The sequence below is a fragment of the Crinia signifera genome, chromosome 2 (genome assembly GCF_055691185.1).
Source record: "Crinia signifera chromosome 2, ASM5569118v1, whole genome shotgun sequence".
NCBI lineage: Eukaryota > Metazoa > Chordata > Amphibia > Anura > Myobatrachidae > Crinia > Crinia signifera.
Genome location: NC_139218.1, coordinates 338,105,903 through 338,339,758, shown reverse-complemented (window position 1 = coordinate 338,339,758; position 233,856 = coordinate 338,105,903). Strand labels below are relative to the sequence as shown.

At 44.4% G+C, this 233,856-nt stretch overlaps 2 protein-coding genes across 3 annotated transcripts; one reads left to right on the top strand and one right to left on the bottom strand.

Annotated features, from left to right (window-relative positions):
• Window positions 1–5,719: 5,719 nt before the first annotated feature.
• Window positions 5,720–38,519, bottom strand: LOC146059139 (uncharacterized). The gene is made up of 13 exons (XM_083171257.1): window positions 38,398–38,519; window positions 26,977–27,084; window positions 25,441–25,567; window positions 22,926–22,997; window positions 20,599–20,701; window positions 18,068–18,126; window positions 17,752–17,812; window positions 15,371–15,429; window positions 15,122–15,182; window positions 11,176–11,234; window positions 10,821–10,881; window positions 8,027–8,073; window positions 5,720–5,844 (listed from the first exon to the last, which is right to left on the bottom strand). The coding sequence occupies exons 2-12, from the start codon at window positions 27,067–27,069 to the stop codon at window positions 8,046–8,048; spliced, it is 783 nt and encodes a 260-aa protein (XP_083027383.1). The 5' UTR covers window positions 27,070–27,084; window positions 38,398–38,519; the 3' UTR covers window positions 5,720–5,844; window positions 8,027–8,045.
• A 5,658-nt stretch (window positions 38,520–44,177) lies between these two features.
• Window positions 44,178–232,973, top strand: NCKAP1L (NCK associated protein 1 like). Of its 2 annotated transcripts, XM_083169529.1 has the most exons (31): window positions 44,178–44,484; window positions 64,332–64,442; window positions 65,354–65,446; window positions 75,610–75,666; window positions 77,091–77,233; window positions 81,017–81,107; window positions 84,205–84,342; window positions 85,220–85,268; window positions 87,329–87,485; window positions 89,030–89,086; window positions 93,109–93,205; window positions 93,279–93,388; window positions 95,442–95,574; window positions 96,309–96,390; window positions 98,832–98,890; window positions 101,115–101,260; window positions 104,488–104,620; window positions 108,711–108,830; window positions 116,316–116,455; window positions 117,468–117,599; window positions 119,946–120,164; window positions 122,056–122,192; window positions 134,949–135,046; window positions 157,513–157,606; window positions 159,293–159,375; window positions 163,051–163,131; window positions 179,043–179,136; window positions 181,067–181,183; window positions 186,463–186,572; window positions 201,219–201,308; window positions 231,228–232,973. In XM_083169529.1, the coding sequence occupies exons 1-31, from the start codon at window positions 44,383–44,385 to the stop codon at window positions 231,345–231,347; spliced, it is 3,393 nt and encodes a 1,130-aa protein (XP_083025655.1). In that variant the 5' UTR covers window positions 44,178–44,382; the 3' UTR covers window positions 231,348–232,973. The 2 variants fall into 2 exon arrangements, with proteins under 2 accessions (XP_083025655.1, XP_083025656.1); XM_083169530.1 differs by lacking the exons at window positions 44,178–44,484; window positions 64,332–64,442; window positions 65,354–65,446 and adding an exon at window positions 72,100–73,351.
• The last annotated feature ends 883 nt before the right edge of the window (window positions 232,974–233,856 follow it).

Below are 233,856 nucleotides of genomic sequence, written 5' to 3'. Positions count from 1 at the left end.
TGTATAGCATTCATAGCTGTAAAGATGGGCACACATATACACAATCCCTGTTTTCTTGCGACCGTTCACCCATCGGACCGTCCACAAACAACAGCCGATACGCGCGTACACACCTGTACAATTTTACTTGTCGTCCGATGTACTCCCCTCCAAACAGTCACAAGAAAACGATTGTACCACCGTACACACTCTCCCGATTTGGGCTTTTGACACGAATATATATATATATATATATATATATATAAACATAATTATCATAATGGGATGGGTTAAGGGCATACCAAAACAAAGGGGCGTGATTACAGAACCTAAACAAAAGTGATTTCCTTTTTTACATCAGTGCTGGCTGTGCAGAGAACACGTACGTTCGTTCATTCGTTCCGTTTGTTTTCTACCACTTTCATCATGAGCTTTAGGAAAAGAAAGGCTCGGGCTTTCATTCTTGCTGCTATGGCCACTACATTGCAGTCTCTAACTAAGAAAAAGAGGAGCAAGAATCGAAGCTGCTGGACAAGAGACTGGCTTCTGCGGCGAGACACCTTCTCTCATATGCCGTTGGTACAGGAGATACGGCCGAACAACCCCGATGACTTCCGGAATTATCTACGTATGGATGACCCTACCTTCATGGAGCTGCTGGCACTGGTCACCCCTTTAATCGAAAAACAGGACACCTATTTTAGGCAGCCTATTTCAGCGGAGCAGAGACTGGTGGCAACGCTACGTTTCCTGGCTACTGGGAGGAGCCTTGCGGATCTGAGGTATAGCACCGCTATATCCTCTCAAGCTCTGGGATTAAGAATACCTGAGACCTGTGATGCCATCATCCAAGTTCTACAGGAGCAATACATAAAGGAAAATATATGCTTAGCAGCGGTACACCCGCCCGTGTCCCACTGCACTCCCCCTCCCTCATAGGTACTGTGTGGGCATTTATGTACCTGCACTGTGGGGGCATTTATGTATTTGGCACTGTGTGTGTGTGTGTGTGTGGGGGGGGGGGGGGGTGATTTTTGTATCTGATCCATAGTCACTCTGCCGGCTGACTAAAGTGTGGACGCTTACCATCCGTATCTGACCATAGTCACTAGACACTTACCACCCGTATCTGGCCATAGTCACTCTGCCGGCTGACTAAAGTGTAGTCGCTTATCACTCTGTCAGATTGATTTTATTGATTGAACACCAAATAATTTTTTCAAATTAAAATGTTTTATTATAAACTTAACAAACCTGTAAGCTTTTAGAATATAAATATAAAAACTGTATATTATGGCTAGCACAGCGCTGCAAGGTGACAGGTCATCCTGTCACTTGTTGTTCCACAGTCAAAATTAAACGGGCAGGAAAAACCGAAGAAGGACGTGTCAGCAGTCCAGTCATTTTGCAGACGCTTGGTGCGTATAGTTTTAGTGGGGTGTAGCGTTTGATGGGTGCAGGTGGGGAGATGGTGGGTGGGGTGCTGCCCGTGATGGGTTTGCAACGAGGGCCAGTTTTGGTGAGGTGAAAATGTGTGGGGGCCGACCAGTCAGCCTGACATTCTTTGAATCATTAATCACATCAGAATGGCCCCCCATTCACTGTATGTCCCCCACTCTGCCCCCTCCACTGTATATTCCCCTACCTGACCCCCTACCCCTTTCTCTATGTCCCCCAGCCTGCTCCTCCTTCACTGTATGTCCACCATTCACTCGGTGTTCCCCACTCGGCACCCATTCACTCTGTCCCCCTTCTCTGAATGCCCATCACTGCCTCCATTCACTGTATGTCCCAAGGCCTGACCCTCCATTCACTGTATATCCCAAAGCCGATCACTATAAATTGTCAAGATAACATTTAGATGGCATTGTCTCACTATTTATAGTGATCATGACCCGGAAGTACTGGTTATCTCAAAACTAGTCTCATATAAAAAGAGGCTAACGGCCATCTAAATGTTATCTTGACAAAGGTCCCAGAGGAGAACCGAAATGTAGATGCGGATGCTTTGTACCCTCTGCTCTGCCATGTTGCCTGATTAAAAGTTATTTACTGAGACAAAGACTGGTGAGTGATATCATCTTTTGGAAAAAGTATTTATCATTAGGTCTGCAACATAACCTATGGCTATAGATGTCACCCCAGCAAATCATTATGATCCAGATGTGAGTGCCAGCCTTATGGACTATATATATATATATATATATATATATATATACACACACACACACACACACACACACACACACATACATACATACATACATACACTAAACATCGGCACTCACCTTTCCTAGTTTTGGGGTGCCCTATGGCTTGTGACCACATCATTAATGTGATAGCTATGTGTATTGTAACCATTTTGAGCGATAGTGTTGGGGGCTGCAGGCTTAAATGCATTGATCAATTCATGAACCAAATCTCCACTCATCCTCATCCATACTGTTACTTGTTACCTGCTGGTACCTGGCTGCATTAATTAGCGATGTTTGCATTAGTTAGCAGGTGTTGGTATGCCCCCTGACTCGAGTCACCCTTATGAGCCAAGGCCATGCTCCCTTGTAGTACATGCGCACACTGAAATGCCAAGGTTGCAAAGCCCCCTTTCACACCCCTGTCTCTATCTCCCCAGCCCCACAGGCTGCAGAATAGACGCTGTGAGCATACGCCTATTCTGCAGCCTGAGGGGCTGGGGACATAGCCGGCAGCTCAGAGAGCCACTAGCCATGCCCCCACAGTATGGGGCGTGGCCTTTGTGAAATAGCGCCCCCCCCCCCACACAAAAAAAAAAAAAAAAATGGGCACGCAACAGATCTCCCCAGCCTCATTAGGGCTGCTTTAAGTTATTTCCCGGGCTGGTTTTAATTCCCAATCCACCCCTGGTGTAATGCCAGCAAAAGCTAGTGTCCAGGGCATAGTACATAGAGAGAGTTGGGAGAGAAGTGGAATAAGCAGAGGAGCAAGATGGAAACATCATCTTAATTTATCATGTATGTGAGCCTGTTACACCTAGTAGAGTGTTGTGAATTTTAAGCTTATTGTGCACTTCTCCCTTCTTTCTGTGCGCGCACTAACACACACAAAAACACACACTCCCTCCCTTACACATATATCGGGTGCAAATGTGTTTGTATTTTCCTGCGGGGCCAGTCCTCCATTTGGTGCACGGCCATGGGCAGTGTAACGGCATTAGCATAAAGTTGCAGATGCAACTGCTGCGAAATTTGCAAGAAAGGCTGCAACTTGGAAACCTACCCTATAAGTAGGCATCCTGCCCCCTTTCACAGACCCCACCCCCATTAGGGCTGCTTTCATAAATTTTCTGGGCTGGTTTTCCATCCCAATCCACCCCTGGGTCAGCCTATAAAAAGCACAATATAGGGAGCATCTTTATTGTTCATAATTAAGGCCAAGAATGTAGCTTGCCTTTCCTACCTAACAGAGGAAGGACACTTAATGGCAAAAAATTGTCATTCATTCAATTAAAGAGTACCAAAGTTTAATCTCCTATATCAGGGGTGGGGAACCTCCGGCCTGCGGGATACTTTAAGGTGATAATTTTGGTGAAATCCCGGAAGGATTTCATACATTACCTTTTGTAATGCCCTTCTATGAAGAAAGATTCCCCACCCCTGTCCTATATGAACAAATTGTAGAATAGATTATGTTGATTTCTAGCGCACCCTGTGTTTCTCAGCCTGGGTAAGCACAAAGATGAACCCTTCACCAAAAAGGTTTGTGGAGACAATTGACAACAAATAGATGGTGCAACCCTTGGCGAAAAACACAAAACAATCACACTTACACAATTTAGGTATGTGTATAGGATACTGTAATCGACAAGCAATCACAGTTTCTGGGTCCCTTTCAATGAACCTTGGGATTTAAAAGAAAAAGCAGACCATAGTGCAAGTAAAGTTTTCACACTCTGCACAAATTTAATGGTAATTAGATGCACTCACAAACAAGTGTATTTCATAGGCACATCAACGGTCTTTAATCTTCATAGAAATTCCATAGGGTTCCTGGGAGAATATTCGCAGAGATAAAATCGCATATAACCCACAACGGGGTATCAAGGTCCTCCAAAGGATGGATGTGTAACATCAGGTTCTTTCCCACTTATCCAGTCCCCAGGGGTCCGTTCGGCAGCAGTGGTATGCTTAAGCGCGCTTTCAGGCACAATAGCCCTTCATCAGAAGCATATCCACAGGTGTCGAGCGGGGCCCTTTTTAAACCCCACTAAACATTCAATCCTCACAGCTGTGTGCATTTGCTCACAGCGGAAACTCCAAGACGCTCCGGCGGAAGTGATGTATAATCCGGCTGAGCATTCTGGGAGACGTAGTTCCGAGTGCGTACATCGCGTACCGGAAGTTCATGTACGCTATAGCAGAAACAGTGCTTGGCGGAAATGATGTGTAGTTCCGCTCAGAATCTTGGGGGATGTAGTTCATTAAACATATATCGCGTACCAGGAAGTTCATGTACATTCCGGAATGGGGTAGAGAGTGATTCTACCAAGTATCCTGGTTACTATTGTTCCAATGCTGTCACACATTCTCCCGTCAAAAAAGTTGGTAAAAAAATTGTACAGTGTATATGCACCTTTAGGCTGCTGGAAGTCAGGGTTTGGGTTAGACACTAAGAAGGTACGGTTAAGGGTTAGGCTGCAGGGGGAGAAGGTTATGATACTTATCCACAAAGGCATCTGAAGCCTGAGCTTCAGGATGCAACTGTCTGTCTTCCGGGATTATAGGTGCGCTCCACGGAGCACACCTTCCGGGAGAATGTGTGACAGCATTGGAACAATAGTAACCAGGATACTTGGTAGAATCACTCTCTACCCCATTCCGGAATGTACATGAACTTCCTGGTACGCGATATATGTTTAATGAACTACATCCCCCAAGATTCTGAGCGGAACTACACATCATTTCCGCCAAGCACTGTTTCTGCTATAGCGTACATGAACTTCCGGTACGCGATGTACGCACTCGGAACTACGTCTCCCAGAATGCTCAGCCGGATTATACATCACTTCCGCCGGAGCGTCTTGGAGTTTCCGCTGTGAGCAAATGCACACAGCTGTGAGGATTGAATGTTTAGTGGGGTTTAAAAAGGGCCCCGCTCGACACCTGTGGATATGCTTCTGATGAAGGGCTATTGTGCCTGAAAGCGCGCTTAAGCATACCACTGCTGCCGAACGGACCCCTGGGGACTGGATAAGTGGGAAAGAACCTGATGTTACACATCCATCCTTTGGAGGACCTTGATACCCCGTTGTGGGTTATATGCGATTTTATCTCTGCGAATATTCTCCCAGGAACCCTATGGAATTTCTATGAAGATTAAAGACCGTTGATGTGCCTATGAAATACACTTGTTTGTGAGTGCATCTAATTACCATTAAATTTGTGCAGAGTGTGAAAACTTTACTTGCACTATGGTCTGCTTTTTCTTTTAAATCCCAAGGTTCATTGAAAGGGACCCAGAAACTGTGATTGCTTGTCGATTACAGTATCCTATACACATACCTAAATTGTGTAAGTGTGATTGTTTTGTGTTTTTCGCCAAGGGTTGCACCATCTATTTGTTGTCTATATGAACAAATTGCCAATGGCAAATGTTAACATGTTATGTAATTGCTGGCATTGTAATAGCAAAGTCTTTCTACACTACATTTTTCGTGGAGTTTAAATATAAGATGTATGGTAAAGTGCAAAAAGACCAAACAAAATTATAGTTAAAAAGATTTATTTAAAATTTCCATTCAAATATTTTATCCTTGAGGATACAGCTTAAAAAGTTTAAAATTGTTGCTCGGGTCCACAAAATCAGGTATCACATGTTGAATCAAGAAAGCTAAAAAAAAAAAAAAAAAAAAAAAAAAAAAATTTGAATTACACACAATACATAACAGTAATGCCCAATTATTCCATCTTGAAAACTGGTTCCCGTTGATAGTGTCTAGAGCTACAGATACCCCAAAAGGTAGTGATAGGTAGACAGGGTCAAAATGTCAACATGAAAAAGGTAGACACATGACAAGGTCGACGTTAGTTTCATTTTTTCACAGGCTTGTTCTTACTTCACCATCCACGTCAACAGAGGAAGAATATAATATGCAGAGCAGCAGCGTAAAGGTGGCCATACATCTACAGATCTATTTTCAGATTTGGCTGGTTGGAACAAAAACCTAGTGCTATCTGAATGACCATTTTTGGCAGTTTTCCAGCATTTCAAAGCAAATGTTCAACGGTCATTTGCTCTCATCCATTACCAGGATTTTGTTCCAACCAGCCCAATCTGACAATCAATCTGTAGATGTCTGGCCACCTTAAGGCTAGGCCTTAAGGTGCCCATACACGCACCGATCCCGGCGTGCGTTCGGGGCTAAAATAGCATTGCGTGCATTGTGCATGCGATGCAATGAAAAGCAAGTACAAAAAGTATGTGCAGCACATACTTTTTGTACTGTGAGAGCCGCGGGAGCGCGCACCTCAAAGCACAGATCGCACCGCCAGGATCGGTGCATGTATGGGCACCTTTACACTAGTTGGGGGTCCATGTTGACTATGGCACACAAAAAAAAAGTGAAAAGATAATGTTGACCTTTTCATGTCGTCCTTTTGACCCTGGTTGACTGTTTGAGGTGGACCTATTGACAGTCTAAACATTGTTTAGGAATCAATCACACAAGACTAGTAAATATAGATTAACCACATACTGTATAGACAAATCTGTTATGTCACATTTAAATACGATTGACCGTCATTATCTCAGGATCAGTTTAAGTAACAAACCTTTCCAGTGAGGAAATCTACCTCAGACATTAGTGATACAGCTTATAAAACAATGGTGACAGGTTCAATAAAGTGATAGACTTTCACTGCTAAAGTACTGAAACCAATTTAACTATTAGGTCTGCAATGATTGTTGTGCCTGGAAGGATGCAGCGGACATACCAATGGGTGGAATGGCAACAGTCGAAATACCGAAGCTGGAATCTCAACTGCCGGCATCCCAAAAGTAAATATGCAGGGGAGAGTTAAGGTGCATACACACTGTACAATTTTTTGACCAATTTCGTTGAAAGACATTTCCCTTGAACCCAGTGTTCTAAATGAAATATATTGACGAAAGATCTAGCTACAGTTTATAGGCTCTTTTTGAAAGATATCCAAAGTGAGCTGCATGCACAGTTGATGAACAACCTTGATAAACTGGCGGTATGTGCATCATCATTTGTCGTTTGTCGCAAACGCACTGAAAGATATTTTGACCAATTTCGTTCAGAATGGCCGAAATTGGTCAAAAAAGTTGGTAAAAAAATTGTACAGTGTATATGCACCTTTAGGCTGCTGGAAGTCAGGGTTTGGGTTAGACACTAAGAAGGTACGGTTAAGGGTTAGGCTGCAGGGGGAGAAGGTTATGATACTTATCCACAAAGGCATCTGAAGCCTGAGCTTCAGGATGCAACTGTCTGTCTTCTGAACACCAGCATCCTAAGGGCCAGTGGCCCGAAACCAACCTGTCTAGAATAGGGGTTGACTATCTAGCATTGGTAAGCTGTGGCTCGAGGTATATCACACTTGGGGCCAGATATATCAAGCTTAAAAAAAAATAAAGTGATAAAATGGAGAGTGATAAACAACCAACATCAGCTCCCAACTGCCACATTACAGGATGGGTCTCAAAAATAACAGGTATTGGCTTATTGGAGAGTGTAAACAAGCCATTTTATCACTTTTTGAAGCTTGATACATCTGGCCCTTGACTTTTCCCAAAAAGAAAAACTTCACAAATCTATATTTAACTCTTTGCAGTCCAAGGTTTTTTTTTTGCCATTCCATTCAAACAGTCTGGTTTACATCAATTGTTATTTTATTTTTTTTTAAATGGTCTAAATTGACTCACAATGTCAATGTTTTTATTTTAAATTGGCTCACCATTGGACCTGCTACTAGCGCTAGGGCTGTTGAGTCTGACTATATATCGACCTGAAACGGTTAAGATATTTCAATCTTATAATAAATAATCTTACCTCTCTCCAATGCCCATAATCACTTATTCTGCCTACAATTGTTGAGTCTATATGATAGAAAAAAAAAAAAAAACTAAGTTTATTGATCATGGATTTAAATCAAGTGGTTATTAAAATGGTCATGACTTCACCAAATTACTATAAAAAGAGATTATATTGCAAGAGACAAAAAACTACAGTAACATGGGTTTGATCCTATGCAGTACGGTGTGTCTTAACATAGTTCTAATCCCCTTTGGCTCCGGGTTTTTTAAGGGCCAGATTCATTCATGCAAAAAAGAAGTTATTTTGTCTGGGACTCACAATGGGCCTTATTCTAGTTCACGCTGACAAAATCCTTCTTAGATGGACAAAACCATGTGCACTGCAGGGGGGCAGATATAAAATGTGCAGAGAATTAGATTTGGGTGAGTTATTTTGTTTCTGTGCAGGGTAAATACTGACTGCTTTATTTTTACACTGCAATATAGATCTCACTTTGAAGTAAAACCCCACCCAAATCTAATTCTCTCTGCACAAGTAACATCTGCCCCACCTGCAGTGCACATGGTTTTGTCCATCTAAGAAGGATTTGGTCAGAAAGAGTGAACTAGAATAAGGCCCAATGTTCCTATGCAAGGGGAGCAAATGCATTTATATTGTTTCTATGCAGAGTAAATGTCTGCGTTTGCATGCAACGCACAGATCTTAGACATTTTTATTTTTAACACTGCAATTTAGATTTTGGTTAGACCACACCCCACCCAAATCTAACTCTGCCCCACCTACAGTGCACAATGGTTTTGCCCAGTTTTGTGTTTTTTTCTTTGCCATGATTGCTGAATCAGACGCAAAGTACAGTTTTCCAAATATGGTTTTGAATACTTAAAAAGGACCCCAATGGGGAAATGTTTGAAAGTGAATGAAAGACACTGATGTCACCCATACAGTAGCTATGAAATGTTAGCATTCAGCCTGCAGCACTTTTTAGAATAAGGAATCATAAAATATTATCAGTGGTTTACAATCTAGTCTATATATTAGAAAAAAAATAAGATTATTATTTCATTTCCAATGGGAGTATTTTATATTTAGGATTCTGCTCTGTAAAAAAAGCCTTGAAGTTGTAAACCAGGGATGGGGGAACAGTCGGCCCTCCAGCTGTAGAACTACACAGTCCAGCACGCCCTGCTACAGTTTTGCTTTTTGGTCATGCAAAAACGGTTGCCGGGCAAGCTGGGATGTGTAGTTTAACAACAGCTGGAGGGCCAAAAGGTTCCCCATCCCTGTTGTAAACCCTAATCATGACTTTGGGCCTGATTCCAATCTGCACAGTCGCAGGGATGAGGCTCTGCATTTCCATAGCAGCAAAATGCAGAAGTAGATGCCAACTGCTTGCCTCAGTGAGCAGTGGTACACCTGCAAACCAGATCGCCTGCATCCAACTACACAGAGCCCATCAGGTCTACAAAATAGGGCATTTTGAGGAACCGTGTCGGATGCCACCCGCCCTAGATCCTCGGCCTGTTATTTCTTGCAGCCTCCTTTTAGCTGCAGCATGACTATCTTAAAGCCCATTGTGCACATGCGCAGGACCCCCAAATCTCATTACATTGTTTTTGCTTATGTTGGTGCCATATCAAAAGAAAGGTTAACAAAACGGGGAATTTAACAATTATTTTACACCCGGATGTGCCTGATCCCCAGGGTAAAGTGATGGGAGATAGGAGGCACTGCAGTTTACAGCACTTCTATACCTCAAGATATCAAAGCAGATGTACACTTCAGGCCTTCAGTAAGCCTTTTTATCTCAAACCAACACAAAATAGCTAGTTCCGCCCTGTTCTCTCTAACCAAACAGCTGTGCATGCCTTGGTCCCATGCATGTTTAACACAGTGATCTGAGGACACAGGGAAGTGGATTCTCTTGTGGTACTCTGTCCACCTGAGGTGTTAGTCACAAGCCCAGGTGCCAGGTTGTCTGGGGTGGGGGTTTCACTTTCCACCAAAAAGACTTCTAGGGCGCACCATCTCTGCATAGAACCGAGCTCCAGAGATCGGCAACCCAGGTCCCGATCACAGTCCTCTGGCCGCAGGGTGTCAGGGGGACCATGGAACACACAGAGCTCTGGGTTTTCCCTAGACCCCAAGGAACAAGAATTTGCACAGAACTTTTAAAAATACACTTTATACATGTTTTAGGTCTGGTGCCTTGCACAGGCTTTACCCTACTGCAGCATGGGACCTACAATTCCAGCTCAGTGCTGGACATAACGTTTAAAATAGGTTTCCATATTTAATTGAAAAATAATGCCCAGCTCTCAGCACTGGGCTTCCCTAATCACGCAGCCTGACTGCAGGAGCTCTAACAATCCCCCCCCCCAGAGGTGATCCTGGGCTGCGGAGCATCACTTAGTCTAGCAGCGGGCTTCTCCAGGTGCTCTGCACCCACTATGATCCCTGCAACCCAGGACTGAACCATTCACCACACAGACTCCCATCCATGCTCCAGGGTTGTGGCAGCTAGCTTCTCCTCCAGTACAGCAGGGGTTGAACACAATGGATTGTTACAGCTTCCAGAGATGGCCCTGGGCTGCAGCAAACAAACATTTTAAAACACTATACATTTAGTGCAAGGCGCCTAGCACAGTTAATGCATTAGAATTTAGGCAAATAGCATGGACCTTTCAAAAGAAGAGAACAGGTTGGGTTTTCAGGGTATAAATGGGAAGAAGCAGCATGGGCGGACAAGAACCCCCAAACCACACCCATGCTGATCAGAAGCCAATTGACCATAGTTATAACTGTTCCTTACCTTGGCCACTCTACTTCATATGAAGGGACTGGTTCCTGATTACAGGTTGCTTTAGTTCCACCTTAAAAAAGGATGCCATGTATTATTTAAAGGTCACGTTTAAATCTATTTTGTATACATGCTCTACCAACAGACTAAAAAATAAAGACCACACACAAAAGGGGATTTTAGTATGAACATCCTGTAAGTGGCACACAGCTGGACAAATTAACAAAGAGTAAAGAACTATGATCTCAATTGACAATTTCCTAGTCATGGTATTACTAGTACAATTAATTTACATGTTGGTTCTGCTTTAGTGCAGGCACATATGCACAGGGCTGGCATATACTACAGTAAGTGGAAGGATACTCACTTGTCACTGCAGGCTTCCAAGCAGCAGTGTGTCCTCTTTGATTCTGCCCAGATGTAGATCTAACAAAAAAAAAAATATAAAAATGTATTATGCATTGCAATAAAAACACTGAGTTTACCTAAACACACTCTGCAGGAATAGTTTTACAAAATAGAACATTAAGGGAGTTAGGGGTAGATTTATTAAGCTCGGTGGAGTGATAAACTGTCTGGTTTTTATCACCGGCCAATAAGCTCCTACTTATCATTTTTTATACCAAGCCTGTAACTTCACAAGTAGGAGCTGATTGGCCGGTGATAAAACCCAGACAGTTTATCACTTCACCGAGCTTAATAAATCTGCCCCTTAGTTCTGATAAAACAGAAATATGTTAACATACATATGTATCCAGCAAAACATCAATAAATCTGTTATATTGGTTTACTTATTGTCCTAATACTGCAAAAGACATTGCTTGTTGTACAGGCCTCTCACTCTCATTACGTCTACCATTTGCCACGAGTCGCAGGTGTTTGTGAAACAAAATGGATTCTGCACAAGACACTGGCTAGGCAGAAATTATGTTAAAATGGCATAGGGATTGGAATACTACTGAAAAAGTGAAGTTCTGGTATAGAATGGTTTTAGTTTAAGAATGTAATGAAAGTACAGATGACTGGGACAGACTGAAAGTCTGCACTTTGTTGACAAAAAGAGAACGACCAGATAACAATGGTACCCATGTGTAGACCCCAAGGCCATGAGGCCAAGGATGACAATATTTTTCCCTAGAAACAGGATGTTGGGGATTTGGGTGAATTAGAACAGCATTGTTAATTCAAGGCAGAGCTGTCCAATAAAAAAAATTGACACATATGAGTAATGACTGTGAATAAGGTATAAATATTGGAAACAGAGGGTGAGATTTAATAGGATGAGAGATTCAGAAAGTGAGAGATTTGGTAAGAAATCTCCAGTTTTTTTAAAGTGGCAATCATTTACACTGCAAAACCAGTTTGATTTTGGCGTGTAAATGATTGCCGCTTTAAAAAAACCTGGAGATTTCTCACCAAATCTCACTCTTTCTGAATCTCTCATCCTATTAAATCTCACCCAGAGTGTGGCTAGGCAGTTAAGGAAAAAGGGGCAAACACGTGGAAAGAGGGGTAATGTATGAATGCGATTATCACCGTCCCTGATGGGTTTCCATTTTGATTTGATATAGAATTATTGTTGAAGTATAGGCCAATCAATTTTATGTTGCTTGTGTTAGTCTGCATTTGCAAATACATATAATCAAGTTATTTTAAGTAAAAGCATGGTCATTCATTTTTACAAGTTTGTGTTGGCGTGCAATTATTTCAGCGTTTGCAGTTATATTTAGGAGTTATAAAATACTTATATGTACGTATGCTTTTTCAGTTCAAAGAACTCAGTAATTGAGCTGTACTAGGAAATTCCACTTTGAATCAAAGTTGAGATCATGGCCAAAGCAACTTTTCTTTTGTACTTTTTTTTCCATGAGCAACCCTATTCTAGCAGATTATCTACTGCCTTACAGCCAACTGGGAGACTGGAATTATATACCACCCAGTCAGGCTTTCGGGGACAATTGCATGTTATGTGACTGAATAGAAACACCCATATGAGCAAGCTTAGGTCAGTAGTTCGAGTGAGAGATAACCGAAGTAGCCATACTGATGAAAAAGAAAGCTTGTTTGAATACCAGGGACAAAGTACCAGAGTGAAGAGCTAGCGGGGCGGGGGGGCAAAGATAAGCAGTGTCATGATAAAGTGTCTTGGACACAAGAAATAAGGGAGCGTTTGAGGTAAGTGGACCCGATGAATGGATATGATTTTTAGGTGACGTTAAGGGCAGAGTGTGAGGGGAAGCGGGTGGGGGGTGGAAGAGTATGAAGGTAATAGACATGGTAAGTTTGAAGAACTGAGTAAAGATAAAATGTAGGTTTAGCATACACTCCAAGTGAAGGAAGGCAGAGGAGCAGGATTTCCTTTATTTTATTATTTATTATTAACAGTTTCTTCTATAGCGAATACATATTCCACAGCGCTTTACATTCACATCAGTCCCTGGGCTCCAGCTTACAATCTATATTCCCTACCACATGTACACGCACATTCCAGGGTTAATTTTTTTTGTTGGAAGCCAGTTGACCTACCAGTATATTTTTGGATTGTGGGAGGAAACCCACGCAAATACAGCAAGAATATATAAACTCAGCACAGTTAGGGCCATAATGGATATCGAACCCATGACCTCAGCACTGTGAAGCAGTAATGCTAACCATTACACCATCTGTCTAGTTCAAGAACACTTGTAGGTATCTGATGAATTTCGAATGCAAGGGTTGAGGCATGGACCTGGTAAAGGTGATTGAAGACATAGAAGTAGTTCGTGTGATTTCAATAGCTAGGTCATGACCGGTACAGGTAGCAATGGGGAGAGAAGAGAGTTAAGCAGGGTGGAGAAGGATGTGGGGTTGATCGCCTCAAGATTACACTTGGTGAGAGATCATTATCAACTTTCCTTTCCCTCACAAGGTTACTAAGGGTATGGGAAATTGGTGACATTAGAAAGGTCCCAACAGTGAGTGAAGACCAGATTATGTTCGCACATAATCGTTAGTTTTGTAACACTTTTTAACCTCTAGCTTCAGCTTCCTTCTTATTAAGAGACTAATTAGCCTAGTTTTTCACCTGTTTGCTGCCCTGGGGTAACTGGCTTATGCTGGCTTTTTTGGGGTCCCGCACCCCAGATTCAAACTTAGTATTAGGGACCCACTACAAGGTCACCTTGAAGCTGGTTGGTGCCAAATATTTCTTGGTCAGTATTTTGATTCATCATCATGGGACGAAGTTAGCCCCTACATCAACTTCCTCTAGCAAATAAGGATCAGCTGCCGCAGTATAAGACCTTGCACTTAACCTGCTATCGGCAGAATCTTTGGGACTCCGATCCGCTACAAAAGGCCTCGTCATTTACCTATAACCTCCCCCCCAAGGACCAATCTACTAATTTGACTCACTACGAACTTTGAGTGTGAAACCCCACCCCCCAGACTTTAAACCAGATATTAATTTGTATCCACCCTCAACCATTGCATCGTGAAGACAAGAAATCCTTCATAACTTAATGTTTATAACTGTAAAAGTCTATTTGAACACACTGATGTAATTTACGTTAACTGCACCCTTCCACCTCCCCCCTACCTTCTTACCCCCCCCCCCCCACCCCCCCCCCCGTCTACGTCTGTTTATATACAGTACACTTCGGTTTGTTGGGTCTTACACCAATAAATGTCTCCTTTGCCAGATCCAGAGAACAGTCTATAATACTCCCAACCCTCATTGTTACTAGTATTACAGCTATTCAGGTTTGACGTTTAAGTGAATTGGTTACTGTACCATATATTTTGCATCACTTACATAGTAAGACTATATGTATGCTCCATTTGTCCGTTTTCTGTTTGTTTCAGTGTACTTATTCTTGAAACTTAAAAAAAAAAATACCAAGAACCTCAATTGATTTATAATGTGGAGTGTGCATCTGCACCATGTGTTTTTTCTTTGCATAACTACAAGTCCCAGCATGATAGCACCTCATGTATATAGGGTGTGCATTCTAAGATCCCCACCACAGATTATGTTAGTGCCCATGGATGGATGGATGGATGAGGTGGCCTATTGAGAGACATCAAATGCTGATGAAAAGGAGGAGTTTATAAGCAGAGGGGAAAATCAATAGCAATACTGCAGCCACCTAAGAGGGATGTAGGGTGAGAAGATAGGAATTGCAGGAACCAGGAGGCAAAGCTGTCAAGGACTTTGGAGGTAGCACGCAAGGAACAAACATGATCCTCCAAAGAAGAAAATAACAACTAGGTTTTTAAAGAGAAAATGGACCCCCCCCCCCCATACCACCGCCACGGAAAATCGTTACGCTTACCTTGGCAACTCCACTTTGTATGAAGACACAGGTTCCTGATTACAGGCCACTCTAGTTTCACCTTTAAAAGTTAAACCAGATCATTTAGTACACACACACCAATTGAATGGGAGAATAATGAGACATTAAATACCAATGATCCTCAAATGACAAATCCTTAAACATCTTATTACTAGTACAAACAAGCTACAAGTTCGTTTTGCTATAGCACAGATACATATGTACAGCAAGTGCACAAAGGATGCTCACTTGTCAATGTAGGCTTCCAAGCAGTTGTGTATCCTCCTTGACTCTTACTATTTGTAGCTCTAAAATAGCAAAAAATAAAATGACCCTTCATTAAAGTGATACACACACACACACACTTCGCAGACTCTGCGGAACGGTTCTACAAAACAGTAAAAGTCACATTTGCTGTAGGACAATAAAAAAAAAATAAAAAAAAACCACCGGCTAATCAGCTCCTACCGGTGAAGCTACAGGCTTGGTTTGAAAAATAACAGGTAGGAGCTGATTGGCCGGTGATAAAAACCAGACACTTTATCACTTCACCGAGCTGAATAACACCCCTTTCACATTACAGCTAAAAACACAATATATTGCCGATTAAGGGGTTTAAGAGAGAATTTAATGGTTTGAGAATACCAATTCAAAACAGGTTAAAAGCAGGGTCCTACCCATTTCAGAGCCAATCTTTTTGTAGTTAGAATGGCTCTGAAATGGTATTTACAAGTCATGAGCAGGTCACAGAGAGTGATAGGCTATCTCCCTTGTGATCTCACCAGGTCCAGGCAGGAAGTAAACAAAGGAGTTCAGTCTTGGTGCATATTGTGCAGAAAGAGGAGACTTTTTACACCAGTGCATATGGAATGGGTTTGGTCAACACCATTGGGTACAGGAAGGTCGACAGGGGTCTATGTCAACACATGCGTTAGGTCGACAGTCAAAAGGTCGACCTGTTTTTTTTTATTTTTACCGTTTTTGGACCCGAATGTCAACATGGATAGAATTGTAAGTGTACCGCATCCGCTCACAATGCTTCGGGCACGGTGCCTTGCCGCGCTCGGCACACTATTTTATTCTCCCACCATGCCCTAGTGGATGGTAGGGCAGGAAATACTGCCAGTCAGCACATGACGGCTCAAAAAAAAAAAACAGTCAAAAACCCATGTCGACCTAGACCCATGTCGACTTTCCTGTAGGTCGATCCAGCGGTGTCGACCTAAGGACCATCTTATGGTCGACCGTATCCCATGCACACTGTGCTGAGAGGAGACTTTTTACCTTACTTTATTTTTACCCACCCCCTCCTTTTTATGCTGTAAAAACGTCATATGTGAGCCTGTGTCCCAGAAATGTTCATTTAAAATGACATACACTGTTTTCTATGGGTGAAATGGGTTGAATGTGAATGGTACTGAAATGGTAATATACCAGCATGCAACGTGAAAGGGGTTTAACTGGCTTTAGACCCGTTTTAAGAAACATTTACAAAAACGGGTTGAAAGCAGATTTGCAATGTGAAAGCAGCATTATACCCCTTTCAGACATACGGCGAAATCCAAGAATTTTTTCACGTGCACAATCCCGGGACTAGCGTATGTCTGAAAGGCTCTACCCGGGATTTTAGTCCTCTAAAATCCCGGGTCCTGCGCACCTGCAATGGACCCGGGATTTTTAAAAACATGGGTTTGAACCGGGTCTAAAATCCCGGGTAGTATGTCTGAATGGGGTATCAATCTACCCCCTCATGACATATAATGGGAGTGTAATCTTACTGGTAAAAAGAAAGCAGTTTTTAATGCTAGGGACAAAGATCTAGAAAACAGAAACAATAGGAAAGACAGATGACTTGTGGACAGTAAGTGCATGCAATATTGGTAAGCTTATAACCTAATAAATGCATTAATATTAGCTAGTTGATAATTAACCACAAAGACAATTAAATGCTCTAAACAGGAGAGGAAGGTGATAAAAGTACACACACTAATTACATTTGCAAAATCTAAAAAAGCAAAAAACACACACAAACACATTCCATATTTGTACATGTTTGAGATAAAGTGAGTAAGCAAACCCCCTAAAAGCCTTTTCCTTATTCAAGGGCCAGATGTACTAAGCTTTAAGAGTGATAAAATGGAGAGTGATAAACAGCCAGCCAATCAGCTCCTACCTGCCATATCACAGGCTGTGTTTAAAAAATATCAGGCAGGAGTTCATTGGTTGGCTGTTAATAACTCTCCATTTTATCACTTCTGAAGCTTAGTGAATCTGGCCCTTTGTCCTTAATATTTCCTTCCCCAAAGCTTCAACAGATATCCTGTAAAGGGTCCGCACTCGAAGAGTCGATGATAAAAACACAAATACTAATATTGTTGGTCATACTGGTCAACGTGTCAAGGTCAAGACATATATATGTTGATAAAAAGGGGTGAAACCCTGACGTACCACAATATCAGAATTAGTTTTCAATGGACTCTGTGCCTTAGAAGAAAAAGTTTTTTTTTTTTTTTTTTTTTTTTTAAAGGAGTTCGAGAACATGGAGTGGTATTTTATTTGACAAATAACAATGGTTTTAAAAACCTGAATATTTCATCACATACAAAAGGCTAATCATTTTGCTTCTTTACCTTGGCCACTCAGCTTCGTATGAAGACACAGGGTCCGGATTACAGACTGCTCTAGATTCACCTTTAAAATTGAAGCCATGTAATATTTAGAGGTCATTCGTAATCACTGTATGCAGTTTGCACTCTATTAACAAATAAAAAAATTACCACATAACGGGACAGTAAAAATATTTGAAACAAGTGTGCAAAATAATTGGATAAATTAAGAATAAAAAAAAAAAAAAAAAAATTTAAACTATGCTATTAAGATTTTTGCTAAAATGTGTACACCTTTCTTATTGCAGGTGTACACAATATGCTCACAAAGGATGCTCACTTGTCACTGGAGGCTTCCAAGCAGTTGTGTGTCCCTCATCATACTGCCCATATGTAGTTCTAAAGCAAATAAAAATAAAATATAATATTATTATTATTATTAATAATTATCATTATTATGCATGAAATACAACTCAGGATCTACCCCAACAAACCCTCGTAGGTACAATATACACTGCTCAAAAAAATAAAGGGAACACTTAAGCCCTGCACACACAGGGCGATATATCGCCAAACGATATATCGCTCACGCTGAGAGATATATCGCTCGGTGTTCCGTTTGCATCAGCGACCAGAGATGGTCGTTGATGAAAAAGAAACTGCCGGGGGAGCCCGGCAGTGGAAATCAGCAGGTCGCAGCGATCACTGCCCATAGAGCTCTGGCAGTGCTCCTCCTTGCACAAAGGCGGAGGTAGCAGTCCTGCTGCTGGGTTTTTGCCCTCCTACGGCCTCCTCCACATCTCCTGATGTACTGGCCTGTCTCATGGTAGCGCCTCCATGCTCTGGACACTACGCTGACAGACACAGCAAACCTTCTTACTACAGCTCTCACTGATGTGCCATCCTGGATGAGCTGTACTACCTGAGCCACTTGTGTGGGTTGTAGACTCCGTCTCATGCTACCACTAGTGAAAGTGCCGCCAGCTTTCAAAAAAGTGACCAAAACATCAGCCAGAAAGCATAGGAGCTGAGAAGTGGTCTGTGGTCACCACCTGCAGAACAACTCCTTTATTGGGGGTCTTGCTAATTGCCTATAATTTCAACCTGTTGTCTATTCCATTTGCACAACAGCATGAGAAATTGATTGTCAGTGTTGCTTGGACAGTTTGATTGCACAGAAGTGTGATTGACTGTTAAACAACACAATGTAAGGGTGAGTACACATGGGGGCGATTCTAGCAAATATCGCTGGAAATATGGTTGCTGAGCGACCATATTGCCAGCGATGGGAGTGTGCACCACCCTGTCCTTGGACAGGACACACTCAAAGCAAAGACACCAGCAACCATCAAATGATGTGGGCCTCGCCCCCTAGGCTGCGAATTAACATTTATGCAAAACATCCGTTCGCAGCCATGCGAAGGGAGGGGAGCAGATGCAATCGGCGGGCTTAAAAAAAAGACACTCAGTGCTCCGTGTCAACCAAAATCAGGTCCGATGTACCAGAAGAAAGGCCTATACATGCATATAGCAGAAACTTATTTTGCAGCTGTTTTTCGGGAGGTCCCTGCAGAAGCTATGCACCCCTAGGATTTGATAAGAAGGTTTTGGATACCAGCCTCTGGGCGAGATGTACTAAGCCTTGAAAAGGGATAAAATAGAGAGAGTGATAAACCACCAACCAATCAGCTCCTACCCGTCCTATTTCAAACCCAGCCTGTTACATGGCAGTTAGCAGCTCATTGGCTGCCGCGGTTTATCACTCTCTATTTTATCACTTTTCAAGCTTAGTACATCTGGCCCTCTGTCACTCCATTTCTGACCTCAAAAGACAAGCTGTTAGACTTCTCAACCTCTGGAATATGCCTATGTACTACAGTTATGCATAAGCCATTTTCAGGAATTTAAAGATCTTTACACTGAGTGCATTGAGAATTTTCAACTCCAAGCCATCAATTTGTACATAAAAAGGCCATCATTATTATTATTACTACTACTATCATTCTGCAGTGCCTGACAATACATTGATGAGTGAAAAACAAGACAATAACAAATGACAGTACTATGCAATGACAAAGTACATGGTTCATCATGTACAGTTCCATCAGGGGACAGGACATGGACGCAATTATCAGGGTGGCAAAGATATAGTCTAAGAAAAGCACATAAGGAGAGAGGGCCCTGCTCGTCTGCATGTGAGAGCTTACATTCTAAATTATGAGGCTGGATTGGCCTCCAAGTTTTTGTGAACGCATTTGAACACTTTTTTTGTACAGGATAACTCCTGTTTATCCTCTACATCAGGCATGGGGAACCTTTGGACCTCCAGCTGCTGCAGAACTACACATCCCAGAATTCTTTGTAAGTTTTAGCATGGCCAAAAAGCAAAACTGTAGCAGTGCATGCTGGGATGTGTAGTTCAGCAACGGCTGGAGGGCCAAAGGTTCCCCATCACTGCTCTACGATAATGCACTATTCAACGTAGTTCCCATCCCTTTCCACGCACATGCGCTGACACTTGAGTCGGGCAAATCCGCCAGAGAAGAAAGCTGGTGGTTGTGGTCAACACCAGGATCGACAAGCAGCTTTCTCCTTGTCACCACAGTTGAAATGTTGACCCTTATGGTGCACTTTGGGGACTACGTTGAAAAGTGTCTAGTGCGTTGCATAGAGGATAAACTGAATTATCATGTACAAAAAAAAAAAAAAAAACACCTTTCAATCCAGCCTCATACTTCGAATACTTTCCATTGTAAAGTCAGGCATAAGTAGGCAATTATTTTTCAAAATAGCAAGTTACTATGAAAGGCATATAATATGCTATCAATGGATTGGAGGGGAGAAAAAAAAAAGAAAGGGGAGACTCCTAACCGGGGTGGAGAATTCTTGTAGCCATGGTCATCTGTACTGCTGTAAGGCTGATTGTTCCCAAATTCATTTAAGAAGAATGGAGTTGAATTATGTGAAGAACATTCTATAATATAAAAATAAAAAGTTAAATGTCAGAAAGCCAGCAGAGTCTTACAGCGTGTGTTTTTCCCACATTCTATGTCCGTAACATTTCTGGCAAGGTTTGCCATATTGTGATAAGGGTTATAAAACAATTACAAGGCACTATATTGCTCAGGGCTGCCATCGGGGGTGGGGACAGAGAGTTGGACATGAAGGCGCCTACATGTGATTAGTGAAATAGAATTGGCCCTCAACTCACTGCACTTTAGCGGTACAAGTTATGTCCATGCTGTGCAGCAAGCTTTGACACTGAGGTTTTGGGATTTGTAATATCTGGAAGTGTAGCACTAGGAATACACTTCTACACATAAAATACTTCCCAGTCTCAGATACCCAAAACGCTTGGGCCCAGCAGCATTTCAGATTTTTGGAATACATCCTCACTGATCTAGAAAGGTAGATTAATGCAAGCGCAAAAGGTGCGCAGAGCAGCAGGCCAGGAATCCCGATGGCTGCAGGCATTCAGCAGGAGAATGACCCAGGAACCACAGTGCTTCAGAGTCAGTCAGAGTAGAGTCAGCTGAGAAGCCCCACATCACTCCAGGTGCCAAGTTAGGCGTTAGGGGCTGTGGGAAGGACCTATGGATATACACTGCCCCATATTTCATTAATGTCTTTGATTTAAATCAATATATGTAATAGACTACTTAAAGCTAATATTGCACTATTTAATATGAAAGAGATTAGGGCATCACGGACAGTGTAATGGGTAGCATTATTGCTTCACAGCGCTGAGGTCACGGGTTCGATACCCACCATGGCCGTTGGTATATTCTCCCCGTACTTGCGTGGGTTTACTCCGGTTTCCTCCCACAATCCAAAAATATACTGGTAGGTCAATTGGTTTCCAACAAAAATTAACCCTAGAATGCCTGTGTGTGCATGTGGTAGGGAATATAGATTGTAAGCTCCACTGGGGCAGGGACTGATGTGAATGTTTAACTATACTCTGAAAACAAAAAACAAAATAAAACACTCCTTTATGTACAGGGTATCAGCTATCCCCCAAGTAAAAGTATCGGTACTATACAGTATTAGCGAGATATCTAAAAGTGAATTTGGGCTCAGCGGACACTGGTTTTGTACACTTCTATTCTACAAGATAGGCAATTAACCAGGAATAGGAATTTTTTAATTAGGTTTAAAAAAAGTGCACAGTATTTTATTGTATATAAAATCAAATATAGAATACAGTATATAAGACAATGAATATATAAAGTGCAGATAAGAGATTAAAGATAAAAAAAAATTAAGTAAATACAATAATTGTATATAGAAGCAGTAGAAGACAACCAGGAGGTAGCTTATCTAATGTAGGGTACACACCAGGACGACCTGCTCACGATGCACATTGTGAGCGGGTCGTCAGTGGCTCGTCCGACCCGCTCACGATGACGCGGGGGGGCACGACCCGCTCACGATGTGCACCGTGAGCGGGTCCGATCCGATGCCGACCCGCACCCGGCTGTATGTTCGTAATTGAGATCCTACCTGCAGCAGGTAGGATCTCAATAACGACCGACCCGCGGGACCGCGCATCGGATCGGTATCGTCCACACCAGGTCAGAAAAGGGCCCAATCAGCACACAATCTACATCCAATTGATCGGAATTGGATCTAGATTGTGGGGATCGGGCCCTAGTCGTCCTGGTGTGTACCCAGCATTAGTTGGAGAAGGTTAAGGCAGGGATTGTTTATATATATATATATATATATATATATATATATATATATATATATATATATATATATATATATATATATATATATATATATATATATATATATATATATATATATATATATATATATATACACACCGTATATACTCGAGTATAAGTCGACCCGATTATAAGCCGAGGCACCAAATTTTACAACAAAAAACTGGGAAAACGTATTGACTCAAGTAGGACCCTCACTCGAGTATAAGCCGAGGGGGGCTTTTTCAGCATAAAAAATGTAGGCTTATACTCGAGTATATATGGTATATATATATATATCCTGACAAGAATCAGTAAAAAAGGTATCATCTAAATTAAATTAAGTGGGCAGAAGCAGTGCCGTAACTAGGGTGGTGCTTAACACGTAACGCATTTGCTCTATGGGTGCACCAGCCACATCGCCGGCCACCAAAATGTCTAGTTATAGCACTGGGCAGACGAGTCACACAGTAATGGCTTTCTTACCTTCGTCCCAATTTTCTTCACACGCAGGGCTTTGCCAGGTTGAAAAATTTTCTTTGTAGATTTCTACTTCAACTGCAAGGAAGAAAAACAAAACTTTAACAATGAGATTTATACGTATGTAAATTGTAACAAACTTTCCTATTACCAAAACATAGCAATCAGGATACAACTCAAATACAGAAGGTTACAACCCACACTTTATCAAATGTGAAGTCAAAATGTACTTTTAAAATGTTAGGCAGCTGCCTAGGGCGCCAGGATCTTGGGGGGGGGGGGGGGGGGGGTTATGGGGTTGGTTTTTTGCCTAGGGTGCTGAGAAGCCTTACACCGGCCCCGTATAAGTGCATAGGTAAAGGCAGCAATATTGCTGAGGGAAACACTGATCTTGAAGTTGTAGTGTAGAGATTAGAAAGGAGCAAAATGTAAACTTTCAGATTGATCCAATTAGGGGTCATTTCCTCTTTGTGTAGTAAACAGGTGCATTTCCGGTGTTCTCCCTTGTAGGTTCTCAAGGAGTAAAAGACAGTAGAAACCTGTGCACTTCTAAACATACGTATACAGGGATGTACGAGGCTGGATTGAAAAAGAGTGTCTACCCCAGATTTGAACACTTTTTTTTTTTTACATGATAACTCAGTTTATTCTCTAGGTCAGGGGTAACCAACTCCAGTCCTCGCGAGTTATCAACAGTTAACGTGCTCCACTTGCGGATCTTTTAAAATGTGTCATTCAGTAATAAGTGCACCCGTGTACATGTGAGGTGAGCTGGAAAACGTGAACTGTTGGTAGCTCTGGAGGACTAGAGTTGGCTACCCCTGCTCTATGTAATGCACTATTGACTTTTCAACATAGTCCCCATCCCTTTCTATGCACGTGCACCATGGCTTGATGAGTTGGGCAAACCTGTCGGAGAAGAAAGCTGGTGGTTGTTAACACCAAGACCGAACGGCAGCTTTCACCACGTCAACAGAGTTGAAGGGTTGCCCCTTAAGTCGCCCTTTCGTCTTTGGGAAGAGGTGAAAGCCAGAGGAGGAAGGTTGGGGTTTTACGACAGGTGTGGCACAACCTCCTTGAACTGCATGCACTGCAACCTCTGGTCAGGCTTCCACCTTTCTGCATTGAGCAGCGCTCTGTAGTATGGTCTAAGCACTAGAGCTGGGGTGGCCAACCGGTCAGAGGTAAAGAGCCCAAAAAGATCTGCAGTCAAGCTAAAGAGCTGGAGGTGCGCGCATAAAAAAAAAAGGGGCGTTGTCTATTTGGAAGTATGCCGCACACCATAGTACCAATTACACATGATGCCGCACACCACAGTACCCATTACACATGATGCCGCATGCCATAATACCCATTACACATGATGCCGCACACCATAGTATACATTACACATGATGCCGCACACTATAGTACCCATTACACATGATGCTGCACACCACAGTATACATTACACATGATGCCGCACATCATAGTACCCATTACACATTATGCCACATACCATAATACCCATTACACATGATGCCACACACCACAGTACCCATTACACATGATGCCGCACACCATAGTATACATTACACATAATGCCGCACATCATAGTACCCATTACACATGATGCTGCACACTGAAGCTGCACATCATAATGCCCTTTACACATGATGCTGCACCCCGTAATGCTCCTTACACATGCCACACATTATGCAATACTTAATACCCCCACATACTGCCACTAGTAGTGTCCCTTAATCAATGCCCCCAAAAGTGCCACTTACTGTAAATCTTCATATGGAGGGCCAGCCCAGCCTTCCCTGCTGCTGCAGGTAGAGACGGACAGCGGTGCAGCTGCTTCTATGGGGAGAGGAGCAGAGCACTCTCCTGCTTCCCCCTCCTGGTGTCCCTTCCAGCGGACATTTCAAATATTGTGCGTGCTATTGTTGCGCCATGAATGACGATCCTCGACGTCGGGGGAGCACGCCAGCACTACATGTTTAACGGGGCGGGCTGCTACTCCTGCAGGAGAGGTGGAAGCTGGGAGAAAAACTGGAGGGGAAGCTGCAGGGGTAGCGCTGCCCTGCTACTTGGCTATACCCCAAGCTAAGGACAGCGGCGGCGCAGCTCTGATAGTGCTGCCTTCCAGATATAGCCGCAGCGCTGGGCACATGATCAGGGGGAGAGCCGCATGCAGCTCGAGAGCCGCGGGTTGGCCACCCCTGCACTAGAGCAACCGAGTCTGGTATGCATGTGCAAATCTCTGGGAAAGTGGCGCGGTGGCCATTTTTCTGGTGATTTTCGCATTGCTGCTGGCAGCAGAGCAGCGTTGCGCATGCACAGACCCTCAAAAAAATGGCCACTGCATCATTTTTCCAGTAGAGCTCCTGCCACCACTGGTGGACTCTGGAGGGTAAGTATAAGAAAAATGGGTGCAGTGTGTGTTGTTGGTCCCCTGGGACTCCAGGACCCATGTGCACACTGCACCCATTACAAATATGCCACTGCTCTCAACACAACAGGGTCAAAATTTTACCTGGAAGTGCATCCACTTGACATCTGTTCTCACAGCTTTTCATGTGCAATTCAAGCTCATTTTTGGGCATTCTGTGACGGGCATTAAAAGGACAAGTCGCCAATGTTTTAGCTACTCCTTTATTGTTCTGCAAGAAAGAAAACAATTGCATACCTGACTATTTATAGGTAGAATGGGATAATAAGCAGAACGGCTTAGCAAACGACTGGCTTCTTTCAGAAATACACTAGACCAGTGGTTCCCAAACTGTGTGCATAGGCACCCTGGGGTGCCTCAGGACACTTGCAGGGTTGCCTTGGGTTGGTGGACCAGGATCAATTCATATTATTTATGGTCAATGTACCAGGCAAAACCAGTGCTTGTGGCTGCCAATCATAATATATGTGGACAAACAGAAGCAAATCCTTCTGTTTGTGCAATTTTTTTCTGAATTTTTTTCTGAATTTCTTGATAAGAAACATTTGGCCTAGAGGTGCCTTGAAAATATTTTGATGCTCTAGGGTGCCGCGATTCAAAAAAATTTGGGAACCACTGCACTAGACCCATTTTTATAGCAAGCCAGACCAAATCAACACTTTAGAGTTTAAAAGAAGAGTTAATCCACAACCAGACCCGGGTTCCAGGCTAGTGTGAACCGGTAACCTGGGTCAGGCAATCGGGTAGTGCGGAGGCAGCGTCTGCTCCAAGCAATGCTTACGCTCCGCCCCACCAACTTTATGACATCAGTGACTCATGGAGTACTCACCTCGCAAACGTCAGGTCGCTACCAAGATGGACCAGTGTCCAAATCCCTGTTGCGTATCGGCATTTGCGATGTGGAAGGGTTACTATACACATGGTCGTTCGGTTGACACATAAAAAGTCAACATACATTGGGTCGACCATGCGGTATTTCATGCCCTATCATCCACTAGGGCAGAGATGGGGAACCTTCAGCCCTCCAGCTGTTGTTGATTTACGCATCCCAGCATGCCCTGCAACAGTTTTAGCATGGCCACATACCAAAACTGTAACAAGGCATGCTGGGATGGTAGTTCCACAACAGCTGGAGGGCCGAAAGTTCCCCATCCCTGCACTAGGGCATGAAGGGAGAATAGAATAGTTAGGAGAGCATAGCAAAGCACCATGCCCGAAGCATGGCAAGCGCAGGGAGCCATGCAAGGGGACGAGGTGTAATGATACGGTGTCCATGTTCACATTTGAAAAAAAGAAAGAAAAACCCATGTCAACCGTTTGACTGTCGACCTCCCATCCACGTCAACACAATGACCCATTCTCATTTAGTTGATTATTTTATCATTTGAAAATGTAGACTGATACTACTTTCAGACATACTACCTAGAATTTCACTCCTGGGTTCGATTCAGGGATTCTAGAGACCCTAGTCGATTGCAGGTGCTCGAGAGCCGGGAGTAAAATCCCAGGAAGACTTTCAGACATACGGTGCTGTAGTCCCGGGTTAATTTTTTTTTTAAAAAAATGGGATTTTCGTGTAGGTCTGAAAGGGGTATAAAACACACTAGGAACACATCTTACCTCTCTGCATTTTACAAGATGATACGGGAACCTGCTAGGGCGAATCATGTGGTTTTTGTCATATGGACATTGGAGAAGGCCTTCTGATTCCATGTTACCTGAAAACGGCTAAAAGAAGAGTTGCTTATTAAATTCAGAGGATGGATGAACACTTCTCTTAGACAGATTTTTTAAAATGTAATACATTTTTTAAAAAAGGGTTTCCATCCTTTTTTAGTTTTTAGAATAACCGTTTATCATTCTGCAGCATGGCCCTCGTTAACAAAGTGCTCAGTCATCCGTACATGCATGACATATCTTGAACAACCCACAGGAGCACGCATTGTTGCCGATATTTAGCATAGAGTGGTATGTTAACCGATATTGCTCAGTAGGGCTGGCTAGATGCAGTGATTTCCCGGGTCTGATATCTGAAATGGATACATGTGGCCTATTAGGCAGTTTTTCATAAAATTAGTCAGAAACTACAGTTTATATAGCCTGATGACAAATTTCCTGCAGAAGGCCAACTACCGCAGCAGGTTGCAGTCCCATTATCAACGGGTACTATGATCTATTCTATCCCCCCATGTACCAATACCCCCCCCCCAAAAAAAAAATAGCATCCCCTTTTGGTTATGCTATTCTCGGATGGTAAAAAACGCTTTAACTGGCAAAAACTGGGTACACATGATGTGTATGCCCATCAATATCTATATTGACGTTTTACACCTTGACAATCCTATGAAGATAAATAAACAATTATTGGAAATACATCTCCTGTTTACTTCACCGGATTGGGATCTTGCAAGAGTGCATTGTGGACTTTATTTTGGGCGCCACGCCACTATTAGGTAGAAATATTGGGCTTTGTTCGTTCCCTATCCCTCAGGGAACACAGTGGTGAGGCTTCTCAGGAAGGGATCTTACAATCCAACTTCAGTAAGGATGCTGTGCAGTATTAGATTCTCTGGAGGAGTCTTTTACTAAAGTGAGGCGGGGGTAGCGTTTGGGGTTCGTAACACATAGGGATAGCAGTTATCAGTACTGACACCTTTGCTTTAAACCTTGGGACTGTTAACTCAGAAGCAGGTTGGGCTTGCGGGAACAGATTGCCTCTAGCGGCAATCATTACACTGCAAAACCAGTTTGATTTTGCAGTGTAAACGATTGCGGCTTTAAAAAAAAAAAAAATCTCTCATCCTATTAAATTTCACTATGGGTCTCTTCTCCCATCGCATCGCAGACCATAAGGCATGCGATGCGACGAGATGTCCCCCGATGTCATACAATGTTAAAATTGTATAGCATTGTATATGGCATGCAATGCAATTTTAAATTGTATAAGCACCCTAATGGGGGCTTACAATGTTAAATGCAACCCCACTATGACCGTGAACCCAGAGCGTGGCGAGCGCAGCGAGGGGTGTCGGTGCGCGTCTTATGACCTTTTCATACCCCCACTATCCACGTCGGTGTGGATTTTATATAGTGTGGCGACCGCAGCTAGCCCGAAGCGTGGCGAGCGCACGCGGAATACATGTAAAGCAATATGCACTATATAAAATAAACTCCACGCCAACGTGGATAGTGGGGGTATGAAAAGGTCGGAGGACGCGTACCACCGCCGCTCGCCACGCTTCAGGTTCACGTTCATACTGGGGGTGGCGTGGGGAGTTCATTTAACATTGTAAGCCCCCATTAGGGTGCTTATACAATTAAACATCGTATAGAGGGCTTATACAATTTTAAATCGCATCGCAGTGCATCGGGTGTATGGCATGCGATGCATTTATATGGTGTGCGACCAAATATCGTGGGCGCTGTGCTAGTACACAAGTACCAACTGGTTTTCCATGAAAGGTGCTCACTATAGGTTCTATCAGGATTATACGGTGGGTATGTAAAACCCCTTTTAAACAACTGGTGCTGCTGCGTTATACCTAATAAAGGCCCATACACACTGGAATATTATCTTTCCAATCTGGCTGGTTGGAATGAAAATCTGGAAATTTTGGGGAGCAAGCGACAAGTGACCATTTGCTCCTAAGCATGGAAAACAGACAGGATTGTAATTTGTTTTCCTGAAAATTTCCAGATTTTTATTCCAACCACCCAGATTGGAAAAAGGGATTTTTGTAAGAACTTACCGTTCGAATCCCTTTCTCTGATATGGTCCTGGTGACACAGCTCAACACTGGGATGTAGGAGGGTCCGAAGGAGCCAGGCACCTATCCTAAAGCTTTAGAGGGTAGGCTCCTCCCCTACTGCATCCCTGGACTCTTCAGTTCAATCTTTCAAAGCCACTGAAATACATTAACTCAGTACAAACGCCTGCACATATTATATGCACATTTTATAACAGAAACTGTTAACTTTTAACCATTTTAACATGAACATCATGAACTTCTGGCATACTTACTGAGCGTAAGGGAGGGATCGCTGTGTCACCAGGACCATATCAGAGAAAGGGATTCGAACGGTAAGTTCTTACAAAAATCCCTTTTTCTCTTTCAATGGTCCTGGTGACACAGCTCAACACTGGGACGTTCCAGAGCCGGTCCTTTGGGAGGGTACGCTCAGGTCTGCAGCTCTCAGCACTGCTCGCCCGAATGATGCGTCCTCCGACGCGAACTCATGGAATCTATAGAATTTGGCAAATGTGTGAACAGATGACCAAGTGGCAGCTCTGCAAACCTGCTCAGCTGTGGCCCCATGTCGGACCGCCCAAGAGGTGGCAACTGACCTGGTGGTATGCGCATTTATTCTGGCCGGTACAGGCCTACCCACTTTGGTGTATGCAAAGGCTATCACAGAACGCAACCACCTAGCAATGGTCTGCTTAGATGCAGGCCAACCAATTTTATGTACGTCATACAGTACCAATAAAGTGTCAGTTTTCCTAACACTCTTCACTCTGTCCACATATATGCGTAAGGCACGCACAACATCCAAAGTCTTCAACTTGTCCCTTTTCTTGGAACCCTCTGGGGGTTGAAACACAGGTAGAACTATCTCCTGATTTAAATGGAAGGCAGAGACTACCTTCGGTAAAAATTGCGGCACTGTTCTCAGAACAGCCCTGTCATCGTGAAAAATTAAGAAAGGAGATTTGCATGACAAAGCTCCCAGCTCTGACACCCTTTTAGCAGATGCTACTGCTAACAAAAACACTAGCTTCCACGTGAGAAACTTAAAGTCAGCCGACCTTAAAGGCTCAAAAGGTGCCTTCTGAAGGCAATCCAAAACCAGTGACAGATCCCAAGGTGCTACTGGTTGCTTATAAGGGGGTTTCAGTCTGGATACCCCTTGTAAAAAGGTTTGAATCTCCGGTAAAATGGCAATTCTTTTTTGAAAATAGATGGACAAGGCCGAAATCTGCACCTTCAACGACTGAAGGCTTAGGCCCGAAGAAAATCCATCTTGTAGAAAATCTAACATTTTTGATAATTTGAAGTGAGATGTGTGAGCTTTTTGCCTCTCACACCATCTAATATAAGTCTTCCAGACTCTATAATAATTTGCCGAAGAAACAGCTTTTCTGGCTTTTATCATAGTCTGCACTACTGCATCAGAAAATCCTTTCTTTTTTAAAATGGCGGTTTCAATAACCAAGCCGTCAAAATCAATCGATCGGAATCCAGGTGATTGAATGGGCCTTGTCTTAACAGGTCTGGTCTCAGAGGTAGACGCCATGAATCCACTGATAACCTCTGAAGCCTCGAGTACCAAGACCTCCTTGGCCAATCTGGGGCCACAAGGATCACCGGAACCTTCTGGTCCTGTACCCTTTTCAACAGTCTCGCTAACATTGGAACTGGAGGGAATGCATAAAGAAGGTCTCCCTGCCAATGAGTAGTCATGGCATCCACTGCCTCTGCTAGCGGATCTCTCGTTCTGGCATAGAACCTGGGCACCTGATGGTTGAACCTGGATGCCATTAGGTCCAAATCCGGAGTTCCCCACCTTGCCGTGATCTGGTGAAACACCTGAGGATGTAGGCTCCATTCTCCTTCCTTGAGCTCCTCCCTGCTCAGGAAGTCTGCTTCTATATTCTCCACTCCTGGAATGAATATAGCCGATAAGGCAGGAACATTCTGTTCCGCCCATAGGAAGATTCTGGACACCTCCCACATGGCCAATCTGCTGCGTGTACCTCCCTGATGATTCAGATACGCCACAGCTGTGGCATTGTCGGTCTGAATCCTCAAGGGGAGGTTCCTTAACCTGTCTCCCGCCAAGGAAATCACTTTCCAGACAGCTCTCAGCTCCAAGATGTTGATTGGTAACACTGATTCGTCTGCCGTCCACAGGCCCTGCAGCCTGAGATCCAGGGCTACTGCCCCCCAGCCCCTGAGACTGGCATCGGTAGTTACTACCAACCAGTCCCAGGTCTGTAATGACCGACCCCACTGAAGGGAATCTACCTCTGTCCACCATTTCAAGGAGTCCCGAGTGTCCGCGGACAGCACTATCAACTCCGTCTTCATGGTCAAAGTGTTTCCTGACCAGGCTGACAAAATGTTCCATTGGAATACTCGTGAGTGGAACCTGGCAAATTGAAGCGTTTCGAATGACGCCACCATTTTCCCCAGGAGTTTGAGGCACCTCCACACTGACAAGCTCGGAGCTCTGAGAATCTCCTGAACTAGAGTGACCAGGTCCCTGGCCTTTATCTCCGGGAGAAATACCCGATGGAGATGGGTATCCAGTATGACTCCCAAGAACTGGATCCTCTGTGATGGTACCAACTGAGATTTTTGTAAGTTTAAAATCCAGCCGTGAGCCTGCAAAAAATTGATGGCCTCTTTCAAGTGACTTTGAAGCAGGGTTGCTGACTCTGCCTTGAACAGGAGATCGTCCAAATAGGGTATTACTGTGATTCCCCTGAGCCTCAGCACTGCCGCCATCACTGACATTATCTTTGTAAATACCCTTGGCGCGGTTGCTAGCCCAAAGGGTAACGCCCGGAACTGTAAATGCAGGTCTCCTATGGCAAATCTCAACAGCGTCTGATGTTCCGGGTGAATGGGAACATGCAGATATGCGTCTTGGACATCCATGGACGCCAGAAATTCTCCCTGGTCCAGACTCAGGAGAACAGACCTCAAAGACTCCATTTTGAAATGGTCTACCCATAGGTGAACATTTAAGGACTTCAAATTTAGTATTGGTCTGAAAGACCCGTCTGGTTTGGGCACCAGGAACAGCGTGGAGTAAAATCCTTTCTTCCACTCTGCCCTGGGAACCGGAATTACCACCCCTTTTTCCAAAAGGGAATGAGCCGCTCTCATCAGAGCTGTGCGCAGGAGCGCCTGCTTTGGTATGGGTGTGGGGATGAACCTCTTCGGAGGCCGCCCTCTGAAAGGGATTTTGTAACCCTGGGTAATGATCTCTAAGACCCAGGAATCCTGGTCTAGAGAAGCCCAAGCGTCCCTGAAGTGTGTGAGACGCCCCCCCCACCTTTATCCCTGCCGGGCTTATCCCCAGGCAGTCATGCGGAGGGTTTATCCTCTCCTTTAGAGGCAGGCTTCTTATGGAAAGAGCCAAACTTGGACCTTTGAGATTTGCCCCTGGAGGTCTGAAACTTTCCCCTGAACGATTGTCCCCGAAAGGACGCACCACCTCTAGGGGAGGGCCGAAAGGACGGCCTAAAAGCAGCGAATCTGGATGACTGCTTTGTTGAGGAGGCCGGCAGAAAAGTACTCTTGCCGCCTGTGGCTTGTTTTATAATCTCCTCAAGCTCAGAACCAAAAAGTAACTTTCCTTTGAAAGCTAACAATTCTAGGGCCTTTTTGGACTCATTGTCCGCTTCCCAGGCCTTAAGCCAGAGCACTCTCCTGGCATTAATAGAGACTGTGGACACTCTGGTAGCCATTTTAAGAGCTTCCTCTTCTGCTTCCACCGCATATTCTGCAGCGGCCTTAATCTTTTCTGCTACCAGCAAAGCACCAGGGTCAGCCTGCAGCATGGTGCATAACTCACCAGCCCACTCTATAATGGCCTTAGAGACCCAGGCTGAAGCAATAAGGGGACGCAGGGTAAACCCCACCCCTTCAAAAATAGCTTTGAGGTTTCCCTCGAGCTTTTTATCCACAGAATCCTTAAAAGCTGCACCACCCTGTACAGGCAATACTGTAGCTTTTGATAAACGTGCCACAGAAGCATCCACAACAGGCACCTTTTCCCAGAGTTCAGAATGAGACTCCGGCATTTGGTACAGACTAAGGAATCTCTTAGGCATCTGTAGCCTCTTATCTGGGGTTTTCCAAGCCCCTTCCAATAGTTCCTGTAACCCCTCATCTGAGGGAAAAGTAACAGCCTCCTTCCGCTGTCGCTTAAAAACACCCTTAACAGGGGTCTTATCCTCAACAGACAGTTTTAACGCCTGTTTTACAGCTACAATGAGATCCTCTATACCAGCAGCAGAGGTCTCTTCAAAATCATCACCCTGGTCCCAGGGTGTGTCAGTATACTCTCCTTCCTCCTCCTCTACCACATTAGGCATAGCATAAGACCTTTTAGGGGTCCCTGCAACATCATCCATTTTGTCCAGTATTTCACTGAATCTGTTGATCCCCTTAGCAGTATCCTGCATCACCTGAATAAGCGCAGGATCTGCCTGGGTAAGAGGCAAGGAGCCAGACGACTGCTGAGATGATGGCATAGGTCTCTGTGATTCTACCAGCACATCACTCTGCCTGTCCAGAAGCTGCACCAAAGCGTTTACAGACCTGCCTAGGGCACTGGCCCACGCAGGTTCACTCTGCTCTGCCCTATGGTGTTCACTGCCCATGGGTCTCACATCAGCGCAAGTAATACATAAGCCCCCCTTGGCCATCTGCTCAGGGACAAACTTTTGTGTGCAAACATTGCACGCGCTCAGTGCACTAAGGGCTCCCTCCCCCAAAACCACAGCCTGATGCTCAGACATGATGCAAGTGAAAAATATATATATCTCAATATACACAGTGCAAACAATTGTACAAGCGCTTATACAAAGTCAATGCACCCAGTCACTTAGCTGTCTGTAGGTTTCAACTGCGGGGAAGCGATGCCCAGGAAATCCAAGTCACTCTGCCAGGATCAATTAGCCAGCTCAGCTCCGCTGCAAGCGTTCTGAAAGGCGCCAAAGTCAGAGTGAAGGAAGAGACCAAAAGTCCCTGCTGCTGCGGGGTCCGTGACCTTTTGGCGCCAACCACCCCCAGCTAGCCGCTCCTTAGGTAGGATTTCCTTGTTCCAGTGTCTCCCCCTCAAATGGGGACCACTTGGAACATGCCTGTCACAGCGCTGCTGTCCTCTCAGTCAGGAGCTCAGCGTGTAAGCTCCGCATAAAATGGCCGCCGCCATCACGGAGCGCCTGTCCCCCATGATCCCCACCTAACTGTGGAGCCGGTTTCAGGATGCTCCGGAGCCCAGGCAGCCTCATAAAAGAGGCTAAAAGCGCTGCACAGGGAGGCCAGACAGCGTCTACCCTGTGCACAGAGAGCTGACAGGACGCGCTTCTGTCAGCTCCTGCTGCGCTAGCAGTGTGAGGATTCACTATGAGAATCCTCACACTGTGCCTACCTAGCTAGGGTAATAGTTAATAAAATAATAAAAAATCCCCTAACTACTCTATTTCTTCGGCTGCTCCCGCAGCCCTTTAGAATAGCACCCACTCCAGTGGGCACCTAACACGAACTGGAGAGTCCAGGGATGCAGTAGGGGAGGAGCCTACCCTCTAAAGCTTTAGGATAGGTGCCTGGGATGTAGCCCTCCTACATCCCAGTGTTGAGCTGTGTCACCAGGACCATTGAAAGAGAAAAATAATCTAGTGTGTATGGGCCTTTAGCTGTTCCCACCACCACCTACCAATCAGCTTGTCTCATCTGCACTCAGCATGACCTAACCCTACTGACACCCAGTGACCTGGCAAGGTCTAAATAGACAGTAGCTTTCACTACTGCTTGTTTCAGAATTTTCCTTAGTACATAAAAAGGGAAATTGTTTAAAATTAAAAAAGTCTGGGCTATTCATTGATACACTAGTTACCAGCCCGTCAAAATGAGGTCAGTCAATGTCAGCACACAAAACACTTCCATTCCCCCAAAGAGGTGAGGAGCAGCTTTAGGCTTTTATTATATAGGATAGGCCCCTAAGACTAGAACTATATTTGACACTAAGGGGCCCATTTATCATTGATTGCTTTTACAATGCGATCTGGGCGGAATATTCCCAGGATCACATTCACATCACCCGAATGTATCGGCTGCTAGGCGCAGAGACAGGGCTCCGAAAGGAGCCCATCCCTGCGATGCACAGAGCCGGAAGCTGGGGGGTCTGCGCTGCCCCCCTGACCATACTGCCGCCGGGGCAATGTGGTGTGTAGGCCATAGGCTACAATGGGTTATCGCCATATCAGAATGGCGATAACCCAGGGGTGCGAAGCCGGGCTGCCCGATGTGGATACATCGGGCAGCTTTGCATCCCCCATAGAAACCTATGGGAGATGCGGGCGTTGAAGGGGGAATTGCAGCAGGGATCAGAGATTCCTGCTGCTGTCCCCTGTGATACTTAAATATTTGCGGCTAACCCCCGAAAACACTTCAGGGATTTAGCTGCAAATATTACTTGATAAATGCGGCCCTAAATACATGATTATTAGCATTCACTTACATATTGTGCTATTCAACTTTATGGTCATTTATTACAATGAAAAGAAAAAAAAAAGGAAAAAAAATGAATAGTATTATGTATATTCTTTGAATACACAGAAATGAAAGAAGGAACATCCAAAAATCTGCTTCAGAACACTATCTACATGGACACAGGGCCGGCGCTACCCACTCAGCAGCTCCTGCAAAGCAGGGAGGCGCCATGCTGAAAAGGCGCCGTCTTCCTGCCTGCTCTGCTAAAGCTGCCTCAGCCCTCACTGCCACCTGCATGCCTGTCTGACAGCGGGCGGCAGTATGGAGAGGCTGAGCAGCTCCCTGCACCGCGCACACACTGTCCTTCTCCTGCGACCTGCCCCCTCTTCCTCATGGACACTTGCGCTGAGGCATGTAGCGCTGTCTGTGAATGCCATGTCATGTCCGGATCCGCCCCCTACCCATTGCTCCCTGCGCCTGTCAGCTGTCAATCAAATGACGAACAGGCAGCAGCGCCGCATCCCCTTCCCTCCCTCTTCTCAGTGTGCTTGTGCCAGTGCCAGTCCTCTCCTCCCCTCTTCCTCCATTTCCTCCTCGTCTCCCCTCCTTTCCCCCTCAGTCACGAGTGCTGCACATACAGTACAGTACTTTTTGTACTACTTTCGGATCGCATCGCACACACATTGCATGCATGCCATCTAACCCATAATGTAGGCGATTCTCGCAGCGTGTATGGGCACCTTTAGTGCCTGCAACATTTTGCGGACACAGCACTGAGATGGTGTATGCAAAATGTACAGTACATGTACCCGAGATCCTCCATACAGTAGGATCGCATGTTGCATACACTCCCACAATCGGGCTGCAGCTTGTTGCAATGTGAAAGGGCGCAAAATGTGTGGTTTGCAGGAGGGCGCCGGATAGGGTTACCAACTCATCCCTTTAAACCGGGACACATTAATTACACAGGTTCTGTGGCTGGCTTTCACCTGGTTTTAAACTGCCACACCTCAAGACTCCATTTCACCTGGTTTTAAACTGCCACAGAACCTGTGTAATTAATATGTGTCCCGGATTAAAGGGATGAGTTGGTAACCCTAGCGCCGGACACCCTAGCACCGGCCCTGCATGGACATCTGCTTGGAATAGTAACCTATGGCAGGCGAAGCAAGCCAATACATCGGAAGTTGATCCGCAGGGGGTACTCATTTTATTGTTCTGGACATTGATTTAATGATGTCCTGATCCTGAAGAATTTTAGGGACACTAACCCAGTGGATCCTAGGTTATGAACAATAAAAAAAAAAAAAAACCCATATAATCCGTGCTTAGAACCAGCAATAAAATGCACGCTATTGTGTGTGTTGGTTGTGTCCACGGGGTTAATGGAATATGTACACTTATAACTAGAGACAGGATTATATGCATTTGCATATTTGCATTTGCATATTTATCCCATTCTCACTGGTTATTGCATATTTTACCTAAAATCTAGTGATGGTGCATATTTTAGGCCCTGCCCCCTTTCCACCCACGAGTCACAGCACTGCTTTGCCCTGCTGCTGCTGCTGGCCAGGTAGTGGTAGAGTGTGCAGGCTGGGGCAATATGTGCGCATTGTGGGGAACCTTGGATGTACAATATGTCTGACACTGCTTTAGGCGGCCAATCCATGTTGATAAAAGTCAGTCTGGGCGGATGACATTACGAAGCTCCTGAACCTTTGCCTGCCCCTGGCCTGGGACTTAACACCAAGAGGCAAACTTCTGAAGCAGAGGAGGTGGGCAGAAGGGTTGTGACATCACACGGCACGGAGGAAATGCCGTGTCACAGTGAGTATGCGGCGCAGGGAGGAAGCCTTCCACTGCGCCGCCCTCACACGCTATGCATACATTTGATCCATCGGCGCTGGAGATGAGGGTCTGTGTAGTTGATGCAAGAAGAGCTTTTAACGCTGCAGTCTGCTGTAGCAGCCAGGAAGAAAAAAAATCCTGTGTATAGCGCTAGACATCTGCAGATGCTGTGGGACTATTTTTGAGGTTTATTTGCAACTAATTTTATGATGATTTTTAAATAAATAAGTTAAAAATTACTTTTTTATTGTTTAATGTAGCATATTTTAACACTTTTCATGCATATTTTAAGTATTTTTCATGCATATTTCAAGCTTTTTATGTTGCATATAATCCTGTCTCTACTTATAACAAAGTTCTACAAGGCAGTAGAACAAAGGAGGAGGTGCACTCCTATTTCAATAAATTCGTTCATTTAAGCCATACTCAAGAAGTCTAAAGTCTCTACATAGATTGAGAACCACGTACTTCTTTGTTATGCTCACTTGTGAAGTATAGCAAAAACTTTACTCACACCTTTAAAATTTTTATTTCCTGTTTTTTAGTTTTAAATATCAGCCAGGCGCAGAGTCTGAATGTATAGAAAATCCCCCTATTGCAGGCTTCGAGAACATGGCGTCTCCCCATGTAGGCAACTACACCGTACTACGACAGCACACGGACTGCAGATTCACAGAACAGAGCAGCCAGTAGCGCGACACAGCAAGTAGCCAAGCTTTACAATGGAGGGGGAGGGGGAACAACCAAGAGACAAAACGCTACAATTCTTGTGTAAAATTGTAACATCTGCATGTACACAACAACATTGGAAACGCAGAGCGCGATTTATTATCTTTTAACAACTCCACTTTTTGGAGCGGAACTCCAATACTACAGTGACTACAATGCAAATATTTAACTTAAGACACTCTGCACTTCGCATACAATAATATAAACCCGTGCACAAAAGGACGGCTCTCACCTAGCGTGGTGGACACTGAGCAGGACAAGCAGCGGCTGAGTAGCTGCAGGACACAGCAGCCACACATATATTACCAGCAGGCAGCAGGGGGCTATTTACATACGTTCCTCATTGGCTAATTAAGGTTGTAATTCTTGGACTGACCGCAGACGTTCCATGTAGAGATGCTACCCTCTCTCTCTCTCTGCCTGATCCTCATATTTCCTGCCTAGTACTAGTATTCCTGATGGTACTGGCAGTGTTTTAGTTTCTGCTGATCAGTTTTGTTACACAGATGAATAGCAGGGAGAACTTCATCACAATATTTGTAACAATAGGTCAGATGTAAAAGGAGCCCATACACGCTCCGTTTTGGGCGTCCGTCCTGTACTTAAGTACACATCGTATTGCATCGCATGCCTTGTGCATGCAATGCGATGTAAAGCTAGTACAAAAAGTATGTGCAGCACATACTTTTTGTACTGTACGATGATATGCGCGGGAGCGTGCATCTCATAGTACAGAACGGACGGAGCAGAACAGAGCGTGTATGGGCTCCTTAACATGTTTAAAACTAGAGTAAAGGTGCGTACACATGTACAGATTTTCTGTCTGATCTATATGTGGGAACAAAAACCTGGAAATGTATGGGATCATATGACAATCAAAAATTTCCACCCAAATGCAGGAAAACATTAAAAAATATATGCGTTAATAAATTTGTTATATCAGAATGATTTAAACAATTTGTCTGACTGATCACTGTCTGTTTTCAAGTGTTTGGGATTAGTTTTTTGATTGTCAGTTGCTCCCATACATTTCCAGGTTTTTGTTCCCACCAGATAGATCAGACAGAAAAATCTGTATGTGTGTATGCACCTTTAGATTTGGGTTGGGTGCATGCAAACTAAAATCTAAATTGCAGTGTAAAAATAAAGCAGCCAGTATATACTCTGCACAACTCACCCATATGTAACTCTGACATTATACCACACACTGAAATGTCCATTACACTTTATACCACACACCTTAATGCTCATTACATACCTCCCAGCTTCTGGAACCTAGGAAGCGGGACCCTTTCCGCGGCGAAAAGGGTGTGTGGCCTATGTAAATTAGGAGCGTGTATTCCCACAGGCTCGGGGGACTCCCAACTGCCCCACCCCCACCTGCGCATGTGCGGAAGCAAAAAAAAACGGTCCCCCACACCGATTAAGTTAGAATTACCGCCCCCTAGATGCGGATAGTAGGTTGTATCCAAAATTACTTCACCACCTCTATATATGCAAATGCACCTCTCAACACACACTCACTCAACTCAGCCTACAGTATGCACCCAGCCCATTACACCTATTTAGTCACAAGTGGCTGTCAAGGCACAGGTCTCTGGTGTTCCCGCCTGTGGCAGCAGTGGCCCAATGGTGGATGCTGGGAACTGGAACACAGGAGGCTTTAGGTAAGGACAGTTCATAGGAGTACTACTGGCACTGCCAGGGAGCTTTAATATCAGTAGCAGGTGACAGCAGCAGATTGCACAGGGTTTTGCACAGGGTATCCACAGGAACTCTGGACAGGAACCTGGAGCCTTGGACCGCTGCGAACTGGATATACACATGAATCAGACAAGTTGTTCAAGGCAGGGAAAATGGGCCAGAGGCCTCAGCTATATCCCCCCTGCTGGCCTGTGATTGGCTGCAAGCCGCAGCAGCAATTAAGTCCAGGAAGTACCTGTGCATACCTTTGGTCAATGGGTCAGTGCACAGGTCAGAGTATCAGGGTCACAGGGAAGTCATTGGACAACAGAATCATGTGATTGAAGATGTCATGGCGGCACCCATGTGGCGTGGGCCCGGCCCGTGACCAGCGCGGGACACTGGCAAGAGTTCAGGGTAATGCCACTCAGATCCTGCCATGGGGATCACCCGGGGATGGCAGGATCACACCAGCCGCAAGACACACCAGCGAGCGGGTAAGGAACGCAGGTGAATGCGTAGATGCGAACGCGCACCACATTTCCTGACAGTGGCATGGCAGCTAATATGCCTATTACTCAGAATTGCCAATAGTTGCATGGACTTGGCAAAAAGATGCAAGATCTATCTGCAAAATGGAATTGCTTGAGACTATATGCATGAGAATTTTAATGTATATTAATTATATTCCAGGAGAAATACTAAGTTGGGAGTTCATTTTCACATGGGATGTTGCCAGGGGCGTAACTAGAACTCTGTGGGCCCCATAGCAAAGTTTTGAACGGGGCCCCCCTACTGTCATTACAATGTCATTAAGGTGCCGTGTGCACACAGGACTCAGGTGTAGATTTATTAAGCTAAGTAAAGTGTCTGGTTTTTATCACCGGCCTACCTGTCATTTTTCAAACCAAGCCTGTTTACATTTAAGTGCTTATTAGCCGGTGATAAAAACCAGACACTTTATCACTTCACCGAGCTTAATAAATGCCGCTCAGTTCTGGCGATTTCGACTGAGCCATGTGTGTAACTATCAAGATGTAATTAAGCCATCAGAGGGACGGCTAACTACATCCTTCCAGCCCTGGGAGCCGCAGCCAAATACACAGTGTAGCAAAAATATTCTTGCCTGCACTGTCTATTTGGCCAGGCAATAGCGATGCTGCAGGGCCGCGCATCACTATCGCCCGCTGTGTACACATGGAGCGATTCAGGCAAACCTTCCAACCAATTTTGACAATGTAGTCAAAATCGCTTGGAAGAATCACCCCTTGTGTACACACATTTAGGGTGTAGTGAGGAGCAAGATAGAGAAAGGGAGGTGTGAGAGAGAGATGGCAGGGAGAGCGGGGAACAAGAGATTGACAGGATGTAAGGGGAGACAAGGGACAGAACGTAATGTCGCCTGAGTTCAGCGACTGTGTGGGATGCCAGTCAAACTTTGACTCTTTTTAAAGGGGGTTGAGAGCAAGAGGGGGCAAGTTGAAAAAGAGTGCATGGGACTGAGAAAAATAGAGAAGAGAGGGGGGAGGGTAAAGACACAGGGGAGCTTGAGGTAAGGGAAGATTGAAAGAGGGAGAAAGGGAGACAGAAAGAGGGAGAGGGAGAAGGGGAGGCGGAAAAAGGGAGAGGGAGAAGGGGAGACGGAAAGAGGGAGAAAGGGAGACAGAAAGAGGGAGAGGGAGAAGGGGAGACGGAAAGATAGAGAAAGGGAGACAGAAAGAGGGAGAGTGAGAAGGGGAGGCGGAAAAAGGAAGAGGGGGAAGAAGAGACGGAGAGATACAGTAGTGAGAGAAGGGGAGACGGAGAGACAGAGAGAGAAGGAAGGGGAGACGGAGAGAGAGAGAGACGGGGAGAGAGAGAGAGAAGGGGAGACAGATAAGAGAGAGAGAGAGAGAAGGCGAGACGTAGAGAGAGAAGGGGAGACAGAGAGTGAAGGAAGGGAGCCAGGGGTTTGAAAGGTGACAGTGGCAACAATTTGTATCTCATAATGCCATACCCCCTGTCCCAGTAAGGGAGGGGAAGGGAGTCACTTATACCTTGCTCTGCTCCCTCCCCCTTTCCACATCCCCTTTATTAAAGTTCAGCTACCTCCAGCAGCGCCAGAACTCCAGGGACAGATCTCCCGTCGGATCTCCAGGGCCTTCCCTTCCCGCTGGCTCTCAATGGCCAGGCCTCCCCTCCCGCCGGATCCCTGGGGACGGGCCTCCCGCCAGGTCTCCAAGTGCCAGGCCTCCTGCCAGGGCTCCAGCGGCTAGCTTTCCATGGATGTAGTGGCGCTGGCGTGCCTCAGTGTCATAGCGCTGGCAGCATTTTAGGTTTAGTTTACACGCCGGGGCTGGTCACTAGGTTGTGACGTAGAGCTAGGGTTGCCACCTCTCCAGGATTTCCTGGATTCTCCCTGAATTGGTGGCAACCCTCCAGGACGTTTTTGCAGTCTCCCGGATTCTGGGATTCTACCGGAATCCGGGTGACTTTGAAAGCCTCCACAGCCTCCCAACTGAGTGTGCACACTGTCAGGGGCATAGGAAAGGTGGTTCCAGAGAAGCATGAGCTCCGGGTGCCAGAAAGGCCACAGGGCATGCACAGTGTGTCTCCAGCACTTGCGAGTTGCTGCCCACCCCACAGCTCCCTCTACCTCCAGAAATATTGAAACTGGGCTGCGGGAGAGGAGAGGATGGAGGAGCACTGTGCAGACAACAGCTTAGGATACTGCAGCAGCGCTTCCTCCCAAACTGAGCCTCAGAGGAGAGATAATCCGGCTGCTACTGTGTATCATTTCCAGGGGACCTCTGACGTCTGTGCTGTCAGCTGAGGAATTGGTGAGGCCAGTGTTGAGGGGGGGATTTGTGTGTGTGGACGGTCAGTGTTTGGGGCAGATATGCATGTTAGAGAAGTGAGGGGGTGGGGGAGGTTGCTGTGAAGTTGTTGTCACTGGTGTCAGGGTGAGGGGAGGATGTATGAGGTATCTCTGTGTAGGAGTTGTCAGTAGGGGAAATGTGTTTTTAAATGTAAAATTAGGGACTGCAATACATGTCTGTATTAGAGACCACATCCACTTTTCTGAAGAGGTCGTGCCTATTTTACAAAGCCGCACCCACTTTTCCAGGAGCGCACGCGCACATGAAGGTGTGTGTGTTTGTGTGTGTGTGTGTGTGGGGGGGGTCTCTAGGAATCGAAGATGCCTGAGGTGGCAACCCTACGTAGAGCCCAGGCACCAGCACCACCAGAGAGGGAGTAGGAAAGGGGAGAAGAGAGCCTGGATCAACTGGCACTCCTCCCCCTTCATTGTGCAACCCACCACTGCTGTCCGGGTCAGTAGTACAAATTCAAGAGGGTGGAGGGAATTGCTTGCTGGGTCCTCGGACCCCCAAGCCACCGTGCCCCATAGCAGCTGCACCCTCTATATTTACGCCACTGGATGTTGTTATGAGCAATCAGAATCTGCTTCTCATTTATTTCGCACCTTCTAGAAGATAATAGATAGTATCTGATTGCTTGCCCATAGCAACATCCTGTGTGAAATACGAACTCCCATCATATACCCCATTCACACCAGAAATGCAGGGACAAACCCGGGAATTCAGTTCCTGGGACAAGCAGGGACATTCCCGGGTTTGGACCCATTCACACCAGAAATGTCCCTGCATTTTCTGGTGTGAGAAGGGGGCGGAAAGGAGGCCGGCAGGAGGTGGGGAGGAGGCGGGCAGTCGGCGGGATGGCGGCGGAGGTGGGAAGAATACTCACCCCGGTTGCTGGTAATCCGTGCAGGCCAGGGATCCACACAGGCGGCGGCGCAAATGACGGGACAGGCTGCGGATGAAGATGACGCAGCTCTCCGGCATCCTCACTGCCGCCGGAGAGCTGCGTCATCATCATCCACCGGCTGTCTCGTCATTTGCACCCGCCGCCTGCATGAATTCCCGACGGACAGGACACGGCAACCTGGGTAAGTATACCCTGTACCTTTCACACCAGCCAGGTCCCCGGGTTGAACCCGGGAACAACCCTGGTACCTAGCTGGGTTGAAATTTGCCCGGGATTTTGTCCCGGGAACCTTTCACACCAGCGCTAGTACCGGGTTGTTTCCGGATTCAACCCGGGAATTAAGGCTGGTGTGAATGGGGTATTAGTAAATTTACCCCTGTGCCTAGACACATTTCCTGGATGTTAGGGAAATATGCACATTGCTGTTGTTAGGGGAACTTTGAAACACATACATAAAATGAAACATACTGAAGCAAACACAAAGAGGAAGTGGTATATTTGGGAGGCACTACATCAGCTTATATATTTTGTGTATCCTGAGTATCTGTGGGCGTCTGCTATTGTCTGAGCTCATGTCGGCATCAGTAGTGCAGCATTGCAGAAAGGAAGCAGAAGTTGCCTCACAATTTTGTACTTTTGAGTGATCACTGACATAGTTGTGGACCCTTAGTGAGTCTATAGGTACCACGGACGGGGCTGATAAAGCTATAGTCAGCGGCGGTCAGGTCTCTTGGAGTTGTATAGTGCATTGTAGCTCTATTTTCACAGTATGGCTTTGGGTTCAACTTACCAACACAAGCTGGCTGAAAAGCTCATGATACTAAATGACAGAGGCAAGGGAGTATTGATCCGCATCTATAACATCAAAAAGGTAAGGTAACCTTTTCTAAAGCACGTCCACCGGGCATGTTCTTTGCTTGATAATAGTTCTAATAATAAAATGCAGTAGCTTAAATTGACAACATGATATGATACATCCAATAAGTAAACCAGCCATGTGTACATTTAATACAATCAACTTAATGTTCTGGTTGGAATGTCGATATGGAAGGTCGACTTGCATTAGGTCAACCACTGAACATCGACAGGCCTTAGGTCGAAACACTGAAAAGGTGGAGTACCGGTGCACTGCGTCCCCTCGCATGGCCTGGTGGATGGTAGGGCATGAAATACCGCCTGTCGCCACATATCGGCTAAAAGTAAAGGGAAAACCCCATGTCGACCTTTTGACTGTCGACCTTCCCAATGTTGACCTAATGCTTGTGTTGACCTAATGACCCGGTCAACCTAAATCCACGTCGACCTTTTGAGTGTGTCGACCTTCAGTGGTCGACCTAATGCATTTCGGCCTATTCAGTGTGGACCTAGTGGCCGTACATCTAAATGAGAAAGTACTTATTTTTTAAATTGTAAATATCTTATGCTTTGATGATTAAATAGTAATTTAGCGGATTATACAGTAACTGGCTGCTTTAGTAAGGAATAATCAGAAAATAATGAGTTGTGCAGTTTATAAAAAACAAACAATTCTGTATAAATCTGAATATTGTTTATATAAAGGCAAGCAATAGAACAGGGGTGGGCCCAGGGTTGGCTTGGCCTACGGGGTACATGGGAAACCCCCTATGGGACCCACTTTCTGAAGGCTCAGGGATCAGGTTCTAGACCGTGCACCTGAATTATACCAGGGCCGTAACTAGGGGGGGGGGGCTAGGGGGTCACGCGCACCGGGCGCTGGAGGGGGGGCTGTCAGGTCCGGGAGACAGCCTGCGGGGTAGCGGGGTTCCGGGGACTGATGTAGCCCGTGTCCCGCTGCTGGGCCGACGTATTGTAGCAGGAGGTCAAATAGTGACCTCCTGCCGCCAAGCGATGAAGCGCTTCTCGACGGCGGAGCGGCAGGAGGCCACTATCTGTGACCTCCTGCCGCCAAGTGAGGAACAGCACACAGCAGCACTTGCCTTCCCATCCCCAGCGCTAGAAATCGCGCTTTATTCCTCCCTCCTTCCCTCATGCCTCATGGCATGCCGTCAACGCCGCTGCTCCTCCAAATCATCTCCCTGCATCTGGTAATCAATGTTGAATTTTAAAACTGTGTCTGACTCCAGCCTGCATAGTACCTACTGATGTATAATGGGCATCATGTGTGTGGCATATGTTTAATGACTCATTAAAGTTTAATGAGTCATTAAACATATGCCACACACATGATGTCCATTATACATATGCCCCACACCTTGATGCTCATTAATAAGGAGCATCAAGGTGTGGGGCATATGTATAATGGGCATCATGTGTGTGACATATGTTTAATGGAGCATCACGCTGTGGGGCATATGTATAATGAGCATCCAATTGTGGGGCATATGTATAATGGAGCATCACGGTGCGGATCATATTTATAATGGGCATCACAGTATGCGGCATAGGTATAATGGGCATCACAGTATGCGGCATAGGTATAATGGGCATCATGGACTGCACTTTTGGGGTCATGTGTATCTGGCACTGCACTATTGGGGGCATATGTGTATCACACCTCCATTTTCCATGGCCGCACCCCATGTGGCTACAGCTCTTAGGGAGCTGACCATGCCCTCATAGCGGAAAAAATGGGGGATGTAGCCTCGCAGGAGTACCACGGTAGTAGGTGAACCCTCTAATTTTGGGCGCGTGCCGAAAACATGCGCAGATGTCTCCTCTCCTCTGCCTCCAGTGTTGGGAGGTATGTTTGTGACATATTGGACATTGCAGTGTGTGGCATATTGTGTATCATTCAGGGACAGTGTTCTATCCAGTGGCAGCAGCAATTAACCATTGCTTATAATGTGTACTGGGGGGGCATAACGGTGTGTGCTATAATGTGTACGGTTTGTGGTGTAATGTGCTCTGGGCATTACGGTGTGTGCTGGAATGTGTACTGGGCATAACGGTGTGTGCTGTAATGTGTACTGGGCATTACGGTGTGTGCTATAATGTGAATTGATACTACTATGTGACCACACCACTTCTTCCCCCCCCCCCCCAAAAAAAATGCCCTAAATTTTTAGCGCGCGCCTTCGGCACGCACTGTCCCTATTTATTGTATTATATAATATATTGTCTTGTTTGTTGGTTTAATATCACCCTTCTGCTGTCTGTAAGCACATATATATATATATATATATATATATATATACACATTTTTTTTTGGGGGGGGGGGGGGGGTCACTAAATGAATGTCTTGCCCTGGGCACCAGAAACCCTAGCTGTATTTAATATCTACATATTTGTAAGGGGCCCAAGACCATGCACTCCCCGGTTGGCCCTTCCTGCTCCTGTCCAACACTGGGTGGATCCTAGACAAGAGTTATCACTACTATGGTATCCACTGACTGTCTAGAACTGTAAGATATCAAATTACCATGGTTTTGCACCAGGTGGTTTGCCCAGTGTGGTTTTGCACCAGGCGGTTTGCCCAGTGAGCTTCAACTAAGCTTGAAAGAAGGTAACAGTTTGCACAGGCATAGGAGATCACCCTAATAAATGGTAAGCCCCCCTTTTCGAACCATCTGGCCAGTCATCTTCTGGTAATCCTATATGATCTAGAGAATTCAGCCATAGTTAGCAACTTTTTGCAGCCCAACGATCAGACCTGAATTAGGCCCTATGTCAGATAATATGGGAAAATGCACACTGTATTGGCAGGGACAGAGCTTTCTCAACAGCTCTGTCCCTGCATGCGATAACTGATACATCCATGCTATTTTAATACCATCGCTGGTGAATCATTACTCATCACGAGCGGTAGTGATGGGCTAAAGGTGTGTACACATTAGATGTGGAATTCGATTCGATTTTGAATCGATATGCCGTTCCATTCGATCTGGCATTGGAATCCATTTCGATTAGATTTCTACTATATAGTCTTTTCAATTTCCACTAAATGAACGCGCATCAGGATCACATCTGCATCGAATACTGCTAAAAGCATTCAATGTGCATTCGATTTCCATTTGATTTCTGACTATACAGTCAAAATCTAATGTTATATCTAACCATGTGTGCATGTATAATAGATTATCCCCTACTACTTTCCAACTATTCCCCTACTATTTCCAATACAGCTATACCTTCCAAAATTGTAGCTATCCTTATCACTGCAATTGAAAGCGACAGAATTTGTATCATTATCGCCATTAGTACATAGTTCTAATGATGTTGGATGCTCACTCCCACTATCTATAAATAAAGCTGCTGGCAAATGTATGGTACATGTATACTGTATTTTAAAAATTAAAATGTCAATAATCTGATTTAATTTCATTTATATAGATTAGTCCAGTGGTTCTCATGAGTAACAATATAAATCAAACCGTCCAAGTTTTCATGGTCACTGAGGGGCACAGGTGCTTTACCAACTGTGACATAAGCCCCTTTCACATTACAGGTTTAACACGGCATATTGCCGATTTTTAACTGCTTTAAAACGGTACCAGCTGCAATATGAAAGCTCCACAATCAATTTACCGGTTACAAAATACCGGTATTTTGAAACGTGTTAAAAATGTGATATGCACGGTAGGGTCGGATCTTTATCCGGGGAATGAGGAAGCAACAGTCCAGTGAGATTTAAATAACGAGTATAAATGTATTACTTACTAATCCGCAAAAAGGTAAATGGCACACTCTTGATCTACCATTACGCTACTCCCAACACATTCGGGCGTGAATCAGTGTTTTAAACATACATGGAATTACAATAGATGAGAACTCACACAGTCAAAAAGAATGATTACTCTGGACATCTCCAGGTCAATACTACTTACTCTACTACACCACTTCTTCGCTTACCTATTCTCACTAAACCAGGTATGCTATACCTACACCATGTGACCATAGTACCGGTACCCAATTATTGTTCTGGGCCCCAACCTAGGGCTCGGCCTAGACGCAGGGTTTACTGTACCACTCCCCAAAGGGACGTCTCTAAAAGGCAACCCGGCCTTCCTACGGATCAGTAGCCTGGGCCTCGCCTGTGACAGGCCTTCCTACGGATCAATAGCCTGAGTCAGCACTAAATAGGCTTTCCTACGGATCAGTAGCCAGCGTCAGTAAACTAGGGTTGACCGGGGACAAAGGGTTCTCCCATGCTACTGGATAGGTCGGTAACACGTGTCAACTTTACACCAAGTTGGTGCTATTGAGGTGATAGCCTCCGAGGCCCTGAGTGTCCCTTACAGGTAGTGAATATAATGGGCACTGGTCGCTATTGGGGACCACTGGGGAGTGTCACTACCCCTTGCATGTGTAGCCACTAGGGCTGAACTCACGGTTATCTGGCCGCCGGGTGGGGATTCTGCATCTCCCTCAGTTTGTAGGTGCCGGGTGCATGGGTTGTGCTGCCGCTGTTGCAGCCTCTGCCATGTGCAGCCAAATCCTGTGGTGCCTCTCCTGGCTGCGCTGTTGCACTGCCCTGCCGGGTGAGGGGCAGCACCCACGCTCCTTCTTTTGGAAAGGGACACTGCTGCCAGGGGAGTGGGCGCCAGACTACTCCGTCCGTTACATAGCAGCAGGGGGCAGATATGCGCGTGCCCTGTCTCAGGCGCCGCTGTCACGATCCCCGTCTGCCAGCACCTGCTTCTCTCCCTCGTCACCCCGGGTGCCGCTGACCTCCGTCCACCGCGCCGCCCACAGCATCCCCTCCGGTATTTCCTTCTTCTTCCTCCTTCGGCGCATGCCACATGTCCCACGGCGTTGCGCGACTCCCTTCATTCCAATCCCCACTGGACCTTCCTCCTGTCAATCACCTGGCGGCATCCCGGCGCGGGATGCAGTTACAATCCCGGCGGTCGGGATCCCGGCGTTCAGAATCCCGACCGCCGAAATGCCGACACTTTCTCCCTCCGTGGGTGTCCACGACAACCCTGGAGGGAGAATAAATTAGTGTGCCGAGCGTAGCGAGGCACCGGGCCCGCTGCGTGGCGAGCGCAGCGAGCCCGCAAGGGGGGGCGATCCACGTCCCCCCCTTGTCGGCATTTTGGCTGTCGGGATTCTGAACGCGGGGATCCCGACCGCCGGGATTCAATACTGAATCCCTCCGGCGCACGCAGCAATAGGGCACTCAACCTCCTCTCTGTATGCTTTGGACAGTGGGACCCGCTGCCGGGTGCCACAAAAGCAGGATCCTACACAGGGCTTAAAGTGGTCATGCAGAGGTGGGGGAACTCAATTCTTTATGCCACCTAATTAACCCCCCTCCCCTCCCCCCATTAGGCAGAGACAGGGCCAGTGGTAGGGTTTTTGGCAGCCCGCTGCAAACTAGAATGCTTCTCTGTGAGAATTACTGTGCAGGGCCAATGTGGAGGTTAAAATGTTCCACCTCACCATTAGAGGTGGTGGAACTCAGTTCCACCCCGTTCCCCCTCACTTTAACCCGTGATCCTACATGTTTCTGAGCCGTTTTCCCTGCAGTCTGAACAGCTCAGAATCGGTATTTGCTACAAATGATAACCGCACTTGATCCCTGCCCACAAGCAGGAAAAAAACATTTAAATTGACATTGTGTGGCTTTCTATGGGTGAAACGGGTTGAATCTGAAGGTACAAAAATGGTAATGAAACTGCAATATACCTTTACAACATGAAATATAAAAGGGGTTTAACTGACTTTTGACCCATTTAAAAAAAGGTGTACAAAAATGAGTTGAAAGCAGGTTTTTGCAATGTGAAACCAGCTATAGAGATCTACAGGTGACTTGGAATACATACTGTAAACTGTTTAGGATACTGAGGAGTCAGGACCGAGTTATAGAACCACTGGATTAGTCACTTATTGTTACTACAGTATGACACCTAACAATGGCCCTTATTCAGATCTGATCGCAGTACAAATTTGTTTTGAAAATGGGCAAAACCATGTGCACTGCAGGTGAGGCAGATGTAACATGTGCAGAGAGAGTTAAATTTGGGTGGGGTGTGTTGAAACTGAAATCTAAATTGTAAAAATAATGCAGCCAGTATTTACCCTGCACAGAAACAAAATAACTCACACAACTCTAACTCTCTCTATACATGTTACATCTGCCCCACCTGCAGTGCACATGATTTTGCCCATTTTCCAAACAAATTTGAATCTGAATTGTGTCTACTCCTGCTTTCTAAATGTATCTGTCTATGAGCATCTGCCGAGGCATCATTCTTCTGCACTGCTGAGTTTAGCTATATACTGTATGTGCAATTTTGTATATGGAAATTTATACTAATGAATTATTTGGTCACACTAAATGACTGCCTTTATTTATCAGCACTTGCATTTTGTCAGCATTTGATGGGTGTCTCCTGAAGTACAAACTCTCACTTCCTGTCAGTTGATTCTAATTATGTTTAGGAGGAAGTTAAAAGCCTCACAGTGACAATACAGCCATGGGTTATATAGCAAATATTTGTTAACTTAATGTAAAAATCCATATGGATTTAAATAGCTGGGTTAGCCTGGTTCATGGCTCAGTGTAAAGAGTCCCTGGAAAACAAACCAGGTCCAGTTATACGTGATTCCAGCCCAGGTAGCTACTAGGGTTAGGCCCGGGAAGGACTCGGGTAAGGGTGCAGTGTAGAGTCCATAAATATGGCCAGATCGTATAAGAAATGCTACACAAATGTGAATTAAAAGGGTCTGGAGCAGTTTATCAGAAAAAAACCCTTTTCACATTATGGGCCTGGTTAGAACTGAAGAACAAGGAAGATGAGTTCTTAGGCATCAATTATTATATATAGGTGTTCATATGTCCCAAGACTTGTGTAGCATACATACACGGACATAATGCTTGGATCTAAATATAAGGGCCAGGTCAGGGGCGTAACTAGAAATTCGTAGGCCCCATAGCAAAAGTTTGTAAGGGCCCCCTATTTAGCAACTGATGGTAATAAATGTATTTAAGACCTATTAAGTAGACAGTAAAGATGGACACCCTTCAGCTCTGGGCCCCATAGCAGAACACCCCTTGCAACTATGGTAGTAATGCCCTTGGGCCAGGTGTAGCAAGCTGTAAAAAGGGATACAATGGAGAGTGATAAACAACCAGCCAATCAGCTCATGTCTCACATTTTTAAAACCCAGCCGGTAATAAGCCAGTTAGGAGATGATTGGCTGGCTGTTTATCACTCTCTATTTTATCACTCCTTGAAGCTTAGTGCATCTGGCCCTAAGTGAGACATAAGTAAAAACACATCAAGCAACATAATGGGAGGATCACTTTGGAGATGTACTGTGTTTTTATTTTGAAATAAGGGCCTGATTCTCTTTGGCTTGGTAAGTAGCGAACATTACCGAGCGCTGAGCCACCGCCCCACCGTATGCCTGAGCCACCGCCTCTGAATCCCCTTGGTACCATGCAAAGGGATGTGTTTGCTAACACATCCCCTCGCATGCATCTGCCAGCAGGAGAAATTATTTCCATCAATGTCCGCTGAAGATGTCCTATGACGTCAGCCGTTCACTCCCGGCAGGCTTCGGGCTGCCTGCATTCCCATGGAAATGCCTAAAATACTGTGGGTATAATTATGTGTAAGGGCACAATAACATTGGCATTATTATGTGTAAGGGGCACAATTCTGTGCGCATTATTATGCTGTACTATTGTGTGGCCAGCTCCTTTCTTGTGATAACACATCCCTTTTTTGCGCTGCCTTCTGTTCCTTTAAATGGAAAGGGTGTGGGGGATGGTCAGGGACAATGTTCCCTCTAATTTTACGCAGGCTGTGTGCGGCTAAAGATTTTGGCTGTGCAACTTTGGAAGGAAATTTAAATTTTTAATATTTAACTGGAAAATGACGTCCAGCATTTGTGTTAACTTTACTTCAAAAGGAAAATTAAACATTTAACCCCTTCCCGACAATTGACGTACATTTACGTCATGGTCGGGAAGTACTTCCCGACACATGGCATAAATGTACGTCATGGATGTAAACTGTCACCGCGTCTATAGACGCGGTGACAGTTTGGAGATGTCTGCTGTCCCTGACAGCAGACATCCCCCCTCGCCGCCCGGGGGGGGCAGGGATGCCCCCCCCGGTCGGCGATCGCTGTGATTGGCTGTTCAAATGTGAACAGCCAATCACAGCTATTTCTGTGTTACCGGCGGCTATGCCGCTCGGTAACACAGAAAACGGTGGTGATCGGTGCTGTTAAGTACAGCACCGATCACCACCGATCCGCGGACACCCCCTCCCTCCCACCCGGCAGCACTATGTGCTTACCCGGCACCCGGCAGCCGCTCTCCTCCCTCTGCTATGCGCCGCAGCGCTGCCTCCCCCCTCCCTCCCCCCGCCAGCAGCAGCAGCACTAGGGACAGGGTAAAAATGAAAAAAAAAAAAAATGAAATGATTATATATATATATATATATATATATATATATATATGTGTGTGTATATACACACACACACACACACACATATATATATATATATATATATGTGTGTGTGTATGTGTGTATATACACACACACATATATATATATATATATATATGTGTGTATATACACATATATATATATATATATATATATATATATATATATATATATATATATATATGTGTGTATATACACACATATATATATATATATGTGTGTATATACATATATATATATATATATATATATATATATATATATATATACAGATAGATATTCCCGACCGAAGACGTATATATACGTCATGGTTTTAAACTGTCACCGCGTCCATAGACGCGGTGACAGTTTGGAGATGTCTGCTGTCCCTGAGCCCCGGTCGGCGATCGCTGCGATTGGCTGTTCAAATGTGAACAGCCAATTGCAGCGTTTTCTGTGTTACCGGCGGCTAAGCCGCTCGGTAACACAGTGATCGGTGGTGATCGGTGCTGTTAAGTACAGCACCGATCACCACCGATCGCCAGCCCCCCCCCCTCCCACCCGGCAGTCCCCCCTCCCACCCACCCGGCTGCCGCAGCGCCAGCACCCCTCCCACCCCCCCACCAGCCGCAGCGCCAGACCCCCTCCAAAATCTGGTGAGCAAAATGGGGTCACATGTGGGGGGGTTCCACTGTATTGGTGCTTCCGGGGTCTTGCTAATGCGACATAGCACCCACCATTCATTCCACCACCAAATATCACTCCTTCCCTTCTGAGTCCTGCCATGCACCCAACTGGTATTTTTTGGTCACATGTGAGGCATTGCCATACTCGGGAGAAATTGGGGCACAGATTTTGGCGTGCTTTGTCTCCTTCATTCCTTGTGAAAATGAAAAACTTTGAGCCAGAACTGCATTTTTGTGTAAAAAAGTACATTTTTTTACACAAAAATGCAGATCTGGCTCAAAATTTTTCATTTTCACAAGGAATGAAGGAGACAAAGCACCCCAAAATCTGTGCCCCAATTTCTCCCGAGTATGGCAATGCCTCACATGTGACCAAAAAATACCAGTTGGGTGCATGGCAGGACTCAGAAGGGAAGGAGTGATATTTGGATTTTGCAGCACAGATTCTGGTTGAATGACCCCTGAAGCACCCATACAGTGGAACCCCCCCACAAGTGACCCCATTTTGCAAACTACACCCTTCAGGGAATTCATCTAGGGGTATAGTGTACATTTCAAACCCCCAGGGGTTTCACCAATTTTGATACAACTGAGCTGTGAAAATGAAAAATTAAATTTTTTCATTTGCACAGCCCAGTTGTATCAAAATTGGTGAAACCCCTGGGGGTTTGAAATGTACACTATACCCCTAGATGAATTCCCTGAAGGGTGTAGTTTGCAAAATGGGGTCACTTGTGGGGGAGGTTCCTAACTTTTAGCATCTTATGGTGCCTAGAAACCTACATGGTGCCTAAAAAATAATCTCATAAAAAGGAGGCTCCAAAATCAAGTAGGTGCTCCTTCTATTATGAAGCCTGTGGTTTGGTCACCGTGCACACTAGGGCCACATATAGGACATTTATGAAAACCAAAGAATTGGGGGAATCAATTTTTAGTCACATTTCTCTAGTAAAATCTACTGTGTTCCTTAGAAAAATGTATTAAAATTGAAAATCTGCAAAAAAAATGAAATTTTGAAATTTCACCTACACTTTGTTTTAATTCCTGTGAAACACCTAAAGGGTTAACAAACTTCCAAAATGCTGTTTTGAATACTGTGAGGGGTGCAGTTTTTGAAATGGCATCATTTATGGGGGTGTCTCACATACAAGTCCCTCAAAGTCACATCAGAACTGAACTGGTCCCTAAAAAAATCAGTGTTTGAAATTTTCTTGAAAATTTGAGAATTTGCTATTCATATTTTACGCCTCCTAGTGTCCAAAAAAATGAAAAGGAAGTTGAAATAATGATGGCAACATAAAGTAGACATATGGTCTATGTTAGTTATTAACTATTTTGAGTGGTAAGATTATTTGTCTCACAAGCAGAAAATTTAACATTTTGCAAATTGCTAAATTTTCCATTTTTTTCCGACATTTTGGTATTTTTCACAAAAAAACACAGACTGTATCGACCCAAATTTACCACTAATTTGAAGTACAATGTGTCACGAAAAAACAATCTCAAAATCACTGGGATAAGTAAAAGCAAAAAAAAGTTATCCCCACTTAAGTGATACATGTCAGATTTGAAAAAAAGGGCTCTGTCAGGAACGCAAAAACTGGCTCTGTCAGGAAGGGGTTAAACATTCAAAACACAGCACGCAATGTAGTTAATGGGTGAAACACACATTAATTGAGTCCGCAACTGCAAAAAGGGACCACTGCTGCTTTGTGCGCTTTGTTGTAATGTCTGTGCGCACGCTCCTCAAGGTGTGTGCTCGCGCACGTGTGCACAGCTTAGAGGGCACACTGGTCAGGGAGAATGAGTTCCACCACCTCTCGAGGACCAATTTAAGCCCTACTCCGGACACTGGTAAAATGATCCCCACTGGGCGCTGGTCGAGGTGGATGGTGGCTCCAGCTGTCATATCAGAGGTGAGGCCATCTGCACTGGGTCAGCCATTAAATGGGATGCCTCACCAGCCACTGATCTCACCGCACTTCACTGTTGCATTTCTGATAAAAAAAAACATGGGGATTGGCCGATCACTGTGTTTTTGGGCTGTTGGATTTTTTCCGTCAGTTGGAGGAACGGCCCTAACATTGAATAGGCAAATGCAAATTCAACCTGTTAATGTGGAAAACAGACGATATTTCCACCTCTCATAAACATCCTAGCATCTGATGTGTGTGACCTCTAGCATGTATATACATCACATTTCAAAACTTACAAACTAAACCTGAAATAAAGACTCGGAGACTTAGGTTTGGCAGAAATTGTTAGCTGATTTATTTTAGCACTTTTAAGCTAGATTAATTTATTAATAATTAATTAATTAATGGTGGCCCAGAAAGAACGGCTAATTAACTAAGCTCCACCCACACAATCTGCATACGTAATCAAGCCTACCCTAACAAGCGGTATCCGCTCGACCTACTGCATTGACTACCCACCCATCTGATGGGTTCGCTGCCCCCCGAGCGGGAGATCGAGCGAAGGCCTAAGCCAATGAGAGGCGAGCGCACCGAAAAGCAAACATATACGTAGCATCATCATTTGAATAAGAACTAATTCTATTCACCTGCCGTTCTTTCCCGCCTATCAGCCAACGCGATTAACACCCACCCAACCATAATAACACAAGGGAGGGAGGGCGGGAAAACTTTCAGGAAAGAGAAATACTCCTCCCTTTCCTGCCCTGATATCCCAGCTAACACTGCCCTTCCCTAAGTCCTTATTGGACCACCGAGTCACATGCTTCCCTAGGTCACACAACAGTCTTGGATGTTTAACCCACTCCATGCCTATTGCAGACATTACGTTATTCGAAATATTGACCAATATTGAATAGCCCTCTGAGGGGATTATTCAGACCAGATCTCTGTTGTGCCGATTATTGAATTCGTGTGCGATGCCAAACAGCGACAATATTTAATCACAAGCCAACCGCTTTTTGAGAGGAAGCCAGTGTTTGTGGGTGGTAACCAGCTGGGAGTGGCAGGGAAACACGCAGGCATGCCCAGATGTTTTCAGGGAGGTCGTGTGACGTCAGCACCGGCCCTGATCAGCCAGCTTCTAGCTCAACATTAGAGTAGCTAGCAGCTGATCAAAAACCTGCACAGGACAGGTTTTCAAACTGGCAGGGCAGAGGCTATCGTTCGTAGGTCTCTGCAATTTTGCAGAGCAGCGATAAGGTCTAAATCAGGCCTTAAAAGCCACGTATACATTGAAACAATATCGGCACAATATGTTTCTGGCCAAAACGGAACAACAAATTGGGTATATCGCTCATTGTGAATGCCTGATATGTTGGTGGCCGCAGTCACTAATGACAAACTCTAGTGAAATAGTGTATGCTAATGAAGAAAACAGTGATATGTCGCTTCGTCCTTCATTATATCATGCAAATGTGTGCCATGGTAAAGATATGTCGGATGTGAGTGAGCCATGTAATTGTCCCAGTACACATTGCATCAGTGTGTACCCAGCTCTCCGGCGAGCTCCTGGACCCAGTGCGTTAGCTGTCATTGCTGTCAACTGTCACTGCTGTGGCCACCCCCATTAAGGTGTCCCTACATGGTACAGTACATTTGTGCTATGTGCGTTTTGTAGGCACAACTTGCTGGTTTAATGATGCATTTTAACGGAACTACTTTTAAAAATGTTCTCAGTAAATGGATAAAACAATGGCAGGTATTCAATGCTGTTTGTGAGCGGCGATAGAGAGCAGGGATTCCTGCTCGCTGTCACCACTGACCCTGACAGTATTCAACACACACCTCCTGATACGCCAATTCCCCCTCGCTCCGTTTTTTGAGCGAGGGGTAATTGGCGTATGTGGCCCCAGAAGCAGCGAGACTCGCAGCTAAATACAGCGAGTTTTCTGCATTAGCCACGGGTCTCGCTGTTTTGGGGAATTCTCACCGTCCTGTGACGGCAAAGATTTCCCCATAACGTTGAATAGAGCGAGCGGCCGGCGCGGGGGTTAAACAGCGAGGATCGCTGCTTTTCTGCAATCCTCACTATTTAACCCCCTCGCCGGCTGCTCGCCGCGGCATTGAATACCACTAAATGTGTAAGTAGCAAGTACACAAGTCTCTGGTATTATGTAATTGGTATTGTACCTGGAGATGTTCTGTATTTAGGTTTGATGTAGAGATACTGCTGCTGCTCACGCTTGCCGTGTCTTAGTAGTTATGCTTTTTTCAGATCAATAGGGAGATGCCATGCGCTGGGTGGACAGTTGCTTGGCAGTTGGCAGCTGGGGTAATGCTCTATGATCAGCACATACACACTGAGCGATTTTCACCCGTTTAAGAGATTTTCCTGGGGGTGGACAATTTTCCATTCCTGGACGCTATGGAAAGCCGTGTACCCCAATTGCTTATCTGCTGGATGAGTGGCAGCTGTCAGCAATTATTGCGGGAGCGCGCTTCAACGCTCACCACTGGCCCACAGGGGTGCAATATAATGGCTGTGCCCAGCACAGAGTACCTCTTCATTGTACCGCCACCCATCGGTGCTCAGGGGTCAATTTACTGGCGACCAGATGTAGCTTGGGTCTGAGCAGTTGGGTTTGCAGCGGAAAAGAACGGCAGGTCACCAGTACGGATACAATTGTTTCAGTAGAGGTATGATCCCTTTGTTGACTGGTAGTAGGCGGTACCACCCCAGTGGCGGATAGTATCATCACCCAAGTGGGTGCTTAGTCAGTTTGCAAGATGATGAGTGGTTACCTTTTGTGGCTTACCCAGGTTTTATACCTGATGATTGTGTTGTAGTTGGGCACTGCAGAATGGCTGATTCCTGGCCATCCTTTCTTTGCCACCACACATTCTTTACATTATAAATCTTAATAGTTTGCATTCTAATAAACAGCTAACAGTTTCTCTTCCAAAATCTATGTCCCAGGGTCTTTATCTATTTTAGAGTTTAAGGTTAAGTGATCGGCACCCATGACGCCCCTCATCCGATACTGTGAACAGTGACTGTAGTTTCTGTAGTTCTACAACCAGGCAACAGTCCAATACTTCTTTCACATCGCCCCGACTCTATCTGGGTATACCATTATACAAAGGATGACCCGGGTTTACCTTTCTTCTAAACCCGAGTTGATTGGCCCGGTTTATTCAGTTTAGTGCTTTCACGTTGCATCTCAACCCAGCAACAACCAGGTAATAAACAAGACATTTTTTCCCTCAGCACACTGAGTAGTATTAGTAACCAATCTAGAACACTACATAATAATAGAATTCAGAGATATTGGTTACATATACATATACAGGTGTATGCTAGGCTATACATATACAGGTCTATGCCCCCAAGCCGCGTCAAGGCTTCTCTGTATATTGGGGGTCCCCAGCGCTATATCTAGGTGCAGGGTGCGACACCCCAAAAAACTATCATAAGCTAGGAGGCCCAGCGCGGCACGCCAGTGAGATACTAAGTGTTAATAATTAGTGATAAGAAGCCGAAGCTATATATAGAGAGAGAGATAAATGAAATGTAATTAAAATAAGAGACAGATAGTGTTAGTGAGGGAAAAGTGTTAATAGAATGTAAGGGCATGCCGCACTAAAGCCACCCAGCCCATCCAGTCCAGGAGCACCGCACCCCACACCACCGTTACCCTAAATTGGGTCTACGATTAACCAGCAAAGAGCCACATGATAATGGCTCCTTACTTGATATATCCAAACTAAGAGCTACCTACCTTGGAGCAACCCCAGACTACTCCATGTGGCATATCAGGACCTACATCTCCTCCTAATATGGGCTCCCTTCTGCCTCTAACAACATACATACAGATAGTGGTAGATGCTCAATTAGTTCAGTAATATTACCCAGGTGCATGAGGGAGGGGTTAAATACTGAGTAAGTAGTAAACAATACATTTTTTCCCACACTGAGTAGTATTAGTAAACAATCTAGAACACTACATGATAATAGAAATCAGAGATATTGGTTACATATACCCGCGCAGGTAATAACCTGCATTATAAGTGCAGTGTGAAAGGGGTATATGTTTCCAATACAAGACAAAAATGGTGTATTCTCTTCTTTTAAATGATTGTGCTCTTTTTACTTATGTAAAGTAGGGTCTTCCCTTTCCAGTTAACATACTCCTCTTTTTTGTTTTAATATTTTTTTTTGGTACTTGTGTATTATCACGGCGCCCAAGATGTTGATCGTACTGCAGCGCATCGCATCGCATGCAATATAGCGGCATGCGATGAATGCGATGCTATGCGATCAGATGCGATGTTTAATTGTACAAGCACCCTAATGGGTGCTTACAATGTTAAACGCACCCCCATTGTCAACGCCACCCCCACTATCAATGGCAACCCAAAGCATGGCGAGCGCCGCGAGCCCGCGAGGGGCGGCGGTATGCGTCCTCCGACCTTTTCATGCCCCCACTATCCACGTCGGCGCGGGGTTGATTTTAGATAGTGTGGCGAGCTGTGCTCGCCACGCTTCGGGCATGGAGGCTCGCTGCGCTCGCCACACTATCTAAAATCAACTCCACGCCGACGTGGATAGTGGGGGAATGAAAAGGTCGGAGGACGCGTACCGCCGCCCCTCGTGGGCTCGCTACGCTCGCCACACTTCGGCTTGGCGTTGATAGTGGGGGTTGCGTTGACATGGGGGGGGGGGGCATTTAACATTCTGGGGGCATTTAACATTGTATGCACCCATCAGGGTGCTTGTACAATTAAAAATCGCATTCCATCACATCACATGCCATTTGCTGGCATGCAATGCAATATTTAATTGTACATTCGGGCTTTTTCACACGGAAATCGCATAGCATCGCATACCCAGGGGTGCCGAGAGAGGGGGGGAGCAGGTACAATTTACCTGGGCCCGGGCCTGTCAGGGGGGCCCTGGTCTGGACACACAGGGTTTTTTTATTTGGTGGCAAGTACCCCCCAACATGACCTATTCCATTATGTACAAAATGCTGTGTTCCTGGACTTCCCTGCCATTGGTAGTTACAGAGGTTGGACTCCAGCACAGTCCAAAATTCAAAGAGGGGCAGTCACATCAACTGCCAGTGAGTCCAGGACAGTGATGCTTGGGGTGGCAGTATATATGACCCCCCCTTTTTGAATATTGGACTGTGCTGCAGGCTCACATCTGTAACTAGGGAAGTCCAGAAACAGAGCATTTTTTACCTAATGGAGGGGGTCATGTTGGAGGGTATGTGTAAATCCTTTGCAAAGAGCATGTAACCCATGGTAAATCAGGGCAGACAGGTTAATCCCTGGCAGAGCAGGTTAACTTCTTAATATGCAATGAGCATTACGGTGTGTGGCATAACGTGTAATGAGCATTATGGCATGTGGTATAATATGTAATGGGTGTGTGACATGTGTAATAGGCATTACAGTGTAAATTGTTGTACGTGTATCCACCTTGGAAGCAGTGGCGTAACAACGGGTCCGTAGAGTGTGTACGGGAGCTCCGTACGTGGGGGCCCCAGGAAGTTGTTGTACCGGGGCCCAGGATTTCTCTTGGCGGCCCTGCGCATACCATCACATACCCTATTTAGTGGTATGCGATGCGATGTGCGCCGTGATAATACACAAGTACCTTTTTTATTTTTACTAAAATAGTTTTTAAATAGATTGAAGGACTCTTTCAGGGTAATGCTTCTACTCACTATTAACAAATAATAGGAGTACACTTTTTGAAAGAACAATTTATTATGTAAATACAATGAAGTTGCTGTTTTAGGAGCTATGTGTCTGGGACCCCACATATATATAGGACTCCAGCATTACTAAATGAAAAAATACCACTTTTTGGCCAATTTGCAAAAACGCAATGTTGGTATGTAGGACAGATTTTCTAAATGAAATAAAGGGTTGTAAAGGAGTTCCTGATTATGCAATAGGTCATATACTGTGGTATTTTTCCCATAACACTTTGTGACATCCAGTTATACTGCTGCATGAAATCACATTCCAAGGCACAGTCTGATAAATGTAATAAAGAGGTCATGTATAGGGTTGCCACCTGTCCAGGATTCCACCGCAGAGTTCCGAAAGCCAAAGACCTATTTAGAAAGGCAGTGTTTGGGAAATCACATGGGAATGGCAAGATGATACTGTCAGCATGCCACCCTTCACCTGCCCTGTGGCCCGCCTCCGCTGGTGCTCTGGTTTGATGATGTGGCTGCTCCCATGTCTAAGACCAGCCACCCAAGGGCGTAACTACCATAGGTGTAAGGGGTGCAGCTTCTATGGGGCCCAGAGCTGAGGGGCCCATCTTTACTGTCTAAGTAATATGTTTTACATACATTTATCACCATCAGTTGCTAAATAAGAGGCCCTTACAAACTTTTGCTATGCTATGGGGCCTATGAATATCTAGATACGCCCCTGCATCCACCCAAAGGGTGAGCTGCATCGATGATTCAGGATATCCTAAATACCTCATCCCATCCCCATCACTTTAGAAACAGCTTAACATCTGCCAGGAAGCCTCAGAAGTCATAGTCAATTAGAAACTTCTTCCAAGGTAAATGCCCAGGTCCATTGCCATGTATTTCCTGGTTACCTAACATCTTGACATTTTTTTTTAAATTGAAACCATACTGGAAAAAAATATATAATGCAAATGCATGAGATGCCTCTGCAGCATTTAAATATCGATATAAAGTATTTAAATTTCTCAGATATATCAAGTTTCAAAAAATGTATAACATGGCGAGTGATGAACACCCAGCCAATCAGCTCCTTACTGCCATGTTACAGGCTGGGTTTGAAAAATGACAGGTAGGAGCTGGTTGGCTAGTTGTTTATGACTCTCCACTTTATAATTTTTTGAAGCTTAATACATCTGGCCCCCTAGTGCGTTTGGGGCTTTAGAGTCCCTGTGTTCTTACAGTAGAGATTCAACCCACAGAATACACATTGTAGAATGTGCCAAAATTAACTAGCAACCATCTTACAGTATCTGTACAAACTGTTTCCTGGGCATAACCAGCCCCGGGCTCATTGAGCCGAACCTGGCTCCAAAAATATGGGGGTCAAAAAGCGTAGGGGTCCGCTGTATTTCTGAAACCAGCCTCAGACTCTTGGACCGGTCCTGGTTCCAAAAATACGGGGTACAAAAAAACGGGGAGTCCCCCATATTTTGGAAAAAAAAACACTGGGCTCCAACAGCCCACGGTGTCATGCTACAGCTGGGGAATACTTTTTATGTAAGGTCCCCCGGCCGTACCATGCTCACCGTGACTGGTCAGCTGCATGCATTAACATTTCCAGTGGGGATACGATCGTTGGATCCACCTATATTCGGTCGACATACATTGGACCGACACCCTTAGGTCAACAGGCCATAGGTCGACACCAATAAAAGGTCGACATGGCTTAGGTCGACATGACAAAAAAAATTCATACCCCTACCATCCTCATTACCTCACCTGTGCTCCTGTCCTGTTCTTCCCTTCCTCTACTTCATCTTCAGTCTCCTCGACAATTTCGACACCTACTTCTGAACTGATGCTGATTTTAGTTCTACAAGCTATACCCCTATTTATACTGTATTTTTTAACACACCCTGTACGTTACCTTGTAATTTTTTTTTTGTTTGCTATGTACGGCGCTGCGGACACTTTGCGGCGCCTTATAAATAAACGTTCTACTACTACTACTTGGGTGTAGAGCAAGAAAAAACAGTGGGGCAGATGTATCATAGCAGCGCTTATCGCGCCGCTATGATACTTCCTGCTTCGCCTCAATAGCGAGGCGAAGCAGGAAGGGACATCGACAAGATGTATTAACATCTTGTCTGCCGAAGCGGGGGAGCGTTAACTCCCCCCTCCGACGATGTCCCTTTCTGGAGATAGCATAGCGCCCCTGTCCATTACCGCATCCCGGCACGATCATACATGGGGGAGAAGCGGTATCAGTGCACATAACGTGCGCTGATACCCCTTCTCCCCCATAACGACGGATCATACATCTGCCCCAGTGTGCTCTAAGCTTAGCGAGTGAAGCAAGCCATATGAGGGGACACAGTACACTTATATGGTGTCCATTTTGCCATAAATCAACACAGACACCCAAAAAACACCATGTCAACCTTTTTCATGTTGTCATGTCAACCTCAAGTCCCTGTTGACCTATAGTCCATGATGACCTAAACCATGTTGATCTTTTAAAGATGTCCACCTAAGGGTGTTGACCCAATGACCCATACGCTTCCATTGTTGGGCACAGCCTGTGTCCAACTTATGGAGACTTATGGGGCCTACACACAGGGGGATGTACTAAAGCATTCTGAGTGATTCTAGATCACTCAGAACACTGACCCTGACCGGGGCCACGCATCCTTATTGCTATGGCCCCTACACAAGATGAATGGGTATTTCCTAAGCGATCTAATAAGATTGCTTAGAAAATGCCCTCAAATTGTCCGATGTGTGTGTCCCATCAGATATACAGTTGACAATTCTCCTCTCCAAAATGAACACAGACGCCCTATAATGCTTTCTCACTTCAGAACTCTGCAATATAGATAAGCCAATTTATACATAAATAAAAAGTATTACTTACTGGGATAGAAGGAAAGAGAAAGTAGAAAAGAATCATATATACAGTATGAGAGCAGACCAAAAGTGATTTTTACTGTATAATTCATTATATCTGATTCTGATTCCCATCTTTTTGTAGACATGCTCCGATACCAAGACAAAACCTACCTTTTTCACAGATAAGTCTATGGAATCATCTCTGAAATACATCAACAAGAAGTTCCCAAACATTGATGTTCGAAGCAGCACGGTAATTACCTTAAGATTCTTATAAGTCTTTTTTTCATATTGAGGTGGAGCAATTCTACTTTTGTTTAAGTTCTTTAATGGCAGAACAGCTCTATTAAGTCTGAAAACTAGTACTGTATGCCATCCGGCTGTTGAGCCGTTCCTCAGGCTGACCCCACCGCTTTGCAACCACAGCTGCCAGCACAAGCTTACAATGGTTTGAGTGATGTATGAAGTGATTGCATACCTATCACTGCACACCATCAACAGAGGAATGCTCATAAGTTGAGTGAATGATAAACCATCCCCCAGCAAAAGCTGGCCATTCCCTCCGGAGTGGCGCCCCGGCAGAGAGACTTTAGTGCATACAAAAATTAGCTGAAAACCTGATAACAGGGTTTTACCACATTTTCGCATTAGAGCATCCCACCCTTTATCAGGCCGCCAAAATAGAAAAGAGTCTAGCCATGGGCATTTGCTGACTTCTAAGTGGGTATGGGTCATTGGGTCGACCAAATTAAGCACTACGAATGGCCCTAAAGATAATATAAGGCTATTCCTCCTCTTTTATAGAATTCTGATAAGTTAAAAGAAAGGGTCATCTAAAAATGTACGTTTTAAAAGAAGTTAAATACAAGGGGAGAAATTTACTAAGATGTGTATTCTAACTCACATGTGATGTTGCTATGGCCAACCAATCAGATCCTTTCTACTATCTTCTGATGCTAAATAAATAAGAAGTTGATTCTGATTGGTTGCCCATAGCAACATCACATGTGAAGTAGAATACACATCTTAGTAAATTTCCCCCAATTTCTGTTATAAGAATAATAATAATAATAATACTGGTAATTATAATAATTGTCATGTTTGTGTTTTAAGCATATATAATCCATAACCTAATAAGCTTTTAATTTTCCCCTCTTAAATTAGCAACATCTCGGACCAGTGCACAAAGACAAAACCGAGATTGTAAAAAGTCTTACTAGCTATTACCTGACATTTGTGGATGTAATGGAATTTCGGGTAAGTAGTGGCCGGCTAAGAATGGATAGCTTTATTATATTAGAAAAAGATTTGACTGTGCGCCAAATTTTAAAGTTTTAAAATTTAGAAAGCCCCAATATCTTAACATCAGTCTGACGTGGGACGTGGATACTCATGTACCATGTAAGATAAGACAAATAAATAATAAAGCAGACTGTGCTGGAATTATCAAGTTTCTTTTTATTTTATTTTTATTTTTTCAAGAAACCAAGATTAATAGACTATAACACAGAAAATAATTACATAAATAAAAATGATAGCTGCCTACCCAATTAAATACATTCAATACATATACAATAAAGATTGGCAAAAAGGGGGTAATGATTATTATAATCCACTCCAATGGAATAAACTGGTCTCCTGTGTAGTCCCGATATGTTAGAAGGGTTTAATGAATGTCCCCCAAGAGAGAGAATTTTTTATAATTAAATAATACTACGCAGACTTAATATTTCCAGTTAGTATGCTTGTTAGCCTAAAGTTAGTCATTGGTAAAGTTCATCCTACACAGTACTGGCATTATTAGGATTCAAATGAACTGTTTTGTTAGTGTAATAGTTACCAACTGTATAGAGAGTTTCTTCCTTTTAAACGCTGTCTGCATGCATGCAGTTCCTTGACAATTATCACCTGTATCGCCTCACTTGTGTGGCATCTCCCAGCTGGTTAGCACTCCGCACCTTATCTGGGGGACAAGTGCCAAAATGAATGAGTCTGGTACCAATATGTCTGATTTACGCATTTCACCGCCTCATTCCATCAGCGACTTCCTCAGAGAGTGATTATCCAATACATAAACATATCATTTTAAACTAACTTTGCCATTTTAAATGTAAACATATTTCTCTAATTTGAATCTATATGGCACAGCCTGTATATAAGGGCTTCATTTTGAGAATATTATTGTAAAGATGTAGCAAACAGATGAAACACAGCAAATGTAAACAGAAGAGATACAGTATGTAGCTATAATGAAGAATATGAAACATTGTACTGTATAACATTTATTACAGGGTAGACTTACGCCAGGTACATACTATACAATCATGACTCGGGCCGGTCAATTGCTAATTATATGATAGGCCTGATAATTGTATATAGTGTATGCTGGAGCATTAGCTTTTAAATGGTTTCCAATGCTCCTGTAACAGTAAGCATCTGATAGCCTGCACGGGAATCTCATTCCTGACCTTCCAATCTTGTTGAAGGCATCTGAAGATGTCACACACTGACTCAAATTGTTCAGTGCGACAGGATCTGATAATCGTTATGTCTGGTCAGAGCGGTTATTGGATCTGCATATCTATCCAACCAAGAAAACCCTCAACAACATCCTGTCTACAAAATAAGTAACTGATTCATCGTGTGACCTTATAGAATGAACATGCTCATCCCTGCCAAATTCTTGTTTACGCACCATCATGCTGTATCGGAATTGGCAGTGTGTTACCGTTGTATGGAGGTACGAATTCCATAACTCAAGCCTTAGTTCTTACCTCTTTTCCCCACATTGTTTGGACCCTCTGGCTCCAGTCTCCATGGCCATTGAGTTTTGAAAACAGTTCACCTGCCCCACTGTCCACCACCCTCACTCCCTGAGTCCTGAACAAAATCGATACCTTTACTGTAGATAGGAAACTTCATGGTTCTTGGTAATGCACACACATGTCTCACGCATCAGAACTGGATAATACATTGTGCATAAAAGCGCCTTCTACATGTGATTATTACCATCCTTGAGCTGGTAGATGTTCTCCTCACCAGCAGAGGTCTGCCTTCTAAAATCAGTTCCGGTGCTCTTTCCCTGCTACAGCTGTGGCATACACTGTGCCACTGGCACTGCCATATTATTTCACAGATGGTGGTAAAGAGCACCGGATGCTGGTACTACACTAATTGAGTGGTTATGATGGAAGCTGTTTGGATCCAGTTCCCCTATGTGGTCCACCGCCCATCAATCACAGATGGTACTGGAATATTTATATCATCATATTACACAAATCCACATACATTAAATCAGTATATTATATAGAACTAGTCTTAACCCTTTAAGTGCCAACATCTCTGTGAGAGATGTGTAAAATATCCTCTAAAAATGCCAGCGTCCCTCATATTTGTTATATGCATTCAAATAAAAAATGTTGTTGTAAAAAAAGATTATATTACCTATATACAGTAAACTTGACAGGCCATTATGATGAATAAACTAAGTAAGAGTGATGGACAAAAGATAGAATTGGTGTATTTAAAAGGACGGTGGCTACTTGGCAGCTCAGGCACTCACCGGAGCAAGTCACCTCATAAGCCTGTGACAGACATGGTTATAATATACTACATGTCTGCCCGGGCAACACTGCAGCATTAGCTTTGGTGACTCACGGCCACGGTGCTGCGATTAATAGCAAATTTGAGTCACAACTAGCCCAGTGTCGACATTGCGCTGTCAACTGCTGATACACTCCTGATTAGGACAGACATCTATGTCCACCCAGGCAGCAGATTTGACACGCATTGTCAGGTGAATAGCAGCATATGCACCAGAGCAAGTGTCACTTTAAAGAGCCTGTGACAGACATTGTTACAATACAATACATGTCTGCCCAGGCAAACATTGTAGCACTCAGTACATACAGCCATGGTGCTGAGACCAAAAGTTACTTTGAGTCACAATTAGCCTAGTGTCTATGTGATGGTGTGCCCCGGTGCTGGGACAGCTCCCCTGCTCCCAGCACCGGAGCAGCAGCAGGGACGAGGAGAGGGAGGGCTGGGTCCCCCACGGGACACCACCTCCCCCGGCGCAGGGATCAGCTGTTTGATCCCTGTGCCAATAGTGCAGGCAGCGATGAGGAGGAACAGCGCTGGGATCAATGCACCGATCCCAGCGCTGACAGTGCGGGCGGCGAAGCGCCGCTCGCGTCACTTTAAATCTCCCGCCGTTCGGGAGCCAATCATGGCTCCCGAATCGGCGGCCAATGACAGACGGCCGCGGCGAGCCAATCAGCGCTCGCCGCGCCGTCCTAAAGCCCGCCCCCGGCGTCTGACGTCAGACGCCGCCGGGAGGCGAAGTAAGAGAAAGGTCCCACGCCGGCGGAGCGCAGGAGCGCCCCGGCTGAAGCGAGAAGACGCCGGAGGAGAGAGGACACAGCGGCGACGGATTGAAGAGCTCCGGCGGCCGCTGCAGAGAGAAGACGCCGGGATCAAGAAAGAAGATCTCCGGCGCCTCCTGGAAGAAGAGCGGAAACGACGCCGCCGCTGGCCAGGACAGGCCAGCGGCAGAAGAAGGAAGATGGCTGCCGCGCACGGAGAGGCCAGCGGGGGTGGAAAGCATCAGAGCTGAGGAAGCTCCCCCCCGCGGCCTCTCCCAACCCCAGGTAGGCGGCCCCAGGCCACCTACCCCCTACCCTTGACCACCGGGAATCGGGCACTAGGCCCGTGGGTATTTTCAGGCCCCTCCGGCCTGTGGGATTTGTAGTCGGGCCCTCTTGGCCCGTGGCCACTTGATTGTTGGGCCCTCCTGGCCCTATTGGATTGTGCTGGGCCTACTCCCCGTGGCCCCTGTACAGATAGCCGGGCACTAGGCCCGTTGCACAGTAGCCGGGCGTAAGGCCCGAGGCCCCCATAGTTCGGGGGGCTAATTGAATCAGGCCACTAGGCCTGTGGACCCAGACAGGCACTAGGCCTGAGCCGTCAGGAGCGATTGTGGTAACGAACTGGTACTGATTTAGAGTGAGCATACGCTGGCCAGCTCTAGCCAGGAAGGGAGTACATCTGAATACAGGCAGAGGTTAAAGGAGCAGCTGGTTGGTAAGGTCTTGTACTGTATTGTATGTTGTCCGTGCAGAGCAAAGTTGTTTAGATTTGCGTAGTTGTGTTGCACCACACACACTTAGTCAGTTCTAGGGCTTTGTGTTGTAGTTATGTAGTCGTGCCACGTTTAGGTTTGTTAGGCTCTGCACGGGTCTGGTGTTTGTCTCCTTACAGGGACCTGTGAGGAGAACCGTGGGTTAGAGTACAAGAGTGCGGACGCAGTACAAGAGTGAGGACGGTGAGTGTCGTCTTGTTTGTTTGTGTGTTCCTGCCTATCTCCCTTCCTTCCTTCATCTAGGGCGTACGCGGACCTTGTACCCCGTGCAAGGTCAAGGCCTCACCTAGGTGCGCAAGTGCCAATAGGTGACACTCCGGGCTCTGAGGCAGTGCGCCGATGATGATGTTTCCCGGAGCCCGGAGGGTGCCTCTGTAGAGACGTCGCGGGACGGAGGGCGCATCGGTCTTCATCAAGGAGGAACCGCTCTCACCTACTCTCCTTCCTCCTAGGTGTCCGGGTGCCGGAGAATTCCAGGACCGTGATTTGGCACGGCCTGAAGGTGAGAGGGTGCGGCGCCAGGTAAGTGGTCCGACGACACCTGCACGGCAGCAGGCACCACACCGCACCGCCCTTACACCCATCTCACATTTGGCGTAGTCGGCAGGATACGCACCGCGGACACGATGTGGAACGTCCCCAGGAAGACCCCCCAGCGGATTGCGTCGGAACGAATCCCCGCCCCTGTGGTGGACGACGATGGATGGGCGACTGTGACAGGAGAAGAATTTAGGATGATGGTGGAACGGTCGATACAGAGAGCCAAAGAAGAGCGCCGGGAGAAGGGGCGCAAGAAGGCTGCCGTCACCCCCTGTAGGACGTGCCAACAGGTCGGACACTTTGTCAGTGATTGTCCCTGGAGAGAAACTGCGATAGAAGGAGCCTGCCGGACGCCTCCGAGGAAGACGACCCAGATGGTCCAGGATGTCGTTCCAAGGCGTCGACAGAAGGCCCCGGTGAAGAAACAGCCCCGTTGTAAGCTCTGTGGGGAGTATGGACACAAGGATTTTAGCTGCCCATGGGAGGAGCCGTATAGTGAAGACGACATTGGCCGGTGTGAGTTATGTGAAGATCCGAGACATCTGCGACCGGACTGTCCTTTTGGGGACTGGCCGCCGAAGACCAAGTGGACAGAGAGGCCACAGACTAAACCACGAGGGAAACACGGGGACTCAGACCTGATGGCTGAAGAGTGGATGATCCCCGATGGCGGGGTCCAGAAACGGCAGGAAGAAGCCAGAGAAATGGAGCGGAAGAGCCTGCTTGAAGTGAGTTCGCAGGTGCCCATTTTGTCTGTGCCAGCGCCGAGCAAGAGATACCCTTGTGTGGAAGAGGTGGCCGCTGTGATTCCGGAGAAGACCGCGTCAATGCCCCCCTGTTGGAAATGTCGGCGACAGGGACATTTGGCCCACGAGTGTCCCTGGGAAGACGCCATGGCAATGTTGTGCCCAGAAAAAGAGACCTCTGGAAAAGATTCTTTCCCGTTGAAGGCCGACGTGAATGACCGGGAGGTGAAGCAACCACGCATTGAGGAAGAGCGTGAAGACCCAGTGGCAAAGAAGCCCAGAAGTTCCCGAGGTTGGCAGAGTCCTCCACCTAGACGGTTGGAACAGGAGTGCCCTGGGTATCGTGAAGTGCCAGCGGAAAAGAGGGAGTACGCTGAGGAAGAAAGTCGGCACCTGGCGCCGGGGTCTGTGGAGAAGAATCCAGACTCTGAAGTGTTAGCCATGCCTGAAGAACCAGATTTGCAGGATGTGGAGCAGTGTTCGCAGTCGATCGCCCTCGGGGAAGAGGAAGAGAAGATCCTGGCGCAAGACCCCCTGCTGAAAGGATGGACTTCGATGGAGGAAGGGGAAGGAGAGGATGGTGATGCCATGGGAGGGACCGTTCCCAGAGATATGGAACCGTTGGAAGTGCCCCATGAAGAAGCTTGTCCGATGGTGACGATTGCCCGGGAGGAAAGAGATGCCCCGGAGGAAGTTGCCATAGGTTGGTGGTCAGCTCCACCCCATGGAGCCCGCGATGATGACCCAGACCAGGTGGAGGAAGAAGCATGGGTGAACGCTGCACCCATTGAAGAGGATTCTCCCTGGTGGCCTATGGTGAATGGCCATAACAAGCAGCCGCTTCCCCAGAGGATCCGGAGAGTAGTGTCAGGAGGGACGGAGATTGGTCCGGAGCCAGTGGAAGAAAGTGGGGTCACAGTCGGTCCAGACTGGGCTCCCGAAGGCTACTTCCCTGAGAGGACCTCAGAATGCCCTGACCCCCGGATATTGGTGAGTGAGGACTTTGTAGGGACTACAAAGGAAAAAGGGGGGGGAAATGTGATGGTGTGCCCCGGTGCTGGGACAGCTCCCCTGCTCCCAGCACCGGAGCAGCAGCAGGGACGAGGAGAGGGAGGGCTGGGTCCCCCACGGGACACCACCTCCCCCGGCGCAGGGATCAGCTGTTTGATCCCTGTGCCAATAGTGCAGGCAGCGATGAGGAGGAACAGCGCTGGGATCAATGCACCGATCCCAGCGCTGACAGTGCGGGCGGCGAAGCGCCGCTCGCGTCACTTTAAATCTCCCGCCGTTCGGGAGCCAATCATGGCTCCCGAATCGGCGGCCAATGACAGACGGCCGCGGCGAGCCAATCAGCGCTCGCCGCGCCGTCCTAAAGCCCGCCCCCGGCGTCTGACGTCAGACGCCGCCGGGAGGCGAAGTAAGAGAAAGGTCCCACGCCGGCGGAGCGCAGGAGCGCCCCGGCTGAAGCGAGAAGACGCCGGAGGAGAGAGGACACAGCGGCGACGGATTGAAGAGCTCCGGCGGCCGCTGCAGAGAGAAGACGCCGGGATCAAGAAAGAAGATCTCCGGCGCCTCCTGGAAGAAGAGCGGAAACGACGCCGCCGCTGGCCAGGACAGGCCAGCGGCAGAAGAAGGAAGATGGCTGCCGCGCACGGAGAGGCCAGCGGGGGTGGAAAGCATCAGAGCTGAGGAAGCTCCCCCCCGCGGCCTCTCCCAACCCCAGGTAGGCGGCCCCAGGCCACCTACCCCCTACCCTTGACCACCGGGAATCGGGCACTAGGCCCGTGGGTATTTTCAGGCCCCTCCGGCCTGTGGGATTTGTAGTCGGGCCCTCTTGGCCCGTGGCCACTTGATTGTTGGGCCCTCCTGGCCCTATTGGATTGTGCTGGGCCTACTCCCCGTGGCCCCTGTACAGATAGCCGGGCACTAGGCCCGTTGCACAGTAGCCGGGCGTAAGGCCCGAGGCCCCCATAGTTCGGGGGGCTAATTGAATCAGGCCACTAGGCCTGTGGACCCAGACAGGCACTAGGCCTGAGCCGTCAGGAGCGATTGTGGTAACGAACTGGTACTGATTTAGAGTGAGCATACGCTGGCCAGCTCTAGCCAGGAAGGGAGTACATCTGAATACAGGCAGAGGTTAAAGGAGCAGCTGGTTGGTAAGGTCTTGTACTGTATTGTATGTTGTCCGTGCAGAGCAAAGTTGTTTAGATTTGCGTAGTTGTGTTGCACCACACACACTTAGTCAGTTCTAGGGCTTTGTGTTGTAGTTATGTAGTCGTGCCACGTTTAGGTTTGTTAGGCTCTGCACGGGTCTGGTGTTTGTCTCCTTACAGGGACCTGTGAGGAGAACCGTGGGTTAGAGTACAAGAGTGCGGACGCAGTACAAGAGTGAGGACGGTGAGTGTCGTCTTGTTTGTTTGTGTGTTCCTGCCTATCTCCCTTCCTTCCTTCATCTAGGGCGTACGCGGACCTTGTACCCCGTGCAAGGTCAAGGCCTCACCTAGGTGCGCAAGTGCCAATAGGTGACACTCCGGGCTCTGAGGCAGTGCGCCGATGATGATGTTTCCCGGAGCCCGGAGGGTGCCTCTGTAGAGACGTCGCGGGACGGAGGGCGCATCGGTCTTCATCAAGGAGGAACCGCTCTCACCTACTCTCCTTCCTCCTAGGTGTCCGGGTGCCGGAGAATTCCAGGACCGTGATTTGGCACGGCCTGAAGGTGAGAGGGTGCGGCGCCAGGTAAGTGGTCCGACGACACCTGCACGGCAGCAGGCACCACACCGCACCGCCCTTACACCCATCTCACATCTACACTGATAGATCTACAAAGTGGACACCAAAACTGTAAACTGACAGCACTGTCTGTTTGACTGATTTAATTATTCATTAAAGGTGCACCACATCTGTTTGCCCACCATATGTATACATGATTGCATCAGTACCTCAGACTGTGCCCTACCTTGATTTTTCCTAAATTGTGGAATCATAACCACCATCAGTACTAATACCCCAGACCGTGCTTCATTCTCAATACCTCTTTCGAAATTTGGAATTATAACCACGCATAAATACAGTGAACTCTGCACATATGTCTATAAATGATCTTATGAACCAGGTATTATACTGATGTAAGGATAATTTTAGGGCATACAGACAGTCTTATAACGTGGACATCAGATTTTAAGATCATTGCCATACAGCCATAGTGTTGAGAACATCAGGTGTCTGCTACACATTTGTATTGCACCACATCCGTCCGCGTGCACTGACTTACAATTTCTGGTGACCTGAATCCTTGTAGTCCTGGGACTGCGATAATTAACACTGTTTCCGTGATACTTTATTGACACAGAAATATTAAATACAGCATCCATCCCCATAAGTAGGGGACACAAGACTTACAGTGTAAAGGCAGTTTAACCCACTGTATAGAGAGTTAGGCATTTGCAACCCTCTCTTCAAGCGGTTATAATATTACAACCTGTGACATCATACAATACAGCATAACTGAATTAGAACAGATAAAAGTGCGTTGCCAAGTAGCCACCGTCCTTTTAAATACACCAATTCTATCTTTTGTCCATCACTCTTACTTTGTTTCATGTGTGTTTTATATTTTGCAAGTTTTAAGATTAATAAATAAAGGTTCGATTTTATTGTTTAATTATTCCTGTAACAGGTGCACCACACCAAGGACAATCCTTTTTCTTGTTTCTTTTTGAAATGTTGCGTCCATATATCTTTGTTGTCCAGTGGTAGCACACCTCCCATCTCTGTGTAATAGACATAATATTCTATTGGTTACTCACGGGGGGTCCTACAAGTGTCCCTTAAATAGAAGAGGACAGACCTGTGCGAGTGACAAATACCCCTGTCTCTCTGATGAATAAACTAGTTTGCTTGGCAATTTTCACAACTATTTTGACAAATTCACTTAGCACTCAAAGGGTTAATGCCCCCCCTGTCACTGATCCCCCCCCCCTGTCACTGATCCTCCCCGTCACTGCCCCCGTCGCCGATCCTCTCCATCGCTGCTCAGGGAGGATCAGGGCCGCTCGGTGAAGTTCGGCCGCGCTCGGACGAACGGATGAGCACCCGAACGTCAGAATACTCCCGAGCCCCCCCAAGCGATCCTGAACTTCTCCAAGTGGCCACAAACAGCCGAAGTTAGCAGCAGCAGCCACCGGGAAGGAGTGGTTGCTGCAGAAGGCAGTGGCTGCCCCTTCTGTGGTAAATATTTCGGGGGCAGGACAAACCTGCCCATGCAGTCCATAATCTCCCACTATGTAGAACATTGGAGCAAGGGAGGGAGTCACTGGGGGAGCGGTAGAAGAACCTAGTGTGTAAACATTGGACTTTTTATACACTGAATACTGTCTGGACTACAGTAATAATATTTCTCACTATAGATTGTCTGTCTATAGTATATGCTGTATCAATTTAAATAATATAAATAAGTGGTCAGGAATAAATACACAGACATAATAGAACCAGCACTTTTTAAGCTCACAATCTCCCACCTCATGGTAAGGCTCCTGTCACTTCTTCCTGCTCTTTGGTCCATTGCAAACTTGGTAGAGGCTGTTACCACTGGGCATGTACTGTCAATACACTGCATCATGTTACTGCAGCTCAAGTAATCCTATTTCATACCATTGCAATTGGAGAGGGGTTTCTGGGCAACTGGAACACCCCCCCCCCCCCTGCATTTGCCTATGCCTTCTCAAGAGAGAGCTTTGTCTACAGAATGAAGATGGCTACTGTTGCCTGCTTTCCAGTAAAGCAAACTAACTACCCAGAAGCAATGATGCCTAAGTTTTGCCAAGATTGGGTATCCATACTATCATCTTAGGAGTTTGGAGTTCCCTGACACAGATGGTTAAAAAAAAAGAAAACAGGAAGAGAACAAATATTTTACCACGGCTATGCCCAATCATTCATGGCAATTCATTTTGATTTTGTCAATGCACTAATTCTGTTTTTCTCTTTCCCCACAGGATCATGTATATGAGTTGCTGAACATAATTGATGCTTGCCAGTGTTACTTTGATATTGTAAGATCCATTCTAAAGTTGCCATATTTGTTAAAGTGAGAAGATTTGATCATTGGGGAATGGAGAATTTAAGCTACGGGGAGAGATTAAGCAATTTGAGACTATTTACATTAGAAAAGAGACGTTTAAGGGGGGACATGCTCAACATGTACAAGTATATCAAGGGCCAATATAAGGAACTGTCACACACCCTATTTTCTACTAGAAAGGAATCTAGGACGCGAGGGCATGAGTATAGATTAGAACAAAAAAGATTTCATTCAGCTAGTAGAAAGAATTTCTTTACGGTCAGAACAGTCAAACTCTGGAACTCTCTTCCCAGAGAGGTGGTAACGGCTGGCTCATTAAATGCGTTCAAGGCAAAGTTGGACAAACATTTACTGGAGAAAAACATCCATGGGTACAAATAAGAAATATAAATTGTCTGTAAAATACTAGAACCTACCAAATCAGCAATGGATATCTATACCAGGTTGAACTAGATGGACGCAAGTCTTTTTTCAGCCTTACCTACTATGTAACTATGTATTGCTGGGTTAATGTATCAAACAGTGAAAAGACATTTACCAGTGGAGAAGTTGTGCCTAGCAACCAAACAGTTTTATTGTTACATTCATTAAGTACCTGCTATAAAATATCTGATTGGTTGGGTGTCCGGATGGCTAACAGACAGTGACAATCAATAGGTTGACCCCAAAAGGTCGACATTGCTAAAAGTTCAACATGCACTACAGATGGAGCCGTTCATTCAGCCCGACAACGCGACGGGGTCCACATACTCAGGTGTTGCTATTGACACCATAAAAAACCTGAAAAACTCATATTGATCTTTTCATGTAGGCCGTAGGGAAATTTTGCTTGTGTTGACCTTTTTGCCAATGTCAACCTATTGGTGTCAACCTGATGACTGTCTACCTAGACTTTGTCTGTGAGCTAGTCCACACCCAACTGGTTGCTATAGAAGTCTTGTCTAATTTTCCAGTCTAGTCTCTATTTCATACATTAATCTCTAAATATGTTAACTTAATGTTGGAGATATTGTTTATGACATCCAAATGTTGTATGGCTTTTCTACCCTAGTGCTTAATAGCTAAATTGTATCCAATAATTGAGAGGTAGATGTATGAAGCAGTGATAAGGGAGGAGAAGTGGCTTATGGCAACCAATCAGCAGTGAAATAACATCTATAATTTGCATAATAGAAAACTATACAGAGCAGCTGATTGGTTGCCATGGGACACTTCTCCTCTGGCTCATTCCTCCACCCTTTTCACTGCTTTGTACATCTACCCCTGAGTGTGGAAGTTATGGGGACTAGTCCTAGCAGCATCCATGCTTTAACAGAAGTATTTTGGAGATAAATTGGAGAAAGGTTAAGTACCAACCAATCAGCTTCTAACTGCCATTTGGTATCAATTTTTCAGAATATAAACTACACCTTTACTAAGAATTATCTAGACCTGATAGTGACTTACTTCTCCGTCATTCTGCTGATGTCACGGATTGAAGATAGAAAAACGTTGGTTGCTCTTTACAACTGCGCCCTTGAAATGCTGCAAAGTCAAAGGTAGGTAAAATTAACCAAAGATATTAAACACATATTCGTGGTACCAATAAAGATTCTACAAATTAAAAGTGAAGTCTTTTTTCACAGGACACTTATCGGAGTTCGCGATTGAGAACATGTGGATCCGGGAACTTATCCCGGATTCTGTTTTTTTTTTTCACTCAAATACGGTCCCAAAAAATATAGATTAAAAAATACTCACCCAAAACAGAATTACAGCTATCATTTATTTTTAACCACAAAAACAGTTTGCAGGTAATTAAATTCCCACCTATGTATGAGATAATGATTCCCTGTCCCGACTAAAAACTATAATTATATTAGAAATCAACAAGGAGTTTTTAGGGGTCAAGGGGTCACACAAATTATTGTTCACAATAATTTAAGGTAATGTATTAAACAAGGTTTTTCCATGATCAATGACATCAGAACTTCTTGTTTATAAAAAAATAATGTTTAGCAGTTTCTACATATATTAATTTTAAGTTTTATATTATAAATAAATAGATAAAAAAAACATTACTTTCCAAACTTTGTCCCTCAAGTAGAGTTAAGAGCAAATATGCACTGAGTAAAAACATGTTGCAATGTAATGGGTGCAAATGTAGTTTTTACAGTTTTCATTTTTTTTGCATGCAGTAAAACCAACCCCGGTTTTCACATGTATAAAGGGTGTATACTATGTAAATAGTTATTGTTCTTATGGTTTGCATTACTGCCTTACAGAACTAAGATCACGTGTATGAGGGTTTCCACCATGCATTTGTTCTAGAGATAAGCGGGTTCAGATCCTAGAGATCCGAAACCCCCCCCCAAACTTACCGAATCTGAGGCCGGATCCGAGGAGTTTGACAGGTACCACTTTTTTTCTGAGTCCAAAACGTCATCATCCTGTTTTGGATTCTCGCGAGACTGGATCACTATTTAAGTCCCAGCTCCGGCGCCAATTTCATTCAGCAAGTGAATGTCAGACAGCACGGATGTGTCCATGCTGTCTGCAGAGGGGGAGCACTCATATGGGGCTGCAGGGGGAGGGGACACACACAAACTAAAGGGGGAACTAAACAGGCTATAGGGGCTGCTGGAGTCGGGACAAACTAAAGGGGGAACTACTGAGTGGCCAGGATCAAACTACTAAGGGGGAACTACTGAGCGGCCAGGGAACAACAACTAAGGCAGAACTACTGTGGAATAAACTAAGGGGGCATTACTAAGGGTAATATTCTGTGGCACTACTAGGGGGCTGCTATATGGCACTGCTGTGGGGGACAAGGGGCTCTCTGAAAAAAAAAAGTTTTTTATTTTTACTGCAGGGCTGCCCGGTATCAATCCAGCTGTGCTGCCCAGTGTCCCATATCAGTCCAGCTGTGCTACCCAGTGTCCCGTATCAGTCCAGGGATGCCCGCATGCGTGCCATATAATTCCATGGGTGCCCCCATGTGTGCCGCATAATTCCATGGGTGCCCCATGTGTCCCGTATCAGTCCAGGGGTGCCCGCCTGTGTGCCGTATAATTCCATGTGTGCTGTATCAGGTCAGGGGTGCCGCATGTGTGATGCATAATTCCTGGGTTGAGCCAAGTGTGTCATATCATTCATGGGTTGCTGCCAAGTCTGCTGTATAATTCATGGGGTGCTGCTAAGTGTGCCGTATCAGTTCGGGGCTGATGCTAAGTGTGTCGTATCAGTCCAGGTGTGCCTGCATGTAGGCTGTATAATTCCATGGGTGCCCCCATGTGTCCCGTATCAATTGAGGGGTACCCGCATGTGTGCCGTATAATTCCAGGGGAGAGCCAAGTCTACCGTATAATTCATGGAGTGCTCCCAAGTGTGCTGTCTTAGTCCAAGGGTGCTGCTAATACCCCTTTCACACTGCACTTTTAAAACAATATATTGCCGTTTTTTTTCCATTTTAAAATGTTTAAGGCTGCAGTGTGAAGGTGCCAGAGTTGATTTACCGGTTAAAGTTAACTGGTATTTCAACACGTTTAAAAAGCAGAGTCCTACACGTTTCAAAGCCGTTTTTTAGGCAGTGTGAATGGCTCTATTTCTATGGCTTGAAACGTGTCCCTTGGGGGTTAAACAGGTTGAATGTGTGAATGGTATTAAATGCTTTTTAAAACGGGTTTCACCTGCAATGTGAAAGGTCTTAAGGTTCAGACCCGTTTTAAAGTCCCATTTAAGAATACAGGGTCAATACCCGTTTCTGCAATGTGAAAGCAGTATTAGTGTTCTGTATCAGTCCAGGGGTGATACTAGGTGTGTCATATCAGTCCAGGGGTGTATAATTCATGGGGTGTTGCCAAGTGTGCTGTATTAGTCCAGGGGTGATGCTAAGTGTGTCGTTTCAGTCCAGGGTTGATGCTAAGTGTGCCGTATCAGTCCAGGGGTGAACCAAGTCTGCCAAATAATTCCTGGGGTGAGCCAAGTCTGCCGTATAATTCATGGGATGCTGCCAAGTGTGCTGTATTAGTCCAGTGTTTGTGTCACCCACTGGTGTTGCTTATCAAAGTCATCCAGCTACCTCAGTGCAACCTTTTTGGCCAAAAAACAATATTGTGAGGTGAATAGACTGGAAATGAGTGGAGATTAATGCTATTGAGGTTAATAATAGCGTTTTTTTATGCTTTAAAAAAAAATCAGAACCCTAAACCTTGAGGGGTTGTTTTGGCAAAACCCATTAGAACCCAAAACCTGAAGGTAATCAGAACCTTACAGATCATTAAGATGAATAAAAATGTTTTCTTGGCAATTTTCACACAGATTTTGACAAATTCACTTGGCACTCAAAGGGTTAATACACAACCCTGAGAAGTACCTGTACTAATCCTAATTACTGACGACATCAAACTACCCAATTTTATTTGTTGAGGCCTATTGGTCAAAAAGTTCATAATCCAGTTACATAGGGTTGCCAAAAAACCTAGGTTGCGCAACTTAGTTAATAATGTATTAGGGAGAATTGTGTTAAACGCTGAACTACAGTAATCAATAAAAAGTATTCTAACATAAGTGTTGGACTTATCTAAATGAAAAAGGGAAGAGCGAATCACAGACAACAGAGCATACTCTGTTGACCTTTTTGACTTATAAGCATATTGATTATTACCAAAGCCATCAGGTAACTGGCTTTTAATATGTGCCAGAACAGTCCTCTCAAAACAGTCAAAGCAATTGGTTGGAAGTCATTAAGACTTTCCACTTTATTTATTGTTTTCGGGATGGGAACAGCTAAGGTAGATTTAAACTTATCAGGAACATTAGCACATCTGGACCTGAGATAGGGTTGGTCATTGATGGATAGCAACCATCAATATTTTGTTGGTAATTTGCTATAATTTCACCATAAAGTGAATAGGGACTTTGTTGAACATTGGGGGTAAATATACAGTGGTGGAGAGTTGTTTATACCCAGCTATGAACCATGAAACCATTGATTTTAGAACTATCAGTGGAAAATCCATGACTGGGGCTTTCGCTTATAATTATTGGAACAAACAGTCTTAGATGTGCAAGGCATGTGGGAAGGTCCTAAAGAATCATGCCCCCAATCATAAGCAATAGTCTTTAACTGTGGCTGGTGACTGGTCCTCTCACCCCTCTCCAGTTTGGTGTCATCCATAGCTGTAAGGAGCGGTCCGGAACCGTAAGAATCCATCCTACGTTTAGGTATAGGCAACTTTCAAGAAAAATGCATATAATGCTTTTAATCAGAATGAACTGTTGCTTTTGTCATTTGGTTATTAACTCCCAGGCATTTGTTTCATTCGTTATTTGTACCACAGTGATGCATCGTATGCACGTCTGAGTCAGATGTTACTGGAGTATGACAGCCCATTGAAAAAGTTAAGTGAAGAATTTGGACCTCATACCAAGGTGAGGTATTCTGTATATGTTTTAAATTGGTGAATTAACTTTTCTTACATGTAGATTTCAAGGCAATACTGGAAAACACTGCCTGAGATAATTTATGGTCCCATATTTCATTATCATGAAATTGTGATGGTGCTCAGCATTAGCCCAAGTATAACATCAAGATAAGGGAATAAACAATTCGCAGTAGACCATTTGGTAAATTACCTATTGCTTACACCAGAATGGGCCATTTGGGGATTTTTACCAACTACACCCAAAATTTCAGTTGGTTGTAGAAAATTGTTGCTGTATGTATCCTCAATTGCGAGGAAGTTTATACTGCAGCAATGGATATCTACTTCACCTCCTTCAATTTCGATGTTTGAGGAAAAATTGTTCCAAATATTCAAACTAGAATGGACTGAAACAACTCTCCATAAGGAATCCCAAACAAAACTTTTTTTCGAAGTATGGGAAAGTTATATAGATTCACTACCAACAGAAACTAAACAACAAATACATAAATGTTTCCGCACAACCCTCTAGTATGAAACTAGAGTACTTCTGCAGGACCCCTTATTCACTAATAATTCGGATTGGTCATCTTGGACGTGCATGGACTCCCCCCCCCCTTTTTTTTCTCCCCTTCCCCAGTTCCATTTTCTATAAAAAAAAATTCTTCTTTTTTTTCTTCTTAATTATACTTAAAACAAAATAACATATAATTTATCAGGGATTACATCTCCTTTATCTACACTAAAAATGAAAGACGCTAGGATACTGATAACTATGTTTGTTTATTAATAATTACACATACAAATGTAGCATACATGGAAAACTGGTTGTTTTAATTGATTTGTTTTAATTGATGAATGAATCTTGAATATGTTCAGAATTCTTGTATTATTGTTCTTTTACACTACCTATTATATGACCTTTACATTTGCAAGCATATGTCGATACTAAATATAATAGAGAGCTGAAAATTGAAAATAATTGCAAGATATAATGATGTTTTACAAAATGTTTTGTTACTGTCTTTGATCTTGATAATAAAAACAATTTTGAAAAAAAAAAAGATAAGGGAATAGCAGATATCGTGACATTAATAACATTCACGAACACCGCATGGCCAAGTGGCAAAACTGTGGCAGGGCACGCTGGGATGTGTAGTTGTACAGCAGCTGGAGGGCCGCTTATTGCCCACCCCTGCATAAGAGTAAATGTATTAAAGCTTCTAGACAAAAGATGGTCATACTCTTATAAACCAACCAGATTCTATCATTTTCTACTGTAGAATGTAATGCAGGTTTGATAGCTGAAATATGATTGGTCACTATGAGCAACACCTACATTTTTCAACTTTAGAAGCTTTTGTAAATCTACTCCTAGACCATTCTGCTGTTTGTCTCTGTTTATCTAATCTATTGTAACATGTCCCTCTCTCTCTAATGTCCAGATACTTGCTTTATCATACCTCTCAACAGTCCTGTTTTTGCGGGACCGTCCCGGGTTTTTGGGATAGTCGCGCCCGGGGTCAGCAGTGTCCCGCGGAGGGTGTGTGTGTGTGTGTGTGTGTGTGTGTGTCGCTGTTGGAAGTCCCCCCAGCCTGAAGGAATAGATGCTACTGTATGCGCATGCACACAGCGTCTATTCAGCAACAAAGCGGGCAAAAGGGCATGGCCTGGTGGCGGCATCATTTGTATATGATACACCCCTTATTTGCATATGCCGCACCCCTTTTGGCAGAGCACACGACTACACTGCACAAGGGTCCCGCTTCTGTGCTTCAAGAAGTTGGGAGGTATGCGTTTTTTGTCTCTCTCCAATAACTTCCTCATTTTCAAAATGTCCAGTCTTTCTATTTTGTTGTCAAATTGCATGGTATATTATATACAATATATCATATACCATTATAAATGACAAAATAAGTGTTAAACCAGTAACACATTGATTGTGGTCATTGTTGTACAGTATTAAAGTGTATCTTTTATGCAAGTTAAAAAAATATTGCATTACCAGCCTAGTTATTTAACGTACCATTCTTCACAGTCCATTCACAGACCATTCTTGAGAAAATCAGGTAGAGAAAACATTGAACCCCTTATCCCCCGTGTTATAAGTGTCATGTACCATAGGTCCACCATAAATCAAACACAGTTTTCCAGACATAATCTCTGTGTCATTGTTACAGTAACATTAGCTGCTAGTCTGTTCCATATATAATGCATTTTACCATTAACCACTTGCCTTGCATGGTTACATCAGGTGTGAACTGGTCAGATGGTCAGATGCAACCTGTCCAAAAGCTCAAGATGCACAGCTGCTGGGCAGGGATGCAGGACTACTCACAAAGGGAGTTCTCAGTGGCTGTGGTGCTGTCATTCATTGCTGAAATTTAATAAATGTCCCCTTTAACTTGCTTTTCCCCACCTCTCGAGACATAGCCACGGGGAAAATGTAGGTTCTTAAAGGTTGCAATAGTCATGATGTTACCCGTCATTGATGTACCGATATTTGTTACATTGATGTTTAACAATATATGTTTGTTATATGCTTTTAACCCAATTCAATTATAAAAAACCCTGACAATTTATAAGTGTTTTTTTTTTGGACATTATATATTAAACACTGGTTAAGCATACCTCTCAACATTTTGGTATCTGAAGTCATGTTCCTGAAAAGAGTGTGTGCCCTCAGGAAAGGAGGTATGGCTACATAGGCCATGCCCCTGTTTCACTGCTGTGGGGGCAACACCAGTGAGCTTCTGGCCATGCCCCCTGCCCCTCTCTCCTAGTGAATAGATGCTGTGCGCATGTTTTCAGCATCTATTCAATGCTGATTTGCTAAGCAGAGCAGGGAGTGGCAGCGGGACTCCCAACTGCCCCCTTCTCCCTCACTGCGGGACACTGCTGCCTGCGGGTGGTACAGAGGACAGTCACAAAAAACTGTGACATTTCTGTGAAAATCAGGACAATTGGGAGGTATGGGTGAAATCAAATTAGCATATTAGTGTACCTGTTCATAATTACTGTCCCTGTTTCTAAATTCTGTCTTTCAATGTACAGTATTGTTGAAGTACAGTAAAGTGGTATTAATTTGTTCCGCTGTAACCCAGACAGTAACAGACGCCTTGATGTCCACGCACTTTCTCTTCTGTCGGAGGTCTCATTCAGCAGAACAGTGGAGAGGGGCTCAACTGTTCAGTCTTCTTAGCAATCCTGCAGCAATGATTTCCCCATGTACCTCAGACATGGTAAGAAAAGAAAATGGGTATCATTAGAGAAGGAGTGTACAGTTTAGTCCTGGTCTGGATCTGCTTCCCAGAATGATACTTACTTACATTCCTCCCAACATGGTCCTCTCCAGGTGAGACTAAGGGCCTTATTCTGGTTCACTCTCAGAGGCAAATTCCTTCTCACTTGGACAAAACCATGTGCACTGCAGGTGGGGCAGATATAACATGTGCAGAGAGAATTATATTTGCGTGGGGTTTTTCTTCAAAGTGGGATCTATATTGCAGTGGAGAAATAAAGCAGTCAGTATTTTCCCTGCACAGAAACAAAATAACATCAAATCCCAATCCTAATTCTCTATGTCAGCAGTCCTCACACTATTTTGCTCTGGGACCCCATCAGACAAGTTACTGCAGAAGGACAACACGTCACATGTGTAGTCAGCAGACAGCACATACATGGCAGCATTGTGGAGGCACAACATGATATGAGTCTAAAATAACAGACAATTCAACAGATTCAGACTCTCTCAATCACTGACTGAGATTAGAAAAGGCATCAGCCTGATTGTCAGCAAGAAGGAATCGCGACCCCATGCTGAGAAGGTTGGGACCGACTTTGGGGTCAGGACCCACAGTTTGAGAACCGCTGCTCTATGCACATGTTACATCTGCCCCCCCCCCCCCCCTGCAGTGCACATTGTTTTGTCATATTGGTGCTATGGCTTCTGCTTCTTTGTGAGCTGCAGGTATAGCAACTCCAATCACATCTAAATCAGGCCCATTATTCTCTCTTGAGTAACTGACACCTTATTAGATTATTAGATTATTATATTGTGTACAACAAGTGTAATGTGATTTTCACATCTACTTACTAGCATTCTAATATATTTTTCAGATGCCCTGTGAATATCTATCGTTTGAGACCATGGAAAGATGGATCCTGAGTAAGTTTGATGGAGCCTCATGGAGATGTTGATGCCAGTAACAAGGCAGTATACATTAACATATAAAAATCATTAACATTTTTGTACTCGTTATACAACTAATAAAAATAGAAATAGAAAATGTCTTTACATTATTTATTGTAAACTAAATGAATAATGGAAAAGAAAGAAGTTGAAAAAATGACAGTAGTTTAGCACTTTGGTAATCCACCAATTAGTGTTTCTAAATCAAAATGTTATTTATTATCTAGAACAGGTTACTATTTCTCCAAACACATATCACATCTGCCTCCCCTCTCTTACAAGCCCTACATTGGTTCCCTTTCACCTTCAGAACTCAGTTCCAACTTCTTACACTCTCTTACAAAGCCCTTACCCATTCCTCTCCTATTTACATCTTCGATCTTCATACTCCTATCCACCCACTTCACTCCACAAATGAATGCTGCCTTTCTTCCCAAATGATTACTGCCTCCCATCCCACCTCCAAGATTTCTACTGTCAGATTCTATAAAACTCCAAATGGACTCTCAAGACCCACAGTTTATCAAAGCCCCCCAGCTCTCATACTAACTTACTACCCCATGCTCTGCCCCATGCTTTTAAAATGTAAGCTCTCATAAACAGGGCCATTTTCCCTCATGCGCTTTTCTTTCCCCCAATTACAGATGGAGCCCGGCTCCCTCTTGCTGGCGAATCGCCAGACTGTCACCGCTGGCGATCTGCCAGCAGCCCGGCTCTCCATCTCCATCTCACGCGCATGCGCGTCTCAGTTTACGTGCGGTGGGGCGACGGGAACCTGTCCGTCTCCGCTTCAGGGAGACGGACAGGGTTAGGGGGGGGGGGGGTGCGGGGAGGCGGTGGCGACCCCGGGTGACAGCCTACAAGCCGGCGGGAACCCGGGGGAAGCGCCGTCGGAAGGGGACGCGCGCGCATCTCGTGCGCGCGTGTCCCCTTTCGCAGATACAGATGGCGGGTGACAGGGGATGGAGGCTGGCGTCGCCTGCAAAGACATGCCCGGCTCCATCTGTATATCATAATCTCCTTTCCACTACAATCCTGCTGTTCATTAAGTATTGAGTATTAACCAGCAATTAATAGAAACCATGTCCACTTTTTTGTTCTTTTGTTCATTCATACTGCAGTTTTTTTGTATGTACTTTGTAATGTTTAACTAATCTTCAGATTGGTGACATTGAAAACCTTTCAAAATAATACAGCTCCGTTTCCTCTACAACATATCAAAATAGGTGTATTATTTCTACCTTAAAATAATTAAAATGATCTAAAGCTCTAAGAGGCTGATCTAAGGGACTTTTTTTTCATCAAACTAAAAATATGGTCAATCCTCCAAAAAGGTGGTACAGTAGTGGTGTAAGTGTTAGAAATATCTACTTCAGTAACACTAATAATATCAATGCAGTCTTCATAGCTTTCTATGGGGACTGCCTAAATGGTCAGTTTATGAATATCCAAAATGCTTTCTTCTATGAAGCTTTCCCCCACTAGCTAATCTTAGCCTATGAGCCCATTATGGCCAATAGGCTACATTACCACAAATATTTTCAGTAAGTGCTACAGTCAGGGCCGGTGTAAGGAACACCACCGCCCCAGGCTCCACCGCTCACCTGCTGCTGACCTGCTCCAGGTTCCAGGGGAGGGTGGGGAGTTTCTGGAGCCACTCACCAGGCTCCCCTGAGGGGGGGGGGGGGGGGGGGAGTGACTGCTCCCAGGTGCCGCCCTCAACTGGCCGGTGCCCCAGGCAAATGCCTAATGCTGCCTAGTGGTGGCGCTGGCCCGGGCTACAGTTCTTGTATAAGTACAGCCTGATGGCCACGTATTTGTATGAGTAATACCTCCGCTGGCTCTGAAGCTGGACATAAACTCAGTTTGCAGGGACTGACTTTTTTAGAGCCCTTATCCTGACAAGATAATTTTGGCACACAGAGAATAAAATTAGTGGGGAAAAACTGCAGATTTTCCTAATTCAGAACCATAATGATAATATCAGTTACCCCATATTGACTTTGGACGTAATCAAAGAATTTTTCTCTTCTTAGTTGGATTTCTGCTGTCACACAATGCATTGAATATACACCAGGCAAGCTTAGAGCTTTGGAAACTGGCTCTTCAGGGCACTTACTGTGTCACATTGATCCGGGATGATGTTCTGCTAATACACCGAGTAACTGAAGACTTCTTTGGCAGCTTAAAAGGGTATGTTATACATCATATACGCAAAAACTCCAAACCCAACTTTGGACTCTTCTTATTATAATGATACTTGTCTCACTGGGCCTTATTTTGGTTCATTCTTTCTGACAAAATCCTTCTTAGATGGGCAAAACCATATGCACTGCAGGTGGGGCAGATGTAACATGTGCAGAGAGAATTAGATTTGGGTGGGGTTTTACTTCAAAGTGAGATCTATATTGCAGTGTAAAAATAAAGCAGTCAGTATATTCCCTGCACAGAAACAAAATTACTCACCCAAATCTAATTCTCTCTGCACATGTTACATCTGCCCCTCTGCAGTGCACATGGTTTTGCCCATCTAAGAAGGATTTTGTCAGAAAGAATGAACCAAAATAAGGCCCACTGTGTCTTCTATTCACCATTTACACCAATCATCAGTATATGGAGAAGTTTGTAAGTGTTTGGTACTGAGCTTTAGTATTAAAGGCAGCTAATTAGCTGCGGTGGTTTGTCCAATCATCTTGCAACAAGACTTGCCCAGATTCCAAATACTCCAACCTGCTAATGTTGGTAAGGGCAACAGTGGGAGCTGCCGCAGCTTGTCACCCATGTACAGTACACACCAGTGTGGTATATTTTACTAAATGGCATTTTATAAACTGACAATTTTTTAGTTTTGTTACAGGATCTAAATTGGAATTATTTTATTTTTTTAAAGCTCATACACTTTTGGGGAAAATTGTTAAAAAAAAGGTCAAAATAATTCTTAAATATATTATATTTTGATATTGTTACTTTAAGGAAACACTTTTTTTCAGATCTTCTAATAAAACTGTTCTGATATACAGAGAGCAATAAGAAGATTGAGTTGGTTTATTTACTGCCGCGATCATTCTTAAACACTGTATTGTGTCTCCATGCTTTGCATTTGAATGCCATGGTAAAGGCTATGGTCAGCAAGTCTATGGTCAGCAACACCCGGCACAATACAGTGAGAGCTATGGCCAACCAGAGGGTTTCTTAACCCCTTCAGTGGTGTTTTTTTTTTAAGGTAGCGCTCCCCACTGGGCGAGTTTTTCAGGGGGAGCGCTACCTAAAAAAAAACACCACGCTGTGTGTAGGGTCCGGGCAGCGCTGCTGAACACTATGTCAGCTGCTGCTTGGACCTGTGCCCCGGCGCCCCATCCCCGCATGAGGCAACCCAGTTTGTCATAAGGCTGTAATACAACAGCTGGGGGGCGGGGTGAGGCAGAGGCGTGGCTGCAGAGAGGGAGCCGGGCAGCGATGAAGCCTGCTGAGTTAAGCGATCAACTCACCAGTGCTGCCTGGCACTAAACACTGGCAATCCCGAGAATTTTCCGGGCTTGATAGTCTGGGCATTAAGGCATAGCCCGGAAAATTCTCAGGATTACCAGTGAAGGGGTTAAATAGCCTCCAAGGAAAATTGGTGATTTTACTTATTTAACATGACTTGGGTTCCGATGCCTTCCTCAGTTCATGCCTGATATACAGTAATAGCAGACCATAACATATAATCTCTCCATATCTTTATTCTTTGTGATTAGGTATGGGAAGCGTGTGGCAGACGTGAAGGAATGCAAAGAACATTTCATGATGCACAGGTCAGTTTTCTATCTATATAGTGAGGGCTTGCTACAGTATACAGAACCTCAGGTCCCTCTTTAGCATCACTGCATATTGCTTTTATCTGTAAAGGATGGTGTCCTATAGGAAAGATTGAAGGTAGGGCTGGATTGAGGGCTTAATGGGCCTGGAGTTGAAAATGTTCAAGGACCTATTATGAGAAGTGGAGGAGGTGAGGCCAATGGCATGTAGGAATGTAGAACCCATACACTATAACCACCAGTGTCTCCCTAAATATATTAAATTACAAAAATTGCATAAATGTGTGCAATTTTAACATTTATGATTTTTAACAAACCATAGGGGATAATTTACTAAGGACAAATGGCTACGAATACGTCTATTCGTAGCCATTTCAGCCCATTTATGGCCGTAAATTCTTATTTTTGGAATTTACAATGGCTGATATACTGTATGGGCATTGGTATTCATGGCACATTTGTATTCATGTTTCCGAATACGAATGCATACACCATTAAAAGAATATAAGTAGGAATCACTATTCATTTGGATGGTGAGTCCTAATTTACTAACCAGCCGTATGTAATATAAGGCTGGTAATTGCTGCAAAAATACACCTGGAAAATACAACTAATTTTCCATATCAGTCAGATCCGAGCAGGCTTCCGTATAAGAAAAAAAGAATAAATAAATAAAAACGGCATTTGGTCCCCCCTCCTGGCCATTACCAGCCCTGAGCTGGTCCTGGTTTTAAAAATTCAGATAGTTTTTAAAACCAGCATCAGGCTCAAGTGCTTGTCCTTGTTCACAAAATATTTGCGAACCAGCACCGGGCCCAACCAGCCAGCAAGGTAATGCCACAGCCGGGGGACACTTATTATGTAAGGTCCCGTGGCTGAAGCATTAATGCCCTGGACGGTAAGCCTGGGCAAGGACCCTGGGGGAGTGGGCACCCCCAATGAAGGCTGTTTCCAGTGCCCCAGGGCGGTGGGCATTGGTCTGATTCTAGTGTAAAAAATAAAGGAACTAACTATTGGGTTCTGCTGTGAAACTATGAGTCCCAACAAGTCTCAGCTGCATACTGGGATACGGAGAACCACAAGTCCCAGCATCTTGCACATTATTGGGCATGCTGGGACTCGAAGTTCCACAGCAGAACCCAATAGACCAATAAAAACACACTGACACACCAGAAAAATAAAACTTTATTACACACAAAGCCCACACATACTGATACTTAACTACCCAGACACAAAGAATCGGTCCCCTTCTCCATTAGTGAATCCTGCAGAGGTGAGCAAAGCCTGTCTGAGGGCTAAAATGGCGGTGCACTCATCTCTCACCTGCGTGACTGCTACCTCTGCTGTATATTTTTATCTTATCTTCTGTTGATTACTGTGTATGTTCAGTTCATGGTGTATTTAAATTTAATAGCGCAGTGTTTTCCCTTTATTCTGTCAGTTTATATTTTCAGCCTTGATATTCTCATTTAATGAGAAGCAAGGCTGAATTAATTAATGACTAACACATTTTAAACCTGCAGCTCTATGTACAACTTTTTCTATATCTAATTGACTTTTATTTACCCACTGGTATAAATCTACTAAATTAAATTAGAGCCTGATAATAGAGTGGGGGTTGGACAATATTATCAAGCACTCAATTCCCACAGGATAAAACGAAGGGCAGATGCTACATGAAAGCAGTTACACTATAAAGACACTTCAAACAATGCTTCCAGAGCACAGAATCAGCCATATGATTACTGATGGAAAGCAATACACATGTACTACTGGCGGTGAGGATGCCAGTGGTCAGAATACCGATGCCGTCATCCCAATGGAGGGAATCCTGACTGGGGTTCTGTTAGTATACCAACCTTTTCTCTGTCCTCCCCTAATCTTATCCCTCCCCAGCCTAACCCTCCTGCCTCCCCCTTAGCCTAACTCTATCCCTCAATGCAAGTGCCTAAACCTCTCTCTCACCCACTGGCCTAATTCTAACCGGCAATGAATACTTACAATCGGGATGCCAGTCGGTATTTCAGCGTTTGCATCCACACTCAAATCAGCATTCCAACGGTGGTCTTGCGGCCACTAGTGAGGATGCCGGCATCGGTATTCTGACTGCCGACATAACATTCACTGGAATATTAACTGCATCCATAGGTGTCCAAGGGCCCATGAAAATTGCTGAGCACCCACGGGCCCGAGTCCCGCTGCTGGGCCGCCATATTAACTTGCTAATTTGCAGCTGCAGCACCCACATTGCCGGACCCGCCACCTGGGAAACACTATGCCGGGAAGAGTGTATTCTGTCCATGGAGTAATTGCACTGTGGGGACATTTATATACCTGCACTGTGGGGGCATTTATGTATGTGGAACTCTGTTGCCGTAATTTGAATATTGGAGACAACTGTGCTCCTTAATATAAATTGGTATTATTTTGTGGCCACACCCCTTCCCCATGAAGCCACTCCTCTATATTTTTGGCTTGAGCACCCACCAGCAAAAACATAAATCGGCACCTATGCTGCATCCCGATGGAGATGACTACATCTGCCTTACTTGCAATGGATGTTTCTGACCAATGTCACCTAAGAGAGTACTGAGTGTGCAACCCTCTAACCCCTGACACACTCTCACCACCAGTCTGTCACCCACTCCCAGCCACATGTGGCCTCGCGAGCACACTGGCCCACTGGAGATCTTCCCTGTAGATTGATTTGCCAATCCGCCTCTGGTTCAGCTTGTTCTCTTGCGCCTTGAATGGCGCTGGTGTAAATTCTGATACTAGTGTGATGGCTGCAGCTGTAGACAGTGGGCAGGATAGGCTTCCACATGCACATGCACAGATTGCTAGTATGCAAATCTGCATAAATGCATAAACAGATGTACAGAGAAGTGTCTGTAGATGCATCAGACTCATGGCATTCAAGTGGAGTGCTGCAGGGTTTGGTGCTAGGGCTTCTTTTATTTAACATATTCAAAAAAGATATAGGGGTTGAATTACTCAGCAAAGTTTCCATCTGTACTGATGACAGACAACTGAGTAGGGTAATTAGAGCAACCAAGGATGTATCCATGCTTTAGGGCGATCTAAATAAACTAGAAGAGCTAGAAAAATGGAAAATTAGGTTTAATGTAGATAAAATGCAAGGTTATGGATCTTGGGAGACATAACTAGTGTGCTAGTTATAACCTAAGTGGGGTGGCATTGGGTAAATCAGAATGAAAAGGATCTAGGAGTTCAAATAGACAACAAACTGGGGTTTGGTGCTCAGTGTCATGTAGCTACTAAAAAGGCTAATAGGATACTAGCCTGTATAAGAAGGCGCATGGAGACTAAGGACTCAAATGTAATTATGCCACTCTACAAAGTATTGGTTAGACCACATCTAGAATACGGAGTACAAATCTGGGCCCCACACTAGAACTGGAAAAAGTCCAAAGAAGGGCAACCGAGCTATTAAAAAGGTTGGAGAAATTAAGCTATGAAGACAGATTGGACAATGGAAAAGAGATGTCTTAACTTGTCCAATATAAGGAACTGTCAGGCACCTGAGGAAGGACTCTAGGACACGTGGGCATGCGTTTAAACTAGAGGAAAGAAGATTTCGTACCCTTAGAAGGAAAAACTTTATTACGGACAGGGCAGTTAAATTCTTCCTGGAGAGGTGGTGTCGGCAGACACAATAAATACATTTACCATAAGGTTAAAAAAGCATCTATTGGGTAAAAACATCCATGGATACAATTAATAATCATAATCTGTCTCTAAAATTAAATCAGAATACACATAATATATAAAGGGATGTAGACTGTAGATCATACACTCAAATCAAAGTTTGAACTCGATGGGGGCACGTCTTTATTCAGCCTTAACTACTATGTAACTATGTCATTAATAAATAACTTATAATCAAGCGCCTATGGGCATTTCTGCCTCTATAAACATTAACTGTATTAGTAAAATACTGTACTGTATAAAATGTCATTTATTCTGACTTGTGACAAGTTATTGATTGATTCCCAAAGCGGACAATTTCATCGAGCTAGACGTGCGTTTCTCAGAGGGGCAACAAAGGAGCTGGAAACCATTCTATCAGATGAGCCTGGTCTGCTGGGCCCTAAGGTACACAGATCTACAGAGAAGTCAATTTTATTTATAATTATACTAGATTGATCAATATCATAATCTGTTTCAGGCTCTGTATATATTCATGGCTCTATCCTTCTGCCGCAATGAGATTAACTGGCTGGTTCGACATGCTGAGAACGTCACCAAAACTAAGTCCCCAGAAGACTACATTGATGTGTAAGATAAACATAAGCAACTGCCATTGTACATGGGGTCTATAGACGGATCCAAATATGTAAGAGGATTGAATGAAGTAATTGTTCCCCTTCTAAGAGATATAGGGGGGGGTCCCCAATGTTTTAAAGTAACAATCATTTAAAAACCTGTTTTGCTTTTTAAATGATTGCCACAACATCGGGCAGACTCGCTGGGATGGCTCTGATGTCTGCATCTCGCAGGCGTTTAAATTTCTCCCATGGGCTCTTATTTTAGGAAAATATATATTTTGCTTTGATGATCCTTAGCAGCCTCTTTGATGCTTTCTGCAGTCATCTGCTTATATAAATAGAAAACAGACAGACTTTTACCTGGTGCCAAACTCATGCTTTTCTCACCTTGAGTCTGACATCTCGCTTCTGCTCTAGTTAAAAGGGGATTAGAACATGTTCCCTGCTTAGCCTGTCTGCAAGACCAATACAGATAAATCATGGACCCTGGTAGCTAACAAAGTCACTCTCTTGCCGCATATTCCTTATGATAGTGAAATCATGTCATAAGAGGTGGATTCAACATGAAGCTCAAGTTTCCTGACAGAGTACGGGCCAGTGACCGATTTTACGGGTCTGCGCATGCTTATGTGCAAAAATACACATGTGCAGACCCGCTGTGTGAGTATCACATTTGCCAGGCATTCATACAGGCAGGGGAGGGAAGGGAAGGGGGCAGAGAACAGGCTGGGCATTCCCCTGGGAATGCAGGAGGACCAATATCTGCTTGGGGTGGGTGGCTGGCGTCACATCTCTGGCCCAGATAAAAGTCTGTTCGGGCTGAGTTTTATCTGTGAGTAGTAGAAAAATCATTTGATTGTCAGTGAATAAGAATATCATATAAGGGACAAATTTAGCACAATGTCGGTATGCCTCTAAAAAATCAAATCCCCGATATGGAGCAGGTTAAAATGTGCCGGTACCCTATTAATACACATTTCCATTAACAATTTATTTAATGGGCATTAAACAGGGTCTGACTCTAAGGTAAATAAAGGAGTGCAAGTAGATACCTGTGGATGTTAAAGCCCAAGGCTACGTCCCTTTATCACCCATGTAATTTACTGTGGTTAATTGAATTCTGCACTTAGAGTGTCCAAACTGAAATCTAAATTGCTATGAAAAAATAAATCTGTCCAGCATTTATGGGCTACATAGAAAAAGCAGCCAGTATTTATTCTGTATATAAATAATACCCATTTTACACCGCTGCAAAAACTTTGCCCAGCAGCTTACCTTGGTGCTGGGTTTGCCCCCAGCGCGACGAACGGTGGTCCCGGCGGGGTGATCGGCAGTCCAGGCGCTTGGAGATAATGTCATCTCCAAGCGCCGCCCACGTTTACACTGCAGGTTGGCACCGCAGTGTAAACGGTGCAAATCCCGGATCTGACCTGGTTTGGAACCGTGTTCCAAATACCGGGTCAGATCCAGGATTTGGGTGTAAAAGGGGTATTAATAAACAAATGTATTGCACCCCTTGTATTACAACATGGTTTGTCCAGGTGCAGTTACAGTACGTCCTCTTTTTGCTTTACTCTCACCGGAGGCCCTGTGTATTATACCCCTTTCACACTGCACAAATAACCCTGGACCAACCTGGGTAGTTGCCGGGTCGACCTGGGTCACTGTGTGGTGCGAAAGGGCCCTTTTTGAAAAATCCCAGGTCCTGCAACCTGGCAATCCGATCCGGGTTAAAAGAAGGGTTTTACCTGGGTGGACCCGCGTTGCTGACAGTGTGGGTCTCTTCCCCACTATATGGAGGGGGGCTGCCTCCTCCCCCGCTCCCTGGTGATGCGCCGCTGCTCCACCCCCAATGACATCAGCGACCAGGCTTATTACCGGTCGCTGTGGGGAGCTTCACCTTGCAAATGCTTGGTCGCTCCCGTGATGGACCCATGTCCTGGCATTTGCGATGTGAAAGGGGTATATGTGTGGCTTGGATATGGTGAGAATACAGGCAGTCAAGTAATAGTACATAGATGTGTATATTTATTATCTAATCCTTATGTCTATGTTTATACTAGACACATAGCTGAATTGATGTTTTGTATGGAGCAGCTTCGGGCCCTGGTGAGGAAGCACCAGTCCATCATTCAGAGATATCATCTCCAATACCTGGCCAAATTTGATGCTTTGCTACTTAGTGAGATCATACAGGTAAATGAATTTATTTTCTAGCGTTACTGAAGTAACAGCAGAACACAGCTATTACCATAGACCTCAATGGTGATGATGATGTCATATTTATCAAGAACCAAAACTATTTGTTCTTAGCTCTAATGTATATGTAATGGTTTAGGGCTGTGGAGAGGGGGAGTTAGTTTCAGGTACCTAGAAGGGGGGGTTAGGGTTAAGCTGCTGTATGAAATATTAAATTAAGGCAACAGGGAAAGGGTTAGGTTTAGGCACTAGTGGAGAGAATCAGGGTCAGGCTGAAGGGGGTTAGGGTCAGGCTGTGGGTGAGGGGTGGAGGGTTAGACTGCTGCAAGGGATGGGTAGGGTTAGGGTCCTACAGAGCCGCTGTTGGGATTCTCTTTATTGGGATACAGGGTTTGGTCTTTTCATTGCTGGCATCCTAAACGCCAGGATATCTTATGTATTCCATATAGGTATGGGAGAGAGACATAGGGAAGGGCTCTACAGTCAGGCTGGGGGCTGGGACTGGGAGGAAGGTTCAGAGTCTTGTGTCTGCATCCCCTAAAATGTAGCTGTCTCAGGCCAGGCTCTTGCTTACCGGCTAGTTGGATTGGCCTGCAAGTTGTATATAAAAGTAATGTGTCTTTCCATGCTGAATACACTGAATACTCCCCAACATTTCTGGCACAACTTCCACTGCAGATGCTCTATACGGCTACGGCACACTATCACTATCCCATGTGACTCTCTTACAGAATCTGACTGTTTGTCCAGAGGAGGAATCAGTGATTATGTCCTCTTTTGTGAGCACCCTGTCAGCACTGAATGTAAAGCAAGGTAATAATCTATTCTATAACTATACAGTAGGTACTGATTGTGGAGCAGTCCTATAGAGAGCTGGGTACGTCACACAGGGACAGCGGAAAGTAAAACTCTCCCTCACTACTATGATCATCACTGATCGTTATCTGCTGCTGTAAAGGGATACGGTCATTTGGTCTACAGCATGATGGTTGACAAGCATTAGGTCATTAGGTCGACACAAGCATTAGATCGACAGTGTCTAGGTCATGGGTCTTCAAACTGTGGCCCTCCAGATGTTGTGAAACTACAAATCCCAGCATGCCTTGACACAGTTTTGCTATAAGGGAGTGTTAAAACTGTGGCAAGGCATGCTGGGATTTGTTGTTTCACAACATCTGGAGGGCCACAGTTTGAAGACCCATGGTCTAGGTCGACAGTCAGAAGGTTGACATGGGGTTTTGCACTGTTTTTTTGAGCCGACATGTGCCGACAGGCAGTATTTCATGCCCTACCATCCACCAGGGCGTGGTGGGAAAAGCATTGTGAGCGAAGCGAACGATGCGAGGGGATGCGGTGCACTTGAAACTGTGTCCATGTCAACTGTGTCGACATTCTGGTAAAAAAACAGTGTAAAACCCCATGTCAACCTTTTGACTGTCAACCTAATGCTTGTGTCAAACTAATGACCTGTCAACCTCAAGCCATGTCAACCTAGACCCATGTCAACCTAGACCCATGTCGACCTAGACCCATGTCGACATTGTCCCATGTCGACCTAGACCCATGTCAACCTTTCCCCATGTCAACCTAGAGGTGTCGACCCAATGGTTTGCAAGTTTGTATGTAATTATAATATATCTACACTTATGACCAGTGGTGGCTGCAACACAGACCATGGAGTTCAGGGGGGGGGGGGGGGAGAGGTATCGGTAACCACATATACATCTACATATTATCATGTGGGACTATAATGGGGCATTCTCATGTGATGGATATGTATGTGCGCTCTTAGTACATGAGTGTATCTATAAGGCGCCTACTGAATTATACTGATTGACCTTTAACCTTTACTTAACTTTATAAGGCCTAGAAATAACTCACATGTACACCTTATTCTAAAATAAAGACACAGACACCAACTGCATAAGTTTAAATGGTCAGATATATGTATTTAAAAAATGATATGACCCTTTTACTTCTCTGCTTCCTGGCAATATATTATTTTAGCAATGGGGAATTACATTAAATGCTTAGCTAACAAAGCAGCCCAAAGGCTATAATGTAGTAGGACAGGAGATTAAATACAAATCTTACCACACATTAAAATTTAATAACATTTATTTTTAATGGAGAAACCCATTTATGGATGTGCATAGGATATATCTGCCAGATATACACATATGGAGCAGCCTCACCAGAGAAGTCCTGAGAGTGGGCGGGGAACGGTAATGAGAAAGGAGGGGAGTTCTAGAGATCAATGTTGATTCATGGGGCTAAAAGTAGAAGCCTTCGAGTTGGACAGCCGTGCGGGATACCAGCCTAACTCAGAGGTTTTTTAAAGGGACAATCATTTACAAGGCAAAACCATGCCTTCTAAAATAAATGATTGCTCCTTTAAAAAAAAAATACCTCAGACTTTGGCCGGCATCCTGCACGGTTGCTGAAATTTGGAGGCTATTATATTTTGCCAATGGAGTATTTATATGGCGAGTAGCTGTGTATAGAAGCTGCAGATATACATGCCTCCCAACATCTGTGTCTCGCTAATCGGGACACTCGCACAGCGGAACCAGAAAAGGGGTGTGGCCTATGGAAAGGGGGTGAGGCCTCACAGGATGTCGTGTCCTCAGGCCACTTCCAGGTTTTTCACCCCTTTGCATTGCATCATGCGCACAGCGTCTTTTCCCTCCAGGCTGGGGGGTCTCCCAACTGCCCCCACCACGCGGACACTGGCGGCGCTGGACGGGACGCAAGAATGTCCCCAAAAACCGGGACGTTCCCGCGAAAAGCGTGACAGTTGGGTGGTATGGATATATATCCATGATTACATACTAAGATAATGTTACGCTTCTGATATGTTCATTGTCTTCATGTGTTTTCCAATAACTTCAATTTTGATTAGGTTTCCGAAGTTCACAAAAACATTTACATATCCAAGGTAAACCGCAAACACAATTTATCTCATTGTGAGAATACATCAGCTTTGCAAAGATAAAAAATGAAAGTAAGTTTAATAGACTCTAGCTACATACAGAAGAAAACTGAAAGCAATTACTTTCCACTCCCTATCATTATCTTTCTAGTAACCTTACACACAGTAGCAAATGTAGAAAAAACCCTCATCATTTTGGATTACAATAATTTAAAATAATACTTTGTCTTATTTTTGTCCTTACAAAGTTGAAAATATTGCAATTCTTTCAGTTCCCAGCTTCCAATGTTTAACTATGACATTTTTGTATTGTCTAATGCAGTTGACAACAAGGAGAAATTTGATTTTACAGCTTTGAGGCTCGACTGGTTCCGGCTGCAGGTGAGAACCCACATTGGAACACATCCCTAACACACAGGACAACAAATTGACATTGAGGATCAAGCTTAAAATAGTTTACAATCTTCATAAAACAAAACTAGTTACAAGTGACTTTGGAGATGCCTGTTCTACATTTGAACTGCAATAATTGTAGTGGCCACTAGATGGCACCACAATAAAACACAAGTAACATTTTGCCAAACTCCATAGTTCATTGTGCTCTGCAATGCCGGTTTATAATAGATTTTTTTTTTAACTGTTACTAGAAAATAGAAATAAAAAATGTTCAGCATTTAATGATTCCATAGCAATGTCTGGCATGATCACCATGGTTTTTATTAAAAATGGAACAGGCTGTGTGTTTGTAATGGAAATAGATAAATCAAGGTATACATTAATGACTTTACGACTTCATTCCCCAAGGATTATACCAGTAACACAGTTTTTGCATACTCTTATTGTCTTCCAGTGCTAAATAGATAGTAATGCTCTCATATACTGTTTTTGTTTTTTTGTTTTTTAAACCTGTTGGGTGAAATTTAAAGGCTTGTAAGTTCCTGTTTTGCGGGATTTTGGGGCTAATTCACAACCTGATCGCCCCTTCGCGAATCTGCACGGCGGCAATTACCGAATCGCATGCGTACGGCCCACAGTATACATGTGCGATGACATGCTGTGATGAACCCCAGCTACTTTTTTTATTTGCAAGTCATTTGCAAGGTGATTGACAGGACGTTGGTGTCTGACGATGAAAACCGGACGTTTAGTGGGTATTGTTAAGAAAAAAACAGCTGTGCCTAGGGGAAGGTATGTGACATCAGCTTCAGACAGGATATGCCTTTTTACATCGCACAGCAGAGTAAGAGACTGTCTTCTCTGAGCCTGCAATGACTTGTGCCCAGTGTAAATATCATTAGCTGGTAATCCTGTTGTATTCACTTGGTTACAAATAGATATGAAACATACCTCCCAACTTTACATTCACGGGAGGAGGGACGCTCTCGTTGCCGTAGATGCGTGCCCAAAATTCTGGGGGTGTGGCCTAGCAGAAGGGGCATGGCTTTATAGGCGGTGCTCCTGCGAGGCCATGCCCCAAACGCATTTATTTAGATGCCTAAAGATAGTCAACATAGTCTAGATCAGCGGTTCTGAAACTGTGGGTCCTGACCCCAAAGTGGATCCCGACCTTCTCAGCATGGGGTTGCGAACTTGCGACTCCATGTTGCTGACCATCAGGCTGATGACTTTTCTAATCTCAGTCAGTGATTCAAGGAGTCTGAATAATCTGTTGAATTGTCTGTTACTTCAGACTCCTCCCATCATTTTGTGCCTCCACAATGCTGCCATGTATGTGCTGTCTGCTGACTACACGTATGATGTGATGACCTTCTATAGTAACTTGCTGGGATCCTGTCATTATTTTTATTGTCTGATGGGGTCGCAGAGCAAAATAGTTTGAGGAACCCTGGTCTAGATTGACAAGAACAAAAGTTAGACACAAGCGTTAGGTCGACGGGAATGTGATCGACAGACACAAGGCCGACATGACTTTTTCATGTACTAGGTATTTCCACTAGCAAAACAATACTGATTAACCTTTTTTGACTGTAATCTAACATCACGGTGTGTGCCATAATGTATAATGGGCATCAGTGTGTGGCATAAAGTATAATGGGCATTACAGCGTGTGACGTGTGTATGTGGCATTACCATGTGCAAAATCAAAAATAGATTTGAAGCAAATGTAAAAAAAACAGCAACCATAAGGCAGGTCAAGGGGCGAGGCTGGGGGCGGGTCAATGGGTGGGCTGTGAGTGTGTCAAGGGGCAGGTTACTGTCCAGGAATCGCTCAACACAAAGGTGGTAACCCTAATTAAATAGGTAAAATACAATTACTTCTGATATCAGAAAAAAAAACACTTCTGATATCATCTTGTACAACGGAGAAGTCCTGATGTCATAACTTCAATATTTATTAAGAAGGTGTTTTTAGTATAGGAAATAATGCACCAGCTACTGTAAGGATATGAGAAGTCACCTCAGGTCTCTGTAAACTGTGTAAAACACTCTGCCTCACTGCTCTTGTTTCCATATGATGTATAAGCAGCGCATTAACCTGTATAACTCTTTCTGTTATTCGCTGCAGACAATGTTATGTTGCTTTTTGGCAATCATATTACCTCTGTATTTACTTTTCTGAGTGCGACCTCTCCCTTTCTCTCAGGCATATACCAGTGTATCAAAAGCTCCACTCTCTCTGCGGGACAACCCAGACCTGGGCAAAGTGATGAATCTCATCATGTTTCACACCTGGATGCTGGACTCTGTGGACGAGCTACTTACAGAGACCTCTGACCTCTCCATATTTTGGTTGGTGCTATACCATTTTGATAATTAATTTTTGAACTTAAGGTGCATACACACTGTACAATTTTTTTGATCAATTTGGTTGAAAGACATTCCCATTGAACCCAGTGTCCTGGACGAAAGATGTTGACGAAAGATGTTGACGACAGATGAACGATGAATGATGATGCGCCTACCCGCCAGTTGTTCATCAAGATTGTTTGTCAACTGTGCATGCAGCTCAATTTGGATGTCTTTCAAAAAGAGCCTATAAACAGTAGCTAGATCTTTCGTCTGTCTTCAATATCTTTCATCAGCATCTTTCGACCAGGACACTGGGTTCAATGGAAATGTCTTTCAACAAAATTGGGCAAAAAAATTGTACAGTGTGTATGCACCTTTAGATTGAATGAGTGTGCTCATATGTTAATGAGACTGAAATTTGTGTGTCTCATCATAATAAGATTTGTGTACAGTCAGGGTTATTTTTCAGTAGGCTCCAGCAGGAACTGAGGCCCTTATTCTAGTTCACTCTTTCTGACAAAATATTTCTTAGATGGACAAAACCATGTGCACTGCAGGTGAGGCAGGTGTAAAACCCCACCCAAATCTAATTATCTCTGCACAAGTAACACCTGCCTCACCTGCAGTGCACATGGTTTTGTCCATCTATGAAATATTTTGTCAGAGTGAACTAGAATAAGGGCCTCAGTTCCTACTGGAGCCTGCTGAAAAATATCCCTGTGTACAGTAGACAGTAGAGTAAAACAGGCAATCAAATCAGCATTCCATTCAGTCAGCATTTAAGAGCGTAGAGGCCCTGTGTGCAGTCTCTGTATGGGTCCATCCTTCTGAGGCCCCTCCCTCTCTCACTGGCTCTTCTGCCATGCAAACTCTGTTGCCTTGCATTGTGTTCTCTACTGGTGCTAATTTTCCTGTAATTACAATAGTGATTACAGTGGCATTAGCAGAATAGGACTATAAGTTATGAGTAAAGTGCGGCCTCCTACGGCCCCAGAGTGTACAGCTCCCCCTGATCACATTATTAATATATCCTCGGTCAGCAAGTTGATTGATGAAATGTACACAAATCACTAAATTCTATGCGCTATTTACTTTCTAAACAAATGTATGCTTATGCAATCTACAGATCATTGTGGGTAATAGCGAAAAAGGCTCAATATGTCTCTTTCCCTACATTACTCACAAACGCACAAACCCTAGAACTACTGACATCAATTGTAGAAACAAAAATAAAAATGTTATAAAATTTGCACAAATGGCCAAAAATGTGAATGGCAGCTTGTGATTAATAATAACAACACATTTGTTGGCAAGCTGCTCAATCAGATTGTGATGTCACTCAGGTGCTAAAAGGGAGGTGTAATTCTGGTAAGGAAACAACATTTCGTATCCCAATTGCACACTGAGTGATAAATATGCACATAATAATCAGATAATACAGAGACCTTGGTTGCATATATGTATTATCTGTTTATTATGTAGATATTTCTCACTCAGGCCCTTATTCTGATCGGTGCGGCCGGATCCGATTATGCAGCCAGGACCGTGCGTGCGAAACCCCGCCTTCCATACGGATCGCCAACTCCGTCCGTACGCGGTAAGAAGCTGGCCGAACGGACCGCACGTGTATTTTTCACGAAATACGCCTCCTCCATCTCAGGGAACCTCCCCCATCATTCGATGGTCGCAGAATGCAGGACCGAGTGCTCCACCAGCTCCCGCAACCTCAGACCACACGGACATTTTTCAGTGCAAAAGCAGGGATCTGGGCGGGCAGCTGACATCCGGCGATGTCATATGTCCGCCCCCTACACGTGCGTCACGGCCGCATTACCATACGTACGCCCAGCGTTTGCATGGGAACGCCCATGAAACGCGGGGCGTATGCATATGGTAATGAGCCCAAATAGCCCTTCATGCCCCTCTTCACCCCCTGTTCGGAGTGTTCACATTTCATGCGGGATTTGGCCATACGCCCCACTCGCACATGCGCAGAGACGCCTTTGCACATGCGCAGACACAAAACATCGGCGGCACGAACGCACGCGGATATTACCGCACCGACCAGAATAAGGGCCCCAGTGAGCAATTGGGATACAAAATGTTGATTAATAATAATAACTTTATAAAGCACTTTTCTCCTGTAGTCATGATGGGTAATACCTTCCACTGGTAATATATTCCAAAACAAGACTCTTCCCCTCTCTATAGTCATAATCCGGGTGTGGTATGGGGCTCTGACAGTGGGGATCCCGACAGTCCCTATCCCGAGTGCCGGTGCTCCGACAGGGGGGCGAGAGCAAAGCAGCCCCTTCCGGGCTCGCCACAGGTTCTATTCTCCCTCTATGGGAATCGTGGATCCCCACAAGGGAGAATAGCCCCTGTGAGTCGGGATCCCCCTTGTCGGAGCACCGGCAGTCGGGTTACTGACTGTCAGGATCCCCACTGTCGGAGTGTTATCCGGCACCCCATAATCCAGCATGTAGGGCTGCTGTGTCATTGTATGTACAGTATGTACTTTATCATTTATGCTGCCAGAGTCAGTACAGATAATATTATTATGAAGGAATAATGAGCTACAGGTATATGCAGTCGTCTCTCTCCTCCTCCTCCATGATTGGGAAGCTGGGCCTGGCTAGAGGGAATAGAATGCATCTATGGGGAAAACAAACCTATAACTAACTTTTATCACATTTAGGGCCTCATTCAGACCTTTTTGCTAGGCTGCGAACAGGTAAGTGCCGCCCCACCCGTTCATGTGATGTCAGCTGCCTGCTCCACACAGGCATCAACACACCTGCTTTCCAGGGGAAGGCCCAGTGTTTTATGGGGACTCCCATAAAGCATTCCCCTATTTGCGCACCCTGCCCACATCTTTCCCTCCCCTCACAGTGTGAGTGTGATAGTGTGATGCTTACCGGAGGCGCACGCACAGTGGGTTTGCACATGTGCATATTCGTGCATTTGCATGTGAAGACCCCCCCCCCCCCCCCCCCCTAGAAAATGGGGCAGTATTTAGACTCGACCGTTCGGACCCCTATTTTCTCCTAAATGTCTCATGTAACATTTATATTTCCTGAAATGATCTCATTTATAAGTGTTAGACAGTAAAGATAGATATGTACAGCTATGCAGTTATTTATAATGAGCCACAATATTCTTATCAAATGATATTTGTTTAATACAGCACGGCAGTCACAATGTTTCTTGTTTGTGTTTCCTCGCAGTTTTCATGTGCGCACATTTGAGAAGATGCTGTTATTAACACTGGACGAGCCGTCAGCTCTGCGTTACTCCATTTCCTTCCCGTTGGCTTGTGCTCACTTCTCAAATTGCCCCCATGAGATGTGCCCAGAGGAGGTGAGATGCCGCATTACACTCCTGCCAACAGTAATGTAATAGCCCTGCTGGCCTTAATGTGTGCTCTGTTGTTTATACTACATTGTGTTTATCTTCATTGTGCTGTTACTGGAGACCAGTTATCTTATTAATTATACAATAATCTTTCTGGTTTTAGTAATGGCTGCAGATTAATTTGTGATACAAATACATGTCTTCTCAAAGTGATGCTGTTAAGCTCTTTCACTGATGACCTTTACATTCATTACCTCATGTAGTCCTGTAGTATTTCTATGGTGGATTCTTGTTATATTCCTGTGGTGGATTCCTGTAGTATCCTGTGGCATTCCTGTGGTGGATTCCTGTATTATTCATGTGGTGGATTCCTGTAGTATTCCTGTGGTGGATTCCTGTAGTATTCCTGTGGTGGATTCCTGTAGTATTCCTGTGGTGGATTCCTGTAGTATTCCTGTGGTGGATTCCTGTAGTATTCCTGTGGTGGATTCCTGTAGTATTCCTGTGGTGGATTTCTGTAGTATCCTGTGGCATTCCTGTGGTGGATTCCTGTATTATTCATGTGGTGGATTCCTGTAGTATTTCTGTGGTGGATTCCTGTAGTATTCCTGTGGTGGATTCCTGTAGTATTCCTGTGGTGGATTCCTGTAGTATTCCTGTGGTGGATTCCTGTAGTATTCCTGTGGTGGATTCCTGTAGTATTCCTGTGGTGGATTTCTGTAGTATCCTGTGGCATTCCTGTGGTGGATTCCTGTATTATTCATGTTGTGGATTCCTGTAGTATTCCTGTGGTGGATTCCTGTAGTATTCCTGTGGTGGATTCCTGTAGTATTCCTGTGGTGGATTACTGTAGTATTCCTGTGGTGGATTCCTGTAGTATTCCTGTGGTGGATTTCTGTAGTATCCTGTGGCATTCCTGTGGTGGATTCCTGTATTATTCATGTGGTGGATTCCTGTAGTATTCATGTGGTGGATTCCTGTAGTATTCCTGTGGTGGATTCCTGTAGTATTCCTGTGGTGGATTCCTGTAGTATTCCTGTGGTGGATTCCTGTAGTATTCCTGTGGTGGATTCCTGTAGTATTCCTGTGGTGGATTCCTGTAGTATTCCTGTGGTGGATTACTGTAGTATTCCTGTGGTGGATTCTTGTAGTATTCCTGCTGTATTCCTATAGTGCAGTGGTTCCCAAACTTTTTGAATCACGGCACCCTAAAGTATCAGAATATTTTTCACGGCACCCCTAGGCCAAAAGTTGGTTACTAGTTTCAGGAAAGATATTAAATAAATTGTGATTTAAATGTTTTCCTTAGGTCCACTTATGTGGTGAGAAACACAATTCACTTCTGTTTACCCACATATTCTTAATTGGAAGCCACAAGCACTGTTTTTGCCTATTTTATTGGCCATAAATAACTTGAATTGATTCTGGACCACAAACCTGAGGCACCCCAGGGAGCCTAGGCGCACAGTTTGGGAACCACTGCTATAGTGGATTCCTGTACTTTTCCTTAGGTGGTATTCTATGGCATTTACAGTATGTGATGATTCATTTAGTATTCCTGTGGTAAATTATTTCCTGTAGTATTCCTTTTGTGGATTCCAGTGGTATTCCTGTGGTTTATTCCTGTAGTATTGTGTGGTATTCCTCCAGGATTCCTGTGTCAGATATCTGTAGTATTCCTAATTCCTGTGTTGGATTTCTGTAGTATTTCTGTAGTGGATTCCTGTAGTATTCTGTGATGGATTCCTGTGGTGGATTCCTGTAGTATTCCTGTGGTGAATTCTTGTGGTATTCCTGTAGTCGATTTCTGTAGTATTCCTGTAGAATTCCTGTGGTGGAACCCTGTAGTATTACTGTGGTGGATTCCTGTAGTATTCCTATGGTGGATTACTGCAGTATTTCTAGGCAGATGTCTGCAGTATTCCTGTGGAAGATTCCTGTAGTATTCCTGTGGTGAATTCTTGTAGTATTTCTGTAGTATTCCTGTGGTATTCCTGTGGTTGTTTCCTGTGGTATTCCTGTGGTAGATTCCTGTAGTATTCCTGTGATGGATTACTGTAGTATTCATGTGGCATTCCTGTGGTGGATTCCTGTAGTATTCCTATGATGGATTACGGTATTATTCCTGTGGTGGATTGCTGTAGTATTCCTGTGGTGGATTCCTGTAGTATTACTGTAGTGGATTCCTGCAGTGTTCTTGTGGTATTCTTCTGGTGCATTCCTGTAGTATTCCTGTCGTGGATTCCTATAGTATTCCTGTGGTGGATCAGAGAACACTTATTTGTAATTCGATGACAGTCTAAGCCAGTGGTAGCCAACTCCAGTCCTCTAGAGCTACCAACAGTTCATAATTTACAGACAATCTAGCTGCTGCAAAGGTGCACTCGTTACTCACTGACACATTTTAAAAGATCCACAGGTGGAGCTAATTACTTCACTTGTGATTCTGGGCCTTATTTTAGTTCACTCTTTCTGACAAAATCCTTCATGTGCACTGCAGGTGGGGCAGATGTTACTTGTGCAGAGAGAGTTAGATTAGGGTGGGGCTTTACTTCAAAGTGAGATCTATATTGCAGTGTAAAAATAAAGCAGTCAGTATTTACCCTGCACAGAAACAAAATAACTCCCCCAAATCTAATTCTCTCTGCACATTTTACATCTGCCCCCCTGAAGTGCACTTTGTTTTGTCCAGCTAAGAATGATTTTGTCAGAAAGAGTGAACTAGAATAATGTCCTCTGTGAGGAAATCTGGAAAACATTAACTGTTGGTAGCTCTCAAGGACTGGAATTGGCTACCCCAGGTCTAAAGGTGCCCATACACGTTACAATTATTGTATACAATATTGTATACAATATCGCATCTCATCGCATCTCGATTTTGTGATGAGATGAGATCTAGTACAAAAAGTATGTGCATCTCATCTCATCGCAAAACCGAGATGCAATATTGTATACAATATTGTATACAATAATTGTAACGTGTATGGGCACCTTAAGCCAAGAGGGAACAATAGACAAGAAAAGAGGAAAGGAGCAGTTTTTCTCAGTTACTTTGTCTTTATTCATTTGGATCAACGTTCTGCATGAAAGATTAAACAAAAAATCATATATTAAAACAAATCTTATAGTAGAATGAGAATCTTACATGTACATGTCACTAAAACTTGGCTAAAACATTGGGCTCCTTAGAATAGGTATGTTAGTACAGATTCAGTTGAATGTATATCATTTACACACAGTGAAGCTAGATATAGTTAGTACTGAAATAACAGACATGCCACATATCATTTTAATCTGCAGAAGCTGTTTGTTCATCCTACTCACTTTGCAAAACGCTATTTAAAAAGTCTCAGAAAAGATGCTCAGCACTACAGAGTCACACTATGCACACACATTGGCCCTTATTCAGATCCAATTGCAGTACAAATTTGTTCTCAAAATGGGCAAAACCGTGTGTACTGCAAGAGGGGCAGATGTAACGTGTGCAGAGAGAGTTAGATTTGTGAGCGTTATTTTATTTCTGTGCAGGGTAAATACTGACTGCATTATTTTTACACTGCAATTTAGATTTCAATTTCAACACACCCCACCCATATGTAACTTTCTGCATGTTACACCTGCCCCACCTGCAGTGCACATGGTTTTGCCCATTTTAATAACAAATGTGTACTGCGATCAGATCTGAATAAGGGACACTGGGCCTTATTCTGGTTCACTGATAGAGGCAAATTCCTTCTCAAATGGACAAAACCATGTGCAATGCAGGGGGGGATAGATGTAACATGTGCAGAGAGAATTAGATTTGGGTGAGTTATTTTGTTTCTGTGCAAAGTAAATGCTGGGTGCTTTATTTTTACACTGCACTATAGATCTCACTTTGAAGTAAAACCCCACCCAAATCTAATTCTCTCTGCACCAGTTAAATCTACCCCACCTGCAGTGCACATGGTTTTCTCCATTTGAGAAGGAATTTGCCTCTGCAAGTGAACCAGAATAAGGGCCATTATGTATAATGCGACTTCTATTGCATGGAAGATAAATGTATGTAATTTGTTGAAGTCATTTAAAATGCTAAGACTGTATGTCCTAATTGCAGTACCCTCATCTGAAGAACTGCAGCATAGGACTATGTAACAACTTTCTGGATGAAATCAGTAAGCAGGCCAGCATCTGTATCATGGACATCTGCGCTGAGCAAAGTAACCTCTCTGAGAAGGTATCTCTATGGATTGGACATTGCACTTGTGCATTTCAGTACTCTACATTAACTCCATTTATATGCCAGGGTTGCCGACTTTCAAAAAATCCTCTCCGGGAGAAGCCCGGAGAGGAATCTTTCATTACGAATTTTGGGGACGGGGCTTAACCGTGACGTCATTAAGCCCCGCCCCCACTACGGGAAATAGGCTAAATAACTGATATCCATGGAGGGGGCGGGGCTAAAACGACACGATTGTGCCGTTTTAGCTCCGCCCCCTCCCCTGAGACCCGCGGATTGCGGCATATAAATGCCGCGATCGGGGGGCTCAGTGGGGGTCCCCCTGATTCCGGGAGGGTTGCCCACCCTTCCGGGGGCCGGGAGGAAGGACCCGATTTTCGGGAGACTCCCGCAAATTCCGGGAGGGTCGGCAACCCTGTTATATGCATAAAAAGGAATTGCAGACTCCTATGTATATGGTTATAAAAATATCCACCATTACGATCCATAATCTGATTTTTAAGTTGATGCTTATCCCTGGGATAAAGAAAATCCTTTAAACGGTAGCTACTATTTAACAAAAACAATTACACAGGCTGCTGAGTGATATATAATGCCGGGTATACACTTTAGTGATGTTTTGTAACGACAAATTGTCGCTCGGTGTCTACACTCAGAATGCGTGCTCATGCAGTTAATGGACAGCAGTGTGATATACCGCGCTCCCTTCAGTGTTCCTATCTTGGAGTTGCGCTGCTTTAGCCAAATAGGGTCTCCCAATCCCTTTTTAATATAAGGAAAATGTTATTGTTTGGGTGGGCTAAAGCGCTGCCTATATATGCAGTGAGCTGCTGGTTTGTGCGCAGAAAAAATGAAAGAGAGGGTAGTGTGTATAGAAATACTTTATTGGTTGTGCTATCTGTATGGGCTGAAAAAAGAGTTATTGGAGTAGGAAATTATACTGCTCATGCAGTTGCATGGGCTGCACATCTAACCCTAGCAATATCGCAATACTGTATATTGTTCAGTTGCTAGTAAAATTGTAGTGTGTGTGTGTGCGCTTAGTATAGCTTGTTCATAGCTCAAGGGAAATCGGCAGTCAAGACTGAACAATTGCTGGTCATTCCAGTGTGTACCCAACTGTAGCGATAACCCATCATCCAATCTACTCCTAAATGCCATGCTACAGGCTGTGTTTTAACAATTAAAGAGCTGACTGGTTGGTGGTTTATCCCTCTTAATTTTATCACTTTTCAAGGCATAGTACATCTCGCCCTTGTGTAGCACAGACCTTACAGAAGTCACCACATGTATGTACACATACCAACAAGTAATTTGTTAGATGTTTGCAGATTTCTACTTTCATACATACTGTCCCAGTAAAAGTCATATAGTTCTGGTTCTAGGGTCCCCTTAGATTCTTTCCGCAACAAGGACAGTGCAGGATAGTAGGATTGCACACTTCCACTATGCAATAGACTTCAATTGGAGTTGCGCATGCGCCCGCCTCTTATTCATTTGTAGAGGACTCAGCAGCGAGGCAAATGAACATTGTATACCGCACTGCTTCCACATCTCTGTCTCGTTACAGCACTCTACTATACGCAAGTGGGACACATCTATATTTGGCATTTACCCAGCACTGGGCAAGGCAATGCATGGGTCCCCTACCCAGCCATTCACAGTAACCAATTAAAATAGATGTGCCCATCCTGCAGTCCTGCGCAGTCTTTCCACATGCTTACACACAGTGATTGGCTGTTAGCACTCTAGACTGTTGAATAGCTTCAGTCATTCACCAGTCAGCATGCTGACAGCCATTCACTGTGTGGCTGCAGGTTGTGGTGCAGGTAGAATATGCTGCCTGGCTCCTCTGATTTTGTGACCCCCATACCCCCACCACTGCTTGGAAGCCCCTTGCATTGTAGGACCCTGGGCAGCTGCCCAATGTGTCTATATGATAAGATAATATGGGCGCCTCTTCTTACATCTCTCCCCTCCATGTCTGTAAAATGACAGAAAATATTGGTTAGTACTTTTTATTATTATATTACCAGTTATTTATTTAGCTCACACATAGGCCCTTATTCTGATTGAGTCGGACGGCTGCGTGTTCGGTCAGACGGCGATGTATTGCGTTTGCGCATGTGCAGAGGCGTTTCTGCGCATGTGCGAATGCCTCGCACGTCCGAACACAGCGTGAATTACGTGCAGAAAAGGATTGTATGGGTCCATCCGAGCAGGGGGTGGGGAGGGGCGTGAAGGGCTGTTTGGGCTCATTACCATACGTACGCCCCGCGTTTCATGGGCGTTCCCTTTAAAACGCTGGGCGTACGTATGGTAATCTGGCCGTGACGCACGCATGGGGGGCGGACAGCTGACATAGCCGGGTGTCAGCTGCCCGTCCACATCCCTGCTTTCACACGGAAAAATGTCCGAGTGGTCAGGAGCACTCAGGGCTGCCTGACCGCTCGGTCCATCATTCGATGGTCAGCGACCATCGAAGGATGGGGAGGTTCCCACAGATGGGGGAGGTGTTCACATGAAACATCCACTTGCGGTCCATTCGCTCAGCGCCTTACCGTATTCGGACAGTGTGAGTGATCCGTATAGTAGGCGGGGCTAAGTACACTCGGTGGCCGTCCGAAATATGCATCTGTCCGAGTCAACTAGAATAAGGGCCACAGTGTGCGGCACTTTACAGAGAATATTTGGCCATGCATGAACTAGGATTACTTTTTGTTGTGAGCCAATTAACCTACCAGTGTATGGGCGGGATGCACTAGTCCATTGGTGCAACCCGCCACACATTGCCAGGCTCTGCATTCTTAATAATCGCTTATGCACTAATGGTGTCCAGTACCAGGGTTGACAATGTCTAGATTTACAGTCAGTGGGGGAAATTTACCAATATGAAAAACCTAGTTTTTCGTATTGGTATTTCCCCTACGGTTGCATAGGACTGGTTAAGTCGTATGCAAACTCGTGTTCCGGAGGGTCAGTTACAAAGCAGTCAGATACGACTGCTTTGTAACCCTCCGATGGTGTAACCATCCGTATTAGCGGCCGTATATACGGCTGCTAATACGAATTATTTCTAGCAGTCTGCACGGATCAGTCAGATCCGTGCAGGCTGCAGTGTGTAAAAAAAAATAGAAAAATAAATAAATGAAAAAAAAAACCGGCGTGGGGTCCCCCCCACAGCCGAAACCAGCACCAGGCTGAAGGAGCCGGGGCCGGTAATTAAAAATCAGGGAACCCGACAAATAGGGGATCCCCAATTTTTAACAACCAGCCCCAGGCTCCAGGTCCGGGGCTGGTTCCCAAAATACGGGGGACAAAATGACTAGGGGTCCCCTGTATTTTAAGAACCATTCCCAGGCACAACCAGCCAGCAGGGTAATGCCACAGCCGGGGGGAGACTTTTTATACAAGTCCCCCTGGCCAAAACATTAACCCCCTGACCGGTCAGCCTGGCCAGGGGCCCTGGGGGAGTGGGGACCCCCCCAATGAAGGGGTCCCCCCCCCTCCAGGACTTACCTGACCAGGCTGAAGCCTGGTACTGTCCCTGATGCCCCTGGGCGGTGGGCATAGGGCTGATAAATGGTGTAAAAATAAGGATAAACTATTGTTTTTTACTGTGGCACTACAAGTGCCAGCAAGCCTCCCCAGCAAGCTGGGACTTGGAGAACCACAAGTCCCAGCCTGCTGGGCATTAAAGGGCCCGCTGGCACTTGTAGTTCCACAGTTAAAAAAATAGTGCACAAAACACACTGACACACTTTTAAAATAAAACTTTAATACATCCATTACACACATACTAATACTTACCTATCTTCTTCCCGTAGGTAGCCCTGGTCCTGATGTCCTCCAGTCCTGTGTCGGCGTTCCTCTTCATGTCGACGTCCCTGTCGGCAATGGCGTCCGGTGTCCGGGTCCGACGAAATCCATTTGGGAAGCTGTGGAAGGAAACCATACTCACCTGTCCCAGCGCGACGTAGTCCAGGTAAGGGTCTTGTCAAAAAAACAAACCGAACACCCCGAAACCAGCCGGACACGGAGACGCACGGTGTTTGTTTACATCGTGCGGCTCCGCCTCCCGAATGCCGCTATTGGCCGCCTTGCGGCCTAGCGGCTCCTGATTGGCCGCTAGGCCGCAAGGCGGCCAATAGCGGCATTCGGGAGGCGGAGCCGCACGTTGTAAACACCGTGCGGCTCTCTGTCCGGCTGGATTCGGGGTGTTCGGTTTGTTTTTTTGACAAGACCCTTACCTGGACTACGTCGCGCTGGGACAGGTGAGTATGGTTTCCTTCCACAGCTTCCTCCATGGATTTCGTCGGACCCGGACGCCATCGCCGACAGGGATGTCGACTTCAAGAAGGACGTCGACATGAAGAGGAACGCCGACACAGGACCGGAGGACATCAGGACCAGGGCTACCTACGGGAAGAAGATAGGTAAGTATTAGTATGTGTGTAATGTATGTATTAAAGTTTTATTTTAAAAGTGTGCCAGTGTGTTTTGTGCACTATTTTTTTAACTGTGGAACTACAAGTGCCAGCGGGCCCTTTAATGCCCAGCAGGCTGGGACTTGTGGTTCTCCAAGTCCCAGCTTGCTGGCACTTGTAGTGCCACAGTAAAAAACAATAGTTTATCCTTATTTTTACACCATTTATCAGCCTGATGCCCACCGCCCAGGGGCATCGGGGACAGTACCAGGCTTCAGCCTGGTCAGGTAAGTCCTGGAGGGGGGGGACCCCTTCATTGGGGGGGTCCCCACTCCCCCAGGGCCCCTGGCCAGCTGGTTAATGTTTTGGCCGGGGGGACTTGTATAAAAAGTCTCCCCCCGGCTGTGGCATTACCCTGCTGGCTGGTTGTGCCTGGGACTGGTTCTTAAAATACGGGGGACCCCTAGTCATTTTGTCCCCCGTATTTTGGGAACCAGCCCCGGACCTGGAGCCTGGGGCTAGTTGTTAAAAATCGGGGAACCCCTATTTGTCGGGTTCCCTGATTTTTAATTACCGGCCCCGGCTCCTTCAGCCTGGTGCTGGTTTCGGCTGTGGGGGGGACCCCACGCCGTTTTTTTTTTTTTATTTATTTAATTTTTCTATTTTTTTTACACTGAAGCCTGCACGGATCTGACTGATCCGTAAGGCTAAAACGCAAATAGAACAGGAAAATGGTGTTCTATTTTCCTGTCGTATTTGCGAGGGTGTTTCACACCACTTAGCAGCCGTATTATCCATACGGCTGCTTAGTAAATCAGGAATCACCATTCTTTTTAATGGTGATTTCTGTCGTATCCTATCGATGGTGTAGGACATTCGTATTTGTAAATACAAATACGAATGTTCCATCTTTAGGACTACGAATTGTTGTATTTTTGGGATTGTAAATCCCGAAAATACAAATTCGTAAAAAAAAGGTGTATTTCTCCCTACGAATAGACCTTTTTTCTACGAATCCATTTTGGTAAATGTCCCCCAGTAAGTCAACCATTATTGGTCGACAGTGACAAGGTCAAAACCTAAGAACGGTCGGCATACTATAGGTCGACAGTGACAGAAGGTCGACACAAGCTTAAGTTTATCATGTACATGGTCGACACTCAAATGGTCAACAGTTTTTAGACCGACTTGGTTTATACGTTACCATCCAAGTGGGCACAGAGTTAAATTAAAATAGTGGCTCAAGCACAGTGAGGCATCATGTCTAAAGCATAGTGAGTGCAGCGAGCCATGTGACGCGGTACAACATAGACACAAAAAACATGAAAATTCACGGCGACATTTTGAGTGTCGACCATGTACACGTCGACTTAAACTTGAATGACCTTCTGTCACAGTCAACTTAGGGTATATTGACCATTCTTTGGTGTCGACATGGTCATAGTCGACCTATAGTAGTCGACCTGGACATTGTTGACCCATTATCCCAGAACCTGCACTAACATAGTAACTTAGTAACATAGTAATTAAGGCTGAAAAAAGACGTTAGTCCATCGAGTTCAACCTATCTAACTTGTAACTACTGACTTGCAAATTCAAAAGAAATATCCAAGAGGGATATAGAGAAATCTCCCAGGTGGGGCACAGCCTTCTAGTACAGAATGGTAACTGTTAAAACTGAATTTTATTATTTAAAAAGGGGTCTTTTTAATCAGACCTGAATGACATTGGACAAACACAAAACAACATTAAACATACATAGAGTTCCCACTTATATCAGAATTGATCGTGTGGGGAATAATTACATCACTAATAGTGAGAAAGCCAGGGCCGGCGCCACCACTTGGCAGCTCTAGGCATTTGCCTAGGGCGCCGGCACCTGGAGGGCGGCAGTTCACCCCTCACCCCCAGCGAACTGTGTAAAAAACTTGAGGCCCCGGCGTCCCTGCAGTGCTGTAGCGGGCAGGGGTGTCCGTGCCGTGGGGGAACCTGCGGCGCTGTCATTGTGTATAAAGCTGGCTGCGGCCGGCGGTGTCCCTGCAGTGAATAGAAAATAACTAGTGCTATGTGCGTGGCGGCGCGGGAAGCGCTACTTATTTTCTATTCACTGCAGGGACCCCGCCGGCCGCAGCCAGCTTTATACACAATGACAGCGCCGCAGGTTCCCCCACGGCACGGACACCCCTGCCCGCTACAGCACTGCAGGGACGCCGGGGCCGCAAGTTTTTTACACAGGTACCACCCCCCTCCCCCCCGGCACTGGGGCGCCCCCACCCCGACTCGCCTGGGGCGCTCCGGTGCCTTGCACCGGCCCTGGAGAAAGCAGTGAAATATAAGCTTTCCTTGTTGTCTGAAAATCTGAATAAAGAGAGATATTTACTCAATGAGACTTGTTAGGGTTAATAAACAACATTCATAATGGTGATACAGACAACTTGCCTCAAATTGCTACAAGGTAATCTCACAGGTTTCTGCTGTTGCCAAATTCATTAACAGTAGTTGCTGTAACCACCCCCACCGGCAATGAGTTCCAGAATTTTACTGCTCCTAATGGTGAAGAATCCTCTTCTTAATTCAGTACAGAATTTCTTTTCCTCGAGCCTCAGTACATGCCCGCGTGTCCTAAGTATAGGCCTTTTGGTGAACAAATCATCTCCCAGTTCCATATGATTCTCAATCCTGTATTTGAACATACTAATCATATCACCTCTCAACCTCCGTTTCTCCATAACATATCCAATTATTAACACAAAGGACAGCTCTTCCAATAAGAACTGTCCTTTGCGATGCAGCTCCATTGCTGGACTTCTGGTTCTGTGACCTGGCAGTCCCTCTGTGCATGGAAGAAACTCACGCAAGCATGTAACAGTAACTCGTGAATATTGGGTGACCAATGATTCTGACATTAAAATTGCACGGATTAGGTACAATTCATACTTTCAAAATGAAGTTACATGCGCATTTATAGGTGGAAGTTCAAAATTATGAATTGTTTTGTGCTAAGTCACAGAAATTGGGGAACACTATTTGAAGTATCCTGAATTTAATTTTTTAGTTGCTGCCAAAGCACTGTGCCAAGACCATCAGCAAAGCCAGGAACAAGAGACTGAAAAAGCCTCCGCCCAAGAAAGCAGAACCTGAGAGGGAAAAGCCAGGAGCAGAAAGCCAACGTAAAGACCGCAGCGTGACCACAAAGTGAGAAATAGGTTTCTTATACCCAAAACAAATACATTGTCACTGAGCTGAACCGCCATCTGCTGACCACACTCATTGCTACGGTCTGTTTTCAAACTATGACCTTTTTTCTAGCTACTGAATGCCTCATGCTCGCTGGTTTTTATATTTTTTCCCAAAAATGTCCTAGTGGAAATTAATGAATTTAAAATACAACTATGTTGTTACTAGTTTGTGGAGTTCACTGTATAAATCCTGTAATCATACCTCCCAACATTGAGGAGGTACGAGGAGGGACTTTGTTGCGTGCCGAAGGCGTGCACGAAAACTTTGGGGTGTGACCTAGAGGGAGGGGGCGTGACCTGTACGCACAACACTCCCGCGAAGCCACGCCCCATTTTCGATGCTGTTGGGCCTAAATAGACCCTGTGCGTATGCACACAGAGTGTCTATTCACGGGTGATGGGGAGATGACTCCCAACTGCCCCACCCCACTGCGGGACACTGCCAGACCTGGGCGGGACACGGAAATGTCCCCCAAAAACCAGGACGTTCCCGCAGAAAGCGGGACAATTGGGAGGTATGTGTAGTGCATGTAGACGGTACTCAGAAGCAAAATGTTTCTCTTAATGGACAAAACCATGTTGCACTGCAGGTGGGGCATATGTAACATGTGAGAGATAGATTTGGGTGAGTTATTCAGTTTCTGTGCAGGGTAAATACTGGCTGCTTTATTTTTACACTGCAATTTACATTTCAGTTTGAACACACCCCGCCCAAATGTAACTCTCTCTACACGTTCCATTTGCCCCACCTGCAGCACAACATGGTTTTGCCTTAATAGATTTCGTTTTTGATACCCTTACCGAATAACCTCCAGAATAAAAATATTTTGGATCTGTGGCCTTCTGTGCTAGGATTCCTGGAGTACTCTCTGATATTTAGGAGCATCCCAGACATTTGGGGAGTTTAGAAACTGTAAATGATTTCTAAACATAAATGCATGCATCTAATTGTGTTTTCTTCTTTTCAGCATGGACAAACTACACCTGACTCTCTGTGAACTGGCCATGTCTATAAACCATGTCAGGAGTATTCTGGTGTTTGATCATGTGATTACCCCAGCCGAGTACCTCAGCGCTAACTTAGAGATAAGACTCAGTCGGTATGTTTTTGAAATGTACTATATAATATGTACTAACCTGCTGATTTGTGGGTCTTTTCTTTTTTTAATGCTTAAAGCCATCTATCTTTTTGAATGTATCTCTGCGAATTTTGCATGTGCTGCAGGATGGAACTTGGCCAGATATGCCTGGCCAGAAATAACCTGTGTCCTGTTCCGCAGGTGCTCGACCTGGCAAATGCTCAGGGTTGGACACGGAGCATCCACAGAGTCAGGGGCCATGTAAATGGGTTAGCCAGGTCATCTGACCCGGGGACCCATTTCCACCAATAAGAGAGCCCATACCTCCGAACCCCAGCGTCCTGCGGTCAGTCTGGAGGTTGGGCAGGGTCTGTGTACAGCCTCCGCTGCTGTCTGTGGTGCAGACAGCAGCGGAGGAGGTGAATGGATGCCGGTGTGCGGCATTCATTCACCTCACAGAACAAAGCTGGTGGAGGCTGGGGGCAGCCTAGAAGCTTTACTGGGTCTAGGCTTGCCCCCAGTGTGTTGGTCAGTTTGCGGGGGCCCGGCCCTCGGAGATGATGTCATGTAATGCTGCAGGACGCTGGTGTAAAAGGGAACAACTGCCGGGTCGCATCCGGGTTGGAGCGGAGTCCAAAAACCTGGGTGCAACCCAGCAGTTCTGGTGTAAATGTGGTATAATTGTAACAGAAAAGCATTATAGTTTGCAGGAGAGGTGCCAAAAACCCTACCACTGGCCCTGACTCTACCTATGGGGAGAGGGGAGATGGCAAAGGAAAATGAGCTCCCCCACCTCTCCAGGACAACTCTAATGGTGTGTACACACGGTCGACATGCTGCCGTGCGATGCGAGTCCCGATGCGATCTGATGGCATCTGGACTCGCATCGCACGGCAGCATGTGGACCGTGTGGGAGCATGAAGGAGAGCAGAGGACAGTACCTGTCACCAGGGTGCCAGGCAGGGGCACAGATGTCAGCGTGCTGCGACACCCGGGGCCGCGGCACATCAAACAGCTTCCCCCCCGCCGTGCAGACATCAGGTCACACCCCCCGCTCTCCTCTTTAGGCGGACTTCCAGGTCATCAGCCCTACAGCCCCAGGAGAAGCCCCTCTCCCTCTGGCCGCCGGAGCTATAGTGAGTATTCAGGGAGCGCGCATCGGCAGCGCATCGGGCTCGCAATCCCTGAAAAGTACACAATCGGTATGCGATATGGCTTCCGATGTGCACTATATCGGCAACATCGGAAGCCATATCACACCCGTGTGTACACACCTTAAGCCTTGCTGTTGTATATACTGTATTTTAATGTAATCTTGATACTTAATTCAATGTTGCTCTCTGGTGCAGCTAAACTTATATACCCTGTACTTGTCCTACATTGTCTTGGACTGTCTGTAAGCCACTGTGTTCGTGTTTTGCATATTTGTTTATGTACTCTGTAATTGTGCGCTGCAGATACATTATCGCACCTTATAAAGAAAGGATAATAATAATATAAAGAAGAACCCATATTTCAGAAACAATTGCCTGGCCACCTGTGCTTACTGTATATTGTCTTCTGCATGGAAGACAAATTGTCTGAAGCAGGAATAACTCTCTGTAGACTCTCAGCAGTTCTGTTACTGTATGATAATGATCTAATGATCTGAACTCTATTTAGCTCAGGGATTTTATGCAATGTTACTGTAACTGATTAATGTAAAGATAATCACAGTAATGTTGACTTTTATACAGCCTCCGTAGTAACACATTCAACCAAGAGCTTCCCAGTACACAATTCTCTCTAGTAGGGACACCAGATACAAGCATTCTAAATGCTACTGTATGTACACAAATATGGCTTACCCCCAAAATAAATCTATGATATACAAAATGTATAACCCTTACACATAATGCAAGATTGAAGTGCAACGGAATATGCTGCGCCGGACACGGTAGTCAGAGGAGCGTGGTGCGCTGTTAGGAACTCCCCACCCTGGCAACGAGCATGTAAGTTCCCTTGGCAACGAGCATGTAAGTCCCTTGGCAACGAGCATGTAACTCCCCTAGGCAACAAGCATGCACATACCCTTGGCCACGAGCATGACAACAAGTATATAACTTCTCACTGGCAAAGAACATATAACCCCCCCTGGCAATGAGCATGTAACCCCCACCCTTTGGCAATGAGCATGTAACTCCCCCTAGCAACGAGCATGTAACTGCCTCTAGCAACGAGCATGCAACGGAATATACTGCGCTATATAAAAAACTGTTAATAAATAAATGTAACTTAACTGTGGTTTTTGATAGTAGAGACATTTAGCTAGTCTCTAATCTATGATTTTATGACCTGAAAATGCTTTAACAAACAAATAATTTCCAGGGCTTTGGTGTCATTATTGAACTGGAACCCAACCACACATGAGATCCAGCGCCCATCAGAGGTCCTGAGTGGAATGCGCTCTTACCTTAGCACTCTGCAATCTGTTGCCCATGTAGTAAATATTGATATCACACACTCTATCCGGACCACCTTGCTACAACAGTCACAGCCGACAGATGCGTCAGGAGAGCAAACCATCGCTTCTCTATACAACAACTGGTAAGTGCATGTACACAGCAAACAGGGCAAAACAATTAATCTTTTGCATATGTAGATGGTATACTGTATACTATAGAAATAACATGAGAATACAGGACTGAACAATGTGTAACCGGCATCTGACAAAAACATTACCAGTAAGACAGTGTGTCCATGTGAAGGCAGCATAAATTGTAATGTACTGGGGAAGAGACTGATGTTAACTACAGTATATATTTTCTAATAAGCTCTGTGCAATATGTGTCTACTATATCATTATATAATTGTTCATAACCATAGGTGTGCGCAGGGGGATGCCAGGTGTGCCCAGACATCCCCTAATGCCCAACACACTCGCACCCCATTGGTGCCTCCGCTGAAAGCCCACAGCAGTGTCCGGCTGGACCTCTAGTGTCTCTCTCCTCAAAGGCGGTGGCCATTTTTGGAGGTGCCACCGCCAACAGAATGTGCGAGCGTTCTGCTGTGGGTTGGAGACCGGATGTGGTAGTCAGGGGAGCGCAGCAAGCTGTTATGAACTTCCCACCCTGGAAACAACCATGTAAGTCCCCTTGGCAATGAGCATGTAAGTCCCCTTGGAAACGAGCATGCAACCCCTCCCTCTGACAACAAATATATAACTCTTTCCTGGCAAAGAACATATAACACCCCTCCAGGCGACAAGCATGTAAACCCCATCCACCCCCCTTTGGCAATGAGCATGTAACTCCCTCTAGCAACGAGCATTGCCTCAGTCTGCTTCAACTGTCTTTTATTTACCATGCACCATGTGTCCTAATTTGCATTTGTACTGTAAGTCTTTATTTTCTTGGTTTTTAATTTTTTGCTCAATGATGTATTGTCAGTCGCTATAGAACTCTTGTGGCACCATATAAATAAAGGCTAATAATAATGTAGGTAAGCTTCACTCACTTATGCAGCATAATACCATGGACAGATTGCACTAGTCAAAATCGTTTATCCGAACCTGGTCTGTTTGTGTGGCGATTTTTGGTAACTTTTCCCGAAATCGAATCCCATTAAATGTGCAAATTGTATACTTTTGAATGGGAAAACATTTGGATGCGAATTGAAGTGTCTTGAAAAATCGCCAGTTCAGAATGTGCGAATTTGCGGCAAAAAGTGTGATTTTTTTGGTACTTGTGTTGTTTCACTGAGTCCCCTTGCCGGGTTCGCTTCGCTCGCCCACGCTGCGGGCTCGGTGGCTCGCTACGCTAGCCACACTATTTAAAATCAACTCCATGCCAACATGGATAGTGGAGGTATGAACTATCCATGTTGGCATGGAGTTAAGTTACTTTTTTGGACATATTTCGTGGCAAGCGTACACCCAGAAGTAGACAAGTACCCGGAAACTACACAAGTACCATTTTTTTTTGCGTAATTCGCATCCCATTAAGTTGGTGATTTTGAAAAAATGTGCAAATTCAGCAGTTTTTTTTTACAAAAAAATCACAAAAAAAAACACAAAATCGCATCCCATTAAATATCACCTCACGATATCTAGAACTAAAGATATTTAGAACTGTGATTGTATTAGTATACCTCTCTGAATGTGGCCCCATGTACGGTGTAGTAGTTGCTTACACCTGCTTGATCATATAAGTAAATACATAGTGCATCCCACCGCACATAATAACTTTCCAGAAATGAAGCCGTGCACTACACATGCGCCACTTGGAAAAATCCAGCGGCATCTATCAGCAACCACATTAACCCACTGCGATTAGACAATGCCGCTACATACATGCTTTTCATTTGGGCACACCTTATAGATTAATCATTTGAAAGTATGTTTTGATTGTGAATCGATAACTAAACATATGTATTGTATACACTACCATTTATTTAGTACAACAAACTGAATATATTGTTGATTTTTCTTATCATGAAGGTACTTGGAATGTCTTCTCCGCCAAGCTAGCACAGGGCTAATAGTGTATTCTCCAAGAATGAAATGTTATATGGATCTGCCAGCGGAAATGAGCAAAGAACAAGGCCTAAATGCTGAAGAATACACGGATGTTTCAGGTGGGTCAATTCATTTTTATTTTTAATTTATTTTTATTAATTTCCATGTAAAATATATCCATATAATACAGAAATATTGATGACGTAGAAAATAATTTAATTTTAAACATGCATTACATTGATCACATTACAATAAACAAGATTAGACATAATCAAGACTAATGCTGCCCATACACGCTGCTATGCGTGCTGTCCCGATGTGTGCTTTGAGGTGTACTTAGGTTTCATCACATTGCATCGCATTGCATGCACAACGTGTGCACAGGCAATGCAATGCAATGTGATCTGTGCTAGTACAGCACGGAAAGCACGCCCTCATAGCAGCGTGTATGGGCTGCTTAAGACTAAAGCTGGCCATACATCTACAGATTGGTTGGAACAAAACCCTGGTAATGGATAAGCACAAATGACAGTTGGCCATTTGCTTTGAAATGCTGGAAAACTGCCCAAAACTGTCATTCAGATACTACCATGTTTTTGTCCCAACCAGCCCGTTCTGACAATCAATCTGTAGATGTATGGCCAGCTTAACTTAAAACTAGACATACAGATGTATCTGGTGTCATCCTTGCTGGCGATCCACCAGCAGCATGCGCATCACAGTATCCGGGTGACGGGGCGGCGAGGCGGATGCATTACTGTCCGCCTCCCGCTCGAGGGGGCAGGGGGGGACCCGAGGAGGCTGCGGGGGGTGCGGTCGCCCGGTGTGGGCACCGGGCGACCGAAGGCGTCCCCTTCCGGCATACAGATGGCGGCGGGGCAGGGGATGGCGACAATTTTTCCGAAACTGTATCTTGTCACCAGTTTCCCTTTGAATTTATTCCTATTATTTTCTGCATCCTAATTTGCTTCACTATTCCGGGACTTCTTATCTTGTTGGTCTAGTTTACTGTTTTTTCTGTTTGCCTCAGTAAAGACCACTCAGTTTTTTTTAAATACTTAAAAAAAATTCTGATTGTTGAATTTGTGTTAGTGATTCTATATATGGACCCCGTTTCTTATAGAATTTGCTAACACTGATTTCTGTCACTGGGAAGGAGGAGAATCTATCAAAAGAAAGTCAATTATACACTTCTAATACTGATGGGGAAGTCGAAAATATCCAATGATTTAATATTTCTTTCTTTGCTACTGTTACTAATACTATTAGGAAGGGGGTCAACCCATTTTTTTTGGACAGATAGATCAGATATATCCCTTTGCCATATCTTCGTAATAGATTTATCTACTTCATTTAGTTGTGTTTTTATGAGGTGAGTGTATAACAAACGTGTTTTATAAGTGATTGTTTTTAAAGAAATGAATAATGACTTAACCGTGTCTGACGAGTTCATTGTGTTTGGAAAAATTAATTGTATAGTGCGAACATAGTGTACAAGTTGTTAAAATGGAGGTGTACCGGGCCTAGTTGTGGGCACCCTGCTGTCCTGGTTGCCTCCTGTGTACTAAGACTTCACCTCTAACAGTCACGTTCGAAGGTGGGAGTATTTCCCTCCCAACCTGGTACCGCCAGGTCTTACGGTGACAAAGCTGCAACAGAAGGCAAGGTGCCGCAAGTGGAGGACTGAGAGGATAAGTACACCCTCCGACTAACCGTTTACAGGTGCAACAATGCACAAGGTGTTACCGTGGGAAATTACCCAAATGACAGATCTTTTTAACAATACAGTGTAACAATGCAAGAAAGATGTTACCAAAATACAATAATAAATGACTGACTTCCCCTGCTTATCTGAAGAGATGTGAGATGTAGACCAGTACAGGTGGGAGTGCAGCACATTGACAGAGATGCTGAAGCACAGTCACTGAGACAGGACACTGGGGAAGGACATGACAGGACTGCAGGGGGACGCCAGACTGTCCTCTCCCCGCCCAGCAGCAGCAGCAACAAAGTTGAGTGCTGCTGCTGGGAAATTTGCTCTGTGGGGGCATAGCAGTCTGTGGCACTGTGGGGGCATAACAGTTTGTGGCACTGTGGGGGCATACCAGCTTTCTGGCACCGTAGGGGCATACCTGGCACCGTGTGGGAGGCATATGTGTATCTGGCACTATTGGGGGCATATGTATATATGGCACTGCACTATTGGAGGCATATTTGTATCACACACACCCAAGGGGTCAAAATAGACTACGCCCCTTTTTTTGTCGCTTTCGCCTTCGGCGCGCGCATGATGTCGGCTCTTTAGCTTGACTACCGATATTTTTCGGCTCTTTACCTCTGACCGGTTGGCCACCCCTGGTATAGTGTATGCCATTTTTGGAAACAGGATACATTTTATAATTGCTATACGGCCCATAAGGCATAATGGAAGCTTCATCCATCCATCAATTTGCTTAGAAATTGAGTCGATTTAAAGGTGAATAATTTACTGGGTCAATTTAAAACATATTTTATAAACCATGAATATATTATCGATTTGATCGCAAATATCATAAATGTCAGATTTGATTTACCTCAACTGATAATAAATATGAACACACTGTTAAAGAAGCAGACATCTTTTTCATTTCTTCATGACACACTGTTCATGAATGGCATACAGTCCTAATACAACGAATGCCAGATATAGGGGGTTATTCTAGTTGACACGCAAAGGTGTGAAATTCGCAGCTTTGCATGTTATTTAAACGCCGCCCACATGGCCAGGCACGTGTGCGAATGGATGTTTAGCATAAACAACTATTTGCAGCTTGCATGCGGGGAGGAAATCATTAGATGGTCACTGACCAAGTTCCCAGTGCAGCTGGGAACCTGGTCAGCGAGCGGAATAGGAGGTTGCTTCCACAAATGTGGAGAAGATGCGGGCAAAAAAAACGCATTCGATGCGACCGACGCGATTACCGATTTTACATAGGGAACAATGTTAAATGGCCCAATTGACCCGATTTCACATAGGGAACAATGTTAAATGGCCCACAGATCCCAAATAGCCACCCTGAAGTGTGAAATGGCCCCCCCAATTGTTAACGCCACCCCACGATCAACGTCAGCCCGCAGCGAGCCCCGCGAGGGGACGCGTATAGCTGTGAAGGTATCCGCGTCCCCTTGCGGGGCTCGCTGCACTTGCCACGCTTCGGGCTCGGTGGCTCGCTGCGCTCGCCACACTTTCTATTCTCAACTCCACGCCGACGTGGATAGTGGGGGTATGAAAAGTCGGAGGGCGCGTACCGCCGCCCCTCGCGGGCTTGCTGCGCTCGCCACGCTTCGGGTTGACGTTGATCGTGGGGTGGCGTTAACAATTGGGGGGTCCATTTCACACTTCAGGGTGGCTATTTGGGGTCTGTGGGCCATTTAACATTGTTCCCTATGTGAAATCGGGTCAATTGGGCCATTTAACATGGTTCCCTATGTAAAATCGCGGTAATCGCGTCGGTCGCATCGCATGCGATTTTTTTGGCCGCATGCAATGCGACCGACGCAATTTTTTTACTTGCGATGCCTAAGATCAATATCGTGGGCGCCGTTCTAGGAAACAAGTACCTTATTTTTCCTGTGCAATCTGTATTCCTGTCTCTCAGGTGTAACATCATACCCTCCAACATGACCCATTCCATTAGGTACAAAGGGGCAGATGTATGAACCTGCATTAGTGCAGAAATGCACTTAACGCTGGTTAACTGGGGGGATTACGTGCGCTAGTGCGCTAGTGACAGTCCCCCTGTGGCCAGGGCGATGTATTAGCTGCTTCTCCAGCTCAGGGCAAGCGTTGTCCTATACCCCACTGTGGGGACAACGCTAGCCCTGATTCTGGCTTGGGCTGTGCTGGACATCTCGCAGTTTTAGCGAGATCTTGCGCATGCCCAGAAAGCCGGCCGGGGAAGGGAAGCCACGAGTGCGAATGTGCGGGGCGCCGAGGAAGCCGATAAGGAGAAGCATTCATGCTGGGCATAACGGCTCTCCTTATCGGCTTGGGGGGGGGTTAATACATCTGCCTATAACATTTGCCCGCTTCTCCATGTTATGCTGGAGAAGCGGGACTCGTTATTTAAAAAACGTTACAGGCGGATTGATACATCTGCCCCAAAATGCTCTGTTTCTGGACTTCCCTGCCAGTGGCAGTTACAGAGGTTGGACTCCAGCACAGTCCAAAATTCAAAGAGGGGGGTCACAGCAACTGCCAGTGAGTCCAGGACAGTGATGTTTGGAGTGGCAATAGGTGTGGCTCCCCTTTTTGAATATTGGACTGTGCTGCAGCCCCACCTCTGCAACTGCCATCCGGGGCCACAACATCGGCACTGCTGTGGAGGGTGGGTGGCAGGCAGCGGGGTCTGCCAGCGCGGGGCGGGCAGGGGGTCCCTGCGGTGGATGGGAAGTCAGCAGCGGGGTCCCTGCGGCAGATGGGAACTAGTAGCGCTATGAATCCCAGCTGCCCAGATGTACCACCTGCCTCCGAGGGGGGGGGGGGGCACAGACCTTAATCTGGCCCTGTGTAACATAATTATTAAAAACACTAGGAATTTAAGTTGAGAACAATTGAAGCCTTCAATTCTTTAGTATTTTTCTTTAGGTTAATATCTTTCCTTAAAACATCTGTCCCTAGCTGTAACCCACCCCTCTAATGATAAACAAGCGGAGACAGGCAATAAGGTGGATTTTGCAGGATGCTGCAGTCATGTATGTGAGCAGTGCTGCAGGCCCGAGAGAACGTTGCCATAGTGATGGCTCAGTCCTCATATCTTTACTGAGTTTTAAGTCTTGTCAACAGTTATTAGACTCTCACTTGATATGATGGGAGAGCGGTAATTTCTGTTAATCTATTACAGAGCAGAGAAATCCATTTCAGAGATCACCAAACACTGGGAACCTCCAATACCCTATATCATTAGTGACCTTAGAAATCAATTTGTATATAATGATTTGGAGATATTAGAAGTTTATGTTTCTATTATAGGCTACTGGGAGGTCATTAGTACTAAATAAGAAATTTACTAGGCGTAAAGTTAAAGGACTTCCCAGTAATCCGTTTCCTATTTCAAAGCGTTTAAAAGAGGAAAACAAAGTTGCTATTCTTTTGGAGCTCTGAATGGTACAGATATACAGTAATGTTAGGATGTATATCAGACTGTATTGTTATTAGGGGAGATGTGCATTGCAAAAGGCCTGGAGGCCATGGGCAAATTTGTTGGGGGGGGGGGGGGGGGGGGGGGCGTGGCCACTCCCCTCTTAAATCCATTATGAAAATAGTGAGTGCCGGTGGTTGCACACTCATAAATTGTCATAGAACTCATTTCCCTCTACCACCAAATCCCTCCCATCCCCCCATTAGGCAGTGCCCAGGGATAGGGTTTTGGCACCCTCCTCCAAACTGTAATTCTTTTCTGTTGACATTACTGTGCAGGGCTAAAGTGAAGGTTGAACTAGTTCCACCTCACCATTCGGTGGAGCATAGTTCCGAAAATGTAAATATTTTAAAATACATCTATGAATTACCATTTAGCACAGACAAATGTCTTTCTCCACCCCACTCTTGAGGTTCTCTGTCTCATTAAGGTACAAGGGGTGTGTAATAAATTTTGAGCAGGAGACGGACCGTGGAAGATGAGGAGCGCTGCAGCGGACCTGTATATGTAATCACAGAGGACAATTTTGTTGCCATGTTGGCCATACTTGAGTTGGACACCAGGGTAACTATGGCTTAGTTAGACAAGGATATAGGCATCTCATCAGATCCCATATGTTTTATACTCCACAAAAAGCATGGCCTGAAAAGGTTTCTGCACACGTGGTCCAATCAGTGGACTCGAGAGTAGAGGCCCCGTTGACTTGGTGCTTTGATATACTGGCTACTTTTTGATGGCGGTTGCTCAAACTCTGGGGGATCATAAGTGGCGATAAATCCTGGATCTGGAATTTTGATCACAAGACCAAACACCAGTCATTCTGTGAACTCCAGCTGGAGTTGTAAATTATGACGTAGGCATACTGTAGTGTGGTCAAACAGATGGTGGCTGTTTTTGTGATTAAGATTGGTTATGTTGCTACCGTACCACTTATGTAGCAGAGCACTGCCACTGGGGAACCAATGCCTTTCAGGAACTTATGGCTGTGGTGCCCTTCTCTATCACGACAATGCACCTGCCCACAAATCCAGGTAAATGATTGATTTTCTGGCCCTGAAGATGTGTGGGATTCATTTTCAAGACCATCAATGTCCTCTGCAAGCATGTCTCTGAATAATGAGGGGCGTACCATTACACATTCCCACTATGCCATTGAAGTGAATGTCCCATTAGATTTTAATGGGACACTATATGAATCCTGGTTGTTCTTTTGACTTTTGCTGTTCTTCTGCTCACAGTTGCTCTTTCTGGGGGTTTCATTATATGGTAGTGCTTCCAACATCAATGTTACACCGCCTTGCCCCTAGGTGCAATGGCATGATCTTCTGGAGTTGGGTGCATGCTTATTCTAGGCACATATGCTGCCAGTGAGGAGCAACATAACTTTATATAATACAATAAAAGTGACTATGATATGTTGGGTTTTTCATAATTCAACATCAACATTTTAATTTTTTAGATACGGGGGCCTTAAATTAATATTTATACCTCATTTAAATCCACTGCATATGAATGTCACACATTAATTTTACCTTATTAGCTCATGTTAAGAATGAAAAACAATCTGGTGTTTATAACAGTAATTTAGCAAATCTAAAAATAAGTAACACGAAATGGAAAAATTAATTCAAGAAAATCTAAAGGTCTCTAGACTGAAGGATCATGGGATTTTGGCCAACCCTAAGACCTTGAGAAGAGCTGCAAGTCTCTAGAGCAGACCCTGACATTTCTCCGCTACAGTAATGTACTAGATCGACTGCAGATAAATGAGACCATTACTGCCTTTGAGATGTCTGAACTTATATTTAAAATTTTGTCGCTGCACCATGTTTGACAATATGCAATTTGGATAAAAGAAGCTCAGAGACCACGATCTGGTGCTGCCCTTCCATGTCTTTGCAGAGAAAATTGAAGTAAATGCTATAGCTCTCCCCTTTACTCAGAACATTGTGGCTCAATATTGACCTTGAGACCAAATACTGATTACAGCTGTCACATTATAACCACATGTACTGTGTATAGCAAGTCCTGACAGGAAATGCATTTTCTCTGATTTAATTGTCTTTTGTTTTTCTGTGTCTCTCAATTTAAACTAGATTTTCTATATAACCCATTAAATAAAATACAAGACCAGAATGCTAAACCTTACCCAGAATGCATTAACGCAGAAAATAGTATGACCTAATACAACCTAAAGCTAATTTACTCTAGGGAGCGAATGTGCAAATTTCAATGGGGCCCCAGCCTTCTTGAAAGTTTAAAACAAAAGATGCCATCCCCCGATTATCAGATGATTGGCTGTTTTATGCACAGTTTCATGCGCAATGTACCGTTGCTCAGTAGGTGTTCTGCGTGTGTGTGAATGGGTCTTGCGTCAATAGAAACTGTGAAGAATAAGAGAAAAAGAAGACTCTTTTTTTGTGGGGCTCTCTTGAAAACGTGAAAGCGAATTCTTAGGGTATCTTCTGTAATATCCCAAACTTCCGGACTATAAATGCTGCCGTTATCATAGACTTGTTGGATGAATTTTATTAATTGCTTACTTTAAAAAGTTTTTCGGACAATATAGAAAACCTTGCACCCTCCATTGGGACAGCCAACGGGGCAATTGGAGCCACCATTCCCACCAAACTACAGTGAGGTACTCTAAACGGAAAAACGACTACCACTTAACCAACTGGCATAACAATACGGTACCGTATGAACTACCAAACCAGTCAAAAGTCACCCCTTGATACCCCTTTTCCCCCTCCCCACATATTTTAAAGAAATACTCATATCCGTTTTAAAACCATCTTTTATTGTATATTGTATGGTATAAATTGCATATTAAATATTTTGATTATCGATGTGAGTAGCATACCATCATTAGCGCAGTCACCTCCATATCTTCTTCTGTTTGTCTTTATTGGGGAGTGACACCCCCATATTTTGTACTGCTGCTTGACCACACAGCTCTATCTGTTGCGCCTCCACCTAGATAACCCAGTTATCCTTTTTTTCTTACCTGTTTTTCGGACAATATAGCTTATAATAATTGACCAAAAGTAATTGCCAGTCTTGCAGTGAGCTTTTTAATGTATATGCTATGCGCTGGTGATTTGGTCTCAATTGCAATTCCCAGTTCGGCAGTGAGCTTTTTAGTATATGCTTTGCCACTGGGGTATTGGTTCCAAATCTGGAGACCAATTGATTGTGTGATGTGTGCCTAGTGTGGCCTAAGGCTGGCTTGAACCGTTGGAGAGTGCTAGAGTAGTAGAAAATTGCACAAGTGGCTGTTTTTGAGGTCAGAGGATAGGGGAATTGCTATAAAGTGAGTTTGAGTCTGACCTTCTGCTGTTGTGGAGTCTTGCTCCTGCAGAGGACTCCACAATGAGAGAGGTACCTTCAAAGGGAATGGGATCATTCGTCAGACTGCATTTAGGTCTACAGTAATTAGGTCTACCCCACTAGGTCGACTGGCAGGAAGGTCGACCTGACTTAAGGTCGACATGGGCCAAGGTCGACATGACTTAAGGTCGAATTTGCATAAAGGTCAACATGAGGAAGGTCGACTGGTCATAAGGTCGACATGGGTTTTTCACTGTTTTTTTATCCGAATGTCGACACAGTCGACATGGACACAGTTGGCAATGAGAATCGGAACCTCGCATCGCTCGCTTCGCTCGCTATGCTTCGGGCATGGTGCCTCGCTGCGCTCGGCACACTATTTTATTCTCCCACCACGCCCTAGTGGATGGTAGGGCATGAAATACCGCCTGTCGGCACATGTCGGCTCAAAAAACAGTGAAAAACCCATGTCGACCTTATGACCAGTCGACCTTCCTCATGTCGACCTTTATGCAAATTCGACCTTAAGTCATGTCGACCTTGGCCCATGTCGACCTTAAGTCAGGTCGACCTTCCTGCCAGTCGACCTAGTGGGGTAGACCTAATGACTGTAGACCTAAGTTCATTCTAATAGATGACCGCATCCCCTTTAAAGCACTTGTTCAGGAGAAATTAAAGAAAAAAGGAATTGCCTCTGCTTTCTCTGTTGAATGCTGCTTGCTGCCCTGTTGTGCATAGCCAGTGCAGGGACAGCGCGTGCAAGTCACAGATGAGAGAGTGTGGAGGAGTGCCTACATTTTCTATACCTAACTGACCCCGCAGCCCAGCCAGGATCCTCTCATCCTGAGTCCAAGCACGTTTGCATGACTCAGGAAAGCAGAGATTTCGACCGGATGCCAAAGGGCCAGACTACCGTATTAGGTAGGTACCTTACACCAATAGGACTGCTAAACCGGGCCCATAGCCATCTATTGATTGACTAGCAATTTGACACGTATGCACAGAGATTGAAACAAACTTATCACAATTTGCGCGCTAGAGTGTTGCTACCAGGTTCTCAGACCATTCTACTTTATGAACCAGATTAATCCTCTTTACCTGTGTATTACTAAGCAGATATTGTGTTCATAGCAGAAATGATATCATCTGGCATGTACTGGAAACCCGGCAAAATCCTGAAATATTTTTTTTGGCGCATAACCTAGGGGAATTGTTTGGATTACCAGAACTCCGGTGAAAGATTACTAGCAATACCGCACTTATCATATCTACCTTACTCAGTAACACTTACCTGCAGTCTTCACCATGATAGGGTACTTAACCCTTAATTCTTCAGTATAGAGCAGGGGTGGCCAAACCTGTCCTCAAGATCTACCAACGGTGCATGTTTTCCAGGCAACCTGTGGATCTATAGTAGGAATGAATGCAGCATGTTTTAAAATGTGACAGTTAGTAATGACTACCGCTGTGAGCCAGCTAGGTAACCTGGAAAACGTGGACTGTTGGTAGATCTCAAGGACCGGTTTGGCCACCCCTGGTATAGAAGATTTATCTCTATCTCTATTTTTTGCCTCTACACGAGCCCTAGTTCAAGCCAGCCTTAGGCCACACTAGGCACACATCACACAATCAATTGGTCTCCAGATTTGGAACCAATACCCTAGTGGCAAAGCATATACTAAAAAGCTCACTGCCAAACTGGGAATTGCAATTGAGTCCAAATCACCAGCGCATAGCATATACATTAAAAAGCTCACTGCAAGACTGGCAATTACTTTTGGTCAATTATTATAAGCTATATTGTCCGAAAAACTTTTTAAAGTAAGCAATTAATAAAAGTTATGTTTTATCAATTATTTATACTACACGTTTTTCAAGAAAGCCCCACAAAAAGTCTTCTTTTTCTCTTCTTCTTCATACTTGTATTTGGAGCACCACCGACATATAAAAATTATCCCCCTAGTATTGGGGATTAATAACAGACAGTTGGTACAAGGCTTCACAGACCGAACCCCACCACAAGGTGGGGAGACCTCTCTTGACCCGTGGTGGGCATAACCTAGTGCGGAGCCCAAGAACCACACCCTCTGTCATTAGAAACTGGAAAGCAGCCGATTGTCGGTTATTGACAATAAGCATTCTCTTACTGCCTCCCAGCCTGCAGCCAGATATTGAATGGATGCCAGCATGCTGACAGGTGAATTGTTGGAGCTAACCACCAGTCAGAGTCCAGCATTCTCTTTCTGCCTCCCAGCCTGCAGCCATTCCCTGCATCAAAGCATGTGGAAAGATGGGACTACAGGAGGGCTGTGGTTGTTATGATTTTTTTTTTAACATATTTTTCCCATGAGGTGTGGCCCCAAATGCATTGCTTTTCCCAGGGTTTGCACTTAGCATATTTGCCCATGCGCAAACCATACACCATCGGGCACAAAGTCAAGTTCAGACCCGAACAAACAGGTCTGAATCAGCTCCTAAGTACCACACATGTGCAGGGCAATAGAAATCTTTCTTCCAAGCCCTGGGAATAAAGGGCTGATGTGTGACCACACCCCTTTTTATAAATATGACTTCAGAAATGTGAAACGGTGCCAACCAGAGTCAGATCCATGAAGGCTGATATAACATGTGAAAAGAGATTTATATTTGGGTGATCATTTTTTCTGTGCAGGATAAATACTAGCTGCTTTTGCATGTAGCCCACAAATTAATTTATTTTTACGGTACTAAGTGTGTCTGGTCAACGCGCGTGTCGCCACCAGCTTCATCAGGACCCTGATGAAGCTGGTGGCGACACGCGCATTGACCAGACACACTTAGTGTGTGAAATATCCCCATGTCCCCTTCCCCCATGAAATGTATTTTGATTGATGTATAGGGCGTTACAGTATCCACTCACAGAGGGCGCATCTGATAGGAGCTGTGGGGTCAGAACCTGACCACGGTCTCCCAAGACTCAGATGTGATTACAGCACGCCAGTGCAAATACGGTGCGTCCCTCTGTTAGGCGCAGTGTCAAGTGACGGAGCGCGACGCGGGTCTGCGAGTTGGAGAATCACAGCCTCACCACTGACTGTGATCTCCCCACAGACACAGCCAGGAACAGTGGCATACGTACAAGCCACTTTCCCTGCGGAGAGGAACTAAACAAACGTCGGAGAACACTAACAGCCGATTTGTGTTCCTAATATCAGATCTAACGGGTACACTTTAGATGTGAAATACGGCACGTGTACTACCAGCCGGCCCCGTAGTCTGTTATTATTTAAGACTGTGCTACACACTGCGTAATATCTGTGCAGATACTAGGCGGCAACCCTTTTTTTATGTTTAAAAGGACCTAACAGACATATTTACTTTGCTGTCCTAATTTATCTGCACAGTCCTTGGGAGCAATCTGTGTTATAAACTAATATTAAACAAAAGTAACTTAATTAAGTGAAAATTGTAACAGATTTGTTCATTTCATGAGTGGGTACACACTGTGACATTGGGGTTCAATTTGAGAGGATCTATATCCCCTCTTTTAAAAACACTTTGTTTATTCCTCTTTTCCTCCTTGTCAATTGTTTTTATATGTCGCAAATCTTAAAATAAACAATTAAAGGTTAAATTTTATTAATTTTTCTTGTCCTAACAGTGCGTCACGTACATAACAGTCTTTCTTCTCTTCCCTTGTTGTTACTATTTTTGGGACATACAATCATATCATTGTATACCTAATGTCATGGCATAGCACCCCAGAAAATCGCATGCGATTTTCTGGGGTGCTATGCCATGACATTAGGTATACAATTATATAATTGTATGTCTCAAAAATAGGTTTAACGCACCCCACCACTATCCACGCCACCCTGAAGCGGTGAGGTGCGATGCCATGCGATGAAATGGCCCTGGGGACATAACAGCAGTGAATAAATAAATTTTAAAATCGCATTGCATGTGATTGCATGCGATTTTTATTGCATGCAATGCGATGGCCTGGGGACATGAAAGCAGTGAATAAATAAATTAAAAAATCGCATCGTATGCGATAAAAATCACGTGCTATGTTTTGCAATTTTTCTAACGCAGAATAGCCCTCTGCGCAATTAACGCAGTGGGCACCGTGCTAGGAAACAAGTACCATTTTTACACTGCAATTTAGATTTCAGTTTGAACACACACAACCCACATCCAAGTCTCTGCACAGGTTATATCACCTCCACCTGCAGTGCTACATTGGTTTGCTAAGTTGTGGGATTTTTCTTGCTTTGCTTGTCTTTAACTGGTCTCAATATTATTATATTTCACTAGGATCAACAGTATTTTTGATAGATTATATGTATATGTTCTTTATTTATATGTTTTTCTTATTTGTTCTAGAACTGAAAGCTTTGGCTGAAATGATTGGTCCATTTGGGATGAAGTTTCTGAGTGAAAACCTTATGTGGCATGTAACATCTCAAATTGCAGAGTTAAAGGTATTTAATGTATTTTCAGTTTATAAACATTTCTGCATCAGCAGGCGATACTGAAATAAGTATAAGGGGTGGCATAAAACCGAGGGATTAGATGCCATCAAAGGAAGTATTTAGATAGTTTAAGTAAAAGAAGAAGGGGAAAATGAGGGAAGAGGGCCCTGCTTGTGAGGGGCAGAATAGCAGGCGTGACACAGATGGAGTAGAAGTGAGCATGGGCCAGATGTACTAAGCCTGAAAAGTGATAAAATGGAGAGTAATAAACCACCATACATTGATCTTCTAACTGCCATGTTACAGGCTGGGTTTGAAAAAACATAGGCGCTGATTGGCTTGTGTTTTATCACTTTTCAAGGCTTATTACATCTAGCCCCATGTAACAGTGGGTGAAGATGAGAGTTGGCTGGGTTTGGTGAAGAAGTGGGTCTTGAGAGTCAATTTAAAGTTATGTAGAAAGGTGGAGGGGTTAATATGAAGAGGTAGAGAATTCCAGAGATATTCAGGAGCACGTGAAGAATCTTGGGAGCAGGAATGGGAGGAAGTAATCAGTAGGCAGGAGAGATGGTGTGCATTCGCGGACCAAAAAAAGACGGGCAAGAGTGTAAAGAGAGTTAAAGCAAGAGATGTAAATGGGAGAGGAGTGGGTGAGGGCTTTGTAAGTGAGTTTGAGAAGCCTGGATTCTCACAGGGAAGAGCAGCCAGTGAAGGGCTTGTAAGAAAGGGAGGGGGACGTAAAACGTGTGGTAAGGAATATAAGCCTGGCTGAGGCATTGAGGATAGAATGGAGTGGAGTGAGTTATTTGTCAGGGATGCCACATAGTAGAAGATTACAGTAGTCCAGTCTGGAGATAACCAATGAGTGGATAAGGGTTTTAGTAATATCCTGGGTGAGAAAGGGTTTCATCATGGAAATATTTTTACTTAAAAATAGCAGGTTTGTGAGAAATGCTGAATGTGGGATTTGAAGGAGAGGGAATAATCAAAGTTTACTCCAAGATAGCACACTTGGGGACAAGAAGAGATAGTAGTGCCATCAATAGAAAATTACATTTTGGGAGGTGAGGTAGGTGGGGAGATGATCAGCTTAGTCGACATGTTTATTTTAGGAAAGCACTGGGATATCCAAAAAGAGCTAGCAGAGATTCAGTTGGAGATACAAGTGAGTAAAGCCGGTGAAAGGTCAGGGAGGAGAGGTAGATTTGAGTATCATCAGCATGGAGGTGATATTGAAAGCCGAATGAATGAGCACAACTCAAGAGGATATATAGAGAAAAAAATGGAGAGGACCAAGAACAGACACCTACTGTTAGTGGAAGTGGGGTGGAGGTGGAGTCGTGAGAGGAGACAGAGAATAAATGGTCAGATAAGTAGGAAGACAGCCAGGAGAGGGCAATATCATACAGACCAAAGAAGTGAAGGATTTGCAGAAGTAAAGGTGGGTCCACAGTGTCAAAAGCAGCAGAGAGCAGGGCCGTCTTAACAGCAGTGTGGGCCCCTGGACAAAGCAATGCACTGGGGCCCTTACCCATTCTCTCCTCCTAGGGGTGGGGGGCATAGGCGAATCTAGAATTATGGTAATGAGTGGTCCCAGATCTAGACATAATAACTGGGGGGCCTTTGCACGTCAAAAAGGGGGCGTGGCCTCATGGGAAGGAGGCGTGGCATCACAAAAAGGGGTGTGGTACGTATTACACTTCAGATCATACACAGTAATGCCCATTACACATTTTAGCAAACTCCGTAATACCCATTACACATAAAGCCACACGCCGTAATGCCAATTACACATAAGGCCACACACCATAATGCCCATTACACATTGTGCCACACCTCATGATGCCCATTACATACTATATAACAAACCGTAATGCCCATTACATATTTGCCACATAAGTGCTGCTTACCTACGTGCTCATTGCTAGGGGGTTCTTGCTTGATGGCACCATAGTACCCATTACACATAATGCCGCACACCATAGTACCCATTACACATGATGCCGCACACCATATTACCCATTACACATGATGCCGCACACCATAGTACCCATTACACATGATGCAGCACATCATAGTACCCATTACACATGATGCCGCACACCATAGTACCCAATACACAGGATACCGCGCACCATAGTACCCATTACACATGATGCTGCACACATAATGTCCCTTACACATGATGCTGCACACATAATGCCCTTTACACATGATGCTGCACACATAATGCCCCTTACACATGATGCTGCACACCGTAATGCCCCTTACACATTAAGCCACACATTATGCATAATTCCCCCACATACCGCCACTTGTAGCGTCCCTTAAGCAATGCCCCCAAAAGTGCCACTTACTATAAATTTTTATATGAGCCTTCGCTGCTGCTGCTGCAGGGAGAGATGGAGAGCGGTGCAGCTGCTTCTATGGGGAGAGAAGCAGAGCGCAGCGCAGAGCACGCTCCCACTCCCCTCCTGGTGTCCCCTCTAGCCGAGTGGACATTTGAAATATCGTGCGTGCTGTTGTTTTGTGTGATGTCGGGGGAGCACGCCGGGTGCCGGCACCACATGATTAAAGGGGGGCGGGCTGAGGTGAAAGCGGGGAGAAGAATTGGAGCGGAAGCTGCAGGGGTGACAGTCATTGACAGCTGGGCAGAGAGCAGGGGCTGCCCGGCTGTATTGAGAGCACTGCAGGTCATGGCTGTTTGAAATAATACCCCTTTCACAACAGAAAATGCAGGGATTTACCTGGGAATATGGTCCCAGGATCATGCAGGGACATTCCCAGGCTGACCCCTTATACACCAGCCTAGTCCCTGCATTTTCTGGTGTGAGGGGGAGAGACAACCACTCCCCTCTCCCTATCCCCCTTTAACCAACCAGCTATATCTTCGGAACCAACTGACCCATTTACATGAGACCAGTATCATATTGAAGAACTTTTGAGTTGGCTTCGAATGATTTTTGTCCCGTGAAACTGGGCTTTTTCCAGAGAAATCTGCCCTCAAAGAACATAAACAGTCATGAAATTACATTTAAGAAATGAAAAAAATGGTTTAACCTCAATATCCCTGGAAACAATTAACCCATATGGATCCAGCCTGGTATCAGATTGAAGGCCCAGCGATTTGGGTTCGACTGAAATCAACCTCGAGCTTCAGTGATGCCGAAGGGGGGAACTGGCAGCCGTTGAACTGGGTGGGGGTCGGAATTAGCGGGTCCCATGTTATCCTGTAGAGAAAACGTTCCAGCTTTGCCTGGCAGTATCTCCGGTTCCCAGGGGGCTAGAGACACGGTGCAGGGCTCGTTGGAAAGCCCCATCTCTCAGCTACATGACCACCCCCTAGATTCACCTATGGTGGGGGGTGCTATCAGCAGCAGCTTTGATGTCCCACGGGTGGCAGGGGGTGCTCTATCTTCCATTCAACATGTAGGACCTGGAGCAATAACTTCTGATAATTACTCCTTTACTGCACAGGTGGTGAGAGGGTGAACACTAACGTGTGGAAGGGGGCACTGAGCTGAATGAAGGGTCCCTTGTAAATGACTTCCAGGGAGGTAGGGGGTGTTTTATACGCAGGGGAGGGATGGATAATGGAGTGGGCTTAATATTCGTTATTTTCCCGTGGAAGGGCTGCTTGTTTGACTGCAGATATCGCCATTATCTGGAAATAGATTTCTTAACCTTCAACTTGGTGATCAGAGATCAGGAGCCAGAGCAATGAATTGACAAAAATATAAAACTGTACACCAGACGTTTGGAGCTGGAGCAGGGACCGGCTGGCGGAAGGCTGATATCTCTGGTTCTGGGCATGATAGAGACAAGCCGCTAGTGTTGACAGAAAGGTGAGAGTCCCAGCTTTTGGAATATACTCTGAGAAAAACTCTAAGTCAGAGAGAACCTGAGAAATATGACTGGGAATTGCAATTAACAGGTCAGATGTGTACTGCTGCTTTGAAGTTGGATATCTCCAGTTCCCCATGGCCGATTTTCAAAAGTCTGGTATCCCTGGAAAAAGGGGATCCTCAGCTATCAACATAGGGCCCTTACACACATGGGGCCCCAGGGAAAGTGCCCATTAAGCCCATACAAAAAGACGGCCCTGGCAGAGAGGTCAAGGAGAATAAACAGAGAGTAGTGACCCTTGGATTTAGTAGCAAGGAGGTTATTACAGACTTTAGTGAGGGCTGTTTCAGTGGAGTGGAGACAACAGAAGCCATACTTGAATGGGTCAAGCAGTAAGTGGGAAGAAAGAAAGGCAGTAAGGTGGTTGTAGACAATGCACTCAAGGTTTTTGGAGTGAGATGGGTCGGTATATGCAAAAGGTGTTAGTTTTTTCAGAATTGGGGAGATGAGTGCATGCTCGAAGGCAGAAGGGACAGTGCCTGATGACAGGAAGAGATTGAGGGGTTGGGCAAGATGGTAACAGGCAGAAGAAGAGAAGTAGCGGAGGAGGCGAGAGGGGATAGGTGGTAAGGTGGATGGGGGCGGGGGGGGGGGTGTCAGATGAAGGCCATGACTTCCTCACCAGTTACATGGGAGAAAGATGTCAGAGTAGGTAAGAGGGATGGGGAGGGGTGATAGTGAAGAGCACTTTGCTGGCTGCTGATGCTTTGGAGGCATGTGAGGACCTGACATATTAAACAATTTTGGATGTTAATGGTTTAGAAATGTAGTTTTTAAGAAAGTCAGGGCAGGTACTGAATAATGTACAAGCAATTCTTATAATGTCTTTAGTGTAATTTCTTACTGTGGGTGCACACTAGGCCAACGGATTTTCCATAAGGCTTATCGACCAACCTATCTGCCGATCAGTGCGTGCATACACATTTACCAATGTTGGTCCAATGTGTTGTGTCTGACGTCACATGTGCCCACCCAGTTGTGATGTCAGTCACTGGCAGCCTTTGCAGCAAGTGTAGGAGACCACCCTTACATATAGCGTGATGTGCAGTTATATCGGCAAACAGCTGTTACATAGTTACATAGTAGGTAAGACTGAAAAAAGACTTGCGTCCATCTAGTTCAACGTGGTATAGATATCCATTGCTGATTTGGTAGGTTCTGATATTTTACAGACAGATTATATTTCTTATTTGTACCCATTGATGTTTTTATCCAGTAAATGTTTGTCCAACTTTGCCTTGAACGCATTTAATGAACCAGCCGTTACCACCTCTCTGGGAAGAGAGTTCCAGAGTTTGACTGTTCTGACCGTAAATAAATTCTTTCTACTAGCTGAATGAAATCTTTTTTCTTCTAATCTATACTCATGCCCTCGTGTCCTAGATTCCTTTCTAGTAGAAAAGAGGATGTGTGACAGTTCCTTATATTGGCCCTTGATATACTTGTACATGTTGAGCATGTCCCCCCTTAAACGTCTAATTTCCAATGTAAATAGTCCCAAATTGCTTAATATCTCCCCGTAGCTTAAATTCTCCATTCCCCTAATAAGATTTGTTGCTTGCCTTTGGATTTTTTCTAATTCTATGATGTCCTTTTTATAGTGTGGGGCCCAGAACTGCACTCCGTACTCGAGGTGAGGTCTCACCAATGCTTTATACAGTGGCATAATTACCCTTGAGTCCCTAGTTTCCATTCCCCTCTTAATACATGCCAGAATTTTGTTGGCCTTTTTTGTAGCTACATTACAATGGGCACTACATCCCAGTTTGCTGTCTATTTGGACTCCTAGATCCTTTTCAAGTATGGAATTACCCAGTTCCTCTCCTCTAAGGTTGTAACTTGCACACTGGTTGTGTCTCCCAAGGTGCATAACCTTACATTTATCTACATTGAACCTCATCTTCCATTTTTTTGCCCACTCATCTAGAATTGCAAGATCATTTTTAAGCATGGTGACATCTTCTGATGATTTGATGACTTTGCTAAGTTTTTTATCGTTCGCAAAGATGGATACATTGCTGAGTAACCCTATCCCAATATCGTTAATAAAAATGTTAAAGAGAATGGGCCCCAAAACCGAACCCTGGGGCACTCCACTTAGTACCGGTATCATATCTGATACGGCACCATTCACAACCACTCTTTGTTCTCTATTACTTAGCCAATTCCCTACCCCCTACCCATCTGCAGATATTTTCACTCAATCCTAGGTTCTCCATTTTATTAATCAAACACTTGTGTGGGACAGTATCAAATGCTTTAGCGAAATCTAGGAAAATCACATCTACAGCATTTCCATTATCAAGGTTTTTGCTAACCTCTTCATAGAACCCTAGTAGATTAGTTTGGCATGAACGATTTTTCACGAACCCATGTTGGTTAGTACTGAGTAGACGGTGATGGTCTAAATCAGGCATGTCCAACCTGTGGCCCTCCAGATGTGCTAAAACTACACATCCCAGCATGCATTGCCATCATTCTAGCATTCCCTAATAGCCAAATTGTGGCAAGGCATGCTGGGATGTGTAGTTTTAGCACATCTGGAGGGCCGCAGGTTGGACAAGCCAGGTCTAAATATTCCTGGATACCATCCCTTAAAAATCCTTCAAATAGTTTACCCACAATAGATTCACACAATTGTTCTATGCTATATCGGCGTAGTTCACAAACATGTGAGGAGTAGATACCTGCCAACAGGCTCTCGATATACATCAGACAGTGGGCCTTATTCAGATTCAGTCGCTCGCATGCACAATCACAAGCAGCCTTACAAGATTAATACACACGCACACATCCGGCATAATCATGCCTATTGTTGCAAAATCATTCGCTCGCAAATACAACAAAAGGGGAGTGGACTGACAGTGCACGCACAGTAAACAGTTCGCACGCACATCCCTACACAAATGTGTTTGCCGTGGGTAAGCATTGAGTTGTTGTTGTGAGTTAATTGCCTAACAAATTGAGGGATGTATGGGTGTAGGTGGTGTGCAGGTGAGATTGATTTAGCCATTTATTGCATGTTGATTGGGGTTGGGAATGTTGAGCCAGGAAAAGGATGGGCTGCGAAACTTAAAACCTGCTTTTTCCTTGCGAATGTTTTTGAGGCTGAGGCGTACAAGCGCTTTTGCACAGATGCGAAGCCAAACCCCAGCACTTGTAATCAACGCCCATGTGTACGCCCAGGTATACGCCCAGTTTTGCTCATTATTCTGGACGTGCCCATACAAACGCCCACATCACGACTACTTTCCATACAATCGTTCGCAAGTCTAAAGCTGCACGGTAGGGTGCTTGCGAATAGGCTGGTGGCTCCTTGCACATGCGCATTGCGTATGTTGCGCATGCGCAATGGTTTCATTCTGTGGATAAATGTGAATTTGCATGGAAGCGTGTCAATCGGAATGAGGGCCTGTGTGTCTCCAGCATTAGACTGCTGCTCCATAGCATGCATTCAGCCCATAGCTGTAACATGTTAATAATAAAAATTCCTGGTTGAACGGTCGATTATTCAGCAGCTGAGGTAATCATGATTTTTTTTGGGGGGGGGGGGGTTGTTTTTCTTTTTGTGTGTTGCAAGGCATTCTTCACTTTTAGGTAAATTGAGTTTGGAATTTACAACATATTGTGAACAAGCCAGTTTAACGAAGGACCGTTTCACTGTTGACGCTCATTATTTTCTTTATGTTATGTGTTCATTTTCTTCTATAGAACATCCAGAATAATAAAACAGGATAAAAAAAGCAAAACTTGTCTGCCTCCGAATAGGATGATGTTTTCACAGCAGATCAATAGACTGTAAACATTCCAGGGAATACAATGTGATATCAGTAGGCTGGGTACAATTTCTTGTGATCGCCAGAGCTAGATCAATAAAATGTTTGAAAGTCAGATCAATAAGATGTACCGGTGTTATTTGTAAAGTACTTTTGTTATTTTTAAGTGAAGCAATGTAAAGTTTTTGCAGCAATTGTGTAAAATGATTCTAAAGGTGAGATGAGTCTGTAAGGAAGGATGCATGTTTCTCTCTCTCGTAAGGTCCATACACACACTGGGCGATTATGCCCAGCGTGTATGTACAGCGATGACTGCTGTCATCGCTGGGGGGGGGGGGAAGCCGCTCAGTGCATACACACTGAGCGGCTTTCCCCCTGCCCGGCACTGTCAGTGGGAGGGCGGACGGCTTTGCATAGCGCAGTGCTATGCAAATCCGTCCAGCAGATGAGCGGTTTACCCAGCGATGATGCGGGAGCATGCATCACCGCTCACCGCCGGGCCATACACACTGGGCAGCTTTGAGCTGAAAGCCGCTAAAACTTTGTGTGGTACTTGTTTCCTAGCACGGCCACACCGATCTCCATCGGGGTGGTCGTGTCGGAAAAATCACGTCGGTCGCATCGCATGCGATTTGGTCGCATGCGATGCGACCGACCCAATTTTTTTATTGAATCAAATGTGAATAGGGTCCCTGGGACCCGATTTTACATTGGATTCAATGTAAAAATATTCCCTACACCCCCAATTTTCGACCGTAAACCCCACCCCACGATTGACGTGAACCCGAAGCGTGGCGAGCGTAGCGAGCCTGCGAGGGGCGGTGGTGCGCGTCCTCCGACCTTTTCATTCCCCTACTATCCACGTCGGCGCGGAGTTGAGAATATAAAGTGTGGCGAGCGCAGCGAGCCACCGAGCCCGAAGCGTGGCGAGCATAGCGAGCCCCGCGTGAGGACGCGTATAACTTCACAGGTATACGCGTCCCCTCGTGGGGCTCGCTGCGCTCACCACGCTTCGGGCTCGGTGGCTCGCTGCGCTCGCCACACTTTATATTCTCAACTCCAAGCCGACGTGGATAGTGGGGGAATGAAAAGGTCGGAGGACGCGCACCGGCGCCCCTCGCGGGCTCGCTGCTCTCGCCATGCTTCGGGTTCACGTCAATTGTGGGGTGACGATGGGGACATATAGAATGTGAAATGGGTCATATTGGCCCATTTCACATTTTTTTACTATGTGAGATGGACTTAATCAAGTCCATCTCACCTTGTGCCATTATAATGGCACAAGACCGACGCGATGCTCCCGATTTCAATGTTAAAAAATATTTTAACATTAAAGCCTATGGCAAAATCGCGGGCATGGCGTCGGGGCCAATGTTAATGGTCGCGACCGACGCGATGCCCGCGATTTTCCCTTTGCCGGCAAAATGGACCTGATTTCAAAGGAAATCGGGTCCATCGCGGGCATTGTGTACCTTAACTTAAAGGTATACAATGCCAAAGATTGTGGCTGTGCTAGGAAACAAGTACCCTTTGTTTTTTGAGCAGCTTTCAGCTCAAAGTCGCCCAGTGTGTAAAGGCCTTTACGTGCATGTGTGCTCTGTGTACTGCAGCAATGTCACTGTGGACTGCAGAAGTGTTCCTCTCTGTGTACTGCAGCAGCCTCTCTGTGTATTCCAGCAGTCTCTCTCCAGAGGCCCCTAATAATTAAGTATTCAACTTACTGTGAGCACCAAAAACAATTCGTTATTGCTTTGGCACAGAGACAAGTGATCTGAAGATGACTAGGCAGTGCTACTGCGCACATGATAATAGTGCATTATATCCAACCACATCTAAATAGCATCCTCTGTCTATTGCAGCAGTCTATGGGGTTTATTTACTAAGATGGGAGTTCTATTGAAGATGGGATGCTGCCCATAGCAACTAATCAGATTCTACTTCTTATTAGCAGCTTCTAGAAGATAATAGAAGCACCCATTATAGATATGCCACTGATGCTGGTTCTTACAATGCAACACGCCCAATGCTGTCAGTGCATGCCGAATCATGTAGTTCCACAAAATTAAGAGGAGTGAAGCCCCGTACACACTAAGCACCCTTCCTGGACAGGGGGTAGATGATATTCTGCATCCACACTGAGCGATATAATTAACGCTATTGTTCAGTGATATCACCGGGAATCCACTGAACATGCGAATCGTTGTCTACATAGCCAAAATTGACCTGCATGTTCAGCAGATGGGATGGGAGGTTAATGGCGCGTGCCCCCACAAATTGTTAACGATATTGAGATTGCGCACTACCTTTTTTTAAAAAGATGTCACTCAGAAGGGCCCTTTTAAGAAGTCCTATCATATGTATGGGGTTTTAGTTTGCAGAAATCAGCATGTCCTTTGTAATTTTCATGATGCTAAGTTTTAGCAATAGCAGTGCACCTTTGATGTTTATTAATCAATCAACCCAACTTACCTACTTTAAATTCTCCCCACTGGGAGATAGAACTAGGTAGATGCAATGGGCGCAACACCATAAATAATGTCAGTGACTGTGCATCATGTCATTATCATTCCCCAGTGAAGTGGGTGGGATCTAGGAGGCTGATCTACTCTCCCAGGACGTCTGGAGAACTCCCAGATATTCCGCTAGAGTAACAGCAACTGAAAGATAGAGAACAGTCTTATGACAGTTTGCAGAGAGGGAATAGTCAAGTGCAAGGAACATCTTTTATCTGTATGACAGTACTGCAGTCTGTAAATCTGCAGCAGAACATCCAGTAGTTTTATCTTCATAGCGCAAATTGTTTCTGAAACTTCTGAATGCGTAGGGTTGGGTAATTATGCAGAAGTATTGGAATGCCTCCCACTTTCAGACAGCATGAAAACTGGCAGCTTTAATTCAGCCGCATAAAATGGCAAACACATCTGAAATGTCAGTGAGGTAATCTATTTACACACTGTGCTGAACATAAAAAGCACTATAGCACAGGTAAATGGTTTGTTAGTTTGTTTGGAAGGTTTTCATTCCATTTAATGCTAGGGCAAAACTCAAAAAGTCAGCTTGTAAAACCTAGCCTGGGTCAATTGATTCTAAGCATTAGTATAGAAGCCTGTCCTAAACCAGAAACAGATGCATTTTGTGTTACGTTATTGTCAGGCGTTCATATGGGCATAAATGACAGTCATAATGATGTCTGGTACCTTGTAAATGCTTCTGGGTCACATGGGTTTGTTTATTGCTCCTCCTTGTACCTGTATGCATACTGTACTTTCCTACTTTTGAAAACTAGTTTCAGGGAGATTATAGTTGGTAGTAGAATTTTGCAAAGCGCTCCATTGAGGGGGCGTGCCATGCTCCACCCAAAGGGTGTGTCTAGTTCCATATATGGAGAGATTGTGAAAAGAGATTGTGACCATGGCACCTAGAAGCGTGGGTGTGTACTGCTACATCTGAGAGGAATCTTTTAAAATGACTTATATCCAAATGTAGATGAGCCCCAAAGCAGTTAGTAAGAGCTACTATACTTGTTAAAGTGCTGGGAAATGGTGCTGATGATTCAATGTAAATGTATCTGTCTCTCATCCCCCCCCCCCCCCCCCCCAAAAAAAAAAAAAAAAAAACAGTGTAATGTGGGCTAGGTGACATGGGGGAGATTGCTAGACTAATGAGGGAGAGAGGGAGATTGCTGCTATTTCAGGGAGTCTCCTGCAGAATCCAGGAGGGTAGGCAACTATGCCTGTATGTGACCTGTTTGAGGTCTATTGCTATCTGCTTGCACGTTGCCGTAAGGAGAGAGAGTTTGCCTTGTTAGGGAATCTCTCATGGGTTAATGTTTTCTTCCATAACTGACTGAGATAGCTGTAAGGCTAGTTTATCACATTCTACGAGTCCCCATTGTCTGATGATAGTATACAGTGGGGAGAAGACTGTTCTCTACAAGAAAACCTTATCATACAGGTAGTATAATGTAGGGATTGACATCTTGATACACTACAGGGGCCATTTGTTCAACCCTCTAACCTTAATAAGGGCAGCATTAACCTTAATCTCGGTAGTAAGTGAAAGTAATATATTTAATCACACACAAAATTAAAAAGGCAAAAGAAATGCCACCAAAAGACACAATATTCAGTCACTTGTCCCAAATTGCCCTAGTGCTTATATGCCAAAATTCCTGAACTTGCTCCTGTTTCTAACACTCAATATAGGATATGATGATGGGATTGCTGCTTGTGACAGTCAGAGTATAGGATGTACAGTATAGCAGCAGGATGATGGGAGTGCTGCTTGTGACAGTCAGAGTATAGGATGTACAGTATAGCAGCAGGATGATGGGAGTGCTGCTTGTGACAGTCAGAGTATAGGATGTACAGTATAGTAGCAGGATGATGGGGGTGCTGCTTGTGACAGTCAGAGTATAGGATGTACAGTATAGCAGCAGGATGATGGGAGTGCTGCTTGTGACAGTCAGAGTATAGGATGTACAGTATAGTAGCAGGATGATGGGGGTGCTGCTTGTGACAGCCAGAGTATAGGATGTACAGTATGGTAGCAGGATGATGGGAGTGCTGCTTGTGACAGTCAGAGTATAGGATGTACAGTATAGTAGCAGGATGATGGGAGTGCTGCTTGTGACAGTCAGAGTATAGGATGTACAGTATAGTAGCAGGATGATGGGGGTGCTGCTTGTGACAGCCAGAGTATAGGATGTACAGTATGGTAGCAGGATGATGGGAGTGCTGCTTGTGACAGTCAGAGTATAGGATGTACAGTATAGTAACAGGATGATGGGAGTGCTGCTTGTGACAGTCAGAGTATAGGATGTACAGTATAGCAGCAGGATGATGGGGGTGCTGCTTGTGACAGCCAGAGTATAGGATGTACAGTATGGTAGCAGGATGATGGGAGTGCTGCTTGTGACAGTCAGAGTATAGGATGTACAGTATAGCAGCAGGATGATGGGAGTGCTGCTTGTGACAGCCAGAGTATAGGATGTACAGTATACAGTAGGAGCAAGTTTCATCTTTGCTCCTTTGGCCATGGCTAGCCATGGCTAGCCATGGCTATTCTATTGTTCTCAGCTGCAATACGTATTGTATTGCAGCTGAGAACAATAGAATAGCCATGGCTAGCCATGACCAAAGGAGCAAAGATGAAACTTGCTCCTACTGTAGTAGCAGGATGATGGGAGTGCTGCTTGTGACAGCCAGAGTATAGGATGTACAGTATAGTAGCAGGATGATGGGAGTGCTGCTTGTGACAGCCAGAGTATAGGATGTACAGTATAGTAGCAGGATGATGGGAGTGCTGCTTGTGACAGCCAGAGTATAGGATGTACAGTATAGTAGCAGGATGATGGGAGTGCTGCTTGTGACAGCCAGAGTATAGGATGTACAGTATAGTAGCAGGATGATGGGAGTGCTGCTTGTGACAGTCAGAGTATAGGATGTACAGTATAGTAGCAGGATGATGGGAGTGCTGCTTGTGACAGCCAGAGTATAGGATGTACAGTATAGTAGCAGGATGATGGGAGTGCTGCTTGTGACAGCCAGAGTATAGGATGTACACTATAGTAGCAGGATGATGGGAGTACTGCTTGTGACAGCCAGAGTATAGGATGTACAGTATAGTAGCAGGATGATGGGAGTGCTGCTTGGGACAGTCAGAGTATAGGGATGTACAGTATAGTAGCAGGATGATGGGAGTGCTGCTTGTGACAGTCAGAGTATAGGATGTACAGTATAGCAGCAGGATGATGGGAGTGCTGCTTGTGACAGTCAGAGTATAGGATGTACAGTATAGTAGCAGGATGATGGGAGTGCTGCTTGTGACAGTCAGAGTATAGGATGTACAGTATAGTAGCAGGATGATGGGGGTGCTGCTTGTGACAGTCAGAGTATAGGATGTACAGTATAGCAGCAGGATGATGGGAGTGCTGCTTGTGACAGTCAGAGTATAGGATGTACAGTATAGTAGCAGGATGATGGGGGTGCTGCTTGTGACAGTCAGAGTATAGGATGTACAGTATAGCAGCAGGATGATGGGAGTGCTGCTTGTGACAGTCAGAGTATAGGATGTACAGTATAGTAGCAGGATGATGGGAGTGCTGCTTGTGACAGTCAGAGTATAGGATGTACAGTATAGCAGCAGGATGATGGGAGTGCTGCTTGTGACAGTCAGAGTATAGGATGTACAGTATAGTAGCAGGATGATGGGGGTGCTGCTTGTGACAGCCAGAGTATAGGATGTACAGTATGGTAGCAGGATGATGGGAGTGCTGCTTGTGACAGTCAGAGTATAGGATGTACAGTATAGTAACAGGATGATGGGAGTGCTGCTTGTGACAGTCAGAGTATAGGATGTACAGTATAGCAGCAGGATGATGGGAGTGCTGCTTGTGACAGTCAGAGTATAGGATGTACAGTATAGTAGCAGGATGATGGGGGTGCTGCTTGTGACAGCCAGAGTATAGGATGTACAGTATGGTAGCAGGATGATGGGAGTGCTGCTTGTGACAGTCAGAGTATAGGATGTACAGTATAGCAGCAGGATGATGGGAGTGCTGCTTGTGACAGCCAGAGTATAGGATGTACAGTATAGTATCAGGATGATGGGGGTGCTGCTTGTGACAGCCAGAGTATAGGATGTACAGTATGGTAGCAGGATGATGGGAGTGCTGCTTGTGACAGTCAGAGTATAGGATGTACAGTATAGCAGCAGGATGATGGGAGTGCTGCTTGTGACAGTCAGAGTATAGGATGTACAGTATAGTAACAGGATGATGGGAGTGCTGCTTGTGACAGTCAGAGTATAGGATGTACAGTATAGTAGCAGTATGATGGGAGTGCTGCTTGTGACAGCCAGAGTATAGGATGTACAGTATAGCAGCAGGATGATGGGAGTGCTGCTTGTGATGGCCAGAGTATAGGATGTACAGTATAGTAACAGGATGATGGGAGTGCTGCTTGTGACAGCCAGAGTATAGGATGTACAGTATAGTAGCAGGATGATGGGAGTGCTGCTTATGACGGCCAGAGTATAGGATGTACAGTATAGTAGCAGGATGATGGGAGTGCTGCTTGTGACAGCCAGAGTATAGGATGTACAGTATAGTAGCAGGATGATGGGAGTGCTGCTTGTGACGGCCAGAGTATAGGATGTACAGTATAGTAGCAGGATGATGGGAGTGCTGCTTGTGACAGTCAGAGTATAGGATGTACAGTATAGTAGCAGGATGATAGGAGTGCTGCTTGTGACAGCCAGAGTATAGGATGTACAGTATAGTAGCAGGATGATGGGAGTGCTGCTTGTGACAGCCAGAGTATAGGATGTACAGTATAGTAGCAGGATGATGGGAGTGCTGCCTGTGACAGTCAGAGTATAGGATGTACAGTATACAGTAGGAGCAAGTTTCATCTTTGCTCCTTTGGCCATGGCTAGCCATGGCTAGCCATGGCTATTCTATTGTTCTCAGCTGCAATACGTATTGTATTGCAGCTGAGAACAATAGAATAGCCATGGCTAGCCATGACCAAAGGAGCAAAGATGAAACTTGCTCCTACTGTAGTAGCAGGATGATGGGAGTGCTGCTTGTGACAGCCAGAGTATAGGATGTACAGTATAGTAGCAGGATGATGGGAGTGCTGCTTGTGACAGCCAGAGTATAGGATGTACAGTATAGTAGCAGGATGATGGGAGTGCTGCTTGTGACAGTCAGAGTATAGGATGTACAGTATAGTAGCAGGATGATGGGAGTGCTGCTTGTGACAGCCAGAGTATAGGATGTACAGTATAGTAGCAGGATGATGGGAGTGCTGCTTGTGACAGCCAGAGTATAGGATGTACACTATAGTAGCAGGATGATGGGAGTACTGCTTGTGACAGCCAGAGTATAGGATGTACAGTATAGTAGCAGGATGATGGGAGTACTTCTTGTGACAGCCAGAGTATAGGATGTACCGTATAGTAACAGGATGATGGGAGTGCTGCTTGTGACGGCCAGAGTATAGGATGTACAGTATAGTAGCAGGATGATGGGAGTGCTGCTTGTGACAGTCAGAGTATAGGATGTACAGTATAGTAGCAGGATGATAGGAGTGCTGCTTGTGACAGCCAGAGTATAGGATGTACAGTATAGTAGCAGGATGATGGGAGTGCTGCTTGTGACAGCCAGAGTATAGGATGTACAGTATAGTAGCAGGATGATGGGAGTGCTGCCTGTGACAGTCAGAGTATAGGATGTACAGTATACAGTAGGAGCAAGTTTCATCTTTGCTCCTTTGGCCATGGCTAGCCATGGCTAGCCATGGCTATTCTATTGTTCTCAGCTGCAATACGTATTGTATTGCAGCTGAGAACAATAGAATAGCCATGGCTAGCCATGACCAAAGGAGCAAAGATGAAACTTGCTCCTACTGTAGTAGCAGGATGATGGGAGTGCTGCTTGTGACAGCCAGAGTATAGGATGTACAGTATAGTAGCAGGATGATGGGAGTGCTGCTTGTGACAGCCAGAGTATAGGATGTACAGTATAGTAGCAGGATGATGGGAGTGCTGCTTGTGACAGCCAGAGTATAGGATGTACAGTATAGTAGCAGGATGATGGGAGTGCTGCTTGTGACGGCCAGAGTATAGGATGTACAGTATAGCAGCAGGATGATGGGAGTGCTGCTTGTGACAGTCAGAGTATAGGATGTACAGTATAGTAGAAGGATGATGGGAGTGCTGCTTGTGACAGCCAGAGTATAGGATGTACAGTATAGCAGCAGGATGATGGGAGTGCTGCTTGTGACAGCCAGAGTATAGGATGTACAGTATAGTAGCAGGATGATGGGAGTGCTGCTTGTGACAGCCAGAGTATAGGATGTACAGTATAGTAGCAGGATGATGGGAGTGCTGCTTGTGACAGTCAGAGTATAGGATGTACAGTATAGTAGCAGGATGATGGGAGTGCTGCTTGTGACAGCCAGAGTATAGGATGTACAGTATAGTAGCAGGATGATGGGAGTGCTGCTTGTGACAGTCAGAGTATAGGATGTACAGTATAGTAGCAGGATGATGGGAGTGCTGCTTGTGACAGCCAGAGTATAGGATGTACAGTATAGTAGCAGGATGATGGGAGTGCTGCTTGTGACAGCCAGAGTATAGGATGTACAGTATAGTAGCAGGATGATGGGAGTGCTGCCTGTGACAGTCAGAGTATAGGATGTACAGTATACAGTAGGAGCAAGTTTCATCTTTGCTCCTTTGGCCATGGCTAGCCATGGCTATTCTATTGTTCTCAGCTGCAATACGTATTGTATTGCAGCTGAGAACAATAGAATAGCCATGGCTAGCCATGACCAAAGGAGCAAAGATGAAACTTGCTCCTACTGTAGTAGCAGGATGATGGGAGTGCTGCTTGTGACAGCCAGAGTATAGGATGTACAGTATAGTAGCAGGATGATGGGAGTGCTGCTTGTGACAGCCAGAGTATAGGATGTACAGTATAGTAGCAGGATGATGGGAGTGCTGCTTGTGACAGTCAGAGTATAGGATGTACAGTATAGTAGCAGGATGATGGGAGTGCTGCTTGTGACAGCCAGAGTATAGGATGTACAGTATAGTAGCAGGATGATGGGAGTGCTGCTTGTGACAGCCAGAGTATAGGATGTACACTATAGTAGCAGGATGATGGGAGTACTGCTTGTGACAGCCAGAGTATAGGATGTACAGTATAGTAGCAGGATGATGGGAGTACTTCTTGTGACGGCCAGAGTATAGGATGTACAGTATAGCAGCAGGATGATGGGAGTGCTGCTTGTGACGGCCAGAGTATAGGATGTACAGTATAGCAGCAGGATGATGGGAGTGCTGCTTGTGACAGCCAGAGTATAGGATGTACAGTATAGCAGCAGGATGATGGGAGTGCTGCTTGTGACAGCCAGAGTATAAGATGTACAGCATAGCAACAGGATGATGGGGGTGCTGCTTGTGACGGCCAGAGTATAGGATGTATAGCATAGTAGCAGGATGATGGGAGTGCTGCTTGTGACGGCCAGAGTATAGGATGTACAGCATAGTAGCAGGATGATGGGAATGCTGCTTGTGACGGCCAGAGTATAGGATGTACCGTATAGTAACAGGATGATGGGGGTGCTGCTTGTGACAGTCAGAGTATAGGATGTACAGTATAGTAGCAGGATGATGGGAGTACTGCTTGTGACAGCCAGAGTATAGGATGTACAGTATAGCAGCAGGATGATGGGAGTGCTGCTTGTGACGGCCAGAGTATAGGATGTACAGTATAGCAGCAGGATGATGGGAGTGCTGCTTGTGACAGCCAGAGTATAAGATGTACAGCATAGCAACAGGATGATGGGGGTGCTGCTTGTGACGGCCAGAGTATAGGATGTATAGCATAGTAGCAGGATGATGGGAGTGCTGCTTGTGACGGCCAGAGTATAGGATGTACAGCATAGTAGCAGGATGATGGGAATGCTGCTTGTGACGGCCAGAGTATAGGATGTACAGTATAGTAGCAGGATGATGGGAGTGCTGCTTTTGACAGCCAGAGTATAGGATGTACAGTATAGTAGCAGGATGATGGGAGTGCTGCTTGTGACAGTCAGAGTATAGGATGTACAGTATAGTAGCAGGATGATGGGAGTGCTGCTTGTGACAGCCAGAGTATAGGATGTACAGTATAGTAGCAGGATGATGGGAGTGCTGCTTGTGACAGCCAGAGTATAGGATGTACAGTATAGTAGCAGGATGATGGGAGTGCTGCCTGTGACAGTCAGAGTATAGGATGTACAGTATAGCAGCAGGATGATGGGAGTGCTGCTTGTGACAGTCAGAGTATAGGATGTACAGTATACAGTAGGAGCAAGTTTCATCTTTGCTCCTTTGGCCATGGCTAGCCATGGCTAGCCATGGCTATTCTATTGTTCTCAGCTGCAATACGTATTGTATTGCAGCTGAGAACAATAGAATAGCCATGGCTAGCCATGACCAAAGGAGCAAAGATGAAACTTGCTCCTACTGTAGTAGCAGGATGATGGGAGTGCTGCTTGTGACAGCCAGAGTATAGGATGTACAGTATAGTAGCAGGATGATGGGAGTGCTGCTTGTGACAGCCAGAGTATAGGATGTACAGTATAGTAGCAGGATGATGGGAGTGCTGCTTGTGACAGTCAGAGTATAGGATGTACAGTATAGTAGCAGGATGATGGGAGTGCTGCTTGTGACAGCCAGAGTATAGGATGTACAGTATAGTAGCAGGATGATGGGAGTGCTGCTTGTGACAGCCAGAGTATAGGATGTACACTATAGTAGCAGGATGATGGGAGTACTGCTTGTGACAGCCAGAGTATAGGATGTACAGTATAGTAGCAGGATGATGGGAGTACTTCTTGTGACAGCCAGAGTATAGGATGTACAGTATAGTAGCAGGATGATGGGAGTGCTGCTTGTGACAGCCAGAGTATAGGATGTACAGTATAGTAGCAGGATGATGGGAGTGCTGCTTGTGACAGCCAGAGTATAGGATGTACACTATAGTAGCAGGATGATGGGAGTACTGCTTGTGACAGCCAGAGTATAGGATGTACAGTATAGTAGCAGGATTATGGGATTGCTGCTTGTGACGGTCAGAGTATAGGATTTACAGTACAGCAGCAGGATGATGGGAGTGCTGCTTGTGACAGCCAGAGTATAGGATGTACAGTATAGTAGCAGGATGATGGGAGTGCTGCTTGTGACAGCCAGAGTATAGGATGTACAGTATAGTAGCAGGATGATGGGAGTGCTGCTTGTGACAGCCAGAGTATAGGATGTACAGTATAGTAGCAGGATGATGGGAGTGCTGCTTGTGACAGCCAGAGTATAGGATGTACACTATAGTAGCAGGATGATGGGAGTACTGCTTGTGACAGCCAGAGTATAGGATGTACAGTATAGTAGCAGGATTATGGGATTGCTGCTTGTGACGGTCAGAGTATAGGATTTACAGTACAGCAGCAGGATGATGGGAGTGCTGCTTGTGACAGCCAGAGTATAGGATGTACAGTATAGCAGCAGGATGATGGGAGTGCTGCTTGTGACGGCCAGAGTATAGGATGTACAGTATAGTAGCAGGATTATGGGATTGCTGCTTGTGACAGTCAGAGTATAGGATGTACAGTATAGTAGCAGGATGATGGGAGTGCTGCTTGTGACAGCCAGAGTATAGGATGTACAGTATAGCAGCAGGATGATGGGAGTGCTGCTTGTGACGGCCAGAGTATAGGATGTACAGTATAGCAGCAGGATGATGGGAGTGCTGCTTGTGACAGCCAGAGTATAAAATGTACAGCATAGCAACAGGATGATGGGGGTGCTGCTTGTGACGGCCAGAGTATAGGATGTACAGCATAGTAGCAGGATGATGGGAGTGCTGCTTGTGACGGCCAGAGTATAGGATGTACAGCATAGTAGCAGGATGATGGGAATGCTGCTTGTGACGGCCAGAGTATAGGGATGTACAGTATAGTAGCAGGATGATGGGAGTGCTGCTTGTGACAGTCAGAGTATAGGATGTACAGTATAGTAGCAGGATGATGGGAGTGCTGCTTGTGACAGTCAGAGTATAGGATGTACAGTATAGTAGCAGGATGATGGGAGTGCTGCTTGTGACAGCCAGAGTATAGGATGTACAGTATGGTAGCAGGATGATGGGAGTGCTGCTTGTGACAGCCAGAGTATAGGATGTACAGTATAGTAGCAGGATGATGGGAGTGCTGCTTGTGACAGCCAGAGTATAGGATGTACAGTATAGTAGCAGGATGATGGGAGTGCTGCTTGTGACAGCCAGAGTATAGGATGTACAGTATAGTAGCAGGATGATGGGAGTGCTGCTTGTGACAGCCAGAGTATAGGATGTACACTATAGTAGCAGGATGATGGGAGTACTGCTTGTGACAGCCAGAGTATAGGATGTACAGTATAGTAGCAGGATTATGGGATTGCTGCTTGTGACGGTCAGAGTATAGGATTTACAGTACAGCAGCAGGATGATGGGAGTGCTGCTTGTGACAGCCAGAGTATAGGATGTACAGTATAGCAGCAGGATGATGGGAGTGCTGCTTGTGACGGCCAGAGTATAGGATGTACAGTATAGTAGCAGGATTATGGGAGTGCTGCTTGTGACAGTCAGAGTATAGGATGTACAGTATAGTAGCAGGATGATGGGAGTGCTGCTTGTGACAGCCAGAGTATAGGATGTACAGTATAGCAGCAGGATGATGGGAGTGCTGCTTGTGACGGCCAGAGTATAGGATGTACAGTATAGCAGCAGGATGATGGGAGTGCTGCTTGTGACAGCCAGAGTATAAGATGTACAGCATAGCAACAGGATGATGGGGGTGCTGCTTGTGACGGCCAGAGTATAGGATGTACAGCATAGTAGCAGGATGATGGGAGTGCTGCTTGTGACGGCCAGAGTATAGGATGTACAGCATAGTAGCAGGATGATGGGAGTGCTGCTTGTGACGGCCAGAGTATAGGGATGTACAGTATAGTAGCAGGATGATGGGAGTGCTGCTTTTGACAGCCAGAGTATAGGATGTACAGTATGGTAGCAGGATGATGGGAGTGCTGCTTGTGACAGCCAGAGTATAGGATGTACAGTATAGTAGCAGGATGATGGGGGTGCTGCTTGTGACAGCCAGAGTATAGGATGTACAGTATAGTAGCAGGATGATGGGGGTGCTGCTTGTGACAGCCAGAGTATAGGATGTACAGTATAGTAGCAGGATGATGGGGGTGCTGCTTGTGACAGCCAGAGTATTAGGATGTACATATAGTAGCAGGATGATGGGAGTGCTGCTTGTGACAGCCAGAGTATTAGGATGTACATATAGTAGCAGGATGATGGGAGTGCTGCTTGTGACAGTCAGAGTATAGGATGTACAGTATAGTAGCAGGATGATGGGAGTGCTGCTTGGGACAGTCAGAGTATAGGATGTACAGTATAGTAGCAGGATGATGGGAGTGCTGCTTGTGACAGCCAGAGTATAGGATGTACAGTATAGTAGCAGGATGATGGGAGTGCTGCTTGTGACAACCAGAGTATAGGATGTACAGTATAGTAGCAGGATGATGGGAGTGCTGCTTGTGACAGCCAGAGTATTAGGATGTACATATAGTAGCAGGATGATGGGAGTGCTGCTTGTGACAGTCAGAGTATAGGATGTACAGTATAGTAGCAGGATGATGGGAGTGCTGCTTGTGACAGCCAGAGTATAGGATGTACAGTATAGTAGCAGGATGATGGGGGTGCTGCTTGTGACAGCCAGAGTATTAGGATGTACATATAGTAGCAGGATGATGGGAGTGCTGCTTGTGACAGCCAGAGTATTAGGATGTACATATAGTAGCAGGATGATGGGAGTGCTGCTTTTTATGAGTACAGTTCATGATGATGGCAGTGCTTATCTACTCAGTAGGCAGCGAAAAAATGCTGCTTAGTGAGTGAATCTGAATCGGGCCCTTTGTTTCATATTGCATACTGTAAAATGACCTTCGAGCAGAATGCATAAGGTGTATAGGCAACAATGCATTTAGTGTTTATTCTGGGGTTCTATCCCCAAGATATCTTATTATGGTGTGCAAATTTTCCAAAATACAGAGTAATCCAAAATCCTTCTGTTCCCAGGCATTTCAAATGTAGACTCAATCTGTACATACTGTATAATTACATCTACCACTGGCGATAAGCTGCATCTGAAAGCACGTATCCCGAATGACTAGAGAATATAACTTTTATTTCTCTTCCAGAAACTTGTTGTGGAGAATATGGATGTGTTGGTACAAATCAGATCCAATTTCAGCAATACAGAGCTGATGCCATCTCTTTTAGCCAAACTGAGCTGTAAGTTACTGTTATATTTGGATGTTTGTGCTGGCACGCGACTCAGCTTAGCAGATGTTCCTGTACTGTACATTGCCCTTACTAACAAACAGACGTGCCTTTTCATTTTTTATGGATAGTGTCTCATAATCTATTTCAGAACTGTACACTTGTCTGTTTAAATTAATGTAACAACAGCATATATCTGGTTGCTATGGGTAACAGTTCCATTTATTTATAAAAAAGAAAGACATGTTTAAATGGATGTTTTTTGGAACATATTTGAAGTTGAGCACATTCACTAGGGTGCAGTACAGGTGTGTAAAATGAGCACTGTATGTTGCTCCATTGTTCCTGGATATGAAGAGAAAAACATCTGTACTGCTGCCCACTTTAGTGTTCATTCTAGCACCCGCCATCTTTGAAAACCCATGCAGTTCTTCACCCCTGCCTGGGGTGTCGCTGTCTGCTGTAGTGCTTCTAGCACAGTGTGGTCTGTATATCAGCAGTGATATGCAAACCAGACCTGTTATAGAAACACCACAGCAGACAGCGACACCCTAGGCAGGGAACAGGAACTGCATGGGTTTTCAAAGTTGGAGGGTGCTAGAATGAACAGTACACTTATCTATGTACAGTATGCAGTGGCTCCCAATATTTTTTCAATAACAGTGCCTAGAGTATCAGAATTGTTTTCATGGCGCCCTAAGCCAAAAGTTTTGGGAATTTCCGATTTAAAAAAAAAATGAAATAAGCTGTGCCTATATGTTATCCTTAGGTCCAGTTATGTGGTGAGGAACATGATTCTCTTTTGTTTATCCACACAGGGCCGTAACTAGGGGGGGGCTGGGGGGTCACGAGCACCGGGCGCTGGAGGTGAGGGGCGCTGTGAGGTCCGGTGACAGGTGTGTGGACGCTGTAGCGGCATGTTACTTTGACTCCGTCCATCTCCTACTAGTCCGGCTGCAGGAAGCGCTGATGACTTCGAAAAGACTTGCCGGACGCTGATTGGCAGCATCACTACTAGGGGGGGGGGGCACCAAATGACTGCCTTGCCCCGGGCGCCGGAAACCCTAGTTTCGGCCCTGATCCACATATGCTATAATTGGAAGCCTCAAGCACTGATTTTGCCTAATACATTGACTATAAATAATTTGAACTGGTCTTGGACCACAAACCAAGGGCACCCCTACAGGTACACTGTGCCACCCCAGGGAGCCATGGCGCACATTTTGGATACCATTTGGGTATTCTATTTTATCATCTCTGTCACTTCTCATAGTGGGCCACATATAGAACCAACTTGTAGTCATCACCGCAGTTTGGTGCTTTATGCAATGGAGTCATCATGATGCTGTTTGCAGTGAAATGCGTCACAATGACCTACACCACCATGTAGCATTATTTATGCATATGGAGTCATCATGATGCTGTTTGCAGTGAAACGCGTCACGATGACCTACACCACCTTGCAGCATTATTTATGCATATGGAGTCATCATGATGCTGTTTGCAGTGAAACGCGTCATGATGACCTACACCACCATGCAGCATTATTTATGCATACTGTACATGATTCTCCCTTGTGTACTTTACTCAGGCACTTTGGGTCAGTGGAATTGTCTTTTCACAGAATATTCATGTTTATAATCATATGCTGGGGACTGGTATTTCACCTTATTATTTTCTTGCTTTCTACCGATTCAGCTCCGGAAAGCTTGCTGAAGAGAATGACCATCATTGGAGTGATCTTGTCTTTCCGTTCTCTGGCACTGGAAGGCCTTAGAGAGGTGAATGACAGTGTAATAAATACAGACAAGTACAGGGTGATTCCCAAATCGCAGTATACCCTTTTGTTTCAAAAAATGTGCAGGGAATGGGAAAACTTGGATATTCCAGTAAGGTATGGCTGAGGTCTGCTATCTTTTAATCTGTGTACCGAACATGGATGCCATCTTGAATCAAAGTCAGTTTTCCCATTTCCCGCACAGTTTTTGAAGTAAAAGGGTGTACTGCAACTTTTGAATCACCCTGTAGTAATATATATATAGATTATAGATTGTAAGTTGTTACCCAGTTTGTTTTATTACTGTTTACAATTGTAAAGCGCAACAGAATCTGCTGCAGTATATAAGAAACTGTAAATAAATAATAAAATAAATATATACAAAGTATATACTCAATCTAATATTTTATTTCTTTAAAGTTAGAACTATGTCAATGTAGCCTTCATAATGCCATTTAATCATGATTTTACACCCCCTTCCCCCCCATTACAGCCATTAAACCAGTGTAAATATTATGCCAGAAATATACTAGAAACCTCAGGTAGGGTTATCCATAGAAGTGTCATTGTCTCATATTGATGCTACTTTAGTCACTGTGAGTCCCCCATTATATTACCTATCAAGCGATAGGCCAAGGTACCCAAAGACAATATTATAACCTGGAAAATAGGGTATTGTTCAATCTTTCAACCTAGCAAATTCATAATATCTTTTTTTCAAAGCACTACCTGAATGATTAAACCACAATGAAGAATCGTTGTCACCTGCATTTATTTGTAAGGTGCACAAAATGCCTTACTGCAGCACAGTCAGGATGATAAATCATACTACATATAAAATCCTACATAAGAACAAAACAAATACATTGAAAACAATATGTACCATATAAAAGTATAACCCCGCTCCCCCCACCCTGTTTGCGGCTTCCTGGATAAGTGGGAAAAATTAAAAAGTGCAATTCTAAAAGCAACAGAACTTTGCGTCAAAAGAGTTAGGAAAAACACAAGAAAAAGAAAGCCATTGTGGTTTGCAAAAGAAGTAGCAAGTATTGTGAAAGCAAAAAAGTTGGCCTTTAAGAAATTTAAGCAGACGCAGAAGAATGAGGACAAAGAGGTGTATCTTGTTAGACAGAAGGAGGCTAAAAAGGTAATCAGATGTGCAAAAGCACAGGCTGAAGAGAAAATGGCCCAGTCAGTGGGTAAAGGGGGGAAAACTTTTTTTAGGTATATAAGTGAAAGGAGAAAAACAAAAAGTGGAATAATTAGACTGAAGACAGAGAGTGGAAGTTTTCTTGAGGGGGACAATGTAATAGCAGATAATATTAATAATTATTTCTGCTCAGTATTCACTGCTGAAAGAGAGGGGAAGGGGCCACAGTTAAGTTGCAAGTATAGTCAGAAAACTGAGGGAGAGACAAGTACATTTACAGAGGAGAAAGTCCTCATAGAACTCTCAAAACTGAAAGTGGATAAATCAATGGGGCCAGATGGGATACATCCAAGGATACTAAAAGAGCTTAAAGGGGAGCTGGTAAAACCAATAACAGAATTATTCAACCAGTCACTAGCTACTGGAGTAATCCCAGAGGACTGGAAAACAGCGAATGTAGTCCCACTGCACAAAAGTGGAAGCAAGGAAGATGTAAGCAACTATCGACCAGTGAGCCTTACATCAGTAGTAGGGAAATTGATGGAAACACTCTTAAAACAAAGAGTTGTAGAATATCTCAAAACCAGCAATTTACAGGATCCAAAACAGCATGGGTTTACTGGGGGAAGATCATGTCAAACAAATCTTATTGACTTTTTTGACTGGGTGACTAAAGTAATAGATCAAGGTGGGGCTGTAGATGTAGCTTATCTAGACTTTAGTAAAGCTTTTGACACTGTCACACATCGCAGACTGTTAAATAAACTTGAAAGCTTGGGATTGGATTCTAAGATAGTTGAATGGATAAAAGCGTGGTTGCAGGACAGAAAACAGAGAGTTGTAGTAAACAGAGTACAGTCAAAGGAGGGAAAGGTTACAAGTGGAGTACCCCAGGGATCTGTACTTGGACCGGTGCTTTTTAATATCTTTATTGGTGATATTGCAAATGGAATTGAGGGTAAAATGTGCCTTTTTGCAGATGACACAAAGGTATGCAACAGGGTAGACACACCAGGAGGGGTAAAACAAATGATTGAGGATTTAGGCAGATTAGAGAAATGGTCAAGAGAATGGCAACTACAGTTTAATGCCAAAAAATGCAAAATCATGCACTTGGGTCTCAGAAATCCAAAGACTCAATATAGTATAAATGGCACTATAATGGAAACTACTGAGGAAGAGAGGGATCTAGGTGTCACTATTTCAGGGGACTTAAAAGCAGGTAGGCAATGTAACAAAGCAATGAAGAAGGCAAGTCAGATGCTTGGTTGCATAGGGAGAGGTATCAGCAGTAGAAAGAAAGAAGTAATAATGCCACTGTATAGGTCATTGGTACGACCTCACCTAGAGTATTGTGTTCAGTTCTGGAGGCCATATCTCCAGAAGGATATAAATACATTAGAGACTGTACAAAGAAGAGCAACTAAAATGGTGCATGGCCTACATCACAAAACGTACCAGGAAAGACTAAAAGATCTTAATATGTATACTTTAGAGCAGAGAAGGGAAATGGGGGACATGATAGAAACTTTCAAATATATCAAGGGCTTTAACAAGGTACAGGTGGGAGACATTCTTCACAGGAAGAGGAGCAACAGAACACGAGGACATGCACTGAAACTAGACGGAGGAAGATTCAGGGGAAATGCGAGGAAGAATTTTTTCACAGAAAGAGTAGTAGATAAGTGGAATAGCCTCCCAACAGAGGTGGTAGACGCAAATACAGTAGTAAAATTTAAACATGCTTGGGATAAATAAAGGATCAAATATGGTTTGAGGTAACATGTTTAAAAAAAGGGCAGACTAGATGGGCCAAGTGGTTCTTATCTGCCGTCAAATTCTATGTTTCTATGTTTAGGGTTGCCTACACTCCCGGAATGGCCGGGAGGGTCCTGAAAATCGGGTCCCCCTCCCGGCCCCCCGGGAAGATGGGCAACCCTCCCGGATTCTGGGGGACCGCCGCTCCCCCCCCACCCTGTTTGCGGCTTCCTCCCCACCTGACCGCGGCGTTTAGATAACCTGATTTGACGATCTCTGGGAGGGGCGGGGCTATAGTGTCATAATCGCTTCGTTGAGCCCTGCCCCCCACAGAGATAGGCAAACCGGGTAATTTCTAATTATGGGGGCGGGCTTAATGACGTAACGCTCGAGCCCCACCCCCGAACTTTTGCTGAAAGTCTCCTCTCCGGGCTGCTCCCGGAGAGGAGATAACAAAAGTCGGCAACCCTGAGTTAGTATAATAATAATAATAATAATAATAATAATTATTATTATTATTATTATTATTGTGAGAATTGCACAAAATAAGAGTAATTCTATTTTTGATAGCTATATCATTCAAATATGTATTTTATGTAGTATACCGGCTCCTTAGAGTTTGTTGGTTTTCGAGTCCATGAAGGCAATATCAAAGGTGTAGACGGAGATATTTATCTAAAGGTCATTGGTAAAGTGAGCCTATCAGAATGCATAATTATTTTCTATGTAATTATTTCATTAACAGCTTTGTCTTGTGTGTTATTACTAAAGGTTTTCACCCACCACTGTCCTTACCTGATGGGTCCAATTGAGTATCTAAAGGATTTTGTCACCCCTGACCTTGACATACAGGTATGTTTTATCTTGCTAAATGTTTAGTTTTTCGGGTTTTTTTTGTTCTTGCCCCCCCCCCCCCCCTCCTTTTTTCATACTTACCTCGTCCCCCGATGTCCACGGCGGTCTCCGTCACCAGACCACACACTTGCGCAATGCACCCCTGGGACTGGAGATGCGCGGAAGAGGATCCTGAAGGCCACCATGGACGCCGGAGGACACCGTGGACGTCGGAGGACCATCGGGGCACCAACAGGGGACCAGGTAAGTATGGGAAAAAGAATATTCAAAAAAACCCCAAAAAATCCCTTACCTAAAATGCTCATGGTCCAGGGCATTTCCGATAAGGGATACTTAACCTGTATTACAATATAAGATATAAATACAATTTGTGATTTTACTTTTAATTGGACTGCAGCACAATGGTCACATTACTACATTCTTGAACAGCTCAATATCGTAATAACAAACCCCCACCCCATTGCCTGTTCTGTGTGCCCAATGTTGACTACAGTATATCATCAATGAGGCATGCTAGAAGCAGGGACCGGGTGACATCACTGAGCGATATTGTTAACTGGCAGACAATTAGCCCCCAAGGGCATGAAGGTTAAGGTGAATTTACAATGGAGAATAATGAAAGCAAACAGTACAGTACATGCAGAATACAAATATACAGATTTGCAAAGTGTTTCTAATAATTTCACAAACATGCAAAGAGATCAGTGTATACCGTATACCACAGTATCTACAGTATATGATGTCTACATCATTGAAATTGTATTTGATGCTCTTAATCACAAAGCTACACACACAAAAACATTTTGCACACATGTGGCCCAATTCAGACGTGGTTGAGGTACACAGTTAGGTCATTTCAAACACCATCAGTCAGTTGCGTGACCCATGGGGGCCGGCAGTGGCAAGACCCTCCAAGAGTCCTGGAAATGTCTGTTCTCTGATGGAGATCCTGACCTCATCCCTCCTCTGCAATGGTGGCGATATGCCTCTGTTTTGAGAAATGGAGGTCATCACTGCACTCCCAATGGCAGCATTCTGACACTCACTGACAGTTTGATGCCATAATGTGTCCTATGTCGCATACCTGTACTGCAGTGTGGGTCTTGCGCATGCGATAAGCAAGGAACATCATTACTTTGCAGCATGCGCTGCATTAACAACTGGACCTGAATCAAGCCCATTATTTTTAAACATAGAAAAAAATGTACCATGCTAAGACTTGTAGTGCCGTGCAGGAAAAGAAAATACAGATGCACACTCTAAGCATTAGGAACACTCACAGTAAAAGCAAGTATGGTAAACTGCAAAATGAACATGGAGTATAAATGAGTTTCTTATGATGTGTCCACACGGGCCGATCAGGTGGCTGGCGATATCGATCCGATATCTGCGGCCGTTGGGACCCGGTGTGGTGCCGGCATTTGCTGGCAGGGAGGAAGGGAGGGTGCGACAGTGGTTGCATTGAGCAGCATGGCCTTCATTTGAACATATTAGAAATAGACTGTGCAGCACAGTTTATTTCTACTTTTGATCCCGATAACGCGGGCTGCAAGTCAGGAATGAATTGAGATTGGGTGCTGCATAGCTTCGTGCAAATTGTGCTATGCGCTTTTAACTACATAGTCAAAATTGATAGTGCAAATTGCACTGTGTGGAGTCTGTGGACACACCAATGGCATATATTTGGCCAAACATCCACCACGTCAAGGTGAATCTCAAAGTCTTATCACTGTGATGGGAACAAAATAGCTTTTGATGAAATGATGCTCTCCCATTGTATTTTCAGCATGGTGCCCATACAACAACTCATGCAGCAGAGTTCGGCATAGAGTTTGCATGCATTTTTGACTGACACATTTTGACATTCTGCTTTACATTTATACAAAGGGTGCAAATTTATTTTTGGACTTGCAGAAAGTAGACAGGCAAATAGAAATTTGAATCAGGTCAGGTGGAAGTTCCCTTGATGCGCATATAAAATATGCAGAAGGTGCTCTTACCCATTATCTGATGCTCAAACAATGACGTACAGAATTTGTGACACATGACATGCAGACATTTTTAGTATATTCAGAAAAAATAGATTTTTTTAAATAAATATGTGGATATTGTTAAGAATAGCCCCATGATAAAGCTTTTGTTGGAGATTAAGGGGGAAATTTACTAAAGGAAATTTGTAAAAAATAGGTGTATTTGTATCCAGAAATACACTTATTTTTGACATTTACTATCCCGAAAATACGGCAATTCGTAGTCGTATTGATGTGCTATCAATACAAATACGAATTGTCGTATTTTCGGGATAGTAAATGTCAAAAATAAGTGTATTTCTGGATACAAATACACCTATTTTTTACAAATTTCCTTTAGTAAATTTCCCCGTAAGTAACAAGACGAGTTTACTGTATTTATTTTAAAAACACTGAACATACTTTAATTATACATAAGTGGACTCCAATCAGTTATTTCTGTGACCTCTTAAGATATTATTTAGATCTGCCAAGGGAGAAGGGGTAAATACCCTTGCGGTCAGTTTATTGTTATTATTATTATTATTGGTTTTATCTCTATTCAATGAAGTTACATTTTGAAAATTGTTTTGGTATATGAAGTAAAACAGCGTTTTGTATTACTAATCAGCTTCAAGAATTCCATATTTATTTCATATTGAGGTCAAAGAAAGTTCCAAGTTACTGTGAGGAGCAGTGCTAGATAATTTTATTAGGAGGTTCTGTCAGGGATGCGGTGAATTAGGGGTATCATTTTTAAATATTATTGATTTGATTTTTCGGTACTCTTTACCTAGCATGGCGCCCATCGCGGGCATCGCGGCCATCAAATGCACTAAAAAACGGGTGCAACGCGATGCCCGTGATTTCCCATAGGGAACAATGTTAAAAGTGTGATTGGACGCGATTTTACTGTTCAATGCCTCAATGCCCGCGATTTTTCCATAGAAAACAATGTTAAATGGGCCACAGAGCCCAAATAGTCCCCCTGAAGTGTGAAATGGCCCCCACAATTGTTAACGCCACCCCACGATCAACGTGAAACCGAAGCGTGGCGAGCCCGCGAGGGGCGGCGGTACGCGTCCTCCGACCTTTTCATACCCCCACTATCCACGTCGGCGTGGAGTTGAGAATAGAATAGTGTGGCGAGCGCAGCGAGCCACCGAGCCCGAAGCGTGGCGAGCGCAGCGAGCCCCGCGAGGGGACGCGGATACCTTCACAGGTAAACGCGTCCCTTCGCGGGCTTCACAGGTATCCGTGTCCCCTCGCGGGGCTCGCTGCGCTCGCCACGCTGCGCTCGCCACGCTGCGTTCGCCACACTATTCTATTCTCAACTCCACGCCGACGTGGATAGTGGGGGTATGAAAAGGTCGGAGGACGCGTACCGCCGCCCCTCGCGGGCTCGCTGCGCTCGCCACGCTTCGGGTTCACGTTGATCGTGGGGTGGCGTTTACAATTGTGGGGGCCATTTCAGACTTCAGGGGGACTATTAGGGCTCTGTGGCCCATTTAACATTGTTTCCTATGGAAAAATCGCGGGCATTGAGGCATTGAACAGTAAAATCGCGTCCAATCACACTTTTAACATTGATCCCTATGGGAAATCGCGGGCATCGCGTCGCACCCATTTTTTTAGTGCATGCGATGGCCGCAATGCCCGCGATTTTTTACCCCCGATGACCGCGATGGACATCGTGGGCGCCGTGCTAGGTAAAGAGTACCGATTTTTCTTACTTCAGACATATGTTTATAATTTACTTTGTGGATAATTACTTTGGCAATCGTCCTTCTTTTGTAAGTTCTTTCCTGATTTTCTTCAATTTATTTGTGTCCTCAGTTCCATTGTAATAAAGTTACCTTATGAAAGTATATAGTATATTATAGTGTACATCCTTACACATTGCATTTTATGGTAAGCAGGCTGAATTTCCTTGCTGTTTCCACAAAGTAGACTGGTTGTGATGACCAATTAACCACTGAATGGTGACTTCCCTTTTATTCCTTGCTGAACCTGAATAGCTATTTCCTGTTAACAGAATGGGAATGTTTGTACCATAGGGAATTTACTCCAGTGATCCAGTGAAAGGTTTAGTGGAACATTCGCAACAAGACTGAAGCACGTTGATGTGTCCAATAATCTCGTCCCTACCGGAATTCAGATCTTCCCACAATGCCTCTGGCCTCTTCCAGACAATTTATTTATAATAGAGATTGCAGTTTAGTTTTATGGAATGAGCCACCTGCCGTTGTACATAATAGGTGTTTCCAAACGGGTCTGCTTAATGTACTTTCCATACCGAGATCCATGTGTGAGGCTAACAGTGTCATTGTGGTGCTGATTCTATGTGTTTTATAGTCTACAATGCCGCCTGATTGCCCAATCATCTCTAGACTATGCAGTCTGTGTGAATAATGTCCCGCTATGTGCTAGGGATAATGTTCTTTACTTCATTATGTATCCTGTGATTTTAAGCTTAGTAAAGTATATGCAGTTGTATTATACATTGGCAGCAGGGAGAGTAGTTAGACTCAATGGATTCAGATTTTGTTGTCTGCAGTGCACCATCCAATATTGTTATGTAGTGGTCTGATGGTTGCTGTTTGATTATTACAAAATCTAGAGCTTGGTAGTAGCTGTTGCATAGTGTTAAAGGGTGAAATGCTCCGCAAGCAGGTGTTCCTTCAGCTCTGCATCGCCTCAGTTTTGTCTTGTAATGCCAGGCTGGCAATTCTAAAAAATCAGAAACCTAGGGGCGAATCACTTACTGTAGCCGCAGGGTTGTGCCTGAGTGATTTAAGATTCTCTGCCCCTTATTTTAAGCTCAGAGGGTTGTTTCCTCACAGCCTTGAGTTCGGGGCCAGATTAATAACGGTTTGGAAATAGACCCATCACCATGACAGTATGATGATCACCAGACACCAGCTGGCCACATGGTCGGCCATAAATCATAAGTATTAAAATTGCATACCTTACAACTTTCTGATTACCCAAATCTGGGCCTGTTGTGCCATAGGCCAGTCTGAAAATGAGGTGGAGATATGGCGCGGGTGAACGTGGCCTTGGGTAAAGGGGAGTTGGCTCGTGCCGCAACCCCATGTTTAGTATTTTCACGGGCATGCCTAGCGCTCCCCTAGCGACTAGGCAACCCCCAGCTCGCTCCTTGCCCTCCCTGCACTGCTCATGGCATCTCTTCAGCAATTAGCAGCAGTTATTTTCGGCTCCCCCAACTGCCCCTGCCCGCGGGACATTGCCAGCCGCGCTGGGGACAGCAGGACAGTCTCTAAATAGCGGGACTGTCCTGCTGTAATCAGGACAGTTGGGAGTAATGCTATTTCATACCCTCCCAGGCACTGGGACTTATAGTGTTTGGGTTGTACATGCCGATATATCATTGGCTTCACCACCTCCACTTCTCATAATAGGCCCTTGAATATTTTTCAGCTCCAGGCCCATTAGGCCCTTAATCTGCTCAAGCTGGAGAAATCTATTAGATGTACCATCTGGGACTTACCTGCAGAGTAACCAATAGAGTGCTGCACAAGATTGCAGTTTGAAGATTGTTGCAGGACAGTACAAGTCCAAACTGGGAATACCATTATAATATTATGAGGCAGGATTGATGGGTATCTGGATAGATGATAGACAATGTCTATCTAGGTTGACAGTCAATAGGTCAACACTATATGATCACATATATATGATCGACATGGCTACGGTCAACATATGAAATGGTCAACATGAGTTTTTTGGGACTTTCTTAATTTGTTTTACCTCCTTAATCATTTACGATCCACGTAGAGTCCAACTGGGAACATTAAAGTGTCCCGGAGCATGGAGAGCAAAGCGGTACACTAATTAGGGGGTCCACATGCTCTTGTGTCAACCTTTTTATGTGTCAACCTTTTCCGTGTCAACCTTTTTTCTTGGGTTGACCGTTTTCAAGTTTTGACCTTATGCATGTTGACCTTGACTTTGTTGACCTATTATACTACACCCATTGATGGTCCATATGCATAAATATATGGGACGGGGGTTGATTTGCACTTCAAGATAGTTTCCATAATAGAATCTTCTATATCCTGCTGTTTGGAAGTGGATGGAGCATGAGCACTGTATAAAGTTATTGGTCTGATTTACATAGATGTTTCTGGATTTACAGACATGTAAATGGACATATGTTTTCCAGTGCTCATTAAGTCATACCTCCCAACTTCTGTGCATCGAAGTTCACGACCCAAGAAGTGGCAAAGCTACATTACTGGTGGGCATGGCCTCGGGCAGAGGGGTTGTGACTTAGCGCCATGACCCCCATATTTGTGATTTGTAATTTTTTGGAGCGTACCCCCAGCAGCTGGGCATACCCCAACTCCCTCCCTGCACTTTAGTGATCACTGACTGCCCCCTGCTCGCGGGACTGTCCCACTGTAATCGGGAGGTACGATTAAATCATAAGTAAGGTGTAAGTGCACCAATGTATTGCATTACACAGGATATAATTGTGACCTTTCTCATGTACTGTAAATGGTGTTTGTTCCTTATGTCTAAGGTCTCCCACAATCCCACAACAGTGGAATGTAGGTGAATTTATGATTTTTGTCAAGCAGTAGTTGTAAACACACTGTGCTGTGTAAGTTTTCTGGTTACTAAGCAACCATCTATGCATATGCCGTATAATGTCTTTCAATTAATAATGTTAACTGTTCTTTGACCACTAGGGAGCACTGTGCTCATAGAGATCCATGGAGATCCTGTAGTTAGGACTGGAATTCAACTACCTCTGCCTACTTCATGCCCAGATTCATCAAGCTCAATTAAGACCACTAATGTAATGTAAAACAAGAATGGTCATTATGTTCCCTCCGTATTCACTTAAGTAATTATATACCAAAATAACAACTGTAATTAAGCTCATCAGCGTACTTTCAACGTCATGTTTCTTCAGGGGGGAAAATATATTATATTGTAACTGATTTAATCTCTAGACATAAGTAATGGCATGATTGGCCTGTATGGGTACTGTTATGTCCTCATATCAATACTTGGCTTGTTGGAACTATGACAGACTAATACAGTGTTCTGATTAAGTGGTGTTTTAAGTGATCCTTTAAATCAAAGTATTTAGTGTCTACAAACATATTTAATTAATATGAAGCACCTTACATTGGTGATAAGAAAAAAGGCAAAAAGATCTGTACTGTGGGATCTTCACCACCCATTTTTTTCAGCGCCCACATTTTTTGGATAATTGTTGTTCATTTATTAATTAAATGTTTCTAGTTTTGGCTTTATTCCTTCTCCACTTTATCATCAGAAGTAACATATCATCTTGTCTTACACTAGTAGGGGGTGGGGGGTGTAGCCCACACCTGGGTGTCAGTGACAGGAGGCGGGTGCTGCAGTGTTATATTTTGTGCATCAGTCAGCTTCTGTCACCAATGAAGAGCCCATGCTTGAGATCCTAGCACCATTTTCAAGAAAAACTCTAAAATATGGAAAAAAATAAAAACATTGCAAGTGCTCGCAGATCTAAGACACCTGTACGGGAACCCCTCACACCTTCGCCATGGCTGAATTACAATGGGAACGCCCAGTGTTTTCATGGGAACACCCATGAAACGCTGGGCATTCCCATGGGCGCAGCCCCTCATTGCCGCAAACCTCCTCCCGCGTGGCGCCCCCCCCCCCCCCCCACCCGCACTTCTAGGTGCGAACGGGACAGAGAATAATCAATTTGCCTTACCTGCTTGCACCAAGCAGCTGCACATTTGCATATATGTGTATGTGTATGCGCAGTTGTAAACCATTGATCCCCTGTGCGAATGTGAAGGGGAGCGTATAGACTAGAATAAGGTCCTATATCTCATGAGTCCAGTGGCGTAACTATAGTCCCGCAGCCCCCGCGGTGGCGGGGAGGCGCTAGGCAGGTGTGGGCGCCTGGGGGGTCTGCGGGACAATAGTTACCACCTGGTCCCGGCTCCCGACTCCTGCCCTCCCCCTCCTTACCCCATTGCCGCTGGCGCCGCTGCCTCTAACCCGACACGCAGATCTGTGTCGGGTGACGGGTGGTCCCCGGCTCCGGCTGCAGTGCTAATATAATAAGAGACATAATAATAATAATAATGCTGTATGGGGGCAGCCATTTTCCGAGTGTCTGTTATTATATTAGCACTGCAGCCGGAGCCGGGTACTGCCCGTCACCCGACACAGATCTGCGTGTCAGGTTAGAGGCAGCGGCGCCGGCGGCAATGGGGACGGGTAAGGAGGGGGTTAATATTTCGGGGGGGGGGGGGGGGGGCGCCCGAAATGTACGGCGGGGGGGGCGCAAAAAAAGTAGTTACGCCTCTGCATGAGTCAATATAGAGGAGTTATGCAATTTATTGTAGTAAAAGTAGTCCGTAGTAACAGTTTTTTATATAACATAGCAAACACTGTTGGGCTTTAAATTTAGAAACAACTGTTATTAAACAAACTGGGCAATAACAGACAGTGATAGGGGTAGGAGGGCCCTGCTTGCAAGCTTACAACCCATAGGGAAATAGACATTGATACAAAAGTAAGGTGTTATTTATTGCATAAGGGTCCACCAGATTGTAAAGGTTCTTGATGGGCTGTATGATATGGTCCATGATTTACCATTAAATAATATCTGTCATTTCCATTCCATTGTCTTCTGTTGGTGGTGATGGTTCCTTCACTGTGAGAACAGTTAGTAGAATACTTTGAGCAGGATGCTGGGTGTTTCATCCCCCCACTGAGCCAGCCACACGTTCTGCAAGGGCAGTACCTGGGGCATATCTTGTTGTTGTTGTGCCCCGGGTGGTAGGAACTAATTGCACTGCTTTCACTATGGCCCTGAAAATGCTCCTACCCAAACACTATTCTAAAGGGCTATAAAATATAAACCGCTGCCAGCTGGCATGAAAAACGTGATCTAAATGAAAGAATACAAAACTATTACAGCGAGTAATTTAAACATGTAAATTGATAATGGGAAAAAAACACAGAGGCAACAAGAGAATACAGATTTCTGCAAATTAATCTTGAAGTTTTTTACATGGTCGTGTGACATGAAAGCAATCAAAGTTGTTTCATTTCTCTAGAACTTTGTTGACAAAAAAACAAGACTAATTAAAAATGAGCCAACTGTTATAGTTTATTTTGCTTATCTTCCCAAGCCACTACAGAGGTCGTCATTTGACCTTAAATTCCTTAAGTAGAATTTTGGGCTTTGCAAAGTTGTGAAGGTGCAGTAAAACAATATTTTCCCCTAAATGACAGAACCAAATATTCAACTGCTGTGTTCTGGACCCAGCCTTCCTGGCAGCAAAATCATGCGGATTGTGTCTGCGATGCCTGCATGGTGTGATACCATGCTGAGAGCTGCCTGGTGATGCGTTGCAATGAGAGAGAACTTGACGTGACTAAGAGATAGCAGACACGAGACATGTCTTGTCAGGGGGTAGTTTGAAGGAATACTAAACAGCTTGTCTTGCCTTGTGTAGACTTTCTTTTCCAGGAGAGTTTCCTGGTGGAAGATGTGCACAGGCAGCTTGTTCAGAACTTTATGGGGTGAGTATTAAGTAATAACTGACACCACATATCAACAAGGCATCTTGTGGAGATGAGTGAAGTCACTTGTGGCATATAGTAGTAACCGCTGTATGAATCAATGGACCTGTATAGCAAATCAAAGCCACCCAGTGACAGAGCTGTAGTAAAGCGCAGCTTAACATATGTTATTTGTACATATCAAAGTCAAAAACCAGCAATACAGTGTTCTATGGAAATCTTAGTAGGGACTATTTTATACCAACTATTCTGTCCTCTAGTTTTCATTTTAAAGAATGGAGCATATTTTATACAATACAAGAAAAAGACAACTATGTTTCCCCTCGTTATTTGCAGAAAATGCAGTAATAATAATAATAATAATAATATAGTATCAAAAAAGATATAACAAAAGAAATAAACTGCTTATGATCAAGTCAGACATATTATTTCTTGTATACATTTACAAGTAATTGGTAAGACTTTCCCCCCAATTACAATGTGCTTTTGCTAATGGGGTTACTTCCATAAGCCTTGCAGAAAATTGCAGATTCTACTTAAACTTGAATTGTTGCAATGGGGCGGTGACACATGATGACACAAGGGGGGGATGAATGGCAATGATGGACCTTTGCTTGTGTAGCAATGCAGAGCTTTTGGGGCATGTCTGAACCGTTTGGGTGGATGTCCGCGGTGGCTGCATCACCTTTTGCTTGTGTCAACCTTTTGTCAATGTCAGCCTGGGGCATGTCAACCATTTTAGGTGTCTGTCTAATCAATGTCGACCGATAGTGGTCGTCCTACTGACTGTCTACCTAGACATTGTTGACCATTTATACCACAACCTGCAAAGCAATGTTGAAATTTTTGTACTTCACCAATTAAATAATGGGTACTTGTCTACCAGTGGAATGATGTGGAATCTAAAACTGGTAAAGGAAAAGACACACGCTTCATAAATAAAACTGTACAATTAGTGGTATATAAATGGTGGTAATACAGACTTTACTCCAGGCTCAGCTGTGGGTTATTTGAAAGAGTCCAAACGTGATTTGTGGGAGAAAACAAAAAAGATAGAGTGAAAATGTGCACAATAGTGTAATAGCCAATAACCAAAGGGCATAAAGAGTAGGGTAAATGCAAATAAATACATTCAGGGAAATGTACTAAGATCGAATGGGTACGGATGCACTACATGGATTCTCAGACTGATTATTGAAGTAATTTATAGACTTATGTGTATAATTGACACTATCATATGATATAACCCTTGCTAAGCAGGGTCCAATTTACCCAAGAAGGGAATTTATGGCAACAATAAAATACAACTACAGTGGATATTGATATAATAGCACAAACCCACTCAGTAGTATTGTATGATCTTTAGGCACATCTACATCCCTAATAAAGTGCGGCTGCACATAGGGAATACGATATTAGTGTACCTAGAACCTGTAGTGGGAACACACTGTTGTAGTATAACTCAGTGTGAGGACCTATGACAGGTGACTGAGCATCAGACTGACCTGAAATATTGCCCATTTTTTTTGGCCGTGACTTATAAGAACGCATGTGTCAGATAGAATAATCGACACAGGTCAAAACATGATGCATTTGCCATAAATATGAAAATGATATCATGGTTATAATCTTATTGATTCAATAAAACACTAAGTCTACTATATATGAGGACACCTCAAACAGTTGACACGTACCCCACACTGGAATCCGAAGTGAACACCGATATATAGGATATTGATCCATTTGACGTGATATAAAATAGGTGTCGACGGAGAGTACCTGTTGACAGTGTATCATAAATTGTCACACAGAGCTGAGAGAGTGAGCCGCCGTTTTTTAAACACACCTCATTTATGTCGTCCTTGTCTTGTGTGTTTTTATATTTCGCTAGTCTTTTACCTCAATAATAATAAAAGTTAATTTTTATGTGTGAGAATTACTTAAGGTGCACCACACCGAGACACACCTTTTTCTTTCTTGTTGTGTACATACCCATTTGTACCCTTTTGATCTTAACTACGGCCGTAATCAGCCATTTGGCATATGGGCCTATTCATCATTCTTAAAATGGTCATTCGTTATTTAAGTCTGATAGGACCACCTGATCTTCAGCAAACTGGATTTTGCCTGCGAGAACAAACGCCATCTTTAGAAGATGCTTATTCTCCGAGCCCTGCTCCTTTTTATGGTGAGAAGGTGCTGGGGGTGCAGCGATCCCTACGCCTCTTACTCACTATCAGGGCATGGGTGAGCTTAAGTGACTCATGCACAGAAGCAGTCAGGTAGCAGTGTGATGTGCCAACACGGAGCAATGCTGACATGCTCTGGTGATAAGTATCCCCCAGTGCAACTCGTCCAGCCTTTGATGATAAATAGGCATATGCCCTGTGGATGGAATCAGCCGCATCCACCTGCATCAACTTTGTATGCACTGGCCGCTGTAATGTATAATCAGAGTGGTTAGACAACCGACATCAGCCGTGGCCTCCTTTTCCCCATGGCCTTTGCAGTGCCCAGTAAGTCTAGACTTACTCAGCGCTATGAGCAGGGGGAAATTATTTGATGGTGAGTGATTTCCCCCCTGTGTGCGCGGCTGCGAATGCATTCACAGCCGTGCACTGGGGCGGAGGGAGCTCGGCGGGGCAGCGTTTACCTGCTCGCTTGGATCCGAATACTCACAGTCCAGTGAGCAAGTCTGAATCAGGCCCATAGATCCGCAGAAACTAGAAGTGAAATATCTGATAAATAATTTAGTATTTTTTTCCTAGCACGGTGCCCATCGCATTGTATACCATAAGCCTAAATATGGTATGCAATGCGATCGGCACGCTTCGGGTTGGCGTTGATAGTGGGGGGCCATTTAACATTGTAAGGACCCTTCAGGGTGGTTGTAAAATAAAAAAAAATTGTATAGCATCGTATGCCATACAATGGCATACAATGCGATGGTATACGATTTTTTATTGTACAACCACCCTGAAGGGTCCTTGCAATGTTAAATGGCCCCCCACTATCAATGCCAACCCAAAGCGTGGCGAGCGCAGCAAGCCCGCACGGGGCGGCGGTACGCGTCCTCCGACCTTTTCATACCCCCACTATCCACGTCGGCGTAAAGTTGATTTTAGATAGTGTGCGAGCGCAGCGAGCCACCGAGCCCTCGCGTACCACCGCCCCTAGCCACGCTTCGGGTTGGCGTTAATGTTGGGGGTTGAGTGGGGGTGCATTTAACATTGTAAGCACCCATTAGGGTGCTTATACAATTAAAAATCGTATATGGGGGGGGGGGGCATTTAACATTGTAAGCACCCATTAGGGTGCTTATACAATTAAAAATCGTATATGGGGGGGGGGCATTTAACATTGTAAGCACCCATTAGGGTGCTTATACAATAAAAAATCGCATCGCATCACTGCGATGCATAAGATTCCATAAGATGTAAATGCCGTGGGTGCCGTGCTAGGAAACAAGTACCAATAATTCTTATAAAGGCCCATTTTTACTGTGCAAAAAATTATTGGGAACAACTGAAATCACCCCTTAATGTTCTATTATTTCCCCTACTTTACAATTTTATAAATCTTTGTCTGAATTTCCTTTATATTATACTTTTCTAATACAGCATGTGACCTCTGCAATGCACCCCAGCAACATGCCATCTCTTTCTCTATGAATTATTTAATGTAACCTGTGGATTAAAGTCGCATTTCTCTCTGTGGGGAATGGACGCATTGAATAAATATTATCAAAACTACTGGTGCAGTTCACCCCGTTTGTGTCTCTAAATTGGAACTGTATGCTGAATAATTGCTCAGACACTACTCTGTGGAGAACACATACGCATTTTAACTTAAAATGTATATAGTGAATACAGTACATGGACAAAATGTTGTGTGTGTGTGTGGTGGTGGTGGTGGGTTCCAGTTTGAAGCTGGTCTTCATGGACCAGCAAAAAGAAAAAACCCAAAAAGGGCACCCACTTAGGAAGAAACAAATCCATGCTGATAGCACTAGGACTATTTCCTAATTTGTAGTTGGTGTGGGGTTATTATATATTGTTTAATGGTACACTAAGTGCCGGTACAGAAAGTCCAGTCCATGGAGAGTTGTTGGAATCTTATGCAAACAGAACAAAGCCATATGCGCTATACCAATTCACTGACGTTCTCTGCCATAGCAATGCATTGGATGTTCAGGGCAGTATTCAATGTCCCCAGTTCACTGTTTTTTCCGGCGAGTTTTGCTTTTTTTTTTTGGTGGGAAGGCCAGTTCACCAAAAATGGTCGTTGCCCCATTCAACGCTCCTGATTCACTAAAAATGAACAGCGAGCTTCGACTTGTTTGCCGTTTGGTCCTTGCTGCTGTTTTCTTATGGTACATTTGTGCACCTTGCCGTTTGTGTATTCAATGCTAAAATGGAGAATGCTGCTCGCTTTTATCTTTATTTTTTTGGTATGCCTCTCAGTTTTCCTCTCTGCATCTTTTTTTAGGTGAACTCAACTTATGGATTTATAAAAAAAATATATATTTTCTTTGTTTTTCTGGTGTCTGCAAGTCTATTTTTTAATTATTTTAAGGATATTATTTTTTTTTCTTTAAAAGCTCCACATTAATATATTTTTATTTTTCTCCCCCATGATGCATTTTTCTTCTCACTGTTTATTCTACCCATGATTCACCTCAGTTATTACCCATTATTCACCTCTTCTTCCTCACTCCTTCGTTTGGCCTTTGAGGAGATACACACACCGCATTAGCAGCCTGCAGATTTGGAACCTTTTTTTTTTCAGGCTAATTTGCGTATTTCTGCATTTCTCTGCAATATTTGAACACTTCCTACAAATGGAGCCATTTACTCCTTGTACGCCGCATTGGTCAATGCTCGCCATCAGGGGCGGCAAGCAGCGGATGCATTGAATAGGGTGAGCAGGAGGCATGGCGATGGGTGTAAAAAACGGCACATGCATGGCGAGGGAATGGCATGCGTAGATCGGCGTATGCTGTGCTGCGCTCACCGGCGCATTGAATACTGACTGATATTCTGACTGGCCAGAGCATGACTCTTCCGATGTTTTAAAACACACTTTTTAGTAAATCTAGTGATATCCATCATTTTAATGTGTGAAATTGAGACTTAATTTATGTTCTAAAGTTTGTTTTCTCTCAGAGGTCTTGAGTATAGTAAAATGATAAAATCATGTCAGGATTTCTAGCTTGATTAAGTAAGTTAAGTGAATTCACCCCCTAAGGGGCATATTCAATCAGCATCTCTGTGAGAAAAGGGAATGAACTTTTCAGGGAGAACCCATTGAATAATTTACATGGAATCAGTGAGTTTCCACTCGTTATTTCCTCATTTTCGGTGAATAGAAAAGAATAAATGAGTTGAATAGCCTTTTTAGGTTCGGCATGGTAATTAGCTGAAGGGTAAGCCCAATGTTTAATTAAATATGCCGCTAAGTGTCCATTCCACATCCTTCACTTTAAAGCTGGAAATCCATGCCGTAATTTACATGATAGCCCAATACTTACACCTACAAATTTTGCTGACATAAATGCACCATTAAACCTTGGGTTGAGTCTCAAACTTCCTAGTGTTGGCATTTTGTTTAATAAATGGGAATATCTTGATAATAATGTTGTACAAAAGATGTAATTCAAAAGAAATGCCACATTTACACATTGAGACACATCATAACAAATTAATGTCCTAGTGTTTAGCTTAAGGAGACTGGGAACCCTATTTACAGTTTTAATGAATAGTTGGGCCACCTATGGCTCTTTTACTCTCTTCATTTGAAAGGACCTTTTCAAATAATGTAACAAAATATTATTACATCATTCAGAGCAGAGAATAAAGCCGGAAAAGCCCTTTCATTTTCCACTACATTGCCCTTTTGGCTATTATTCTACATTATCGTTGTGCTAGCAACTTAAAAACATGGTGATATGAAATGAATGGGTAATTGAACGTGCACTGGCAGGTAATAATAACGTACTAATTTTCCTCTAGGCAGAAGGAAAAAAACCCATGCAGCACATTAAGACTGACCAGTTTCCCTTAGTCTGATGTTATTCCAGCCTGTTACATGTTTTAGCAAAAACAATAGCACAGTATGATTTTTCCATCCCCAGCTCTCTACAGCAATTACCAGTGTGTAATTAGTTCACGGCCTCCTGGGGCAATACCTCTTTTTCAGTTGGTGTTTTATTTATTTGTTTTCGACTTTGGAATTATTGTTATCGTTTAATCAAATAGATTGCCAGGTGAAGCATAAAATGTATGGTCTACAACATTATATGGCAATAACATGGTGATTTTCATCTTCTAGGTGACTCTTAGTATATTTGAATTGGCGACCTCGGCAGGTATCCCCTGTGAAGTTGACCCCAGTTTGGTGGTGGCTCTGTCAAACATGAAAACAGGTATTAACTGAACTCCATGAACTGATGAACATTGAAGATAATAAATTATTATCATGTTCCATATTATTTGTACAATATAATATATATTTTGTTAAAGGGAAATACAACCTTAAAAATTACTTTTGGTTATAGGCTGTTTGTTTGCTGATTTTCTTTATTTGGATTAAGGCCCTGATTCACGATCACTCGGAACAGGGCTAATTCGCCCCATTCCAAAGATTGGGGAACTGCGTATGTGTAAGCGCATATTTGCGCATGTGCAGACCGCAGCAATGGATGGCTTTGGTGAGTTACACACTCGCCAGGCCGTTCATTGCGAGGAGAGAGGACCGGGAGCGGAGACAGCACTGGACCATGGGAACTCCCAGAGTTTTATGGGAATCCTCATGAAAACGCTGGGCATTCCCATGGGTATGCAGGTGGGACGATGCCCGCCAGAATGCCACTGGATGCTAGCCACCCACCATAGTGCTCGTAAATAATAATAAAGGTCAATTTTCAATGCAGGAGAAATCATTTGATCAAATGATGGAGGCATGAGAGGGGATGTGTTCTCATACACATCCCTTCACATGGTACCAAGGGGATTCGGGGTGGGTGGGGGGGGGGGGGGGGGTTAGGGGGGTTATTCGGCCAGGCAGCGTCTCAGTAAGCTGCGATGTTTGTAGCTTACCGGGCGAACCTGAATCAGGGCGTCAATGTTTTCCCCTTAAAGTTAAATTTAGGATATATGATGAAATTAAGGTGCTCAGACTGGGTTGAATACATGAGAATGAAATAGCGTTTTAAGAGGATGCGTGGCAAGAGAAGAAAATGTGGCATAATGCTGACATCAGCGAATGGTTGGCAACAATTAGTCTCTAGGCATTATACATCACCTAAATCAGTGGTTCCCAACCCTGGTCCTCAAGTACCCCCAACAGTGCATGTTTTGCAGGTCTCCACACAGAATCACAAGTGCTATAATTAGCTCCTCCTGTGGATCTTTTCAAATGTGCCTGAATAATGGGTGCACCTGCCGGGTGACCTGGAAAACATGCACTGTTGGGGGTACTTGAGGACCAGGGTTGGGAACCACTGGCTCTTTCCCCTTAATCCTGTTGACAAGATGTTAGAGGAATGCTAGGCTCAGGTGTGGAGGAGTCAGGGGCCACACCATGTGGGGGAGTGGCCATTCTACATGGTGATTTCCAGGCTCCTTTATGGCACTGCAGTGATCAAAAGGATTACCGTCATGACATGTTGGGCTGGGGATTTAATGCAAAGTCCACTTTAGGCCACTTCATGGTAATTACAGTATCAAAACAAAGAGACCTAATTGGATTGTATTGCTTGTAACAAATCAGTAATGAATAACGAGGGATTGACCAGTAATAAAAGTTAATACTAAGAAGTCGAGGAAAAAATTCACAGTAGGGCCACGAGCAAGTGGGGAACCTCTAGAAAAAACACTGTACACGTAAACAAATGAAGTTCAAAATTAGATCAAAGTGATGGATAGGGAAAGATGTATCATTTAAATTAGGTTGACGAAGACAACATAGTAACATATCCATAGTAATATAGTAACATAGGGCCTGATTCTGACCCTCTCCCTGCCTAACGAGCGAGTAAACGCCATCTCAGCGAATGTCTGCTCCATACCCCCCCCCCCCCCCCCCCCCCCCCATCGAGCGAATCCCTGCATTTGCATGCGAATGGATGTGGACGCTTATGCAGCCACAGGAAGGAAAAATAATTTGATGATTGCTCACCATCGAATGATGTTTCCTCCGTCCGTAATGAATATACTGTATATGTAGACCAGTAGCACAGAACAGTGTATGTATGTAGATGTGGTTGTATTGGGGATGACATTGAGCACAATGATGTCCAGATGTAGGAGCTCTTTCCTCGGTGTTATACAGTATATGTCTCCATTCCTTCACAGAGAGCTCATCCCTAGAGGAAGAATACAAGGTGGCCTGTCTGCTTCAGGTGTTTCTGGCAGTCTGCCTTCCACAGCTGGCCTCTGACCCCATGTGCTTTTACAATATTGACAATGATGGTAAGACTAATAAGACAAATACATTGCTTCTTCCCGCAAGCTGTTTTAGTGATGTAATGTATAAGATATGATTGGTAAGTGTGATTTGTCAGTGTCTCCTGTGTGTTATGTGAATGTTGTGTGGTGTGCGGTTTTAATCTGGGGTACAGAGCACATGGTGTGCACCTGGCACTGCCCTGCAGCATAGGAGCATAGTGTTTCTACTGTTCTCTCACTTCCCATTTTACATCATCACACAGGTTTTTCACAGAGCAAAGATTTGGGTTTATTACAGTAAATACTTGTCTTTTATTCACCGGTTATTGGCGGTTATTCAGACCTGATCACAGGGCTGCTAATTTGCAGAGCCCATCTACCAGGTAATCGCTGCCCATCAGGAGTGAAATCACACCTTTCATCCAAACACACTCTTGGGCATTTGACACTTAACTACCACATGAATCCCACATTGGGCACAAGACACCTAACTGCCACCCAAATACCACTTTGGGCCTTTCACAGCTACCTGCCATTAAAAATAACAACTTGGGCCTGTGGCACCCCCCTGATGCCCGAATACAATCTTGGGCCTTTCACAGCTACCTGCTGCCCAAATACCAACTTGGGCATGTGACACCTACCTGACTCCTGAATCCCACCTTTGGCCTTTGACCCCTACCTGCCGTTGAAATACCAATTTTGGAATGTGACACCTACCTGCTGCACTGAATCCCACTTAAGGCAATTGACAGCTACCTATGAAAAGTGGGGTTGAAAGATTATACTAATGCGCACCCAGCAGCTAAGAAGGGAAATGTACTGAGACAGTCCTACAATCTCCAAGAAAACATGCAAAGTACAAAAAGGTGACAAAACCCTTCACCAGCGCTTAGGATGAATACTTATAACTTTCCTTCTTAAAGTATCCTTGAAGGTAAGAATGTTCCTCCAGATGTCCACAACAAGGTTCAGTGATATTGAAATCATAAGAGATAAAAAGATAACATAGCGTAATCCAATTTTAATGATGACATCCACAACATCAATGCCAATTCACACAGAGTAAAAGTAAAAACTTCAAAATCTCTTCATAGACAAATAAAGTGCAAAGTGCGGTTTTACCATAAGGTATTGAACTGTAAATAAAAAACAGTTCAAAATAGGCTCGGAATGATGTAAATACCAGGTGGCTTCCCGGGAAGGCTGACTGGTAACCAAGTCCCAATATGGTGATCGCATCCTCTGGCACTCCTTTGTTCTATCCTGTCAACGTGTTTCGACCTCTCTTTAGGTCTTTATCAAGGCATGTCTTGCAGACTTGCAGAATTCATTACTAAAGCTATTGAAAAGCTGAGCAGTACACACCAGGCGATATCTGCCTACTGCCCGAAGCACAACTCAAATCACTGTGTTGGTCCAATAACAGGACCCATACGCTACACAGTGAAAACTATCAGTGTTATTACCTAACTCGTATGGTAATTAAAGACTGCAGTACTTTGTGGCTCATGTTTCACCTTCTGTAAATAAAGTAGTCAAAATAAAGAGACAAACTGACACAATTTCATATTGGATGAGAGTTTACTCACATTGATACTTTGTAACCTAAACAGACATTGCCTACAGACAGGAAGGCCTCAGATTATAAAAATAATTGTGTATAACACGTCCCCCGAGTGTAATTCAGGCGACATAGCTGACACGCAGGGAAGAGACACTATCAATAAATAAAATCTAATGGGAATAAAATTGCTAAGGGACGCCGCATGAGCCCAAGTTTTTAACTTGCACTATTTTTCACTTGTCTTCGTTTCATGTTTCATGTAGTTTGTCATATTTTCGCAGCTTTTTTACCAAGTAAATTATTAAAAGGTATATTTTAAGTCATAAAATTATTCTGTGGTGCACCACTACTGAGACAAATCTGTCTTTTCTCTTCAATTTCTACCTGTTAATCTTGTCCAGTGGTAGCACACCCCCAGGGATTATATACAAATATCCAAAACTATACCCATCGGGGGGCCTCCTTTCCAAACGTTGAAAATACAGATTGCTGTCCTGTGCGACTGACCTACCAAAACTCCATTTACTGCTTTTGATACCTAGCTGCTTCCAAAAATTCCACCTTGGGCCTTTGAAACCTACCTTGTACCCAATCCCACCTTGGGCTATTCACCCTGCCACCCAAATACCACCATGGGTCTTTGATCCCTTCCTTCTGCCCAAATACCGTTATCGGCCTTTGATGCCTTCCTGCCATCTAAATACCACCTTAGGCATGTGACACCTACCTACAGTCCAAATACTACCATGGTTATTTGATACCTTTCTGCTGCCCAAATACCGTTATCGGCCTTTGATGCCTTCCTGCCATCCAAATACCACCTTAGGCATGTGACACCTACCTTCAGTCCAAATACCACCATGGACATGTATTACTACCATCTTCCCAAATACCACTTTAGACCTTTAACACCTAACTTCAGTCCAAATACCACCTTGTTGATGTCACACCTACCTGCCACCTGAATCCAAGCCTTTGACACCAAACTGCCACCTAAAAAATACCTTGGGCCTTTCACAGCTACTTGCTTCACAAATACCACCTTGGACCTTTGGCACTTATCTGCTTCCCGAATCCCACCTTGGCCTTTCTTATCTATCTGCCGCCCAAATCTTGGGTCTTTCAAATGTTCCTGTTGCCCAAAAATCACTTTGGCCTTTTGTACCTAGCTCCCACCCGATAACCACCTTGGGCTTCTAACACCTACCTGCCAGCAAAATACCACCTTGGGCATGGGACACCTACCTGCCACCCAAATAGCATATTAGGCCTTTAACTCCTATCTGCCACCCATGTACCACCTTGGGCTTGTGACACCTACTTTTCGCCTTAATCCCACTCTAGACCTTTGACACATATACTGTATGTCCAAAAAATTTCACCTTGGGCCTTTGGAGCCTACCATCTTCCCATATCTTTTACACCTACCTGCCACCCAAATACCACCTTGGGCCTGTGACACCTACCTGCTGTCCCCCTTATCCTTGGGTCTATGACACCTGTCTGCCACCTGACTCCCACCATGTGCATTTGACACCTTTCTGCCACCCACATCTTACCATGGGCTTATGACACATGCCTGCCACCCACCCCTTACCTTGAGGTAACAACATCTGCCTGTTGCCCTCCTCTCACCTTGGGCCAACGACACCTTCCTCCTACTTGCCTCATACCTTGGGTTAATGACATCTGCCTGCCGCTCTCCTCTTAGCTTGGGCCAATGACACCAATCTGCCACCTGCCTCTCATCTTGGGCCTATGACTCCTGCCTGCTGCAAGCCTCTCATCGTGTGTCTTTCACTAAGTAATTATTTCTAGTTAGACTTTTTAATGTTTTTTTACTAGCTTTTGTGAGTGGAAAATCGATTCTGTTCATTACTGTATAGATTATTAAAAAATGTTGAATAACATTTTCCTACCATCTCATGTTATCTATAGATGTTATTTATAATGGTATTTTAGTTCCCGCTATTGCCATTTACAAATGTGTGAATTAACACCCCATAAAGATATTGGCTGGATCAGAGAGGCAGGAGACATAATAGGCATTTTTTTAACTCACTGTCGTATCCTAAACTTGTAAACAAGTGTGGTTCTAAAATTTAAATGTATAAGGCCAAGCATGCCTTTTCTCTGACGTTCAGAACATACACTCCCCCCCCCCCCCCCCCCCCAGAACATACCCTTCCCCAGCCTCTGGAACATTTTACTCCCCAATCCTCCAGAACATACCCTCCCACTCGGCAAAAGCCTGCTCTAAGCAGTGGCTAACTACGCAAATGCCCAGGAGCATGCATTCCAAATAAGGTAAAGAAGTACTACTTTGTGGTGTAACATGAATAAGGCACACTACAATGTAAATTTACTAAAGCTTCTAAATATGAAAAGAGGGTTTTTTTTAGAAATTATAGACTCTGATTGGTTTCTATGAGCAACATAACCTCTTTTCATGTTAATCAGCTTTAATAAAGTTACCCCTACATGTCATGTAATGGGAATAATGGACATTACTGTGTGACAAAACTTGAATAAGGGACATAATCATGTAAGATAAATAAGGATGCACTACTGAGTGACGTCATTGGGTTTGGTACTATTGCATAATTACACCCATTCCCAGCAAGACCACTCCCATTTCTGTCCCTATATAAAATTGGGTTATTGTTGGCACAGAGTACCAAAAGGTCTAGTTACGGCTTTGTGGATGATGATTACTATGGGTGAGGGGTGATGGGTGCTGCTGTGACCTGTGCTGCTGAGTAATGGGTGCTGTGCTGAGAGAGGGTCGCTGGGTCAGAGATGGAACTTTGGGCCTAATTCAACATGAGCCGCTATTTAGAACTTGCAGTGGTCTGTGAGGAGAAAGCTGCTGCACAGTCTGAAAGAAAAACTGCCCTGTACAAATTTGCGAATCGATTACCGCCATCCGTTCGCAATTCACAGAACATTGACAAGACTTTGCCACCTGTGCAAATGTGAGTAAGTCTGAGGCTTCCACTAATCTGTGACCGAGACGGGCTGGAAGTGGTCATCGCTGACCTCACAAGCCACCCTAAATATGCCTGAGCATGCCTGTGCTTTTCCAAACACACAAACAATGGCTTGTTTCTTCCTCCAATCGCCTGCTTCCTATCAGGCATTTTCAGTTTCTAATTTCCCTCATGCACGCGCAATGCGAGAGCGGTATGCTTGCACAGTTGTTCGATAATGGCTCAACTTGCAAATTCTCTAATTCTCTAATTAGCGATACATGCAGGGACGGTGCTGGGGCACCAGCCACAAACTTGCATAGGGCATCAAATCGGCCTTGTCTATAGTTTTTATTATCAATTTGGGTAACAATACAATATATTAACATTTAGATAATTATCAGTTGGAAATTTGATTATAAATCAATTGGTGGAAACAGACTGATTTGTGTGCATTGTAGTTATACTCAGTAATTCTGTACTGATCATCGACGCTTAAGTCTTTCTGCTCTGTCAGCTTAAAATTGTAAAATGTGTTTGAAGTAATTACTGTGTTTGACAAACTATCTGATTAAAAATGATAGGGTTGTTAAAATGCAATTGTAATGTGTGCCCCTTATTTTGGAGAGGGGGGAAGAACCTTATTTTTCTGTTCTGTTTTGTACAAAGGCATCATTACAGTGAGGCATGTCAATGCTAAACCAAAATACAGGTTCAGCGGATTACAGGTCGGCTGTCAGTATTCATCAGCTGTGTTTACTTTGCAGGTTACCATAACAATAGTCACTGCTTGGCCAAGGCTATCATTCAAGTCTCCGCTGCCTTCTTCACCATATACCGTAAGAACATTGAGACGCACCTCAAGGAATTCTTGCTGGTAAGCAGATGATATGGACTATTTTGCAAATGTCACTTAGGTTTTTTTATTTTACCAAGATGAAAGTTCTTTTGAAGATGGGATGTTGCCCATAGCAACCAATCATATTCTACTTATTTATTTAGAACCTTCTAGAAGATAATAAATAGAATCTGATTGGTTGCCCATAGCAACATCCCATCTTCAATAGAACGCCCATTGTAGTATATATTTATTATTTATTTTTATTTATTTTGTATAGTGCACACATATTCCGCAGCACTTTATAGGGAACATTAGAACATAATAAGTAAACCTCTTAAAATGGAAGCAGAACATTTTTAGTAACACTAAGAGCCCAGTTGTGCAGCTATCCCCTGTTCTTTCAAAGCATTTGACTTCATCTACTGTAAGCAAACAATAGAATGTACTTTGTTTTTTTTGGTATAAACCATGTGCAAAGCTGTAGCCCGTGAAAGGGGTGCTATTGCTGCTATGGGGCCCATAGACTTAGGGGGGCCTGGAGCCAGGTTATAAAGTTGCCTACCAATTTCCCAGATTTGTCCAAATTGTTTTGCAAAGACAAATCTGGGGAATTATCCATTATCCAGTGTGAACTGTGTGACATTAACATTAGAAGAATCTGTGGAGGATGTTATATTTGTAAGGGGACAATGTCATATGGCATAATTTGAACAAGAGGTCACTGTAATGTGGCAAAATATAAAAAGGAGGCACAAAATTGTGGCACAGTATAAGCAGGGGCACTGCAATGTGGCGTAACATAAATTGGGGACATTGTATATCATAATATGAATGACAATACTGTGTGGCAAAAAAATGTGTACTGGCTACTCTACAATGTGACATCTGGAAAACTAGGGAACTAAGATGGTTCATAAAATAATCTAAGGCACTACTACAGGTTATGATGTTAACATAACCCCTACTATGATACATAATATTTACTAAGGTATTACTATGGGGCATAATATTAACTAGGGCACTACTCTGGTTCATTAGGGTACTATTATGTAATTATGGCACTATTAAATTAATATTTAAATGCCTACATAGCTAGGGTTTTCATGCATGATTTTACAGTGTCTACAAATTCTAGCTCAGTTATTCAAATATACATATTGAAAAACACTAACTGGGCCTAATTCATTTTGTTTCTGTGCAGGATAAAAAAATTGGTTGCTTTATTTTTGCATTGCAATTTAGATTTCAGTTTGAACACATTGATGAGATAGAACAATCTGGAGTACAGCATCACAGGGATCAGGATTGTTGGGATCCTGGGATTTAGGCCAATTTTTGCTGAGTTTTGAATCTTGAGTTTAGAGTCTCCACAAAATCCGCATGTGCATTTGATTCTTTTCTGCCGGGCAGCATTGACCACCAGCAGGGCTCGACTCAGTGCAGTGAGGGCTGACAATTACAATAAATGAAGTAAAGCTGTGCACCTGCACACCTTCCAATCCCCTGCGCCACATTTCCCCGCCTCCCTAAGAACTGCTTCACTGCATTTCCCAGTCCCGGGAAACATGGGATTGGGTTTTTCAATCCCAAATCGCGGGGTTGAAAAAAAATTGCTCAGGATTGGCCTCCCTAGTCACCAATGTAACAAGGTTGATAAAAAAAAACCAAGTACTCTAAATTCAAACTTTGTAATGCACAAGTCCACAACCACTTAACTTTTAACAATGATGACGTTGGTGCTCGGTGAAGGTGCACTTGGCGGTAGGGATAAAGTGGAGAAATTGGTCAAAGCATTTAATCAGTTTCAAACTATCATTTATCTATCAAAGAAGATGGTTGGATACTTTGGGCAGCTACAGTACTCCACTTTATTGCTCTCCAAGGTTTGATACATGTTGCCTTCAACCTCATCATGGAAAGCCTTGCTGTTTGTCAAATTTGGCAATGTACGTGGTTTTGAGACAATTTCTTATCTAAATAATGCAGCTGATGACCTCTCACACTTGGTCGATATTCACTCTTGCTCTATGAAACACTGGGCATTCCCATATGTAAATGGCCGGCCCTACAACCCCCGCCCCCCCCCCCACCCACACACTTGGGTGCGTGCGCCCAGTGAACACCCTGTTCGCTATGGCCGCATGCACCCAGCGTATGCATATGTGCAGAAATGACCCTGTGCGTGCGCATACGCCCACCATCGGAGCCCCTGTCAATATTCTGGTCCATGCGAATGGACCAGAAAAAGGCCCATAATCTCAAATATACAAGCAATTGTATAATAAATAACCCATGGAGCTTATATGTGATTTGAATTTATTATCTGGTTTATATCTTCCAATGACATTCCAAAAGATGGAGGCAGTGGCGGAACTATAGGAGAGCTGGTTACTCTCACCATGGGGCTGCTACCCTACACACAGCTCCCTCTTTGGAGCATGCGTTGACCAGGGGCTAGAGAGGGGTTGCCATGCCCGTACCCCAATTTTGACATCATTTTTTTGCCTGATTGGGACCCGTTCCAGCAGCTTCCAACTATCCCTATTCGTCTCCTGTCTTTTGATTTGCAAATAATCTCTAAAATGAATAATAAAAAAAACAATTAAAAACTTGGTCTAAAACCTATTGCACAACATTGGTTTCCTGTAGTGCCACTTGGCGGGCAGTCTAAAAAACAATTTATACAGCTACAATAAACCTGCCAAATACTATAAAACAATGTTACCTGGCTTGTTTCAGAAAATTGCTTTGAGTGATTAGAAAATTGCAACCTCCCAGGACAAAACAACAATACCAAACAGCAGACCTCGAGTGAATGTGAATGCTGGAAATGGAATTACACAAGGAATGCTAAATTAAAATCGGAGCCAGTTGCAAGCCCCTGTATAAACAACTGCACGCAAGGCAGACTAAATGAGCTGGAAGAACACGTACCTGAAAATGAAGGCGCATTACACAGCTCACATCACACACATCAAAGCGTCATTATTTTGTTAAGGAAAATAAATTCCTACAGAAATAATGCGGACAATAGTTTACATGTCTGGTATGGTTGCCATGCATTAACTCTAAGGGAGCACAATGAATGTGAAATAAAGATTAGCCATGCCCCATGTCTACATGATCGGTATAAATGAATACGGACAGGTGATAAAGTCCATCTCTTCCAGGCCTGTAATCCCTGGCTTCGGGCTATGAGATTGAGCAATGTCCTTATGAGGATGGTGTGAGATCTCGTATTCTATTCTAATACGTATGTCAGAAATTCTCAGAGCTGCATAATCATCCAAATTTAGTATATTATTTGGCATAATGGATTAATATTTAAAATTCTGGAGGAAGAGACTGAGGACATTGGCGGAGGAAGAGAGAGAAATGAGAAGCATATCTCTTTGCACCGCTCTGAAATACTATTTTGATAAGCACGCAACGAGACGTGAAACATTAAAGTGTAAGATCCTGGGGGCGATTTGTCACGAGCAAGGTTTTATTTATTCATTGATTTCAAGGCACCCTTTTTTTGTGCTCTGTAACATCCTCTAGTGGTGTCATTAAAATCTACCTGTAACTTCCACACAGTGGAGTCGGACAATTTTGTGGACTGGAACCATTGTGAATGTTCATGAAAATGCCGTTCTTTAACAATCAATTATATAATTTAGGAAGATATCATGTTGACTAAGAGAGAGATTTTTCAAAGTGCAGAGAGTGATAAAGTACAAACCAATCAGTATCAGTCAATTTTTTGTAACAAAGTCGATAAAATGACAGAAGCTGATTAGTTGGCCGGGGGCCCGTGGCCAGGATTATGGGGAGGGTGTTTCCCAGGGATTATAAACTCCAATGAAAAGTTAAATGGGAACGCTGTGCTGGCCGCCTTAACACTCCCACAGCTGTGTAATCACTGTGCTGTCAGCCAGTCAGATGTTGGCTCCAGGAGTGTTGGCTAGAGGGGCACATTAGGGTGCTGCATACTTGCCGACTTCTCTTGTGCATTTTTCGGGAGAGGGCAGCAAATTACAAAAATTAGGGGGCGTGATCGATCGTGACGTAAATGGGGCGGTGCCATAGGCGGAGCTAACCAAATTACATTTTTTTATTCAAATTTTAAATCCTTTTCTTAGCTTACTCCCTCCACGCTGCTGCAGCTTTATAAAAATAATTGTTTCCTTTCCTCCTGCACCCTCATTATTGTTCCTCTCCCCCCTCCCTATTGTTTAAAATATGATATAAGTATGATATAAAGCAGTGGGGAGGGGGGAGAGGATCAATTTTGATGAAGCTGCGCTGCTGCAGCAGCGTGGAGGTCTGAAGGGGGAGGGAGACAGAGCCTGAGGAACTCTAGTAAAGAAAACAGGGGACGCTGAGGAGCTGAGGGAGAGAAGCAGAAGGCAAGCATCGTAGCAGCCACCCTCTAGCTTACTCACCACCTCTTCTGTGGCGCTGCCTTCTGCTGCTTGTCTGCTCTCTCTCCACTGCTACCACTCCCAAGGCTGCCCCGTGCTGTGTTGCTGCTGCAGCCAGCGATACCCCTCTATGTCCCACAGAACCCCCGCCGGCATTATTAGGACAACCACGCGACGTCAGCCATCCTCTACACTTTGTGACGGGAGGATCCTATATATTCCCGGGAGAAAGGACCAAAAAGCGGGAAACTCCCGCTAAATGTGGGAGGGTTGGCAACCCTGGGGTGCTGGATATGCCTGACAAATGTATGAGGGGGCTGGAGCGACGCAAGAGGATACTGGGTAAAAGCATGTAAGGGGTCTCTAGTAGCACATGGGGTGGCTGGAGTGACACAGGAGAGGGTGGCTGGTGTGACACATGAGGGGACTGAAGATTAATGAAAAATGTGAGGGGGGGTTGCTGTAGTGACACAGTGAAGACTGGCTGCAGTGACACATGAGGCTTTAGTAACAAATAGGGGTGACTGGAGTGACATGTGAGTGAGCTAGAGAGGCACAGCAGGGGCCTGGAGACAAGTAACACATGAAGGGGGGCTGGAGTGACACAGATGGGGGCTGGCTGCAGGGGCACATAAGGTAGGCTGTAGTATTATATGGCAGTGGCTAGAGTGTATGGATGGTCCACAATAACTCTCGAACGCTTTAACTAATCGTCTTCAAACTTTGCACACTACCTTATCATCTTAAGGGACGATCTAAGTTTGAAGATGGGTTTCATCAGATAAGCCCTTAAGGGTGCTTTCATAAGGGTCCCTGCTATTTCTGTTGTTTTCATGCATTGTGATATGTCGTTGGAAAGCTTATGACTTTTTGAATACAACATAATAAACAGACTGCCTTAAGTGGACCCTTAAAGGCCTAGAAGGGTCCATTAAATTAAAAACATTTTAACTTTACAAAACATTTGAAAAACTGAAATTAATAATCGACTCATCGGCAGAGTGGTTTGTGAATCGAACACTGTAGATATCGTTGTGAAATCCATGTGAGATCGATCCCCAGTAAGTTATTTTTTCTCTTGATTGTTTACTTATTCATTGAGGGTTTTCAGGATCTTCTGTACTTGCTGCAGCAGCTCCCGGTAGGATGGGCCTTAAGACTAAAAAAGACAAAAAGAAGCAGCGCTGATATCTGACAATTAAATCAATGAAAAATTATTTAATAGTAATAATACACAATAAAATACATGTATATTAAAATACGAAATGATTGATGTTGGACCCAATTAGTATAGTCACCAATTTTGAGGACTAATTGGGACAAATTTTTCTATACTAATTGGGTCCAACACCAATCATTTTGTATTTTCATATATATATGTATTTTATTGTATATTATTGTTATTAAATAATTTTTCATTGATTTAATTGTCAGATATCAGCGCTGCTTCTTTTTGTCTTTTTTATTTTTATTCTTTTAGGGAGCTGGCTACCTTTTATTTTTTGGGCCTTAAGACTAGTATTAGGTACAATACGTCTCTCGTATGTGGATTTAATGATAAGTAAATGTCTCCAAATCCAAGTGATTTTGTATTCCTTTTAATTATCAAAAAATACATCCACAGACAGTAAAAGAAATATACCAAAAAGTCTTTATTTAGACATAAACCCAAACAACATCGCCAAAGGAATAAAAACAATTGTTTTCCCACAACAATATTAAATATTCAGATGTTATTTGTAGAAAGGAAAAAACTATCCATAAAGATTAAAATGTATTAAAAAAGATTTTCTTTTCAAGTCCAGACACCCATATTAAGATCCAATTCATCATGTCATACCCCTGGACAAATAAAATATAGCTGCGCACACTCCTGATTCTGTCAGAGCACTTTGGTCAATCTTCTGAACTTTATCAACCTGATATAGGTTGATAAAGCAGATTGACGGAATGGTTGACAAGGAAAAGGTGGACACATATCTCTTTAACCCTTTCAGGTCCAATTTCTAGTCAGGCTCAACAGCCCTAGCGCTAGTAGCAGATCCAGTGGTGAGCCACTTTAAAATAAGAATATTAACACTAGTCAACATTCAATGTAGACCATTTTTGAATTAAAAAAAAGACAATTGATTTAAACCAGACTTTTTCAATAGCAAAAAAAAATCTGGACTGCAAAGGGTTAAAGAGCATTTTATCATGTGGGCTAGCACTCACTGAGCAATACAGCTTCCTCTGCAGCGGCGTAGGTAGAATTTGTGCGCCCCCCCGCTGATATCGGCAGCGCGGCCCCCCCTCCCAATAGCCCTCCCACCCACCTTCCCAAGTTAAGTTAAAACCCCCCTTACCCCTCCGCGTGCCGCCGCTGCATTCAGGGTCCCGCAGTCGGCTCCGTCTTCTCCTGCAGTTCTATAATGACCATCAGAAAATGGCTGCCCCCTAACAGCAGACAGTTTTTAAGGATGCTAGAGGAGGCCCGCGCCTCCTCTAGCATCCCCAAAAACTGTCTGCTGTTAGGGGGCAGCCATTTTCTCATAGTTGTTTTTCATTAGAAGTACTGCAGGAGGAGACGGAGCCAGGACCAGATCTGCGCTGCGGTCGGGAGTTGGGACCCTGAATGCGGCGGCGCTGGCGGTGGCATGCGGAGGGGTAAGGGGGGGGGTTGTTGAATATAGTTGTAACTATAGCCCCGCAGATCGGCGCCCACAGCCCCTCCCCGCCAACGCGGGGGCTGCGGGGCTATAGTTACACCACTGTTCCTCTGGTGGGGGAGATAAGTAGCTGTACCAATGATTAGTAACACTGCTACTTCAGTAGATCCATCTTTGCATCCCCGGAACTGTTTCCCATAGGAAGGAACAAGGCTCCTAGAACCAGTATTATCTAAAGATGGAACTTGTTCTCACAGACAAACTCTAAAAGCAAAAAAAAAAAGTCTTTGGAGTTTTCTGAAAATTAGGTAGCCCTATTAAACCCCTAATGGCCTGCTGTGACATCCTAGAAGTGCAGAGTCTAAGATGCTGGTGGTATTCACAAGTGACCCAAGGAGGCTTGGACTTGTATAGGGCCATGACCTGCGTATTGGGTCCAGTTATGTCTTTCTCAGGGGAATCTTGACCTTAATGATTAATGCTACAATACAAATCAAGCCAGGTTCAAAATGGGTTTATCCTTTTGAACCAATTTCTCCTCAACGTAACTGAAAGCTTAGGACAAGGCTTCAACGCTGATGTTTTTTAATGCCTGAATGGTAATTGATCACCGACTGTAGCAGTCAAAGAACAGCGACCATGTACATTGACAGTTTAGATAGTGAGCAGTCTTAAGGTAGATCAGGTTATTGTGGTCTGTGTAAACCATCACAGGTAATTTTGCCCCCTCCAACAGGTGTCGCCATTCTTGCAGGCCCAGCTTGAGATCTAACAATTCTTTATCCCCAACTGTGTAGTTTCTCTCTGGAGCCGTGATTTTGCAAAGAAAGGGACCACAAGAGTACCAATTAACCTCATCTTTCTGCAAAATTCTTCTCTAACTCTAAATGTATCCACCACTAGGGAGAAGGTTCGGTCACAGTTGGGTTGTCTCAGAATGGGAGCTAAGATGGAACACTGCTTTAACCGAGAAAACGCTTCCTCGTGGTGGCTTTACTTTTCTTGGTTGAATGCAGTGATAAGGGCTGCAATGGATAAATAGTTTCTGAATAAATGACAGTGAAAGTTACAGAAACCCAGCAATCGTTGAATCGCCTTCAATCCAAACAGACATGGTCAGTTCCATCTGGATACCAGGACCTGGATATTATGTATCCCAGGAACTCTCTGACCCTTTTGCTCTAAGGAGCACTTCTCTAGCTTACAGTAGAGCTGGATATCTTGGTGTAGAGACAGAGCTTCACAGACATGTTTGCAATGACTTGCCAGATCCTTGGAGAATATTAGGAAATCATCAAGATAATGTGAGCCTGGTCTCATTCTTGCTTCTCAGCTCAACCAAACCTATTCCATTAGCTTACGTGGTGAGGGGTTACCTGCGCCATCCATTTTGGGGCCAGTGTAGCCTGTCAGAACTCACAGGTGGATAGTGGATGCTTTCAATTGCATTCTTCAGGATAGCTAAGACTCAGAAGTGAGGAGTCTGATGTATATATATATATATGTGATCCCCGCAAGTTGGTTCGGACTTAGACAGAGGGCTACAACTTGCGTGTGGGGTACTGCTGAATTCCCTTGTACAGGTTCTAGTATACACTGGATTTGAGCTGTACATATTTCATGAAGTGTTCAAGCATAGTCAAAAATCTGGTTTAGAACCAAATGGATGGCAAAGTACCCGAGAGTAGACAGAATCAGGTCACAAGGAAGCCAAGGTCAAAGGAATCACCATATGTAGTACCAAGGGAGCAGGCAGAATCAGGTATCTAGGAATAGAATAAGTTAGTAACAAGTAGTTGATAACACACATTTCAGATAAAGTGCTCCCAGTGACTTAATTTGGAGTTCAAATCTGATGCCAGTGGGAACTGCATATTTTGGCCTGCCTGGCCCATTAAATCCCACACAGTGTGTGGCATTTGTCCCTGTGGTAGCTGCAGCCACCCATGCAATGAATTTATGGGAGTAGAGAACCAGAACAGGAGACGCCAGCATCGGGCGACGTGGACTCATATCCACTGCTCTTCACTGGCCAGGACCCCATTGCTGCCAGTTCCAGTAACTGGGCACTGGGTTCAGCCACACTGTAAAACCCACTACATAAAATACGTGTTGTCTTTCTTCTTTCCCTTCATACTAAATCTGCATCTATCCAAGATACAGTTGTGCTTATAAGTGTACATACCCTCGCAGAATTTGAGATTTTCTGGCCATTTGTCAGATAATATGAATGATAACTCACAAACTTTTGAGCACAACTGTATCTTCCCTAAAATCTCCATTGTGATTTTTTTTTTTAATACTAAGAGCATTAACAAAAGGACATTTTTATGGTTAAATCATACAATGGTCACATTTGTAGACTTCAATATATATCGGAATGAAGTGGACAACTGTCAGAAGTTCTCTATCCCCACAAGGATGTAGACACCTCTATTATGAAAAATCAATAGATTACTGTTGATTGGCATTGGGACTGAAATGATATGATTATATTTTATCTATATTTTATAAATAATAATAATAATACGCACTGGGGAGAATACCAGTAATTCTAAAGAAAATGTAAAATAATTCTGAAAAGTTTGAGGATGTTGCAGACTGAAACTGTCAGTAATAAAGGGTTTTGATGGATTCTTTCTCTATGAAGACACTCTAATAAGACCTGGGAGAGCCGTTATATAACATAACAGCCTTTTTGTATCCCCCGGTGCTGTCATCGAAGACAGTTTTTAAGTAGTTCCCAGCAGCTATATATAAAAAATGTAACAACTAAACTTGTCCACTGAAAGGGCTATTTCACCAGCCAGAACTCACAATATTCCATTAGTAAGAGAGATATTCTACAGATGACCTTTGCCCAGGAAAATGTTCGGACTCGCCACCACCACACACACACACACACACACACACACACACACACACACACACACACACACACACACACACACACACACACACAAAAGATAACAGAGTCATAACAACACTGGTGACTGGTAAAGAGACCAGGAAAGAGAAGGCATCAAAGAAATGTATACATCTAACACTAGCTACCATATGTAGCAGAGCCATGCAGATAGAGTGAATTGTGGGGAAGGACTAGGAGACAGCACATGGAGACTGTCTCATGGGTCTGTGTGCACTGCAGTGTCCAGAATTTATTTAAAAAAAAAAAGTTTAAAAATGTATACCCTCCTTAAACTGACATTAAGGAAGACCTAGCCTAAACCAATGCCGCAACCTTACTGGGTAATGTCTAGTCCACTTGCCTTCTTTCCATAATGCATCCAAGTGCCATCTCTTACCCAGGTAAATGATACACCTGGCCATCATCAGAGGATACTGCTTTCTTCCATAGGGGCAGTTTATTGGCATCCAAACCCATTGAGCCTTCGGGACCATCCCGGGTGGCAGGATCACAAGCGATTCGTCGTATGTGGTCCTTCTGCATGTGACGTATCGCATGTGATCCCTGTTCCCTGCTGCAGAAAGGGGGCCAAGTTGTAGATCATATGTGCAGCAAAATTTAGACAGATTGCATTTCCCATTACAAGTATGATAAATGCGATCTGGCTACTAGAATAATGTGAATTCAAGGGCTTGGAGGAAAACTATGTGAATTCCTTAATTTCCCCATTAGTACATTTCAGTACCAATAATGTGAAAGGAGTGTGAAAACACCCCTTTTCACATTCTTTTACTAAAATTTATATTAGTAAAAAATAGTATTCTAGTAATAAATAATAAAGCCCATTACAGTAAATTGCATTTGTGAACAGCATGACATCTAAGTTCCATGTGGTCCTGGCATAGTGAAGTGACTAAACGTCTACTTGACTGCATTGAGAGGCAATGTACTGCTTGGACAGATCATAGAGGCTTCATGATGGAGCTCAGAAACATCAGCTCTGACCAAAATGAGAGGCTGGGGTAATTTGTAGAGAGCCTTACCCAGTGCTGGGCTCCCGAGGTGATATCATTCGCGGTTAGTATCAGATCCCCATGACTAGTTTCCCTGGCTAGTGCCATCCAGTTCATCTGGTAGTTATGACCTTTTTGGGTAAATCTGTTTTTAAAGAAATAAATGAAAAATATATTCTGTATCTATTACAATGGATATTGTATCTGTGCACTGAGAGAAATGCTGGAAAACATCAAACAGCAGTAATGAAGTGACTAGTAAATGCAAACAATGCCTCCTAATTATTTAATACAATTACCCATTAATCATTGCTGAGATTAATCTACAGCTAATCTCTTGATTCATGTTAATGGTTGACAGATTCTCTACAATATAGCACAAACGGTTCATACTTCTAAAATATTATGGTGACAGTTTAGGATGAAACAATAAATTCACAGTTTATTCCAATCTCTTGTTTAGAACTTATAATTACAGTGAGTGCCATAGTGAGATTTATATATTTAACATAATAATGGATGTAGACCACAGAAGACAATGCCATCTTGGAGGCTTCATTTTGTACACCAAATACCTTGAATGCTGAACAGTTGTTGTTTGCTACCCATTTAAAAAAAAATATATATATATATATATATATATAAAAATTTTTTTTAATATATATATATATATATATATATGTGTGTGTGTGTGTGTGAGAGCTTTAATTTAAATCAGTGTGAGAGCTGAAGTTTAAACTAATGTGAGAGAAGTTGACATATACTATATATAATTCCATACTTTCCAATCTTTCGTCATGATGAAGAGGGATATATCTGTTCTCAGGAGGTGTGGTCTCATGGGAAATGCCATGCTCGGGAGCCACACCCCATTTTTAACATTGTGTGGGTATGCCCAGGACTCTGTCCAGCTACTGGCCATGCCCCCAGTCCTTCTCTCTTTTGAATAAATGCAATACATATGCGCACAGCATCTATTCACTGCTGCCTGCCAATCACCCCCTAATTACGAGACATGGCAGGCCACAGTGTTACAACTGGACAGCACCCAAAGTGATACAGTAGGACTTGCATAAAAATGGGGTTCCTTGACGGGAACTGCAAGTGTAAATGTACTGATCAATTTAGTTACATATAAGTTATTATGGTGAGGAAAAAGCCTTTTATTTAAAGAATGTGGTCACATACCATATTGAACTAATTATTTATCATCAATATATATGTCCAGTGTCCGTTTGTGTGTCTCCGAAACACTGCCATTGGTTGGCAGCGAGTGAAACTACATCTCTTTGTCTCTCACACATGCACAAACACAGAGGCAATCACAAGGTAGCAGATAAATATGTACTAGTACATACATACATATTTGAAAAGTTATAAGGGAAAATGAACCATACTTAATGTATTCATTTCAGTTATCCTTGTGCTCAGGAGAAATCAATGCATACATTTCACCATCATTTGTTTTGATCAGAGCACATAAAAATAATTCTTAAATAGAAATTTCCGTCAAAACGACAATAAACTGAAGGTTTGTCATAGTTCTTCTACAGTCCTTAATTGGGCTAAGAAAATAAAGATGATGGGTCAAATGTAATTTACTGCGGAACATGTAAAAATGAAAAAGATTTTTGCAGTAAACCTCAAGAATTAACGAGGCAAAATCTGCCTGGATTTGTTTGATATTGTACACCTACACTGTTGAAGACATGGTACTTTTCAAATCCTGCCAACTGTTCCATTTGACTCAGTGTTTCAATACTGCTCCCTACTATTTCCAGATCCCATGATGGTCAATTTGGGTATTTGGGAATGTTTAAATTCTGTATTCCCAATTCCCAAGGAAACATAAGTTGGGAACCGCTAACTTGGTATTTTTAAAATGAAAATTTATCCCCATTGGATCGATGTTGATGGCCGCCGATTGGTGGATTGGCGGTGCCAATTTGGTGAGGATATAGGGGAAACAGCAGTAGATGTATGGGGGCCTTAACCTATTATAGAATTTTTTATGACCAACTAAATCCAGTGGTTCTAAAACTGCAAAGGACACTCTGATTTGAGATACAATAGTCCTGCCATTTACACAATCTTACTAAAGTGTTCCTTTATCCACTTATGAAAGTCCATACACCACCTAAACTCAGACTCTACCTCTTTGAAGCACTTAAGTGGGTGATTTAGGTTGGTTTGAAAAAGCAAACTCCTTCTTTAATGGACAAAACCATGTGCACTGCAGGTGGGGCTGATGTAACGTTTAGAGAGAGTTACAATTGGGTGTGTTATTTTGTGTCTGGGCTGAGTAAATGCTGGCTGCTTTTTTCTTACACTGCAATTTAGATTCAGTTTGAACACACCCCACCAAATCTAACTCTCTCTCTGCAAACGTTACATCTACCCCACCTGCAGTGCACATGTTTTTTTCCATTAGAGAGAGATTTTGCTTTTGCCAGCCAATCTGTAAGTTCTTTAACCTGTTCTACCCCCACCTGATACTAACTACTACCTCTACACGCTCTGCCTGCCAGGACCTCTTTTGTCCCAATGGCTGCTAGACTTATATTCTCTTGAGCAGGGGTCCTCTCTACACCCTGTGTCATGGCTGTACTTCATTCGTCTACCTCATATGTACAGTACTGGACCTGATTTTTGTCTAATTTGTATTAGTCTATGAATTTGTACTATTAACTAATGAGTATGGGTGATCAGCACAGCTTGTGAAAAGCATTGGTTTGCTGTTACCCTGCACATTATGTATTTTGCATTTCCATTGACAAGTCATTAAGCATGCCAAACCAGATGTAAAAAAATGTTTCCTGTGTACCATACATCTGAACAATACTGACATCGCCATGTTAAATGAGAATTAGACTTAACTTCATCTAGACACACATTCGTATGGCTTATGTAGTGCCAGGTACAATACATAGGTATACGCTTACATAGCTTCGGTATGTCTATAGTATGCTTTGATCTGCCAACTGTTTGTGTGTGGTTTGTTGGTTCAAGTATCATTTCCGCATGGTCACAATGTCGACATATTTAGTTTAGTTGTGGACCCCCACGAGGGAAAATAGTGGGTGGCCGTCGGGCACCTGTCTGTCGGCGTTTTGACAGTCGGGATCCTGACGTCGGGTAAATGATTGTCGGGATCCCAACTGTCGGGACCGCGTCCGGCACCCGGATTTTCTCACTCTATACTTAACCCTCAATCTCCCCCTAGGGTATTTTTACTGCATTGTGAATTAGATTGGAACTGCCCCAGCTGTAAAGAACACAGTGATGTATATTTTACAGTCCTTTATAATAACACCTTAATTAAATAAGTAATTTTTAGATTTTTGTACAATGTATACTACCTGTTACTGTCTCATTTATGACTTAAATCAATGCTGAGAGTTAAGGGACCTGTCTGTATATTTGAATATTATTGTTACAGTGTTGTTGTATATAGAACTACAAAATCTTACCTCATGAGTACTAACCATGTTTAGCTTGGTCCACACCAACCTACCAATCAACACCTCTGGCACTAGCTGCCATCATGTCATACACAGTCATGTGCTTTACATAAGAATAGGAGCATTTGCATAAAAATTTGAATATTACATCACTAAATAAGCAGTTGTTTGAATATTCTTCAGTTACCCTTGCTGACTGACAGAGTGCTATCTCTGGCCAATTCTCTTGTGTTATCACTTTTTCAGATGGCATCAGGGAGTCTGCTACACCTCGGAGAGGAAACAGACAAACAAAAAGCCAGATACAGAGAGTCTATTATACTTCTGCTTCATCTTGTAAGTATCACGCTGTTATCCTGCACCCTATTGGCAGAAATTGCACTTAATCTGTAATAACATCCTGCGCCAAGACGTCTCACGCAGCTGTCACAGTAAAAAAGCCTCACCAGGAGTTTGTTTACCAGCTCTCAGCCAGCAAGAGAAGGACAAATTAGTTTATTCTCACTTTCACAAGTTCACAAGGGGACAGATTCTTGGGGTTACTAGATTAAGTGAAACAAACAAACCCAAGACAAAGGAGAAAGATATTTTTTCCCGTCTGATGAATTGTCTTGCAAACATCGATTAAAATTGTCAGATAGAATAAAGTTGTCCTTGTTCGAAAATAATATAAAAAACAAAAAAAGGTCTGTTCCGAAGATATTGTGCTTTATCGATAAACAATACCAGTATGTAGTCATTGTGCATAACATGAATGTGTTGCAAGGAACATAACATGTACAGAAATGAGCTTCCTAAAGCTTAACTTAGCTTCAATTACTGTACAGTAGCTTCTGTAATACAAAAATAGCCTACAGATGTGTCCTCGTGCACTCCTGGAGTACTGGAACCAAACAGCCTTCACGGCAAGACAAGTCCCCTTTTTAAATTTGTTACTTGAATGTGCATTATAGGCACACAAATTAAACCATCAGATGTTTAATGAGACTGAACTTGATTTGATCTGCAACAAGAACATCTGTGAGCAAGTCTGAAGCTGTATATGAAGCCCTACAATGCACTGGCTGCAGCTATTTTCCCCACTATGATCTGCGACTTTGCACAGTAAATTAAATTCCAATATGGATAAAGTTGACTCGCAGTCGGTGTCCCTGGTACAGATTGAGTAGTGTTTCGCTGTACTTGAAGGGAAAATGAGATTGAAATTGAAAGAAAAAATCTGCAACGTGCCACGGCTTGGTGCATCTCTCGCTGCATGGCGTATTGCAGCTAGGTGTATGAGGACATAGGGCTTTATTCTGGTCGATGCGTACTTTCCCGAACTCTTTCGGATGGCGTTTTTTAGCCGTCTGCGCATGCATGGGCAACGCTATGCGCATGTGCCACGCAAGGTCTCCGTACTTGTTCTCACTAATACCGTACAGAAATGTGCACCGCATTCAATCGGGAGATATGGGCGTATTAAGGGCGTCAATCGTAAGTACACAGGGGCGTAGTTTCAAAGTGGGCTAAACTGGGCGTACACGAGGGAGTGAACTAATTCTGGTAGGCGTGCATTCGGACAGCACACCGAATACACACGAACAAAAAGGCAGGAAATATGCGGTCTTCATAAGCAAGTATTGCTTTGCGGACACCACTCGGTCATGCGCTAGGCATTCGGAACGCCCAATCAGTACGGGCGCACCTGAACCAATGTCAGCTGAACACAATACAATCCACTCCTTTACTCATTGCTCATTAATTACACTCTTGTCATTGCTTCAATTGGAACCATTGCAGCTTAAATGGACCATTAAAAAACACACAAATATATGCTCAAAGCACGGCTGCATTTGTTACACACATTTACACTGCAAGCAATGGACAGGACTTGCTATCACTAACATATACTGTACATGTCACTTTTACATTCACCAATAACATCGGTGCGTACGGGCAGGTTCCCGTCCGTTCTGACGCGGTAAGACCGTGCAAACGCTGTAAGACCGTGCAGAATATGTGTGTGTCCACCGCACACGCAAGGTTTGGATGTCGTCCGTAAACACGCCCTGTTCTTAAAGTGTGAGTCTGTCCGAATGCGGAGGACCGGTGGGCGTTTCTTCGTACCATGTCCGCACAGCGTGGCATGCGGACCACTCCGAAATAATTCGGAAATTTACGCACCAACCAGAATAACCTTCATAGTTCTGTACAGGCTTTGAGCAGCATATAGTGAATTAGTAGGAAATACCCCTTTCGCATCACAATCTGGTGAAAAAGATGGTGGATATGGACAAGGGTCAATCCATAAGCTGTATTGAAGGCGGTCAGGTGCCGGAACCAACAGCCATAACCAGGAGTGTATTCTGTGCCCGGGAGTCCCCAGCAGATGCCCGAGAGTTGCCAGGGATAATTTGCCTAAGGAAGCACACCATGCGCACCCCATGTGTACCCCACAATACCAGAGCCCATCCTGTGTCTCGTGGTTCTGAGCACACCACAGCTACCTCATCATACACACGCTTCAGCAGAATACATTTTGTATGCTGAAAACTACAAGTCACACTGACTAGCTAATCCTTTTATCGTGCAGCTTAGTCACAGGTGAGATCTCCAGCATCCCTGTATTCCTGTGTAAAGGGTTTCTCTGCTGTATACAAGAGTCACTGTTTAACCCAGCGCCAAAGCATGCCTGGATGATTTAGTTCCACGTAAAACAGCTTATGTTCCAATAATATACTGAGTCTTGACACCTACATTGCGTCTAACTGTAGATGACTTTACTCTTCTGGATGAAAGCCACTTACATGGAGAATCTGGGGATAAAAGTATGTTGGCTACAATTACTATGCTGAGAGACATAAGGTACAGATGGGGCATGGCTCATCTTTGCAGGGGATGGCGATGGCGATGCCAGCCGCCATCGCCCGTCAGCTGCCATCTTTATAGCGAGAAGGGGACGCGCGTGCACACTAGAGGCGCGTGCGTCCCGCTTCCAGCGCTTCCCACGGGTCACCGCCGGCTTGTCGGCGGTCACTTGGGGTCCCCGCCGCCTGCCCGCACCCCCCACCTAACCCTGTAAGTCTCCCTGAAGCGGAGACAGACAGAGTTCCCGTCGCCTCGCCGACGGAGATTGAGACGCACGTGAGACGCACGCGCGTCTCAGTCAGATGGCGAGCCAGGCTGCTGGTGGATTGCCAGCGGTGATGTTCTGGCGATTCGCCAGCAAGGAAGAGCCCGGCCCCATCTGTACATGAATAAAGAAATGATGGTACTCATCTACACAATGGGTTTTGTTATATCTTTGACGCAAACCAGTTTGCCTTAAACACATTGTGATTTATCTCATAACATTATCATAGGAAAACGCAGGGGGGTCTCTGGTTGCCCAGAAAGGAGTTCCACCTCTATCATACCCCTGAACAGTAATTCCAACAGAAAAGCCTGTCCCAACGGCATCTTCCTCTGGCACAATTTATGTGATGTCATGCCATCACTGCTGCTGAAGTGAAGAAGAGCTGCTAAGAGTAGTAGGCTCTGTGCTTGCTGAAGACAGGGTGAGAGGAGGCTGGAGGAACTCAGAGGTGGGGAAGTTACTGGAGGGACACAGGACATGGAGCTGCTGAGGGACATAGGCACTGAGCTGCTGGAGTGATAGAGACAGATGTGTATAAGCAGCACAACTGTGGACATTGTGCGTGAAATGTAAAAGCATGAGAGATTCAGAAAGTGAGAGATTTGATAAGAAATCTCCAGTTTTTTTTTAAATGGCAATCATTTACACCATGGGTCCTCAAACTGCGGCCCTCCAGATGTTGTGAAACCACAAATCCCAGCATGCCTTGCCACAGTTTTGCTATAAGGGAGTGTTAAAACTGTGGCAAGGCATGCTGGGATTTGTAGTTTCACAACATCTGGAGGGTCGCAGTTTGAGGACCCATGATTTACACTGCAAAATCAAACTGGTTTTGCAGTGTAAATGTAAATGATTGCCGCTTTAAAAAACCCTAGAGATTTCTTACCAAATATCATACTTTCTGAATCTTTTAGCAGGTCTGTGATGTCATCACCAGACAGTACTTACAGTGAGGGTGCTCAGCAGCACTGTCAGAGGGGGGAGTTGCTGTACCTTCACCAGTTACACTGATGAACATGGTAGGCACCTCAACAAGCTGATTTATGGTGATTATTGAGTGCCGGTCTCTTGCCTCACACACATACAGTATATATATATGAAGAGTGGGGGGAGTGTGGTCCTTTTTCTGCGCTGGTTTGTGAGCTGCACTTCTACCGTACCTAGCTGTTAATATAGGTACCAGGTGGAGAAGATAGAAGGAAGGAGAGATAGATGTGCGCTCTGTCTATTTCACCACTTTAGTACATTAATAGCCATACATTGGTGTGTAAAATTTGCGTCAATTCCAATTTTCTTTACAATGATAAAAAAATGAGTTTGTACAATATTTGATGCAGATTACAAATTCAGATGACAGTTTTGTTCAAACGAATGACAACAGATCCAATTTCAAGATGTATATGACTTCTTAGGATACGAAACCCTACGCGTTTCGTCCCTTAGGACTTCATCAGGGGTAAATGAGGATCCAATCTAAATTGTATTATGATTTTACACCCACAGGAGTTGGATGCTCACTATTATCATTCGTATTTTTATAACCATACATACATGGAAGTGACCCCTGTGGTTGAGCAGTTCACCTCAAGCTATTATCGGCAGAAATTGGGCTTTTTGAAGTCCTATACCTCTGCAGGACAGAGGTTTTACCTTAACTTACGTGGTCAGTAACCTTTTAGATTTCTTCCAACAGTAAAGAATGAATATATCTTCATAATACAATTCAGATTGGATCCTCATTTACCCCTGATGAAGTCCTAAGGGACGAAACACGTAGGGTTTCGTATCCTAAGAAGTCATATACATCTTGAAATTTGATCTGTTGTCATTCATTTGAACAAAACTGTCATTTGAATTTGTAATCTGCATCAAATATTGTACAAACTCATTTTTTTATCATTGTAAAGAAAATTGGAATAAACACAAATTTTACACACCAATGTATAACTATTAATGTACTAAAGTGGTGAAATAGACAGAGCGCACATCTATCTCTCCTTCCTTCTACATACATATATATATATATATATATATATATATATATATATATATATATATATATACACACATATAGACACTTAACTCAGCATACGGCCCATAGGAGACAGGTTAAAATGTAGGTGACTCAGGGGTCAACTATTTTCTACACACAACTGCTGACGATATGCTGATGGTATCAAATATTATAGTGTGTTTACACCGATTTGCTTCTGCATCTCATCCCCCGTCATTTCTTTGGTATCTCGTCCTTCCAAAACTCCCTTTTCGTGTATACTTGCTCTCCAGATTTATATTCGGGAAGTGCACACAGATTTACAGGCAAAAGCAATTTAAATGCAAATGTCTGCAGAGGGCCGGTGCTATTAATGAGAGTGGACAGTGCTGATACTGTAGGAGGGAGCACAAGTTAAGAGCTAATGCGCCGGCCCCCACAGCCATGCTTAGGAAATTTAGCGAGAGCACAAGGTCCTTAATCTTCGCTGCCAGAGGGCTTAAAACCTAAAGTGGCGGAATGGCCCACCAGTACATTGTGTTATTAGGGCCAGGGATTGATAAAGGTATGCTAAAAGAGTAACACCAGGTGGATTAGTAGATGTGCTCATCACATACAGCTTAATAGAGAATATTAACTAGTTCTACCCCTGTGGGGCTAGCGAGAAACTTGGAAAGCGTTGCAGGTAGAGATAACATGGGACTATTTTGTATATATCAATTCTGTTCTATCGTTTTATTGTTAGGTCAAAGTCAACATTAATTCTCTGAGTTGCTGTTGAAGGTATAATTACAGTAATAAGTGTTACCAGTTATAGAATACAGGGCACAGCCTAATAAATGTACTTGTTTGTTTCCTACCATTAAGCCTTCCATTTAGACTACTTCTTTGGATTCTTAATGTCAGTTTGTACCAAAAGGCTGTGGATCCACGGTAACACGAGTCCCGGAAGTTATTCAGGATCCCATGTATTACAGTGTTCCTACCCTCCTGTAATGGCCAGGAGGTTCTCAAAAAGTGGCTCTGCCTCCTGTCCCCTCAGAAAAGGGAGGCAAGTCCCCCTCATTGTCACCAGCCTCACTGGACCAAATGAGACGGATTGCGACATTGTAGCCCTACCCACCACTGTACAATGCCTGTGATACCATCATTGCACGACAGGGGGCGCGGTCATAAAAAAGCAATCATTATGGCCATACCCGAAACACAGCATTACACTTGTAGCTCTGCCCCAGCCCCGCACTTCACAGAGATGGCTTCCCTTTCCCGGAGAGGGCGGCTACAAAGTAGGCAACCCTGATGTATTATCACCCGAAAACAACACCTTTTTTTTGCCCAATAAAAAAGGGTCCTAATTGGATAGCAAGATAATGACTAGCAGCCAGTTATTTTCCAAGACGGAAAACACATTGGGGCTAATTGGATATTCCTATATACCGTCATTGACAACCTCTATTGATTCTAAACCCTACCCTACTTATTAATGAACTGTCAGGCGGCACTGTCTTCCTGGCTGTGACCGAAATGGGTCTGTAGACACTTATGGAAATCTGAACTGGGGAGACTTGATATAGTGGTGCATATGCAGGAGATGAGTACAGGAACATGGAGGGCACAGACAAACAGGGAATTGGGGAATACTCTTGCAGAGGCACGGAGTCTAAACCCGCAAGGGACTATGGACTGCGCCCAACGAGCCCTCTACCAGAGTCTCCCTTATTCAGGCTGTGGATTTATGGAAACTGATGATACAAGTATTTATCAGACTGATTACCAATGGTGCTGAGCAGTTTCGGACTTGGTACCGATGTACTGGAGTATCAGGCTGGTTACCGATGGTCGGTCTGGGAACCACTGGTGCAGGTAAGTATCGGACTGGATACCAATGGTCGATCTGGAAACCGATGGTACAAGAAAGTATCAGACTGGTTACTGGTGGTCAGTCGGGAACCGATGGCACAGGAGAGTATCAATGGTACAGGCTGGCTTGCGCTGAGGTATCCTGGACTGGGCACAGAGACTTGCAGATGGAAGCTAGAGATGGTATTGCAGGAGTCAATCTGGCAACAGGAGAATAACCAGGAACAAGCTAGAAGCAGAATCAGGTTAACTGGTAACACTGGAAAAAGCCTGGAGCCTTGGAAGCAATCTCAGGAAATCAAACTCAGGAATTAGACAATTGTTCAAGTGTGACTTTATTAATTGATTCTCTGGTACTAACCATGGCTGCATTTGATAAATGGTCTACATACCACATACCTACATTACCAGAGAAATCAATCACTTAACCAGAGACTTTTTCTTTCCTTTTGCTATCGATTTGAGTGGTCCAGTGACCATTTCATAGTCTAATTTGCAGCTTGTTGAATTGCAGCGCCTGTGGAAGGATTGATCTTTCCATTTTATTAATTGTATTGTTTTTTGTGCACTCAGTTGTGCAGTGTTGTTGCTGTTTTAAACATACACTTTGTATCATCACCAAACTGTTATGGATCACAGCAGTTATACTGATCAGTCTAAGTGGGCACATTGTATTAAGTAATCTGTTCTCCAGAAAGCTGGTGAACACATACCTCCCAACTTTTTGATGGTCGGGGTCGGGACTCCCAAAAAAGGGGTGTGGCCTCTGAAAATGGGGCTTGGCCTTGCGGGATGCGGGATGATTGTGGGATGATGCGCTCTCCAGCCATGCCTCCATTTTCATCTGTTCTTGTCAATCTGGGGGGACTCCCAACTGAAACTGCCGCCCCCCTCCCCACCGCGGGACAATGGTGGCCCCGGGCGAGACACGGGAACGTCCCCGAATACCGGGATGTTCCCACGGTAAGCGGGACAGTTGGGAGGTATGTGAACAGTAAAGGCCCACACACACTAAACACTGCCCCCTCCCCCCCCCCAAATGTGCATACACATTTGCCGATGCATGCTTTGAGGTGAGCAATGGCAGGCTGGCAACAGGGGGAGCGACGGCTTCCCTCGTCCGGACATGCTTGGATGATTGAGGGGGTTGCTAATGGCACACAGGTTTAATGGCCCTGGCAGATTGCTCAGCACCCAGCGCTGACTCAGCTGTGTGCTGAGCGATGTTGCTGAGCATTCGGTGCGATCCCATAAGGGCCAGATGTATCAAACTTAAAAAGTGATAAATAACCAGCCAATCAGCTCCTACCTGTCATTTTTAAACTCAGCCTGTAAGATAGCAGTTAGGAGCTGATTAGCTGGTTGTTTATCACTCTCCATTTTATCACATTTTGAAGCTTAGTGCATCTGGCCCTAAGTGAGAGGAGTTATTTGCATATGGTACTTGTCACATTTACAATCTTTGCTCTGGGACATGATGACGCAGAGCTTGCACCATGAGTGCCGATACATCAGTGTATGTACATTACATTTGTACAGATGCCTCATGTCAAATTAGCATTTTATTTAATTCATTTCACTGCAGCTGTGCAATACTGTGCACACCGGAATCTGTATTTTCTTCACAAGTCACATGAATAGTTTATTGGAGTCAATCTGTGTGCAGATAAAGTCTGTCAAATAACTGCAGCACAAATATGTACTCCTCTGTGAACTCCCCCATTTAGACAAAAGAACATTCCAAGCACATTCAGATACCTCCCAGCAAGAGGTGGATTTTAGACAAGGCAACTTAGGTGCCTCCCTAGGGCCCAGCAGGTCCCATGGGGCCACATAAAGACATTCTGGCCATCCAGAATGTTCCCAAATGAGCACTGCATGACTTCCTCCTGATGTCATGTTGTCACATGGATCTGCCCACACTCCACAAGTCCCTTTGATGTTCTTTGATAGGATAAAAAATATTTGGACACACAAAATGGTTTCATCCACTGTATGAGGGCAGTTAGTTTACTTCAGATTTTTACACAATGCCGATGTTCACGCAGCTGAGCATTTATTGGTAGAATGTGGATGCACCGAGGCACTCTATAGATGCCAGCTGCAATCAGCAGCAAAAATATAGTGCTATGGATTGTTTGAGGGAGGAGGGCCCCAAACTGGTATTTTGCCTAGGGCCCCATGAGGTCTAAATCCACCTCTGCTCCCAACTGTGCCGATTACAGCAGAAAAGTCCTGCTAATTGGACACTGTCCCCCCCACGAGTAACAGAGGACACAGTTGAGGGATTACTTAATAGATGCCTTGTGCATGGCACCTATCAGTGCAGGGAGAGATGCTGGGGGGCTGCCCGGCTGCTCAGAGAGTGCTGGGCCCAACGGTCACATTGTGGCCAAGCATCACAACAAAAATGGGGGTCGTGACACTTGACCATGCCTCTTCACAATAGGCATGGTCAGAGGCGTAACTAGAACTTTGCGGGCCCCATAGCAAAATTTATAATGGGCCCCCCCCCCCCAATGCCCCATTATACGACACACCGCAATGACCATTACACATTATGGGACACACTGCAATGACTACAGTCTGTCCCACAAATCAATGGTTCTTGTGAATTGCTACAAAACTATGAATCAGACACATAAATCTAGAGTGTTGTCATACAGACAGCTCCCAAGCACACATATGTCCGACACTATATACACAAACACGTCCCACACTATATATATACTGTACACACACGTCCCACACTATTTATACTGTACACACACATATATCCCTAATCCCACACTATATATACTGTACACACACATATATCCCACACTATATATACTGTACACACACACACACGCCCTACACTATATATACTGTACACACACATATATCCCACACTATATATACTGTACACACACATATATCCCACCACTCCCTTTGCACATAATTATACACCACCCATCCAGCGCACATAATTATATGCCACATGCCTTTCCAGCGCACATTACTGTGACACTCCCCCAGCATAGACTGTGACAACTACTCCCCCTCAGTACACTATCTGTGGCATCTTCTTTCCATGATCCACAAAACCCCCCTCCCCCTCCCCCTTTTATAAAACAAACAAACTGAATTTACCAGAGTCCCAGCCCTTTTGTGTGGCTGGCTGCCACTGCTGTAGGCTCAGCTTGTCTCATCTGCTGGGCTCCTCCACTGTGTTCCTCCATGTGACTTCATTGAGAGAGGGGAAGGAAGGAGCTTTTCCTTCCTTATCCCAACTGATAGGAGGGGACTGGGGAGACGTGGGAGAGCAGAGGGAAGGGGGAGGGCGGTGCTGCTGCCTGTCTTTCAGCATGACAGCTGAAGCAGGGGCGGGGAAGATAACTTTGACAGGAGAGAGAGAAGCTCCTGCTGCCGGGTCGGCGACGCTGCTGCCTGTCAGTCAGAGTGCACTGACAGGCACAGACTGTGGCAGCCGGCAGCAGTCAGTAGTGCACAGCGGGGTATGATGGCAGGGAGAGCGCGGCCGCTGTCCTCAGCGGCCTCAGCTTCTTCCTCTCGCAGCTCTGGCTGCAGTTTCCTGGCCGGCGCCAGGCCATCTCCGCCCGACCAGCACGGCGCGACACCCCTCATCTCCCCGCCCGGCTCCTTACACGCCATGGTCATGGTGCAGGGGAGTGCTTGCTGTCCATGGGGCCCCCCCAGCTGCCGGGCCCCATAGCAGCTGCACCCCCTGCACCCACGGTAGTTCCGCCACTGGGCATGGTCAAGTGTTGGGAGCAAGTCCAGCATACCATAATGGAAAAGCTGGGAGGTATTCATTCAAAACCACTTTCTGACAAGTAATGCAGGAAATTATACAAACCCAGGCTGAGATACAGTATAAGCATTGTTTGCAAGTTGACAAGGTCAGTTCCCAAAACCTCAGTGTTTAGACAGCGACATAGCTATACCTATGAGGGTCTCTTAGCAGCCCCTCACTACTCAAAGTGGAGCAGGAATGTCCCCATGTTTTTTTATTGCTAGCTCCACACCTCCCAACAGTCCCGTTTTTCACAGGACCGTCTCGTTTTTTTGGGACTGGTCCTGCGTCCCGCCAGGGGCCGGCAGTGTCCCATGGTGGGGCAGAGGGGCAGTTGGGAGTCCCACATGCGCACAGCGTCTATTCAGCGATTCAGATTGCGAAAAGAGGGCGTGGCCTGGTGGGCATCATCTTCATATGACACACTCCTTATTTGCATAGGCCACACCCCTTTTGGTGCGGCTACGCCATGCGAGGGTCCCGCTTCCATAGTTCCAGAAGTTGGGAGGTATGCAGCTCCGTCTCGCCACCCGGATGCTGGGAGGAACTAAGGCCACAGTCCATCAATGTCTCAGTAGGCTGAGCATAGGCTGCATCAGTGAGGAGAGATGGTGATGGCATTGATGCTCTGCAAGAGTCAGGGCTGGAAAAGAAATCTTGGGGCCCCAAACATTGATATTTCTGGGGGGGCCCCCACCCCCTTAAGCACTAGTAGTTGTGTGGAGCAGGGAGGAATGGAGGGCATATTGGTGGCAAGAAGTCCCATTTAATGGCTGACCCCAGTGCAAACAGTCTAGTAGTAGACAGCTACTACACATTATGCCACACACTGTAATGCCTACTACACATTCTACCACACACCATAATGCTCATTACACATTATGCCACACACTATAATGCTCATTACATATTATGCCACACACTGTAATGCCCATTTCATATTTTAACACACACTATGATGTCCATTACATATTATGCCACACACCATAATGCCTATTACACATTAGGCCACAAACCATAATGCCCATTACATATTATACCATACATGGTAATGCCCATTACTTATACCACACACTGTAATGCCCACTACACATTAGGACACATGCCATAATGCCCATTACATATTATGCCACATGTCGTAATGTCCATTACACATTAGGCCACACACCATAGTGTGTGGCCTAATGTGGAGAGAGGAAGAGAGACCAGCAAACACTGCTGCTTCCCCTGGCTCCGACGCATCCCAGGCCGCCCCAGCACGCCCATCCACCCGCTCATCCTGTACACAGTAGCCATTAGCCGGCTCTATGTACAGTCAATTGAATCAGTGGGGGAATTTGTCATCTCTGCCATGGCCCCACTCACGCTGCGGCTGACTAGCTTCCGGTGCTCAGCCAGTGGGCAGCGGCAGGCAGCAGCATGTCAGTGCGTCGAGCAGGTGCCGGCACCCACACAGACCCTGCTGCTGCTTGCTCCCCCAAGCAGCTGCTGGGGCTGCCTTACGCCACTGCCAGCTACCTGGACTGCTGTGGGCGGCTGACAATTAATACCCCCCCCACCACCAACAATAATTTTTTAACTCAGCATGTATTTTCCATGCTATAATAAACTACTTTACTGGACCCAATGAATGCCCCCATCCATACACTCACCCCCAGACGCAACTAACACCCCCCCACCCCCAACAGTTTGCGGGATGGTGGGCACTCCAAATACACACTGGAGCATCCCTTCTCTGTGAGGGACATATTTCTCCTCAGAGTTTTACTGTGTGATGTTACCAGGGAAGATAATGCAAAATATGAATATTTATTTTGCTTATTTTGTTATGTAGTTTACATAAAACACATCAAGGGCAACCACCCCCCTAACAAGAATTTTTGCGGCCACGGCGCTGCAGGGACTCGGGAGGGGAAGCTGCCTGGGGACGCCTGTTTAAACACGCAGCTCCCGGCCGCCGTGCGCTTACACACACTGACATGAGCCGATGCTGCTGCGGCGCTCATGTCAGTGTGTGTAAGAGGCGGCCGGAAGCTGCGTGTTCTGACAGGCGTCCCCAGGCAGCTTCCCTTCCCGAGTCCCTGCAGCGCAGTGGGTGCAAAAATTCTTGTTAGGGGGGCGTGGTTTATGTGTCAGCCGCCCACAGCAATCGAGTGCCGGGCGGCTGAATGCAGGGAGGAGTGGCTGATTCTGCGGCTCCTCCAATCGTCCGGGTCTGGGTCAGCTGTCCCCTTTGACCCCCCTGTCGCCGGGCACTGCTGAGAAATGAAAAGCAAAGATAGGCGCCAGGGATGGATTGTCAATAAAAGTGAATGATGGCTTTGAGAGGATAGAAGGAGGCAGGCTGAATTTTCCAGAGCTGCTTTAAACTCCTAATCCACCCATGACACCAGGGAAGGCAGTGTAGTGGAATTAGCATGAAGTCGCAGACACAACTGCAGGAAGATATACATATATGGCTGAGATTGTGTCCAACTCAGATCAAGTATTATGATCTGTAGACTCCACCCCCTCCACAGACCCCACCTCCATGAGAGCTGCTTCCAGAAATTCCCTTCTGATGGCGGCATAACTTGAAAGTCAGGCCCTGCACTGCTATAGCTACACCATTTTGTTCAGGGGTTCCATGGCCAAACAGTTGACACGCACCCCACACTGGAATCCGAATTGAACACCGATATATAGGATATTGATCCATTTGACGTGATATAAAATAGGTGTCGACGGAGAGTACCTGTTGACAGTGTATCATAAATTGTCACACAGAGCTGAGAGAGTGAGCCGCCGTTTTTTAAACACACCTCATTTATGTCGTCCTTGTCTTGTGTGTTTTTATATTTCGCTAGTCTTTTACCTAAATAGTAATAAAAGTTAATTTTTATGTGTGAGAATTACTTAAGGTGCACCACACCGAGACACACCTTTTTCTTTCTTGTTGTGTACATATTCTATATTGTGTCCAGTGGTAGCACACCTCCCAATAGTTTATCCTAAAAGAATTATCGAGTATACTGAAATTTCTGGGGGGTCCAAAACTCTTTCCTCAAGCATTGATGAGGGTCCTGTGCGATTGACAAACCCTCTTTGTGTTCCATGGCTTCGCAGTCGTAGGGTCAGATGCACTAAGCTTCAAAAGTGATAAAATGGATAGTGATAAACAGCCAGCCAATCAGCTCCTGTCTGACATTTTTCAAACACAGTCTGTGGCATGGCAGGTAGGAGCTGATTGGCTGCTGGTTGACCACTCTCCATTTTATCACGTCTGGAGCTTAGTGCATCTTGCCCATAAGCTTTTATCGTAATAGCAGATTTGTCTCAAACAAACCTCCTTTTTGCTCACAGTTCTGGATGAAGGAGAAATTTCAGCAAGTGAATCATTTACATCACACGGAACTTCCTATAACTGCCTTGATGGGCTGCAGATACAGTAGCTTTGGCTGTGTGTATCTATTTTTTTAACAAAACCTAAATTACATATTAAGACTATATCAAAGAAAAACTGTATAAATGTGTCATACAGCCAGCACTCATGCTCTCTTTCTTTACTGTGGCTGTTATATTTTGTAAATGGATGTTGGAGACCCAGCACCGTCTGTGAGGCACTAATTCAGATCTCTGACACGACTCAATGCCAAATTCTATTGATCCAAGGACTTAAAGAAATTGTGGTTTACCAAGATCTTTACTACGTTTGATCTCAGAGGTGCTTTCAATTTAGAGTGTGTGAAGGCTGAAGCTGAATGGGAAAATAGCTTTACACAAAAGATAATGTATTTGCTGCATGATTGTGCTTTTTGGCCTCTGCTGTTCCCTAGACACTATTCAACATGTTTCTAAAGATGTGATCTTGGGATTTTTACACCAGTGGTGATATATCTGGAGGACATCCAGATTTATTTTCATTGTATTCAAGAACATTATAAACAATTTCTGTCATGGAAATGATCCCATGGATGAGGGAGGCTGTGATAGTACCGGGCGCTTGCCATGCAGAAATAGTGAGATTTCTGGTGTATCAGTTCCCACTGTTATGCTTCACATCATTTACGCAGATTCCCCTTTGGATATACCTCTCCCAGAGTAAAATAAATAATAATTGCCAGTACCATAATATAATAAAACAGTGCAATGTTTGGCTGTCTGTGCCAGCTCTTAGACAATGTATTTGTGACTTTCTAATCATGGTTCCAATTCCTATCTTCACTAAACAGGGAACAATATTCCAATGGTCTGCTTCTACCTGGCAGACTTTTGAAAAACTCAAGTTTAACTTTTTATCTGCTTCTGTGTTTTTATATACTTATTTCAAACAGTCTTTAATTCTGGAGGTTGATGCATTGGTCAAAGCATTGAGGGACAAAATGGTCCTAGATCTTTGAGTTTTGTTCTTGAGAAATTTAGTACCAGCTAAAAAAGTAGTGAAGGTGCTGGAGTTTGCAGCAATGATGTTCACATTCAAGGAATGGAATGGATGTGTTTGAGCTAAGCTTTTCAGAGCTTATTAAATAGCCTTATTTATCCATAGAGAACTTGGGAAACAACTGTTGAGAATGGTGCAGTGCTGAACCTGCTACTCTATGCTGGACAGGGCATGCGGTGCCATCACAAGAGACAGGATGCCCTAGGGACAGAAACCGCCTTGCTCAAAAGATGTTGCAATTTTCCCTGTTTTGCCTCCAAGTAAAGCAACATCATGCTGGCCCCCTCAGTGCCATGCAGAAAGCCAAAGGAACGCTAGTGCTGGTAGGGGTGTCCTGAGGATACTCAGATCAGTGCCATGGGTCCAGCAACCCAGCCGATGGGATGCCAGCAGTCACAATAACAATGCCGTCATTATTCCAGCTACTGGGGTGCTCTTCAGGGATCTCCAAGCGGTATCCTACATATACATTGTAGTCTACTACAGTAGAAACAATGAACTTTCCAGATTGTTCAATTGTGGCAAATAAAAAAATTGGACTGCCCCCAACCTTCCCGCCAGAAAAGTTGAGCCCCCCTGCCATAAAGTTAAGATCCCCAAGCCTGCCTCCCTCTCTGTCTGCCACCACCAGGTCTGTAGCTGGGACTTGCAGATCTACTTATCTGCAGTCCCGGTGCTCCTCTTGCTATCATGAAAAATATCCTTTGCAAAATGGCCAGGGGCCATCGTGCAGGACTTGGTGGCTGCGTTTACCACTGTGGTGACACGCTGAGTGGGAGTAGGTCTGGTGTTGGGCCTAAGCTGGTGGAGGTGTGCCTGGTGTCTCCTGTGTCCAGCCATGTTGGAGACAAAATTTGCTCCAATTCCTCTCCAGGGATTCTTCCAGCCAATCCAGTGCTCTCTGCCCGGTTAAAAGGGGCTTGGCATTTGCATTTGTCCCCTGCCAGTGCTTCAAGTTACCTTCTGGAGTAAGGTTCTCTAGTTTCTGTACGGTGTTCCCAAGTAGTCTGCCTTTCCCTGTGAGATCATCCAGTGTGCTGCAGGAGGTCAGCCTCGCCCTTGTTGGGATACAGTGTCTGCGCCTGTTTTAACTCCAAGTCCTCAGTGTCAACTCCAAGTTCCCAGTGTTGACTCCAAGTCCTCAGCAGTCTTCAGTGTCGACAACAAGTTATTAATGTTGACTCCAAGTCCTTAGCAGTCTTCAGTGTCAACTCCAGGGTCCCAGTGTCGACTCCAAGTCTTCAGCAGTCTTTAGTATTGACTCCAAGGGTGAAATGTAATAGGATGAGAGAATCAGAAAGTGAGAGATTTGGTAAGAAATATCCAATTTTTTTAAAGCGGCAATAATTTGCACTGCAATTTCTTACCAAATCTCTCACTTTCTGAATCTCTCATCCTTTTACATTTCACCCCAAGTTCTCAGTGTCGACTCCAAGTCCTCAGCATTCTTCAGTGTCTACTCCAAGTCATCAGTATTGTTCAGTGTCTACTCCAAGTCCTCAGTATTCTTCAGTGTCAACTCCAAATGCTCAGCAATCCTGTGTCGACTCCAAGTCCTCAGCATTCTTCTGTGTTGTCTCCAAGTCCTCAGTGTTAACGCTCAGCATTCTTTATTATTGTTTCAAGTTGCATCTCTTTTCAGTTCCTCAGATTCATCATTATAAGTCTTCACAGTATTCACTCCGGACCGTTAACCACCACTGCATCTCTTCTCTGTTCCTCAGAATCATCATTACAAGACTTCGCAGTGTTCACTCAGTCTCTAAGGACTCAGTTACTCTTTATGTACTATAGCCTCGGTTACACTCTGCAATCATTCTAGTCCTCCTGTACCTCAAGTACCTTTCACCATTGCCAAGTATCTGTTTATGCATGCTTGTTTTTCTTATTGCCAACGTAATTCTTGAGTTGTACTGTAAGACTTTCTTCCTAAAATCTTCTAAAACTCATTCAACTCTCCTCCATTTCATCCAGTATTCTCATACATGAGAAAGCACTATATACTGTACGACCACAAATCCTCCAGCACTTCCTCGACTACCCCTCTCCTGCCAGTCCCACAAAGACCCCAAAGTGTGACAGCAGGAGGAGACATTTTGTCCTGAACTCAAAACATTAGAAATAATGGAGCAATGTGCAGTATATTTTCTCTTGGTTTTAAGGGCATGTTAATTGATACACCACAAAACAAGAATTACAGTTCTGTGTATGATGTGTGTGAATCCTTTCACTGGTGTTGGAGTGATAACAGTGGCGTAAGTTTGTAGAAAAAGCCCGGAGGCAAGACTAAAATTGGTGCCCCCCCCCACACACACACAAAGCTAGAGGGAGGGGGGGGGGGGAGAGAGAGAGAGAGAGAGAGAGAGAGAGAGAGAGAGAGAGAGAGAGAATGAATGAATATATCATTGTCAGGAAGACATAGACTCACCCTCCTGCGCTGCAGCGTCTCCCTTTCCACCTTCAGTGACAGTCATCTCACACGCACACTGGCTGTGTGAGGTGGGCTGTCTCCGCGGCCCGACTCCCGGCTGTTGGTTCAGTCCTCAGGTGACTTCTGCCGCGCTGCCAGGCGGCAGGGAGGAGCGGCGACGCGGCAGCTACACACAAGGGGGGGAGCTGCCTGCCCAGCCCACCCGCAACACTGCACGCACGGGTATGGGGGAGGGGGGGGGGGGCACTCACGGGGATGCACGCCGCACCCGCCCACCGGAATGAACCCTGCACACACGGGGATGCACGCCGCACAAGGCTGGGGGGGCACACAGCGCCCGCACTGTGCTGCGATAGGCAGCGGCACTAATGAACATCAGAGGCAATGGAGCCAGTGCCCCCTTTAAGCCTGGCGCCCGGCGGCAGATGACTCCATTGCCTCCGGGAGTTCCGCCACTGAGTGATAAAAGAAATCCCCAGGTATAAGGAACTGACAGATCATCCAAGTCCATCTAATGCAACCTCATTTATTACACTGTGAATAAAACGAGCTGATTGGGCTTTAGCCAATTTAGCGTCATATGTTTTAACCAAAAAGTCCCATAAATGCTTTTCCCTAGAGTACCATGACATAAGTTGGAACTTTGTCATTCAAATTTTCACTTTTATCTGTCTTAATAATTTGACTTTTTGCAATATTATCAATAGAAGAAGAGGCTACTTTATGGAGGTTATTCTGGTTGAGCGCAAATCTGCAAAATTTGCAGCTTTGCGGGTCATCTAAACGCCGCCTGCATGACTGTCCACCCCGCCCCCACATGCCGATTTCCTTGCACGCATGCGAATTAATGTTTATCATAAACATCCATTCGCAGCCTTGCGTGCGGGGGCGGAATTTTTTGAAGGTCATTGACCATCGAATGATTTCTGCAGCGCTTCAAGACACGCTTAAGACACCTCTCTGTGGAGTTGGTGGATATACGAGGGACGTTCAGCGCTGCCTTCCAAACTTCACTGTCTATCTCCGGAATATCCACTAACCATTTATTGGTCAACCCCTCCATATTATCTATTTGTGTATTTGTCTGGAGAAATCTATACCATTTGGAAAGACATTTGTTATTACCTATGGTTTTCGCACATTTTTTCAGGGGGGATTCGGCCAGAATAATTTGCTTCACTTGGTTTTCTTGTGCCAAGGCACTTCTCAGTTGCAGGTACCGATAAAACATGTGTTTAGGAAGTGCAAATTCTGACTGCAACTGAGAAAAATGCCGTAGCACATTTCCCTCAAAGACCTGGCCCATAGCCACCACTCCATAGTGCCCCCAAATTCTTCCTCCCTGATTTGCATTCAAGCTATAAAGCTGGGTCATGGAGAAGATATAGGTATCAGGGTCAACCCCATCAAACCCCACTTTTTTACATGCCCATTGCCATATAAACCGCATTTGTTTAACAAAAGGAGGAAGTTTGTGGTGGCCTCCCTGCTTTAGAACTGCCTGTAGCGGAGAATGATCAGGAAGGACTTTGGCTATATACTGCTTGAGCTCTGCGGAATACTCGTTTCCGATTATCCAGGTTGTGAGATGAGTTAATTGAGCTGCGTAATAATATATTTTGAAATTAGGCATGGCAAAGCCTCCCTCACTACGTTCTCTACACATAAATGCCATTCTTATTCTAGGGGTTTTATTCTTCCAAACATAAGATGAAATCACCTGGTGAATTTTACGAAACACTATATCTTTTATTAGAATGGGAGAGTGAGAAAATACATATAACAATTTGGGCAAAATCACCATTTTTATTAAATTAACTCGGCCAAGAATGGTTAGTGGGAGGTGCTGCCAATTTTTACATCTGATTTTACATTCTTCAATTAGGGGATCTAAATTATGTATAATATAATCTGATGGGTTACTTGAAACCACTATCCCTAGATATTTGAACTTATCCACTACAGGGGGGCAGAACTCGTAATTAATCGCACTTTGATTTACTGTCCTGGTTATTAGCAGCTGTGATTTGCCATAGTTTATAGTTAATCCAGAATAACGGCCAAACTCCTGTATGCTTCCAACAGCCTGGGGCAACTGATTTATATAGTCAGTCATGCCGACCAGCAAATCGTCTGCATATAGTGAAACAATATTACTCATGGGACTCCGGCTCTCACCCGTTATACCCAGTAACAACCGTAGTTTACATGCAATTGGTTCTGTGGCGAGTGCGAACAACAAAGGAGAGAGTGGACACCCTTGTCGAGTGCCCCTGGAGAGTGGAAACAAGTCGGACATATGGCCGTTAATCAGGACCCTAGCTTTGGGGGATTGATACAGCCTAAATATCCAGCTAATAAATCTAGAGCCTATCCCGAAGACCGATAGAACTTGCCTCAGGTACGGCCATTCCACAGAATCAAATGCTTTATTAGCATCAAATGATGCAATAGCGACTGGAGTTCCAGTAACATCCGCCATTTGTAAATACATAAATAATCTGCGAAGGTTTATTGCGGTGGATTTACCGCTCATAAACCCAACCTGATCTGGGTGGATTATCTTTCTGATTACGGCATTTAGTCTAACAACCAATATCTTAGCAAAAATTTTTGCATCTGTCGTAATCAGAGAGATAGGACGATACGAGTCCACCAGCGATGGGTCCTTACCATTTTTGGGGATGACGGTAATTATTGCCTCTGTCATTGAACTAGCAAATCCACCCGCTGAGTCCATTTCCCGAAAATAGTACAATAGTTTGGGGGCAAAAATCCCCTCAAACTTCTTGTAAAATTCTGCGGGAAGTCCGTCCACCCCTGAGGCTTTCCCAGTTGGGAGGGACTTAATTGCTGCTACCACTTCCTCAATAGACATCGGGGCGTCTAGCATTTCCCTATCTTCACTCGAGAGAACCGGGAGATCTATAGTACCAAGATAATTTTTAATATCAGCACTCCCATACGTGATTTTAGTTTCGTAAACCTTACTAAAGTGTTCACAAAATGCCCCTGCTATGTCAGGTGCAGTGGTAACCACCACTCCCGAATCTAGGCTTATTTTTGTAATTATACATGATGGCCTATCAAGCTTTGACAGGTATGCCATGTATTTACTGGCTTTATCAATATTCATATAGAACTTATGAGAATCATTCAGTAGTTTATGGGTCATCATTATCTGTAAATGCTCAACCCACACCCGCTGGGCATCCAGCCATTCGGTTCTAGTGGTCTCAGTACCCTCTCTAAGATATCTCTGCTCTTTAACCGTCGTGTCGTCTTCTAGTAATACAGCAGCTTCGCGGTACCTCCGCTTGGCTTGCGCAATCCTTTTTATGCAAATCCCACGTATATAAGCCTTTGAGGCATCCCAAACCGTCGAGGGCTCGGCGGAACCACCGTTTGTCCCAAAGAAACCATCAACAATTGAACATACCTCCTCTACATCATTAAATTGCGATAACCAAGATGGGTGGAGTCTCCAGAGCCTAATACCAGTACTAATCGTTGGATTTATCTGCAATAATACTGGGGAATGATCTGAAATTCCACGGGCCAAATACTCAACCGAGGCTATATTCATAAGAGCATTTCTAGACACAAATATATTATCAATTCGTGAAAATGCATTGTGAGGAGGTGAATAAAATGAATATTGTTTAACATTAGGATGTTTCTCACGCCATACATCCCACCAATCAAATTCATTTATGAATTCCGCGAGTTTTGTTTGGCGGCTGTCACTAGGTCCCCTTCTACTCCACAACAAGTTCAGTTGAATGTTCTTTACCGCACATATATAACTCCTGATAGGATCTCTGGGTTTTCACAGAACTATCATAGTCGTTGTCCGAAGTGTCATACTACGGGATGTGGGTTCTGGCACTTGCTGTGGGACTGCTGTGAGGTTCAGAAGTTTTGGCAGGAGGTTGGCAGGGTACTTATGAGTCTCGGGCTGGAGGGTGAAGATTTTCGTCCTCTGACAATCATTCTTGGGGTATGGCCGAATTCGGTCTTGTCGGGTTTCCGACAGTTATTAATAAATGTATGTGCAATGGCCAAGGTCATTATCGCCCGTAGGTGGATGGCGAAAGAAAATCCAAGAGTTCAGGAATGGATTGCTTTGGTTAATGTAAATATGATGCATGAGCGACATGTGCTTTCTTCCAGGAACACTATGGATAAATTTCATATGATATGGGATAAATGGTATTACTCAAAATACTACAATATATAACTTCTTTTTATGGCTCTGTTTCTCCCTCTGGGTTTTTTTTTTTTTTTTTTTTTTTTTTTTTTTACGGTTGATTCACACTGCCACATCACACGACACTTACAAGAAGAATTGGGAAGGGGGGTGGGAAGGGGCGGAGGGTGGGTGGGTTAGGAGATAACACTCTAAATAGTAAAATTTCACTTTGTACATTAAAATGGCCACAGTAAAATTCAGTAGCCGCACTTATAAAACCAGTCATTAATGGACTGGCAAAAGCACAGACACACTGAAAGAAATATCTTTAACTCTGAGGGTCTGCAGCGGATAATGTTGGGACGAAGCAGTCCTTAGACTCATATATAGGGGTATAGTACCACGGGATACACATAGTTTATTTATTTATTTATTTATTTTTTTTCTCCTTTCTCTCTCCCTTCCCTCCCCTTCTTTGGGGAGCAGGGGATGGGGGATGGGCTGAGGGTGAAACGGGCCTAGATTAACGGTAAATAAATTAACATCTAGTTCCTGAAGGGATGTTTCCACATGACGGTATATGCATCCTGATAAGGTGGAGAGACATGCTTGATTTCGCTTCCTGGCCAGGGCACGCTGTACTGCCAATCTCTAAGCTCTTGCTCTCTTTAATGGAATTGATTGTAGAAAGTGTTTCCTTTTGCTGCACTACGTTTGTCGTCTGCAATGTCGTATGTTAGTAGTCTACGTCATAAACTGTAATGTATTATTGTTGTGTGTAAGCGAATGTAAACATGTCAAGTAAACGAAAAACTTTTCAATAAAAATTATCTAAAAAAAAAAAAAAAGACACCTCTCTGGCATCTCAGATTTGCGGGTCTCTGTACGGGAAGCAGGCAGCTGACATCCACTGATGATGGCTGCACGCACGCCCCCCCCCCCCCCCTCCCGCGTGACTGGCGAATTTCAATGGGAGAGTCCAGGGTTTTCATGATGCTCTGAGCGGCGTAACTGGTAGCCGGCAGATCAATATGAAATGAAACGTTGATATCTACTGATTTTAGTGTCATTATTTATGTAAAATCCCTGAGTAGCATACAAGTAACATTATATATATATATGACACCGACCTGGAGGCACATGCTCCAACGTATGCGAGTAGCCATGTAATTGGTGCATTTCTACATCAAGAACAAACGACCCCTATGTTCCTTTCCCTGAAATAACAGCTACATTTAATACTGCCCACTTGCTATAGAATTATAATGAGGGGGGGTGAAGCACTGAGTCAGGTGCACTGGTCTGTTTGTGCCTCGGTTACGCTATTTCACATGTGGAAAAGCAGAGCCTTAAAGTGCTCACTGCATTATTATGTAACAGGCATCCTAATTATAGTATATAATACTCTGCTGATAATGAAATGTGCATGTTATTTCCTTCAGCACAGTACATTTTCCTTCTGTCTCCTAGCAGCATCCTGGATACTCTGGAAGAGAAGTCTGAGTATTTTCATATATCTGATTCATCTTCAATGCCAAGATGATTTCTTAACCTTCTCCTGCCTGGATTCTGTATCACTGTATCCAAGCAGTAGAAAGACTGTAGGGCCTTGCTGCTGAGATCTACGGTACAATAGGCAGGGTAGGGTTAATTCTATTATCCTATTTATTGGATGACAAGAAATAAAACTAAATTGAACAAGAATATGCAGAGGCTTCACTGCAAACAGGAGGACCGCTGCAAACTTGGGTACATTCCCCAAATGTTGCTTACATGTAACTATACCATGTTACTATACCATCCAGGCAGTTGTACTGGGGAATTGGTCAGTAGGCACAGTGAATTTCATATAGAGGGACAGTGTTGTAACACATGTTGTTCAAAGTGACAAATACATACAGTATATGTAGAATGTAGAATTAATTATTAATTATGTTTGCATACTCCCAGCTGTCCTGATAACAGTGGGACAGTCTCTAACTGCAGACTGTCCCGCTGCTCCCCTGCAAGTCGCAGTGTCCAGCAAGTGGAGGGGGCAGTTGGGGATGCCGGAGATCACCTGGTGATCACTTAATAGAAGCCCTGTGCATCCACACACCATGTATTTGCGGGGAGGGAGCCGGAAGCTGCCCAGCTGCTCACGGAGCTCTTTATTGTGAGCGTTCCTGCCTCCGGCGCAGCTGATCTTGCTTATCTTAGTATAGAAGTTGGAAGGTATGTATAAGTTGAAGTCGATGAACGGCACAAAAATACATGAAGATACAATACACCTCTTTCAGTTTGCTAGAAAACTAAAGCTCTTCATTCAGCAATGGATATTACCAGTGGCCCTCCTAACTTATAGTAGGAGGGGGGCTGCCATCGCTGGCCGCAATGCCGGCACTGCATCCCCCTATCTAAGCATGCAGCCTATGCTGCTCCTGGCCAGTCCCCACCACCACTTCTCCCATCCAGTCCCTGCAGCTGCAGTCCCGGCACAATGATGACAGGCACCGGTACATAGAAACATAGAATTTGACGGCAGATAAGAACCATTTGGCCCATCTAGTCTGCCCCTTTTTTAAACATATTACATCAAACCAAATTTGATCCTTATTTTTTTTGTAATGATATCAAGATGCCTATCCCAAGCATGTTTAAATTATTCTACTGTATTTGCCTTTACTATCTCTGATGGGAGGCTATTCCACTTATCCACTATTTCTGTGAAGTAATTCTTCCTAAAATTTCCCCTGAATCTTCCTCCCTCTAGTGTCAGTGCATGTCCTCATTTTCTGTTGCTCCTCTTCCTGTGAAGAATGTCTCCCACCTGTACCTTGTTAAAACCCTTGATATATTTGAACGTTTCTATCATGTCCCCCCCTTTCCCTTCTCTTCTCTAAAGTATACATATTAAGATGTTTTAGTCTTTCTTGGTACGTTTTGTGATGAAGGCCATGCACAATTTTGGTTGCCCTTCTTTGTACAGTCTCTAATGTATTTATATCCTCCTAGAGATATGGCCTCCAGAACTGAACACAGTACTCTAGATGAGGTCGTACCAATGACCTATACAGTGAAATTATTACTTCTTTCTTTCTACTGCTGATACCTCTCCCTATGCAACCAAGCATCTGACTTCTTCATTGCTTTGTTACATTGCCTACCTGCCTTTAAGTCCCATGAAATAGTGACACCTAGATCCCCCTCTCTTCCTCAGTAGTTTCCATTATAGTGCCATTTATACTATATTTAGTCTTTGGATTTTTGAGACCCAAGTACATAATTTAGCATTTTTTGGCATTAAACTGTAGTTGCCATGCTCTTGACCATTCCTCTAATCTACCTAGATCATCAATCATTTGTTTTACCCCTCCTGGTGTGTCTACCCTGTTGCATACCTTTGTGTCATCTGCAAAAAGCACATTTTACCTTCAATTCCATTTGCAATATCACCAATAAAGATATTAAAAAGCACTGGTCCGAGTACAGATCTCTGGGGTACCCCACTTGTAACCTTTCCCTCCATGACTGTACTCTGTTTACTACAACTCTCTGTTTTATGTCCTGCAACCAAGATCCATTCAACCATTCAACCATCTTAGAATCCAATCCGAAGCTTTCAAGTTTATTTAACAGTCTGCGATGTGGGGCAGTGTCAAAAGCCTTACTAAAGTCTAGATAAGCTACATCTACAGCCCCACCTTGATCTAAAATTTAGTCACCCAGTCAAAAAAGTCAATAAGACTTGTTTGACATGATCTCCCCCCATTAAACCCATGCTGTTTCAGATCCTGTAAATTGCTGGTTTTGAGATATTCTACAACTCTTTGTTTTAAGAGTGTTTCCATTAATTTCCCTACTACTGATGTAAGGCTCACTGGTCGATAGTTGCTTACCTCTTCCTTGCTTCCAATTTGTGCAGTGGGACTACATTCGCTGTTTTCCAGTCCTTTGGGTTTACTCCAGTAGCTAGGGACTGGTTGAATAATTCTGTTAATGGTTTGACCAGCTCCCCTTTAAGCTCTTTTAGTATCATTGGATGTATCCCATCTGGCCCCATTGATTTATCCACAATGCATATGCATATGCAGTACTGACCTACATACTGTGCATGCCCAGCCCCTGGTTCTATGAGCTACATCAGCTGCAGTCCATAGTTGCCAAAGAGGCAGCCCTGGAGGGAGGAAATACCTCCCAATGGGACTGCCTTGGGTGACCAGCAGGTCAGACTTCCAAATGGAAGTCACTTCCAGTCACAGTGAAGCCAGTGCTGTCTCACAGCCTGCATCTGGCTTCACTTGGGCTATTTTACCCGGGGTGGCCGCAGTCCTGCAGCACATAAAAACTGCCAGTGGATATTACTAAAACATGGACTGTTAGCAGCATGTCTAAACACATAATGCATCCTTCATGTTATGATGAAGTCTTCTGGTTGGAGAAAAGTAGATGGTTTTACACCTTTTAGCAAAAAGACAGATATATAAATATCTACTAATCGCCATGGTGGTTCTATGAACTTTTAAAATATTATGAAATAACAGACAACTATCACTGAGTGCTACCTGCTTTAAGAAGGGCAGACTACGTCATGGACCCTATTCTCAGAAAATCACATCATACAGCCCATAGACCAACCTCTCCATTAGAGAGTAGGAGAGGAGACAGGAGGCTGGTCTAGGCACCCAGAGGAGTGAACAAACTCTGCAACATTCGGGTGGGTACGTACAGTATGTGCATTCTCATCTTACACATAGCACATTTTGCTATGTCATTATTCATATAAAAAAATAAAAAGAGAGTACGCACTTCAGCCGTATCCATAAATAAGATACTATGAGCCAGTTATTGCTAATCAAGCACGTTTCATGAACTGATCATCAGGCAGCTCCATATAACAGCAGACTGTTTGCCAGTACTCTCTGGGGCATTCAGGTTTCTGATTTCCACACATGGCTGTACATCTGACAAATCTTCTTTATGCCGAGACTGCAAAAATATAAAACATAATTAATTTCCAATAAAGGTAAATAATTTAAATATATTCTGTTTGCTTGATTAGATTTGCTCAGCAAAGCCAATTACGTCGCTAATTCCGTGAGGCTTTTTTCCCTGCACCGTGCGCCGCTGTGCACTCGCTGTGACAGACATAATGATGTGTGGGCCTGTTTTTGAGCAGTTCTATATTGTCACAGTGGGGATGAGAATGACCAAAGCTGTCTAAATCAATACATGTATTTACCAAACCTCACTTCATTTATCAGTATATGTAGACTCATGATTATTCTTATTACTCATTTACTGAGGAAAAAACCTGGTCCAAAGTTAAATGCGCCAACTTGGCATCAATGCACAGCAGAGGTTATGGTCATTGCTCCATTACTCTGTATTCCCAACACATGTTACTCAAATCTTGTAAAATGTTTCTAAAATAACTCTCTGCTCCAGATGGATTAAACTAAACTAAACAGTATCAAACATGCCACATGGTCAGTAACGGCCCATACAATTAGGCAATTTTGAGCTGAAAGTAGCTCACTTTTGGTAATTGGAGTTACTTTCAGCTCATAGTCTTCTAGTGCATATGGCCCGGCAATGAGCGGTGAGCGCTCATGCACACTCCGGCATTATCGCTGGTCGCCGCTGTCTGTTAGGTTGTTTTACCAGCCAAGTGAACCACGTTCCGTAGTCTCCTACCGTAAAAAGAGGTTTACCCTCTGTGAAAATCGAAAAGATGGGGGAAAATCACTGAGCGTATTTCTAGCCAGCGATTTTCACAACGCTCCTCATACATGCTGGCAAAAATGCCCAATGTGTATACACCTTAAGAAACAAAACTTACACACTATAAAAGTCATGGTAATAAGTGCAAGACTTTCACAGCACTGCACATCAATACTATATATGCACAGTAGCACCTCCTTTTACAGTCATTAGTAACATGCTTCAGTCCTGCCTGATTGTACAACACACTTGGGGGGGCTTACCATCATTAAGACCCGCCAACATTCAGGAAAAATGCCCCTATTTATGGCTCTTCAAGGAGGGGGTGGTACTAAATGACACGATTTGCATCATTTTATCCACGCCCCCTCCCGAAAGAGCCGTGTATGCCGGTATTTGAACAGCAGCTGGAGGGCGTGTGGAGGGTATACGGTCACTAGGTCAACAAGATGAAGGTCGACATGGGGTCATTAGGTCAACATTAGACACATGCATTAGGTCAACATGGGCAAGGTCAGCATGGGGTTTTTCACTTCTCTTTTAGCTATGTGTCCATTTAGGCCGGTTTCACACACTCCAGCTCCTGCCGGACGGTGAAATCCCGCACGGCCAGGGAGCCGTGCTGCACACAGTAGTTTATCATGGAGGGGATGGCCACAGCCGTCCCTTCCAGTGGCGGGATCCGGCTGCAGCAGTGCGGCCGGGCCGTGGCCGTCCCGTGTGAATGGACACAATAGTGTCCATTCACAACTAATGTGTGCGGCACGGCTCCCTGGCCGTGCGGGATTTCACCGTCCGGCAGGAGCCGGAGTGTGTGAAACCGGCCTTACACGGGACGGTCACAGCACGGCTGCCGGATCTTACCGCTGCAGTGTCCGGCTGCCGTGCCGTGGCCATCCCGTCCTCACAGGTTAGTGTGTGCTGAGGGCGATGGGGGCCTTTCACACACACCGGTCATTTGGTGTCCGGTTTTAGCTCTCCACAGCCACCAAACTGATGTCACTTCAGTTTCTAACCTCAAATTTACACAGCACCGGCTCACGGAGCCGGTGTATGTGAAAGAAACAACAGTCAGGCAAAAAGCCGGACAAAGTGTGTCCGGCTTTTTGCCGTCCGGTCAAAACCGGAGTGTGTGAAACTAGCCATAGAGTCTGATTCTGGTTCATTTGCAGAGATATACATTTGACGGTATTTGCAGCCAAGGTGGAAACAGAGGGATTTTTTGGCGTCCTTCAAAAAAAAACAAAAAAAACGTTATGATATTATAGGTACATGTGTTCCCCACCTCAGAGGTGTAAGTTCAACCCAGTTGCTTGGAGGCAGGTTGGAACTTGGTGTCACCCCCCCCCCCCTTTAAAAAATGGTATGACAACGGCTGGTGGGTCTGAGTCAGACTCACAAGATTTAGCAATGGACAGCATGAATCAGTTTTCCATCTCACAGTCCCGCAACAGTGGCGGGTGCACCATTGCTTGCTGCTCAGGCTGAGCAGTAACAGGCAGGGGCCATCCTGTCCCCTATACCAGGTGTTAGCAGAGCTAAAACAAAGCTGATTAACCATGCATGCATTAACGGGTGTGCCAAAAAGCGTTATTGGAAGAACTGCGGACACACTGTGATCTGTTAACCACACCGGTGCTTTTGTAAATGCAGGTGCCCCTCGAGGGCTTGGAGCCCGTAGGTTCACGACTCCATTGTCTCTGGGAGTTACGCCACTGCCCCCCACACATTTCATGAACCTCTGTTCCCTTTCCGAGATACGATAAATTATCACAAAAGGCTTAATAAGAGGACACTTAGGAAGTGAAAAGAGCATGAAACACGTAATTAGTGTTTTTTTCTTATTGGGATGGTCCTTTATCTACGATCTAAGTCAATGCTCCTGATCAATATGATTTCTTATTCACCATGCTACAATCATTTGTTATTGTGACAAGCGATAATAATACAAACATTTTAAGCTGATGATTACAGAAAAATTGTTTTGTAAAGTTTTAGGCACAAAGTTAAGGGAAAAACAGATGCCTTGTTCTTTGTGCATGCACCAGACCCGTACTGGGTCCTGCATCATTGGGGCAGTGAGGGGGTGGTAGCCTCCGCTTCTCAAATTAAGGTGTGTTGTCAACCTTTTAGGGCAGGGCTTGGCAACACCGGCCCTCCAGATGTTAATGAACTACACATCCCAGCATGCCTTGCATCAGTTTCAGCTGGCCACATAGCAAAACTAATACAAAGCATCCTGTTTTAGGGGATGGTGATTTCCAGGCCTTTTTGTAAGAACGGTGCCAGCAGTTGGCTTGAACCTATAGGTCATGTAACCGGCCAATGGTGTTGCAGGTTATCAAATGCTGCATCCAGGAATCAAAACTGCAGTATGAGGCATCTACTTATATTACTCTCATGCTGCTGCATTGCTGTATCTGTGCATCGCTGCTGCTTCCAAGTAACCAACAGAGATGCAACCTCCAACCACCTCTGTTTGTTCTGCTGGTTCACAAGTAATGGCAGTGACTTCAGTATGGACATTATAGGTAAGATTAGAATTCAGCAGCAATCTAGCAGTGAGCATGTGAATATGGATCCATACACTGTAGATTTTGCTAGAGAAAATGGTAATTTTATGCATTCCTTAGCATTCTGCACTCACAGCGCAGGGAAAATATGTCCTATTTCTGTCCTTACATTGATGTTGCTGAGCTATTACAGTTAATGTTGTAATTGTGTATTTTGGTTCCTTTTCAGATTGTTGAGGAGTCCTCGTTCCTTACTGTAGACATGCTGGAATCCTGCTTTCCATATGTGTTACTCCGAAATGCCTACCATGAAGTCCACCGCACCTTCTCTGCTATGGCATTATCCTGATTACTTCCTGTTGTCTTATGCAGTGGTGTTACTGTCTATGTTACCAGCATACTGTACCCTGTGTCCCAAGCTTGCAGCAGATAAGCTCAGCAATGTGTAAAGCGCTAACACCTGCAAGCATTGCCTTCCCCTGTCCACCTTTTGACTGTCGACCTTCCACATGTCGACCTAATGCATGTTGACCTAATGACCCTGTCGACTTAACCCATGTCGACCTTCCTGCATGTCGACCTTCAGTCATGTCAACCAAGTGGTGTCCACCTAATGCTTGTCGACCTAGTGGCTGTCTGTCCAATGATTCAAACCCTGGATAAGATGATTTAAACCCCTGGATAAGATGAAGTCTTGGTCTTTATTTTGTAGCAGATAAACAGCATACCAGGTAAACAGCATAGGCAAGGATGGTCACAGCATTGCAGCATACAGATGTCACAGCATAGTACAAACTCCCCTTATGTTCCAGTGGTCCTTACTGTAGCCCACACGGGTGTGGTATGGCGTTCCGACAGAGGGGGATCTCGATGGTCAGTATCCCGACTGCTGGTGCTCCGACAGGGGGCGAGGCAAAGAAGCCCCTTGCGGGCTCGCTGTGCTTGCCATGCTGCGGGCTTTGTGGCTCACTTGCTCGCCACAGGTTCTATTCTCCCTCTATGGTGGTCATGGACCCCCACAAGGGAGAATAGCCCCAGTCAGTCAGGATCTCCCCTGTCGGAGCTCCGGCAGTCGAGATTCAGACGTCCGGATACTGGCTGTTGGGATCCCCCCTGTCGGGCAGTCATCTGGCACCCAGCCCACACCCCTGGGCTGCTATTCCACCATCAGGAGCACTTATATCAGAAAGCTACAGGTGCTGCTAATCAGCCTAAACCTGACTTAGGAAACCTGGACTGGATCTAATTTTCCTATTGCAGCTCTAAAACCTGGTCTGGATTTTCCACATTATCCTTATGTGGGAATATGCTGTATCTGCCACAGTAGGTATACACACACACACAAACACACATATATGAGAACAGTAGTACGGGATTTAAACGGCCACTTACTGTGCCATAGCGTAATGTGGCGAGGATAATTATAAAAATATATCACTAACAAAGTATAGGAATTAGAAATCACCTTCCTCAGGGGTTCATATATCACTGCTAATAACCAGATAGCTAAACAAGTGTATGTAACGAGTACTACAGCAAAATATAAACATCTCAACACAATGGATTTTGCCATCAATTACGGTTATCTCTGCCGGAATAAATCTCATGCTACTGTATGTTGCTTTCAAAATTCCAAAGTTGTCATTGTTTTTTTTTTTACAAATTTACATTGAATTTTCTGGACACTCTTTTACACTGAGACACACTTACTAAATGATACAAATTGTAACAGAGCAATAAAAGGGTTCTGCAGACATCAGAATCTCCATGAACTTTAACGTAGCATCTTGAGAAGGCATCTTGTCATTGTCTGCATGTTACCGGTGTTTTCTAATGCACTTGCATACATTAATTCTACAGATGAGCTAATGCGTAGGATTTGTTTTTCACCTAAATTCACAAGTACTTACTTCTACAATAATAGATCTGTAACAATGTATTGTGCAAACTTCCTTTAAATAAAGCTTCAGTGTTATCATGTGTTTTTCTGAATTCAAATGCTGCTGCAAAAATAATGATACAGTATATCTGTGTGTGTGTGTGTCTATGTGCGTGTGTATGGCTGCGTGTGTGTGTGTGTTTTGTGTAATCAACAACAATATAATCTAAAAAAAAAATTTGATTTGGTCCTGGACAACCAACCCGAGGAACCCCTGCAAGTGTCCCGAGGCACCCCAGGGAGCCTAGGCGCACAGTTTGGGAACCACTGCTCTATGCATTCCCCATTTATTAATATGCAGCAGGTACTGTAGGCTGTGCACCCCTCACCCCAAAAATTACCACATCCTCACATCACCCTGCTGCAGGCCATGTTTTACTGAATGTACATTTAAACTTTCTACAGGAGGAAACAAAAGACTTCTATTTATTTATTGGCATTTAGGGCCTTATTCTGGTCGGTGCGTACTTTCGCGCACTCTTTCGGATGGCATTTTTTAGACGTCTGCGCATGCGTGGGCAACGCAATGCGCATGTGCCACGCATGGCCTCTGTACTTGTTCTCACTAATACCATACAGAAATGTGCACCGCAATCACTCGGGAAATATGGGCGTCTTATGGGCGTCATTCGGAACTACACAGGGGCGTAGTTTCAAAGTGGGCTAAACTGGGCGTAAACATGGGCGTACACGAGGGAGTGCACTAATTATGGTAGGCGTGCATTCGGACAGCACACCGAATGCACGCAAACCAAAAGGCTAGAAATATGCGGTGTCCATAAGCAAGTATTTCTTTGCGGACACCACTCGGTCATGCGCTAGGCAATCGGAACGCCCAATCACTACGGGCGCACCTCAACCAATGTCAGCTGAACACAATACAATCCACTACTTTACTCATTACTCATTAATTACACGC

Bases quoted from the DNA above. Each gene is read 5' to 3' on its own strand.
- LOC146059139 (XM_083171257.1), bottom strand. From the start codon at position 27,069: ATGGAATCAGAAGGCCTTCTCCAATGTCCATATGACAAAAACCACATG. The intron at 17,813-18,067 runs GTGAGCATCCTT...TCAATTTTAAAG, and splicing joins TTGGAAGCCTCCAGTGACAA to GTGAATCTAGAGCAGTCTGT. The intron at 15,430-17,751 runs GTAAAGAAGCAA...TTGCTATTTTAG, and splicing joins TACGAAGCTGAGTGGCCAAG to AGCTACAAATAGTAAGAGTC.
- NCKAP1L (XM_083169529.1), top strand. From the start codon at position 44,383: ATGGCTTTGGGTTCAACTTACCAACACAAGCTGGCTGAAAAGCTCATG. The intron at 44,485-64,331 runs GTAAGGTAACCT...ATCTTTTTGTAG, and splicing joins GCATCTATAACATCAAAAAG to ACATGCTCCGATACCAAGAC. The intron at 122,193-134,948 runs GTGGGTCAATTC...TATTTGTTCTAG, and splicing joins AGAATACACGGATGTTTCAG to AACTGAAAGCTTTGGCTGAA.